At 47.0% G+C, this 255,990-nt stretch overlaps 7 protein-coding genes across 16 annotated transcripts in view; 3 read left to right on the top strand and 4 right to left on the bottom strand.

Annotated features, from left to right (window-relative positions):
- Positions 1 to 3,777, bottom strand: part of capslb (calcyphosine-like b) — a 7,577-nt gene extending 3,800 nt beyond the window's left edge. Inside the window, exons 1-2 of the mRNA XM_072371923.1 lie at positions 3,655 to 3,777; positions 33 to 171 (exon numbers count right to left, since the gene is read on the bottom strand). Coding sequence (XP_072228024.1) covers positions 33 to 169 — 137 coding nt within the window. The 5' untranslated portion in view covers positions 170 to 171; positions 3,655 to 3,777. The remainder of the gene's footprint in view (positions 1 to 32; positions 172 to 3,654) is intronic.
- The window catches only part of myo5b (myosin VB), a 114,263-nt gene extending 92,423 nt beyond the window's left edge, over positions 1 to 21,840 (top strand). For both annotated transcript variants that reach the window (XM_072371501.1, XM_072371502.1), the window contains exon 40: positions 21,826 to 21,840. The gene's annotated coding sequence lies outside the window, so the exon portion shown is untranslated. The remainder of the gene's footprint in view (positions 1 to 21,825) is intronic.
- Positions 21,841 to 25,525: 3,685 nt separating this feature from the next.
- scarb1 (scavenger receptor class B, member 1) lies at positions 25,526 to 48,000 on the top strand. 4 transcript variants are annotated; one of them, XM_072372147.1, is made up of 14 exons: positions 29,329 to 29,613; positions 30,372 to 30,532; positions 31,780 to 31,921; positions 32,003 to 32,206; positions 33,079 to 33,174; positions 33,252 to 33,367; positions 33,445 to 33,611; positions 34,005 to 34,123; positions 39,102 to 39,175; positions 39,297 to 39,348; positions 40,414 to 40,560; positions 41,485 to 41,529; positions 44,346 to 44,418; positions 47,390 to 47,482. In XM_072372147.1, the coding sequence occupies exons 1-14, from the start codon at positions 29,494 to 29,496 to the stop codon at positions 47,395 to 47,397; spliced, it is 1,524 nt and encodes a 507-aa protein (XP_072228248.1). In that variant the 5' UTR covers positions 29,329 to 29,493; the 3' UTR covers positions 47,398 to 47,482. The 4 variants fall into 4 exon arrangements, with proteins under 4 accessions (XP_072228247.1, XP_072228248.1, XP_072228249.1 ...); XM_072372148.1 differs by lacking the exon at positions 41,485 to 41,529; XM_072372146.1 differs by lacking the exons at positions 29,329 to 29,613; positions 41,485 to 41,529; positions 44,346 to 44,418 and adding an exon at positions 25,526 to 25,663 and having other exon boundaries at positions 47,390 to 48,000.
- A 3,349-nt stretch (positions 48,001 to 51,349) lies between these two features.
- Positions 51,350 to 74,036, bottom strand: tacr1b (tachykinin receptor 1b). Its single transcript, XM_072371768.1, has 7 exons — positions 73,821 to 74,036; positions 67,466 to 67,641; positions 66,357 to 66,551; positions 63,040 to 63,190; positions 55,287 to 55,483; positions 55,082 to 55,181; positions 51,350 to 52,570 (listed from the first exon to the last, which is right to left on the bottom strand). The coding sequence occupies exons 1-7, from the start codon at positions 74,034 to 74,036 to the stop codon at positions 52,433 to 52,435; spliced, it is 1,173 nt and encodes a 390-aa protein (XP_072227869.1). The 3' UTR covers positions 51,350 to 52,432.
- A 25,419-nt stretch (positions 74,037 to 99,455) lies between these two features.
- Positions 99,456 to 143,660, top strand: slc4a5b (solute carrier family 4 member 5b). 5 transcript variants are annotated; one of them, XR_011909072.1, is made up of 26 exons: positions 99,456 to 99,778; positions 102,947 to 103,076; positions 103,273 to 103,433; positions 104,350 to 104,505; positions 104,661 to 104,768; positions 111,647 to 111,702; positions 120,077 to 120,234; positions 120,309 to 120,396; positions 120,478 to 120,636; positions 121,170 to 121,291; positions 124,153 to 124,327; positions 125,641 to 125,774; positions 125,849 to 126,029; positions 126,098 to 126,188; positions 128,651 to 128,709; positions 129,453 to 129,644; positions 129,914 to 130,027; positions 133,629 to 133,790; positions 133,952 to 134,130; positions 134,246 to 134,318; positions 134,401 to 134,469; positions 135,191 to 135,364; positions 135,669 to 135,833; positions 137,016 to 137,103; positions 137,486 to 137,538; positions 143,205 to 143,660. XR_011909072.1 is itself a non-coding variant. In XM_072372067.1 (26 exons), exons 1-25 carry the CDS (start codon positions 99,715 to 99,717, stop codon positions 137,490 to 137,492), a joined length of 3,069 nt encoding a protein of 1,022 aa, XP_072228168.1. In that variant the 5' UTR covers positions 99,456 to 99,714; the 3' UTR covers positions 137,493 to 137,538; positions 143,205 to 143,660. The 5 variants fall into 5 exon arrangements, 4 of the variants coding, with proteins under 4 accessions (XP_072228168.1, XP_072228167.1, XP_072228169.1 ...); XM_072372067.1 differs by having other exon boundaries at positions 137,016 to 137,107; XM_072372066.1 differs by lacking the exon at positions 143,205 to 143,660 and having other exon boundaries at positions 137,016 to 137,107; positions 137,486 to 138,271.
- Positions 143,661 to 143,947: 287 nt separating this feature from the next.
- Positions 143,948 to 145,712, bottom strand: LOC140276774 (polyubiquitin-B-like). The gene is made up of 2 exons (XM_072371575.1): positions 145,606 to 145,712; positions 143,948 to 144,862 (listed from the first exon to the last, which is right to left on the bottom strand). The coding sequence occupies exon 2, from the start codon at positions 144,853 to 144,855 to the stop codon at positions 144,166 to 144,168; it is 690 nt and encodes a 229-aa protein (XP_072227676.1). The 5' UTR covers positions 144,856 to 144,862; positions 145,606 to 145,712; the 3' UTR covers positions 143,948 to 144,165.
- A 10,595-nt stretch (positions 145,713 to 156,307) lies between these two features.
- Positions 156,308 to 243,028, bottom strand: sez6l (seizure related 6 homolog (mouse)-like). Of its 2 annotated transcripts, none has more exons than XM_072371504.1 (17): positions 242,754 to 243,028; positions 192,819 to 193,346; positions 188,005 to 188,144; positions 184,386 to 184,581; positions 182,445 to 182,630; positions 182,209 to 182,380; positions 181,405 to 181,571; positions 180,798 to 180,992; positions 180,530 to 180,668; positions 177,582 to 177,778; positions 170,995 to 171,189; positions 168,950 to 169,141; positions 163,913 to 164,107; positions 160,760 to 160,795; positions 160,348 to 160,462; positions 158,822 to 158,924; positions 156,308 to 157,334 (listed from the first exon to the last, which is right to left on the bottom strand). In XM_072371504.1, exons 1-17 carry the CDS (start codon positions 242,842 to 242,844, stop codon positions 157,305 to 157,307), a joined length of 2,877 nt encoding a protein of 958 aa, XP_072227605.1. In that variant the 5' UTR covers positions 242,845 to 243,028; the 3' UTR covers positions 156,308 to 157,304. The 2 variants fall into 2 exon arrangements, with proteins under 2 accessions (XP_072227605.1, XP_072227604.1); XM_072371503.1 differs by having other exon boundaries at positions 156,308 to 157,337.
- Positions 243,029 to 255,990: the final 12,962 nt, after the last annotated feature.

A 255,990-nucleotide genomic window follows, 5' to 3' on the forward strand; every position in this document is an offset into this window, starting at 1 on the left:
GTGGTCAGGTGAGTGATGTGGGCGGAGCTCACCTGCCCAAGCCTTTGATCCCAGACGAGCCGCGGGTCAGACACTGCAGCCGGAGTCTCTCCACTGGGTCCGAACAGTCCGACAGCCGCTGCTTGGCCCTCGTGGCCATCTCCCGGTCGTGCCTCGACGTCCCCGCCATCACTGACATCACAGGTGTGAAACGGGTTAGTTACTGACTAAACCAGCTGAGGACCTGCTTATGGAGCACATCTACATGATATGGCGTGTTGCTGCCACTTGGGGGCAGCCTCATGAAAATGTGAAACAATCTGAGCTGCTCTTGGTTGTGTTGCTGCTGTTGTTGGTCCTTTACCTTTGGGCTGCTGTGGAAAACTCAGAAGTCTGTGGTGGAGTGAAAATAGGTGTTAAATAAAAAAGACTGCCTGAGCTTTTCCACTGTGATTCATTACTGTTTACGGTCAGCAGCGAATCCCCTGAGGCCTCCTGGCTCAAGCTAACCGCTAACCTGTCTGCTAACTCACAGCTCCGCCTTCATCTGGTTCTGAGACTTCTTCTTCTTCAGCTGAAAAACATCTGCAGTAACAGCAGAAAAACATCTGCAGTAAAAGCAGAAAAACATCTAAAGTAAAAGCAGAAAAACATCTGCAGTAACAGTAGAAAAACATCTGCAGTAACAGCAGAAAAACATCTAAAGTAAAAGCAGAAAAACATCTGCAGTAACAGCAGAAAAACATCTGCAATAACAGCAGAAAAACATCTGCAGCAACGGCAGAAAAACATCTGCAGTAACGGCAGAAAAACATCTGCAGTAACGGCAGAAAAACATCTGCAGTAAAAGCAGAAAAACATCTGCAGTAACAGCTGAAAAACATCTGCAGCAACAGCAGAAAAAACATCTGCAGCAACGGCAGAAAAACATCTGCAGTAACGGCAGAAAAACATCTGCAGTAAAAGCAGAAAAACATCTGCAGTAACAGCAGAAAAACATCTGCAGTAACAGCTGAAAAACATCTGCAGTAACGGCAGAAAAACATCTGCAGTAACGGCAGAAAAACATCTGCAGTAACGGCAGAAAAACATCTGCAGTAACGGCAGAAAAACATCTGCAGTAAAAGCAGAAAAACATCTGCAGTAACAGCTGAAAAACATCTGCAGTAACAGCAGAAAAACATCTGCAGTAAAAGCAGAAAAACATCTGCAGTAACAGCAGAAAACATCTGCAGTAACAGCTGAAAAACATCTGCAGTAACAGCTGAAAAACATCTGCAGTAAAAGCAGAAAAACATCTAAAGTAAAAGCAGAAAAACATCTGCAGTAACAGTAGAAAAACATCTGCAGTAACAGCAGAAAAACATCTAAAGTAAAAGCAGAAAAACATCTGCAGTAACAGCAGAAAAACATCTGCAGTAACAGCAGAAAAACATCTGCAGCAACAGCTGAAAAACATCTGCAGTAACGGCAGAAAAACATCTGCAGTAACGGCAGAAAAACATCTGCAGTAAAAGCAGAAAAACATCTGCAGTAACAGCTGAAAAACATCTGCAGCAACAGCAGAAAAAACATCTGCAGCAACGGCAGAAAAACATCTGCAGTAACGGCAGAAAAACATCTGCAGTAAAAGCAGAAAAACATCTGCAGTAACAGCTGAAAAACATCTGCAGTAACGGCAGAAAAACATCTGCAGTAACGGCAGAAAAACATCTGCAGTAACGGCAGAAAAACATCTGCAGTAACGGCAGAAAAACATCTGCAGTAAAAGCAGAAAAACATCTGCAGTAACAGCTGAAAAACATCTGCAGTAACAGCAGAAAAACATCTGCAGTAAAAGCAGAAAAACATCTGCAGTAACAGCAGAAAACATCTGCAGTAACAGCTGAAAAACATCTGCAGTAACAGCTGAAAAACATCTGCAGTAACAGCAGAAAAACATCTGCAGTAACGGCAGAAAAACATCTGCAGTAACGGCAGAAAAACATCTGCAGTAACGGCAGAAAAACATCTGCAGTAAAAGCAGAAAAACATCTGCAGCAACAGCAGAAAAACATCTGCAGCAACAGCAGAAAAACATCTGCAGCAACAGCAGAAAAACATCTGCAGTAACAGCTGAAAAACATCTGCAGTAACAGCAGAAAAACATCTGCAGTAAAAGCAGAAAAACATCTGCAGTAACAGCTGAAAAACATCTGCAGTAAAAGCAGAAAAACATCTGCAGTAACAGCAGAAAAACATCTGCAGTAACAGCAGAAAAACATCTGCAGCAACAGCTGAAAAACATCTGCAGCAACAGCAGAAAAACATCTGCAATAACAGCAGAAAAACATCTGCAGTAACAGCAGAAAAACATCTGCAGTAAAAGCAGAAAAACATCTGCAGTAACAGCAGAAAAACATCTGCAGTAAAAGCAGAAAAACATCTGCAGTAACAGCTGAAAAACATCTGCAGTAACAGCAGAAAAACATCTGCAGTAACAGCAGAAAAACATCTGCAGTAACAGCAGAAAAACATCTGCAGTAACAGCAGAAAAACATCTGCAGTAACAGCAGAAAAACATCTGCAGTAAAAGCAGAAAAACATCTGCAGTAACAGCTGAAAAACATCTGCAGTAAAAGCAGAAAAACATCTGCAGTAACAGCAGAAAAACATCTGCAGTAACAGCAGAAAAACATCTGCAGTAACAGCAGAAAAACATCTGCAGCAACAGCTGAAAAACATCTGCAGCAACAGCAGAAAAACATCTGCAGCAACAGCAGAAAAACATCTGCAGTAACAGCAGAAAAACATCTGCAGCAACAGCTGAAAAACATCTGCAGCAACAGCAGAAAAACATCTGCAGCAACAGCAGAAAAACATCTGCAGTAACAGCAGAAAAACATCTGCAGTAACAGCAGAAAAACATCTGCAGCAACAGCAGAAAAACATCTGCAGTAAAAGCAGAAAAACATCTGCAGTAAAAGCAGAAAAACATCTGCAGTAACAGCAGAAAAACATCTGCAGTAAAAGCAGAAAAACATCTGCAGTAACAGCAGAAAAACATCTGCAGTAACAGCAGAAAAACATCTGCAGTAACAGCAGAAAAACATCTGCAGTAACAGCAGAAAAACATCTGCAGTAACAGCAGAAAAACATCTGCAGTAACAGCAGAAAAACATCTGCAGTAACAGCAGAAAAACATCTGCAGTAACAGCTGATCTGCTGCTCTCTGACTCCTTTGAGAACATTTGAAGTTGTGTGTTAGTTATAAGTTAATAAGTTATTTTAACCATTCTTTCTTCACCGTTTCTTGCTCTGCTAAATCTCTCCAGAATTACAGCAACAAGCAGAAATGCAGCACGGAGTCAAACAGCGCCGCCTGCTGGTCAGAGAGGGAAGCATCGCGTTAAGGGTCATTCAGTTTATCATTTATGAGTTTTTACTTTCAGCTTTCTGCTTGTCTTCGGCTCATGTTGGACCTAAATGTGGAGCATTCTTATTGAAAAACTGTCTGGAAACCCGGAAGCTGCTCAGTGTGGATGTTCTGGTTTCCCTCAGAGACACCGCTGTGAGCTGCAGACTGGAGCGGGAGGCAAAACAAACAAACAACAAACAAACAAACAACAAACAAACAAACAACAAACAAACAAACAACAACAAACAGCAAACAGGAAGAGACTAACTCAAACTCACCGTGTGAAGCTCAGTGTTTCCTCCCAGCTGAAAGCTTCACACCGACGCTGCCCATCCCCAAACTATCCGTCGTCACCATGGAGACGCGCTTTTCTCTGCTGTGATTGGCCGCTCGTGTCCCTGTAGTGACGTCATGTTTGTCATTAAAAAGGGCAGGACCTAAAACCTGTAGAAGCTGAATGGATGTGATGGATAAGGCTTTTTGTTCGCTGTTCTGTCAGAACTTTAAGAACAAAGGCCAAAGTGCTCCATAGAATAAGAGCAGAGCAACGCTTCCATTCGGTTCTGACCGCTGACAGCAGAGTTTCTGACAGGCCGGAAGCTCGAGCAGAACCACAGAGCTACAGAAGTTCGGTACCGTCAGGTTGTCAGCAGGTTCCTGCTCGGACTTCTCAGCCCGCAGCCCCGGTCTGACCCTCTTCATGCCGGGGAGCGTCAGTCCGACCGCCGGTTTATCCCTTTTAGTCCTGTACCAGCGCTAAATCCGACCATCCAGAATCCCGACTTTGGACCTAACAGTAAACAGGTTGAAGCTGTGCCCCCCTGAGAAATGTACCCCTCCCCCCACTTTCATATTCGTATATTTGTGCGCATTATGGAGCCGTTTGGGTCCGTGTTTGAGAGGCGCTTTTCCGGGATTAAATTTTCTAAAGTTGCATTATTTGGGCCGGTTTGTGTGACTGAAAATCACCGCCGTGACTTTGTGTTTATTAATTAAAGTTCATTAAACTTTCACTGACTGTATCACATCCAGCCTTGGAGTATAACAGCGTTACTTTTTCAGTAACAGTATCTAATTAATTACTTTTCCCATCGTTGCACTGAGGCTGTGACGCGGTGCCTTAGGGGGGGGGGCTGCAGTCTGTTGAGTTAAATACACCCAACACTGATCACATCTGTGCACGTGTGTTAAAACCTGGAAGGAGCGGGAGCCGGACCCAGTGCTTTGGACTGGACTGTGGCGCCGTCACAGCGCAGGAGATTAAGCAGATATCTCAGTGGATGACCTGCCGCGCGCCCCTTCATGTCTCCTCATGAGTAGATTGTGTTTCAGCTTTTCAAACAGCAGTAAAACAACCACTGAGGGACTAAAGGAGGTCCCATCATCACTGAAAACCAAACACAGGTGAGTCTTATTTGTGTAAGGAGCTAATCTCACAGTTTACTCTGATCATCATATTGATTTATTTAGTCTGACAGAAACCTGGCTGCAGCAGGAGGATCATGTTAGCATTAAGGAATCAACTCCCTCTGACTATTTAAATGTTCATGTTCCTCCAACCTCAGGCAGAGGAGGAGGAGTGGCAGCTGTCTTCAGATCAGGGTTATTGATCAGTCCCAGACCCCAGATTAGTTTTAGCTCCTTTGAATCAGTAAAAGTAGAACTTGACTCTCTTGTTGACAGCACTTTAGCTTCAATGCGTCCCACACTGGAAGATGTTGCCCCTCTGAGAAGGAAGGCAATCAGTCTCTGAAAAGCCCAATTATTTAACACACCTATGGTCATTTTAAGTTGTTTTAATCGTAAGCTTCCATTGTAGTTCTTCCATTTGTCCAGAGGATGGAGGTGTTTCTCCCCGAAGTCAAACTCCACCTGACCCAGCAGCATCTGCCCCACTCTGCTTTCTGCAGCCAGGTTATTGCCCCTGAGACCAGTTTGGCTGATGAAACCTTACCGGAGCTAAAGCTAACGCTAACAGCTCTAAGGCTCATGAGTCTCACAGCAAATAGTGTTGTAGCTACGTAGGTCCACAGGGGAAAACGTACAATTTGGGCCCCAGAATGGTTCCAGTGAGACAGCTGGAGTCCAGCTCAGAAGCTTGGATCTGTTATTAGCATTTTGTTTCCATCTTTGCTGAAAGTCATCACTCGATACAACATGGGCACATAGTGGGTTTTACACTATAATCTCACCCATGCTCACAGTTTTTATTTATTAGGTTTAAAGCCCTGTGGGACGGAGCTTTAGCCTCCACTGCCCCCCCGACTCTGGAACTGCCAACATTAGATCTGCAAACATGTTTTAAGCCTCAGTTAAAGACTCATTTGTTTAAAACCACTTATGGTTAAGCCAGCTAATGTGATCTTATCCTTTTACAGATGTTTTACTTCTTTTATCTTCCTTTTTATGCTGTTTTGTGGGGTTGTTTATCTGTTCTTAATTATTGTAAAGCACAGATTTTATCTGTGATAAGCGCTATTTAAATAAATTACTTCCTGTCTGTACAGAGAATTTGAAGATGTGTCCCACCTTCTACGCTGGGATGTTGGCGCCATCTTGTGGGGAAACTCTCCTTCTACCTCTGTATCAGACTCTTGTTGCCTGGTACTAAAAAGTCTAGAAGAGAAGGGAGAGAATGAGGAAGAAAAATGGAGAAACAAGATGGACTTTACTGGGTTAGGGTGAGAAATGGACTGATTTTAGAGGTTCTGGAGCACCGTCTCCTCCAGGTTCTGGAGCACCGTCTCCTCCAGGTTCTGGAGCACCATCTCCTCCAGGTTCTGGAGCACCGTCTCCTCACAGCTGAGGGTTCCAGGTTCTGGAGCACCGTCTCCTCCGGGTTCTGGAGCACCGTCTCCTCCAGGTTCTGGAGCACCGTCTCCTCCATGTTCTGGAGCACCGTCTCCTCCAGGTTCTGGAGCACCGTCTCCTCACAACAGAGGGTTCCGGGTTCTGTAGCACCGTCTCCTCCAGGTTCTGGAGCACCGTCTCTTCCAGGTTCTGGAGCACCGTCTCCTCACAGCTGAGGGTTCCAGGTTCTGGAGCACCGTCTCCTCCAGGTTCTGGAGCACCGTCTCCTCCAGGTTCTGTGGAGCACCGTCTCCTCCAGGTTCTGTAGCACCGTCTCCTCCAGGTTCTGTGGAGCACCGTCTCCTCCAGGTTCTGTAGCACCGTCTCCTCCAGGTTCTGGAGCACCGTCTCCTCACAGCTGAGGGTTCCAGGTTCTGGAGCACCGTCTCCTCCAGGTTCTGGAGCACCGTCTCCTCCAGGTTCTGTGGAGCACCGTCTCCTCCAGGTTCTGTAGCACCGTCTCCTCCAGGTTCTGTGGAGCACCGTCTCCTCCAGGTTCTGTAGCACCGTCTCCTCCAGGTTCTGTGGAGCACCGTCTCCTCCAGGTTCTGTAGCACCGTCTCCTCACAGCTGAGGGTTCCAGGTTCTGTAGCACCGTCTCCTCCAGGTTCTGGAGCACCGTCTCCTCCAGGTTCTGTAGCACCGTCTCCTCCAGGTTCTGGAGCACCGTCTCCTCCAGGTTCTGGAGCACCGTCTCCTCCAGGTTCTGGAGCACCGTCTCCTCACAGCTGAGGGTTCCAGGTTCTGGAGCACCGTCTCCTCCAGGTTCTGTAGCACCGTCTCCTCACAGCTGAGGGTTCCAGGTTCTGTAGCACCGTCTCCTCCAGGTTCTGGAGCACCGTCTCCTCCAGGTTCTGGAGCACCGTCTCCTCCAGGTTCTGGAGCACCGTCTCCTCACAGCTGAGGGTTCCAGGTTCTGGAGCACCGTCTCCTCCAGGTTCTGTAGCACCGTCTCCTCACAGCTGAGGGTTCCAGGTTCTGGAGCACCGTCTCCTCCAGGTTCTGGAGCACCGTCTCCTCACAGCTGAGGGTTCCAGGTTCTGGAGCACCGTCTCCTCCAGGTTCTGGAGCACCGTCTCCTCCAGGTTCTGGAGCACCGTCTCCTCACAGCTGAGGGTTCCAGGTTCTGGAGCACCGTCTCCTCCAGGTTCTGGAGCACCGTCTCTTCCAGGTTCTGGAGCACCGTCTCCTCCAGGTTCTGGAGCACCGTCTCCTCCAGGTTCTGTAGCACCGTCTCCTCCAGGTTCTGGAGCACCGTCTCCTCACAGCAGAGGGTTCCAGGTTCTGGAGCACCGTCTCCTCCGGGTTCTGGAGCACCGTCTCCTCACAGCAGAGGGTTCCAGGTTCTGGAGCACCGTCTCCTCCAGGTTCTGGAGCACCGTCTCCTCCAGGTTCTGGAGCACCGTCTCCTCACAGCAGAGGGTTCCTATCGTCGCCCTTTCATGTGAAAAGAATGAAACTCCAGCAGAGCAGCTGCTTCTCTCTGCCTTTGATAAACACCAGGAATAAAATCTGCTGTCTTGCTTTAGTTCTGGGCCCCGTGTCAGACCGATGATGGGCTCCTGTAGCGTCTCTGGTTTCCTCCCGGCGCCTGGAAGCAACAACTGTCGATGCTCCCTGAAGAGCCTTCTTCAGCTCTTCATTCAACTGATCCATGTTTCTTTTCCATGGATTTTTCCTTGATTGTGTAGCTTGGAAACCTGACCTTTGTCTTTAATGTGTGTTTTCTGTCTTTAATGTGTGTTTTCTGTCTTTAATGTGTGTTTTCTGTCTTTAATGTGTGTTTTCTCTGTCTTTAATGTGTGTTTTCTCTGTCTTTAAAGTGTCCGACACACACTCCATCAGCCTCAGCTTCTTTTCCTGCGACACAATGTGAGAGATTTAGCTGACTTGTGTTTTTTGGGGATAAGGACGGTTCTGACAGCAGAGAAAATGCATCAAACCCAGAAAAGCCAAAGCTCTCTTTGTTTAAACTTCCTTTTTATCGGTGACAGAGCAGCAAACAGGAAGGAAGGCTAAGCGTAGCTCCATGTCTGAACATGAAGACAAAACTTGGCTTTGAAACCTGAAAAGTTCTGAGGACAGAGATTCCCAGAGCAGTCAGACGTGTGATAAAGAGAAGCTTTTCATCGCTCCACTTCACCAAAACCATGAATAAAGACACGTTAAGCATTAAATGTCAAAAAGTCGGGATTTTTAGAATCTGAATTTCCTGGAGCCAAGTTGGTTTGTGTCATATGCTTCATATTATCTGAGTGTTTCCCAGTTTGAATGTTGCACAGCGACATAATCGCTGCCTGCAGCATCTCAGCATGACTGTCCGTCAGACTTATGGGGAATCAGTCTTTGGCTCTTTGGCGTCTCCCAGAACATTTTCACCCAAGTTTCATCTGAATTTTTAACACAAACTAGAGTAAAAGGCAATTATTCTTATTATTTTCAGTAAACTTGATTGTTTTTAGAAAATATAAATAAATCTAGAATTTGATGCTTAAAACGGTGAAAGTGAGACAGAAAGTTTCTGGAACAGCGGCCCGGTGACATGTGACGGAGCAGCTCAGTCATCAGCAGACAGCTCTACATCAGGACCGCTCTGCAGCCCTGGCATCCTCACCTCCTGTCTCCAGGAGACTTGGATGAACAGCAGGAATCTGCAGGAACCTGCAGGAGTTTGGAGGAGTCTGGAGGAACCTGGAGGAACTTGGAAGAACCTGGAGGAGTCTGGAGGAATCTGTAGGATTCTGGAAGAACCTGGAAGAACCTGGAGGAATCTGGAGGAACCTGCAGGAGTCTGGAGGAACTTGGAAGAACTTGGAAGAACCTGGAGGAGTCTGGAAGAATCTGGAGGAACCTGGAAGAACCTGCAGGAGTCTGGAGGAACCTGGAAGAACCTGGAGTAATCTGCAGGAATCTGGAGGAACCTGGAAGAACCTGGAGTAATCTGCAGGAATCTGGAGGAACCTGGAAGAACCTGGAGTAATCTGCAGGAGTCTGGAGGAACCTGGAAGAACCTGGAGTAATCTGCAGGAGTCTGGAGGAATCTGGAGTAATTTGGAAGAACTTGGAAGAACCTGGAGGAGTCTGGAGGAATCTGGAGGAGTCTGGAGGAACCTGGAGGAGTCTGGAGGAGTCTGGAGGAACCTAGAGGAACCTGGAGGAGTCTGGAGGAACCTGGAGGAGTCTGGAGGAACCTGGAGGAACCTGGAGGAATCATGGAACCCAATAAACTGGTGTGCATTGATGTGATGGTCACACTTCATTTAGCAGCTCGTTTTAGGTGGGAGAACAGCTGTTCTAGGGAAAGGTGTCATGGTACTGTCCCTTTGTTCCTCCTTAAGAGCACTCTTAAGGTGGAATTACATTTAGCTTATATTAGTTGTATTTAAGGAAGTAACACGTGTTCTGTAAAGGCTCAGTGTGATACCTCCGGTGTGACATAATGAAACATATGAAGGAGACGTACCCGACAGCCTCTCTGCTGGAGGTTGGGAAGCCGCAGTGACGCCTCTTCCTTCCATGTGATGCTTGTAACCACCAAGAGATCCGATGGTTCCTGCCTTATTTATATCTAGTTTCACACTCTGAATCTGAATCCATTTCTCAGTCATCCCATGATGCCTGAACAGTGGTGACATCTGTTGCTGCCTGATGCTTCCTGTCGGCCCCGGGTCGCCTCGCCGCTGCATTTCAGCTGAGACACATAACAGATCCTCTACAGAGACATTTATACACATACAGTCTGGCTTTCTCTGCTGTTTCCTGTCGTTGTCCCTAGATGTCCTCGGTTACAGTTTCTTCTCTTTTCCTTGTAACTCATTACTCAGCTGCATCTATTCATCTAATCACCAGATATAAGTTAATATTTAATTTTATCCCTGGCTTTTAGTTTAATTCGATTAAATGTTTTACGTGTAAAAATAAGTTTGTGTTTGGGATTTCCTGTCCTGGCAGAGCTTTGGGTTTAGTTTGTCATTTAATGAAAGTTTTAGCTCTATTGGCCTCACCTCCGGCCTCAGCTCCGGCCTCAGCTCCGGCCTCACCTCCGGCCTCACCTCCGGCCTCACCTCTGGCCTCACCTCCGGCCTCAGCTCCGGCCTCAGCTCCGGCCTCACCTCCGGCCTCACCTCTGGCCTCACCTCCGGCCTCACCTCTGGCCTCACCTCCGGCCTCACCTCTGGCCTCACCTCCGGCTTCACCTCTGGCCTCACCTCTGGCTTCACCTCTGGCCTCACCTCTGGCTTCACCTCTGGCCTCACCTCCGGCCTCACCTCTGGCCTCACCTCTGGCCTCACCTCTGGCCTCACCTCCGGCCTCACCTCAGGCCTCACCTCCGGCCTCACCTCTGGCCTCACCTCCGGCCTCACCTCTGGCCTCACCTCCGGCCTCACCTCCGGCCTCACCTCTGGCCTCACCTCCGGCCTCACCTCCGGCTTCACCTCAGGCCTCACCTCAGGTCTCACCTCAGGCCTCACCTCCAGCCTCACCTCAGGTCTCACCTCAGGCCTCACCTCCAGCCTCACCTCTGGCCTCACCTCCGGCCTCACCTCAGGCCTCACCTCCGGCCTCACCTCTGGCCTCACCTCCGGCCTCAGCTCTGGCCTCACCTCCGGCCTCACCTCTGGCCTCACCTCCGGCCTCACCTCCGGCCTCACCTCCGGCTTCACCTCTGGCCTCACCTCTGGCCTCACCTCTGGCCTCACCTCTGGCCTCACCTCCGGCCTCACCTCCGGCCTCACCTCCGGCTTCACCTCTGGCCTCACCTCAGGCCTCACCTCAGGCCTCACCTCTGGCCTCACCTCCGGCCTCACCTCCGGCTTCACCTCCGGCTTCACCTCTGGCCTCACCTCAGGCCTCACCTCCGGCCTCACCTCTGGCCTCACCTCTGGCCTCACCTCTGGCCTCACCTCCGGCCTCACCTCTGGCCCCACCTCTGGCCTCACCTCTGGCCTCACCTCTGGCCTCACCTCTGGCCTCACCTCCGGCCTCACCTCCGGCTTCACCTCCGGCCTCACCTCTGGCCTCACCTCCGGCTTCACCTCTGGCCTCACCTCAGGCCTCACCTCAGGCCTCACCTCCGGCCTCACCTCCGGCCTCACCTCCGGCCTCACCTCTGGCCTCACCTCCGGCCTCACCTCCGGCCTCACCTCTGGCCTCACCTCTGGCCTCACCTCTGGCCTCACCTCCGGCCTCAGCTCCGGCCTCACCTCTGGCCTCACCTCCGGCCTCACCTCTGGCCTCACCTCTGGCCTCACCTCTGGCCTCACCTCTGGCCTCACCTCCGGCCTCAGCTCCGGCCTCACCTCCGGCCTCACCTCCGGCCTCACCTCCGGCCTCACCTCTGGCCTCACCTCCGGCCTCACCTCCGGCCTCACCTCTGGCCTCACCTCTGGCCTCACCTCCGGCTTCACCTCCGGCTTCACCTCTGGCCTCACCTCTGGCCTCACCTCTGGCCTCACCTCTGGCCTCACCTCCGGCCTCACCTCCGGCCTCACCTCTGGCCTCACCTCCGGCCTCACCTCTGGCCTCACCTCTGGCCTCACCTCCGGCCTCAGCTCCGGCCTCACCTCTGGCCTCACCTCCGGCCTCACCTCCGGCCTCACCTCCGGCCTCACCTCCGGCCTCACCTCTGGCCTCACCTCCGGCCTCACCTCCGGCCTCACCTCCGGCCTCACCTCTGGCCTCACCTCAGGCCTCACCTCCGGCCTCACCTCCTGCCTCACCTCAGGCCTCACCTCTGGCCTCACCTCCGGCCTCAGCTCTGGCCTCACCTCTGGCCTCACCTCCGGCCTCAGCTCCGGCCTCAGCTCCGGCCTCACCTCCGGCCTCACCTCCGGCCTCAGCTCTGGCCTCACCTCTGGCCTCACCTCCGGCCTCAGCTCCGGCCTCAGCTCCGGCCTCACCTCCGGCCTCACCTCCGGCCTCACCTCTGGCCTCACCTCTGGCCTCACCTCTGGCCTCACCTCCGGCCTCACCTCTGGCCTCACCTCTGGCCTCACCTCTGGCCTCACCTCCGGCCTCACCTCCGGCCTCACCTCCGGCCTCAGCTCCGGCCTCACCTCCGGCCTCACCTCCGGCCTCACCTCTGGCCCCACCTCTGGCCTCACCTCTGGCCTCACCTCTGGCCTCACCTCCGGCCCCACCTCTGGCCTCACCTCTGGCCTCACCTCTGGCCTCACCTCCGGCCTCACCTCTGGCCTCACCTCCGGCCTCACCTCCGGCCTCACCTCCGGCCTCACCTCCGGCCCCACCTCTGGCCTCACCTCTGGCCTCACCTCTGGCCTCACCTCCGGCCTCACCTCCGGCCTCACCTCCGGCCTCACCTCCGGCCTCACCTCCGGCCTCACCTCCGGCCTCACCTCCGGCCTCACCTCTGGCCTCAGCTCCGGCCTCAGCTCCGGCCTCAGCTCCGGCCTCAGCTCCGGCCTCACCTCTGGCCTCACCTCTGGCTTCACCTCTGGCCTCACCTCTGGCTTCACCTCTGGCCTCACCTCTGGCCTCACCTCTGGCCTCACCTCCGGCCTCACCTCTGGCCTCAGCTCCGGCCTCACCTCTGGCCTCACCTCTGGCTTCACCTCTGGCCTCACCTCCGGCCTCACCTCTGGCCTCACCTCCGGCCCCACCTCCGGCCTCACCTCCAGCCTCACCTCCGGCCTCACCTCCGGCCTCACCTCTGGCCTCACCTCTGGCCTCACCTCTGGCCTCACCTCCGGCCTCACCTCCGGCCTCACCTCCGGCCTCACCTCCGGCCTCACCTCTGGCCTCACCTCAGGCCTCACCTCCGGCCTCACCTCCGGCCTCACCTCCGGCCTCACCTCCGGCCTCACCTCCGGCTTCACCTCTGGCCTCACCTCAGGCCTCACCTCAGGCCTCACCTCTGGCCTCACCTCCGGCCTCACCTCTGGCCTCACCTCCGGCTTCACCTCTGGCCTCACCTCTGGCTTCACCTCTGGCCTCACCTCTGGCTTCACCTCTGGCCTCACCTCCGGCCTCACCTCTGGCCTCACCTCTGGCCTCACCTCCGGCCTCACCTCAGGCCTCACCTCCGGCCTCACCTCCGGCCTCACCTCCGGCCTCACCTCTGGCCTCACCTCCGGCCTCACCTCCGGCCTCACCTCTGGCCTCACCTCCGGCCTCACCTCCGGCTTCACCTCAGGCCTCACCTCCAGCCTCACCTCAGGTCTCACCTCAGGCCTCACCTCCAGCCTCACCTCTGGCCTCACCTCCGGCCTCACCTCAGGCCTCACCTCCGGCCTCACCTCCGGCCTCACCTCCGGCCTCAGCTCTGGCCTCACCTCCGGCCTCACCTCTGGCCTCACCTCCGGCCTCACCTCCGGCCTCACCTCCGGCTTCACCTCTGGCCTCACCTCTGGCCTCACCTCTGGCCTCACCTCTGGCCTCACCTCCGGCCTCACCTCCGGCCTCACCTCCGGCTTCACCTCTGGCCTCACCTCAGGCCTCACCTCAGGCCTCACCTCTGGCCTCACCTCCGGCCTCACCTCCGGCTTCACCTCCGGCTTCACCTCTGGCCTCACCTCCGGCCTCACCTCTGGCCTCACCTCTGGCCTCACCTCTGGCCTCACCTCCGGCCTCACCTCCGGCCCCACCTCTGGCCTCACCTCTGGCCTCACCTCTGGCCTCACCTCCGGCCTCACCTCCGGCCTCACCTCCGGCCTCACCTCCGGCCTCACCTCTGGCCTCACCTCAGGCCTCACCTCCGGCCTCACCTCCGGCCTCACCTCCGGCCTCACCTCCGGCCTCACCTCCGGCTTCACCTCTGGCCTCACCTCAGGCCTCACCTCAGGCCTCACCTCTGGCCTCACCTCCGGCCTCACCTCTGGCCTCACCTCCGGCTTCACCTCTGGCCTCACCTCTGGCTTCACCTCTGGCCTCACCTCTGGCTTCACCTCTGGCCTCACCTCCGGCCTCACCTCTGGCCTCACCTCTGGCCTCACCTCTGGCCTCACCTCCGGCCTCACCTCAGGCCTCACCTCCGGCCTCACCTCTGGCCTCACCTCCGGCCTCACCTCTGGCCTCACCTCCGGCCTCACCTCCGGCCTCACCTCTGGCCTCACCTCCGGCCTCACCTCCGGCTTCACCTCAGGCCTCACCTCAGGTCTCACCTCAGGCCTCACCTCCAGCCTCACCTCAGGTCTCACCTCAGGCCTCACCTCCGGCCTCACCTCTGGCCTCACCTCCGGCCTCACCTCAGGCCTCACCTCCGGCCTCACCTCTGGCCTCACCTCCGGCCTCAGCTCTGGCCTCACCTCCGGCCTCACCTCTGGCCTCACCTCCGGCCTCACCTCCGGCCTCACCTCCGGCTTCACCTCTGGCCTCACCTCTGGCCTCACCTCTGGCCTCACCTCTGGCCTCACCTCCGGCCTCACCTCAGGCCTCACCTCTGGCCTCACCTCCGGCCTCACCTCCGGCTTCACCTCCGGCTTCACCTCTGGCCTCACCTCAGGCCTCACCTCCGGCCTCACCTCTGGCCTCACCTCTGGCCTCACCTCTGGCCTCACCTCCGGCCTCACCTCTGGCCCCACCTCTGGCCTCACCTCTGGCCTCACCTCTGGCCTCACCTCTGGCCTCACCTCCGGCCTCACCTCCGGCTTCACCTCCGGCCTCACCTCTGGCCTCACCTCCGGCTTCACCTCTGGCCTCACCTCAGGCCTCACCTCAGGCCTCACCTCTGGCCTCACCTCCGGCCTCACCTCTGGCCTCACCTCTGGCCCCACCTCTGGCCTCACCTCCGGCCTCACCTCTGGCCTCACCTCCGGCCTCACCTCCGGCTTCACCTCCGGCCTCACCTCCGGCCTCACCTCCGGCTTCACCTCAGGCCTCACCTCAGGTCTCACCTCAGGCCTCACCTCCGGCCTCACCTCCGGCCTCACCTCCGGCTTCACCTCAGGCCTCACCTCTGGCCTCACCTCCGGCCTCACCTCTGGCCTCACCTCCGGCCTCACCTCCGGCCTCACCTCCGGCCTCACCTCCGGCCTCACCTCCGGCCTCACCTCCGGCTTCACCTCAGGCCTCACCTCAGGTCTCACCTCTGGCCTCACCTCCGGCCTCACCTCCGGCCTCACCTCCGGCCTCACCTCCGGCCTCACCTCAGGCCTCACCTCCGGCCTCACCTCCAGCCTCACCTCCGGCTTCACCTCTGGCCTCACCTCCGGCCTCACCTCCGGCTTCACCTCCGGCCTCACCTCCGGCTTCACCTCTGGCCTCACCTCCGGCCTCACCTCCGGCTTCACCTCAGGCCTCACCTCAGGTCTCACCTCTGGCCTCACCTCCGGCCTCACCTCCGGCCTCACCTCAGGCCTCACCTCCGGCCTCACCTCCAGCCTCACCTCCGGCTTCACCTCTGGCCTCACCTCCGGCCTCACCTCTGGCCTCACCTCCAGCCTCACCTCTGGCCTCACCTCTGGCCTCACCTCTGGCTAAAAGCTAAAGGTTTTTAGGCTTTTTTCTGCATTATCATTCTGAATAAGATCTTGATCATGACCACACCTGCTTTTGATTGATAGATTGTGAAAATGATCATAACTTCTGCCTGTTTTTATCAGAGAACCTTTTTTCCTCTCTTAGGTTATAAAATCCTTTGGTTTCTTTGTCTACGTGTCAGAATGTAAGAGACACAGTTAACTCACATGTTCAGGGCAGATTTAGCTGACTGGTGTTATATGTGAAATGATATAAGCTTAATAATTAAAGTTAGCAGCACTTCAGAGACAAATGGCCTCGTGGGGAAGCTCAGTGGTTTTCTGTTGAAACTTGATGTTTTGTTTTTTTCAGTCAAATGACAGTTCAGCAGTTAGGAAGGAAGACTGAGTTCTGCATTTGACCACCCAAGAATAGTCTTGTCTTATGAAATCGGAGAGAGCAGTCAGACTGTGGGGGGGGGGGGGGGTTATGTTGTCTTTAAACCAACCAGATCCACCAAAACCATGAACAGATATATAATGCAAAGGTTTATGGCTCTAAATGTTTTATTTCCTGGTGCCTGGTGAGTTAAGTCTTGTGCTTAATCTTATGTGAAAGTTTCCCAGTTCATACTGCAAAAAATCCAAAGAAAGACAGAAAGTTTATAGAATCTACAGCAACAGCTTCTGGAGCTTCTCCAAGCAGCAGGTTACCTGCTGACAGGTGAGGGTGTCAGGATTGGGTATAAAAGCAGCTTCCACCAAAGGTTCAGCCTCTCCAACAAGGATGGGTCGTGGCTCACCGCTTTGGGCCAAACTCCATCAGAGAATCATCAATAAGTTCAGGAAATATTCCTCAGAGTCAGACTGGAAAGAACTTTGGTCTTTCAGCATCTACAGAGCAGGATATTGGGAACAGATTCAGGGAGTCTGGGGAAGTCTCAGTGTGGAAAGGCCAAGGACAGAAAGCCCTGCTGGATGAGCTCGGAGCCCTCAGGCAGCACTGCAGGAGAAACCGTCAGGCCACCATGATCCATACAGCCACATGGGCTCAGGAGGAGCTGGGAGAAGCATTTCCACTCAACACAGTCCACGGCTGCATCCAGAAATGTGAGCTGAAGCTGCATCACACCAGGAGGAAGCCATATATCAGCTCTGAGCAGAACCACGGCCCAGTTCTCTGGACTCCAGCTCATCTCAGAGGGACAGAAAGACAGTGGACACGTGTTCTGTGGGCAGATGAGTCCACGTTTCAGCTGCTTCTGGGAAAAACTGCTGAGAAAGAGCATCCAGCTGTTCTCAGAGGAAGGTTTAAAGCAGCGTCTGTGATGGTCTGGGGCTGCAGCAGAGTCCAGGGCATGGAGGGCTTCATCTGGGTGCTTTCATCAATCCTTGGTCTTGTTCATTGAGGTTGAAAGAGCTCAGCTGAGATCACATGCTGCATCTCTGAGTTGTGACTCAATCATCTTCCCCTCAGACTCGGCTTTGGATCTCTGAGACTTTGTTAATCAACTGAAACCCACAAAGTACAACTAAGACGTCTTTCTTTGTGCTCTCTGAAGAGGTTTTTGGTGTAACTGTAACATAGAATTTAACAATTATAAACGGTTGTCTGGTGACTATCTCAGTCCCAGGGCGTCTTTAAAATGCAGCAGTGTCTCCATAGATATGGCAAATCTTTTTACTAACCTTTAAGGTGTCTCTATTCCACCGAAGGTCGTGTAGAAAGTGGACCTTCAGAAACTGCTGTTTCTGTCTGAGGTGTGGGTTTAAGTGAAATGGCAGCACTCAATCTGCCCTTTTAGGAGTTTAACTCACAGTTCGACATGAGTTCATCGTGAACCATCTGACTGACTAATGATGCTCTTCTCAGTCAGCCCCTTTGATCTGTGATGTACCTCCAGGGCAAAAGTTCAGATCTCAGACATATCTCTTTTAAAATCAGACGCTTCTGTCACTAAACCTTCGATCTGTAATTAAATCACTGTCCTTCTCACGGTTCTGCAGGGCTACTCGATGCGATTTAATTTAGTCTTTATTCTATGATAAATAAAACTTTTCTTTTGTTTGTTCTTTTAAATTTACCCCACAAACAAAAATGCGTAGCATGACCCATCAGAGGTGTGTCGTGGTGTAAATCTTCCATATTAACAACAGAGCAGGATGTGTGGACCTGATAAAAACTAACCAGGTGACCAGGTGACCAGGTGACAGGCACCTCTAACTACGCTTTCTAACTGCTCATCTGCTTCTATATATTCCTGTTTTAGCACATTTTGTTTTAGAAAAGCTAGAAGAAAATGGAAAGACTTTAATATTTCACAGATTACTGCATTTACTGGTCACATAACCAAACAGCTGTTTCTGCTTTTAGAAACACTTGGTCAACACTTGCTGACCAAGTTATGTATGTATATATATATATATATATAAGTGTTGGACAGCTGTTCTCTGCCTCTGACTCCAGTGAAAGGTGTGAACTGAACCACTTCAACATTAGTGCCACCAAAACAAAGAAGATGGTAACAGACGTCTGAAAACCACTGATTACACCGGTGAACATCCAGGATTTGGATAATGACATCATACAGGAGATCAGATACTCGGATGTTCATCTGAATAAGAGACCGAACTGGACAGAAAAAGCTAAATATGTTAGATATGTATGTTATAGAGCTGCTGTGGCGGGTTCTGAGAGGTTTCTGTTGGGACTCTGACAGCTTTGAGTGGGACAGGAAAAGACTGAATGAACAGGTCCGGAGGGCCGGCTCGGTCCCCAACTGTCCTCTGAACTTTATACAGATATTTGGTGACAGCAGGATGTTAGTGAAACTAATATCTGTCATGGCACCACCTCTCATTCCTTACAGGACACCGTGGGTTCTTCCAGGGTTCTGCCAGGGTTCTTCCAGGGTTCTTCCTGGGTTCTGCCAGGATTCTGCCTGCATTCTTCCTGGGTTCCGCCTGGGTTCTTCCAGGATTCAGCCTGGATTCCACCAGGGTTCTACCTGGGTTCTGCCAGGGTTCTTCCTGGGTTCTGCCAGGATTCTGCCTGCATTCTTCCAGGGTTCTACCTGGGTTCTGCCTGGGTTCTGCTGGTTCCACCAGGGTTCTTCCTGCATTCTTCCTGGGTTCTTCCTGGGTTCCGCCTGGATTCCACCAGGGTTCTTCCTGGGTTCTGCCTGGGTTCTGCTGGTTCCACCAGGGTTCTTCCAGGATTCTTCCAGGGTTCTGCCGGCATTCTTCCTGGGTTCTGCTGGTTCCACCAGGGTTCTTCCAGGATTCTTCCAGGGTTCTGCCGGCATTCTTCCTGGGTTCTGCCTGGATTCCACCAGGGTTCTTCCTGGGTTCTGCCAGGGTTCTTCCTGGGTTCTGCCTGCATTCTTCCTGGGTTCTGCCGGCATTCTTCCTGGGTTCTACCTGGGTTCTGCCTGGATTCCACCAGGGTTCTTCCTGGGTTCTTCCAGGGTTCTTCCTGGGTTCTGCCTGCATTCTTCCTGGGTTCCGCCTGGGTTCTTCCAGGATTCAGCCTGGATTCCACCAGGGTTCTTCCTGGGTTCTGCCAGGATTCTTCCTGGGTTCTTCCAGGGTTCTTCCTGGGTTCCGCCTGGATTCCACCAGGGTTCTACCTGGGTTCTGCCAGGGTTCTTCCTGGGTTCTGCCTGCATTCTTCCTGGGTTCTGCCGGCATTCTTCCTGGGTTCTACCTGGGTTCTGCCTGGATTCCACCAGGGTTCTTCCTGGGTTCTTCCAGGGTTCTTCCTGGGTTCTGCCTGCATTCTTCCTGGGTTCCGCCTGGGTTCTTCCAGGATTCAGCCTGGATTCCACCAGGGTTCTTCCTGGGTTCTGCCAGGATTCTTCCTGGGTTCCACCAGGGTTCTTCCTGGGTTCCGCCTGGGTTCTTCCAGGGTTCAGCCTGGATTCCACCAGGGTTCTGCCTGGATTCCACCAGGGTTCTACCTGGGTTCTGCCAGGGTTCTTCCAGGGTTCTTCCTGGGTTCTTCCTGAGTTCTGCCTGGATTCCACCAGGGTTCTTCCTGGGTTCTTCCTGGGTTCTGCCAGGGTTCTACCTGGGTTCCGCCTGGGTTCCGCCTGGGTTCTGCTGGTTCCATGTCTGCAGCAAAGCTTTGGGACCAAGATGACTCTGGCCTCTTGCATGAATCTGACAGCAGCTGGTTGCCTTGACCACCCGATACGAACTGAACGGACTTTCTCCTGCGAGACGGTCATGTGACAGACGCCATGTTGGAAAGGCTGCTGCATGTTCTTACTTATGAGGGAGACTGCAGTCTGTCATCTGTATTCATGACGTTGTTCTCATCTCTGATCGTTCCTTTTACCACAGATCAATCATATTAATAACTCTTTAAAACGGCACTTTTGAACCACTCCAAACCTGCTCGTCAAAGCGGGTCCTGCAGATCACAAAGATCCAATCATGCAAACCTGCCCGCCTCCTAGGGCTGTATTACAGTTATATTATATTATATTATATTATATTATATCATATTATATTATATTATATTATATTATATTATATTATATCATATTATATTATATTATATTATATTATATTATATTATATTATATCACACTGACGTAAGGCTGCTTTAAAACAACAAACCAGAGAAACAGCTGCTCAAACTAATGTGACACAGCTGTGCACAACTCAAACCTGCCCGCCTCCTAGGGCTGTATTTACAGTTATATCAGCCCAATATATATATATATCAGCCCAATATATATATATATCAGCCCAATATATATATATATCAGCCCAATTCAGCCCAATATATATATATATCAGCCCAATATATATATATATCAGCCCAATTCAGCCCAATTCAGCACGACACGCTCACTGGAACATTGTTTAATGCTGCTAACCAGTTCAAAACTGACAGAAACTATGAAAACTTTAACATGTTCATGCACAACGATGTAGAAGTAGGGCAAAGAAAACCTCAGGTGCGCCACTATGTCCCCCACCTTCATGCTGCTCTGGGGGATTTGCCCCCAGGCGGAACCTTCTTTCAGTCCATATCCGTCCAAATGACCTTCATTCGTTCACCTGCAGGTGTGCAGAGGACTGAAGGTCACCAGAGCCCAAACTTGGCCCAACAGTGAGGTTGTTGCATCATAAAACTACTGCATATTTTACATTTACATAGAATAAATATCTGGAGAGGCATTCAATGACTCATCTGATAAATGAGAAAATTTGGCTTGGAGTGAAAGAGTGAGATGATATCCTCGAGCCACAGAGAAGAGGACCCTATATCTGTCAGATGAAGAAGGAAGACAAAGTTTAGGGTGGAGTAAACTAACCTCACAAGCCAGAAAGGAGACTTTGTGTCAGCAGTGGTGGGACCTTAAAGTCCTCTGACGGCCACAGTTTTCTCTCATTACTGGTTTAAAACAAACACCAACATCAGTTTCTGTAAGAATTTACTTCAAGGTCCAATAAACTAACCATGTGTCCTTCTTTTCTGCTGAGGCTCAAACAAAGATACTTCCTCTTCCTCCATCCTGATAGAAACAGGATCCGAAGCCAGGATTCTGCGTTTATTACTCAAACCTTTCCCTTCCCCAACATCCCAGAAACGCTGGAATCCAGCCATATTCACAACGCCGGAGCTCAAGGGAGGCTGCTGGCGAGTCCGAATGGATAAAGAAAACTGTGAAAATGCACCTTCCAGAAGCTAACTGAGTAGGTTTGATCCGTTGCTGTTTCTGCTCAGCTCTCCATGTAGAAGTGGAGCCGAAGAAGCCTCGTGCCGCTCTATGAAGAGCTGGGTAGAGCTGTTCCTCGTGTTGATTAACCTTTTCTCTTCTTATGATCAGGTCCAGGGCTTCAGGGCAGACAGATGCAGGCAGGTCCTGAAAAGGGTTCATTTGCTTACTGAGGAGAGCTAATGCAGTTGTGTCATTATGCTGCATGTTAGAGCAGCTGGTCTGAGGGTAGACAGCTGAGAGTTTTTGTAGGAACAGGGCAGGACGTCCTCCTTACTCTGCCTAAGGTTCAGGAGGTGCTGCAGCTGCTCCCTACAGGCCTTCAGGACCCTGGGGATGACCCCATCTGGACCCGCATCCTGGTTCTCTGACAAAGCGTCTGTGCTGTTGTTCTGCTGGAGCTTCCTCACAGTTTTCTCTTGTTGGACCTCCACTGGTTCATACTCTGCTCTCTGGCAGAGCTCCTGTGTGAATGTGCTGTGCTGCATCATCTCCCGGCCTCCAACCCTCTTTCACTCTTTGGAAATAAACACTTTAATCTGGCCAACTGTCGCCTGAGTCGGCTCCTTGGGTCTGAATTATTTCCAAATTACGACAGCTTGTCATTTCTTTTTCCAGCTACAGGAAAGTCCGCTTCAGTTCAGAGGGAAGGCTCGGTTTAAACTTCACTGTTTATGATAATCATTTATAAACAGCTTTTCCGTTGGCATGACAACACATCCTAACAGATGCTGACAAGTGTCAGAAGTAGGAGGAGAATCCATTCAAGCAGCACAGAAAATCCTAAAAGACACTAAATAAACACAGTATGATGGGAGCTTCTGCAGGTTGGAGGTGTTTCTGTAATAAAAGCCGGCACCGAGGTGCTGATGCATGCTTTTATCTCTTCTTGGTCAGATTACTGAACTGCCTGCTCTTCCAAAAAAGAGTATTTTTAATCTCCAGCTTCTGCAGAATTCAGCTGCACGAGTGCTGACGAGGACCAGAGGCGCTTCAGGATCGATTTTAAGGTTCTTTTACTCCTTTTTAGATGTCCAAACGGTCCTTTATCAGACTTACTTTTATCATATGGACCCTCACGGACCCTGAGGTCTTCGGCCTTTTAACCACGTCTTCCACCTAAAACACACGGTTTTAGTTATCATGGCCCCCGACTGTGGAACAGCCTGCCGGAGAACCTCAGGGCCGCAGAGACTGTTGATGTCTTTAGAAAGAGAATCAAGACTGTGCTGCTTTCACCAAAGGAAAATGAGAGGAGGAAGGCTGAGTTCTCTGTCTTCCAACTGCAATTGTTCCCGGAGATGGAACACAATAGTCTCTGTCCAGTAACCGATGCGGAAGGGAAAATATGGACAGATATCTCACTCCCAAACAAACACTCAAGGTCACGCAGGACCAAGCAGGTCAGGGATGTGAATAAACCCTGAAAAGAAAAGATTACATTTTCATGTTTTTTAGTTAAACAAGATGATTCCCAGCTGAGAGACTTCTGTGGCTGCAGAGCCAACATCCTGTTAGGTGTGGATTCAACAGGAGATGCATGTCAGTCACACTATCAGACTGTGGTCAGTCCATCAGAGAAACCGAAGAATGAATGAATAAGAACAGCTTTGTTTGGAATAAACATAAAAGGTACAGAGCAGAACACAAAGGATGCCTGAAGACAGATACCCAGAACAAACAGGCTCCTCATCATTTCCCACCTACACAACATGATGTCCAGAGCCAGAAAAACCAGAAATTCAACACAATGTTGTGTCAACTCAGGACTCTTTATATGCTCAGCTGATGTGAAGCTGGGGGGAAAGTAGAGATAAAACCGCACCTGTCTGTCTGAAACAAAAGCGTAAAACAGGTCTGTGGATCAGAGGCTCATCATGTTGGGGAGTGTTTATATTCAGGAGGCAGCTTCATCCAATCAGAACACACAACTTCTCAACACCTTGAGCACAGGCGGAGTTTAAGATTCTCACCAGGGAGGGCAAAACAACAACAACAAAAACAACAACAACAACAACAAAAACAACAAAAAACAACAACAACAAAAAGAACAACAAGGAGAAGAAGAAGAACAACAAAAACAACAAACAACAACAACAAGGAGAAGAACAACAACAACAACAACAACAAGGAGAAGAACAACAACAACAAAACAACAACAAAACAAAACAAAAACAACAACAAAAAGAACAACAAGGGGAAGAAGAAGAACAACAAAAACAACAACAACAAGGAGAAGAAGAAGAACAACAACAAAAACAACAACAACAAAAACAAAAACAACAACAACAAGGAGAAGAAGAAGAACAACAAAAACAACAACAACAACAACAACAAAAACACCAACTGGAGATCTGAGCCACGCTGTGAGCAGCAGCGCATTAAAACTCAAATATAGCGTGACATCATGGCGCCCCTTTTTGTGCCCCCCACCCGCCCTAAACACCAGGGCACGCTCATGCGCGCTGCATGCGCACACGCTTGGACACACGCACACGCTTGGACACGCACAGCTCGAGAGAACTGCTACTGTCACCATGACGCATGGCCTGACATCACAACTTTGAAGTCCACTAAAGTCACGTCCTTATAATGTTCTCCACGTGCAGAAAAATCCATGAAACCCAAAAACTGTTGTTTCACGTTGCTGCTGTGAGCTGCTGCCCAGGTTCGGAGCCCCGGCTTCACCGGCTTCACCGGCTTCACCGGCTTCACCTGCGATAACAGAGAAAAATCCCGTTTCTTGTACTTTTCACACTATTTTGCACAAATGTTAATTATTTCGTTCTGGACATCGGGGCTTTTGGCATTGAAGTAATTTGACTGCATGGTTTGAAAATCAAAGACAAAAAACTGCAGAATTCAATAAAATGGCCACGGGATTCCGACCCTTTTCCCTCACGGTGTCCAGGAAATGTCAGCAGGTTGGTTATGAATGGCTGCAGGACAGGACATCTTTAATGGTCATATTAATTCGGATATATTTACTGTCGCTGTGTGTGTTTTATAAATATCTATACATTCTTTCATTATATTATATTTTTTCAAATGAATTTGGGATCACAGTAATTAACTCTTTTGACCACCAGGGGGGGCAATGCCCTCCCGCAAACTCCGCCGATGACCTTAAGGCTGACTTTAAGTTAATCTGAAGCCCAACTCCTTATCAGCTGAGTGGGAAAACCTTCTGAATGCAAATGCTAAGCATGCATAATGAGCTGAACACCATGTGTCCCGGTGCTGGCCCTGCAGTGGACAGCATCCAGGGCTGCTCTGCCTTTAGCACAGAGCAGCCCGGGTAGCTAGAGAACGCAAACATCTAACGAAGACACTGGAAAGATCACCTCTGGCCTCATGTGAAACCTGCTGAGGCGGGACTTTCAGTCCAGGTGAGGAGGTCCCTGTGCAGACCAGCAAAAGAACGAGATAAAGCTGCTGAGCTTATCCTGAATGATTGGGCAGTGCCTCCTGAGCAGACTGTGGGGGACAGATGAAGGACGTTAAGGTGGTGCAGCCCCCCCAGCTGTATAATAGCATAAGCTGAGTGAATGGATGTGTGCATGAACAGGGGCCGGCTGCAGCAGGCTCCTGATTCTCCTGATTATCTGGAACTTTGCATTGTATTGATTTACGGAGCTGAAGTCCTGGAAGTTGATTCCTGGAGGCCAGTAACTGATGTAATTGTCTCTGTCCTGGCAGCCAAAAGGTATCTGTGGTAGTTTCTCCAAGCAGCTGATGTGTTATTCCGTTTTATCTGTCCTGTGTTTGTCTTCATTTCAACACTGATTTAGTTTAAATCTGTTCCTTTGATCCCGCTCTCTTGTCTCTAAAGGCAGGTCACAATGCTTATGTCACAACAGAAACCTTTATCAGTGTGAGTAAACTTCACAAACACAGTTACATCCATCAGTGCAGAAGTCATCTGACTGAAATGTGACTTGCTTGAATTTGCATGGATCTGGGATAAAAGTGTTGGGATGGGGGGGGTGTGGTCTGCTGGGTATAAATGCAGTGCGCTCGCTCAGTTGTTGTTTCCTCCCATCACTGCTCATGGCTGGGCTTTGAAACACAGCTCTTATTCCCACTTTCTGCCTGTTTCAGTGGCCTCAGAAGCGAGGGGAAACAGCATTTCTGCAGGACTCACGCAGCACTGGTAGCTGGTAGCAGCCATGGCCATCAATAAATCCAAAGTAACCGCTGGATTCGTGGTGTCAGGCGTTCTGACTCTGATCTTTGGGATAATTTCTGCTATTATGGGACCAGCAATAATGAAGGACCAAGTATCAAAGGTAAGCTCCACCATAACCGTGGTAACTATGGTTACTGCACCATTTGAAAAGTAAATGAACCATCATCCACCATCGTATTGTACTCCAGATAATCAGCTTCTGAACGAGTTCTTTATTTATACCAGATAATTACAATCCTCATGCACTATCTTCGGTGTAATATTTAAAAAAGGAAGCATTTTAAAGAAATAAATGAAAGACAGCAAGACTGAATGTTGCTTTCTCAGATGTTTTATCTTTACATCAGAATGTAATAAAAGTACTAAAATGAAAGGCGTTATTTCAGAATGATGGAAACGTTTCATACCTGGTTGATCTGATTCAGAGGGAGTGTGCATGTCGTCTCTTTGTGGCGCTGTGGTGGACTTACAGCCTGTCCGGGGGGGTCCCTGCCTCCTGCCCAGCTGGGACAGGCTCCAGTACTTTGAGTATTTTCCATTGGTGTTTATCAGAGTTTTCAGGCTCTGGCTGGTTTGTGTAAGATCTCAGTGTGAAAAGCATCGACCTCTTCTTGAAGCCTCTGGGTCTGGATCTGTCTGCCTTACCCCTAACCCTCCTTAACCCTGACCCTAACCCTATCCCTAACCCTGACCCCTAACCCTATCCCTAACCCCTAACCCTCCTTAACCCTAACCCTAACCCTAAAGACTCTTTCTAGTTGTCTTTTTTAAGGCTGACTCTTATATTCTGCCCTTTTCAGAACTGGACTGGCTGATTTGCAACCCTAATGGCTCTTTTGCTCTCTTTTCCTCTCACATACACCGATTGGCTATGGGACACACCCCGGGACCTGATCAATCTCGGCGGGGCCTTCCTTGGGTGAGGGTGTCTAGTGATAATGGCCGAAACGCCCTGTGATCCCAAGGTCCACTACTGACGATGTGTACCCCCAAAATCACAGTTCTCACTTCACTCACCTCTGTTACAGGTCCACATAATATCACTTCTACATTTCACACGTTCACTCTATCTCCTCTCCTCCTTTTCACTTCCCTCCTGTCTTGGAGGGAGTGGAGGTGGCAGAGTGTACAGCCTGGTAAGGCGGGGGAGTGGGATACAGTCCGGTCCGACACCCTCTCCCTGACTCTGTCTCCTCCGGTTCCTGTTTCACATGTGGATTGATGTGCATGTATGACTGTGTACATGGGCATTAATGCATATGTTCTTTCACCTAATTGGAGATGTCATGGTACTGGTCATTATAAGGCGACGAGGGCTGCGGATGACGTGCGACGGCCAGTGCCTTACCTTTGGCTCCCCATTTCAACTGGCTTGTCGTTGGATGAGTCAGGGGGGGTCATCGTGATAGAGTCTCTCACCTAACCCTGACCCCTAACCCTACCCCTAACCCTATCCCTAACCCTAACCCTAACCCTGACCCCTAACCCTGACCCTGACCCTACCCCTAACCCTGACCCCTAACCCTGACCCTGACCCGTTGCAGAATTAGCAGCATGAAAACTGATGAAACTCTGTGAAGCACCTCAGAAACGCCTGCATCACTCACTCGTTTCCTCCCTGTTTCACAGTTCTGATAAGGCAGCAAAAACCTTTTTCTGATAGAATCTGTGAAATCGTACCATAGCCTGCTGATAAGGATAAGAGACGATGTGTTTCAGAGCTCTGCCAGCTGTCTCTTATCAGCAGAGTTCAAGGCGTTGCAGTTTGTGTCGCTGCTGTGGAGCTGGTCTGCTGTTATATAGCTGGTTCTACTGCTGTCACTTAGGGTTTCAGCCCATTTAAGTCAATGAGCAGGAATTCTTTTGTGTTCTAATAACTATTGTGTAGTGATGTTCTGAGACTCCCCTGAATAAATGTTTCATAATACATCCGTCTTCTATACCCGCTCAATCCGTCCGTCGGGTCATGGGGGGGGGTCTATCCCAGCGGTCATGGTGTTCGTGGGGGGGCTGGAGCCCAGCGGTCATGGGGCGAGAGGCGGGGTTACCTGGACAGGTCGCCATCACAGGCCACACGGAGACAAACAACCAGACTCACTCCTGGGGATAATTTAGAGTCTCCAGTTAACCTGACAGCATGTTTTTGGACGGTGGGAGGAGGCCGGAGAACCAGGAGAGAACCTGGAGAGAACCCAGAGAGAACCCGGAGAGAACCTGGAGAGAACCCAGAGAGAACCTGGAGAGAACCCAGAGAGAACCCGGAGAGAACCTGGAGAGAACCTGGAGAGAACCCAGAGAGAACCCGGAGAGAACCCAGAGAGAACCCAGAGAGAACCCGGAGAGAACCCAGAGAGAACCCGGAGAGAACCCGGAGAGAACCCGGAGAGAACCCGGAGAGAACCTGGAGAGAACCTGGAGAGAACCCAGAGAGAACCCGGAGAGAACCTGGAGATAACCTGGAGAGAACCCAGAGAGAACCCGGAGAGAACCCAGAGAGAACCCGGAGAGAACCTGGAGAGAACCTGGAGAGAACCCAGAGAGAACCCGGAGAGAACCTGGAGAGAACCCGGAGAGAACCTGGAGAGAACCTGAAGAGAACCCGGTTAGAACCCGGAGAGAACCCGGTTAGAACCCAGAGAGAACCCGGTTAGAACCCGGAGAGAACCCAGAGAGAACCCAGAGAGAACCCAGAGAGAACCCGGAGAGAACCCAGAGAGAACCCAGAGAGAACCCGGAGAGAACCCGGAGAGAACCCGGTTAGAACCCGGAGAGAACCTGGAGAGAACCCAGAGAGAACCCGGTTAGAACCCGGAGAGAACCCGGAGAGAACCCAGAGAGAACCCAGAGAGAACCCGGAGAGAACCCGGAGAGAACCAAGAGAGAACCCAGAGAGAAGCCAGAGAGAAACCAGAGAGAACCCGGAGAGAACCCGGAGAGAACCCGGAGAGAACCCGGTTAGAACCCGGAGAGAACCCGGAGAGAACCCAGAGAGAACCTGGAGAGAACCCGGAGAGAACCCGGAGAGAACCCGGTTAGAACCCGGAGAGAACCTGGAGAGAACCCAGAGAGAACCCGGTTAGAACCCGGAGAGAACCCGGAGAGAACCCAGAGAGAACCCAGAGAGAACCCGGAGAGAACCCGGAGAGAACCAAGAGAGAACCCAGAGAGAAGCCAGAGAGAAACCAGAGAGAACCCGGAGAGAACCCGGAGAGAACCCGGAGAGAACCCGGTTAGAACCCGGAGAGAACCCGGAGAGAACCCAGAGAGAACCTGGAGAGAACCCGGTTAGAACCTACATACACGGGGAGAACATGCAGCTCCACACAGACAGAACCAGCTGGGAGTTGAACCTGGACCCTCTGCTGGGAGGCTAGATGTTACATAATGTGAAAGAGTAATAAATTGCAGTTTCTGAGACATAGAATCACTTTACCTGGAAGCAGCAGTCAAGTTTATTCATGTAGCACATTTACATAAACCCGAGTGCTGTAAAATCTCCAATAAAATCAGAATCATAAAAACCCAATAAAACAGAACAAAGACCACAGTTAGTAATGCACCTTTTAAACTCTCTTCTCTGCATGTTTCCTTCAGGAACAGAACGAGTTTCAGAACAATAGTCATGGTTTAAACGTCGAACAGCTGTTATGTCACCGGAGCGTGAGGCGCACTACACTTCCCAGAATCCTCCGCGCGCCGGAGGCGTAACAGCAGACTATAAAAAGGGCGACAGCAGAAGCAGGTTAATGACATTAACCCCCTTAAAGGTGAGCAGCGAGCCGGCGGGACAGCTGGGTTTAAATGACACCGGGACTTTATTCAGAGACAGTTTAAAGCGCTTCACGGGTCGCTCCGTGCGTGGAGCCAGGAAGCTAAAGACTGTGGACACAAAGAAAGAGCTGCTGCGCGACAAGCTGTCAAACTGTCACAATGGCAATAAATAAAGCCCGAATGGCTGTTGGATTCATAGCTGCAGGGGTGCTGACGGTGTTTTTTGGCACCGTTCTGGTTTTTGTGGGGCCGATAATCATCGATGACCAAGTAGAAAAGGTAAGCGGCGTCCTCCGTGTCCTCACACGCACATCTGGCACCTTTTCAAGCCGTTTTCTGTGGACTGACTCAAGTCCCAGCTGAAGTGTCAAAGGGCTTCAAGCAGCCGCGTTGGCAAACATGTCAGCGATAACAGGCGCGTGCGGAACCAAAGCCTTCCACACAAGTTCCAAGTCATAGGCTTTGATTTAGCTGAGTTATTCTGAACTGCTTTCACTGGCCATGGATGGGTTAGCACGAGGATGTGCGCGAGGACACGCTGCTGGTCTGGATGAGAGTTTATACACGCGCCAGAGATCCAGATTGGCTTTGAGTGGGAGATAAAGTCCGCATGAATACAGTTTCAGTCATGGAAAGATTCTGTTCTGGGAACATAGAGTCCAAAGATGTCAGTCAGCGGCGTTAGGGTTGGTTAGGGTTAGGGTTAGTTAATGTTAGTTAGGGTTGGTGTTAGTTAGGGTTAGTTAGGGTTGGTGTTAGTTAGTGTTAGGGGTTAGTTAGTACTATGGGTTAGTTAGGGTTAGTTAGCAGCTACATTAGTGTTAGTTAGTGTTAGTTAGCAGCTACATTAGTCGCACTGAAATGTTCAGTCTGAGGCTCCTCCTGACATCTTACCACAGGACAGTGGGACTTAACAGCTTCTTGGTTAATTTCTGTTCCAGTGGTGCTAATAAGCTCTCTTTGGTTCTTCTTTGGTTTGTTTTAGTGGTTTGATTTAACTGAAAAACTCAACAGATTTCTTCCTTTTCTTCTCTCAGAACACGATGATCGACCCAAAGAACGACCTCTCCTACACCATGTGGAAGGACCTCCCGGTGCCGTTTTTCATGTCGGTCTACTTCTTCAACGTCCTGAACCCGCAGGAGATCCTGAGGGGGGAGAAGCCCATGGTGGAGCAGAGAGGCCCTTATGTGTACAGGTACAGGCCCGGCCCGGCCCGGCCCGGCCCGGCCTCTCAGTACATCGTGTTCTGCAGCTCGTAAACGGGTTTAAAGATGCTCTCACTTCGGTTTTGTTCATGTCAAACAGGATTCTGAAGATGTTCGTCCGTTTGTTTTTCTTGTTCTGTACAATAAGTCCAGGGCTCCGTGCACTGAGCCGTGCACTGAGCCGTGCACTGCTCCGTGCACGCTCTGGGATACTGTGACTCAGAATGTAGGTCAACCCGAACCTTATGATGTAAGAGAGGAGGAGCTGCTGTGCGTTATTCAGCATGTATATCAGCCACATGGCTGCTTATGTAACCCTGAAGCCATCAGTCTGCTGGTTTTTAGGAGCCGTGCTTTTTTACTGCTCATTACACACAACTTTGAGCCAGCAGAACTTTTTACTCTGATTTGCTAAACGTTGGTCAGGGCTTGATGTTCATAATGAAGCGTTAGAAACGGCTGGAGTCTGACCTGCTGACCCAGATTCCTGCTGAGCAGGCAGCTGACATCTCCCGGCTCTTATGGATAAGATGACATTTAAAAGTGAGTCACTCTTTTGGTTGGATGATAAAGACCAAATTCATACGCTTTGATAAACTGGAAGATTTGAAATCACTGATCAAACCGTGATGTTCCGGTTCTAATCTCCATCTGGGACGGGCTCAGTGTCAGAACTTCTGGAGCATCTTATCCAGCTCTGCCTGCCGGCTCCTGACTGCTCGACCCGAACAGGCAGCAGTAACGGGTTTGGTTTAGACTTCTGCTCACAAATAAGAAAGATGTTTAATTCTACTTTAAATCGGATGCTTTGAAATGCAGCACATGCTCAGACGGCCTGCTTCTTAAAGAATCTTCCTGTTGGTTCTGATCCGTTTCCAGACTGAAAGTTTTTCTCCTGGTCGGGATAAAAACCAAAGGAACCCTGTTCTGTAAAGTCGACGTTTCTTTAACTGAACCTTGGATTACACCTGACTGAGCTCCAAAGGCCTAAAAATCGGGCTCTAATTCCTCTGAAGTCCCCAGTAGAAGCTGCACAGACGCTTCTTTGTGTTGATTAAAAGCAGAATAACCTTCGACTGTCTGTGGCGACTCTCATCTAATCTCTTTAGGCAGGTTTCTTCGGTCTGGTTGGAAAAAGCTGCTCTAAAGTGGACTGAACCGGCCGGGCTCTTTCATCTTAAAGGGCAGACCTTTTCCTTTAGCTCTACCTGTGTAACGGTGCGTTTGCTGTCCTCAGGAAGCAGTGTCGGAAAGAGAACATCACGTTTCACCCAAACTACACGGTGTCCTACAGAGAGTACAGACGGTACTTCTTCGAGCCGTCCATGTCTGTGGGGAACGAGTCGGACGTCGTCACCATTCCCAACATGCTGGTTCTGGTGAGTCCTCCTTTAGGGTCTTCTTCTTGTTGCACGTCATCGGTCGCTCCAGCGCTCAGATGCTTGCTTCTCTGGCCTCAGGGTGCTTCGGTTATGCTGGAGAACCTGCCCTTCGCTGTGCGTTTGCTGATCAGCGCCACCTTCAAGACCTTCAAAGAGGGTCCCTTCCTGACCAAGACGGTGGGGGAGCTGATGTGGGGCTACGACAGCGACCTGGTTGAGTTCCTCAACAAATACCTGCCTGGCATGCTGCCTTCAACGGGGAAGTTTGGCCTCTTTGCAGAAGTGAGTACTCTTCATGGCTGAGGATGCTGGTTCTGGCTTCTGTGGCAGTCAGGAGAACATGTAGAGACCCGATTAACGCGAGGAGGACCGGGAAAGACAGTATCTATGAATAAAGATGGGACTTAGTGGGGCTTCAGCTGTACTGACGTATGGGAGTCTAAGCTAATTTAAGTCCGGTTCGACCCCCAGCCGGGTCATAAATTCTGTCTCAGTTGGACAGAACGTGTGAGGGGTGTTTAAAGTTCTCCTGGGTTCCTTTTACCCCTGTCCAACCACAGCGGTTCCGGCGCTGCTTCAGGGCTGGTCTGGGTTCCTGCTGCTGACACCAGCTGCCTCTCGGTATGCTGCACTGAGCGGATGCTGCTCCATCACCACTTCCATGTTGCATTTTTAGAGAATTCTCCCTTAAACACAGCGGTCCAAAGTCCGCACTGGAACCGTTTTCTCTTCCAACATGGATGCCAACACTTTGTTGGTGTCTGGAACCTTCTTCTCAGCGCCTCACGTCACCACTGGTTGGCTCTTTGCCTTTTAAAAGTGATGAAATCTCTGAGTTTTGGGCTTTTCTGCTGTTTTCCTGGAGTTAAATGTGTTTATTACGGAAATGTGCTTTGGGTTTCTTTCTTTCTACTTTTTTAGTGGTAAAAACAGATATTTTGAAAATATTTGGATGGATCAAAGTCTGTTCGAGCCACAGATGGGCTCCACTGGTGAGGAAGCAACAGATTTTAATTCAAAGCTCCAGATGCTTCCCGGCTCTGCCGCTGAAGTCGGTCCACAGAAACCGAACCGGCTCATTATCAAACAGGCGTGCTGTAATGGGCTGGAAGCTTATTGTGCAGATAGCTGAAGGCGGTGTTATCTTTCCCCAGTTTAACAACTCCAACACCGGCCTGTTCACCATCCACACGGGAAAAGACGACATCATGAAAGCCCACAAAGTGGACTCCTGGAACGGCCTGACAGAGGTGAGCCGCCAGCATCACGGCTTCCTTCTTCTTCTCAGGTCGTGGTTAACGCCTGGCTGTGCTTCCTCTGCTTATAGCTGAGCTACTGGCGGACGCCTCAGACCAACATGATCAATGGCACAGCTGGGCAGCTGTGGCCTCCGTTCATGACCAAAGAGAGCACCTTACCCTTCTACAGCCCTGACGCTTGCAGGTAAAGCTGCGTTTCCACCCCTCGGCACCTTTAAAGGCCTATAAATAAAGTCCCTGCTCTTGGTTTTCTGTGTTCAGGTCACTGGAGCTGGTTTTCCAGCGCCCTGGTGAGATGCGAGGTATTCCTTCATATCGATTTGTGGCGCCCAAGACGATGTTTGCTAACGGGAGCGATTACGCTCCGAATGAAGGCTTCTGCCCCTGCAGGCAGTCTGGCCTGCTGAACGTCAGCAGCTGCCGCCAAAGTGAGTTCAAGTGGTCTGACAGAGCTCTTTACCTTCAGGCAGCTGGTGTTTCAGGGCTGTTCTCACAGAGGAGCTTCAGGGCAGCTCGGTGCCTGGAGGAGGAGGCTGGAGGAGGAGGCTGGAGGAGGAGGCTGGAGGAGGAGGCTGGAGGAGGAGGCTGGAGGAGGAGGAGGCTGGAGGCTCAGACTGCGGCCTCCTGACCGGACCCACGGCTTGGGTTCGGATGCAGAATTATCGTCTCTGTTGCCCGGGAAGCTGCTTGATCACCATTCTTGATGCCCTAAACAGCTTTGGCTCAGATACTTGACTATTTGGTTTAAAAATGAGTTTGAGCGGCTGGTTTGGAAGGTTTTCAGTGTGTTTCGCTGCTGAATCTCTGCATCTCCGTTTCAGACTCTCCGGTCTTCATCTCTCATCCTCACTTCTTTAACGCCGACCCTGTGCTGCTGGACTATGTGCTGGGTCTGCATCCCAATGAGGAGGAGCATGGCCTCTTCATAGACATCCACCCGGTGAGTGCACGTGCACGTGCACACGCTGGATGAGCAGATGTGTGACAGAGGACTCACACAAGCTGCTTCTTCTGGGATAGATAATCCAGTAAATGCTGATTTATCTGTGACTGCTTGGGTTTTCTTTTTTTAAGAAACACAATCTGTCTTCTGAAGTAAATATTTTCTTTATAGCAATCTGAAGTTTGTGTTTAAAGGGTTTAACCCTTGAAAGAAAAGGGACCAGGACCAGCTGTTTATCTCACTGCTGACGGTAATGTCTGTGCTCGGCTGTCCTTGAGGTCTTCTGTGATCCTGAGGTGGACTGATTACATATCAGGAACTCGGTCTTATTCACTGGAAGGTTTTATGGTGGTGAGCAGAAACATTTAGGGAGCATGCTGTTGGCTAATCTGTGGAGGTTACGGTTTACATCACACTTGCTGTTTCTTGACACTTCAAGTAGTACCAAGAAATGAAATCTTTGAAGTGTCGCTGAGCCGAAGCGCTGCAGATAATGAAGTAGGAAAAAAGGGCTTAGAGTCCTTTTCTTCTTGGTCATAGGAAAAATCCATGATGATATCTGCTTTTACTGCCATGCAGTAACACAGTAACCCGTGTGTTGATGACTCTCTTACTGAACTGCAGATGCTGGCCGATAAAAGCAAACACTGCAGTGACTCAGGCTGTTTCTGAGGCCCTATCTTCTCAGAGATACACTCGGTGTGATAAGGTAATTGGAAAATCGGCTGTTTCTGTGTAATTGCAGTTGTTTGTCAGTTTAAGGTTGTAAAGAACTTTCTGTGGATCCCATAAAAACTGATGAGTTTTGATAAGGAAGCTGCTCTCGCTGTGCAGATGGTTCCAGTGTTCAGGCGAGTACAGTAATGCAGTTAATGATTAAGGCTCCAGCTGGCTCAGGAATTCATTCAAACAATGCAAAGATTCATCAAGGCTGAGATGTGTTTAAGTGACTTTATCCGTTACAAAAAAGTCTGAAGGAGCAGTTTAAATAAAGGCTAAATGGATTTATTTAGTGGTTCAGTGTCCTGATCCAGATTAAAGCAGAAAGGAGTCCAGCTGATGCTGGAAAAAGGATTTATAGAGGAGGCCTCTGATTGGACAACAGCCCTTAGAAACAACCTAAACCATGAAATAAATTCGCTGCTTGGGTTGAGTTTGTTAGATTGTCAGTTCTACAAAGAATATATCACAAAGAACTCTGGGAATAACTTCAGGAGTTCCTGTTTGCACCTTTTTTCATGTGGTCTGCACCCGACTGTGTGTGCACCTGGGGTCATGTGCCCGGGGGTCATGTGCCCGGGGGTCATGTGCACCTGGGGTCATGTGCACCTGGGGTCATGTGCCCGGGGGTCATGTGCACCTGGGGTCATGTGCACCTGGGGTCATGTGCCCGGGGGTCATGTGCACCTGGGGTCATGTGCCCGGGGGTCATGTGCACCTGGGGTCATGTGCACCTGGGGTCATGTGCACCTGGGGTCATGTGCACCGGGGGTCATGTGCACCAGGGGTCATGTGCACCTGAGGTCATGTGCCCGGGGGTCATGTGCACCTGGGGTCATGTGCACCTGGGGTCATGTGCACCTGGGGTCATGTGCACCGGGGGTCATGTGCACCGGGGGTCATGTGCCCGGGGGTCATGTTCCCGGGGGTCATGTGCACCTGGGGTCATGTGCCCGGGGGTCATGTTCCCGGGGGTCATGTTCCCAGGGGTCATGTGCACCTGGGGTCATGTGCACCTGGGGTCATGTGCACCTGGGGTCATGTGCGGGTGAGGCTCTGAGCTGCGGGTGAGGCTCTGAGCTGCGGGTGAGGCTCTGAGCTGCGGGTGAGGCTCTGAGCTGCGGGTGAGGCTCTGAGCTGCCTACCTGTTTGATTTGTATGCAGGAGACGCCTCTCGGTACTCGTCGGTCCTTTAAGCGGTCGCAGGGAGCTGCGGGTCTGAGCCCTGCTGTGGGGATGTTTGCATGGAGTATGAATTGGCCCAGAAGTGATGTGTCACTGCAGATTGTTCTGAGTGGTTGTGTTTATGGTATGATGGAATGTTTCTGTCCCGCTGGGAGCCGTGTCTGCCAGGATGCCTCAAACTAAAGCCTGGTCACTGAATGACTTGCGTATGGAAATGATTTGAATAATATGCCACTGATTTTGCAATCCTCCCAGTTGCACACCTATGGGCATTCTGTGCTCTTGGACGGCTCTCTCCTTCGCCACCATCTTCACTCAGGATGAGGAAACCTTCTGGAAAGATGCTTCTTCCAGAGCAGAATCGGAGCCAAAGTACACTAAAGCTGCTCTGGCAGTCATCTCCCAACACTTCAGCTCTGCTGTGTGTCGCTGCCTCCAGCTGTATTCCCGTCGTTCTTTTCCCCCTCGACTTTGAGCTTTTTATCAGAGCCACATGTTGAGCCACAGCGGAGCTTTGAGTCAAACTTCCTTAAAGAAAAATCTAAATCCTATTTATTCGATTGTGAACTTTCAGTTTATCACAGTCTCTCAAACTCTCCTGTAATGAACGCCCTGAATTCTTTGCCAGTTTCGAAGAGCTGGGGCGAACCCTAAGATGTCCCTTAAGATGCCAGAATTTGAAGGTCCGTTTGGAATAGGAACATAAAGAATTTAGTATTTGCATCTGGCTTAAATAAAACAAATTGCTCAAACTGTAATTACTTGCATGAGCAGGAGTGTGATGGCAACGATGTTTGTTTGGCAGAGGGGAGACGGGCTTAGAGGCAAGAACAAGAATGTTCTCCAGTTGCACATATGGTCAGTGCCTGAAAACATTCAGAAACACAAAATAAATCTGACGTTTTAACAGCTGAAGGGTTTGAAATGGTTTTCCACTGAGATGAACCTGCAGCTGGAGGGAGCGAAATGGCAGCAACCTCTAGACTGTAAATGGAGACATTTTTAAGTAAGTAATGAAACGGTCCTTCACCGCTTCACTCTGTGCAGTGAAACGGTCCTTCACCGCTTCACTCTGTGCAGTGAAACGGTCCTTCACCGCTTCACTCTGTGCAGTGAAACGGTCCTTCACCGCTTCACTCTGTGCAGTGAAACGGTCCTTCACCGCTTCACTGTGTGCAGTGAAACGGTCGTTCACCGCTTCACTGTGTGCAGTGAAACGGTCCTTCACCGCTTCACTGTGTGCAGTGAAACGGTCCTTCACCGCTTCACTCTGTGCAGTGAAACGGTCGTTCACCGCTTCACTGTGTGCAGTGAAACGGTCCTTCACCGCTTCACTGTGTGCAGTGAAGCGGTCGTTCACCGCTTCACTCTGTGCAGTGAAACGGTCGTTCACCGCTTCACTGTGTGCAGTGAAACGGTCCTTCACCGCTTCACTCTGTGCAGTGAAACGGTCGTTCACCGCTTCACTCTGTGCAGTGAAACGGTCCTTCACCGCTTCACTCTGTGCAGTGAAACGGTCCTTCACCGCTTCACTCTGTGCAGTGAAACGGTCCTTCACCGCTTCACTCTGTGCAGTGAAGCGGTCCTTCACCGCTTCACTCTGTGCAGTGAAACGGTCCTTCACCGCTTCACTCTGTGCAGTGAAACGGTCGTTCACCGCTTCACTCTGTGCAGTGAAACGGTCGTTCACCGCTTCACTCTGTGCAGTGAAACGGTCCTTCACCGCTTCACTCTGTGCAGGAATGATGCACAAAGCTGGCCTTTGCCCTGATATAAGGAATATATATGAAACAGTCATATAGATACATATAGAAGTCATATAGATACATATAGAAGTCATATAGATACATATAGAAGTCATATAGATACATATAGAAGTCATATAGATACATATAGAAGTCATATAGATACATATAGAAGTCATATAGATACATATAGATGTGCATGAAGTCCATATGAAATTCCAGCCCTGCTCTTCAACATTCTGTGTAGTAAATGTAGAAATAAAAATGGTAGATGGGGATTTCTGCTCCTCCCACGAGGGCTGTTAGGAAATGTGGATCAGCCCGCCTGGAGAGGACCGGAGGGAAGGCGAGACATAAAACATGAATCTGCAGTTAATGGCTTCAGTCCACCGGGTCTAAACTTAAAGTCTTGGCACAATGTGTTCTGCCAGAAATATGTCCTGAAACAGAACAAAACACGTCTATTTCAGTGTCAGTTTCTATTATGCTGCTGTTAGCCGTGGCTCTGGAAGAGTTTCTCGCTGCTTTCCTCCCCAGCTCATCTACAGACTGCACTTGGTGCGAAGAAGAAGCTGAAAGACCAAATGGACATTTTGACACTTGCATTTGGTCAGAAATCCCAGATTTTCGAGCTTGTATGAAGGTAAAAAACGTACTGAAGGTGATAAACAGTTCATCTGTTTTCTTTACCTCCTGAACATGCATCCAGTTTCTATCCCTGCTTAATCAGCTCAGGGTGGGGGGGGCTGCAGTCCATCCCAGAGACGAAGGAGGGCTGGGGTTACCTAGCAACCGTCAGCCGAGACTGGACCAACAAGAGAAACCTTTATAAACGAACTTCAGAGTTATTAAAGTTGTAACTGAGAGTGAAACCTGAAGATTACCTTCTTTTAGAGGCTTGAACTGCTAAATGTTTTAGTGGAATGAGTTTTAAAGCCAGAATTGGGTTTGGGTGCTGTTGATACTCTGAGTCTGTTCCTCCCATCCTCACGCGGTCAGTGAGTGATGGAGTAACCACATCCTGAGTCCCCCGAGCGAGAGAAAAACTGCTCGGTTCAAGCAAACCTCTCAGCAGAAGAGAAGAAGCATGAAATATTCTTTAGATATCTGAGAGAAGAAGGAAGTGCTGCCACAGGGAATGTGTCTGTCTGAACCTCGAGTTTTATCCAGGCTGCATCTGTTGACCTTTGCAGAGGCTCAACATGTTCTCCGATGTCAGTTATAATGGAAGCAGAGGATTTCCTGCTTATTTCAGGGTCCAGTTCTCCATTTGAAAATGATCCTCTTTATGGACTTGTTAACATGTTGTTTGTGTCTCCCTGCAGCTCACAGGCGTCCCACTGAATGTATCCATCCGCCTGCAGCTCAACCTCTACATGAAGAGGGTTTCAGGAATTACGTAAGGAACTTATTCCCTGAACTCTCCGTTAACTGTCTGTTATTCAGTCAACATAAAAGAATGATGGGCATTTCCTGCCTTTCCTCTTCAATTTTCTGTGTGACCTTCTGTGTTCTTGTAGAGAAACTGGAAAGATTTCTGAGGTGGTGATGCCGATGCTGTGGTTTGAAGAGGTAAGCTGACTGTGATGGCTGTTATTAGTGGGAATAAATCTCACTGTTGGATAGTTGTGCCGCTCTGATGAAAACCATTTTTTTTTTTATATATGTTGCTCTAAAGCCGCCTGACTTCCTGTTATATTTAAAGAGGTCCTGATCACTACTTCTCCAGGTGCTTTTTCATTAATTTGTTCCCATTTCTTTAGCTGCATCTATGAAAAACAGCAAAGAAAACACAGTTTGACAGACAGAAAATAGGATTTCTGCAGCAACAAGGTGATTCCCAAAGAGCTATTAGCTGAAAACTTGGCATATCTCAGCATGGTGTGCAGTGTGTCCTTAAAACATTTGAGGAAACTGGACAAGTGGAGGACAAAAGAAGAAGTGTCAGGCCTAAAAAACTATCTCCAGCAGATGAACAGGATCTGAAAGTGATGTCCTTAAGAAAGAGGAAAAAATCCAGCTGTGACCTGACAGGACCTGAGAGATGCATCTGGACCTTCAGCTGATCCATCTACTGTTGGCCCAAGCCTCATCAGAAATGGTCTCCATGGAAGGGTGGCTGTCAAGAAGCCGTTCTTAAGGAAGGGAAACAGGGAGAAAAGGCTGAGCTGTGCCAAATGACACAAGAAGTGGACTGAAAATCAGTGGCAACAGGTCTTATGGAGGGATGAATCCTCCCCAGAGCCCGGACCTCAACATTATTGAAGCAGTGTGGGATCATCTGACAGAGAACGGAACAAAAGGCAGCCCACATCCAAAGAAGAGCTTTGGGATGTCCTTCAAGAAGCCTGGAGAACTATTCCTGAAGACTCCTTAAAGAAATGACAGAAAGCTTGTCTCAGAGGGTTCAGGCTGTGTTGGAGAATAAAGGAGCTCAGACCAGAGATTCACTTTAAAGCTGCTGAGAACTGAGAAAAAACTCTGTTTCTGCCTCAGATTCTGGGTTTATGTTCAGGTTTCAACATGTTTCAGTGAATCTCTGCAGCTGCTTCCTGTTTTCCAGTATAAATATGAATAGAGACTTTTCCTCATGTGTATTCAGATGAAACTAAGTGTGTTTCCTCCCTCCTCTCTCAGAACGGGTATATCGACGGGCCCGTCCTCACTACCTTCCACACTAACCTGGTGGTGCTTCCAGCGGTGATGGAGTACATGCAGTACACCTTCATAGGGCTTGGACTGTTAACGATATTAGTTGCCATGTTGGTGCATTACAAAGTGAAGGTAAGGCTGCCTCACAGCATGCTTACAGCATGCAGCATGTTCTCCCACAGACGGGTGGGAAAAGGAGCAGCCGAGGCTGAATGTTCTGCTCAAAGAGCTGAAATCCTGAAGCAAAACCAGCACAAAAGTGCGTTGGTGTGCTGGAAAACGTTAAAGCTCAGAGAGAATAATAATAATGATGATGATGAATAATAGCTGAATGTTGTAATATTCCAGAAACAACTTGAAGCCCATTGGCTCCTGTTTTATGGGGACCCATTAAAGATCAGCTTCTTTTTAAGATTTAAAGGCGTCTTTGAGCATCTCCACACAGCCGCTGCTGCTCCTCCTCCACCTCCTTTAACTGGACCTGCAGAGTTAAAGCCTGAAGTCTTGGATGCTGCCGCCTGTTCACCTCCTGATTGTTGTGTATCTGCCTGTTTATCTTCCCTCTGTTAACGAAAATAAAACCTTATCAGTTATGGCTTAATTATCTGTGGCACATTAAGTGTCGACCCGCAGGGACAAAGTGCTTCAGACCGCCGTCCTCTGGCTCTAACAGGTTAGGCGACGGATTATCGTAATGTTACTCATTACTCTAACCAAAGCCTCTGGTATTGATGGTCAGATGAAGCCACTTCTAACTCAGCTTTAAGATTGAAAGCTAGATTCTGAGCTGTAGCTTTTCTGTTTTATTAAGACTAAATAACCCCATTTCACAGGATGAGCTGCTGTGAGACGCCCCCCCCGAACACGTCCTGTCTCAGTTTATGATGCGTTATGAAAGCGTGAAGCTCCGGGTCGTGTGATGTCATAAAGCGGGCCGTGGGGTTAATGTTTCTCGCAGTGCGGCGTTCACACGTCGCTCTGCTCTGCATCAGCAGCAGAACATCAGGTGATCTGGTTAGATTGGGATATGACTTCAGCTGGTTTTCTTCTTCGCAGAGGCCTGTTCAGACTGAGCTCCCCGCAGTGCTGCAGAACCCTCGGGTTTGTAGAGCTGCCTCTTTATCATTCTGATTATTGGATGTTTCTCTTTTTCCTCCAATCATAGCAGAAATCATTAGAGAAACGGCTTTTATTTGGATCAGCTATGAAAATACCCTCGTCCCAAATTTTAAAGAGGGGGAAAATGTGTTGTTAAAGAGATCTTGATGAGCTCAGGATCAGGTCTTTCAATCGGGTGGAGGATCGGTTTTAATCGGGTGGAGGATCGGTTTTAATCGGGTGGAGGGTCGCTTTTAATCGGGTGGAGGATCGGTTAAACCGAGTCCCGAAGGATCGGTTTTAATCGGGTGGAGGATCGGTTTTAATCGGGTGGAGGATCGTTTTTAATCGGGTGGAGGATCGGTTAAACCGAGTCCCGAAGGATCGCTTTTAATCGGGTGGAGGATCGCTTTTAATCGGGTGGAGGATCAGTTTCAATCGGGTGGAGGATCGCTTTTAATCGGGTGGAGGATCGCTTTTAATCGGGTGGAGGATCGTTTTTAATCGGGTGGAGGATCGGTTAAACCGAGTCCCGAAGGATCGCTTTTAATCGGGTGGAGGATCGGTTTCAATCGGGTGGAGGATCGGTTTCAATCGGGTGGAGGATCGGTTTCAATCGGGTGGAGGATCGGTTTCAATCGGGTGGAGGATCGGTTTCAATCGGGTGGAGGATCGGTTTCAATCGGGTGGAGGATCGGTTTCAATCGGGTGGAGGATCGTTTTTAATCGGGTGGAGTATCGGTTTCAATCGGGTGGAGGATCGCTTTTAATCGGGTGGAGGATCGGTTTTAATCGGGTGGAGGGTCGCTTTTAATCGGGTGGAGGATCGGTTAAACCGAGTCCCGAAGGATCGGTTTTAATCGGGTGGAGGATCGGTTTTAATCGGGTGGAGGATCGTTTTTAATCGGGTGGAGGATCGGTTAAACCGAGTCCCGAAGGATCGCTTTTAATCGGGTGGAGGATCGGTTTTAATCGGGTGGAGGATCGTTTTTAATCGGGTGGAGGATCGGTTAAACCGAGTCCCGAAGGATCGCTTTTAATCGGGTGGAGGATCGTTTTTAATCGGGTGGAGGATCGGTTAAACCGAGTCCCGAAGGATCGCTTTTAATCGGGTGGAGGATCGCTTTCAATCGGGTGGAGGATCGCTTTTAATCGGGTGGAGGATCGCTTTTAATCGGGTGGAGGATCGTTTTTAATCGGGTGGAGGATCGGTTAAACCGAGTCCCGAAGGATCGCTTTTAATCGGGTGGAGGATCGCTTTTAATCGGGTGGAGGATCGGTTTCAATCGGGTGGAGGATCGGTTTCAATCGGGTGGAGGATCGGTTTCAATCGGGTGGAGGATCGGTTTCAATCGGGTGGAGGATCGGTTTCAATCGGGTGGAGGATCGGTTTCAATCGGGTGGAGGATCGGTTTCAATCGGGTGGAGGATCGTTTTTAATCGGGTGGAGTATCGGTTTCAATCGGGTGGAGGATCGCTTTTAATCGGGTGGAGGATCGGTTTTAATCGGGTGGAGTATCGGTTTCAATCGGGCGGAGGATCGCTTTCAATCGGGCGGAGGATCGCTTTCAATCGGGCGGAGGATCGCTTTCAATCGGGCGGAGGATCGCTTTTAATCGGGCGGAGTATCGCTTTTAATCGGGCGGAGTATCGGTTTCAATCGGGCGGAGGATCGCTTTTAATCGGGCGGAGGATCGCTTTTAATCGGGCGGAGGATCGCTTTTAATCGGGCGGAGGATCGGTTTCAATCGGGCGGAGGATCGCTTTTAATCGGGCGGAGGATCGCTTTTAATCGGGTGGAGTATCGGTTTCAATCGGGTGGAGTATCGGTTTCAATCGGGTGGAGTATCGGTTTCAATCGGGCGGAGGATCGCTTTTAGCTGGAACTGAAGCAGGTTCCAGATTTTAATTTCCTGTAGAATTATTTCCGAACATTTTAAATAATGTAAAAGAAATAAATCTCAGATCAGCCTAAGATCTGCTCTCAGTCAGAGCTTTTAAACTCTTTCTCACCAGCTTCTGAGGAAAAGACGGAAAACAAACTATCAGCAGTAGCTTTCCTGCATCGTTCCCTCGGTGACCTGTCAGCAGCAGGCCTGATGGGCGCTGGCGGTGGTTTCCAGGACCGAAGGTCCGCCTCTGATTAAATCCGTCTCGCTGCATTTCAGCGGCACGTTTCGGAGCATGCTGGGAACGGATCAGAATAACCGCTCGCTGCACTCGAGTCTCATGATGAAGCGTCTCAGGTTCTCTGGGCTTCAGGCTCGTACCGACTGAGCATCACAGGCACAATCTGAGGGACGGTTCCCCTGATTTTACAGGGAAAACAGGACTTTCTGGTGCTAACCCTGAGGTGTTGCCGTCCGACTAACATTTCAGGGAGAGGAAATCCTCCAGCTGCTTCTCTGGAATGAGCTTTGTTTCAGGGAAAAGACGGTTTCCTTTGGTAGATTTCAGAAGGAAAGCCTCTGCAGGTGTGTGCCAGAGCTGTGAAAGGGAGGCCAAGGAGCCATGGAAGGAGACTCCAACTCTGCTGGGAATGCGTGTCACTAAGCCCCCGAGCTCATGCATTAATCCGTGCACGTTTGGTAGACCTGCAGCGCTCTGGGAGGAGCCTCAGTCTAATAAAACCATTTTAGCCGATGCTTTTTTCGCGTTGAGCTGACCGATCGCATGTCTTTAATGAACTGCATGACTGACATGATTTCCATCACAAATGGCTGCCTGCATGAACTCATTCCAACGATCTGAATCAGGAAATCCTTGTCTGCTGTATGTTCTGACTGGCTCACCTGTAAGGCAATGTGATCATCTTTTAGGCCTCCGATAGTCTGCAGATAAAAGGCTCACATGGCCACGAAACACAGGAGAAAAGTATCCTGGGTAACTCAGGTGGGTACAAACTCTCAGGTCACACTGAACCCCACATTTCCGCTGAAACACTGCACATTTTGGATAGTTTGTGTGCTTCTGATGTCATGCCAAAGATGTCCAGCTGTTCATTGAATGGAGGGACAGCCGAACATCTGTACAGCTGCTCTGCTGGAAAAGGCCACCGCAGGGACTGCAGATTTAACCGTTTTACAGCTAAAATTCTGTGCATTTGAAGCTTTGGGATAAAAGTGTGAAGAAAGCAACATGATCGGGTATAAAAAGAGCATCAGAGAGCAGCGCTTTAGGACTTTAACACCAGGAAAACGGTTTAAAACGGGAATAATGTAGATCTTTAGGTCTTCAGGCGGCACCACACTGAAATCCCTGCATGGGGTCAGTTTTTACTGATGCTGGATGTGGTTCAGCAGCGTTTCCTCAGCTGTCAGGAACACTATTATATAATATTAATATTTCCTCAGTGGCTACAGTCTGAAATAAAGAAGGTTTTAGACTTAAATTAGAGTGTAAATGATGTGCAGGAGCCTGGTTTCCTTCTTCAGCTGCTGAATCAGCTGAACTTTCCAGCATGGCTAAGGATTATTATGCTAAACACTAGTTTAATTTCAGTTTATTAAGCTTCTTTGATCATAGCATTTTTTTGTTTTCTTTCATTTTAAGGGTCAGAACCACATGTAGAAATGTGTTCTCCTCTAAAGTTTCTGAGTCTGGGCATTTAAAATTGGATTCAAAGTCTTTTGTTTCTTGTAAGATATTAATTCCAGACCCAGCTGAACTCCTGCTGAGAACCACAAACAAAATAAAGAAAGACGCTGCTGTGGAGCCAGAAGTGAGGCGCTGAGCTGAAGAGCTGCAGGTGCAGCAGCGCACGTGACAGGGCAGCGTGCACACCTGTGAGCGTGCACACCTGTGAGCGTGCACGAGCCTCGTGCGCTGCCATGCAGACGTGTCAGAGCACGTTTTATTAAAAGCTGCTTTTTAGGAAAATACAGTTTTCCTTTCAGAAGTTGAACCGAATAAAATGCATTAAACATGTTTTGGACTCTAATCCAGTTCAGATATTAAAACTTTAACTGCATTAAACATGTTTTGGACTCTAATCCAGTTCAGATATTAAAACTTTAACTGCATTAAACATGTTTTGGACTCTAATCCAGTTCAGATATTAAAACTTTAACTGCATTAAACATGTTTTAGACTCTAATCCAGTTCAGATATTAAAACTTTAACTGCATTAAACATGTTTTGGACTCTAATCCAGTTCAGATATTAAAACTTTAACTGCATTAAACATGTTTTGGACTCTAATCCAGTTCAGATATTAAAACTTTAACTGCATTAAACATGTTTTGGACTCTAATCCAGTTCAGATATTAAAACTTTAACTGCATTAAACATGTTTTGGACTCTAATCCAGTTCAGATATTAAAACTTTAACTGCATTAAACATGTTTTGGACTCTAATCCAGTTCAGATATTAAAACTTTAACTGCATTAAACATGTTTTGGACTCTAATCCAGTTCAGATATTAAAACTTTAACTGCATTAAACATGTTTTGGACTCTAATCCAGTTCAGATATTAAAACTTTAACTGCATTAAACATGTTTTGGACTCTAATCCAGTTCAGATATTAAAACTTAAACTGCATTAAACATGTTTTGTACTCTAATCCAGTTCAGATATTAAAACTTTAACTGCATTAAACATGTTTTGGACTCTAATCCAGTTCAGATATTAAAACTTTAACTGCATTAAACATGTTTTGGACTCTAATCCAGTTCAGATATTAAAACTTTAACTGCATTAAACATGTTTTGGACTCTAATGCAGTTCAGATATTAAAACTTTAACTGCATTAAACATGTTTTGGACTCTAATCCAGTTCAGATAATAAAACTTTAACTGCATTAAACATGTTTTGGACTCTAATCCAGTTCAGATATTAAAACTTTAACTGCATTAAACATGTTTTGGACTCTAATCCAGTTCAGATATTAAAACTTAAACTGCATTAAACATGTTTTGGACTCTAATCCAGTTCAGATATTAAAACTTTAACTGCATTAAACATGTTTTGGACTCTAATGCAGAGTGAAGATATTAAAACTTTAACTGCATTAAACATGTTTTGGACTCTAATCCAGTTCAGATATTAAAACTTTAACTGCATTAAACATGTTTTAGACTCTAATCCAGTTCAGATATTTAAACTTTAACTGCATTAAACATGTTTTGGACTCTAATGCAGTTCAGATATTAAAACTTTAACTGCATTAAACATGTTTTGGACTCTAATCCAGTTCAGATATTAAAACTTTAACTGCATTAAACATGTTTTGGACTCTAATCCAGTTCAGATATTAAAACTTTAACTGCATTAAACATGTTTTGGACTCTAATCCAGTTCAGATATTAAAACTTTAACTGCATTAAACATGTTTTGGACTCTAATCCAGTTCAGATATTAAAACTTTAACTGCATTAAACATGTTTTGGACTCTAATCCAGTTCAGATATTAAAACTTTAACTGCATTAAACATGTTTTGGACTCTAATCCAGTTCAGATATTAAAACTTTAACTGCATTAAACATGTTTTGGACTCTAATACAGAGTGAAGATATTAAAACTTTAACTGCATTAAACATGTTTTGGACTCTAATCCAGTTCAGATATTAAAACTTTAACTGCATTAAACATGTTTTGGACTCTAATCCAGTTCAGATATTAAAACTTTAACTGCATTAAACATGTTTTGGACTCTAATACAGAGTGAAGATATTAAAACTTTAACTGCATTAAACATGTTTTGGACTCTAATGCAGAGTGAAGATATTAAAACTTGACTCCTTCAACACAATAAAACTACAGCTGTGTCTGCTTCCTTCACTCCTGTGTCCCAAAGCTTCAGGAACCAAAGGTTTGGGGGGAATGCTTGAATAACACTTGTTGTTGTGGTCCTGTCACAGAGAAATGAACGGCAGGAATGCATCGCAGCACAAGGAAACACAAGCACTTGGACTGAGGAGCGAAGCCCTCTGCTGCAGGAAGACACGAAACACACCAGCCGGCGACACGCTGACGGACATCATTCTTAGATTTTAAACTGAAACACTGGTGCCTCCTGGGAGGAGTGAGCCGAGCCGCTCAGTGTTTAAATGGGAACTTTTTATAGTTTTATCATTCTTCAGGAGCAGCAGCAGGTATCTGCTGTGATGTTTTAACGAGGGAACCTGTTTCCTCCCGCTGTGCCTTCATCAGCCCACCTGCAGGGGGCTGTTTCTCACGTGCACTATCGTGGGCATCTGTTGCACCATCAATGAGCGGAAACACTCCTTCCTTTGTGCCACTGTCTTCTCTTAAGCCTTGAATGCCTGAAAGTATATGTGAATGAGGCGGTTTGGTGTGGAGCCCCTCCGGATTGTAAAAATGAATGAATCGAGAGGATAGTGGAGGTAATAAATGTGCCGATTTTACTTTTTAACACTAATTCCTGTGTGACGTCATGGAGAACGGTTCATCCTCTGTGCTCCACTGTCTTACCTTTAACTGATGTTGAATGATGTTTTGTCTTTTTTGAAGAAATTAGATGTAAATAAAAAGTATTGACAAAAAAACGAGGTTGGAGGGATGTTTTATTTCCACTTTCTGCAGGTTTCATATTTCTAACCTGCAGGAAGTCATTAAACCCGATTCTTTACAGCTGGAGTCGCAGCTGGAAACACTGATGCTTCCATATTTAGGTGCTAAATATGTTTTATGATGTCATGTTTTCACATTAATCCCAAAAACACGACACAGGGAATCCAGTCAGACTGATCAATAACTGTCAGAACTGTGAGTGATTAGATACAGTCGTACAAAGGAAAGGAACTTAAACTTAAACTGAGGTAAAAACAACCGCAGATGGGCGATGGAGCGGATTCACCATGATGAAATTATACTGTCAGAGGTCAGAGGTCAGAGGAACACCTTACTGTCAGAGGAACACCTTACTGTCAGAGGAACACCTTACTGTCAGAGGTCAGAGGAACACCTTACTGTCAGAGGTCAGAGGTCAGAGGAACACCTTACTGTCAGAGGTCAGAGGAACACCTTACTGTCAGAGGTCAGAGGTCAGAGGAACACCTTACTGTCAGAGGTCAGAGGAACACCTTACTGTCAGAGGTCAGAGGAACACCTTACTGTCAGAGGTCAGAGGAACACCTTCCTGTCAGAGGTCAGAGGTCAGAGGAACACTTACTGTCAGAGGTCAGAGGAACACCTTACTGTCAGAGGTCAGAGGAACACCTTACTGTCAGAGGTCAGAGGAACACCTTACTGTCAGAGGTCAGAGGAACACCTTCCTGTCAGAGGTCAGAGGAACACCTTACTGTCAGAGGTCAGAGGAACACCTTACTGTCAGAGGTCAGAGGAACACCTTACTGTCAGAGGTCAGAGGAACACCTTACTGTCAGAGGTCAGAGGAACACCTTCCTGTCAGAGGTCAGAGGAACACCTTACTGTCAGAGGTCAGAGGTCAGAGGAACACCATACTGTCAGAGGTCAGAGGAACACCTTACTGTCAGAGGTCAGAGGAACACCTTACTGTCAGAGGTCAGAGGAACACCTTACTGTCAGAGGTCAGAGGAACACCTTCCTGTCAGAGGTCAGAGGAACACCTTACTGTCAGAGGTCAGAGGAACACCTTACTGTCAAAGGTCAGAGGAACAACTTCCTGTCAGAGGTCAGAGGTCAGAGGAACACCTTACTGTCAGAGGTCAGAGGAACACCTTACTGTCAGAGGAACACCTTACTGTCAGAGGTCAGAGGTCAGAGGAACACCTTACTGTCAGAGGTCAGAGGAACACCTTACTGTCAGAGGTCAGAGGTCAGAGGAACACCTTACTGTCAGAGGTCAGAGGTCAGAGGAACACCTTACTGTCAGAGGTCAGAGGAACACCTTACTGTCAGAGGTCAGAGGAACACCTTACTGTCAGAGGTCAGAGGTCAGAGGAACACCTTACTGTCAGAGGTCAGAGGAACACCTTACTGTCAGAGGTCAGAGGAACACCTTACTGTCAGAGGTCAGAGGTCAGAGGAACACCTTACTGTCAGAGGTCAGAGGAACACCTTACTGTCAGAGGTCAGAGGTCAGAGGAACACCATACTGTCAGAGGTCAGAGGTCAGAGGAACACCTTACTGTCAGAGGTCAGAGGTCAGAGGAACACCTTACTGTCAGAGGTCAGAGGAACACCTTACTGTCAGAGGTCAGAGGTCAGAGGAACACCATACTGTCAGAGGTCAGAGGAACACCTTACTGTCAGAGGAACACCTTACTGTCAGAGGTCAGAGGTCAGAGGAACACCTTACTGTCAGAGGTCAGAGGAACACCTTACTGTCAGAGGTCAGAGGTCAGAGGAACACCTTACTGTCAGAGGTCAGAGGTCAGAGGAACACCTTACTGTCAGAGGTCAGAGGAACACCTTACTGTCAGAGGTCAGAGGAACACCTTACTGTCAGAGGTCAGAGGTCAGAGGAACACCTTACTGTCAGAGGTCAGAGGAACACCTTACTGTCAGAGGTCAGAGGAACACCTTACTGTCAGAGGTCAGAGGTCAGAGGAACACCTTACTGTCAGAGGTCAGAGGAACACCTTACTGTCAGAGGTCAGAGGTCAGAGGAACACCATACTGTCAGAGGTCAGAGGTCAGAGGAACACCTTACTGTCAGAGGTCAGAGGTCAGAGGAACACCTTACTGTCAGAGGTCAGAGGAACACCTTACTGTCAGAGGTCAGAGGTCAGAGGAACACCATACTGTCAGAGGTCAGAGGAACACCTTACTGTCAGAGGTCAGAGGAACACCTTCCTGTCAGAGGTCAGAGGAACACCTTCCTGTCAGAGGTCAGAGGAACACCTTACTGTCAGAGGTCAGAGGTCAGAGGAACACCATACTGTCAGAGGTCAGAGGAACACCTTACTGTCAGAGGTCAGAGGAACACCTTACTGTCAGAGGTCAGAGGAACACCTTACTGTCAGAGGTCAGAGGAACACCTTACTGTCAGAGGTCAGAGGAACACCTTACTGTCAGAGGTCAGAGGAACACCTTACTGTCAGAGGTCAGAGGTCAGAGGAACACCTTCCTGTCCTAAAGCTCTTTTTTGACGCGTGGCTCAGCAGCTCAGTGGCCTTTATGGTCCTTTGTGGCTGTGGGGGGGGATCTTACCTGGGCTGTGAGTAAATATGAAGACGGGTCCCAGTAACAAACTGATGATGAGCACATTGGTTCCTGGCGGAATTTGACCTGTTTATCTGTACAGCTTCTATCTTTAGTGATAATGACTCACAGCTGGGAGAAGTGCAGCAGAGGGAGTCCGATTCTGGGAAAACCTTCCTCCCGACTTATTCTTTCATATATATATATATATACTGTGAATATTATGTATCTGTAGATAATCTGGTTTTTAACTTGATCAACTCTAAAAACTTAGCAACGCTTCAGGTTATTTCTGAATATAAGTGTTTGATTAGTTTATTTCTACATGTGATCAGCTCTGTTCTCATTCTAATCACTTTTAGGTGTTTGGGTTAAAGGTGAAAGGTCGGGGCTGTCTTCATCACTGTAACGCACTCTGACCCCCTGAATCAGCAGGAGTTCAGAGGTCACTGCAGTGCGACTGCACCCCCAGCAGCTGCTAATCTGGGCGCCAGCTTGGACTCTTTGTTTTGGTGTTAAACTTTGAGAAGAGACTGGCTTTAAGATCAGGGTTTAGAGATGTGTGTTGACTGCAGTTTGGGGCTGAACCAGCAGGGGGAGCCACAGCTGTGGCTGAGAGTTAATGTAAACGTTAACTTCGTTAACTCACGTTTCCATGTTTAATCAGCAGAGAGGACAAGAAAGAAAGGTGTTCAAAAAGAAACTGAAAGACAAATTACAGCTTTTTTCCTGTTTATTTAAGAATCAGAAAACCGTAAAATCCGGACGATAAGCCGCTACTTTTTTCCAGGCTGTGAGCACCGCGGTTATAATCCGGTGCAGCTAATGTACGTTTTTTACATTTTGCCTCGTAGCATCAGACCAATAAAATGAACGAATAGTTCACAGCGGTCCAATGAAACTGTTCGATAAATGCAGAGGATGCAGTTCTGAGGCTGTTCAGTTCAGAAACTGCAGAAGAAGACTTTGATGGTTTTATTCTTTTCTTTCCTTCACCACAGCCTCACTGCAGTTTTATTCTTTTCTTCACTTCCTTCCAGCCTCACTGCAGTTTTATTCTTTTCTTCACTTCCTTCCAGCCTCACTGCAGTTTTACTCTTTTCTTTACTTCACCACAGCCTCACTGCAGTTTTATTCTTTTCTTTCCTTCCTTCCAGCCTCACTGCAGTTTTATTCTTTTCTTTCCTTCACCACAGCCTCACTGCAGTTTTATTCTTTTCTTTCCTTCCTTCCAGCCTCACTGCAGTTTTATTCTTTTCTTTCCTTCCTTCCAGCCTCACTGCAGTTTTATTCTTTTCTTTCCTTCCTTCCAGCCTCACTGCAGTTTTATTCTTTTCTTTCCTTCACCACAGCCTCACTGCAGTTTTATTTGTCCCTTTTCCCGTGTCCCTTCCTCTATATTTAGCTGGCCTGTGACCTGGCTGCTTCAAACTGAACCCAGCGCCACACACTGTAAAAACAAAGGTCTAATCCTGTCCAACAGGTGGAAGCTCTGCCCCCCCCTCGTCTCCACGCAACACAAACACAGCTTCTCAAAATCAACTTGGCGTAACACTGTTGCTAAGGGGAGACAAAGCTGAACCCGCCGGCTGAGAATGCAGAAGGTCGAGGCTCAGCGCCGTGATGAAGGAGGAGGTGAAGCAGAGAGGCCTCTGTTGGGCCTCGTGTCTCAGACTGGATGCAGCCGCACCAAAATATCCCAGCTACCTAACATCCTAAATCTGTACAAAGGAAGGGTCTCCAGAGCTCTCTGAGCAGTTAGAGCCACACATCAGCTGTTTATTTCCACACTGCATCAGTCCTAACGCTGTGTTCTACTGCGAGGAAACGTGAGCGCTCCTGGGAAATGAGTCCGAGCCGTTGGATGTGAGCCCCGGCTGAGGAGGCAGCTCAGCAGCATCTACGGCGCTGGAAACAGCCGTCTCCATCCGGCTGGCTCGAAATGTGCTCACCTGGAGAAAGAAGAATAGGTTTCTGAGCTGTGAGGTTCCCGCAGACTGAATTCCAGTTTACCCCCGATACAGCCCAATGAAAAACAGAAAAATAACTCAAACCCTTTATTTATTCAGGAGAGAACACAGACAGCATCTGCTCTTCTGAATGTTTTTTAAAAGATGGAAGAACGTCCGACGCTGAGAAGATACGTCTGATTAAACGGTTCAAAGTTACATGACTCAGAGGAGGACTTTAAGAAGTTCCTCCTCTGTGATGAAGGATGGAGGAACTTCTTAAACTCCTCCTGAACAACTGCTTCAATATTCAAAGGTTTCTCAAAGAGTTTGAGCTACGGCCGTCCACAGATTCAGCAGCTTTACCTTCATCCTCCGGGCTGAGGAGCAGGCTTGGTCCTAACCCTGGACCACGCTGCCCAGAGACATCTGGACCATGCTGTAGTCCAGATGTTTTTGAGCAGCACATCAGGGTTTGCAGCATAAGCTGCCAGACAGATGTTTTAGTGAAAGTTTTTCTCATTTCAGCAACACAAACCACTTTCAGCACAGCTCCTCAGGAAGAGACAGCAGCTGCTCAACATCTGGTTAGTTAGCCCTAAACACGCTTCGGTCCGACTGTGAGCTCATATCTTATAAAGGTCTCAGTTCCACACAGCTGGAAACATCTGTGCTGCACGAACAGCTGCAAACAGACGAGGCAGAAAAGCAAAGACAGAAATGCATTTAAATGTCTTCCTGAGAGCTTGGAAAAGGACTTCTTCTTGGATCTGGAAGACGTTTCACGTCTTATCCGAGAAGCTTCTTCAGCTCTGAAGAACATTTTCATCTGAACTGAACTAAGAGGCTTATTTAAGCTTCAAAGAGGTCCCGAAACACGCAGAAAATCACTTGCTTGACACTTTAAAGTCATTAAAGCTGATATTTAATCAGTGGATGTGGAAACTGACATGAATTACTGCAGATCTGAGTTATTCCAGCATTAGTCCTTCTTTTTTCCCAGCCGACATGCAGCTGTTTACGGGATCAGTTTGTGGTTTTAGGGGCGAACATCAGAACGAGCAGAACCTTTAAAGACTGATGATAACTGAGACGTCTGCGGTTCTGTTCACTCAGAACATTACAGCTGGCATCTACAGAGTCCCACTGAGCGGTTCTGACTGTTTGGGTCTCAGCGCTAAAACGAAACCAAGCAAATACCTCACATGGTTCTGGAAATACCTCACATGGTTCTGGAAATACCTCACATGGTTCTGGAAATACCTCACATGGTTCTGGAAATAACTCACATGGTTCTGGAAATACCTCACATGGTTCTGGATATAACCTGGTTACCTCACATGGTTCTGGAAATACTTCACATGGTTCTGGAAATACGTCACATGGTTCTGGAAATATCTCACATGGTTCTGGAAATAACTCACATGGTTCTGGAAATACGTCACATGGTTCTGGAAATATCTCACATGGTTCTGGAAATAACTCACATGGTTCTGGAAATACCTCACATGGTTCTGGATATAACCTGGTTACCTCACATGGTTCTGGATATAACCTATATATATAACCTGGTTACCTCACATGGTTCTGGAAATACTTCACATGGTTCTGGAAATACGTCACATGGTTCTGGAAATATCTCACATGGTTCTGGAAATAACTCACATGGTTCTGGAAATACGTCACATGGTTCTGGAAATACTTCACATGGTTCTGGAAATACCTCACATGGTTCTGGAAATACGTCACATGGTTCTGGAAATACCTCACATGGTTCTGGAAATACGTCACATGGTTCTGGAAATAACCTGGTTACCTCACATGGTTCTGGATATAACCTATATATATAACCTGGTTACCTCACATGGTTCTGGAAATACTTCACATGGTTCTGGAAATAACTCACATGGTTCTGGATATAACCTGGTTACCTCACATGGTTCTGGATATAACCTATATATATAACCTGGTTACCTCACATGGTTCTGGATATAACCTGGTTACCTCACATGGTTCTGGATATAACCTGGTTACCTCACATGGTTCTGGATGTAACCTATATATATAACCTGGTTACCTCACATGGTTCTGGATATAACCTGGTTACCTCACATGGTTCTGGATATAACCTGGTTACCTCACATGGTTCTGGATATAACCTATATATATAACCTGGTTACCTCACATGGTTCTGGATATAACCTGGTTACCTCACATGGTTCTGGATATAACCTGGTTACCTCACATGGTTCTGGATATAACCTATATATATAACCTGGTTACCTCACATGGTTCTGGATATAACCTGGTTACCTCACATGGTTCTGGATATAACCTGGTTACCTCACATGGTTCTGGATGTAACCTGGTTACCTCACATGGTTCTGGATATAACCTGGTTACCTCACATGGTTCTGGATGTAACCTATATATATAACCTGGTTACCTCACATCTGACTGCCATGGACTGAGGGTCAGGTGGTTTTACGGTGAGTTTGACCTGTTCTGACACACCTGGGTCTGCAGGTATCGGGGGGATTTCAGCTCCAGCTCCTCCTTGGCGGCGGTGGGGGGGGCGCAGCAGCAGAACACCTGCTGGAAACCTGCCCTGAACCTGCCGACAGGGACACAGATGTTCCAGGGTGGGTTAAACGTTCAGCAGGGATCAGCAGCGATAAACTGGCATTTTGACGGGTGGAGCGGGTGGAGCTGGACCGACCTGCTGTTCAGGCAGTAGTAGATGATGGGGTTGTACATGGTGGAGCTCATGGCCAGCCACATGACAGCCAGGTACACCTGCTGCATGTAGCGCTGCTCGAACAGCTCGGGCAGGAACTGGTGCAGCAGGAAGTAGGTGTGATAAGGAAGCCAGCAGCCGGCGAAGGTGGAGACCACCACCACCATCATCTTCACCACCTGTCACAGATAAAAACACCACCACCACCACCATCATCTTCACCACCTGTTACAGATAAAAACACCACCACCACCACCATCATCTTCACCACCTGTTACAGATAAAAACACCACCACCACCATCATCTTCACCACCTGCCACAGATAAAAACACCACCATCATCATCTACACCACCTGTTACAGATAAAAACACCACCACCATCATCTACACCACCTGTTACAGATAAAAACACCACCATCATCTACACCACCTGTTACAGATAAAAACACCACCACCACCATCATCTTCACCACCTGCCACAGATAAAAACACCACCACCATCATCTTCACCACCTGTCACAGATAAAAACACCACCACCATCATCTACACCACCTGTTACAGATAAAAACACCACCACCATCATCTTCACCACCTGCCACAGATAAAAACACCACCACCATCATCTTCACCACCTGTTACAGATAAAAACACCACCACCATCATCTACACCACCTGTTACAGATAAAAACACCACCACCATCATCTACACCACCTGTTACAGATAAAAACACCACCACCATCATCTTCACCACCTGCCACAGATAAAAACACCACCACCATCATCTTCACCACCTGTTACAGATAAAAACACCACCACCATCATCTACACCACCTGTTACAGATAAAAACACCACCACCATCATCTACACCACCTGCCACAGATAAAAACACCACCACCATCATCTTCACCACCTGCCACAGATAAAAACACCACCACCATCATCTACACCACCTGTTACAGATAAAAACACCACCACCATCATCTACACCACCTGTTACAGATAAAAACACCACCATCATCTTCACCACCTGCCACAGATAAAAACACCACCACCATCATCTACACCACCTGTTACAGATAAAAACACCACCACCATCATCTACACCACCTGTTACAGATAAAAACACCACCATCATCTTCACCACCTGCCACAGATAAAAACACCACCACCATCATCTACACCACCTGTTACAGATAAAAACACCACCACCATCATCTTCACCACCTGTTACAGATAAAAACACCACCATCATCTTCACCACCTGCCACAGATAAAAACACCACCACCATCATCTACACCACCTGTTACAGATAAAAACACCACCACCATCATCTTCACCACCTGCCACAGATAAAAACACCACCACCATCATCTTCACCACCTGTTACAGATAAAAACACCACCATCATCTACACCACCTGTTACAGATAAAAACACCACCACCATCATCTTCACCACCTGCCACAGATAAAAACACCACCATCATCATCTACACCACCTGCCACAGATAAAAACACCACCACCATCATCTTCACCACCTGTTACAGATAAAAACACCACCATCATCTACACCACCTGTTACAGATAAAAACACCACCACCATCATCTTCACCACCTGCCACAGATAAAAACACCACCACCACCACCATCATCTTCACCACCTGTTACAGATAAAAACACCACCACCATCATCTTCACCACCTGTTACAGATAAAAACACCACCATCATCTACACCACCTGTTACAGATAAAAACACCACCACCATCATCTTCACCACCTGCCACAGATAAAAACACCACCACCATCATCTACACCACCTGTTACAGATAAAAACACCACCATCATCTACACCACCTGCCACAGATAAAAACACCACCACCACCATCATCTTCACCACCTGCCACAGATAAAAACACCACCACCATCATCTACACCACCTGTTACAGATAAAAACACCACCACCATCATCTTCACCACCTGCCACAGATAAAAACACCACCACCATCATCTTCACCACCTGTTACAGATAAAAACACCACCATCATCTACACCACCTGTTACAGATAAAAACACCACCACCATCATCTTCACCACCTGCCACAGATAAAAACACCACCATCATCATCTACACCACCTGCCACAGATAAAAACACCACCACCATCATCTTCACCACCTGTTACAGATAAAAACACCACCATCATCTACACCACCTGTTACAGATAAAAACACCACCACCATCATCTTCACCACCTGTTACAGATAAAAACACCACCATCATCTACACCACCTGTTACAGATAAAAACACCACCACCATCATCTTCACCACCTGTTACAGATAAAAACACCACCACCACCATCATCTTCACCACCTGCCACAGATAAAAACACCACCACCACCATCATCTTCACCACCTGCCACAGATAAAAACACCACCACCATCATCATCTACACCACCTGCCACAGATAAAAACACCACCACCATCATCTTCACCACCTGCCACAGATAAAAACACCACCACCACCATCATCTTCACCACCTGCCACAGATAAAAACACCACCACCATCATCTACACCACCTGCCACAGATAAAAACACCACCACCACCATCATCTTCACCACCTGCCACAGATAAAAACACCACCACCATCATCATCTACACCACCTGCCACAGATAAAAACACCACCATCATCTACACCACCTGTTACAGATAAAAACACCACCACCACCATCATCTTCACCACCTGTTACAGATAAAAACACCACCATCATCTACACCACCTGCCACAGATAAAAAAACCACCACCATCATTTACACCACCTGCCAGAGATAAAAACACCACCACCATCATCATCTACACCACCTGCCACAGATAAAAACACCACCACCATCATCTACACCACCTGCCACAGATAAAAACACCACCATCATCTACACCACCTGCCACAGATAAAAACACCACCACCATCATCATCTACACCACCTGCCACAGATAAAAACACCACCACCATCATCTTCACCACCTGTTACAGATAAAAACACCACCATCATCTACACCACCTGTTACAGATAAAAACACCACCACCATCATCTTCACCACCTGCCACAGATAAAAACACCACCACCACCATCATCTACACCACCTGCCAGAGATAAAAACACCACCACCATCATCATCTACACCACCTGCAACAGATAAAAACACCACCACCACCATCATCTACACCACCTGCCAGAGATAAAAACACCACCACCACCATCATCTTCACCACCTGCCACAGATAAAAACACCACCACCACCATCATCTTCACCACCTGCCACAGATAAAAACACCACCACCACCATCATCTACACCACCTGCCAGAGATAAAAACACCACCACCATCATCATCTACACCACCTGCCACAGATAAAAACACCACCACCATCATCTTCACCACCTGCCACAGATAAAAACACCACCACCATCATCTTCACCACCTGCCACAGATAAAAACACCACCACCATCATCTTCACCACCTGCCACAGATAAAAACACCACCACCATCATCTACACCACCTGCCACAGATAAAAACACCACCACCACCATCATCTTCACCACCTGCCACAGATAAAAACACCACCACCATCATCATCTACACCACCTGCCACAGATAAAAACACCACCATCATCTACACCACCTGCCACAGATAAAAACACCACCACCACCATAATCTTCACCACCTGTTACAGATAAAAACACCACCACCACCATCATCTACACCACCTGTTACAGATAAAAACACCACCATCATCTACACCACCTGCCACAGATAAAAAAACCACCACCATCATTTACACCACCTGCCAGAGATAAAAACACCACCACCATCATCATCTACACCACCTGCCACAGATAAAAACACCACCACCATCATCTACACCACCTGCCACAGATAAAAACACCACCATCATCTACACCACCTGCCACAGATAAAAACACCACCACCATCATCATCTACACCACCTGCCACAGATAAAAACACCACCACCATCATCTACACCACCTGCCACAGATAAAAACACCACCATCATCTACACCACCTGCCACAGATAAAAACACCACCATCATCTACACCACCTGTTACAGATATAAACACCACCACCACCATCATCTACACCACCTGCCACAGATAAAAACACCACCACCACCATCATCTTCACCACCTGCCACAGATAAAAACACCACCATCATCTACACCACCTGTTACAGATATAAACACCACCACCACCATCTTCACCACCTGCCACAGATAAAAACACCACCACCACCATCATCTTCACCACCTGCCACAGATAAAAACACCACCATCATCTACACCACCTGTTACAGATATAAACACCACCACCACCATCTTCACCACCTGCCACAGATAAAAACACCACCACCATCATCTACACCACCTGCCACAGATAAAAACACCACCATCATCTACACCACCTGCCACAGATAAAAACACCACCATCATCTACACCACCTGCCACAGATAAAAACACCACCACCACCATCTTCACCACCTGTTACAGATAAAAACACCACCACCATCATCTACACCACCTGCCACAGATAAAAACACCACCACCACCATCTTCACCACCTGCCACAGATAAAAACACCACCACCATCATCTACACCACCTGCCACAGATAAAAACACCACCACCATCATCTACACCACCTGTTACAGATAAAAACACCACCACCATCATCTACACCACCTGCCACAGATAAAAACACCACCACCACCATCTTCACCACCTGTTACAGATAAAAACACCACCACCACCATCATCTACACCACCTGTTACAGATAAAAACACCACCACCATCATCTACACCACCTGCCACAGATAAAAACACCACCACCATCATCATCTTCACCACCTGTTACAGATAAAAACACCACCACCATCATCATCTTCACCACCTGCCACAGATAAAAACACCACCACCATCATCATCTACACCACCTGCCACAGATAAAAACACCATCATCATCTACACCACCTGCCACAGATAAAAACACCACCACCATCATCTACACCACCTGCCACAGATAAAAACACCACCACCATCATCTACACCACCTGCCACAGATAAAAACACCACCATCATCTTCACCACCTGCCACAGATAAAAACACCACCACCACCATCATCTACACCACCTGTTACAGATATAAACACCACCACCACCATCATCTACACCACCTGCCACAGATAAAAACACCACCACCATCATCTACACCACCTGTTACAGATAAAAACACCACCACCACCATCATCATCTACACCACCTGCCACAGATAAAAACACCACCATCATCTACACCACCTGCCACAGATAAAAACACCACCACCATCATCATCTACACCACCTGCCACAGATAAAAACACCACCATCATCTACACCACCTGCCACAGATAAAAACACCACCACCATCATCATCTACACCACCTGCCACAGATAAAAACACCACCATCATCTACACCACCTGCCACAGATAAAAACACCACCACCATCATCTTCACCACCTGCCACAGATAAAAACACCACCACCATCATCATCTACACCACCTGCCACAGATAAAAACACCACCATCATCATCTTCACCACCTGCCACAGATAAAAACACCACCACCATCATCATCTACACCACCTGCCACAGATAAAAACACCACCACCATCATCTTCACCACCTGCCACAGATAAAAACACCACCACCATCATCTTCACCACCTGCCACAGATAAAAACACCACCATCATCTACACCACCTGCCACAGATAAAAACACCACCACCACCATAATCTTCACCACCTGTTACAGATAAAAACACCACCACCACCATCATCATCTACACCACCTGCCACAGATAAAAACACCACCATCATCTACACCACCTGTTACAGATAAAAACACCACCACCACCATCATCTACACCACCTGCCACAGATAAAAAAACCACCACCATCATTTACACCACCTGCCACAGATAAAAACACCACCACCATCATCATCTACACCACCTGCCACAGATAAAAACACCACCACCATCATCATCTACACCACCTGCCACAGATAAAAACACCACCACCATCATCTACACCACCTGCCACAGATAAAAACACCACCACCATCATCATCTACACCACCTGCCACAGATAAAAACACCACCATCATCTACACCACCTGCCACAGATAAAAACACCACCACCACCATAATCTTCACCACCTGCCACAGATAAAAACACCACCATCATCTTCACCACCTGCCACAGATAAAAACACCACCACCACCATCATCTACACCACCTGTTACAGATATAAACACCACCACCATCATCATCTACACCACCTGCCACAGATAAAAACACCACCATCATCTACACCACCTGCCACAGATAAAAACACCACCACCATCATCATCTACACCACCTGCCACAGATAAAAACACCACCACCATCATCATCTACACCACCTGCCACAGATAAAAACACCACCATCAACTTCACCACCTGCCACAGATAAAAACACCACCACCATCATCTTCACCACCTGTTACAGATAAAAACACCACCATCATCTACACCACCTGCCACAGATAAAAACACCACCACCATCATCTACACCACCTGTTACAGATAAAAACACCACCACCACCATCATCTTCACCACCTGTTACAGATAAAAACACCACCACCACCATCATCTACACCACCTGTTACAGATAAAAACACCACCACCATCATCTACACCACCTGTTACAGATAAAAACACCACCATCATCTACACCACCTGCCACAGATAAAAACACCACCACCATCTTCACCACCTGCCACAGATAAAAACACCACCACCATCATCTTCACCACCTGTTACAGATAAAAACACCACCACCATCATCTACACCACCTGTTACAGATAAAAACACCACCACCATCATCATCTACACCACCTGCCACAGATAAAAACACCACCATCATCTTCACCACCTGCCACAGATAAAAACACCATCACCACCATCATCTACACCACCTGTTACAGATAAAAACACCACCACCATCATCTACACCACCTGTTACAGATAAAAACACCACCATCATCTACACCACCTGCCACAGATAAAAACACCACCACCATCTTCACCACCTGCCACAGATAAAAACACCACCACCATCATCTTCACCACCTGTTACAGATAAAAACACCACCACCATCATCTACACCACCTGTTACAGATAAAAACACCACCACCACCATCATCTTCACCACCTGTTACAGATAAAAACACCACCACCACCATCATCTACACCACCTGTTACAGATAAAAACACCACCACCATCATCATCTACACCACCTGCCACAGATAAAAACACCACCATCATCTTCACCACCTGCCACAGATAAAAACACCATCACCACCATCATCTACACCACCTGCCACAGATAAAAACACCACCACCACCATCATCTACACCACCTGCCACAGATAAAAACACCACCACCACCATCATCTTCACCACCTGTTACAGATAAAAACACCACCACCATCATCTACACCACCTGTTACAGATAAAAACACCACCACCACCATCATTTACACCACCTGCCACAGACAGTTTGAACACTAATCTGCTGTTTTCACATATTAAACAGCTGAAATGGTTCGTGATGCTCTCACCTTGCGTTTGGCGATGAGCTGCTCTTTGTAGCGTTCAGACGAGTCTCCGGGAATCTCACCCGCCCAGAGGCTCACTCCCACAGCGGTGTAGGCCCATCCCATAATGCACAGGGGCAGCAGGTAGATCAGCAGCGCCACAGACACATAGTAGCTGAAGACAAAGCGTCAACTTTAAGGCTCAGAAGGGAAATAACAACAAAAACACGAGAAAATCTTCATTAAACAAGATTCACTTCATATTTAAGGCTTCGGCAGCAGAAATAAAGTCAATAATAACGTAAAAATGGAGAAATAAAGGAATAAATTATTCAGATAAATCTGAGGTGAGAGAAAGTAACAAAGAAAGAAATTAAATATATAATTTTGATAATTATATAAATGGAATTTATTTATATGGAAAACCGAGTGAATTATTACTGATAAATGAACACAAGCAGCCTCCACCCTCCTTATTCTCCACCCTCCTTATCCTCCACCCTCCTTATCCTCCACCCTCAGTATCATCCACCCTCAGTATCCTCCACCCTCATTATCCTCCACCCTCCTTATTCTCCACCCTCCTTATCCTCTACCCTCCTTATCCTCCACCCTCAGTATCCTCCACCCTCCTTATTATCCACCCTCCTTATCCTCCACCCTCAGTATCCTCCACCCTCAGTATCCTCCACCCTCCTTATCCTCCACCCTCCTTATTCTCCACCCTCCTTATTCTCCACCCTCCTTATCCTCCACCCTCCTTATTCTCCACCCTCCTTATCCTCTACCCTCCTTATCCTCCACCCTCAGTATCCTCCACCCTCCTTATTATCCACCCTCCTTATCTTCCACCCTCCTTATCCTCCACCCTCAGTATCCTCCACCCTCCTTATTCTCCACCCTCCTTATCCTCCACCCTCAGTATCCTCCACCCTCCTTATCCTCCACCCTCAGTATCCTCCACCCTCCTTATTCTCCACCCTCCTTATCCTCCACCCCCTTATCCTCCACCCTCCTTATCCTCCACCCTCCTTATCCTCCACCCTCCTTATTCTCCACCCTCAGTATCCTCCACCCTCCTTATCCTCCACCCTCCTTATCCTCCACCCTCCTTATCCTCCACCCTCAGTATCCTCCACCCTCCTTATCCTCCACCCTCCTTATCCTCCACCCAACTTTAACTTCAGGTGAAGCTGGAGGTCAGAGCTCCTTTGCTCCTGCTTTTTGCTGAGATCATAATTAAATCTAATCTCTCATAATTTAACGTTTTCCAGGGTTCCTAAACTAAACTGGATCTAAAAAACCCGGCGGGGGAACCAGGCGCCCGTTAGACGATCCGTTAATGGCAGAAACACTGCATCTGAGTTATTTTGACCATCACAGACGTTTCATTTCAGCCAGATGTTAAACCTCTTTCATCAAAGTGATGCCACAGGATGCGTCTAATGAAATTATAACAATGTTAGACAAGTTGTGACGCATTAAACATGGAAAACCTGAAATAACAACTCCTCAAATAACTTCTCTTTGAAACGTTTCATCTGGAAATAAAAGGATTATCCAGAGAAAAGCCGAACATCTGAAGTTTCTGTGCCTGCTGTGGTTGACGTTAATCTGCTGATGTGACGGAAAACTCAGTGATGATGAATATTTTTAGGAAGAAATGAAGGAATCTCATCATCATGCTGAGCTAAACTTAAACATAGTAATTAAAGATGTGTATTATTTGGGTTATTTCTCATGAATTACAGCATTCAGTTCTGTATCTTACTGTGAAAATTACTTGAAACACAATTTCTTCTTTTAATTTGATGCCAGGAACACAAACTGCAGAGATTCACTGAAACATGTTCAAACATGAGCATAAACCCAGAATCTGAGGCAGAAACAGAGTTTTTCTCAGTTCTCAGCAGCTTTAAAGTGAATCTCTGGTCTGAGCTCCTTTATTCTCCAACACAGCCTGAACCCTCTGAGACCAGCTTTCTGTCATTTCTTTAAGGAGTCTTCAGGAATAGTTCTCCAGGCTTCTTGAAGGACATCCCAAAGCTCTTCTTTGGATGTGGGCTGCCTTTTGTTCCGTTCTCTGTCAGATGATCCCACACTGCTTCAATAATGTTGAGGTCCGGGCTCTGGGGAGGATTCATCCCTCCATAAGACCTGTTGCCACTGATTTTCAGTCCACTTCTTGTGTCATTTGGCACAGCTCAGCCTTTTCTCCCTGTTTCCCTTCCTTAAGAACGGCTTCTTGACAGCCACCCTTCCATGGAGACCATTTCTGATGAGGCTTGGGCCAACAGTAGATGGATCAGCTGAAGGTCCAGATGCATCTCTCAGGTCCTGTCAGGTCACAGCTGGATTTTTCCTCTTTCTTAAGGACATCACTTTCAGATCCTGTTCATCTGCTGGAGATAGTTTTTTAGGCCTGACACTTCTTCTTTTGTCCTCCACTTGTCCAGTTTCCTCAAATGTTTTAAGGACTCACTGCACACCATGCTGAGATATGCCAAGTTTTCAGCTAATAGCTCTTTGGGAATCACCTTGTTGCTGCAGAAATCCTATTTTCTGTCTGTCAAACTGTGTTTTCTTTGCTGTTTTTCATAGATGCAGCTAAAGAAATGGGAACAAATGATGTGTCTTTGTGACAGGCTGCTGGTAACAAAGTGCCTAAAGATCCAGTTTAAAATGGCTTCTTTGCTAAGTTGTCTGTTCTGTGTCGACACAACACTGGTTCATCCCTTGAGTTAGGAGCCTTTTTCCTGCCTGAATGGTTAAAAGGTCAGAGTTCAGTGGCTGAACAAAGAAAAAACACTGAAAATGTTCGGTAAAACATCAGTAACATTTCATTTATCTAAATTTATTTAGCTGGGACCCTGAATAGGATGAGGTGTTGCCTCAGGTTCATGTCACAGTGTAACTCGTGATCCAAACGTCCTTAAATCAGGTCTTTCCAGGACTAACGGACGTGGCTGGAGGCAGGCCTCTGATCCCGAATGAAGAGGAGGAACCTGCAGTGTTTCTATGTCACCAAACGATGAAAAGGTCACACTGGAGGTCACCGACACATTGATAACTAAAGGTCATTTTAAAAAGGTCATTTTAGCCATCGCTGATGTAGATTTTCAACATCTGAAAGGAAGACTTTTTATGACCAGCAGCAGCAGCGAGTTAAACACTGAGCAGGGATTAGCTGGCGTCGGGTTTATCAGGATCAAAGCACAAATTAACAGTCCCAGAACGGTAAAACATCACGATTCCTGCACATTTAATCTGACCCACAGCTGAGCGCAGAGCTGAAACAGCCAGCCTCAGTTCACAGCTCATTCGGCAGCACTGATACTCACATCTTCCTGAAATCCACGGGGCTGTAGTCCGGCCAGTCTATGAAGCAGACGGTGCGTCCAGGCAGGGACTCTGTGGCTGAGTAAAGGTACTGAGGGAAGGCCAGAAGCAGGGCGAGGACCCAGATCCCAGCGATCATCACCCGAGTCTCTGTGGAGGACAGCCTTTGCTGCAGGGGGTGGATGATGGCCATATACCTGCCACACAGGCACAGAAAAGTTCGGTTTTTCAAGCTCGGCACTTTTCTGTGATGCCTCTTTCTGTTCATCTCACAGAATGAAAACCAGGAAGCTGCTTTCAGTACGTGTCGAACAATTAGCACCAGGCAAGAGAAATGAATCAGCTGCCTAAAGTGGAACTTCTGCATTAAGATCATCCTTCCAAAAAAAAAAGAAAATGAGTTATTTGCACCGATTAAGAGACGTTTACAGCGTGTTTATGAGCTAAAAGAGATGTCCTCGGGCCATTTAACTGCTCCCATCGGCCTCAGGTTCACACTGTTTGCTGCTTATGAAACAAACCGCAGACGTCCCACTGGCTGCTGGTTCAGGGCCAGCAGGACCGGGGGGGGGGGGGGCAGCTTCGTGCAGCAGAGCCATGTTGGGACTGCTTATGTGTCACAGTTTCTTATAAATAACTTCTAAACTAAAAGGAAAACTGCATGAAGACATTTCAGCTGCCCAAACAATGTTTGTGCTGAAAAAAGCCAGAGTTCAGTGAAAGAAATAAAGAAATGAGGTAATAATCATCATGTTTTACAGTAAAAACTGTTTCTACCAGAAGGGGGAGACAGAGGTTCTGCAGAGAGGATTTACTCGATGCTGCGTTCACTTCAGCACATTCAGAGAGATCCTGTATGAGAGAGTTCTGGTTACTGAGAAAAACAAGAGGAAGAAGCTTTTCAATTCTCCATTTCAATAATAAAGTTAAAATGTTGAGAATGAATTCCTCCGGTTTATCGTGTTTGATCCAAACAAAAAGGCAGCAAAGCCCATGAATGCAACAGTTAGCAGCGATTCCTCTGGAAGCGAAATGTCTAATAATGGGCCTTAAACCATGGGCTCTTACACACACACGGCACTTTGAGCATCAAACCTTGCAGAACACACACCTGTCCAGAGCCACGGCTGTCATTGAGTAAATGCTGGCGAAGATGGCTGCAATGGGGAAGAAGTTGTGGAAGCGGCAGTAAACCGGACCGAAGTACCACTCGTTGTGGACGGCATAGGCGAAGTTGATCACCGTGTTGAACACTGACATGGCCGCCTCGGCGAAGGCCAGGTTCACCTGCGGAGGAAGCACAGGATTAAATACACTGCAAGGCACGCTGGCTGATACAATATCACAGTTCAAACCTTTAAGCGGGTTTATTTGAGGTCAGCAGCCCAGAAAACCTCAGTGACGGCTTCCTTTCGGCATTTTGTGCTCTTCAAACGCAACAGAATTCCCACAATAACAAGAACACCTGTAATCTGTAGCCCTAAAGTTTAGTTTCTGTTGGACAGGCTCAAATATTCATGATGAATTTAATAAAAAGCGAAACAGACCATGTAGCCTGGAACACATTTTCCAAACAGCGTATAACGATGATAATGTTAAAATACGTGATTAAAATGAAAAGTGGAAGCATCTCTGGATGCCTTCTGTCCTGAATACAATTTACTGTCACAACAGTCATCCAGAGCTGTCCAAAAGACACTTTAAACCTGTCAGTAAGGCAAGGATGTCTGACTCTGTCTGACTCTGTGGGACTCTGTGTGACTCTGTGGGACTCTGTGTGACTCTGTCTGACTCTGTCTGACTCTGTGGGACTCTGTCTGACTCTGTGGGACTCTGTCTGACTCTGTGGGACTCTGTGTGACTCTGTCTGACTCTGTCTGACTCTGAGGGACTCTGTGGGACTCTGTGGGACTCTGTGTGACTCTGTGGGACTCTGTGGGACTCTGTCTGACTCTGTGGGACTCTGTGGGACTCTGTGGGACTCTGTCTGACTCTGTCTGACTCTGTGGGACTCTGTCTGACTCTGTGGGACTCTGTCTGACTCTGTGGGACTCTGTCTGACTCTGTGGGACTCTGTGTGACTCTGTGGGACTCTGTGGGACTCTGTCTGACTCTGTCTGACTCTGTCTGACTCTGTGGGACTCTGTGGGACTCTGTCTGACTCTGTCTGACTCTGTGGGACTCTGTGGGACTCTGTGGGACTCTGTGGGACTCTGTCTGACTCTGTGGGACTCTGTGGGACTCTGTGGGACTCTGTCTGACTCTGTGGGACTCTGTCTGACTCTGTGGGACTCTGTCTGACTCTGTGGGACTCTGTGTGACTCTGTGGGACTCTGTCTGACTCTGTGGGACTCTGTGGGACTCTGTCTGACTCTGTGGGACTCTGTGGGACTCTGTCTGACTCTGTCTGACTCTGTCTGACTCTGTGGGACTCTGTGGGACTCTGTCTGACTCTGTCTGACTCTGTGGGACTCTGAGGGACTCTGTGGGACTCTGTGGGACTCTGTGGGACTCTGTGGGACTCTGTGGGACTCTGTGTGACTCTGTGGGACTCTGTGGGACTCTGTCTGACTCTGTCTGACTCTGTCTGACTCTGTCTGACTCTGTGGGACTCTGTCTGACTCTGTGGGACTCTGTGGGACTCTGTGGGACTCTGTGGGACTCTGTCTGACTCTGTGGGACTCTGTGGGACTCTGTGGGACTCTGTCTGACTCTGTCTGACTCTGTGGGACTCTGTGGGACTCTGTCTGACTCTGTGGGACTCTGTGGGACTCTGTGGGACTCTGTCTGACTCTGTCTGACTCTGTGGGACTCTGTCTGACTCTGTCTGACTCTGTGGGACTCTGTGGGACTCTGTGGGACTCTGTGGGACTCTGTCTGACTCTGTCTGACTCTGTCTGACTCTGTGGGACTCTGTGGGACTCTGTCTGACTCTGTGGGACTCTGTCTGACTCTGTGGGACTCTGTGGGACTCTGTGGGACTCTGTGGGACTCTGTCTGACTCTGTGGGACTCTGTGGGACTCTGTCTGACTCTGTGGGACTCTGTCTGACTCTGTCTGACTCTGTGGGACTCTGTCTGACTCTGTCTGACTCTGTGGGACTCTGTGGGACTCTGTGGGACTCTGTGGGACTCTGTCTGACTCTGTCTGACTCTGTGGGACTCTGTGGGACTCTGTCTGACTCTGTGGGACTCTGTCTGACTCTGTGGGACTCTGTCTGACTCTGTGGGACTCTGTCTGACTCTGTCTGACTCTGTGGGACTCTGTCTGACTCTGTCTGACTCTGTGGGACTCTGTGGGACTCTGTCTGACTCTGTGGGACTCTGTGGGACTCTGTCTGACTCTGTGGGACTCTGTGGGACTCTGTGGGACTCTGTCTGACTCTGTGGGACTCTGTGGGACTCTGTGGGACTCTGCAGGGTTACTGCATCAGGACAGATGGAATAGAGCTGCTTTAAGGCAACAAGGCAAACAGAGGATAGCCACAGGTGACTGATTTCTCACAGAACGATGGGAGTGATGATGAGGATGAGATAAGATAGGAACTGATGAGCCAGTTCAGTGGTTGCTGTAAGATGCAAGATATCAACCTGCTGGGGTTCACTCAGGTTCTACAAACTATGAGCGATGGGGTGAAGCTTATTTAGGGAGCCAATGACCAGAATGAGCCAAGGAACAGTGGACAGTCCATCAGGAAGATGGTCCTCTGGGATGAACTGATCAAAGAGTGTTCCAGAGGTTAAAGGGTGAGAGATTAGGCTCTAAACAGGAGGCATAAAGGAGGTTCTACCATAGAAACCAGGACTAACTAATCTGAAGGAACAACAGGAGCTAATCTGAAGGAACAACTGGAGCTAATCTGAAGGAACAACTGGAGCTAATCTGAAGGAACAACTGGAGCTAATCTGAAGGAACAACAGGAGCTAATCTGAAGGAAGAACTGGAGCTACTATGAAGGAACAACTGGAGCTAATCTGAAGGAACAACAGGAGCTAATCTGAAGGAACAACTGGAGCTAATCTGAAGGAACAACAGGAGCTAATCTGAAGGAAGAACTGGAGCTAATATGAAGGAACAACAGGAGCTAATCTGAAGGAACAACTGGAGCTAATCTGAAGGAACAACTGGAGCTAATCTGAAGGAACAACAGGAGCTAATCTGAAGGAAGAACAAGAGCTAATATGAAGGAACAACTGGAGCTAATCTGAAGGAACAACAGGAGCTAATCTGAAGGAACAACTGGAGCTAATCTGAAGGAACAACAGGAGCTAATCTGAAGGAACAACTGGAGCTAATCTGAAGGAAGAACAAGAGCTAATATGAAGGAACAACTGGAGCTAATCTGAAGGAACAACAGGAGCTAATCCGAAGGAACAACTGGAGCTAATCTGAAGGAACAACAGGAGCTAATCTGAAGGAACAACTGGAGCTAATCTGAAGGAACAACAGGAGCTAATCTGAAGGAAGAACTGGAGCTAATATGAAGGAAGAACAAGAGCTAATATGAAGGAACAACTGGAGCTAATCTGAAGGAACAACAGGAGCTAATCTGAAGGAACAACTGGAGCTAATCTGAAGGAAGAACAAGAGCTAATATGAAGGAACAACTGGAGCTAATCTGAAGGAACAACAGGAGCTAATCCGAAGGAACAACTGGAGCTAATCTGAAGGAACAACAGGAGCTAATCTGAAGGAACAACTGGAGCTAATCTGAAGGAACAACAGGAGCTAATCTGAAGGAAGAACTGGAGCTAATATGAAGGAACAACTGGAGCTAATCTGAAGGAACAACAGGAGCTAATCTGAAGGAACAACTGGAGCTAATCTGAAGGAACAACAGGAGCTAATCTGAAGGAACAACTGGAGCTAATCTGAAGGAACAACTGGAGCTAATCTGAAGGAACAACAGGAGCTAATCTGAAGGAACAAGAGGAGCTAATCTGAAGGAACAACTGGAGCTAATCTGAAGGAACAACAGGAGCTAATCTGAAGGAACAACTGAAGCTAATCTGAAGGAACAACTGGAGCTAATCTGAAGGAACAACAGGAGCTAATCTGAAGGAACAACAGGAGCTAATCTGAAGGAACAACTGGAGCTAATCTGAAGGAACAACTGGAGCTAATCTGAAGGAACAACTGGAGCTAATCTGAAGGAACAACAGGAGCTAATCTGAAGGAACAAGAGGAGCTAATCTGAAGGAACAACTGGAGCTAATCTGAAGGAACAACAGGAGCTAATCTGAAGGAACAACTGAAGCTAATCTGAAGGAACAACAGGAGCTAATCTGAAGGAACAACAGGAGCTAATCTGAAGGAACAACAGGAGCTAATCTGAAGGAACAACAGGAGCTAATCTGAAGGAACAACTGGAGCTAATCTGAAGGAACAACTGGAGCTAATCTGAAGGAACAACTGGAGCTAATCTGAAGGAACAACAGGAGCTAATCTGAAGGAACAAGAGGAGCTAATCTGAAGGAACAACTGGAGCTAATCTGAAGGAACAACAGGAGCTAATCTGAAGGAACAACTGAAGCTAATCTGAAGGAACAACAGGAGCTAATCTGAAGGAACAACAGGAGCTAATCTGAAGGAACAACTGGAGCTAATCTGAAGGAACAACTGGAGCTAATCTGAAGGAACAACAGGAGCTAATCTGAAGGAACAACTGGAGCTAATCTGAAGGAACAACTGGAGCTAATCTGAAGGAACAACAGGAGCTAATCTGAAGGAACAACAGGAGCTAATCTGAAGGAACAACTGGAGCTAATCTGAAGGAACAACTGGAGCTAATCTGAAGGAACAACTGTAGCTAATCTGAAGGAACAACAGGAGCTAATCTGAAGGAACAACTGGAGCTAATCTGAAGGAACAACAGGAGCTAATCTGAAGGAACAACTGGAGCTAATCTGAAGGAACAACAGGAGCTAATCTGAAGGAACAACAGGAGCTAATCTGAAGGAACAACAGGAGCTAATCTGAAGGAACAACAGGAGCTAATCTGAAGGAACAACTGGAGCTAATCTGAAGGAACAACAGGAGCTAATCTGAAGGAACAAGAGGAGCTAATCTGAAGGAACAACTGGAGCTAATCTGAAGGAACAACTGGAGCTAATCTGAAGGAACAACAGGAGCTAATCTGAAGGAACAACTGGAGCTAATCTGAAGGAACAACTGGAGCTAATCTGAAGGAACAACTGGAGCTAATCTGAAGGAACAACAGGAGCTAATCTGAAGGAACAAGAGGAGCTAATCTGAAGGAACAACTGGAGCTAATCTGAAGGAACAACAGGAGCTAATCTGAAGGAACAACTGAAGCTAATCTGAAGGAACAACAGGAGCTAATCTGAAGGAACAACTGGAGCTAATCTGAAGGAACAACAGGAGCTAATCTGAAGGAACAACTGGAGCTAATCTGAAGGAACAACAGGAGCTAATCTGAAGGAACAACTGAAGCTAATCTGAAGGAACAACAGGAGCTAATCTGAAGGAACAACAGGAGCTAATCTGAAGGAACAACAGGAGCTAATCTGAAGGAACAACAGGAGCTAATCTGAAGGAACAACAGGAGCTAATCTGAAGGAACAACTGGAGCTAATCTGAAGGAACAACTGGAGCTAATCTGAAGGAACAACTGGAGCTAATCTGAAGGAACAACTGGAGCTAATCTGAAGGAACAACAGGAGCTAATCTGAAGGAACAACAGGAGCTAAAACAAAACAAACTCGATGCTTCACATCCCATCGCTCTCACAACCGTGAAATAATCTCAATAATCTAACATGCATGAGGGCTGAGACCTGCATGAACAGAATCTGTATAAAACCCTTAAACCTTAAAAATTACACTGAATTTAAAGCTTCTGAAGACATTTTTCTCTACAAATGAACGCCCTGAGGCGTGTGATTAGTCGAGCCTCCTCCTGACGGTGTAGCACTGGAAGTGCACGTGGTATTAAAGCACGTTAAAGGCGTTAAAGGCACATTTAGTGCAGATATAAGGAAATATAACAGAATCTGACACATTATCTGACTGAATTAGTTAAATAACAGAATGTTTTCCTCTTTTCAGCTTCTCAGGTGTGAAGTTATGATGGTTTTTATTGTAAAATGAATAGTTCTGAATTATGGGCTGTTAACTGAATGAAACCACTGACATAAACAGCTTCTCTTGGTTATGTTTCATGGTTTTAAGGCATTTTATCAGCCAAATGAGTCATCTGGAAAATGCTCATCAGATTAACTGATAAGGTGCTTACTCACAGGGACTGAGACCCCCCCCCTGTGGTCATTTCATTAGTTCCTGAGTGATCACAGACAAATATTTCATTGAGCTTTGCTCTCCGCAGTCTTTACAGTGAGGCTACTGACCCGAACCCGAACCTGTTCATCTGAAACGCTGCCCAACGGGCTGCCGAACCTTTACACATCGGAACCAAGGCTCACTCCTCCGTTAGCAGCAGCTACTCACCAGAAAATAATTGGTGACTGTTCTCATGCGTTTGTGCGCCAGAATAATCCAAATGACCACCACGTTACCGACCACAGACACCGCAACGATGCTGCAGTAGGCGGCGGCCCAGAGCGCGATCTGCCACCCCGGCTGGATGAACTGGTTGAAGCCGGCGCTGCAGTTGACGGACACGTCGGTCCCGTTGCAGTCGGTGTTGTTGTGGAGCGCGTCCATGTTGTGGGCATCAGTCCGTCTGGTTACTGGGAAGTTAAAGATAGACCAGTGTCCTGTTACCGGAATGAATTCCTCTGTGAGGAGCAGAAGGAGCAGCGCGTATAAAAATGCAACAAGCGCACCTCCACCGTTTTACGCACGGTGAAAGCGCGTGCCAGAGGCTACCGTCGCACCGTAACGCACGCCGCAGCTCACCACCGAGGCGCCTCAGGCTGTTTCACCCCCACTCTATCCACGCAGGCATTGTCCATCCAACATCACCTTTATTGGAATTAATTCTGCGTGAGCCAGAGATGAAGCGCAACTTATCTCCAGTATTATCTCAGCAGGATTAATGCATTCACTCTGGGTCAGTCTGTGATACTGCTTTATATAATATGATGTGGAAATAAGGTAAAAGTAGGCAAACATTCAAATAAAACGTTACATTAATGCTGAAATAGATCAATATTTAAGTTGTGAAGCAACTGATGGCAAAAACTGACCAGCTGTGCGCATGGAAAATAAATATTACAGTTTTTAATCTAAAGGTGACAGAGTGGAGATGTTTCTGTTTCTGTATTTATCAGAAGCTTTTATCCAACTTACAGATGAAGATATAACAGCTTTATAAAAGCTAACAATAAGCTCCATAGAAGGAACCCAGGAGTCCGACTCTGTCAGAGGGGACAGAGCAGAGATAGGGTGCAGGCATAGAAGGAAGAGCAGAAAGATAAAGAGATAGAGGGGGGAGGGAAGTAGGTAATAGTAGAATAAAATGATTCAACAGCCATCTCTAGCTCAGTGGGTCTCTGATCTAAGCTCAGTGAGTTCAGGTGAGATGTCACCAGTTTGTGTCTTTGAGCCAAACTGTCAGCCGATCAAAGTGGTGGAAGTACGGAGGACGGGAGTGTTTTTGTCTCTCAGCCCCCCCACGGCTCATCTGATTAAAGCTATTAGAGTCCACAGCAGGGAAAACAGGAATTCAATCTCATGTCACCTGCTCCCCTCACAGCTGCTGAATCTTCCTCTGTGAAGCGCTCATGTTTGAACAAGTGATAAAAAATAAAGGGACATAAAGAGGCAGAATTCACCCGAGAATAACTCCTTCATTTTGCTCAACACCTGGTTTCACAGAAAACTCAAATTAAAAAGTGATAATTTGGTAACGGGACGCGTTGATGCAGCGAGGAGGCTGCGCCCTGCAGGATGGCCGGAGGGGAGGAGCCGCCGGGGGCTGCAAACAGATAAGAGCAGAGCATTTTTACATCTTTCCTGTGAAAACAGAAGCTATGGAGACCCAAACAGTGCAGCTTCTGTGGCCTGATCAGACACCGCACCTTTCCTCAGGTGCATAACTTCAAAGTGAGTTTTGTGAGATGCTAAATTTATGCAGGAGGAGCATCAACTATGAGCTCTTTTCACTCAGCACCAAAACTTGAATGATTTTAAGGTTTATGGGTTTGATTCTCTTGATGATTTAACTTCTCTAACTTCGTAGTTTACCTTCCTCTTTATTCCTTTCTGTTTACTGTTACCCCAAACTCCGCTCCGCACCTGTTTCAGCCGCTCCGCACCTGTTTCAGCCGCTCCACACCTGTTTCAGCCGCTCCGCACCTGTTTCAGCCGCTCCACACCTGTTTCAGCCGCTCCGCACCTGTTTTAACCGCTCCGCACCTGTTTCAGCCGCTCCACACCTGTTTCAGCCGCTCCGCACCTGTTTTAGCCGCTCCGCACCTGTTTCAGCCGCTCCGCACCTGTTTCAGCCGCTCCGCACCTGTTTCAGCCGCTCCACACCTGTTTCAGCCGCTCCGCACCTGTTTCAGCCGCTCCACACCTGTTTTAACCGCTCCACACCTGTTTCAGCCGCTCCACACCTGTTTCAGCCGCTCCGCACCTGTTTCAGCCGCTCCACACCTGTTTTAGCCGCTCCGCACCTGTTTCAGCCGCTCCGCACCTGTTTCAGCCGCTCCGCACCTGTTTCAGCCGCTCCGCACCTGTTTCAGCCGCTCCACACCTGTTTCAGCCGCTCCGCACCTGTTTCAGCCGCTCCGCACCTGTTTCAGCCGCTCCACACCTGTTTCAGCCGCTCCACACCTGTTTCAGCCGCTCCGCACCTGTTTCAGCCGCTCCACACCTGTTTTAGCCGCTCCGCACCTGTTTCAGCCGCTCCACACCTGTTTCAGCCGCTCCGCACCTGTTTCAGCCGCTCCGCACCTGTTTCAGCCGCTCCACACCTGTTTCAGCCGCTCCGCACCTGTTTCAGCCGCTCCGCACCTGTTTCAGCCGCTCCACACCTGTTTTAACCGCTCCGCACCTGTTTTAACCGCTCCACACCTGTTTTAACCGCTCCGCACCTGTTTTAACCGCTCCACACCTGTTTCAGCCGCTCCGCACCTGTTTTAGCCGCTCCACACCTGTTTTAGCCGCTCCACACCTGTTTTAACCGCTCCGCACCTGTTTTAACCGCTCCACACCTGTTTTAACCGCTCCGCACCTGTTTTAACCGCTCCACACCTGTTTCAGCCGCTCCACACCTGTTTTAACCGCTCCACACCTGTTTCAGCTGCTCCGCACCTGTTTTGGCCGCTCCGCACCTGTTTCAGCCGCTCCACACCTGTTTTAACCGCTCCACACCTGTTTCAGCCGCTCCGCACCTGTTTCCTCCGCACCTGTTTTAACCGCTCCGCACCTGTTTTAACCGCTCCGCACCTGTTTTAACCGCTCCACACCTGTTTTAACCGCTCCACACCTGTTTCAGCCGCTCCGCACCTGTTTTAGCCGCTCCACACCTGTTTCAGCTGCTCCGCACCTGTTTTGGCCGCTCCGCACCTGTTTTAACCGCTCCGCACCTGTTTCAGCCGCTCCGCACCTGTTTCAGCCGCTCCACACCTGTTTTAACCGCTCCACACCTGTTTTGGCCGCTCCGCACCTGTTTTAACCGCTCCGCACCTGTTTTACCCAGTGAGTCCTGCTTCTGGCTCCTCTTTTATATTCTGGTGTGACAAAAATAGACCTGTGTGTTTCTTCTTCTGCAGTTTCAAATGAAGGATTTACAACACTTACACTTCTTAGTAAATAACACATAACATCAGTGGATTAGAATTTGCCAATTTTCTGAAATTTAATTTAAAATTGATGCCACATTTGAACAGAAACCTAGTTATTGACTTTAAGTTGGAAACAGAAGCAACGATCCATCAGTCTCCCCACAGAAACACTGTGGAGTATTGATGTAACAGTCTTCAAATGGCCCCCAGCAACGATTCACTCATTTGACTGATGCTGTTTCTGAGCTTTCCGATGGGCCTGCAGACCCTCACCTGCAGGACAGATTGCCCTGAACCCACTGAGTGGTTTTACTCCCACCATCCCTTTCAGCCCTTTCTGTCTGCTGATGGCCTTGTTCTGCAGGCCTGTGACCCACATCCCAGACACACTGAGGTGATCTATGTTACACATTTAACTGGAGCACTGTTTATATCCCGGCTGGACTGTGTGAGAACCTTTCAGCCTCTGTGGGCCTTATTTTCTCCAGTGATGCTGTGGTTATAAAATCAGGATTTTATTAGAGCAGAGCGACAGTCCAGAAATGCCAGAAGTGACCAGGAGTTGACTTGTGTTAAATCTTAATTTAAATCTTATTTAAATGCATTTAAATGTCTGAGAAAAGAAACAGAAAATATGTGAATGAGAGCAGCTTCAATGGGAATTCAGCTGGATTAAAATACACTGTTCTTTCAGCCCATTTCAGCCCATTTCAGCCCATTTCAGTCCATTTCAGTCCATTTCAGCCCATTTAAGCCCATTTCAGCCCATTTCAGCCCATTTAAGCCCATTTCAGCCCATTTAAGCCCATTTCACCCCATTTAAGCCCATTTCAGCCCATTTCAGCCCATTTAAGCCCATTTCACCCCATTTCAGCCCATTTCAGCCCATTTAAGCCCATTTCAGCCCATTTCAGCCCATTTCAGCCCATTTCAGCCAATTTAAGCCCATTTAAGCCCATTTCAGCCCATTTAAGCCCATTTCAGCCCATTTCAGCCCATTTCAGCCCATTTAAGCCCATTTCAGCCCATTTCACCCCATTTCAGCCCATTTAAGCCCATTTCAGCCCATTTCAGCCCATTTCAGTCCATTTCAGTCCATTTAAGCCCATTTCAGCCCATTTCAGCCCATTTCAGCCCATTTCAGCCCATTTAAGCCCATTTCAGCCCATTTCAGCCCATTTCAGCCCATTTCAGCCCATTTAAGCCCATTTCAGCCCATTTCAGCCCATTTCAGCCCATTTAAGCCCATTTCAGCCCATTTCAGCCCATTTAAGCCCATTTCAGCCCATTTCAGCCCATTTCAGCCCATTTCAGCCCATTTCAGCCCATTTCACCCCATTTCAGCCCATTAAAGCCCATTTCTGCCCATTTCAGCCCATTTCAGTCCATTTCAGTCCATTTCAGCCCATTTAAGCCCATTTCAGCCCATTTCACCCCATTTCAGCCCATTTAAGCCCATTTCAGCCCATTTCAGCCCATTTCAGCCCATTTCACCCCATTTCAGCCCATTTAAGCCCATTTCAGCCCATTTCAGCCCATTTCAGCCCATTTAAGCCCATTTCAGCCCATTTCACCCCATTTCAGCCCATTTAAGCCCATTTCAGCCCATTTCACCCCATTTCAGCCCATTTAAGCCCATTTCAGCCCATTTAAGCCCATTTCACCCCATTTCAGCCCATTTAAGCCCATTTCAGCCCATTTCAGCCCATTTCAGCCCATTTAAGCCCATTTCAGCCCATTTCACCCCATTTCAGCCCATTTAAGCCCATTTCAGCCCATTTCAGCCCATTTCAGTCCATTTCAGCCCATTTCAGCCCATTTAAGCCCATTTCAGCCCATTTCAGCCCATTTCAGCCCATTTAAGCCCATTTCAGCCCATTTCAGCCCATTTCAGCCCATTTAAGCCCATTTAAGCCCATTTCAGCCCATTTCAGCCCATTTCAGCCCATTTAAGCCCATTTCAGCCCATTTCACCCCATTTCAGCCCATTTAAGCCCATTTCAGCCCATTTCAGCCCATTTCAGTCCATTTCAGTCCATTTCAGCCCATTTAAGCCCATTTCAGCCCATTTCAGCCCATTTCAGTCCATTTAAGCCCATTTAAGCCCATTTCAGCCCATTTCAGCCCATTTCAGCCCATTTAAGCCCATTTCAGCCCATTTCACCCCATTTCAGCCCATTTAAGCCCATTTCAGCCCATTTCAGCCCATTTCAGTCCATTTCAGCCCATTTCAGCCCATTTAAGCCCATTTCAGCCCATTTAAGCCCATTTAAGCATGTCTATGCAGGAGTGATAACACAAAGGATCCTGACTCCAGTTTAGCTGCACGACTGTTTTTTAAAGAAAACAATTAACCTTGAGCTTGAAATTAAAGGGTAAATAAAATATTTTAATGATTAAATGTTGCCTTTGAGCTCATTTTGAAGGATATCTTCCTTTGTTTTTTAGCTGCGGAGAGCTCACAGAGGGGAAAATCCTTCGGCCCGAGGCGCCTTCTGTCCACATGTGAGATCAGATCAGATGAAGCCAAAGTGACGCGTTCACAACTGATTATTCCACAGAAACACAAGATGATGCCTTTATCAGACATGCAGATGAGTGGAGTCATTAAGCTCTGCTGCAGACTTCTTTAATATGCTATTAATGCATTACATTTTACACTATAGCATTTAGATTTATAGGTCTTTAATGTATTATTTCCCCAGTATTACAGGTGACTGAAGTTTCTCTCTGGGAGCAGAACATGTGGTTAAAGTTATTTCACTGATGTTTTATTGTTGTGCAGTTATATAATATTCTGATTCATTTCCAACATCATTTCATACAGTAAATGGTCAAAAGCAGAGCTTTAAGTTTGAAATAAACGCTCAGATGATAAAGATGTTAAATGTAATAAATGTTTCATTTTAAATGTTTGTTTGTAATATGAATGAATAATAATTAATAAAATAGAGTTCATTGAAACTTAGTGAACAGTGGGACCATCTTGATGAATAAAAAAGTAAAAACACCAGCTTGGATATCAGTGATGCTTCAGGCAAACTGTACTAAAACTATATTTTAATATGCATGTAAACATGTTGATTTTTACTGATTTTATAGCCACAGAATCACCGTTAAAGTGACTTAAAGACAGCGTCTGAGCAGAACTCAGCTGAACTTATGTGGACCATCACCCCCACAGAGGAGGTCAGAGGCAGCAGGAGAGAAGAAAAAGAAGGACTTAGATTATATTTAAACAGCTTTTTAAAGACCTCCTGGAACATTTATCTGATCCTTTAACTTGTAAATTTCACCAATGGGATCAAATCAGTGTTTTTTCTTTCTTAAGATGTATAAAAAGTTAGTTCTTTAAAAAGTTAGTGATTTCCTGGTGAACTGTGACCTGACTGTCCAGGGTGTTTATGCATTTAGGAGAACTTACAGGGAGGATAAGGAGGTGTTGCCTAAGGAACCGACTGGAGGTAGAACCTGTCATGAAGGGGATTTGAACCCAGAGCTTAAAACCACACTATAACAGGATGGATGGATGATGGATGGATGATGGATGGATGATGGATGGATGGATGATGGATGGATGGATGGATGATGGATGGATGGATGATGGATGATGGATGGATGGATGATGGATGGATGGATGGATGGATGATGGATGGATGATGGATGATGGATGGATGGATGATGGATGATGGATGGATGATGGATGGATGGATGGATGGATGATGGATGGATGGATGATGGATGGATGGATGGATGATGGATGGATGATGGATGGATGATGGATGGATGGATGATGGATGGATGATGGATGGATGGATGATGGATGGATGGATGATGGATGGATGATGGATGGATGGATGATGGATGGATGATGGATGGATGGATGATGGATGGATGGATGATGGATGATGGATGGATGATGGATGGATGGATGGATGGATGATGGATGGATGGATGATGGATGGATGATGGATGGATGGATGATGGATGGATGATGGATGGATGGATGATGGATGGATGATGGATGGATGGATGGATGGATGATGGATGGATGATGGATGGATGATGGATGGATGGATGATGGATGGATGGATGGATGGATGGATGGATGGATGGATGGATGATGGATGATGGATGGATGATGGATGGATGGATGGATGGATGATGGATGGATGGATGATGGATGGATGGATGATGGATGGATGATGGATGGATGGATGATGGATGGATGATGGATGGATGGATGATGGATGGATGATGGATGGATGGATGATGGATGGATGGATGATGGATGATGGATGGATGATGGATGGATGGATGGATGGATGATGGATGGATGGATGATGGATGGATGGATGGATGGATGGATGGATGGATGGATGGATGGATGATGGATGGATGATGGATGGATGGATGATGGATGGATGGATGATGGATGATGGATGGATGATGGATGGATGGATGGATGGATGATGGATGGATGGATGATGGATGGATGGATGGATGGATGGATGGATGGATGGATGATGGATGGATGGATGATGGATGGATGATGGATGGATGGATGATGGATGGATGATGGATGGATGGATGATGGATGGATGATGGATGGATGGATGGATGGATGATGGATGGATGATGGATGGATGATGGATGGATGGATGATGGATGGATGGATGGATGGATGGATGGATGGATGGATGGATGATGGATGATGGATGATGGATGGATGATGGATGGATGGATGGATGGATGATGGATGGATGGATGATGGATGGATGGATGATGGATGGATGATGGATGGATGGATGATGGATGGATGATGGATGGATGGATGATGGATGGATGGATGATGGATGATGGATGGATGGATGATGGATGGATGGATGGATGGATGATGGATGGATGGATGATGGATGGATGGATGGATGGATGGATGGATGGATGGATGATGGATGGATGATGGATGGATGGATGATGGATGATGGATGGATGATGGATGGATGGATGGATGGATGATGGATGATGGATGGATGGATGGATGGATGGATGGATGGATGGATGATGGATGATGGATGATGGATGGATGATGGATGGATGGATGGATGGATGATGGATGGATGGATGATGGATGGATGGATGATGGATGGATGATGGATGGATGGATGATGGATGGATGATGGATGGATGGATGATGGATGGATGATGGATGGATGGATGATGGATGGATGGATGATGGATGATGGATGATGGATGGATGATGGATGGATGGATGGATGGATGATGGATGGATGGATGGATGGATGGATGATGGATGGATGGATGATGGATGGATGGATGATGGATGATGGATGGATGATGGATGGATGGATGGATGGATGATGGATGGATGGATGATGGATGGATGGATGGATGGATGGATGGATGGATGGATGGATGATGGATGGATGGATGATGGATGATGGATGGATGATGGATGGATGGATGGATGGATGATGGATGGATGGATGATGGATGGATGATGGATGGATGGATGATGGATGGATTTTTTAGTCAGGCACTGGATGAGCAGCAAATCAGCAGTAATCTGTTACTCCTCTGTCTGCTTGTGCAAAGAAGGAAAACAGAGCCACCTCCTGGTGACTAACAGTACTGCATGTTAACAGGCAGCAGAGGGGCCACATCCAGCAGCAGAGGGGCCACATCCAGCAGCAGAGGAGCTACATCCAGCAGCAGAGGGGCCACATCCAGCAGCAGAGGAGCTACATCCAGCAGCAGAGGGGCCACATCCAGCAGCAGAGGAGCTACATCCAGCAGCAGAGGAGCTACATCCAGCAGCAGAGGGGCCACATCCAGCAGCAGAGGGGCCACATCCAGCAGCAGAGGGGCCACATCCAGCAGCAGAGGAGCTACATCCAGCAGCAGAGGGGCCACATCCAGCAGCAGAGGAGCTACATCCAGCAGCAGAGGAGCTACATCCAGCAGCAGAGGGGCCACATCCAGCAGCAGAGGGGCCACATCCAGCAGCAGAGGAGCTACATCCAGCAGCAGAGGAGCTACATCCAGCAGCAGAGGGGCCACATCCAGCAGCAGAGGGGCCACATCCAGCAGCAGAGGGGCCACATCCAGCAGCAGAGGGGCCACATCCAGCAGCAGAGGAGCTACATCCAGCAGCAGAGGAGCTACATCCAGCAGCAGAGGGGCCACATCCAGCAGCAGAGGGGCCACATCCAGCAGCAGAGGGGCCACATCCAGCAGCAGAGGAGCCACATCCAGCAGCAGAGGGGCCACATCCAGCAGCAGAGGGGCCACATCCAGCAGCAGAGGGGCCACATCCAGCAGCAGAGGGGCCACATCCAGCAGCAGAGGGGCCACATCCGGGGCCTGTTGGTCCTGGTCTGGAGGACTCTGAGGCGCCTGTTTGTTAACAGAAAGACTTCTTTATGTTACTTATTGAAAAGTTCCAGAATAATTATGAACTTCTGAAAAAGAAACGCAGCATTAGTTTCAGACCTAATTATCAAAATCATTTCAGGTGTTTTTCAGTCTCATGAATGACAAAGTAAAACCTTAAACACTGCTCAGGCATCACAGTCCTTTCATTATCCTAAAGTCTAAACTCTCTGGTTCTGACTCCCTGGTTCTGACTCTGGTTCTGACTCTCTGGTTCTGACTCCCTGGTTCTGACTCTCTGGTTCTGACTCCCTGGTTCTGACTCCCTGGTTCTGACTCTCTGGTTCTGACTCTGGTTCTGACTCCCTGGTTCTGACTCTCTGGTTCTGACTCTCTGGTTCTGACTCTCTGGTTCTGACTCTCTGGTTCTGACTCCCTGGTTCTGACTCCCTGGTTCTGACTCTGGTTCTGACTCTCTGGTTCTGACTCCCTGGTTCTGACTCTCTGGTTCTGACTCCCTGGTTCTGACTCTCTGGTTCTGACTCCCTGGTTCTGACTCCCTGGTTCTGACTCTCTGGTTCTGACTCCCTGTTTCTGACTCTCTGGTTCTGCAGCGATAACCTGAAGCACACGATGCTCTGCTGACTCCCTGGTTCTGACTCTGGTTCTGACTCCCTGGTTCTGACTCTCTGGTTCTAACTCTCTGGTTCTGACTCTCTGGTTCTGACTCCCTGGTTCTGACTCCCTGGTTCTGACTCTCTGGTTCTGACTCCCTGGTTCTGACTCCCTGGTTCTGACTCTCTGGTTCTGACTCCCTGGTTCTGACTCTCTGGTTCTAACTCTCTGGTTCTGCAGCGATAACCTGAAGCACACGATGCTCTGCTGACTCCCTGGTTCTGACTCTGGTTCTGACTCCCTGGTTCTGACTCTCTGGTTCTAACTCTCTGGTTCTGACTCTCTGGTTCTGACTCCCTGGTTCTGACTCCCTGGTTCTGACTCTCTGGTTCTGACTCCCTGGTTCTGACTCTCTGGTTCTGACTCTCTGGTTCTGACTCCCTGGTTCTGACTCCCTGGTTCTGACTCTCTGGTTCTGACTCCCTGTTTCTGACTCTCTGGTTCTGACTCTCTGGTTCTGCATCGATAACCTGAAGCACACGATGCTCTGCTGACTCCCTGGTTCTGACTCTGGTTCTGACTCCCTGGTTCTGACTCTCTGGTTCTAACTCTCTGGTTCTGACTCTCTGGTTCTGACTCTGGTTCTGACTCCCTGGTTCTGACTCCCTGGTTCTGACTCTCTGGTTCTGACTCCCTGGTTCTGACTCTCTGGTTCTGACTCCCTGGTTCTGACTCCCTGTTTCTGACTCCCTGGTTCTGACTCCCTGGTTCTGACGCTGCAGCACATAGAAACATAAAGAGCCAAAGGTCAGGCGGCTGTTATTTAGCACAATAATCAGTAAATGTACATCAATAGTTTTCTCATTACAGAAAACTGAGGAAAATGTGAATGGATGCCGATAGACTGAATCGATCTCTCACATGCACACACACACACACACATGCACACACACACACACACACACACTCACACACACACACACTCACACACACACACACACACTCACACACACACACACACACACACTCACACAGTCCCATCAGCGCTCAGTAGTCAGTGAGCAGTAATATTCAGAGCAGTGGCACATTGAGCCGGTCTGAGCTCGGCTGCAGCAGTTCGCTCCAGAAGTGGATCCGTTTGGTTCTGTATTTTCTTCTTCCTGCAGTAGGACCCTCAGCTCGGCCTCTCGCAGCAGGTAGGATGAAACACCTGTATTCTGACGTCAGTCTGAGACTGAACCGGGGCTTTGAGCAGCTGTGTAACATCTGTGCAGGAGCCCTCAGCTCCAGGCTGAGGGAAGCTGGGTCAATGCGAAGCTGTTTTCTCCGGTTCTGATACTTAATTTGGACCTAAAAAGGTTCACTAAATCTACCTTAAATCACTGATGGAAACAGGATCTTTGGATGTCTTTGTTTAAAGCGCTGCTTTGTGGGAACTGACCTCACATCAGTTGAAGGTGACGCTGCTGCCACCTATTAAAGCAAAAAGGGGGAATTTACGGGTTCTTTTATCTGTTGGTTCATAAACCTTAAAGATAACATGTCAGCAGCTGAAATGATGCATTCTGTGGCTGCAGGTTTCTTTCTCAGACATTTAACCTGAAGTGTTGTTCGTGGTGAGAATAGTCCTGGAACATCTGTGCCTGCTGTGTTTGATGCACAGGACTGTAGTGACTCATAGGAGGACAGGGATCCAGATCCTAATAAAAAGGATGCAGTGACTCATAGGAGGACAGGGATCCAGATCCTAGGAAAAGGATGCAGTGACTCATAGGAGGACAGGGATCCAGATCCTAATAAAAAGGATGCAGTGACTCATAGGAGGACAGGGATCCAGATCCTAATAAAAAGGATGCAGTGACTCATAGGAGGACAGGGATCCAGATCCTAGGAAAAGGATGCAGTGACTCATAGGAGGACAGGGATCCAGATCCTAATAAAAAGGATGCAGTGACTCATAGGAGGACAGGGATCCAGATCCTGGGAAAAGGATGCAGTGACTCATAGGAGGACAGGGATCCAGATCCTAATAAAAAGGATGCAGTGACTCATAGGAGGACAGGGATCCAGATCCTAATAAAAAGGATGCAGTGACTCATAGGAGGACAGGGATCCAGATCCTAATAAAAAGGATGCAGTGACTCATAGGAGGACAGGGATCCAGATCCTAATAAAAAGGATGCAGTGACTCATAGGAGGACAGGGATCCAGATCCTAGGAAAAAGGATGCAGTGACTCATAGGAGGACAGGGATCCAGATCCTAATAAAAAGGATGCAGTGACTCATAGGAGGACAGGGATCCAGATCCTAATAAAAAGGATGCAGTGACTCATAGGAGGACAGGGATCCAGATCCTAATAAAAAGGATGCAGTGACTCATAGGAGGACAGGGATCCAGATCCTAGGAAAAGGATGCAGTGACTCATAGGAGGACAGGGATCCAGATCCTAGGAAAAAGGATGCAGTGACTCATAGGAGGACAGGGATCCAGATCCTAATAAAAAGGATGCAGTGACTCATAGGAGGACAGGGATCCAGATCCTAGGAAAAGGATGCAGTGACTCATAGGAGGACAGGGATCCAGATCCTAGGAAAAAGGATGCAGTGACTCATAGGAGGACAGGGATCCAGATCCTAATAAAAAGGATGCAGTGACTCATAGGAGGACAGGGATCCAGATCCTAATAAAAAGGATGCAGTGACTCATAGGAGGACAGGGATCCAGATCCTAGGAAAAAGGATGCAGTGACTCATAGGAGGACAGGGATCCAGATCCTAATAAAAAGGATGCAGTGACTCATAGGAGGACAGGGATCCAGATCCTAGGAAAAGGATGCAGTGACTCATAGGAGGACAGGGATCCAGATCCTAGGAAAAAGGATACAGTGACTCATAGGAGGACAGGGATCCAGATCCTAGGAAAAAGGATGCAGTGACTCATAGGAGGACAGGGATCCAGATCCTAATAAAAAGGATGCAGTGACTCATAGGAGGACAGGGATCCAGATCCTAGGAAAAGGATGCAGTGACTCATAGGAGGACAGGGATCCAGATCCTAGGAAAAGGATGCAGTGACTCATAGGAGGACAGGGATCCAGATCCTAGGAAAAAGGATGCAGTGACTCATAGGAGGACAGGGATCCAGATCCTAGGAAAAGGATGCAGTGACTCATAGGAGGACAGGGATCCAGATCCTAGGAAAAAGGATGCAGTGACTCATAGGAGGACAGGGATCCAGATCCTAATAAAAAGGATGCAGTGACTCATAGGAGGACAGGGATCCAGATCCTAGGAAAAGGATGCAGTGACTCATAGGAGGACAGGGATCCAGATCCTAATAAAAAGGATGCAGTGACTCATAGGAGGACAGGGATCCAGATCCTAGGAAAAAGGATGCAGTGACTCATAGGAGGACAGGGATCCAGATCCTAATAAAAAGGATGCAGTGACTCATAGGAGGACAGGGATCCAGATCCTAATAAAAAGGATGCAGTGACTCATAGGAGGACAGGGATCCAGATCCTAGGAAAAGGATGCAGTGACTCATAGGAGGACAGGGATCCAGATCCTAATAAAAAGGATGCAGTGACTCATAGGAGGACAGGGATCCAGATCCTAATAAAAAGGATGCAGTGACTCATAGGAGGACAGGGATCCAGATCCTAGGAAAAGGATGCAGTGACTCATAGGAGGACAGGGATCCAGATCCTAATAAAAAGGATGCAGTGACTCATAGGAGGACAGGGATCCAGATCCTAGGAAAAAGGATGCAGTGACTCATAGGAGGACAGGGATCCAGATCCTAGGAAAAGGATGCAGTGACTCATAGGAGGACAGGGATCCAGATCCTAGGAAAAGGATGCAGTGACTCATAGGAGGACAGGGATCCAGATCCTAATAAAAAGGATGCAGTGACTCATAGGAGGACAGGGATCCAGATCCTAGGAAAAAGGATGCAGTGACTCATAGGAGGACAGGGATCCAGATCCTAATAAAAAGGATGCAGTGATACTCTGTCCTTGGATTGTTCGACCTTAGTCTCAGGTTGGATTTGTCATAAAGAAACTCAACGAAGGCCATTTTCTTTTCTAAGTTTTTCAAGCACAACACACTCAGCCAGAGGAGGTTTTCTGCTTTTAGCTGAACAAAATGATTCATTTAGTTTTAGCTCCATCAGTGTTATTGACTTATCGTTCACAGTTTCAGGCAGAAATTAAATCTGGATTTCTGATGGATCCATTTCATGATCTCAACCTGCTGAAGTTTTTATGACTGAATCTGAGGACATAAAGATATCTGGGTAAAAGATAAATAAATAAACTTTTATTGGAAATCTTAAATAGTGTTGCAGTACCACATATGACCACCAGGTGCTGCCTCTGACCTCAATAGACTCTCATTCCTAACTTCTGTCCCAAAATGCCAAGTTTTACAGTTCCAGTGTGGTCTCATTAGCATGATTAGCTCGTGATCAGTGTGTTTGTGGTCCAAAACAATCCTGTTAAAAATTCCTGCTGACATCAGGCGACCAAGTGTAATGTGGAAGTGTTCTTATGGCATTCAGAACCAAGTCAAGTGACTCAGGTGCAGAGAAAGCTGCAGTTCAGCTCAGCACCGCTGCAGAAAGTCCAGAGAAAGATAATAAACACCCTGATTATCTGAAAACCTGTGTAATAAAATGATGCACCGCAGCCTGCAGGTTAACCGAGGCTTCGGGTCGACTTAGTTTACAGGTTGGATCTGAACTCAAACTTCTTAAAACAGTTAGTTTTAGTTAAATAAATGGATTTTCAGAGCATGAAAAGTGTTCTGGGCGTATTTATTCATCAGAAAAAGCCTTTAAACTCCAACTTATTGTCTTACAGCAGCTGCAAACACTGTGTTTGAGCTGCTCCTCGGCTTTATTTCAGATATATTCAGATATATTCAGTCTGATATGTTTGATAAAAGCTCTTTAAACATTCTGAAGGAGACATTTTGCCTGCACAGATTAGCAGAATAAAACTTCTCCGAGTTGACCTGGCAGTGTGTTCCCCCCCATTAACTGTGTGTGCGCCCGGGCATGTGGCTGTGCACGTGAGTGCATGTGCATGACTGCACTCACGTGACTGTCCTTCACAGTCAGTGATCAGCTTTCAGGAACTAGGAAGCGATCTGAAATGACATGTATTGATCAGCCCTGAAAACTCCCCCAAATCAGCTTTAAAAGGAGAAACCTGCGTCATAAATGGACAGGATCAGCGATCAGCTGATAGTTTCTGTGTTACCGGCCTCCAACATGTTTCAAAAACAGTTTGACAGGAACAGTAGAGGACCAAATATTAAGGTTTCCTCAAGCAGGTGACTGTAGATCTGATCTGGTCCTAAAGCAGCATCCATGAAGGTTTCTGAGGAGCTAATGTCCTCAAAGAAAGTTTTCTTCTTCATGGACAAGGCAGTGGAAACGTGTGCTGTGGTCAGACCCATCAGTATTCCACATCTTTGTTGGAAGAAATGGAGCAAAGAGCAAAAGCAGCATCCAGCCTGCTGTCAGCAGCCAGTCCCTGCAGCCAGGCTCTGTGATGGTATGGGGTTGGATCAGGGGGCAAAGCTCATTTCCACTTCTGTGACGGCAGCATTAATGCAGAAAAGTTCACTGAGATTTTACAGCAACATATGCTGCCTTCAAGGCCACATCTTTTCCTGGGACGTCCCAGCATTGTTCAAGCAGACCATGGAAAACCACATTCTGCCACAGTCCAAAGGCCTGGCTGAGGAAGAAGAGGTACGGGTGCTGGACTGGCTGCCTGCAGTCCTGACCTGTCCCCAGCAGGGAAACGACCGCCCCCCCGCACTGCTGCACACCTTAAGACCTGTTTAAGGAGGAATGGGACAAAATAACAGCTGGAACTCTGCATCACCTGGTTTCCTCAGAGTCAGAACGGCTTTAAGTGTTGGCAGAAGGAAACAAAGTGGGGAAAGGTTCACTGACTTTATGGGATGCTGCAGGTCTGAGGTGTAGAAATGATGTTTGTTCACAGATTAAATGAAGCTGAACAGGAAATATGTTGAGTTCAGACTGTCTGACAGGAAGTAAAAGTAAGAGAAAACATCAAAATAACGTTTTTTGCAGAAAACTATCCCAAGTTTTTCCAATTTGTGGCTGTAAAAGTTATTTTAAGCCTTTTAGGAATGTTATAACATGTAAAACTGATCAGTTTAGTCTGTTTATGGGGTTGACAGAATGAGTAAAGGCTGAAAATCAACACATACAACCACCCCCCCGCACTGCTGCACACCTTAAGACCTGTTTAAGGAAGAATGGGACAAAATAACAGCTGGAACTCTGCATCACCTGGTTTCCTCAGAGTCAGAACGGCTTTAAGTGTTGGCAGAAGGAAACAAAGTGGGAAAAGGTTCACTGACTTTATGGGATGTTTTGGCTTCATTCTGTCTGGAATGATTTGAAGTAAATATAAGAAATTAAAAAACGACACGTTGTCCTTCTGCTGAAGCTGGTGTTTGCAGGTTTTCTGCTGTTAGTTGGAGTCTGCAGGAGACAGCTGCTCTGTTCTGTATTCAGAGGTTGTTTCAGATCTAAAACAGAACCTCTGCTTTTCATGAAAAGACTCAGCAGCAGCTTTACTGTAAATTCAAAGCTGTCTTGTGCAGAAGTTCTGTTCTCAGCTGCTGTCCCATCCTGAGAGGGCTGTGTGGTTGTTTCCATTGGGTTTTCCTTCCGTCATCCATCGAACGGTTGAACTTTTGGTGCCACACGTGTTTCCATGAGCGCCTGCAGGTCATGTGAAACAGTGAGAGTCACTGTAGGCCAGGATTCCCTGAACCCATGCACCGCCACAGGAAGCTTTAGGTTTATGGTGATGATCACTTCCCATTCTCTGTCTCTTTCAGGATGGAGCACCATGACTGGCAGCGGGGGAGGAGCAGAGGTCACCGGCACTACGATGATGACGAGGGTGAGAAAAACAAGGTTTCTGCTGCAGAAACATCACCAGCAGAACCTCCCATGGCTTATAGATTCATGTGTTGAGGTATCCGTTCCCTTCAAACGTTCAGGTCAAAGCTCTGAACACACAGTTCACATCGATGGGAGTTATTCTCATCAGCTGCCTGAAGCAGCTTCCTTTACTTGTCATTGACATTAAACATTTACATAATGCCTGCCTAGTGGCTAATTTGGCACTCCCCTCAACAAAGGATGAGCTGCTGCCTGCATTTCCCATTTTGGATCAATCAATTGACCAGTCAGGGCCGACGGGGTCTGAGCCCTGAAGGGCCGAACTGTGTGTCCGGCTAAAAGGGCCAAAGCAGCCATCTAAAGTCAGATTTTAGGAAGTGGTGTGAAACCACGTTTCTTTCCAGGTGATTCGGATGTAAAAGCTGGAATTATGGATCATGTAGAGAGCAGCTCGGCCCGTTTGGGTCTGAGCTGAGCGAAGACACGCAGGAATGATTCAGACCTCTACGGTTGGTTAGCTTCAGTCAGATTAACATGTTTACATGCATTCTGAAGGCCAAGCTCGGTCTCACTCATTTGTGTGTGATGGGCTCGGTTCTGGATAGTTACAGAACAGCGAAGCATCGATGACTAACATGACGAGGAGTAATGTGAGGTAAATCAGTTTGAAAAGAAGGAGCTGGAGTGGCTGTAAAGCTGCTCTGAGGAGAAGCATTTAGGAGAGCAGTGACCTGCAGACTCACCTCATCCTGCAGGCAGAACCCATCCTGCAGGCAGAACCCATCCTGCAGGTAGAACCCATCCTGTAGGCAGAACCCATCCTGCAGGTAGAACCCATCCTGCAGGCAGAACCCATCCTGCAGGCAGAACCCATCCTGCAGGCAGAACCCATCCTGCAGAAAGAACTCAATGTAGATGTTCCTGCTTTAGTCTGTGTAGAACCCGATGTTCCTGCTTTAGTGTTTGTAGAACCCGATGTTCCCGCTTTAGTCTTTGTAGAACCCGATGTTCCTGCTTTAGTCTTTGTAGAATCCGATGTTCCTGCTTTAGTCTGTGTAGAACCCGATGTTCGTGCTTTAGTCTTTGTAGAACCCGATGTTCCTGCTTCAGTCTGTGTAGAACCCGATGTTCCTGCTTCAGTCTGTGTAGAACCCGATGTTCCTGCTTTAGTCTGTGTAGAACCCGATGTTCCTGCTTTGGTCTTTGTAGAACCCTATGTTCCTGCTTTAGTCTGTGTAGAACCCGATGTTCCTGCTTTAGTGTTTGTAGAACCCGATGTTCCTGCTTTAGTCTGTGTAGAACCCGATGTTCTTGCTTTAGTGTTTGTAGAACCCGATGTTCCTGCTTTAGTCTGTGTAGAACCCGATGTTCCTGCTTTAGTCTTTGTAGAACCCGACGTTCCTGCTTTAGTCTTTGTAGAACCCGATGTTCCTGCTTTAGTATGTGTAGAACCCGATGTTCCTGCTTTAGTCTGCGTACAACCCGATGTTCCTGCTTTAGTCTTTGTAGAACCCGATGTTCGTGCTTTAGTCTGTGTAGAACCCGATGTTCCTGCTTTAGTCTTTGTAGAACCCGATGTTCGTGCTTTAGTCTGTGTAGAACCCGATGTTCCTGCTTTAGTCTTTGTAGAATCCGATGTTCCTGCTTTAGTCTTTGTAGAACCCAACGTTCCTGCTTTAGTCTGTGTAGAACCCGATGTTCCTGCTTTAGTGTTTGTAGAACCCGATGTTCCCGCTTTAGTCTTTGTAGAACCCGATGTTCCTGCTTTAGTCTTTGTAGAATCCGATGTTCCTGCTTTAGTCTGTGTAGAACCCGATGTTCGTGCTTTAGTCTTTGTAGAACCCGATGTTCCTGCTTCAGTCTGTGTAGAACCCGATGTTCCTGCTTCAGTCTGTGTAGAACCCGATGTTCCTGCTTTAGTCTGTGTAGAACCCGATGTTCCTGCTTTGGTCTTTGTAGAACCCTATGTTCCTGCTTTAGTCTGTGTAGAACCCGATGTTCCTGCTTTAGTGTTTGTAGAACCCGATGTTCCTGCTTTAGTCTGTGTAGAACCCGATGTTCTTGCTTTAGTGTTTGTAGAACCCGATGTTCCTGCTTTAGTCTGTGTAGAACCCGATGTTCCTGCTTTAGTCTTTGTAGAACCCGACGTTCCTGCTTTAGTCTTTGTAGAACCCGATGTTCCTGCTTTAGTATGTGTAGAACCCGATGTTCCTGCTTTAGTCTGCGTACAACCCGATGTTCCTGCTTTAGTCTTTGTAGAACCCGATGTTCGTGCTTTAGTCTGTGTAGAACCCGATGTTCCTGCTTTAGTCTTTGTAGAACCCGATGTTCGTGCTTTAGTCTGTGTAGAACCCGATGTTCCTGCTTTAGTCTTTGTAGAATCCGATGTTCCTGCTTTAGTCTTTGTAGAACCCAACGTTCCTGCTTTAGACTGTGTAGAACCCAACGTTCCTGCTTTAGTCTGTGTAGAACCCTATGTTTCTGCTTCAGTCTTTGTAGAACCCAACGTTCCTGCTTTAGTCTGTGTAGAACCCGATGTTCCTGCTTTAGTCTGTGTAGAACCCTATGTTTCTGCTTCAGTCTTTGTAGAACCCGATGTTCCTGCTTTGGTCTTTGTAGAACCCGACGTTCCTTCTTTAGTCTTTGTAGAACCCGATGTTCCTGCTTTAGTCTTTGTGGAACTCAACGTTCTTGCTTTAGTCTTTGTAGAACCCGATGTTCCTGCTTTAGTCTTTGTAGAACCCGACGTTCCTTCTTTAGTCTTTGTAGAACCCGATGTTCCTGCTTTAGTCTTTGTGGAACTCAACGTTCTTGCTTTAGTCTTTGTAGAACCCGACGTTCTTGCTTTAGTCTTTGTAGAACCCGACGTTCCTGCTTTAGTCTGTGTAGAACCCGATGTTCCTGCTTTAGTCTGTGTAGAACCCGATGTTCCTGCTTTAGTCTGTGTAGAACCCGATGTTCCTGCTTTAGTCTTTGTAGAACCCGATGTTCCTGCTTTAGTCTTTGTAGAACCCGATGTTCCTGCTTTAGTCTTTGTAGAACCCGATGTTCCTGCTTTAGTCTGTGTAGAACCCTATGTTCCTGCTTTAGTCTGCGTACAACCCGATGTTCCTGCTTTAGTCTTTGTAGAACCCGATGTTCGTGCTTTAGTCTGTGTAGAACCCGATGTTCCTGCTTTAGTCTTTGTAGAACCCGATGTTCGTGCTTTAGTCTGTGTAGAACCCGATGTTCCTGCTTTAGTCTTTGTAGAATCCGATGTTCCTGCTTTAGTCTTTGTAGAACCCAACGTTCCTGCTTTAGTCTGTGTAGAACCCGATGTTCCTGCTTTAGTGTTTGTAGAACCCGATGTTCCCGCTTTAGTCTTTGTAGAACCCGATGTTCCTGCTTTAGTCTTTGTAGAATCCGATGTTCCTGCTTTAGTCTGTGTAGAACCCGATGTTCGTGCTTTAGTCTTTGTAGAACCCGATGTTCCTGCTTCAGTCTGTGTAGAACCCGATGTTCCTGCTTCAGTCTGTGTAGAACCCGATGTTCCTGCTTTAGTCTGTGTAGAACCCGATGTTCCTGCTTTGGTCTTTGTAGAACCCTATGTTCCTGCTTTAGTCTGTGTAGAACCCGATGTTCCTGCTTTAGTGTTTGTAGAACCCGATGTTCCTGCTTTAGTCTGTGTAGAACCCGATGTTCTTGCTTTAGTGTTTGTAGAACCCGATGTTCCTGCTTTAGTCTGTGTAGAACCCGATGTTCCTGCTTTAGTCTTTGTAGAACCCGACGTTCCTGCTTTAGTCTTTGTAGAACCCGATGTTCCTGCTTTAGTATGTGTAGAACCCGATGTTCCTGCTTTAGTCTGCGTACAACCCGATGTTCCTGCTTTAGTCTTTGTAGAACCCGATGTTCGTGCTTTAGTCTGTGTAGAACCCGATGTTCCTGCTTTAGTCTTTGTAGAACCCGATGTTCGTGCTTTAGTCTGTGTAGAACCCGATGTTCCTGCTTTAGTCTTTGTAGAATCCGATGTTCCTGCTTTAGTCTTTGTAGAACCCAACGTTCCTGCTTTAGACTGTGTAGAACCCAACGTTCCTGCTTTAGTCTGTGTAGAACCCTATGTTTCTGCTTCAGTCTTTGTAGAACCCAACGTTCCTGCTTTAGTCTGTGTAGAACCCGATGTTCCTGCTTTAGTCTGTGTAGAACCCTATGTTTCTGCTTCAGTCTTTGTAGAACCCGATGTTCCTGCTGTAGTCTTTGTAGAACCCGACGTTCCTTCTTTAGTCTTTGTAGAACCCGATGTTCCTGCTTTAGTCTTTGTGGAACCCGACGTTCCTTCTTTAGTCTTTGTAGAACCCGATGTTCCTGCTTTAGTCTTTGTGGAACTCAACGTTCTTGCTTTAGTCTTTGTAGAACCCGACGTTCTTGCTTTAGTCTTTGTAGAACCCGACGTTCCTGCTTTAGTCTGTGTAGAACCCGATGTTCCTGCTTTAGTCTGTGTAGAACCCGATGTTCCTGCTTTAGTCTGTGTAGAACCCGATGTTCCTGCTTTAGTCTTTGTAGAACCCGATGTTCCTGCTTTAGTCTGTGTAGAACCCTATGTTTCTGCTTCAGTCTTTGTAGAACCCGATGTTCCTGCTGTAGTCTTTGTAGAACCCGATGTTCCTGCTTTAGTCTTTGTAGAACCCGATGTTCCTGCTTCAGTCTGTGTAGAACCCGACGTTCCTGCTTTAGTCTGTGTAGAACCCGATGTTCCTGCTTTAGTCTTTGTAGAACCCGATGTTCCTGCTTTAGTCTTTGTAGAACCCGATGTTCCTGCTTTACTCTGTGTAGAACCCGATGTTCCTGCTTTAGTCTTTGTAGAACCCGATGTTCCTGCTTTAGTCTTTGTAGAACCCGATGTTCTTGCTTTAGTCTTTGTAGAACCCGATGTTCCTGCTTTAGTCTTTGTAGAACCCGATGTTCCTGCTTCAGTCTGTGTAGAACCCGACGTTCCTGCTTTAGTCTGTGTAGAACCCGATGTTCTTGCTTTAGTCTTTGTAGAACCCGACGTTCCTGCTTTAGTCTGTGTAGAACCCGATGTTCCTGCTTTAGTCTTTGTAGAACCCTATGTTTCTGCTTCAGTCTTTGTAGAACCCGATGTTCCTGCTTTAGTCTGTGTAGAACCCGATGTTCCTGCTTTAGTGTTTGTAGAACCCGATGTTCCTGCTTTAGTCTTTGTAGAACCCGACGTTCTTGCTTTAGTCTTTGTAGAACCCTATGTTTCTGCTTCAGTCTTTGTAGAACCCGATGTTCCTGCTTTAGTCTGTGTAGAACCCGATGTTCCTGCTTTAGTCTTTGTAGAACCCGACGTTCTTGCTTTAGTCTTTGTAGAACCCAACGTTCCTGCTTTAGTCTGTGTAGAACCCGATGTTCCTGCTTTAGTCTTTGTAGAACCCGACGTTCTTGCTTTAGTCTTTGTAGAACCCAACGTTCCTGCTTTAGTCTGTGTAGAACCCGATGTTCCTGCTTTAGTCTTTGTAGAACCCTATGTTTCTGCTTCAGTCTTTGTAGAACCCGATGTTCCTGCTTCAGTCTTTGTAGAACCCGATGTTCCTGCTTTAGTGTTTGTAGAACCCGATGTTCCTGCTTTAGTCTGTGTAGAACCCGATGTTCCTGCTTTAGTCTTTGTAGAACCCGATGTTCCTGCTTTAGTCTTTGTAGAACCCAACGTTCCTGCTTCAGTCTGTGTAGAACCCGATGTTCCTGCTTTAGTCTTTGTAGAACCCGAGTTTCCTTCTTTAGTCTTTTTAGAACCCGATGTTCCTGCTTTAGTCTTTGTAGAACTCGACGTTCCTGCTTTAGTCTTTGTAGAACCCGCCCAGCAGCTGAGTTTTATTGATCCGTATCTTCATGATAAACTCATCTTTGATCAGTTCTCTTCAGTTAAAAACTCTCTAAATGTTTTCCCTCTCAGATGCCCAGCCGTTCTACATCGGCGTTCCAGTCTCCCGCAGACGGAAAAGGCGCCGACATCAGTCTGATGCCAGCGACCCCGACCGCGACTCCAGGCACATGCACTACGATCACCACGCACAGCACGAGCACCAAGGATATTACCCGGACAGAGAGGAGCACTTCCATGATGATGAAGGCACCACAGAGCACCTCGATCCCACAGGTCAGAAACAGGTCCAAATCACAGCGGAACGTTCTCAAACTTCAGCTGCATTCATGATTCCAAACCCACATCAATTCACTACCCTAATTCAATACGCAAACCCACATCGTTTCAGTTCACACACGGCAATTCCAGCTCAAAGTAAAAGGAACCCGACTTTCTACCGTCTGCTGAGTTCTGCATCAGTTCTGCTGAATTTTGCTGAGTTCTGCATCAGTTCTGATTCAGATATGCTGAGTTCTGCTGGGTTCTGGATCAGTTCTGCATCAGTTCTGATTCAGATATGCTGAGTTCTGCTGAGGTCTGGATCAGTTCTGCATCATTTCTTTTTCAGTTCTGCATCAGTTCTCCTGAGTTCTTCTTGGTTCTGCATCAGTTCTGGATCAGTTCTGCATCAGTTCTGCTTCAGATCTGGATCAGTGGAACCAACTATCGGATATAAAACTGATAACGTGTCAAATTCACAAAATCTTCAGATAAAGATTTGAGGAGTGTTGACTGGCTGACTAACAGGAATGTTCTACCAGAACAAGTTCAGCTGGTACCGCGACCCAAGTTCAGCTGGTTCCGGGACCCAAGTTCAGCTGTTACCGCGACCCAAGTTCAGCTGGTACCGCGACCCAAGTTCACCTGTTACCGCGACCCAAGTTCAGCTGGTACCGCGACCCAAGTTCAGCTGGTACCGCGACCCAAGTTCAGCTGTTACCGCGACCCAAGTTCACCTGGTACCGCGACCCAAGTTCAGCTGGTACCGCGACCCAAATTCACCTGGTACCGCGACCCAAGTTCAGCTGGTACCGCGACCCAAGTTCAGCTGTTACCGCGACCCAAGTTCAGCTGGTACCGCGACCCAAGTTCAGCTGTTACCGCGACCCAAGTTCACCTGGTACCGCGACCCAAGTTCAGCTGGTACCGCGACCCAAATTCACCTGGTACCGCGACCCAAGTTCAGCTGGTACCGCGACCCAAGTTCAGCTGGTACCGCGACCCAAGTTCAGTTGGTACCGCGACCCAAGTTCACCTGTTACCGCGACCCAAGTTCAGCTGGTACCGCGACCCAAGTTCACCTGTTACCGCGACCCAAGTTCAGCTGGTACCGCGACCCAAGTTCACCTGTTACCGCGACCCAAGTTCAGCTGGTACCGCGACCCAAGTTCACCTGTTACCGCGACCCAAGTTCAGCTGGTACCGCGACCCAAGTTCACCTGTTACCGCGACCCAAGTTCAGCTGGTACCGCGACCCAAGTTCAGCTGTTACCACGACCCAAGTTCACCTGTTACTGCGACCCAAGTTCACCTGGTACCGCGACCCAAGTTCAGCTGGTACCGCGACCCAAGTTCACCTGGTACCGCGACCCAAGTTCACCTGGTACCGCGACCCAAGTTCAGCTGGTACCGCGACCCAAGTTCAGCTGGTACCTTACCCGGTTCTACCCTCAGTGATGCCCGAGCATTTGGTTCTGATACATCAGAACGGACCGATGCGTCCTTCTGGAGGCAGAGAGTAAAACCTGCTGCTAATCAGCAGTTTTTAAGCCTTTCCTGGAGAATTTCCTGAGACTTATTGAAGAGTTTTTCACACCGCAGCGAGGGCACAGGATGTTTGCTGCAGCAACAGTGTGTGAGGAGCGTGCACGTGCTGCAGCAGCAGTGTGTGAGGAGCGTGCACGTGCTGCAGCAGCAGTGTGTGAGGAGCGTGCACGTGCTGCAGCAACAGTGTGTGAGGAGCGTGCACGTGCTGCAGCAACAGTGTGTGAGGAGCGTGCACGTGCTGCAGCAACAGTGTGTGAAGAGCGTGCACGTGCTGCAGCAGCAGTGTGTGAGGAGCGTGCACGTGCTGCAGCAACAGTGTGTGAGGAGCGTGCACGTGCTGCAGCAGCAGTGTGTGAGGAGCGTGCACGTCTGGATGTTTTGCAGCAGGGTCGCTGTTCCAAAGGGGCCGTGAAGTCTGAAGCCTGTAAGCTGATTAGAGCTGAGCAGCACCAGCTGTGTGTGTGTGTGTGTGTGCGTGCGTGCGTGCGTACGTGCGTGCGTACGTGCGCTTTCTAAGTGACTGTGAGTGTTTTTCTTCATTCCATTCGGGGCTCACTCAGATGTGTGCAGTAAGCGCAGCCACGAGGTGGACAGCTGCTGATGCAGCTCAGAGTCAGCAGGTCGTAGCAGGTCCTGTAGATGAAGATGTCTTTGCTGTTCCAGTGCGTGAGCACGTGCACGAGAGGAGAGTGCACGAGAGGAGAGTGCACGAGAGGAGAGTGCTCGGCGGCGCTGTGGTGTGTGTCAACCCTCTTAAAGCCTCGGCGCTTTGCTGCTTTGGAGATTTTCCTGGATTTCCAGCTCAGAAGACCTTCCCTTAGCAACGGAAAGGTGCAGGAACCACATCTCACGGTTTGCTGAAATAACGCGGAATAATCCTGGAGAAGACAGTCAAGCTGTGACAGCGAGTCACTTCCATCCTCTCATGGTGGAGCAGCGGTGAGGCGAGGACCAACAGGACAGGAAGCAACGGGCCTATTTTCTCCCCAAAGCACACCTGAGGACAGAGGAACATGCAGAGCCCACAGCTCTATGTTCCCTCGGCCTCCTGCTGGACCTTACCTGGCTCCCAGATAGGTAAAGATGGTACAATGAAGAGGAAAAAGAAAGTGAATGTTAATCCGGTTTATGATTTTAATGGAGTGTCACCCAGAAGTCAGTTATTTAAGCTGCAGTTACTGCTTTTAGTCTCCAAAGCAGAAAACATCAGATCTTACAGCTGCTGCTTCACACTTTTACTGAACTCAGGAGACAGAATAAAAAGCAGGAAACCCGGTTCTGAACAATGCTGTCAGAGCATCAGGGGCCCATCGGGGGTCCTTCAGGGGTCCTTCAGGTTTTATTCAGGGGTCCTTCAGGGTCCTTTAGGGGCCCTTCAGGGGTCCTTCAGGGGTCCTTCAGGTTTTATTCAGGGGCCCTTCAGGTTTTATTCAGGGATCCTTCAGGTTTTATTCAGGGGCCCTTCAGGGGTCCTTCAGGTTTTATTCAGGGGTCCTTCAGGGTCCTTTAGGGGTCCTTCAGGGGTCCTTCAGGTTTTATTCAGGGGTCCTTCAGGTTTTATTCAGGGGTCCTTCAGGGTCCTTTAGGGGCCCTTCAGGGGTCCTTCAGGTTTTATTCAGGGGTCCTTCAGGTTTTATTCAGGGGCCCTTCAGGTTTTATTCAGGGGTCCTTCAGGTTTTATTCAGGGGCCCTTCAGGGGTCCTTCAGGTTTTATTCAGGGGTCCTTCAGGTTTTATTCAGGGGTCCTTCAGGGTCCTTTAGGGGCCCTTCAGGGGTCCTTCAGGTTTTATTCAGGGGCCCTTCAGGGGTCCTTCAGGTTTTATTCAGGGGTCCTTCACGTTTTATTCAGGGGTCCTTCAGGGTCCTTTAGGGGCCCTTCAGGGGTCCTTCAGGTTTTATTCAGGGGCCCTTCAGGGGTCCTTCAGGTTTTATTCAGGGGTCCTTCAGGTTTTATTCAGGGGTCCTTCAGGGTCCTTTAGGGGCCCTTCAGGGGTCCTTCAGGTTTTATTCAGGGGTCCTTCAGGTTTTATTCAGGGGCCCTTCAGGTTTTATTCAGGGGTCCTTCAGGTTTTATTCAGGGGTCCTTCAGGGCCCTTCAGGGGCCTGCTTTCCTGGCCCCCCTGTGTTTTGTCTTCACTTTTCTCTCTCAGAGAACTACTTGTGTTTTTCCCCACTGGCCCAAAAATGACGCATAACTTGTAGACCCTGACCTCCCTCTGTGGGGTCAGGGGTCAGAGGTCAGGCATGAGCAGCGACCTGAGCACTGACCTGATGGGATAATGGAAACATCTCTCTGTGGCTGATCGTTTTTCCTTTCCGTAGAACAGTTGATGGAGACTGAGATCGATGCAGTCACATTAAAGCTGAACGTTCAGATTCAGTTTATTTGTGAAGTTTCTAATCTTTGATCCTATTTCAGGGAACGTAGAGAAGAGCGAGAACACGTTAAAAAGCACGCCATCACGCAGTGGTGGGACGCCAAAGGAACCGCTCCTCCGGGCTCAGGATGCAGATTGATCCGCAGTCAGTTTAGGAAAAGCAGTCAGCTGATTACAGCTATCTGACAGTCATTAGACTCCTGTGTGCCTGCTATAGATGAGTAATGAGGGGGGGGGGTAAATTAGATGTGGCTGTTTCCAAAGCCTTGCTGTAGGAGGGAGAACTCAGCAGCACATTCTGTGGTTTAAAGCAAGAAACCCAAACTTCTCTCTATTCATTCTTTCTTTTGCTGTATTCGGAGGCAAAGCCCACAGCGCTGGTGTAGTTTACAGCAACATTTTCTGCTTTTTCCCTCATCTTCAGTCCTTGTTCCTGAGCATTTTCAGAGGATTTTTCTTTGTTCAGCCACTTAACTCTGACCTTTGAACCCATTCAGGCAGAAAAAAGGCTCCTAACTCAAGGGATGAACCAGTGTTGTGTCGACACAGAACAGACAACTGAGCAAAGAAGCCATTTTAAACTGGATCTTTAGGCACTTTGTTACCAGCAGCCTGTCACAAAGACACATCATTTGTTCCCATTTCTTTAGCTGCTTCTATGAAAAACAGCAAAGAAAACACAGTTTGACAGACAGAAAATAGGATTTCTGCAGCAACAAGGTGATTCCCAAAGAGCTATTAGCTGAAAACTTGGCATATCTCAGCATGGTGTGCAGTGTGTCCTTAAAACATTTGAGGAAACTGGACAAGTGGAGGACAAAAGAAGAAGTGTCAGGCCTAAAAAACTATCTCCAGCAGATGAACAGGATCTGAAAGTGATGTCCTTAAGAAAGAGGAAAAAATCCAGCTGTGACCTGACAGGACCTGAGAGATGCATCTGGACCTTCAGCTGATCCATCTACTGTTGGCCCAAGCCTCATCAGAAATGGTCTCCATGGAAGGGTGGCTGTCAAGAAGCCGTTCTTAAGGAAGGGAAACAGGGAGAAAAGGCTGAGCTGTGCCAAATGACACAAGAAGTGGACTGAAAATCAGTGGCAACAGGTCTTATGGAGGGATGAATCCTCCCCAGAGCCCGGACCTCAACATTATTGAAGCAGTGTGGGATCATCTGACAGAGAACGGAACAAAAGGCAGCCCACATCCAAAGAAGAGCTTTGGGATGTCCTTCAAGAAGCCTGGAGAACTATTCCTGAAGACTCCTTAAAGAAATGACAGAAAGCTGGTCTCAGAGGGTTCAGGCTGTGTTGGAGGATAAAGGAGCTCAGACCAGATATTTACGTTTCTGTGGCTTTAAACACAGCGTTTACATTTATGCATGTTTGATAAATCTCTGCAACTATTTCCTGGATCAGCCGGATCAGGACTTTTTAACAGTGCTTATTGAATACATTTTTACAAAAGTCATCAAGGTGTCGTTGGCTCGATTCACTTTGGTCATTTTGAAAATGAACCTTTTCAAAAAGCAGGGCCGGGACCTGATCCTAGACCTGATCCTAGACCTGATCCCAGGCCGGGACCTGATCCTGGGACCTGATCCTAGGACCTGATCCTGGGACCTGATCCTGGGACCTGATCCTGGGACCTGATCCTGGGACCTGATCCCGGGACCTGATCCTGGGACCTGATCCTGGGATCTGATCCTAGACCTGATCCTGGGACCTGATCCTGGGACCTGATCCTAGACCTGATCCTGGGACCTGATCCTGGGGCCTGATCCTGGAACCTGATCCCAGGACCTGACCCGGTCCTGTTACTGTTTGTACGGTTTCCCCAGGATTGATAAAAGCCTGAAAACGTCTCTTTGCAGTTTCCCCTGCTGCAGAGCGGCTGCGTCACATACTGGGGGAGGACGACAGCACCCCCACACCTACGATATTCACTGAGATGGACACCCTGCAGCATGAGGGGGATGAATTAGAGTGGAAAGAGTCTGCCAGGTACACGCACTCACGTGCGCACGCACACACACACTCACAGGGGTGTCAGGACTTTCATTACTTTAGGATTTGGGGTCACTTTTAATCGGATTTTGAGGTTGAAGGTTGGATTTGTGACTTCATAGCAGGACAATAAACCTGCATGTGACTGAAGCAGTTGGGATTATGTAACAGCATCCTTCTGTTTGGTCTGTAGGTGGGTGAAGTTCGAGGAGAAAGTGGAGGAGGGAGGAGAAAGATGGAGCAAGCCCCATGTGTCCACACTGACCCTCCACAGCCTGTTTGAGCTCCGGACCTGTCTGCAGACAGGAAGCATCCTGCTCGACCTGGAGGGATATTCACTGCCTCAGATCGTGGGTGAGACTAAAGTCACACACTAAAACTGAACAGAAGCGATGCTTCCTCTCTGTCCATGGACCCGTATCTGGACACGTTTCTGCATGAGAACAGGGAAACTTCCTTCAGATGTTTAAAGTCGCCTCTCACTGCTGTGGTGCTGATTGTCGCTTTCATGGCTGCAAAGATCAGCAGCCTGTTAGTTCAAATAAACCTTCTTATTGTTGGGTTTCAGCTGTTTCTGACATATATAAGGCATCACCTGCTGTAAAGCAATCCCTAAATGACATTTAATTCCTCTGATTTACGTTTATTTTCTGTTTTTGACTCTTCTCTGCTAATCCAGCACCACAGTACTGCTGAAAAACGCTTCCTTTAGTGGGCAAAAAGGCAAAGACTTTTCTGTCTCCTGGCATTTGAATTATTCACCCTTTGGTGTCACCATCCGTGCACTGACAGCACAGGCAAACATGCACAGAATTCTCATAAACCTGCTTTATAATCGGTGTGCAGTTTGGATTAAGACACCTTTCAAGCCCCTGAACACTGCTGCTTAGAGGCTGATGAAGCAAGAATTTTGGGGCCAGCATCAATGTTTAAAGTGTAAAGAAATGATGACGTATAGATCCTCACATATCTGCAAATATCAGTCAAACTGAATGTTTAAAGTGTAAAGAAATGATGACGTATAGATCCACACATATCTGCAAATATCAGTCAAACTGAATGCTTAAAGTGTAAAGAAATGATGACGTATAGATCCACACATATCTGCAAATATCAGTCAAACTAAATGCTTAAAGTGTAAAGAAATGATGACGTATAGATCCTCACATATCTGCAAACATGGTCCAAACATGGAGCATAAGCATGACTATCCGGTGCCACGCAGCCCTCGTTGCTCATGTGATAACTGGGCTGTGAATTCTTACTCCAGAGGAGATTGTGGATCGGCAGATAGCAGAGGGCCTCGTTCCTCCGGATCTTAAGGAGAAGATCATCTTCGTGCTGCTCAGAAAGCACCGTCACCAGACCAAGAAACCGATCCACCGCTCTTTGGCAGACATGGGAAAGTCGTCCAACACGTCCTCCAGTGAGTTTCCTTTTCCAATCAGCACAGTGTAACTCTGAGCCCTGATTACTGTACGTCCTAATGCTTTCTGTTGATCACCAACTGTTTCACCTTTCCTCGTGAAATCACCTCTTCTGTGCTCACTGTCTTCACATCTGCTGCTGTTGCTCTGTCAGACCGTAGTCCTCAGGTTAATCTGAGTCGTAGTACTAGTACAGCTTCTGGGATCCACCGCTCCACAGAAGACCTACGCTCTCGGCAGTCAAGCAGCCTTGGCCGCCTGAGTGAGTGTCAACACACCACACAACACGCACATGCAGGACATGCACTTTTCTAACTTTAAAAGTACATATGAACACATATAAAGTGCATTAAGTACTGTGCTTTTCCCATTTAACTCACAGTATTAACTGAACTATATTGTGTTGAGGCTTCACGTTGCGTAACTTTGGTTAAATACAAACTCCACAACCTAAAGGAGGCTCGTGGTGCTTTGAAGAGCTTCTTCACTGATTCACAGCTAAGGAAGCCAGGAGAGGCCATGGCTGAAATCAGGACTTAATTATCTCATGATCTGGACATAAAAAAGCTTGTTTGGTGTGATAACAAGTCGATTTATCATCAGAATCACTTTGTCGTGTTGAGAAAACAAAATGCTGATTTCTCAAGACGTTACCCCACAAAAACAAGCTTTGCAGTGAGACGTTACCCCACAAAAACAAGCTTTGCAGTGAGACGTTACCCCACAAAAACAAGCTTTGCAGTGAGACGTTACTCCACAAAAACAAGCTTTGCAGTGAGACGTTACCCCACAAAAACAAGCTTTGCAGTGAGACGTTACCCCACAAAAACAAGCTTTGCAGTGACACGTTACCCCACAAAAACAAGCTTTGCAGTGAGACTTTACCCCACAAAAACAGGCTTTGCAGTGAGACGTTACTCCACAAAAACAAGTTTTGCAGTGAGACGTTACCCCACAAAAACAAGCTTTGCAGTGAGACGTTACCCCACAAAAACAAGCTTTGCAGTGAGACTTTACCCCACAAAAACAGGCTTTGCAGTGAGACGTTACCCCACAAAAACAAGCTTTGCAGTGAGACGTTACCCCACAAAAACAGGCTTTGCAGTGAGACGTTACTCCACAAAAACAAGCTTTGCCGTGAGACGTTACCCCACAAAAACAAGCTTTGCAGGGAGACGTTACCCCACAAAAACAAGCTTTGCCGTGAGACGTTACTCCACAAAAACAGGCTTTGCAGTGAGACGTTACCCCACAAAAACAAGCTTTGCAGTGAGACGCTACCCCACAAAAACAAGCTTTGCAGTTAGACGTTACCCCACAAAAACAAGCTTTGCAGTGAGACGTTACCCCACAAAAACAAGCTTTGCAGTGAGACGTTACCCCACAAAAACAAGCTTTGCCGTGAGACGTTACTCCACAAAAACAGGCTTTGCAGTGAGACGTTACCCCACAAAAACAAGCTTTGCAGTGAGACGCTACCCCACAAAAACAAGCTTTGCAGTTAGACGTTACCCCACAAAAACAAGCTTTGCAGTGAGACGTTACCCCACAAAAACAAGCTTTGCAGTGAGACGTTACCCCACAAAAACAGGCTTTGCAGTTAGACGTTACCCCACAAAAACAAGCTTTGCAGTGAGACGTTACCCCACAAAAACAAGCTTTGCAGGGAGACGTTACCCCACAAAAACAAGCTTTGCAGGGAGACGTTACCCCACAAAAACAAGCTTTGCAGTGAGACGTTACCCCACAAAAACAAGCTTTGCAGTCAGACGTTACCCCACAAAAACAAGCTTTGCAGTGAGACGTTAGCCCACAAAAACAGGCTTTGCAGTGAGACGTTACCCCACAAAAACAAGCTTTGCAGTGAGACGTTACCCCACAAAAACAAGCTTTGCCGTGAGACGTTACCCCACAAAAACAAGCTTTGCAGTGAGACTTTACCCCACAAAAACAAGCTTTGCAGTGAGACTTTACCCCACAAAAACAAGCTTTGCCGTGAGACGTTACCCCACAAAAACAAGCTTTGCAGTGAGACTTTACCCCACAAAAACAAGCTTTGCAGTGAGACTTTACCCCACAAAAACAAGCTTTGCAGTGAGACGTTACCCCACAAAAACAAGCTTTGCCGTGAGACGTTACCCCACAAAAACAAGCTTTGCAGTGAGACGTTACCCCACAAAAACAGGCTTTGCAGTGAGACGTTACCCCACAAAAACAAGCTTTGCCGTGAGACGTTACCCCACAAAAACAAGCTTTGCAGTGAGACTTTACCCCACAAAAACAAGCTTTGCAGTGAGACTTTACCCCACAAAAACAAGCTTTGCAGTGAGACGTTACCCCACAAAAACAAGCTTTGCCGTGAGACGTTACCCCACAAAAACAAGCTTTGCAGTGAGACGTTACCCCACAAAAACAAGCTTTGCAGTGAGACGTTACCCCACAAAAACAAGCTTTGCAGTCAGACGTTACCCCACAAAAACAAGCTTTGCAGTCAGACGTTACCCCACGAAAACAAGCTTTGCAGTGAGACGTTACCCCACAAAAACAAGCTTTGCAGTGAGACGTTACCCCACAAAAACAAGCTTTGCAGTGAGACGTTACCCCACAAAAACAAGCTTTGCAGTCAGACGTTACTCCACAAAAACAAGCTTTGCAGTGAGACGTTACCCCACAAAAACAAGCTTTGCAGTGAGACGCTACTCCACAAAAACAGGCTTTGCAGTGAGACATTACCCCACAAAAACAAGCTTTGCAGTCAGACGTTACCCCACGAAAACAAGCTTTGCAGTGAGACGTTACCCCACAAAAACAAGCTTTGCAGTGAGACGTTACCCCACAAAAACAAGCTTTGCAGTGAGACGTTACCCCACAAAAACAAGCTTTGCAGGGAGACGTTACCCCACAAAAACAAGCTTTGCAGTGAGACGTTACCCCACAAAAACAAGCTTTGCAGTTAGACGTTACCCCACAAAAACAGGCTTTGCAGTGAGACGTTACCCCACAAAAACAAGCTTTGCAGTTAGACGTTACCCCACAAAAACAGGCTTTGCAGTGAGACGTTACCCCACAAAAACAAGCTTTGCAGTGAGACGTTACCCCACAAAAACAAGCTTTGCAGTGAGACGCTACCCCACAAAAACAGGCTTTGCAGTGAGACGTTACCCCACAAAAACAAGCTTTGCAGTGAGACGTTACCCCACAAAAACAAGCTTTGCAGTGAGACGTTACCCCATAAAAACAAGCTTTGCAGTGAGACGTTACCCCACAAAAACAAGCTTTGCAGTTAGACGTTACCCCACAAAAACAGGCTTTGCAGTGAGACGTTACCCCACAAAAACAAGCTTTGCAGTGAGACGCTACCCCACAAAAACAGGCTTTGCAGTGAGACTTTACCCCACAAAAACAAGCTTTGCAGTGAGACGTTACCCCACAAAAACAAGCTTTGCAGTGAGACGCTACCCCACAAAAACAGGCTTTGCAGTGAGACGTTACCCCACAAAAACAAGCTTTGCAGTGAGACGTTACCCCACAAAAACAAGCTTTGCAGTGAGACGTTACCCCACAAAAACAAGCTTTGCAGTGAGACGTTACCCCACAAAAACAAGCTTTGCAGTCAGACGCTACCCCACAAAAACAGGCTTTGCAGTCAGACGTTACCCCACAAAAACAGGCTTTGCAGTGAGACGTTACCCCACGAAAACAGGCTTTGCAGTGAGACGTTACCCCACAAAAACAAGCTTTGCAGTGAGACGTTACCCCACAAAAACAAGCTTTGCAGTGAGACGTTACCCCACAAAAACAAGCTTTGCAGTGAGACGTTACTCCACAAAAACAAGCTTTGCAGTGAGACGTTACCCCACAAAACAAGCTTTGCAGTCAGACGTTACCCCACAAAAACAAGCTTTGCAGTGAGACGTTACCCCACAAAAACAAGCTTTGCAGTGAGACGTTACCCCACAAAAACAAGCTTTGCAGTGAGACGTTACCCCACAAAAACAAGCTTTGCAGTTAGACGTTACCCCACAAAAACAAGCTTTGCAGTGAGACGTTACCCCACAAAAACAAGCTTTGCAGTGAGACGTTACCCCACAAAAACAAGCTTTGCAGTCAGACGTTACCCCACAAAAACAAGCTTTGCAGTCAGACGTTACTCCACAAAAACAAGCTTTGCAGTGAGACGTTACCCCACAAAAACAAGCTTTGCAGTGAGACGCTACTCCACAAAAACAGGCTTTGCAGTGAGACATTACCCCACAAAAACAAGCTTTGCAGTCAGACGTTACCCCACAAAAACAAGCTTTGCAGTGAGACGTTACCCCACAAAAACAAGCTTTGCAGTCAGACGTTACCCCACAAGAACAAGCTTTGCAGTGAGACGTTAGCCCACAAAAACAGGCTTTGCAGTGAGACTTTACCCCACAAAAACAGGCTTTGCAGTCAGACGTTACCCCACAAAAACAGGCTTTGCAGTGAGACGTTACCCCACAAAAACAAGCTTTGCCGTGAGACGTTACCCCACAAAAACAAGCTTTGCAGTGAGACTTTACCCCACAAAAACAAGCTTTGCAGTGAGACTTTACCCCACAAAAACAAGCTTTGCAGTGAGACGTTACCCCACAAAAACAAGCTTTGCCGTGAGACGTTACCCCACAAAAACAAGCTTTGCAGTGAGACGTTACCCCACAAGAACAAGCTTTGCAGTGAGACGTTACCCCACAAAAACAAGCTTTGCAGTCAGACGTTACCCCACAAAAACAAGCTTTGCAGTCAGACGTTACCCCACGAAAACAAGCTTTGCAGTGAGACGTTACCCCACAAAAACAAGCTTTGCAGTGAGACGTTACCCCACAAAAACAAGCTTTGCAGTGAGACGTTACCCCACAAAAACAAGCTTTGCAGTCAGACGTTACTCCACAAAAACAAGCTTTGCAGTGAGACGTTACCCCACAAAAACAAGCTTTGCAGTGAGACGCTACTCCACAAAAACAGGCTTTGCAGTCAGACGTTACCCCACAAGAACAAGCTTTGCAGTGAGACGTTAGCCCACAAAAACAGGCTTTGCAGTGAGACTTTACCCCACAAAAACAGGCTTTGCAGTTAGACGTTACTCCACAAAAACAAGCTTTGCAGTGAGACGTTACCCCACAAAAACAAGCTTTGCAGTGAGACGTTACCCCACAAAAACAAGCTTTGCAGTCAGACGTTACCCCACAAAAACAAGCTTTGCAGTCAGACGTTACCCCACAAAAACAAGCTTTGCAGTGAGACGTTACCCCACGAAAACAAGCTTTGCAGTGAGACGTTACCCCACAAAAACAAGCTTTGCAGTGAGACGTTACCCCACAAAAACAAGCTTTGCAGTGAGACGTTACCCCACGAAAACAAGCTTTGCAGTGAGACGTTACCCCACAAAAACAAGCTTTGCAGTCAGACGTTACCCCACAAAAACAGGCTTTGCAGTGAGACGTTACCCCACAAAAACAAGCTTTGCAGTGAGACGTTACCCCACAAAAACAAGCTTTGCAGTGAGACGTTACTCCACAAAAACAAGCTTTGCAGTGAGACGCTACCCCACAAAAACAAGCTTTGCAGTTAGACGTTACCCCACAAAAACAAGCTTTGCAGTGAGACGTTACCCCACAAAAACAGGCTTTGCAGTGAGACGTTACCCCACAAAAACAAGCTTTGCAGTGAGACGTTACTCCACAAAAACAAGCTTTGCAGTGAGACGCTACCCCACAAAAACAAGCTTTGCAGTTAGACGTTACCCCACAAAAACAAGCTTTGCAGTCAGACGTTACCCCACAAAAACAGGCTTTGCAGTGAGACGTTACCCCACAAAAACAAGCTTTGCAGTGAGACGTTACCCCACAAAAACAAGCTTTGCAGTGAGACGTTACTCCACAAAAACAAGCTTTGCAGTGAGACGTTACTCCACAAAAACAAGCTTTGCAGTGAGACGTTACCCCACAAAAACAAGCTTTGCAGTTAGACGTTACCCCACAAAAACAAGCTTTGCAGTGAGACGCTACCCCACAAAAACAAGCTTTGCAGTGAGACGTTACCCCCACAAAAACAAGCTTTGCAGTGAGACGCTACCCCACAAAAACAAGCTTTGCAGTGAGACGTTACCCCACAAAAACAAGCTTTACAGTTAGACGTTACCCCACAAAAACAAGCTTTGCAGTGAGACGCTACCCCACAAAAACAAGCTTTGCAGTGAGACGTTACCCCACAAAAACAAGCTTTGCAGTTAGACGTTACCCCACAAAAACAAGCTTTGCAGTGAGACGTTACCCCACAAAAACAAGCTTTGCAGTCAGACGTTACCCCACAAAAACAAGCTTTGCAGTCAGACGTTACCCCACAAAAACAAGCTTTGCAGTGAGACGCTACCCCACAAAAACAAGCTTTGCAGTGAGACGTTACCCCACAAAAACAAGCTTTGCAGTGAGACGTTACTCCACAAAAACAAGCTTTGCAGTGAGACGTTAGCCCACAAAAACAGGCTTTGCAGTGAGACTTTACCCCACAAAACAAGCTTTGCTGCCTAAGAAAGGACGAATCAGAGAATAGCCTGAAAATGAGACTGCAGGCCAAGCTGCTCCTGGTTTCCGTTCACACTCAGTATTCACAGCCAGATTTCTCACTTTCCTAACTTCACGGCTAACTCCCAGCTACTGCATGATTTCAACGCCTGAGATTGCTTTCTGTGTGCGTGTGCGTGTTTATACGTAAATATACTCACCGTGACTGCAACGTGTCGGGCACAATGTGTGTCCACTTAAGAGATTTCTTGCCCTATTGTGTGTACCTTTGCTGATTTGTGAACCCATCTGGTTGAAGGGGATTATTAGAGGATTTTCTTGGGTTCTGTGTGGTTTTTTCTGGTCCACTTTCTGTTTGATTGTAGCACCATTAGGATATAATCCCTCACAGAAACATCTGGTCATGGTAAAGTCTTCACCTGCCTTCTCTGATGCTCTTCAGACCGTTTAATTAGCCGAAATGAGCTTTTTGTCTCAGCTGTCACTAATTGAACTGAAACACACCTCAAGCCTTGAAATCTCTTAAGTTCAGTTGTTTCATGTAAACCAACATATCGTGTGTCGTGCTTCACTGTGTGTGCTTCACTTACAGATCCAGCTCAGAGCCGAAGCATGAACGATATTTCAGACACACCCAGCTCAGTCCAGGTAAATCTCGCTCATAGTAATTTGTGGATGTTAAGCAGTTAAGTAACAATTTTGCCCAAAAGCTCTAATTAATATAGAACCAAAGCTGTTTTTATTCCGTGTCACGACCCTTTAAAGACCCCAAAAAGTCATCAAGGTTTGAGCGAATGCTGCTTATAGAGTAGAGAGCGATGCTTCGCCTCTTCACCGGACACTGGTTGGTTTTTTTCATTGTTTTCCAACTGAATAACGTCCCAGTTGCTCCGCACTTTCTTGTCAGTGTATCCTGCCACTGTTCTACGCTCCAAAATAAGTGTAAGACAATAAAGATTAATGAAAACTATTAAGCTGTATTAATCTCCTCACTCTTAGTACAATATCACTGCCTAATCCCATATAAAGCAAATGTATTGGGCCAAGTATAGAACCTTGTGGAACGCCATGACTAACTCTGGTGTGCATCACTTAACCCGGTGATTCTTTAAATCCCAAAAACACGTTCAAGCCTCTGATAAAATGCTGTTTCAAATGCTCTCATATGATTTGGCTGAAAACCGAAATGTTCCTGCTCTCCTGAGTTTGGCTTTGAAACTGAACCCATCGTGTTAATGTCAGCAGATTCTGTTCTGGAAGGAGTTGAGGAAAAGCATCGTGGAGCTGTTTTATACTCGTGAATCTGCTGTTATGTAATAATTACAGTCTGGATACTTTCCAACCGTGTCCTGTCTGTGGTTCTGATCTAAATGTTTACAGCTCACAGGCTGTGATGTTTTCAGCCAACACAAACAGCAGAAAATAGCTCATTAGTTGGACTATTTTCATGTTGAAGCTTTTGTATTTGGGTCAGCAGGACGCTACATGGGCCAGAATAAAAACAAGCTGCAGTGTTTGTGTTCGGGTTAATGAGGAACACTGTGTTTTGGGACAAGAGTGGAGCATGAAAACAGAACAGGAGGAGCTCAGTCAGACTTTCAGGGTTTCAAACAGGGTCTGATTGATGCTGATCCAGTTTCTCTGAGTTTAAAATGTAAAATGAGGTCCAGTCACACGTGGATTCTTTTATTTCTGTGCAGATAACAGTAGGTTCCTTCTCCTTCGCTTGTTTCTGTCTGTTTTGAATAAAATAATTTGTCTTCACAAGAACTTTCCCAAAGCACTCAGAACTGTTTAATCCCACTAATCCACACGACCTGGCGGCCTAACCCACATACAACTGCAGATTGATGAATTCCTGTTTTTCAGGGTTTGATTTGATTCTTAAGCAGGATAACAAAGGAAAATCTTACAGTTGTCACATACTGAGAATGTTCTTTTTCTGCACCATGGCGCATAATTAGGATTTAAATTAGTGTTCTGAAAGTAGATTATTAGAATTATTTTGTCTTTCTTCATCCTTTCTCCCAAATCTGTTCTGAGATGTTGAGGAATTTCCTGAAACGAACCTTTTGCTTTGAAACATTTTCGGTGGAATAAGGTTGAGAACTTTTCAACACATTTATAATTCTTTTACTATTATTTCAAAGAACCAGTTGTGAGCTGCACCCACTTTCTCTTGATTCCATTTATGACATTTTCCATCCAACAGAGGATGTGAAGTTGGTACCATGCAGCACTGAATTTGGGAGTTCCTTTATGCACCATATGGTGCACAGACTTACCGTGCATCCTGAGAATCCTGTTTTTATACCCATATTATAAGACTGGTCTTCAAAAAATGATGTCTCTGTCCATTCCTGCTCAACAGTGTTTGTAGCGTTAAAAACACAAAATGCATCCACAGTAATGTGATAATAATGGAATTATGGAATCCAGTGGAGGCAGAGCATCTGGGTCAGTAATCCAGTCCCGTATGTAGATGTATGTCGTTTCTCTCAGTTTAGTTTCTCTCAGTTTAGTTTCTCTCAGTTTAGTTTCTCTCAGTTTAGTTTCTCTCAGTTTAGTTTATCTCAGTTTAGTTTATCTCAGTTTAGTTTCTCTCAGTTTAGTTTATCTCAGTTTAGTTTCTCTCAGTTTAGTTTATCTCAGTTTAGTTTATCTCAGTTTAGTTTCTCTCAGTTTAGTTTCTCTCAGTTTAGTTTCTCTCAGTTCAGTTTATCTCAGTTTAGTTTCTCTCAGTTTAGTTTCTCTCAGTTTAGTTTCTCTCAGTTTAGTTTCTCTCAGTTTAGTTTATCTCAGTTTAGTTTATCTCAGTTTAGTTTATCTCAGTTTAGTTTATCTCAGTTTAGTTTCTCTCAGTTTAGTTTCTCTCAGTTTAGTTTATCTCAGTTTAGTTTCTCTCAGTTTAGTTTCTCTCAGTTTAGTTTATCTCAGTTTAGTTTCTCTCAGTTTAGTTTATCTCAGTTTAGTTTATCTCAGTTTAGTTTCTCTCAGTTTAGTTTATCTCAGTTTAGTTTCTCTCAGTTTAGTTTCTCTCAGTTTAGTTTATCTCAGTTTAGTTTCTCTCAGTTTAGTTTCTCTCAGTTTAGTTTCTCTCAGTTTAGTTTCTCTCAGTTTAGTTTATCTCAGTTTAGTTTATCTCAGTTTAGTTTCTCTCAGTTTAGATTATCTCAGTTTAGTTTATCTCAGTTTAGTTTATCTCAGTTTAGTTTATCTCAGTTTAGTTTCTCTCAGTTTAGTTTATCTCAGTTTAGTTTCTCTCAGTTTAGTTTATCTCAGTTTAGTTTATCTCAGTTTAGTTTATCTCAGTTTAGTTTATCTCAGTTTAGTTTATCTCAGTTTAGTTTCTCTCAGTTTAGTTTCTCTCACTTTAGTTTCTCTCAGTTTAGTTTCTCTCACTTTAGTTTCTCTCAGTTTAGATTCTCTCAGTTTAGTTTATCTCAGTTTAGTTTCTCTCAGTTTAGTTTCTCTCAGTTTAGTTTCTCTCAGTTTAGTTTATCTCAGTTTAGTTTATCTCAGTTTAGTTTCTCTCAGTTTAGTTTCTCTCAGTTTAGTTTCTCTCAGTTTAGTTTCTCTCAGTTTAGTTTATCTCAGTTTAGTTTCTCTCAGTTTAGTTTATCTCAGTTTAGTTTATCTCAGTTTAGTTTCTCTCAGTTTAGTTTATCTCAGTTTAGTTTATCTCAGTTTAGTTTCTCTCAGTTTAGTTTCTCTCAGTTTAGTTTATCTCAGTTTAGTTTCTCTCAGTTTAGTTTCTCTCAGTTTAGTTTATCTCAGTTTAGCTTCTCTCAGTTTAGTTTCTCTCAGTTTAGTTTCTCTCAGTTTAGTTTATCTCAGTTTAGTTTATCTCAGTTTAGTTTCTCTCAGTTTAGTTTCTCTCAGTTTAGTTTATCTCAGTTTAGTTTCTCTCAGTTTAGTTTCTCTCAGTTTAGTTTCTCTCAGTTTAGATTCTCTCAGTTTAGTTTATCTCAGTTTAGTTTCTCTCAGTTTAGTTTCTCTCAGTTTAGTTTCTCTCAGTTTAGTTTATCTCAGTTTAGTTTATCTCAGTTTAGTTTCTCTCAGTTTAGTTTCTCTCACTTTAGTTTCTCTCAGTTTAGTTTCTCTCAGTTTAGTTTCTCTCAGTTTAGATTCTCTCAGTTTAGTTTATCTCAGTTTAGTTTCTCTCAGTTTAGTTTCTCTCAGTTTAGTTTATCTCAGTTTAGTTTATCTCAGTTTAGTTTCTCTCAGTTTAGTTTCTCTCAGTTTAGTTTCTCTCAGTTTAGTTTCTCTCAGTTTAGTTTCTCTCAGTTTAGTTTCTCTCAGTTTAGTTTATCTCAGTTTAGTTTATCTCAGTTTAGTTTCTCTCAGTTTAGTTTATCTCAGTTTAGTTTATCTCAGTTTAGTTTCTCTCAGTTTAGTTTCTCTCAGTTTAGTTTATCTCAGTTTAGTTTCTCTCAGTTTAGTTTCTCTCAGTTTAGTTTATCTCAGTTTAGCTTCTCTCAGTTTAGTTTCTCTCAGTTTAGTTTCTCTCAGTTTAGTTTATCTCAGTTTAGTTTATCTCAGTTTAGTTTCTCTCAGTTTAGTTTCTCTCAGTTTAGTTTATCTCAGTTTAGTTTCTCTCAGTTTAGTTTCTCTCAGTTTAGTTTATCTCAGTTTAGTTTCTCTCAGTTTAGTTTCTCTCAGTTTAGTTTCTCTCAGTTTAGTTTATCTCAGTTTAGTTTCTCTCAGTTTAGTTTCTCTCAGTTTAGTTTCTCTCAGTTTAGTTTATCTCAGTTTAGTTTCTCTCAGTTTAGTTTCTCTCAGTTTAGTTTCTCTCAGTTTAGTTTATCTCAGTTTAGTTTCTCTCAGTTTAGTTTCTCTCAGTTTAGTTTATCTCAGTTTAGTTTATCTCAGTTTAGTTTATCTCAGTTTAGTTTCTCTCAGTTTAGTTTCTCTCAGTTTAGTTTCTCTCAGTTTAGTTTCTCTCACTTTAGTTTCTCTCAGTTTAGATTCTCTCAGTTTAGTTTATCTCAGTTTAGTTTCTCTCAGTTTAGTTTCTCTCAGTTTAGTTTCTCTCAGTTTAGTTTATCTCAGTTTAGTTTCTCTCAGTTCAGTTTCTCTCAGTTTAGTTTCTCTCAGTTTAGTTTCTCTCAGTTTAGTTTCTCTCAGTTTAGTTTCTCTCAGTTTAGTTTCTCTCAGTTTAGTTTCTCTCACTTTAGTTTCTCTCAGTTTAGTTTCTCTCAGTTTAGTTTCTCTCAGTTTAGTTTATCTCAGTTTAGTTTATCTCAGTTTAGTTTCTCTCAGTTTAGTTTCTCTCAGTTTAGTTTCTCTCAGTTTAGTTTCTCTCAGTTTAGTTTCTCTCAGTTTAGTTTCTCTCACTTTAGTTTCTCTCACTTTAGTTTCTCTCAGTTTAGTTTATCTCAGTTTAGTTTCTCTCAGTTTAGTTTCTCTCAGTTTAGTTTCTCTCAGTTTAGTTTCTCTCAGTTTAGTTTCTCTCAGTTTAGTTTCTCTCACTTTAGTTTCTCTCACTTTAGTTTCTCTCAGTTTAGTTTATCTCAGTTTAGTTTCTCTCAGTTTAGTTTCTCTCAGTTTAGTTTCTCTCAGTTTAGTTTATCTCAGTTTAGTTTCTCTCAGTTTAGTTTCTCTCAGTTTAGTTTCTCTCACTTTAGTTTCTCTCACTTTAGTTTCTCTCACTTTAGTTTCTCTCACTTTAGTTTCTCTCAGTAAGGTCTGTTTTCTTAGTGTTTCCCCATCATCTTCACCACCTCAGCAGTGTTTCAGCCACATTAAACCAAAGCAGGCACAGATAAGAGGAGAGGAGTCCTGATAAGTCTGTCTGCAACCCTTCACATTCTCTGTTATCGTGCAAAATTTAAGTGAATTTGAACAACACTGCAGCACAGACCATGAGGTTAGTTTCCATCAGCCGGGTGGTATCAGAGGTGTGGTACACTTCAGACTACATTAAACAGCAGAAACTGAAGTTCTGATAAGAGAAAAGCCTTCATTCATTCTTTTAAACTGTGATGAGAACATTTCCAGTGGTTTTATTCCCTCAAAGCAGCTGATTACTCATGTGATCAGTCCTGTGAGGATCCTGTTTGTTCACCAGAACCATCAGAACCATCAGAACCTACATTTACATGCACATCAGTGTGTTTTTGTTCCATCAACCTTTTCTAATCCTCACACCTGTTGGCAGCTCACCATCGTCCAGATGCACCAAAATATGCCCAAACGTGACACCACCTGCTGTGTTTTCCTTTATCCAAAGTTCACACTTTTCATTTAATCTAAAAGCTGCCGAAGAGGAGCAGGATCTTCCTCTTCCTGTGATGCATCAGGCAGTGTGAGAAGTTCCTTTATGACTTAACGGTATCACACACCTCCTGTCGGAGTGAAGTCTCGGCTTTCCCCGCCCGATGAGCATCAACAACCCTGAGTTCCTCACTTTATTTGTTAAAATCCCTTTAAATGTGAAGAGATCCCTGTTCTTTATTTGTTAAAATCCCTTTAAATGTGAAGAGATCCCTGTTCTTTATTTGTTAAAATCCCTTTAAATGTGAAGAGATCCCTGTTCTTTATTTGTTAAAATCCCTTTAAATGTGAAGAGATCCCTGTTCTTTCAATAAATCAGGGCGCTTTCTCTCACCTGCTGTTCGGTGAGACTCATGTTTCCCTTCAACCTAACTGCTAATCCCAGAATCTTGTCTGCTTTTATCATGCAGAAATATAATAGCGATGGGTCCAGATAGTTCTGTAGCTCTTTACGTTGTTAAGCAGCAGCTCTCGTCCTGTTTGTGTGTCACAGGGACGCAGAAATGAACTCATGACTGAGATGAAAGTAGTTATTTGTTCACAGATGCTGGCTCGGCACCTCCAGTTCTCTTTGATCAGACCAGTTTACACATTCATAGTCTAAAGAACGTGACATCTTAACATATAATTCCTCCCCTGGAGGATAAAGAATCACATTAACAAACATGTAAGATTACAGCTACAGAGATCTTTGGGTCTGAATGAAATTAAATGTCTTGTTTATTGGTGCTTAAGACCAAGAAGTTAGGAGAGAGTGAAAGAGGACCAGCTGGTGAAATGACTCTGAAAGCAGCATTAACAGATTATGTGGAGATTTTAATTTAAGCACCCACCACTCCACTGCCACGTGCTTCCTTAGTGAGGAGGAGGAGGAGGAGGAAGACCAAAAGAGCTGCGACACGGTGTTGTGTAATTTCCTACAAACAAAGAGCTCAGCAGGTTTACAGTGTGGTGTACAGGTGAGTCTGTCATTCTTCAACATTTTAGGACCTGCTGCAGTATATAAAAGAGAGAAATGCACCTTTCCTGAAGAATGGCTTTGTAAAACGCCAGGAAAACACATATTTGATCAGATTTTAATGAGTTAATGCTCTTAAAGATTAAAAATAAGCATTCACTAAAATGAGCTTAGTTGAATAATATTCAGAGGAAACCTGTTACTGGTGTGCCTTATGGATCAATTAAAAGCTCTAAAGTAAGATTAAATAACACAATTCTAAAGTGATTCCTGCTCTGCACAATTTACCATAGAAATTGTAAATAAGAGGCTGTTTTAAGGCCATTTCCTCATTACCATCCTGTGGGTTTCCAGCAGCAAAGGCAGAACTGTTCTTGTGGGTTCATGGAAACATAAGTTCTGACCCAGACTGAACCTGATCATGAAAAAGCTGCATTGGTCCAACAGTAAAGACGTAGATGTCCCATATGTAATGTCCCAAAACTGCTTCTTACTCTGTTCCCTAACATCACAAAACATTTAGTCTCATAAAAGAAAACTTTGGATTTGTGCTGATGAAGATCAAATCAGTATATTTTTGTTACATTTAGTTTTAGTAAGAAGCAGGGAAGATTCAGGACAATAATTACCAAATTAACTCAGAATGTGGACAGTTTAATAGAGAATTTTCACCATCTGAAACAAAATCTGAAGCTTACAGCAGTTTGACCGAATGCTTTATGCACCTGGAGCACACTGTACACCACACTGTACACCACACTGCAAACCACACTGTACACCACACTGTACACCAACTGTACACCACACTGTACACCAACTGTACACCACACTGCAACCCACACTGCAAACCACACTGTACACCACACTGTACACCAACTGTACACCACACTGTACACCAACTGTACACCACACTGCAACCCACACTGCAAACCACACTGTACACCACACTGTACACCACACTGCAACCCACACTGCAAACCACACTGTACACCACACTGTACACCAACTGTACACCACACTGCAAACCACACTGTACACCAACTGTACACCAACTGTACACCAACTGTACACTAACTGTACACCAACTGTACACCACACTGCAAACCACACTGTACACCAACTGTACACCAACTGTACACCAACTGTACACTAACTGTACACCAACTGTACACCACACTGCAAACCACACTGTACACCAACTGTACACCAACTGTACACCAACTGTACACTAACTGTACACCAACTGTACACCACACTGCAAACCACACTGTACACCAACTGTACACCACACTGCAACCCACACTGCAAACCACACTGTACACCACACTGCAAACCACACTGCAAACCAACTGTACAACAACTGTATAACACACTGTACACCACACTGTACTTTGGAAAAGGAAGTTTTACATCAAATATTAGAGAAAAAAATCTGATAACTGTGGAGAAATTTAATTTCATGCAAATTTTACTTATTAAAGCCAAATTAATCCAACAGATGTTGACTGATGCACTTTAAGATTGTGCCAGATTTTTTGATAATTTTTCTTGTAGTTCTCTTAATTTGGGGAGTTTTGGACCACCTGATCAATAGATCGTGAACGACTGTGATCGTGATTCGCGCCTGTTAGGAGTGACTCAATAAGAAACTGTGGGTTTAAGTCTTTGTGGTTGGTTTACCAGTTCAGCTGAAGTAAATGACCATTTGAGGATCTGTTAGCGCCTGATATGCCAGTGAGGAAGCATCATCTGATGTCGAACATGTGGTTTCTCGCCCTCCTCTGCCAGCTGAAGAACAAGTTCATGAAGAAGATTCCTCGAGACGCTGAAGCCTCCAACGTCCTGATCGGTGAGGTGGATTTCCTGGATAAACCATTTGTCTCCTTTGTACGTTTGGCTCAAGCAACGACTCTGGGAGGCCTCACCGAGGTCCCCGTGCCGACCAGGTAGACATCCTCACTGCCTCACTCTCCAGCGGGTCTTTGGACTCGGGAGCCTTTTTAATACCCTCCTGTTACAGGTTTCTGTTCATCCTGCTGGGACCTCAAGGGAAAACCAAGTCCTACAATGAGATCGGCAGAGCTATTGCTACCCTCATGGTGGATGATGTAAGAGACTAATCTCACCCTGACAACCATTTCCTGTGCACAGATCAGATTTTACAGCTTTTATCATCTCTTCCCGATCAGCTGTTTAGTGATGTTGCCTACAAAGCAAGGGAGCGTGAAGACTTGATCGCAGGTGTTGATGAGTTTCTGGATGAAGTGATCGTCCTTCCTCCGGGTGAATGGGACCCGAAAATACGCATCGAACCTCCCAAAAAGGTTCCATCAGCAGAAATGAGGCACGTTTTCCTGTGTTTTTGTATGTATATTTCTTTAAGTCTTCATGCTGGTTTCTGTTTAGTTTTCATATAGACTCTAAAGGTGTCAGAGTGTGATGAACTGCATCGATTGGCTGGTCAGATCCACCTGTTTCTAACAGAAGAAGCTTTCATCTAAATAGAGACATTTACTGTTTTATATAACAGTTTATTGCATTTTATAGTGAACTTTTTCAAATAAAGTCACTTTGTTTAAGGCGTTACTTGAAACATTAAAACTACCTACATAATACTGAGGAGCTCCCACAACTGGACACTGGACCTCTTTGGGAGGGCTTAAGTTATCTGGAAGTGGAACTTTTACCGCGGTTCTTTTGGGTCACCGTGGATGAGACTGTTGCCTGGGTTGGGACCTGTTAGAGTGGTGGGGTGCACACCTCTACAAAATACCATCCACATCATAGTGGCTAATGCTGTGTTCTTTTTTAATATGAATTTATGAAGAGCTTGTTGAGTTTAACTGAATCCAACTGTCTCTACTTTCTTTATCCCAGGAAGTCAGTGCTGAACCTGAATGAGCTGGGTCAGATGAATGGCTCAGCTGGTGGAGCTGCCGGAGGAGAAGATGAAGAACTTCCGGCTCCACACGAGCTGGGAGAGGAGCTGAAATTCACTGGGAGGTGAGGACAAACTGGAATAGGACCGAGGAAGTGTCAAAACTTAGCTCTGTGGAGGATCCAGAAGGAAAACATTCAGTCTGAAGCAGTGAGATTTAAAATGAATGAATCTACAAAAGGCACAGCTAAGGAATCCATTACAGTCCAAAGAATCCAAAGAATCCAAAGAATAACCCAAACTTGAACCCAAACATGAACCCAAACATGAACCCAAACTTGAACCCAAACATGAACCCAAACCTGAACCCAAACCTGAACCCGAACCTGAACCCAAACTTGAACCCAAACCTGAACCCAAACCTGAACCCAAACATGAACCCAAACCTGAACCCAAACATGAACCCAAACATGAACCCAAACATGAACCCAAACCTGAATCCAAATCTAAACCCAAACCTGAACCCAAACCTGAACCCAAACCTGAACCCAAACCTGAACCCAAACATGAACCCAAACTTGAACCCAAACCTGAACCCAAACATGAACCCAAACCTGAATCCAAATCTAAACCCAAACCTGAACCCAAACCTGAACCCAAACATGAACCCAAACTTGAACCCAAACCTGAACCCAAACATGAACCCAAACCTGAACCCAAACATGAACCCAAACCTGAACCCAAACATGAACCCAAACATGAACCCAAACATGAACCCAAACCTGAACCCAAACTTGAACCCAAATCTGAACCCAAACATGAACCCAAACCTGAACCCAAACCTGAACCCAAACATGAACCCAAACATGAACCCGAACCTGAACCCAAACCTGAACCCAAACATGAACCCAAACCTGAACCCAAACCTGAACCCAAACATGAACCCAAACCTGAACCCAAACCTGAACCCAAACCTGAACCCAAACATGAACCCAAACCTGAACCCAAACATAAACCCAAACATGAACCCAAACCTGAACCCAAACCTGAACCCAAACCTGAACCCAAACATGAACCCAAACCTGAACCCAAACATAAACCCAAACATGAACCCAAACCTGAACCCAAACCTGAACCCAAACCTGAACCCAAACCTGAACCCAAACATGAACCCAAACTTGAACCCAAACCTGAACCCAAACATGAACCCAAACATGAACCCGAACCTGAACCCAAACATGAACCCAAACCTGAACCCAAACATGAACCCAAACCTGAACCCAAACCTGAACCCAAACATGAACCCAAACCTGAACCCAAACCTGAACCCAAACCTGAACCCAAACCTGAACCCAAACATGAACCCAAACCTGAACCCAAACCTGAACCCAAACATAAACCCAAACATGAACCCAAACCTGAACCCAAACATGAACCCAAACCTGAACCCAAACCTGAACCCAAACATGAACCCAAACATGAACCCAAACCTGAACCCAAACCTGAACCCAAACATGAACCCAAACCTGAACCCAAACCTGAACCCAAACATAAACCCAAACATGAACCCAAACCTGAACCCAAACCTGAACCCAAACCTGAACCCAAACCTGAACCCAAACATGAACCCAAACATGAACCCAAACCTGAACCCAAACCTGAACCCAAACATGAACCCAAACATGAACCCAAACCTGAACCCAAACCTGAACCCAAACCTGAACCCAAACATGAACCCAAACATGAACCCAAATATGAACCCAAACATGAACCCAAACCTGAACCCAAACATGAACCCAAACCTGAACCCAAATATGAACCCAAACATGAACCCAAACCTGAACCCAAACATGAACCCAAACATGAACCCAAACCTGAATCCAAATCTAAACCCAAACATGAACCCAAACATGAACCCAAACATGAACCCAAACCTGAACCCAAACCAGAACCCAAACATGAACCCAAACTTGAACCCAAACATGAACCCAAACATGAACCCAAACATGAACCCAAACATGAACCCAAACCTGAACCCAAATCTAAACCCAAACATGAACCCAAACCTGAACCCAAACCTGAACCCAAACATGAACCCAAACATGAACCCAAACATGAACCCAAACTTGAACCCAAACCTGAACCCAAACCAGAACCCAAACATGAACCCAAACTTGAACCCAAACCTGAACCCAAACATGAACCCAAACATGAACCCAAACATGAACCCAAACTTGAACCCAAACATGAACCCAAACATGAACCCAAACATGAACCCAAACCTGAATCCAAATCTAAACCCAAACATGAACCCAAACCTGAATCCAAATCTAAACCCAAACCTGAACCCAAACATGAACCCAAACATGAACCCAAACATGAACCCAAACATGAACCCAAACTTGAACCCAAACATGAACCCAAACATGAACCCAAACATGAACCCAAACATGAACCCAAACCTGAACCCAAACATGAACCCAAACATGAACCCAAACCTGAACCCAAACCTGAACCCAAACATGAACCCAAACCTGAACCCAAACCTGAACCCAAACCTGAAGGGGTTCAGTTTCTTGCCCAAGGACACTTGGACACGTGGCCCAAAGAACCCGGGAGTCGAACCACTGACCCTCTGATTAGCAGGCGACTGCTCTCCCAACAGCAATGATTAAAACATCTGAACCAAACTGAATTATGTGTTTATAACAAGGTATTAAAGCAGGGAAACCAGCCAACACAGTGGTGAACACAAAGAGGAAACAAACCGAGCAAGAATCTAGAGCTGCGATGGCGGTAAACCAAGAGTTAAATCTCACATGGATGTGCCTCAGATTACTGAAACCAACCAGCTGTAGGGCGAACTGCTGCATTCAAATACCAACCTGAGCAACAAGAGGAGCATCACAGGGGCCTCACTGTCACACAGTCCAGCTTTATTCCCATTTTGTGAGTCTAACTTTGTTCTGTATCTGCTTTTTTACAGGTTTGCTGGAGGGTTATGGCTGGACATCAAAAGGAAGATCCCGTTTTATTGTAGTGACATCTACGATGGCTTCCATATCCAGTCCATCTCTGCAGTGCTTTTCATCTACCTGGGCTGCATCACCAACGCCATCACCTTTGGAGGACTGCTGGGAGATGCTACTGACAGCTACCAGGTCCTCATGTTTCTGTTTCTGTATTTATCAGACGCTTTTATCCAAAGCGACTCACAAATGAAGATATAACAGCTTTATAAAAAGCTAACAATAAGCTCCATAGAAGGAACCCAGGAGTCCGACTCTGTCAGAGGGGACAGAGCAGAGATAGGGTGCAGGCATAGAAGGAAGTGCAGAAAGATAAAGTGCAGAGATAGAGGGGGGAGGGAAGTACAAGGTAAGTGCTGGGATAGGAGATGCTCTCTGAAGAGCTGGGTTTTCAGGAGCTTCTTGAAGATAGACAGGGACGCCCCTGTTCTGGTAGCGCTCGGTAGGTCATTCCACCATCGTGGGACGACACATGAACAGAGTTTGGATTGTCTTAGGCGTGGTGTAGGAGCTGCTAGACGACAATCCTGGGACCAACGGAGGGACCCAGTTGGGACAGAAGCCTTTGCAAGAGCATTCAAGTAGATGGAGCCGTTCCATTAAGCTCTTTGTAGCTAACATCAGGGACTTGGATCTGATGCGGGCGGCTAAGGGCAGCCAGAGGAGCTCAATGAACAGAGGGGGGGCGTGTTCTTTTAGGCTGATCCAAGACCAGACGCACCGCCGCGTTCTGGACCATCTGCAGAGGTTTCACAGGCTGGAGACCAGTTAGGAGACCAGTTAGGAAACCAGTTAGGAGACCAGTTAGGAGACCAGTTAGGAAACCAGTTAGGAGAGCAGTTAGGAAACCAGTTAGGAGACCAGTTAGGAGACCAGTTAGGAGACCAGTTAGGAGACCAGTTAGGAGACCAGTTAGGAAACCAGTTAGGAGAGCAGTTAGGAGAGCAGTTAGGAGACCAGTTAGGAAACCAGTTAGGAAACCAGTTAGGAGAGCAGTTAGGAGAGCAGTTAGGAGAGCAGTTAGGAGAGCAGTTAGGAAACCAGTTAGGAAACCAGTTAGGAAACCAGTTAGGAGACCAGTTAGGAGACCAGTTAGGAGAGCAGTTAGGAAACCAGTTAGGAGAACAGTTAGGAAACCAGTTAGGAAACCAGTTAGGAAACCAGTTAGGAGACCAGTTAGGAGACCAGTTAGGAAGCCAGTTAGGAGACCAGTTAGGAGACCAGTTAGGAGACCAGTTAGGAAACCAGTTAGGAAACCAGTTAGGAAACCAGTTAGGAAACCAGTTAGGAGAGCAGTTAGGAAACCAGTTAGGAAACCAGTTAGGAGACCAGTTAGGAGACCAGTTAGGAGCTGGGGGGCATGTTGGGTTACTGACAGCTACCAGGTCCTCATAAGTCTTGCAGCCAGCTACAGTTTGCCTGACTGTCCCATCTTTGTCTCTAAGGGGGTGATGGAGAGTTTCCTTGGCACTGCTTTGGCAGGAACCGTCTTCTGTGTGTTCAGTGGACAACCTCTCATCATCCTCAGTTCAACTGGACCAATCCTCATCTTTGAGAAACTGCTCTATGAGTTCTGCAAGTAAGACGTGCCGAAGCATTTAGAAGTTTAACCACGAGTTTTCCAGCTCACCTCTGCTCTGACTGCCCTCACAGGAACAATGAAATAGACTACATGGAGCTCCGGTTGTGGATTGGCCTCCACTCATGTCTGCAGTGTTTTCTGCTGGTTGTCACGGACGCCAGCTACATCATCAAATACATGACCCGCTTCACCGAGGAGGGCTTCTCCAGCCTCATCTCCTTCATATTCATCTCCGACGCCATCAAGAAGATGGTGGGTACCCTGCATGACATCTGAAGTATCACACATGAACTGAACCTGAAAACCTTTGCCTGCTGCAGGTGGGATGCTTTAAGTATTATCCAATCAACCGAGGCTTCAAACCTGATTACATCACGTCCTACAAGTGCGAATGCATCGCTCCAGACCAGGGTGAGTCTTCAGTACACGGTCCTTTTCCTGATGAAGGTTTTCTCTATTTCACAGTAAAGATACTTTAAAAATTAAGGCTGGACTTGAACTCGGGGATTCAGCTTCACTGATGTGTGGCTCTGCCTCCGAACCGCCGTCCTACAGCTGTGCTGCTGAATGTGATCAAGTTTAGGAGACCAGTTAGGAGACCAGTTAGGAAACCAGATAGGAGACCAGTTAGGAGACCAGTTAGGAGACCAGTTAGGAAACCAGTTAGGAAACCAGTTAGGAAACCAGTTAGGAGACCAGTTAGGAAACCAGTTAGGAGACCAGTTAGGAAACCAGTTAGGAGACCAGTTAGGAGACCAGTTAGGAGACCAGTTAGGAAACCAGTTAGGAGACCAGTTAGGAGACCAGTTAGGAGACCAGTTAGGAAACCAGTTAGGAGACCAGTTAGGAAACCAGTTAGGAGACCAGTTAGGAGACCAGTTAGGAGACCAGTTAGGAAACCAGTTAGGAAACCAGTTAGGAGACCAGTTAGGAGACCAGTTAGGAGACCAGTTAGGAGACCAGTTAGGAAACCAGTTAGGAGACCAGTTAGGAGACCAGTTAGGAAACCAGTTAGGAAACCAGTTAGGAGACCAGTTAGGAGACCAGTTAGGAGACCAGTTAGGAAACCAGTTAGGAGACCAGTTAGGAGACCAGTTAGGAAACCAGTTAGGAAACCAGTTAGGAGACCAGTTAGGAGACCAGTTAGGAGACCAGTAAGGAAACCAGTTAGGAGACCAGTTAGGAGACCAGTTAGGAAACCAGTTAGGAGACCAGTTAGGAGACCAGTTAGGAGACCAGTTAGGAAACCAGTTAGGAAACCAGTTAGGAGACCAGTTAGGAGACCAGTTAGGAGACCAGTTAGGAAACCAGTTAGGAGACCAGTTAGGAGACCAGTTAGGAGACCAGTTAGGAAACCAGTTAGGAAACCAGTTAGGAGACCAGTTAGGAAACCAGTTAGGAGACCAGTTAGGAAACCAGTTAGGAAACCAGTTAGGAAACCAGTTAGGAAACCAGTTAGGAGACCAGTTAAGAGACCAGTTAGGAAACCAGTTAGGAAACCAGTTAGGAAACCAGTTAGGAGACCAGTTAGGAGACCAGTTAGGAGACCAGTAAGGAAACCAGTTAGGAGACCAGTTAGGAGACCAGTTAGGAAACCAGTTAGGAGACCAGTTAGGAGACCAGTTAGGAAACCAGTTAGGAAACCAGTTAGGAGACCAGTTAGGAGACCAGTTAGGAGACCAGTTAGGAAACCAGTTAGGAGACCAGTTAGGAGACCAGTTAGGAAACCAGTTAGGAAACCAGTTAGGAGACCAGTTAGGAGACCAGTTAGGAGACCAGTAAGGAAACCAGTTAGGAGACCAGTTAGGAGACCAGTTAGGAAACCAGTTAGGAGACCAGTTAGGAGACCAGTTAGGAGACCAGTTAGGAAACCAGTTAGGAAACCAGTTAGGAGACCAGTTAGGAGACCAGTTAGGAGACCAGTTAGGAAACCAGTTAGGAGACCAGTTAGGAGACCAGTTAGGAGACCAGTTAGGAAACCAGTTAGGAAACCAGTTAGGAGACCAGTTAGGAAACCAGTTAGGAAACCAGTTAGGAAACCAGTTAGGAAACCAGTTAGGAGACCAGTTAAGAGACCAGTTAGGAAACCAGTTAGGAGACCAGTTAGGAGACCAGTTAGGAAACCAGTTAGGAGACCAGTTAGGAAACCAGTTAGGAGACCAGTTAGGAGACCAGTTAGGAGACCAGTTAGGAGACCAGTTAGGAGAACAGGTTAAAGCTTAAGAGGTTCAAGTTTAGACAAGTTCACAATATATCTTAGACTCTATTCCTCATTGCAGTTAACTTTGTGTCCATTCGCACAGTAAAACTGATCAAATTTAGACCAGAAACTCTCCCAAAGGACTGAACATTTTCCCAGCAGCCTTCCTCCAACCTTTGTTTAAACTGCAGGGACTAAACGGTGAGTCTGGGGAAATCAGGCATCCCGCTAAAATAGCCCTGATCCAGAGTCAGTTAAGAATATGCTTTACCCTGCAGAAAGGACCTGGGGCTAAAACCCAGCTGTTGGTTTGGGGTTGGTTGGGCTGTTTCTGAACACTTCTTCTCTCAGAGAGACAGAGAGGAGAGATATCCGTCTTCTTTTCACATGACTCGTCATATTTAAGGTGTTTCATTAATTGTAGCATCTCTAGATGCTTAATTTCACTAATAGATCCCAGTTTTGGCCGTAACACCCACATAGATTCTTTGGGGTGTTTTTAATCAGAGGAAAATGCGTTACTCTGTGATGATTTCTGTGTATCTTCTGTGTTTCTGCCTCATGTCGGATGCCGTCTGATAAAGTGAGTAACCGTGTAAAGTGATGGAGAACAGACAGCAGCCGGGTGTAGCCTCAGGAAATAAACTAAACCTCTTCTGTTTCCCCTCTTCAGCATCTGCTCTGGGTTTGAATGTTTCAGCTCCGCTCGCAGATGATAACATGACTCTGCTGGTAAGTGACAAACTGCAGCAAAGTTTCATGCATCCTCTGAGGATTGTTCAGGCTACATTAACAGCTCGGGTTAAAAGCTGAAGCTACAGCAACATCGGCCACTATTTAGCACGTATTTTCAGTCTGTGGGTGGTGTTCAGGTAGTTATTCAGACAGATTTGGGCTAATTGGAGGGCTGGGATTTGAAATACTGTGAAGAACACATTGCTGGAAGTCGATGTTTTGCTAAAAACAATTTAGCATAAAGCCAGGAGCCCCATTGCAGCCACTGGATCCCCTTCAGGAAAAGTCTACCGCAGCGATTGTTGTCTTCTTCCTCCCTGAGGTTGGTTTGTGGTTAGCTCAACCTAAAGCCCCCCCCCCCTCTGGTGATGTTAGTGTTTTCACTTTTAAACACATCTGAGTAACATTTCTTCTGTGCAAAACCATTGATTTAGATTAGTTTCCCGGTGAAAATAAATCCAGCGACGGCGTTATAAATGGTGCAAACATTCATTTTCTGTTCTTCAGCAGCAGCAGAATAGTTCAGAGGGAAGGTTTTGTTCTGAGAACAGCGTTATAAATGGTGCAAACATTCATTTTCTGTTCTTCAGCAGCAGCAGAATAGTTCAGAGGGAAGGTTTCCAGCTTCCACTGCTTTGTTTTTTCTGCTGTTATCGGTTGTCTCCTTTCTCTCTGCACTCCCCCTCCACCCCATGCCCTCCCGCCCCTTCTTCTTCTCTGCTTCTGCCCTGTCTTTGCAGTTTAACTTGACAGACCTGGACTGGAGTCAGCTGAGTAAGAAAGAGTGTGTGAAATATGGCGGCACGCTGCTGGGGAACTCCTGTAAGTATGTTCCTGACCTGGCTCTCATGTCCTTCATCCTCTTCTTTGGCACCTACTCCATGACTGTTTCTCTAAAGAAGTTCAAGTTCAGCCGCTACTTCCCAACAAAGGTAAGCTGGTGGTTGATGTGCACGGAAACCCTCGTGTGTGGGATGCTGGATTCCTGTAGAACATATTGGCTGTTTCCTCATGTTTGTGTTGCCACATTTAAAGGAAAAGGCTGGCAGCACCTGCAGTGATAAACTGAAATCTGCCGAACACCGCCAGCCTTTTCCTTCTAAATCAAAGGACAGCTACTCTGAGCCGGCTGCTGTTCATCCACACCATCCTTAGACCTTGTCCCATGTTCTGCTCTGCCTTGTTCGCCTGATAACTCCAGATCCGTTCCCTGATAAGTGATTTTGCCATCATCATCTCTATCCTGGTGTTTTGCGGGCTGGACTTCCTGCTGGAGCTGCACACCCCCAAACTGCACGTTCCCACAGAGATCAAGGTCCCCAAACGCCTCATCTTTCACAGAGCCCTCGCCTTAGATGCATTTCTTTCCCCTTTAACCTGCTTTTTATTCATTTCTAATCAGTTGTTTGGTTATTCATGTGGATTTATCGGTGAAAATGATTCTTTTCTCTCTTTTTCTGTGTGGACTCCTCATGTCTGCACCTTATCTCTCCTCCTTACTGCCGTATCACACACCTGTGTTTCTCCTCCATTCGTCATGTCGTGTGTGTAGATGAGGAAGCTAATCAGTGATTTTTCCATCTTCATGTCAATCATGTCCTTTGTGGGTCTGGATATGTTGATGGGGTTAGACACACCCAAACTAATCGTTCCAACAGAGTTCAAGGTACTTGATTTCTCACTAAACGATGTGTCAGCATGCAGGATATGTGAAGAATCACTTGTTGTTTAATGTATGTATGATTGCTGTGGTTAAAGCTCAGGTTCTTCCTCTTTAGTGAGCTGTTAAACATCACAGCCATCACTGCCCCATCATGGTGTTCTGGTCAGATGTAACGCTGCAGAGTTTCATCCACATTCATTTCAACACGTGTAAAATCTCATAAACCGACAGAAAACATCAGCTGATAAAAGTGACACGTTGTCCTTTGTCATGATAAATATCAGCTCATCTTGAATCTGATGCTGCAGCTCGTCTCATAAAAGCTGGAACAGCTCCATGTGTCCCATGGTGTAGCATCCCCTCTTCTTTTAACAACATCTGTAAACATCTGGAGCTGAGGAGAGCAGCTGCTGGAGCTCTGGCAGAGGAACGCTGTCCTGTTCCTGTCTGATGGAGGAGTCCTGGCTCTTCTTTGTTGTTTTTAGATGTTTTCAGCTGGTGAAACATCTGGACTGCAGCAGCTGGACTCCTCTGCTGCTGGAGTAGAGGCAGGATGTGGTTTAACTCTGTCCTGCTGAGATATTTCAGGCCTTCCCTGAAGAAGGGAGCAGGTTCACATCTGTTCACGGCTTTCAGCAGTGATGGAGCCTTCCAGATGTGCAGGTTCCCAGTTCCAGAGGCACTAATGCCAGCTGGATGGTGCCTCTCCCCTTTAGTCTGGAGGCTGCAGCATCAGGTTCTGATCCATCTGACCCCAGAACAGTTTCCCACTCTGCCTCAGTCCATTTTAATGAGCTTTGGTCCAGAGAAGATGTTCCTGGATCATGTTCACATGTGTGCATCTGATGGAGCTTTAACCTGCATCTGATGGAGCTTTAAGCTGCATCTGATGGAGCTTTAACCTGCATCTGATGGAGCTTTAACCTGCATCTGGTGGAGCTTTAAGCTGCATCTGATGGAGCTTTAACCTGCATCTGACGGAGCTTTAACCTGCATCTGATGGAGCTTTAACCTGCATCTGATGGAGCTTTAACCTGCATCTGATGGAGCTTTAACCTGCATCTGATGGAGCTTTAGCCTGCATCTGATGGAGCTTTAACCTGCATCTGATGGAGCTTTAACCTGCATCTGATGGAGCTTTAACCTGCATCTGATGGAGCTTTAAGCTGCATCTGATGGAGCTTTAACCTGCATCTGATGGAGCTTTAACCTGCATCTGATGGAGCTTTAACCTGCATCTGATGGAGCTTTAAGCTGCATCTGATGGAGCTTTAACCTGCATCTGATGGAGCTTTAACCTGCATCTGATGGAGCTTTAAGCTGCATCTGATGGAGCTTTAAGCTGCATCTGATGGAGCTTTAACCTGCATCTGATGGAGCTTTAACCTTCATCTGATGGAGCTTTAACCTTCATCTGATGGAGCTTTAACCTGCATCTGATGGAGCTTTAACCTGCATCTGAAGGAGCTTTAACCTGCATCTGATGGAGCTTTAAGCTGCATCTGATGGAGCTTTAACCTGCATCTGATGGAGCTTTAACCTGCATCTGATGGAGCTTTAACCTGCATCTGACGGAGCTTTAACCTGCATCTGATGGAGCTTTAACCTGCATCTGATGGAGCTTTAACCTGCATCTGACGGAGCTTTAACCTGCATCTGATGGAGCTTTAAGCTGCATCTGATGGAGCTTTAACCTGCATCTGATGGAGCTTTAACCTTCATCTGATGGAGCTTTAACCTGCATCTGATGGAGCTTTAAGCTGCATCTGATGGAGCTTTAACCTGCATCTGATGGAGCTTTAACCTTCATCTGATGGAGCTTTAAGCTGCATCTGATGGAGCTTTAAGCTGCATCTGATGGAGCTTTAACCTGCATCTGATGGAGCTTTAAGCTGCATCTGATGGAGCTTTAACCTGCATCTGATGGAGCTTTAACCTGCATCTGATGGAGCTTTAAGCTGCATCTGATGGAGCTTTAAGCTGCATCTGATGGAGCTTTAACCTGCATCTGATGGAGCTTTAACCTGCATCTGACGGAGCTTTAACCTTCATCTGATGGAGCTTTAACCTGCATCTGATGGAGCTTTAACCTGCATCTGATGGAGCTTTAACCTGCATCTGATGGAGCTTTAACCTGCATCTGATGGAGCTTTAACCTGCATCTGATGGAGCTTTAACCTGCATCTGACGGAGCTTTAACCTGCATCTGACGGAGCTTTAACCTGCATCTGATGGAGCTTTAAGCTGCATCTGATGGAGCTTTAACCTGCATCTGATGGAGCTTTAACCTTCATCTGATGGAGCTTTAACCTGCATCTGATGGAGCTTTAAGCTGCATCTGATGGAGCTTTAAGCTGCATCTGATGGAGCTTTAACCTGCATCTGATGGAGCTTTAGCCTGCATCTGATGGAGCTTTAACCTGCATCTGATGGAGCTTTAACCTGCATCTGATGGAGCTTTAAGCTGCATCTGATGGAGCTTTAACCTGCATCTGATGGAGCTTTAACCTGCATCTGATGGAGCTTTAAGCTGCATCTGATGGAGCTTTAACCTGCATCTGATGGAGCTTTAACCTGCATCTGATGGAGCTTTAACCTGCATCTGATGGAGCTTTAAGCTGCATCTGATGGAGCTTTAACCTGCATCTGATGGAGCTTTAACCTGCATCTGATGGAGCTTTAAGCTGCATCTGATGGAGCTTTAAGCTGCATCTGACGGAGCTTTAACCTGCATCTGATGGAGCTTTAACCTGCATCTGACGGAGCTTTAACCTTCATCTGATGGAGCTTTAACCTGCATCTGATGGAGCTTTAACCTGCATCTGATGGAGCTTTAACCAAACTTTGTGTGGTTTAAACCCCTCCCTGCTGATGGAGCTTTAAGCTGCATCTGATGGAGCTTTAACCTGCATCTGATGGAGCTTTAAGCTGCATCTGATGGAGCTTTAACCTGCATCTGATGGAGCTTTAAGCTGCATCTGATGGAGCTTTAACCTGCATCTGATGGAGCTTTAACCTGCATCTGATGGAGCTTTAACCTGCATCTGATGGAGCTTTAACCAAACTCTGTGTGGTTTAACCCGTTCCCTGCTGATGGAGCTTTAACCTGCATCTGATGGAGCTTTAAGCTGCATCTGATGGAGCTTTAACCAAACTCTGTGTGGTTTAACCCGTTCCCTGCTGCCTGCTGACAGGCTGGCTGTGCAGCTCAGGCAGTCTGTGTTCCTCACTCATTCATGTTTGTGTGGTGCAGCCGACGCGCTCTGACCGGGGCTGGTTGGTGCTGCCCTTTGGGAAGAACCCCTGGTGGTGGTATGTGGCCAGCTTCGTCCCGGCTCTGCTCGTCACCATCCTCATCTTCATGGACCAGCAGATCAGCGCTGTCATCGTCAACCGGAAAGAGAACAAGCTGAAGGTCTGCAAACAGAAAAGGAGTTTCAGTGTAGCTGAGTGGAGCTCCATGCTACGTTCTTTATGACTGATCAGGAGGGTGCAGAACATATCTCTGGGGTGTATTATCTGTAAAATGGGAACAAACTCCATTTGCTGACCTGTGAGCTTCCTGTCCTCCTGCAGAAAGGCTGTGGCTACCACCTGGATCTGTTCTGGGTGGGCGTGCTGATGGCGTTGTGCTCCTTCATGGGCCTGCCGTGGTACGTAGCCGCCACCGTCATCTCCATCGCCCACATCGACTCCCTGAAGATGGAGAGCGAGAGCAGCGCCCCCGGAGAGCAGCCGCAGTTCCTCGGAGTCCGGTGAGCGACATCTTCCAGAGAAAGAAGAGATTCCTGCAGATAAATGCAGTGAAACTGTCCAGTTTGTGGTTCTGCTGCTGATAACTGAAAGATGTTGTGTTCATGATGCCCTCAGAGAGCAGCGGCTGACGGGCATTCTGGTGTTCGTTCTGACCGGACTCTCAGTCTTCCTCGCTCCTGTGCTTCAGGTCAGTGTCATCATGCTTTCTCCTTCACATCAGCTCCTCTGTGAGCCCCGCCTTTAATGCTCTGCTGCTCTGACCCATTCAGTACATCCCGATGCCGGTCCTCTACGGAGTCTTCCTCTACATGGGGGTGGCCTCTCTGAGTGGCATCCAGGTAAACTCAGTTCAACCCGTTGGGATAAACACTTTGAATACATTCAGAGAAACTAACTCTAAAATGCATCTGATTTTTACATTTGAAGCATTTCAAACTGCATTTGACCCTCCAGATGAAGGCATTTGTGTTAAATTAAAGGCCAACCTAAGAAATAACGCTTAAAACAAACCAAAAAGCAAGTCAGATAGTGAGTGAAGCATCAAGTAGGAGCATGAACACCCTGCTGCCCCATGAAGGGACTCACTTTTACATCATTTAACGCTTCAGAGCGACTTTTCTTCAGCTTTGGACACCAAAGGAAACGCTGCTTCTGTCTCAGAGACACCAGAGCTTTGAACCTCAGAGTGAGCCTGGTTCTCTCCAGCAGCTGAACAGACCTTTCAGATAGCAGCTGGAACATCTTCAGAGAAGCAGCCCAGTTTCCTCCTGTAGGCCCTGCAGAACCTGCAGAACCTGCAGAAGCTGCAGAACCTGCAGAACCTGCAGAAGCTGCAGAACCTGCAGAACCTGCAGAACCTGCAGAAGCTGCAGAACCTGCAGAACCTGCAGAACCTGCAGAAGCTGCAGAACCTGCAGAAGCTGCAGAAGCTGCAGAACCTGCAGAACCTGCAGAAGCTGCAGAACCTGCAGAAGCTGCAGAACCTGCAGAACCTGCAGACCGGGACGTGTCCCACGTCTGAAAGCCTGATTCTGACGACCTGCTGTCTGCCTGTTGCAGTTCTGGGAGCGTATGAAGCTGTATCTGATGCCGCCCAAACACCAGCCCGACTTCTCCTTCCTGCGACACGTCCCCCTGAGGCGGGTCCACCTTTTCACCCTGGTCCAGATCGTCTGTCTGGCCGTGCTGTGGATCCTGAAGTCCACCTTCCTGGCCATCATCTTCCCAGTGATGGTGAGTTCCTCTGTTTGATCGTCTCAGTTCCATCTGCAGCCTCTGACAGACTAACAGAAAAGGATGTTAGTTCAGTAAATAGATGGATTCGTTGTGAAGCCTCCGTATTTCAGCAGCCTTCCAGAGATAATGAGCAGACAGCCGAGGTCATGGAGCAGCTCCCGTTTCTTCTTCTTGCTTCCACACTGAACCGGTGCAGACGCTTCTCCCGGACCGGCTCAGACAGACAGATTTAAACGCTCTTGGTCAGAATCTGGAAACACGTCCCTGTTCTCAGCTGTCGGTTGCTTTTCCCTGAGTGCAGATTCTGGGTCTGATGGTTGTGCGGAAGCTGCTGGATCTGATCTTCTCACAGCATGACCTGGCCTGGCTGGACGACATCCTGCCAGACAAAGACAAGAAGAAGAAGGAAGACGAGAAGAAGAAGAAGAAGGAGAAGAAGGCAGCTGAGCCGGAGAGCGACGAGGAGGTGAGGAAATGGGATAACCGCCCTGTGGCCATGTCTGCTGCATCGCTCCAGAGCTTCATATCTGTTTAAATGTGTGTCACTGCTTCTGCTGAGGATCTGTCGCTGCTGGCTAATACTGTGCGTTTCTCCTCTTTGTTTCAGTGTTGCTGAAAAGGCACTGTATCACTCTTACTTTGTCTCCCCGTCCTCCCTCAGCCTCCCCCCACCTTCCTGCTCTGTAGAAACCTCTGCTTGCTTATTTGTGCCCATCGAAGGCTGCTTGTAATCTCTGTTTCTGCTGCTGCTGAAGCTCTTGAACCTGGTCTTTAAGTTAATTTAAATCTCTGCTTTCTGTTCTCTGATGGAGAGCAGAACCTTAAAAGGTTCTGTGGCAGTAACAGACCCAGAGGAAGTGCTTTTAAAGGTTCTGTGGCAGTAACAGACCCAGAGGAAGTGCTTTTAAAGGTTCTGTGGCAGTAACAGACCCAGAGGAAGTGTTTTTAAAGGTTCTGTGGCAGTAACAGACCCAGAGGAAGTGTTTTTAAAGGTTCTGTGGCAGTAACAGACCCAGAGGAAGTGCTTTTAAAGGTTCTGTGGCAGTAACAGACCCAGAGGAAGTGCTTTTAAAGGTTCTGTGGCAGTAACAGACCCAGAGGAAGTGCTTTTAAAAGGTTCTGTGGCAGTAACAGACCCAGAGGAAGTGTTTTTAAAGGTTCTGTGGCAGTAACAGACCCAGAGGAAGTGCTTTTAAAGGTTCTGTGGCAGTAACAGACCCAGAGGAAGTGCTTTTAAAGGTTCTGTGGCAGTAACAGACCCAGAGGAAGTGTTTTTAAAGGTTCTGTGGCAGTAACAGACCCAGAGGAAGTGCTTTTAAAGGTTCTGTGGCAGTAACAGACCCAGAGGAAGTGCTTTTAAAGGTTCTGTGGCAGTAACAGACCCAGAGGAAGTGCTTTTAAAGGTTCTGTGGCAGTAACAGACCCAGAGGAAGTGTTTTTAAAGGTTCTGTGGCAGTAACAGACCCAGAGGAAGTGTTTTTAAAGGTTCTGTGGCAGTAACAGACCCAGAGGAAGTGCTTTTAAAGGTTCTGTGGCAGTAACAGACCCAGAGGCTGCATCAGCCTTCCCTGCAGGAGCATTAATGCACTTTAACAGGTTCAGATCCCTTGAGATTCAGTTCTCCCTGCATGCTTCCTCTGCCCCTCAGCCCAGCTGCTCTGCCCCCCCCCCAGTGAAGGTCCCTATGGAGGCCATAAAGCCCCAGCCAGACCCCCCCCACCTTAACCCCTCCACCTGTGAGTGAGTACACCGACCATCTCCTCCACCTGTTGTTGTGTCAGCAGCACTCGAGTTTCCTGCTGTGAATAAATCTGTAAAAGTATCGATATTTATTGATATTTATTGATATTTATGGATAAAGATGATATTTAATGATAAAGATGATATTTATTGATATTTATTGATATTTAATAAAGCTGATATTTATTGATAGTTATTGATAAATCTCTGGTTATATGAGAGGGAGCATTACTGACTGTTTATTTTCAGACAGATTAGACTGAATGTCAGTGTTTTGGTGGATCTAATGCTGTTTTTGTGTGTTTGTGTGTGTATTCACGTGCATGCTTGCTGTGTTGTGCCGTGCACGTGCTTTCTCTGCGTCTGTGTTCCCTACAGGAGATGAACCCTTACGCCACAGTCACGTCCGATCAAAATGAGCTTGACCGCAGGTACTGTGTGCTGAAACTGCACGTCCCCTTCAGTGATCTGATATGTCCGCCTGCCTGGGACCACACTTCCAGACCAGCAGACACATAGTTACTCTCTCAGCTGCTGCATCTCTGCTATTATATGTACAGGATGGAGGCTGCAGACTGGGTTTTTTCATTGTTTTTACTCGTGCACAGTAGAGTTAAAGTAGAGCCAGTTCCCTCTGTGCAGGATATGCTGATTGAATTTTATCGGTCAGCACTTTTCAAAGTGTGGCCCTGTGAAACTTTTAGATCCACCTCATTTTATCCCTGCGTGAGTAAAGTCAACCTGTTGTGTGAAAGCTTTCATTTTAAATCTAACTCTTTTATTCTCCCTCATGTCTTAAAGTGGCTTAGATCCAATCACACCTTGCATGAATACACTGATAAGCTTCTCCACTCTGGAGAAAAGCTCTTTCAGACATGAGATAAATAACTTCAGACATTAAAGTGTTGTATTATGAAACATGTGATCCCACATAATAATTCAGATTACTGTGACAGTAAAGCAGATCGAAGCAGCTGAAAATATCATGTTTGACCTTTTCCTTATAAATAACTTTACTGTCAACTTTCTAAAGTGCAACTTACTGTTTATTTTACTCCACAAAGCAGCTAATCAGCATAAGAACAAGAGTAATCCATGAAAAAAGACCAACAAACAGGCCGATTTTAGGAGGAAATGAGGAAAAAAGGTATTAACTGAAGTGAAATAAAAACGTGGCTGAGCACATCTCCATCGTCTCAGAAAGCTAAACCCTGCATGTAAAACTGCTTCAGGTTCCTCACCTGTCAGGTTAACCCACCGCCGCTGCATCAGGTGACTGCTGCAGATCTGTGCTGCGTTCAAGGTGTAGGAGTCACGACAGCCGACAGATTACAGCCTCCAAATGTTACTGAAACGCACCACAGGGGGGGGTCAGGTGAAATCAGCATGTTCAGTGATTAAAACAGAGGCTTGAACCAAAGAAGAGACGCCGCCAGCTGATCCAGATTCTGACCGGAGAGCTGCAACCAACAGACCAGACAGAGAGCAGCAAAGCAGTAGTAGAGACTCACACCTGCTGTCAAACAAGATGATATGAGCCTTCTGTTTGTCTGTGTTTGCACTCAGCTAACAGCGCTCTGTCAAGCCAAACCCTGAGAGGCGTCTGAGCTCTGATCTGACTGTACTTGATGTTTTTAATGTAGATCCTGGTATGTGTGGACACTTAGAATCACTTATTTCAGCCTCAGCATGTGCATATCCTGCATTAGCTGCTGATAGAAACAGCATCTGTTACTTTGATTATGTTCCTGCTGGCTCGATGCAAACAGTGTAGTCATCTCTGGAATTAGGACACAAAACAAAGTTGAATAAAGCTTTTAATTATTGTTTGTGAGGCCGTCAGATCAGTTTAGTTCTCCTTTTAGCAGCCGAGGGACCAGAGAAGTGTAGCGGGACAGATGTTGGTCGTGCCTCCAGGATAACGCCGCTGTTTCATCACCTTCCAGTTCACACCCAGACTCACTGATTCCATGGTTTATGCTGCGAAAACACCACTTTCCTGCTTTCAAACTGAAGACAACAGGGCGATCAGTGTCAAACTAAGCACGATCGAAGCTGTAGAGTTGTTTCTCGTCATGTTTCAGCTGTTTGGTCGAATGCTGCACACATGTGTATTTGCTCCATAATATATGAAGTATTGGCTCGGTTTCAGTGGAAGGGAGTATGATTATTTTCTTTTTTCAGATGGATAAACCCCTTCACAGTAGATCACATTAGAGTCGCAGTAGATCACAGTCGAGTCGCAGTAGATCACAGTCGAGTCGCAGTAGATCACAATCGAGTTGCAGTAGATCACATTAGAGTCGCAGTAGAACAGAGTCGAGTCGCAGTAGATCACAGTCGAGTCGCAGTAGATCACAGTCGAGTCGCAGTAGATCACATTAGAGTCGCAGTAGAACAGAGTCGAGTCGCAGTAGATCACAGTCGAGTCGCAGTAGATCACAGTCGAGTCGCAGTGGATCACAGTCGAGTCGCAGTAGATCACATTAGAGTCGCAGTAGATCACATTAGTCGAAGTAGATCACATTAGTCGCAGTAGATCACAATCGAGTTGCAGTAGATCACATTAGAGTCGCAGTAGAACAGAGTCGAGTCGCAGTAGATCACAGTCGAGTCGCAGTAGATCACAGTCGAGTCGCAGTAGATCACAATCGAGTTGCAGTAGATCACATTAGAGTCGCAGTAGAACAGAGTCGAGTCGCAGTAGATCACAGTCAAGTCGCAGTAGATCACAGTCGAGTCGCAGTAGATAACAATCGAGTTGCAGTAGATCACATTAGAGTTGCAGTAGAACAGAGTCGAGTCGCAGTAGATCACCGTCGAGTCGCAGTGGATCACAGTCGAGTCGCAGTAGATCACAGTCGAGTCGCAGTGGATCACAATCGAGTTGCAGTAGATCACATTAGAGTCGCAGTAGATCAGTCGAGTCGCAGTAGATCACAGTCAAGTCGCAGTAGATCACAGTCGAGTCGCAGTAGATCACAGTAGATCACAATCGAGTTGCAGTAGTTCACATTAGAGTCGCAGTAGATCACATTTGAGTCGCAGTAGATCACATTTGAGTCACAGTAGATAACAGTCAAGTCGCAGTAGATCACAGTCGAGTCACAGTAGATCACAGTCAAGTCGCAGTAGATCAGTCAAGTCGCAGTAGATCACAGTCGAGTCGCAGTAGATCACAGTAGATCACAGTCAAGTCGCAGTAGATCACAGTCGAGTCGCAGTAGATCACAGTCGAGTCGCAGTAGATCACAGTAGATCAGTCGAATCGCAGTAGATCACAGTCGAGTCGCAGTAGATCACAGTCGAGTCGCAGTAGATCACATTAGAGTCGCAGTAGATCACAGTCGAGTCGCAGTAGATCACATTAGAGTCGCAGTAGATCACATTAGTGTCGCAGTAGATCACAGTCGAGTCGCAGTAGATCACAGTAGATCACAATCGAGTTGCAGTAGATCACATTAGAGTCGCAGTAGAACAGAGTCGAGTCGCAGTCAGAGTCGAGTCGCAGTAGATCACAGTAGAGTCGCAGTAGATCAGTCGAGTCGCAGTAGATCACAGTCAAGTCGCAGTAGATCACAGTCGAGTCACAGTAGATCACAGTCAAGTCGCAGTAGATCAGTCGAGTCGCAGTAGATCACAGTAGATCACAGTCAAGTCGCAGTAGATCACAGTCGAGTCGCAGTAGATCACAGTCGAGTCGCAGTAGATCAGTCAAGTCGCAGTAGATCACAGTAGATCACAGTCGAGTCGCAGTAGATCACAGTCGAGTCGCAGTAGATCACAATCGAGTTGCAGTAGATCACATTAGAGTCGCAGTAGATCAGTCGAGTCGCAGTAGATCACAATCGAGTTGCAGTAGATCACATTAGAGTCGCAGTAGATCACATTTGAGTCACAGTAGATCACAGTCAAGTCGCAGTAGATCACAGTCAAGTCGCAGTAGATCACACTAGATCACAGTCGAGTCGCAGTAGATCACAGTAGATCAGTCAAATCTCAGTAGATCACAGTCGAGTCGCAGTAGATCACAGTCGAGTCGCAGTAGATCACAGTAGATCACAGTCAAGTCGCAGTAGATCACATCAGTCGCAGTAGATCACAGTCAAGTCGGAGTAGATCACATCAGTCGCAGTAGATCACAGTAGATCACAGTCGAATCACAGTAGATCACATTAGAGTCGCAGTAGATCACAATAGATCAGTAGAGTCGCAGTAGATCACAGTCGAGTCGCAGTAGATCACAGTCGACTCGCAGTAGATCACAATAGATCAGTCGAGTCGCAGTAGATCACAGTCGAGTCGCAGTAGATCAGTCGAATCGCAGTAGATCACAGTAGATAACAGTCGACTCGCAGTAGATCCCAATAGATCGCAGTCGAGTCGCAGTAGATCACAATAGATCAGTAGAGTCGCAGTAGATCACATTAGAGTCGCAGTAGATCACAGTAGATCACATTAGAGTCGCAGTAGATCACAGTAGATCACTAACCTAACCCAGGTGCTGTCCTCGCAGCGTTAGTTCCATCCCATCGACCCGCTTTAACTGGTTTACGACACACTCTGAAGCAAAGGCTTTGAAATGAGCACATCGGTCCGAACGGGAAGTTTGTTTTATACCATAACGTCTAAAATACACCTGAGGGCTGCTCCTCCAGTTCCCTTCACCTGGGAGCAGACCTTCTCTGAGGGTCTCATTTAACCTCTTTCCATCCTCGGAGGCCCAGAGCTGACCACAGCCAGCCTGCCTGGGCCTCCAGGAGTCCAGCTGCCAGTCTGAGATGCTGTCAGACAGCAGGATTTCAGGTTGTTAGGTTTTTGGCTCCTGTTTCACAGCAGCAGCTTTCCCACAAAGGTGCCCTCTGTGGTGCAGTTATTGATCCCTCTGAAGTTAGTGATTATTGGAACATATGAATGAAACAGTGGCATTGGAGAAACCTTCTGAGCCTCTTAAAACCTAAAGAAAAGCATTAAAGCTCAGCTCCTCCTTCCCTTTGCAGTCCTGCAGCAGGTGTTTTTACACAGCTCCGAACAGCAGCTCATCTCTCAGGATCGAGCAGTTTGCAACATGTTGGGCTTTGCTTTTGGCTTCTTTACTTTCTCCCACTTCATGGTGTCAACAGAAGGAACATTATTAGAGATGTTTTACACTTTGGACTCAGAGCTCACATCTTCTACTTCATGATATTTAGCTCTTGGGTGGCTGATTTCTCAGCAGAACAAAGGCTTTTAGTACATCTTGGTGGTACTTTGTTCTGGTGTCAGTCTTTTACCTTTACAGCTACACTGTGAGTAATACCTGGAGAGCAGCGCCCTCTGCAGGCCAAACACATTAAACTGAGAAAAGCTTCAGTAGAAATGAAAATGTTTTGGTTTTACTGCAACGCTGCACCTTCACTACTGTAAATTACTACAATCAAGCATAATTGTACTGGACTCTGAGGCTCAGCCGGCTTCTTTTTAGAGTCTAACATCCATTAAATCTTCCCTTTTAGTTCATCTCCTTCTGGACGCCCTCAGACTGACATATAATGTGATGAATTACTCAGATATACGATGAAATACTGTGAGAAATGTGTGTATTTAACCTTTCAGCAGTTCCCCAGCCTGGATACAACAGATCTGCAGCTGTATTTTAGGAGTCAGTAGATTCATCAGCATGAAACTGGAGTTCTTATCTGCTCTTATAATCCAGCTGGGATGCGATGTTCAGCCTGAACACAGCTGCAGTGTCAGGGGCAGCTGTCAGACTTCCTCTTTCTGCTTTATTCAGATATTTGGTTGATCTACGATCAGTTATTCATTCACTGGTTATATTTAAAACTATCAGTGACTTTTATGTGGAGCTCAGTCAGTTAATGAGAAAATCACTGGTTCCTGCTTTTATGAGCCAGTAAATCTTCTTTAGACACATATTGATTTAGAACTGGTTGTTAATTGGTTGCATCGCACTTTAATGCTCCCTTGTGGGCAGATTTCTCTTTAAACTTAGGCTGCAGCTTCTTGCAGGACGTCTGCTCTGCTTTAAGCTCCTAATGAAGTGGAAACTGATGTGTGTGAGATGGAGTAAAACTGTCCCACCAACACTGTTCCCCAGCATCACTCTGCACCTGAAGATCTCCTGCCCCCCCTCACCTGCACACTCCCTGATGAGCCTGGCCCCTGTGGACCCTCTGTCACAGCGGCCGCTACGCCACCCCCTGCCTCCGGTCAGCATCCGGGTGGAGTCAGACAGCGAGGAGTCTGGCTTCTTCTCCAAACAGCAGCACCACCTGTACGCCCCTCAGGAGCCGCCTGAAACACACAGGGACTGCAGCGGAAAGCCCAACTTCAGCGACTCCTGTGCAGAAACCACTCTGTAAACACCTGCCTCACGTCTCAGCTCCACCCTGAACTGTCACAGCTGGAATGAAGTATTCTCTCAGCTCTTTAAACCTGTAGAAACAACCAAACTGTTAATGAATGCATGAACCCCCCCTCCTGTTGCTCATCAGCTTTGTTTTCCCTCTTTAAACGGTAGAGATGACTTACTTGCCCATGTACTCTGGATGTAAAGCCCTGAAAATATGGAATAAAACATTTAAAATCTGATGGTTTTAACTAAACTTCTGATCACTCATTGTGGAAAGATCAGAAAATGTTTAAAAGTGAATTCAGAACCAGTTCAACCCCAGAGGGATTTAAATCCTTTACTTTCAGGTGTAAACATGACCGACAGTAAAGCTCCTGCTGTTCGGTCACTTTAAAGCTGAAGAGTTAAACACTTAAATGAGGTGAAAACAGTCTGTTAACAAGCTGCTGAAACATGAAATGAGACCCAGAGGACTTTGAGCAGCCTTTTTATTTGCTTCAACACATCTTTCCACACCATGACACCCAGGTCTCACTTTGATAACCGAAACTCACCAACTTTGAATACTTTAAACATTTTAAATGCAAATTTGTTTTTACTGAACTGAAAAATTAGCAAAAACTCCAAAAAGCTAAATTCAGGAATGCTCGAACTTTATTAACAAGAGGAATGAGTGACAGCGAATCGAAGGTGAGCTTTCAGCAGCTTAGTTCCCCCCCCTCAGCCGGAGCACCAGGTGGAGGGTGGACTCCTTCTGGATGTTATAGTCAGAGAGGGTGCGGCCATCTTCCAGCTGTTTCCCAGCAAAGATCAGCCTCTGCTGGTCTGGGGGGATGCCTTCTTTGTCCTGGATTTTGGCCTTGACGTTCTCAATGGTGTCACTTGGCTCGACCTCTAGGGTGATGGTCTTACCGGTCAGGGTTTTCACAAAGATCTGCATGCCCCCCCTCAGCCGGAGCACCAGGTGCAGGGTGGACTCCTTCTGGATGTTGTAGTCTGAAAGGGTGCGGCCATCTTCCAGCTGTTTGCCAGCAAAGATCAGCCTCTGCTGGTCAGGAGGGATGCCTTCTTTATCCTGGATTTTGGCCTTGACGTTCTCAATGGTGTCACTGGGTTCCACTTCTAGGGTGATGGTCTTACCGGTCAGGGTCTTGACAAAGATCTGCATGCCCCCCCTCAGCCGGAGCACCAGGTGGAGGGTGGACTCCTTCTGGATGTTGTAGTCTGAAAGGGTGCGGCCATCTTCCAGCTGTTTGCCAGCAAAGATCAGCCTCTGCTGGTCTGGGGGGATGCCTTCTTTGTCCTGGATTTTGGCCTTGACGTTCTCAATGGTGTCACTGGGCTCGACCTCTAGGGTGATGGTCTTACCGGTCAGGGTCTTGACAAAGATCTGCATCTTGACACTAGAGAATATAGAAAATAAAGTCTGGTTATAATAATTATCAGTTCACACACCTGAGAGGCCATGAGTGTTTGTTTTTCCTAAAAATGATAATTAATCGCAGTTGTTTGCTGGTGACATTAGCATAATATCTGAATACTGCTTCGTCAGCACGCAGCTGGAACCCAGCTGGCACTGAACGTCACTCAGCTACGTCACTGAACTACGTCAGTACGCTGACGTTGCAGTTCGAGTCATCACCGCCAGTTCGAGCAAAAAGCCTCAAGGTAGCAGCCATATTTAACTGCTTGATAAAAAATAAAACTAGAAGTTTGAGGGGAGCTGAAGTTGTTCCGAATTGTTGCTCGTTTGTCAGGCCAAACAGAGCAGCTAGCAAGTCGTGAAGCTAATCAGCTAATGTTGCTAACGTAACCGGAAACTGCATCAAACGGCCGGCGTTTTCTCGCCGTTACTTGACCATAAACACCCCATCCATCCTGGTTTAAACATTCTTATCAAATTGAAACTTAAATAAATATTGATTGTCGTGAATAAATATAACTAAAGAGGGGAGGGGCTCCAGTGTTAGCCGAGACCCTTAATTAGCTTACCGAGAGGCCCCGTTAGCTGACGTAGCTAATAATTCGATTAAAAAATAATAAAATAAATAATAATAATGTAGCTTCTTCGCAAAAATATCAACAACGACAAAATAGGTTAGTTTATAGTTGATACGACGTCTTTAAAACGTCTCAAATTACTTACAAGCAAATTGTTTCCACCGGTGTTTAACGAACGTCGCACAGGATCCGGTCGGCTTTTAACGTACAGAGCGCTGCGCAGCAGCTTTTATACTCAGCACCTGGTATCCTTCCGCTGCTCCAACTGGTGGAACTATAGAATATAGTTATCTCCAAAAACACAGCGGAACGCTTCTGATACCGATTATAAAACAAGTTAAATAAAAACCAAATAAATAAAAACATACTTGCAAACAAAAACTTTGAGAAGTAACGCTGGGATTTGATAAAAGTGGTAAAAATCACGTGACTGTAGACGTTGCCGTAAAATAGACGTAAAATATTTTATAATTAATAACTTAAATCTTATAATTAAATATTACTTCATTCCAACATTATTCCAACATTTTCAGAGCAGGGGAACATACTAATATAATCATTATTTATACTTGTAGTATGACTATTTGGAATTATGAGCTAAAACACCAACAAATGAATAAGACATTGAAATTAAATTGGGATTATATGTTCAGGTTTTACTGTATTCTTAGTTGTGAAGCCCAGCCTGAATCATTTAATTATAACCTTTCATTGTGGAATATTTAAATCAAATTCTGACTTCTTAAACATCACAGACTGCTGGTCTATAATTACCAAGTGATGAGGAAATGTAATGACCTCTGTATCTGCCACATTTCTTTGTCTTAGACAAACAAAAGCTTAACTAGTCAATACATGACACAATGCTTATGAACCTTCTCAGTGGGATAAAACCTATTGATTATAAGGCTGATAACAGATGTTTGGCCTTGGTTTGATTAACTCAGCCTTTTATCTGAAGGGAATATTCTTCTATCTGAGAGCTTTTGTTTGATTTAAGGCTTCTTGGTGCCACAAAGAATGCTTTGGAATGAGCTCATGATAGATTGTGAAGATTACAGGCACACAAAGCACAGCCACAAAGGTCAAAGGGCGTAAAGTCCAGGGCCTCAGTTTGAAGTGATGACATTCGTTGTTGGAATGTCAATCAAACAATCAGAAACAGAAGCAAAGCAATGTGACAAAAACACAAAAAAATGAGATGCAAAGCAGTCAGAAAGAGCGACGACAGCAAAAAGCCCAGAAAGAGACACACAAACAAGCACAATGAACACAAATACAATACAAAGAGACAACAAAGAACCAGAAAATGATGCAAACATCACAAATGAGGAGAACTTACTGAGATACAAGAGGTAAAAAGTCATGAAAACACTGGAGAAATAACCACAAAGACAGCAAAAAGACAAGCTCGAGTCATAAATGAGCTAAAAAGTCATGAAAACACTGGAGAAATAACCACAAAGACAGCAAAAAGACAAGCTCGAGTCATAAATGAGCTAAAAAGTCATGAAAACACTGGAGAAATAACCACAAAGACAGCAAAAAGACAAGCTCGAGTCATAAATGAGCTAAAAAGTCATGAAAACACTGGAGAAATAACCACAAAGACAGCAAAAAGACAAGCTCGAGTCATAAATGAGCTAAAAAGTCATGAAAACACTGGAGAAATAACCACAAAGACAGCAAAAAGACAAGCTCGAGTCATAAATGAGCTAAAAAGTCATGAAAACACTGGAGAAATAACCACAAAGACAGCAAAAAGACAAGCTCGAGTCATAAATGACCTCAGAAAGATTCAAACAACAATGATTCAGAAAGAACTGAAAACCAGATTTAAAAAGATGCAACAGAATCAGAAAGTTTGACTCAGACGGTCTTTGTTGTCTTTGTTCAATCCTCCGAACGACGCCCAGCTTCCTGCTGCGGTTACACTTTAGATTCTGTTCATTCTGCAAAGAATATCATTCAGATGGAGTTTGAGATCAGCTATGGTCAGCTATGAAAGTGGAGAATTTAGTAAAAACTAAACTCACAATAAGCTGGAAATGACCTCCTGAAGATTTTAATTCACTGAGTTTCTTTCTGGAACTCTGCTCTATGTTGGAAAAGTGTCCAAAGAAATGAAATTCAAGCTTCCATCTGTATCTGATCCAGTAACTTTGACAGATGGGACGAGTTTGACCCGTGCAGTTAGCTGTTGTAATATCGATTGTCTCTTTTTGTTGCAGCACTAATTATGTTTCTCTCTGGAAAACACCACGAACACAGCATTAAATCAGCCTCTGTGAACACTTTTTGCTTCATTAAACTTGTGTGTGGGCACAGAGTTTCATCAGAGGGATGAATATCATCAAGCATCTGGTTAAAAGCTTCTCAAGAGCTGTGTTAAACACGGCCAGAAAGTCTCAGGAAATTGCTATCGTGGCAGGAAGCCTGATACTGCTGTTTGCTGACAGAAGGAGTCAGTGGGACATTAAAGCTGGTTGGAGGTGCTGAAATGCTGCTGGGCAGGACTGTATTTGGAGGGTTAGTCCAAAGAAAAGTTATTATTATGCAGATTCAGAACTTTACGTTGTGTTATTTAGGTTTTATGATCAGTTTGGTCTTATATCTGCAGGGCTCTATGCTATGCTATATGTTAGCGTCTCCTTTTACATTAATAATGTTGAACATTCGATTTTTACATATTTGTTAAATATTCATCAGGTTTCTGAATACATTTACAAGCGTACACAGACTATTATTCAGAGATAGAAGCTACTTTGCCAGAAGCCTCAGCTCCAGGTTATAAATGTGTAACAGGTTTCATTCTGTTAGCAGACATCAGTCACTTTTATATTCCTCACAGGGACAGAAAAAGCCAAAGTGCAAACAAGAGACAGTATCAAGAGAGGAATGACACCAAGGGAGACTTTTCTTACATAAGTAACTCATATTAGCACACAGTGAAAGGGCCAAAGACTCCTGAGCACTCTGCAGGTATCAGGGAGCGAGTCGGCTGACTCAAGCCACTGATTTAACCAACAATAAACCAGAACCGAGCGCCCAGTGGTGGCGAATGAAAGTGCTTCATCATTCTATGCAACTGATGTATCCAAGGCAGCTGCTTACTGGATCATCTGCGGTCTGTCATCAAGTCAAAGAATCAATACATATGGTGATTTTATCAGGAATTCCCATAAAGATCAAATACATCTGTAAAAGCAAGAGATTTTTAGTTTCTGGGAGCAGCCACAGGCGGCAGTAAAGTCAGGAGTGAACTAAACATAAGAGAATATGAGCTAATACAACCCAATCCTATTAGCTTTGGCAAACTAGTAACCAAAGCAGTTCAGTTTGGTTGTTTTTCTTGTTGTTAGCCTCTCTAATGCTAGTCATTAGCCTCTCTAAAGCTAGTCATTAGCCTCTCTAATGCTAGTCATTAGCCTCTCTAATGCTAGTCATTAGCCTCTCTAATGCTAGTCATTAGCCTCTCTAATGCTAGTCATTAGCTTCCAGTCGCTGATAAAGGTCTGTTGCTGCGTTGGGTGGCAAAACTTTACTAAAGTTAAATGTTGTTGCACCAAATTAAGTTACTGTTGGACCGCATCTTGTGTGAACTTTAAGTGAATAAACTGTGCTGCAGCGTCCCAGAGTTGGGCTAAAAGTGGCTGTAATTCGGTAGAAAAAGTAGTTCCCCGAAGTGGAAACAACCTGTGAGGAGGAAAATCAACAAAACTGTGGTGGACATCCCAAAGAGGAGAGAGATCTTCATCAGAAAGGACTTTAATTATCCTGTATATGGTATCTGGGAAGATGCTGGTCAGTCAGGTGAAATCGTTCCATGGCAGCGAAGCTCATCATTTCAATAAAGTCATTTTCCATCCTCTGTAAAACACCTCATGCAACGTCAACCTTTTGCACATCAGTCACAGCTTTGTTCTGTTTTACTTAACTGTTTAAAACATGGAAATCCTTCTATTTCCACCAAAGCTTCACAGATTCAACAGATTACTGTTGATGTCTAATGAAATATGTGTGATTCTGATAAAAGTGCAGTTTATTCTCCAAAAAAAAAGGAAAACATACATTTATTAAGCTCTGAAGAGACATGGAAGAAGAAATAAATACTCATCAAAACCTCTGTGTTTACAAATCATTTTTTGTACTTTTTATTCAAGTTTTACTGTTTATTTTGGGAAACTGTTAACATTCGTTTTCTCATAATGAAAATGTACATTTATCGATCTGCATAAAACATCACATGTACAGTACATCAAAATAAATACATCATCTGGTGGGTTGATCGAATTCGCACCTGAACATCGATCGGTTTACTACAGCTACGCTATTCACATCTGCAACAAGTTTTATTTTGCTCTTTAATCGTCAGCCGGTCCAGACCTGGGGACTCCAGGGCCAGTCTATGATAGTCCATCAATCTAACTACATGGGAAATAAGACAACAGCACTGCCCTGGCCCTGAAGCCATGGAGGAAACACCACTCAACTACAGCTACAGCCAGAAAAGGACCGAGTAAAAACCCTGGAAGGTGACAGCAGGCAGGAGAGAGTTTGGGGACGTCCAAAGGAAGCGATTATCTCCTCTCAGGTATCGGTTTGAGAGGGTGACTCATGAATGTGGATGGAAAGAAACAAAGAAACCTCCCACTTTGCTGCTTTAGCACTGAACTGCAGTCCTTCCATCCTCCGAGAATTAGCCAGACCTTGATAACCATGGAAACGGCAGGAGACTTTGTGTTAGAGTCACCATAAGAAGCACACTTTATGCTTTGCTGCACCAGTACACGATCTGTGGCCCAACAGGGACAAAAAGGGGATTTAAAGTGTGGAAATGAGCGCTTTGGGGGGGTCAGCTTCTCTAAAGATCTCCTGTGAGTGGAAACAGGTAAATATCTGTGAGCATTAAACATTTCCAGGTATTTCAGGGCAGCTTTAAGAGAAAAAAATCACAGATATGAACCAAACTATTCTTTGAAGATTCGTAAAACTTCATAACCTGAAATAAATGATTTCTGTCAGATCAAGTTGAGGAAAAAACACGGAGCCACCTTGTAATTAGCTTTTCTGAAGCGAAACGCTCTGAACTTAAAGGAAGTCTCATGATAAAACTGTTCTTAGACCCGGTTTCACCTGCTGATTGGCAGGAAACGTGGCCCCAAAGAGGAAGGTGTCCATGGAAACAGTGGAAAGGATTATAAAACTCATTCCTGGAGGTGAGGTGGAGGGTTGGATGTTCCCCGTCAGCTGCTCTGACATTTAGAGCAAGAAAAGAAAATGAGAAGGTGGTAAAAGGTCAAAGAGTCGGGACCGAATCTGTTAGCCCGGTTCTGTCAGTGGAAGCAGAAGAACAACGAGTCCATGAGTCCAGGACTCTGTTCTCCTTCCATCTCTGATGATATGGGCTGATGTAAAGGACCAGAGGAGGTGTTCAGGTGGACTCTGTTCTCCTTCCATCTCTGATGATATGGGCTGATGTAAAGGACCAGAGGAGGTGTTCAGGTGGACTCTGTTCTCCTTCCATCTCTGATGATATGGGCTGATGTAAAGGACCAGGGGAGATGTTCAGGTGGACTCTGTTCTCCTCCCATCTCTGATGATATGGGCTGATGTAAAGGACCAGAGGAGGTGTTCAGGTGGACTCTGTTCTCCTTCCATCACTGATGATATGGGCTGATGTAAAGGACCAGAGGAGGTGTTCAGGTGGACTCTGTTCTCCTTCCATCTCTGATGATATGGGCTGATGTAAAGGACCAGAGGAGATGTTCAGGTGGACTCTGTTCTCCTTCCATCTCTGATGATATGGGCTGATGTAAAGGACCAGAGGAGGTGTTCAGGTGGACTCTGTTCTCCTTCCATCTCTGATGATATGGGCTGATGTAAAGGACCAGGGGAGATGTTCAGGTGGACTCTGTTCTCCTCCCATCTCTGATGATATGGGCTGATGTAAAGGACCAGGGGAGGTGTTCAGGTGGACTCTGTTCTCCTTCCATCTCTGATGATATGGACTGATGTAAAGGACCAGGGGAGGTGTTCAGGTGGACTCTGTTCTCCTTCCATCTCTGATGATATGGGCTGATGTAAAGGACCAGAGGAGGTGTTCAGGTGGACTCTGTTCTCCTTCCATCAGGGATGATATGGGCTGATGTAAAGGACCAGGGGAGGTGTTCAGGTGGACTCTGTTCTCCTTCCATCTCTGATGATATGGACTGATGTAAAGGACCAGAGGAGGTGTTCAGGAGGACTCTGTTCTCCTTCCATCTCTGATGATATGGGCTGATGTAAAGGACCAGGGGAGATGTTCAGGTGGACTCTGTTCTCCTCCCATCTCTGATGATATGGGCTGATGTAAAGGACCAGGGGAGGTGTTCAGGTGGACTCTGTTCTCCTTCCATCTCTGATGATATGGACTGATGTAAAGGACCAGAGGAGGTGTTCAGGAGGACTCTGTTCTCCTTCCATCACTGATGATATGGGCTGATGTAAAGGACCAGAGGAGGTGTTCAGGTGGACTCTGTTCTCCTTCCATCTCTGATGATATGGGCTGATGGAAAGGACCAGAGGAGGTGTTCAGGTGGACTCTGTTCTCCTTCCATCTCTGATGATATGGGCTGATGTAAAGGACCAGAGGAGATGTTCAGGTGGACTCTGTTCTCCTTCCATCTCTGATGATATGGGCTGATGTAAAGGACCAGAGGAGGTGTTCAGGTGGACTCTGTTCTCCTTCCATCAGGGATGATATGGGCTGATGTAAAGGACCAGAGGAGGTGTTCAGGTGGACTCTGTTCTCCTTCCATCAGGGATGATATGGGCTGATGTAAAGGACCAGAGGAGGTGTTCAGGTGGACTCTGTTCTCCTTCCATCTCTGATGATATGGACTGATGTAAAGGACCAGAGGAGGTGTTCAGGAGGACTCTGTTCTCCTTCCATCACTGATGATATGGGCTGATGGAAAGGACCAGAGGAGATGTTCAGGTGGACTCTGTTCTCCTTCCATCTCTGATGATATGGGCTGATGTAAAGGACCAGAGGAGGTGTTCAGGTGGACTCTGTTCTCCTTCCATCAGGGATGATATGGGCTGATGTAAAGGACCAGAGGAGGTGTTCAGGTGGACTCTGTTCTCCTTCCATCTCTGATGATATGGGCTGATGTAAAGGACCAGAGGAGGTGTTCAGGTGGACTCTGTTCTCCTTCCATCTCTGATGATATGGGCTGATGTAAAGGACCAGAGGAGGTGTTCAGGTGGACTCTGTTCTCCTTCCATCTCTGATGATATGGGCTGATGTAAAGGACCAGAGGAGGTGTTCAGGTGGACTCTGTTCTCCTTCCATCTCTGATGATATGGGCTGATGTAAAGGACCAGAGGAGGTGTTCAGGTGGACTCTGTTCTCCTTCCATCTCTGATGATATGGGCTGATGTAAAGGACCAGAGGAGGTGTTCAGGTGGACTCTGTTCTCCTTCCATCTCTGATGATATGGGCTGATGTAAAGGACCAGAGGAGGTGTTCAGGTGGACTCTGTTCTCCTTCCATCTCTGATGATATGGGCTGATGTAAAGGACCAGAGGAGATGTTCAGGAGGACTCTGTTCTCCTTCCATCTCTGATGATATGGGCTGATGTAAAGGACCAGAGGAGGTGTTCAGGTGGACTCTGTTCTCCTTCCATCTCTGATGATATGGGCTGATGTAAAGGACCAGAGGAGGTGTTCAGGTGGACTCTGTTCTCCTTCCATCTCTGATGATATGGGCTGATGTAAAGGACCAGAGGAGGTGTTCAGGTGGACTCTGTTCTCCTTCCATCTCTGATGATATGGGCTGATGTAAAGGACCAGAGGAGGTGTTCAGGTGGACTCTGTTCTCCTTCCATCTCTGATGATATGGGCTGATGTAAAGGACCAGAGGAGGTGTTCAGGTGGACTCTGTTCTCCTTCCATCTCTGATGATATGGGCTGATGTAAAGGACCAGAGGAGGTGTTCAGGTGGACTCTGTTCTCCTTCCATCTCTGATGATATGGGCTGATGTAAAGGACCAGAGGAGGAGTTCAGGTGGACTCTGTTCTCCTTCCATCTCTGATGATATGGGCTGATGTAAAGGACCAGAGGAGGAGTTCAGGTGGACTCTGTTCTCCTTCCATCTCTGATGATATGGGCTGATGTAAAGGACCAGAGGAGGTGTTCAGGTGGACTCTGTTCTCCTTCCATCAGGGATGATATGGGCTGATGTAAAGGACCAGAGGAGGTGTTCAGGTGGACTCTGTTCTCCTTCCATCTCTGATGATATGGGCTGATGTAAAGGACCAGAGGAGGTGTTCAGGTGGACTCTGTTCTCCTTCCATCTCTGATGATATGGGCTGATGTAAAGGACCAGAGGAGGTGTTCAGGTGGACTCTGTTCTCCTTCCATCTCTGATGATATGGGCTGATGTAAAGGACCAGAGGAGGAGTTCAGGTGGACTCTGTTCTCCTTCCATCTCTGATGATATGGGCTGATGTAAAGGACCAGAGGAGGTGTTCAGGTGGACTCTGTTCTCCTTCCATCTCTGATGATATGGGCTGATGTAAAGGACCAGAGGAGGTGTTCAGGTGGACTCTGTTCTCCTTCCATCAGGGATGATATGGGCTGATGTAAAGGACCAGAGGAGGTGTTCAGGTGGACTCTGTTCTCCTTCCATCAGGGATGATATGGGCTGATGTAAAGGACCAGAGGAGGTGATCTGTGACCTGCTGCACAGGGAAGCTGGAGCCCGACAGATGAAGGATGTTTTTAATCAGTGAATTCAAGCTGTCAGAAAAGACAAAGGAGCTGAAACAAACTACTAAAAGTAACATTTTGCTTTGTGATTCCATCATTTCTTCTTCTACTTGATCTGACAAAAAAAAAATCCTTCAATGAAACAATCATATTTAACCTTTTTTTATAGTTTCTGTCAGATAAAATAATGCAGCTGAATGAAGAGTGATGAGTTTACTGAGGCTTTCCTTGCTGATGCAGACAGATGCACCACCTGAAGTGGACCTGTCTGCTTAGAGGTTCGTCCACAGAGTTTGGCGTCGTAAGCTGGATCTTTACAGGTTTTCCACAGAGTTTAGCGTCGTAAACTGGATCTTTACAGGTTTTCCACAGAGTTTAGCGTCGTAAGCTGGATCTTTACAGGTTTTCCACAGAGTTTGGCGTCGTAAGCTGGATCTTTACAGGTTTTCCACAGAGTTTAGCGTCGTAAGCTGGATCTTTACAGGTTTTCCACAGAGTTTGGTGTCGTAAGCTGGATCTTTACAGGTTTTCCACAGAGTTTAGCATCGTAAGCTGGATCTTTACAGGTTTTCCACAGAGTTTGGTGTCGTAAGCTGGATCTTTACAGGTTTTCCACAGAGTTTGGTGTCGTAAGCTGGATCTTTACAGGTTTTCCACAGAGTTTGGTGTCGTAAGCTGGATCTTTACAGGTTTTCCACAGAGTTTGGTGTCGTAAGCTGGATCTTTACAGGTTTTCCACAGAGTTTGGTGTCGTAAGCTGGATCTTTACAGGTTTTCCACAGAGTTTAGCGTCGTAAGCTGGATCTTTACAGGTTTTCCACAGAGTTTAGCGTCGTAAGCTGGATCTTTACAGATTTTCCACAGAGTTTAGCGTCGTAAGCTGGATCTTTACAGATTTTCCACAGAGTTTAGCGTCGTAAGCTGGATCTTTACAGGTTTTCCACAGAGTTTGGTGTCGTAAGCTGGATCTTTACAGGTTTTCCACAGAGTTTAGCGTCGTAAGCTGGATCTTTACAGGTTTTCCACAGAGTTTGGTGTCGTAAGCTGGATCTTTACAGGTTTTCCACAGAGTTTAGCGTCGTAAGCTGGATCTTTACAGGTTTTCCACAGAGTTTAGCGTCGTAAGCTGGATCTTTACAGGTTTTCCACAGAGTTTAGCGTCGTAAGCTGGATCTTTACAGGTTTTCCACAGAGTTTGGTGTCGTAAGCTGGATCTTTACAGGTTTTCCACAGAGTTTAGCGTCGTAAGCTGGATCTTTACCGGTTTTCCACAGAGTTTGGTGTCGTAAGCTGGATCTTTACAGGTTTTCCACAGAGTTTAGCGTCGTAAGCTGGATCTTTACAGGTTTTCCACAGAGTTTGGTGTCGTAAGCTGGATCTTTACAGGTTTTCCACAGAGTTTTATGTCGTAAGCTGGATCTTTACAGGTTTTCCACAGAGTTTGGTGTCGTAAGCTGGATCTTTACAGGTTTTCCACAGAGTTTAGCGTCGTAAGCTGGATCTTTACAGGTTTTCCACAGAGTTTGGTGTCGTAAGCTGGATCTTTACAGGTTTTCCACAGAGTTTTATGTCGTAAGCTGGATCTTTACAGGTTTTCCACAGAGTTTAGCGTCGTAAGCTGGATCTTTACAGGTTTTCCACAGAGTTTAGCGTCGTAAGCTGGATCTTTACAGGTTTTCCACAGAGTTTGGCGTCGTAAGCTGGATCTTTACAGGTTTTCCACAGAGTTTAGCGTCGTAAGCTGGATCTTTACAGGTTTTCCACAGAGTTTGGTGTCGTAAGCTGGATCTTTACAGGTTTTCCACAGAGTTTAGCGTCGTAAGCTGGATCTTTACAGGTTTTCCACAGAGTTTAGCGTCGTAAGCTGGATCTTTACAGGTTTTCCACAGAGTTTGGCGTCGTAAGCTGGATCTTTACAGGTTTTCCACAGAGTTTGGCGTCATAAGCTGGATCTTTACAGGTTTTCCACAGAGTTTGGCGTCGTAAGCTGGATCTTTACAGGTTTTCCACAGAGTTTAGCGTCGTAAGCTGGATCTTTACAGGTTTTCCACAGAGTTTAGCGTCGTAAGCTGGATCTTTACAGGTTTTCCACAGAGTTTGGTGTCGTAAGCTGGATCTTTACAGGTTTTCCACAGAGTTTGGTGTCGTAAGCTGGATCTTTACAGGTTTTCCACAGAGTTTGGTGTCGTAAGCTGGATCTTTACAGGTTTTCCACAGAGTTTAGCGTCGTAAGCTGGATCTTTACAGGTTTTCCACAGAGTTTGGTGTCGTAAGCTGGATCTTTACAGGTTTTCCACAGAGTTTGGTGTCGTAAACTGGATCTTTACAGGTTTTCCACAGAGTTTAGCGTCGTAAGCTGGATCTTTACAGGTTTTCCACAGAGTTTAGCGTCGTAAGCTGGATCTTTACAGGTTTTCCACAGAGTTTGGTGTCGTAAACTGGATCTTTACAGGTTTTCCACAGAGTTTTGTGTCGTAAGCTGGATCTTTACAGGTTTTCCACAGATCGTGCCGCTTGTTTCCAGGTAAACTCTCAGGTAATTCATGTGTGTGAATGCAGGAAAAACAAAAAACAACCTTAGAATACATTTATGGGCGTATGTGGGGAAAATAATCTGACCATTAATCATATAAAACGGGTTCTGATTGAATCAGGTTCCAGGATTCTTCTAAACTGTGAACAATGAGGAGAACAGGAAGCAGTAAATGTTTTATGGCCTGGTTCTACATCCCTCCTGCTGCGTCCCGGACTCCTTCCCCCCTCCTTTACCTCCTGTTGGCCCAATTTAAAGCCAGCATCCTAATTCTCATCATGTGACACTCTCAGGTGATATGTGGCTCTTTCCCTCCCATCATGCCCCACTCGTCCATGTGCAACATCTACTTCCTCTTTGCTCTCCTCCTTCTCATCACGTCATCAGAAGCGTCACATCAGGGAGGAGAGAACAGGACTGGCGGCTGCATCTCATGGCAGAAGGGGCTGGACATCGTTAGTTGTATTTACATTGCCTCCTCCTGGGGGGGGCGGGTGGGGAAGATGAAGAGTTAGCACTCGGAGGCCGGTTCAGAAATGTCTTTTCAGAGGCTTCTCATATCGATACTTCGTATTCACGAGTGTCCTGCTGACAGGAGAGAGAAGGTGGGAGAGGGGTCAGAACCTCAGAGAGGCTGAATGAGCTCATGAACCTCAGGCTGAATGAGCTCATGAACCTCAGAGAGGCTGAATGAGCTCATGAACCTCAGAGAGGCTGAATGAGCTCATGAACCTCAGAGAGGCCGAATGAGCTCATGAACCTCAGAGAGGCCGAATGAGCTCATGAACCTCAGAGAGGCTGAATGAGCTCATGAACCTCAGAGAGGCCGAATGAGCTCATGAACCTCAGAGAGGCCGAATGAGCTCATGAACCTCAGGCCGAATGAGCTCATGAACCTCAGAGAGGCTGAATGAGCTCATGAACCTCAGAGAGGCCGAATGAGCTCATGAACCTCAGAGAGGCTGAATGAGCTCATGAACCTCAGAGAGGCTGAATGAGCTCATGAACCTCAGAGAGGCTGAAAGAGCTCCTGAACCTCAGAGAGGCTGAATGAGCTCATGAACCTCAGAGAGGCTGAATGAGCTCATGAACCTCAGAGAGGCTGAATGAGCTCATGAACCTCAGAGAGGCCGAATGAGCTCATGAACCTCAGGCCGAATGAGCTCATGAACCTCAGAGAGGCTGAATGAGCTCATGAACCTCAGAGAGGCTGAATGAGCTCATGAACCTCAGAGAGGCTGAATGAGCTCATGAACCTCAGAGGCTGAATGAGCATCATGAACCTCAGAGAGGCCGAATGAGCTCATGAACCTCAGAGAGGCTGAAAGAGCTCATGAACCTCAGAGAGGCTGAATGAGCTCATGAACCTCAGGCTGAATGAGCTCATGAACCTCAGAGAGGCCGAATGAGCTCATGAACCTCAGAGAGGCTGAATGAGCTCATGAACCTCAGAGAGGCCGAATGAGCTCATGAACCTCAGAGAGGCTGAATGAGCTCATGAACCTCAGAGAGGCTGAATGAGCTCATGAACCTCAGGCTGAATGAGCTCATGAACCTCAGAGAGGCTGAATGAGCTCATGAACCTCAGAGAGGCTGAATGAGTTCATGAACCTCAGAGAGGCTGAATGAGCTCATGAACCTCAGAGAGGCCGAATGAGCTCCTGAACCTCAGAGAGGCTGAATGAGCTCATGAACCTCAGAGAGGCTGAATGAGCTCATGAACCTCAGAGAGGCTGAATGAGCTCATGAACCTCAGAGAGGCTGAATGAGCTCATGAACCTCAGAGAGGCTGAATGAGCTCATGAACCTCAGAGAGGCTGAATGAGCTCATGAACCTCAGAGAGGCTGAATGAGCTCATGAACCTCAGAGAGGCTGAAAGAGCTCATGAACCTCAGAGAGGCTGAATGAGCTCATGAACCTCAGGCTGAATGAGCTCATGAACCTCAGAGAGGCTGAATGAGCTCATGAACCTCAGAGAGGCTGAATGAGCTCATGAACCTCAGAGAGGCTGAATGAGCTCATGAACCTCAGAGAGGCCGAATGAGCTCATGAGAAGTCACTGGATGCTTACTCCGGTCTCATAGAGCGGGTTGTCGAACTCCGTCTCCACAGTGATCTGTCGGTACGGGTGGGGATAGATCAGGGGCAGCCTCAGGTTGGAGTGATATCGGCACCTGTTGGGGGCAACCAAGGCAATTAAAACAGTTCATTTTAGCTCTGAAAGCAGCACCAACAGCGTTTTATCTCTAAATCATTTGAGGTTTAGCATCCAGACAGAATCAGCCACAAGTTAAAGGATTCATTTATTTATTGTTTCAGTTCAGCAGCAAAATATCTGACGGAGCTTCCAGTTTCCATCTGTTTTATTCAGGTTGTTGCCCAGAATCATTGGTCTGCATCGAGCCACTGAAACAACTGTTAAAGCTGCGTTTAACCTTTTAACCTCTGCAGGAAAATGTTTCCGATTTATTTTTGAGAAATAATAATCACTCAGTGAAATGTGTGTGAACTGAAATAACGTTTTAGTTTATGAAGGTTTAATTTATCTTTGATAAAACAGTGAAATGTTTGAACTGAAATAAATTAAACCAGTTTTAGAGACGGTTTATGAAGGTTTAATTTATCTTTGATAGAACTGAACGGTAGAGCAGGACGTTTAAGGGTTAAGAACGGTCCAGCGCAGCATTAAACCTGGAAGGATGCTGAACCATAACCTTTAAGGATGAAATGTGGTCAGAAAACGATTGTAAACCATTTAAAAGTTTGTGTTTGATAAAGTAAGATCACTTCTTTATTCAGGGAATAAAGGGAATTCCAGTGATTAAACAGCTGTGAAGTCTACAGAAAACTACCTTTCAAAGCAGCTAATGGATAAAAAAGCATAAAGTTTGGACTGTAGATGGTAAAATAATGAATCATTTGTCTGCTGAGTCCATCCTGCTCCTGAATCAGGGGGGGGGGGGGTCTGCATCCATTATGCCTGCTGTACAATAATAACTGTCTAAAAAAGGGCAGTTCTTCCTGTTCAAAGTGAGTTTGAAGTGTTCCTTATTCTGGCTCCAAAAACACGCTGTTGCCTGTCTAAAGGAGCATAAAGTGGCAGTTTCTGGTCCTAACTCTGCTCCTCCTGCTCCTCCTGAACCCTCCGAGGTTTCTTTAGCTCCTCTGCAAACAAAGAAGCTACAAAGGAACTCAGCGGCAGAAATGTGGACGAAAGTCAGCAAAGAGTGGCTTAAAAGACTGGATTTATCTGCAGATGGACAGTTTCAGCTCCAATAAAAAGGAGAATAAGAGCTGCAGTTTTTGACCTGAAAGCAACTGTCAGGACTTTCTTTTCCATGAAGATACGCAGCACAGTAATTAAGAGGCTTTGCTGGCACCTAATCATAAAGATATCTATCTCCATATCAGTCTGAAATGGGCTATTCAACTGGTCCTGTTGGATTTGGTTTCAGGCGACTTGTTTTGGGCTCGTTTTCATGGATCTGGAAACAAACTTTTCGTGCTGAAAAGAGAGATTTAACTGTGACCAAATGTCCTCTGGTGGAAGTTCTCCTCTGCTGCAGCCCAACCTGATCATGCAGTCCCAGATCTTACCGTGTGACGTAGACATACGCCCCCCCGAGCAGCACCGACAGCAGCAGAACGAGGATGAAGATGGCCAGCGCGATGTTGCCTCCGCCCAGCGGGGAGCCCGCCGTCGCCTCTGCAACTAACACAGGATTCATGAAAGCTGCGGGTTAGTCAGAGGAAGAGAGTCCTCCAGAGAGCAGAGGAAGTGTGCTTTAATGTGGCTGAGCAAACACAGGTGGAGGAAGCAGGGAATCAGATGCACAAACACAGCTGGAAGGACAAACACACACCGGGATGCAGGCAGAGCAGGCAGAGAGGTGAAGGGTTTTATCTCGTCCACTTTGTGATGGTTTATTTGAACGTTTTTGTCAGTTTAGGAGACAGACAGTGTGGTCTTCTCAGCCCACAGCATCAGAGCACAAACAGTCAGACTCACCTTCCAAAGCATGGTTGCCAAAGCAGTCATGGTTGGCTGCAAGACATCATTCTGACATCAGTGCATGAACAGTGACATCACACTTCCTGTGGAGTCTAACAGGGCTCAGCTGAGCCGACAGTTTGCTGATCCCCACTCTGAGCCTTCAGGGTTTAACTCTAAGTAACGTTTATGGACTGAATTAAATGAGTTAAATAAGCTATTTATCATTTGTCAAGTTTGGCTGCAGGTTTATTAGAATTCAGCCAACTGAAGATATCACAACAAAAGGTGTAAAAGCTCTTTATTAAACCTGCTAAATGGATCAAATCTAAATGCAACTAACAGCAAATGTAGCCAAACAGGGCTTTTATCTGAACTTATTTATTTGGTGCTCCGTCCAGTTTCTGCGCCTGGAGTCACCAGTTAACCTAACATGCATGTTCCTCCAGTGGGAGGAGGCCGGAGAACCCGGGGAGAACCCAGAGAGAACCCGGAGGGAACCCTGGGAGAACATGCAGGCTCCACAACGACAGAACCAGCCGGGATCAGAACCGACTGCTGGATGTTTAACCCACCAGCTTTAGATCATTTAAGTTGAATTTGTGAGTTTTTCACATCTCTGGAGTCACATGTTTGAGCAGAACCCAGCGCAGGTTAACTGGCGCTGACCTCCTGAATGAGCGGGTTCCAGCAGGGTTCCTGCAGGGTTCCAGCTGGGTTCCAGCAGGGTTCCAGCAGGGTTCCTGCAGGGTTCCAGCAGGGTTCCAGCTGGGTTCCAGCTGGGTTCCAGCAGGGTTCCAGCTGGGTTCCAGCAGGGTTCCAGCAGGGTTCCAGCTGGGTTCCAGCTGGGTTCCTGCAGGGTTCCAGCAGGGTTCCAGCAGGGTTCCAGCTGGGTTCCAGCTGGGTTCCTGCAGGGTTCCAGCAGGGTTCATGCAGGGTTCCAGCTGGGTTCCTGCAGGGTTCCTGCAGGGTTCCAGCAGGGTTCCAGCTGGGTTCCAGCAGGGTTCCTGCAGGGTTCCAGCTGGGTTCCAGCAGGGTTCCTGCAGGGTTCCAGCAGGGTTCCTGCAGGGTTCCAGCAGGGTTCCTGCAGGGTTCCAGCTGGGTTCCAGCAGGGTTCCTGCAGGGTTCCAGCAGGGTTCCTGCAGGGTTCCTGCAGGGTTCCAGCAGGGTTCCTGCAGGGTTCCTGCAGGGTTCCTGCAGGGTTCCAGCTGGGTTCCTGCAGGGTTCCAGCTGGGTTCCAGCAGGGTTCCAGCAGGGTTCCAGCAGGGTTCCAGCAGGGTTCCAGCTGGGTTCCAGCAGGGTTCCTGCAGGGTTCCAGCAGGGTTCCAGCAGGGTTCCTGCAGGGTTCCAGCAGGGTTCCAGCAGGGTTCCAGCTGGGTTCCTGCAGGGTTCCAGCAGGGTTCCTGCAGGGTTCCAGCAGGGTTCCAGCAGGGTTCCAGCTGGGTTCCTGCAGGGTTCCAGCAGGGTTCCAGCTGGGTTCCAGCTGGGTTCCAGCAGGGTTCCAGCAGGGTTCCAGCAGGGTTCCTGCAGGGTTCCAGCAGGGTTCCAGCAGGGTTCCAGCAGGGTTCCAGCAGGGTTCCAGCAGGGTTCCAGCAGGGTTCCTGCAGGGTTCCAGCTGGGTTCCAGCAGGGTTCCTGCAGGGTTCCTGCAGGGTTCCAGCAGGGTTCCTGCAGGGTTCCAGCTGGGTTCCAGCAGGGTTCCTGCAGGGTTCCTGCAGGGTTCCTGCAGGGTTCCAGCTGGGTTCCAGCAGGGTTCCAGCTGGGTTCCAGCAGGGTTCCTGCAGGGTTCCAGCTGGGTTCCAGCAGGGTTCCTGCAGGGTTCCAGCAGGGTTCCTGCAGGGTTCCAGCAGGGTTCCTGCAGGGTTCCAGCTGGGTTCCAGCAGGGTTCCTGCAGGGTTCCTGCAGGGTTCCTGCAGGGTTCCAGCTGGGTTCCAGCAGGGTTCCAGCTGGGTTCCAGCAGGGTTCCTGCAGGGTTCCAGCTGGGTTCCTGCAGGGTTCCAGCTGGGTTCCAGCAGGGTTCCAGCAGGGTTCCAGCAGGGTTCCAGCAGGGTTCCAGCTGGGTTCCTGCAGGGTTCCAGCTGGGTTCCTGCAGGGTTCCTGCTGGGTTCCAGCTGGGTTCCTGCAGGGTTCCAGCTGGGTTCCTGCTGGGTTCCAGCTGTTTCTACCTGACGGTCCTAAAGGCAGCACGGGTGCAGCGAGCTGGAGGTAAAGACTTCTACCACACTGCAGTTTAACCCCAGAGCAGAGCTGAGCTGTGACTGGGGCTCAGCAAACTGTCTGCTGCATGCGCTGCGAAACCATCGATATAAAAAGAGGCACGAAGCAGGAAGTCTTCAAAGACTGCAAGCAGCCGCAGTCTGAGAGAACAAGGCAGCATCTATCCTGTCCTGCAGCATCATGCAAAGGTTTCAACCAGATAAAAGTCCCTCAGAAATACTGGATGAAAGCGATGAGGTCAGTATTCAGCGTGTTAACTGGGTTTAGTCTGGAATCTGGACTCTGTCCTTACTGTGGCTGAAGGGTGTTTCTGTTTGGGCTCGTTTCACCTGATACTGTAATAACAAACTCAGATTTCTGGGTTTGGAATAAAACCTAAACGTTATAAAACACAGGATATATATTTAATATGAGCACATGTTAACCTTTTAAGCCCAGATTTTCAGAATAAAACGCCTGAAAAGACCAAAAATAATGAGTTAATCCACAATAATAGGATTAATTTGCATGTTCCTGGTGTTCAGCCTTAATTTAACACCATTGTCTTGTGTTATTATTTCTTATAGTAGGTGATAATGTCTGTACTTTTAAACGGGCTGATGGAGCTTAACGGGTTAAAAGTTCTCTGCCAGTTAATAACAAATTATTTTCATATTCTACATAAAGCCTTAAGCTTTCATTTCCAAACAGGAAATCAGTGTCGCTTCAAACCGGCTGAAATGACTTTATTCAGTTAGTTTTCACTGAAAAAAACGGATCATTTGATGCATTATTTGTCAAGTTAATACTGTTTAGATGAAATCATTCTTATTCCTCTCTAAAGGAGGTCAGGATAAGGAACTTCTGGTTTTATATTAGGCTAAAAGCCTAACTGTCCTGCAGCAGAATGAACTTGGATCGATGCTTTTGTATCACGGTTATCACATTAAAGTCAAATAAACCTTCAGATTCTCACCCCTGCACAGTGGAAGTGGGCCGCTCCAAAACGAAGGGCTCCCAAGAATGCATTTAATGGCGACCTCTCCTATGAGCTCGTAACCTTGGTAACAGATAAAGGTGAGTGACTCGCTGGGCAGGTACAGCCTCTTGGACAGGATCTGGTAGCCGTTTTCAGGGAGACCAGGATTCTCACAGGAAACAGAGTCCTCAGCTAGATAAAAGGAGAAGGACAGAAGATGAGAGCTGGACCAAAGGAGAAGGACAGAAGATCAGAGCTGGACCAAAGGAGGAGGACAGAAGATGAGAGCTGGACCAAAGGAGGAGGACAGAAGATGAGAGCTGGACCAAAGGAGGAGGACAGAAGATGAGAGCTGGACCAAAGGAGGACAGAAGGTGAGAGCTGGACCAAAGGAGGAGGACAGAAGATGAGAGCTGGACCAAAGGAGGACAGAAGATGAGAGCTGGACCAAAGGAGAAGGACAGAAGATGAGAGCTGGACCAAAGGAGGACAGAAGATGAGAGCTGGACCAAAGGAGGAGGACAGAAGATGAGAGCTGGACCAAAGGAGAAGGACAGAAGATGAGAGCTGGACCAAAGGAGAAGGACAGAAGATGAGAGCTGGACCAAAGGAGGAGGACAGATGATGAGAGCTGGACCAAAGGAGGACAGAAGATGAGAGCTGGACCAAAGGAGGAGGACAGAAGATGAGAGCTGGACCAAAGGAGGACAGAAGGTGAGAGCTGGACCAAAGGAGAAGGACAGAAGATGAGAGCTGGACCAAAGGAGAAGGACAGAAGATGAGAGCTGGACCAAAGGAGAAGGACAGAAGATGAGAGCTGGACCAAAGGAGGAGGACAGATGATGAGAGCTGGACCAAAGGAGGACAGAAGATGAGAGCTGGACCAAAGGAGGAGGACAGAAGATGAGAGCTGGACCAAAGGAGGAGGAGAGAAGATGAGAGCTGGACCAAAGGAGGACAGAAGATGAGAGCTGGACCAAAGGAGGACAGAAGGTGAGAGCTGGACCAAAGGAGGACAGAAGATGAGAGCTGGACCAAAGGAGGAGGACAGAAGATGAGAGCTGGACCAAAGGAGGACAGAAGGTGAGAGCTGGACCAAAGGAGGACAGAAGATGAGAGCTGGACCAAAGGAGAAGGACAGAAGATGAGAGCTGGACCAAAGGAGAAGGACAGAAGATGAGAGCTGGACCAAAGGAGAAGGACAGAAGATGAGAGCTGGACCAAAGGAGGAGGACAGAAGATGAGAGCTGGACCAAAGGAGGAGGACAGAAGATGAGAGCTGGACCAAAGGAGGACAGAAGGTGAGAGCTGGACCAAAGGAGAAGGACAGAAGATGAGAGCTGGACCAAAGGAGAAGGACAGAAGATGAGAGCTGGACCAAAGGAGGAGGACAGATGATGAGAGCTGGACCAAAGGAGGAGGACAGAAGATGAGAGCTGGACCAAAGGAGAAGGACAGAAGATGAGAGTTGGACCAAAGGAGGACAGAAGATGAGAGCTGGACCAAAGGAGGAGGACAGAAGATGAGAGCTGGACCAAAGGAGAAGGACAGAAGATGAGAGCTGGACCAAAGGAGGAGGACAGAAGATGAGAGCTGGACCAAAGGAGGAGGAAAGAAGATGAGAGCTGGACCAAAGGAGGACAGAAGATGAGAGGTGGACCAAAGGAGGAGGAAAGAAGATGAGAGCTGGACCAAAGGAGGACAGAAGATGAGAGGTGGACCAAAGGAGGAGGACAGAAGATGAGAGCTGGACCAAAGGAGGAGGACAGAAGATGAGAGCTGGACCAAAGGAGGACAGAAGATGAGAGCTGGACCAAAGGAGAAGGACAGAAGATGAGAGCTGGACCAAAGGAGGACAGAAGGTGAGAGCTGGACCAAAGGAGGAGGAAAGAAGATGAGAGCTGGACCAAAGGAGGACAGAAGATGAGAGGTGGACCAAAGGAGGAGGACAGAAGATGAGAGCTGGACCAAAGGAGGAGGACAGAAGATCAGAGCTGGACCAAAGGAGGAGGACAGAAGATGAGAGCTGGACCAAAGGAGAAGGACAGAAGATCAGAGCTGGACCAAAGGAGGAGGACAGAAGATGAGAGCTGGACCAAAGGAGAAGGACAGAAGATGAGAGCTGGACCAAAGGAGAAGGACAGAAGATCAGAGCTGGACCAAAGGAGGAGGACAGAAGATGAGAGCTGGACCAAAGGAGAAGGACAGAAGATCAGAGCTGGACCAAAGGAGGAGGACAGAAGATGAGAGCTGGACCAAAGGAGAAGGACAGAAGATGAGAGCTGGACCAAAGGAGGAGGACAGAAGATGAGAGCTGGACCAAAGGAGGAGGACAGAAGATGAGAGCTGGACCAAAGGAGGACAGAAGGTGAGAGCTGGACCAAAGGAGGACAGAAGGTGAGAGCTGGACCAAAGGAGAAGGACAGAAGATGAGAGCTGGACCAAAGGAGAAGGACAGAAGATGAGAGCTGGACCAAAGGAGAAGGACAGAAGATGAGAGCTGGACCAAAGGAGGAGGACAGATGATGAGAGCTGGACCAAAGGAGGAGGACAGAAGATGAGAGCTGGACCAAAGGAGAAGGACAGAAGATGAGAGTTGGACCAAAGGAGGACAGAAGATGAGAGCTGGACCAAAGGAGGAGGACAGAAGATGAGAGCTGGACCAAAGGAGAAGGACAGAAGATGAGAGCTGGACCAAAGGAGGAGGACAGAAGATGAGAGCTGGACCAAAGGAGGACAGAAGATGAGAGCTGGACCAAAGGAGAAGGACAGAAGATGAGAGCTGGACCAAAGGAGGACAGAATGTGAGAGCTGGACCAAAGGAGGAGGAAAGAAGATGAGAGCTGGACCAAAGGAGGACAGAAGATGAGAGGTGGACCAAAGGAGGAGGAAAGAAGATGAGAGCTGGACCAAAGGAGGACAGAAGATGAGAGGTGGACCAAAGGAGGAGGACAGAAGATGAGAGCTGGACCAAAGGAGGAGGACAGAAGATGAGAGCTGGACCAAAGGAGGACAGAAGATGAGAGCTGGACCAAAGGAGAAGGACAGAAGATGAGAGCTGGACCAAAGGAGGACAGAAGGTGAGAGCTGGACCAAAGGAGGAGGAAAGAAGATGAGAGCTGGACCAAAGGAGGACAGAAGATGAGAGGTGGACCAAAGGAGGAGGACAGAAGATGAGAGCTGGACCAAAGGAGGAGGACAGAAGATGAGAGCTGGACCAAAGGAGAAGGACAGAAGATGAGAGCTGGACCAAAGGAGGAGGACAGAAGATGAGAGCTGGACCAAAGGAGGAGGACAGAAGATGAGAGCTGGACCAAAGGAGAAGGACAGAAGATGAGAGCTGGACCAAAGGAGAAGGACAGAAGATGAGAGCTGGACCAAAGGAGGACAGAAGATGAGAGCTGGACCAAAGGAGGAGGACAGAAGATGAGAGCTGGACCAAAGGAGGAGGACAGAAGATGAGAGCTGGACCAAAGGAGGACAGAAGATGAGAGCTGGACCAAAGGAGGAGGACAGAAGATGAGAGCTGGACCAAAGGAGGAGGACAGAAGATGAGAGCTGGACCAAAGGAGGACAGAAGATGAGAGCTGGACCAAAGGAGGAGGACAGAAGATGAGAGCTGGACCAAAGGAGGACAGAAGATGAGAGCTGGACCAAAGGAGAAGGACAGAAGATGAGAGGAGAAGGACAGAAGATGAGAGCTGGACCAAAGGAGGAGGACAGAAGATGAGAGCTGGACCAAAGGAGAAGGACAGAAGATGAGAGCTGGACCAAAGGAGAAGGACAGAAGATGAGAGCTGGACCAAAGGAGGACAGAAGATGAGAGCTGGACCAAAGGAGGAGGACAGAAGATGAGAGCTGGACCAAAGGAGGAGGACAGAAGATGAGAGCTGGACCAAAGGAGGACAGAAGATGAGAGCTGGACCAAAGGAGGACAGAAGATGAGAGCTGGACCAAAGGAGAAGGACAGAAGATGAGAGCTGGACCAAAGGAGGAGGACAGAAGGTGAGAGCTGGACCAAAGGAGAAGGACAGAAGATGAGAGTTGGACCAAAGGAGAAGGACAGAAGATGAGAGCTGGACCAAAGGAGGAGGACAGAAGATGAGAGCTGGACCAAAGGAGGACAGAAGGTGAGAGCTGGACCAAAGGAGGAGGACAGAAGGTGAGAGCTGGACCAAAGGAGGAGGACAGAAGATGAGAGCTGGACCAAAGGAGAAGGACAGAAGATGAGAGCTGGACCAAAGAAGGACAGAAGATGAGAGCTGGACCAAAGGAGGACAGAAGATGAGAGCTGGACCAAAGGAGAAGGACAGAAGGTGAGAGCTGGACCAAAGGAGAAGGACAGAAGATGAGAGCTGGACCAAAGGAGGAGGACAGAAGATGAGAGCTGGACCAAAGGAGGAGGACAGAAGATGAGAGCTGGACCAAAGGAGGAGGACAGAAGATGAGAGCTGGACCAAAGGAGGAGGACAGAAGATGAGAGCTGGACCAAAGAAGGACAGAAGATGAGAGCTGGACCAAAGGAGGAGGACAGAAGATGAGAGCTGGACCAAAGGAGGAGGACAGAAGATGAGAGCTGGACCAAAGGAGGAGGACAGAAGATGAGAGCTGGACCAAAGGAGGAGGACAGAAGATGAGAGCTGGACCAAAGGAGGACAGAAGATGAGAGCTGGATGGATCACACCACGTTTCTCAACACAAACACGAGGCTTCGTTGCATCACTGACAGATGTGACGAGCTCAGGCTGAGGTGACATGACTCATGGATAATCTCCTCCTCCTCCTCCAGGTGGCTGAGGGCTGATTGTAACGGTACATTAGCATTTAATTTACATTTCAAACGCTTCCCACATACATTAATACGCCTGAAAGCACACACACAACATTTCAGGCCTTGGATGAAATGCAGGAGAAGAAGAATTTTCTCTGGAATGCAGAAACGCTGTGATCTTTGTCAGCAAAAAACATTAAGAGAGAGCCAAGAAATCACAAAACATGTCATATTCCACCAGAAACCGTCTGTCAGATACTCACAGACACAGTGAGGGAGTCGAGACGTCCACACAGGCGTCCCCGGCTCACGGCCGTAGCAGGTGATGGTGGCGCCGCCCTGCAGGATGAAGCCGGGGTTGCAGCTGTACTGAATGGTCGTGCCCACCAGGAGTTTGGGGTCAGACAGAGACCTGGTGGAGTGCTCCACATGGCCTGGATCTGAGCAGTACATGACTGATGGAGAAAGATGGCATCAAACAAGTGTCACATCTGCATTTTTAACAAATGAGAAGCATCTGTAATTCAAGCTAGCTCCTGCTACCGTTAGCCACTGGCTGGTAATCAGTAAGGAGAGAGAAAATATTTAGCAAGGGAAACATCAGTCCTCAGATATCTGGATTCCACAGTGGAAGAATGAGCTGGATGTGACTCCTGCAGAGGAGCTGACATCCATCCAATGAACCCCAAGGAGAGCAGATATAAAGCATGTGGCTGTACGGACCTGAACTCTCACATCTGATCCAGCACACTTCTTCTGTTCTAACAGTGTAAACAGTTTGGAAAAGCCTCACCGAGGAGAGATGAAACAGGATGATAAACAGGATCATAAGCAGGATCAGAAACAGGATCAGAAACAGGATCATAAGCTGGATCAGAAACAGGATCAGAAACAGGATCATAAACAGGATGATAAACAGGATCATAAACAGGATGATAAACAGGATCAGAAACAGGATCAGAAACGGGATCAGAAACGGGATCATAAACAGGATCATAAACAGGATCTTAAACAGGATCATAAACAGGATCATAAACAGGATCATAAACAGGATCATAAGCTGGATCATAAACAGGATCATAAACAGGATCATAAACAGGATCATAAACAGGATCATAAGCTGGATCATAAATAGGATCATAAACAGGATCATAAACAGGATCATAAGCTGGATCATAAACAGGATCAGAAACAGGATCAGAAACAGGATCAGAAACAGGATCATAAGCAGGATCATAAACAGGATCTTAAACAGGATCATAAACAGGATCAGAAACAGGATCTTAAACAGGATCAGAAACAGGATCATAAACAGGATCATAAACAGGATCATAAACAGGATCATAAACAGGATCTTAAACAGGATCATAAACAGGATCAGAAACAGGATCTTAAACAGGATCAGAAACAGGATCATAAACAGGATCATAAACAGGATCATAAACAGGATCATAAACAGGATCATAAACAGGATCTTAAACAGGATCTTAAACAGGATCTTAAACAGGATCAGAAACAGGATCTTAAACAGGATCATAAACAGGATCATAAACAGGATCATAAACAGGATCATAAACAGGATCATAAACAGGATCTTAAACAGGATCATAAACAGGATCTTAAACAGGATCTTAAACAGGATCTTAAACAGGATCTTAAACAGGATCAGAAACAGGATCTTAAACAGGATCAGAAACAGGATCTTAAACAGGATCTTAAACAGGATCAGAAACAGGATCATAAACAGGATCATAAACAGGATCATAAACAGGATCATAAACAGGATCTTAAACAGGATCATAAACAGGATCTTAAACAGGATCTTAAACAGGATCTTAAACAGGATCAGAAACAGGATCTTAAACAGGATCAGAAACAGGATCATAAACAGGATCATAAACAGGATCATAAACAGGATCTTAAACAGGATCTTAAACAGGATCAGAAACAGGATCTTAAACAGGATCAGAAACAGGATCAGAAACAGGATCAGAAACAGGATCATAAACAGGATGATAAACAGGATCTTAAACAGGATCATAAACAGGATCATAAACAGGATCATAAACAGGATCATAAACAGGATCTTAAACAGGATCAGAAACAGGATCATAAGCAGGATCAGAAACAGGATCAGAAACAGGATCATAAGCAGGATCAGAAACAGGATCAGAAACAGGATCAGAAACAGGATCAGAAACAGGATCAGAAACAGGATCAGAAATAGGATCAGAAACAGGATCATAAGCAGGATCATAAACAGGATCATAAACAGGACGTGGGTGGATGCACAATAACTGGAACTGACTCTTTTCACAGAAGGGCGGCTGGGAGCTCCAGGACAGGTCCAGCTGGCAGGTGAGGGTCTCCCGTCCCACCAGGTCGTAGCCAGGGTCACACTGGTAGGTGATCCGCGCTCCTCGCACCAGAGCAACATGGGACGTGGTCTTCCAGCCGTTCTGGATCTCCGGCAGGTCTGGACAGGAGTCGTTTCGGGACACCTCTGTGAAAGGTAATTAAAGAGAAAAGGCTGATTAATGGCTCCATTGAGATGGTGCCAGGTGCTGCGCTCCGGGTGTGGCTGCAGTTAAATGTTTCCTGTCTCACAGCAGTTAACGGGGTCAAGAGCCAAAGATGATAAGCAGCCCTTCGGCTGACTGTGACAAGCTGTCCCTGGAAGACGGATGGATTCATCCGGCAGCCCATGTGACAGAATGACGGATTTCCCCTGCGCCGTGCGGCCCTTAAAGCTCTCTGGTGTAGGACGAAGGGCTCATTTTCATTCAGAATCTGAGTGGAATTATTACAGGTTGGGTTGATCTTTGTCTCATGTGCTGTCAGAAACAAGTTTGGTGTGAAATAAACCACCTTCTCTCAGCTGAAACGTCTGAATCTCCTGTAGCTCACCGCTACTTAGAGCCTTCAAACACCTTTGCAACACGGTGACGTGAAAATAAAGATCAGATTTACAGAGGATTCACCAGTCATTTGGTACATGTTGCTGCCTTTTTAACTACCTCTGACCTTTGTGTGGAAAGGCGAATATTAGGCAGCACTGTTGGTGTTTGGATTCTTTACCTGATACCCGCTACAGGTCACAGATACCCGCTACAGATACCCGCTACAGGTCACAGATGCTTGCTACAGGTCACAGATGCTTGCTACAGGTCACAGACACCCGCTACAGGTCACAGATACCCGCTACAGGTCACAGATACCCGCTACAGGTCACAGATACCCGCTACAGGTCACAGATACCCGCTACAGGTCACAGACGCCCGCTACAGGTCACAGATACCCGCTACAGGTTACAGATACCCGCTACAGATACCCGCTACAGGTCACAGACGCCCGCTACAGATACCCGCTACAGGTCACAGACGCCCGCTACAGGTCACAGATACCCGCTACAGGTCACAGACGCCCGCTACAGATACCCGCTACAGGTCACAGATACCCGCTACAGGTCACAGATACCCGCTACAGGTCACAGACACCCGCTACAGGTACCCGCTACAGGTCACAGATACCCGCTACAGGTCACAGACGCCCGCTACAGGTCACAGATACCCGCTACAGGTCACAGACGCCCGCTACAGGTCACAGACGCCCGCTACAGGTCACAGACGCCCGCTACAGGTCACAGACACCCGCTACAGGTCACAGACGCCCGCTACAGGTCACAGACGCCCGCTACAGGTCACAGACGCCCGCTACAGGTCACAGACGCCCGCTACAGGTCACAGACACCCGCTACAGGTCACAGATACCCGCTACAGGTCACAGATGCTTGCTACAGGTCACAGACGCCCGCTACAGGTCACAGACACCCGCTACAGGTCACAGATGCTTGCTACAGGTCACAGATACCCGCTACAGGTCACAGATACCCGCTACAGGTCACAGATGCTTGCTACAGGTCACAGATGCTTGCTACAGGTCACAGATACCCGCTACAGGTCACAGATGCTTGCTACAGGTCACAGACGCCCGCTACAGGTCACAGACGCCCGCTACAGGTCACAGACACCCGCTACAGGTCACAGATACCCGCTACAGGTCACAGATACCCGCTACAGGTCACAGACACCCGCTACAGGTCACAGATACCCGCTACAGGTCACAGATACCCGCTACAGGTCACAGATACCCGCTACAGGTCACAGATGCTTGCTACAGGTCACAGATGCTTGCTACAGGTCACAGATGCTTGCTACAGGTCACAGATACCCGCTACAGACGCCCGCTACAGGTCACAGATACCCGCTACAGGTCACAGATGCTTGCTACAGGTCACAGATGCTTGCTACAGGTCACAGATACCCGCTACAGGTCACAGACGCCCGCTACAGGTCACAGATGCTTGCTACAGGTCACAGATACCCGCTACAGGTCACAGATACCCGCTACAGGTCACAGATACCCGCTACAGGTCACAGACACCCGCTACAGGTCACAGATGCTTGCTACAGGTCACAGATACCCGCTACAGGTCACAGATACCCGCTACAGGTCACAGATACCCGCTACAGGTCACAGATACCCGCTACAGGTACCCGCTACAGGTCACAGATACCCGCTACAGGTCACAGACGCCCGCTACAGGTCACAGATACCCGCTACAGGTCACAGACGCCCGCTACAGGTCACAGACGCCCGCTACAGGTCACAGACGCCCGCTACAGGTCACAGACACCCGCTACAGGTCACAGACGCCCGCTACAGGTCACAGACGCCCGCTACAGGTCACAGACGCCCGCTACAGGTCACAGACGCCCGCTACAGGTCACAGACACCCGCTACAGGTCACAGATACCCGCTACAGGTCACAGATGCTTGCTACAGGTCACAGACGCCCGCTACAGGTCACAGACACCCGCTACAGGTCACAGATGCTTGCTACAGGTCACAGATACCCGCTACAGGTCACAGATACCCGCTACAGGTCACAGATGCTTGCTACAGGTCACAGATGCTTGCTACAGGTCACAGATACCCGCTACAGGTCACAGATGCTTGCTACAGGTCACAGACGCCCGCTACAGGTCACAGACGCCCGCTACAGGTCACAGACACCCGCTACAGGTCACAGATACCCGCTACAGGTCACAGATACCCGCTACAGGTCACAGACACCCGCTACAGGTCACAGATACCCGCTACAGGTCACAGATACCCGCTACAGGTCACAGATACCCGCTACAGGTCACAGATGCTTGCTACAGGTCACAGATGCTTGCTACAGGTCACAGATGCTTGCTACAGGTCACAGATACCCGCTACAGACGCCCGCTACAGGTCACAGATACCCGCTACAGGTCACAGATGCTTGCTACAGGTCACAGATGCTTGCTACAGGTCACAGATACCCGCTACAGGTCACAGACGCCCGCTACAGGTCACAGATGCTTGCTACAGGTCACAGATACCCGCTACAGGTCACAGATACCCGCTACAGGTCACAGATACCCGCTACAGATACCCGCTACAGGTCACAGATACCCGCTACAGGTCACAGATACCCGCTACAGGTCACAGACACCCGCTACAGGTCACAGATGCTTGCTACAGGTCACAGATACCCGCTACAGGTCACAGATACCCGCTACAGGTCACAGATACCCGCTACAGGTCACAGATACCCGCTACAGGTCACAGATACCCGCTACAGGTCACAGACGCCCGCTACAGGTCACAGATGCTTGCTACAGGTCACAAATGCTTGCTACAGGTCACAGATACCCGCTACAGGTCACAGATACCCGCTACAGGTCACAGATACCCGCTACAGGTCACAGATACCCGCTACAGGTCACAGATACCCGCTACAGGTCACAGACGCCCGCTACAGGTCACAGATGCTTGCTACAGGTCACAGACGCCCGCTACAGGTCACAGATACCCGCTACAGGTCACAGATACCCGCTACAGGTCACAGATGCTTGCTACAGGTCACAGATACCCGCTACAGGTCACAGACGCCCGCTACAGGTCACAGATACCCGCTACAGGTCACAGACGCCCGCTACAGGTCACAGATGCTTGCTACAGGTCACAGACGCCCGCTACAGGTCACAGATACCCGCTACAGGTCACAGATACCCGCTACAGGTCACAGATGCTTGCTACAGGTAACAGATACCCGCTACAGGTCACAGATACCCGCTTATATCTATCCCAGCTTTCATATTGTTTAGAATAAAATTCAGAAACTACAAAACATGTAGAGCATTCATCCTCAGTTCCAGTCCAAGGTTAAAACCCGTGGGCAGCTCATGCAAACATCCATTTTGTTTGTTTCCACAGATTATGCTGCATTTATAAAACTCAGAGCCTTTATGGTCTGTGCGATGAAAGAAAACTAATGTGTGTATCTCAGCAGATGTGGAAAGCCGGGAGAAGCAAACAGCCGTGAAGGGAAAGTAAAGAGAAAGATGAGATATAAGAATATTCATAGAATTTTCAATATTTTATATGTTTCTGATCTTCTTCTGTGAATTAAATATTGATTATGAGATCTGTAAACCGCAGCCTTCTGTTTTTATTCATACTCACACAGAGACTCTCTGGGTTGTATTTAAAGAATAATTCTGATATTATTCTATTAAAAGAACATTTAAAGTATTCTTTTCCCTACAAAGAAGCAGATTCAAGCACAACTTCATCATTAATCTATGAAGGAAGTGTCTTCTTTAATCTGAAAGAAGGCGGTTTGATCACTTCCTTTGATCAAAGAGCTTTTCTTCATATAATCAGGATCTGTTTAAGTTTCAGGACTTTTGGACTCGTCAGTTCCAACCTCTCACTGAAAGTAAAGCACTTTTATATCATCACGTGTGGTATATATTATTTATAATGTGCTTCTTCACTGCAGCAGCATCTGATCACAGTGCAGTTATTCCCTTTGTGGGTTTCCTTCTCAGCTTCATGTTTACAGTCGTTTCTAAGTGGATTGTCATGTCTCAAGTGCAGGAGGAGGGAAAACACACAAACCTCCTCCAGAAAGTGCAGACGGTACAGAAAGCTGCTTAAAACAAAGGGAATAATCCTCACTCCCACCGGACTGGAGCGTCTGCCTCCGTGTATCTGGCATTGATCTGTCGGCGTACAGTACAGCTCAACACTGTACGCCGTAATGGGCCTACGGGGATTTCTAAGTTCAACTTCTAAGATCAATTATTCATTCTCTATTGAGCTGGTCCTCCTCCGCTGTGCAGCCTGGATACTTTATTCTCACTGCACATAAATATCAGCAACATTAAAGGCCTCATGCTGTGTCAACTTGATGCACGGCTCGGGGAAATGTTCGTGGTGTCGGAGGGTGACGAGTAAATTGGACAGAGTGTCTGTTAAAGTGGTGTCAGGTGTTGGAGGAGCTGCAGATTAAGGCGGACTGAGCTTATTCGGAGGCTTGTGAAACTCTGAGATTGTGTGTGGATGAGCTCGGTTGTGTGATGGTGAAACAAATAGGATGTGATTGAATAAGGGCGGAGGGAGGTGGAGGGAAAGAAAATGAAGGAATAAAAGCAGGGGAGCAGCGTGAGGAGGGCTGCTAAAATTAAGATGAATGGAAAACGGTGAACGTCTCCAGAAATATGATAAAGATCATCCTGGTGTTATTCTCACTGTAGGCAAATCATTAAAACATCAAAACCGAGTTGTTTGTCTTTCTTTACTGTCGGACTTCATTCCTCCTGAGCATCAAAGTTAAAGATTAAAATCTTTCAGGCACGGGTCAGAACCACAGTTTTATGTGTAGAGGCTCAGTAAAGAGTGAGCAGCTGTTTCCAGACAATAAACCCAGTCCCAGATATTCCCAGAGATTAAAGTAACTCCAGAACAGGAGCCAGCTCCATGTTGCTTCTTTTGAATTACAGCCAGGAAGCACGAGCCGCCTCTACAGCCTCATTTATTCACTTCAAAACATGAAAATGTGCCTGATTTCTTTTTCCAGCTCTTAAAAGGTTCACCTCAGATCTGCTTCACCGGTGAATGGAGACTCAGGTGTTTTGAATGGATGCTGATTCAGAAGCCTTACACACCAGATGAATAAATGGATATTAAAGGCTTTCTCCAACTCACCGCGGTCAGAAGTAATTACAGCCTCAGTTAGCTCCTGTGTGCCTGTCTGATGAGGCAGAGAAAGATTCTCCCTGTAACTGACTGAAAGAGTTCAACCATGTGGTGCTCTGACTGAATTAAAATGTAAATACTGTACATGCTTGTGCTTAAGAAGACATATTCAGATAGATATTAAAGGGGAGTGTCTTTGTTCACAGGGAACAGACATGCAGGGATGCTGAAAATGGACTGAATTTAGACCACTGAGAAGCTGGAGCTGCTGTCATTGCTGATATTCTTTCTTTTTGTATCACTGCTATGCAGATGATACCCAGCTGTACCTGTAATTCTCTCCTGGTGAAACGGGGTATTAGCTCAAGTTTCAGCTACTTCCTCTGCTTATCATTCACAGACCATCATCCGACTGGATGGGACTGGAGTCGGCTGATTTTCACATCCCAAACATCCAGGAGTCCATCCACCTATTTGCTGTATCCATATCATCCAATTTGGTGTTATGTGGGGCTGGAGCCCATCCCAGGTGATGCATGTTTCAGGAAGGTGGGAGGAAGCCCACACATCCACCCTCTAACCGCAGTGCTAACCACCACCATGATGGATTATCCTCAGCTATCTGGAGAACGAGCATATGGAGCCATGATCTCAACATCAGAGTCATTACATGAAGAGAAAAAAGACACTCAAAAGACACTTAGACCATGGACCAAGTAGCATGAAAACACTAACAATGACAAGGCGAACTGAGGCTGTTTTAGACGGTTAGATTATTTCACACGCTGTATGTTTCAGAAACCCCTGGACTGTGACTCTCACCCATATAGTTGATGATGAAGCCTTCGCCCTTCCCGAATACGAGGCCCGCCGGGTCGGAGTGGAAGGTGACAGTCAGGTCCGGGGTGGTGGAGGAGAGCTTGAAGGGGCTGCTGCCGCCAACGTAGCGCCCCAGGATTCGAGTTGTGACCTCATCGCCATCAGTGATGGTCAACATGTCGCTGTCGCTGATGTTCAGTCTGAGGACAGGAAGAGAGGTAACGAGAGTCAGAGCGAGGTGGAAGCCGGTCACAATGAGTCAGAGCGAGGTGGAAGCCGGTCACAATGAGTCAGAGCGAGGTGGAAGCCGGTCACGATGAGTCATAGCGAGGTGGAAGCCGGTCACCGTGAGTCAGAGCGAGGTAGAAGCTGGTCACGATGAGTCAGAGCGAGGTAGAAGCTGGTCACGATGAGTCAGAGCGAGGTAGAAGCCGGTCACGATGAGTCAGAGCGAGGTAGAAGCCGGTCACAATGAGTCAGAGCGAGGTGGAAGCCGGTCACAGTGAGTCAGAGCGAGGTGGAAGCCGGTCACAGTGAGTCAGAGCGAGGTGGAAGCCGGTCACAGTGAGTCAGAGCGAGGTGGAAGCCGGTCACGGTGAGTCAGAGCGAGGTAGAAGCTGGTCACGATGAGTCAGAGCGAGGTAGAAGCCGGTCACGATGAGTCAGAGCGAGGTAGAAGCCGGTCACAGTGAGTCAGAGCGAGGTGGAAGCCGGTCACAGTGAGTCAGAGCGAGGTGGAAGCCGGTCACAGTGAGTCAGAGCGAGGTAGAAGCCGGTCACTATGAGTCAGAGCGAGGTGGAAGCCGGTCACAATGAGTCAGAGCGAGGTGGAAGCCGGTCACAATGAGTCAGAGCGAGGTAGAAGCCGGTCACAATGAGTCAGAGCGAGGTGGAAGCCGGTCACAATGAGTCAGAGCCGGTCACAATGAGTCAGAGCGAGGTGGAAGCCGGTCACGATGAATCAGAGCGAGGTAGAAGCCGGTCACGATGAGTCAGAGCGAGGTGGAAGCCGGTCACCGTGAGTCAGAGCGAGGTAGAAGCCGGTCACAATGAGTCAGAGCGAGGTGGAAGCCGGTCACTATGAGTCAGAGCGAGGTGGAAGCCGGTCACAATGAGTCAGAGCGAGGTGGAAGCCGGTCACAATGAGTCAGAGCGAGGTGGAAGCCGGTCACTATGAGTCAGAGCGAGGTGGAAGCCGGTCACAATGAGTCAGAGCGAGGTGGAAGCCGGTCACTATGAGTCAGAGCGAGGTGGAAGCCGGTCACAATGAGTCAGAGCGAGGTGGAAGCCGGTCACCGTGAGTCAGAGCGAGGTAGAAGCCGGTCACAATGAGTCAGAGCGAGGTGGAAGCCGGTCACAATGAGTCAGAGCGAGGTGGAAGCCGGTCACCGTGAGTCAGAGCGAGGTAGAAGCCGGTCACAATGAGTCAGAGCGAGGTGGAAGCCGGTCACAATGAGTCAGAGCGAGGTGGAAGCCGGTCACAATGAGTCAGAGCGAGGTGGAAGCCGGTCACCGTGAGTCAGAGCGAGGTAGAAGCCGGTCACAATGAGTCAGAGCGAGGTGGAAGCCGGTCACAATGAGTCAGAGCGAGGTGGAAGCCGGTCACAATGAGTCAGAGCGAGGTGGAAGCCGGTCACAATGAGTCAGAGCGAGGTGGAAGCCGGTCACAATGAGTCAGAGCGAGGTGGAAGCCGGTCACAATGAGTCAGAGCGAGGTGGAAGCCGGTCACAATGAGTCAGAGCGAGGTGGAAGCCGGTCACAATGAGTCAGAGCGAGGTGGAAGCCGGTCACAACGAGTCAGAGCGAGGTGGAAGCCGGTCACCGTGAGTCAGAGCGAGGTGGAAACCGGTCACCGTGAGTCAGAGCGAGGTAGAAGCCGGTCACAGTGAGTCAGAGCGAGGTGGAAGCCGGTCACAATGAGTCAGAGCGAGGTGGAAACCGGTCACAATGAGTCAGAGCGAGGTGGAAACCGGTCACCGTGAGTCAGAGCGAGGTAGAAGCCGGTCACAGTGAGTCAGAGCGAGGTGGAAGCCGGTCACCGTGAGTCAGAGCGAGGTAGAAGCCGGTCACAGTGAGTCAGAGCGAGGTGGAAGCCGGTCACTATGAGTCAGAGCGAGGTAGAAGCCGGTCACAGTGAGTCAGAGCGAGGTGGAAGCCGGTCACAATGAGTCAGAGCGAGGTGGAAGCCGGTCACAATGAGTCAGAGCGAGGTGGAAGCCGGTCACTATGAGTCAGAGCGAGGTAGAAGCCGGTCACAGTGAGTCAGAGCGAGGTAGAAGCCGGTCACAGTGAGTCAGAGCGAGGTGGAAGCCGGTCACAATGAGTCAGAGCGAGGTGGAAACCGGTCACAATGAGTCAGAGCGAGGTGGAAGCCGGTCACAGTGAGTCAGAGCGAGGTGGAAGCCGGTCACAATGAGTCAGAGCGAGGTGGAAGCCGGTCACAATGAGTCAGAGCGAGGTGGAAGCCGGTCACAATGAGTCAGAGCGAGGTGGAAGCCGGTCACGATGAGTCAGAGCGAGGTGGAAGCCGGTCACAGTGAGTCAGAGCGAGGTAGAAGTCGGTCACAGTGAGTCAGAGCGAGGTGGAAGCCGGTCACAGTGAGTCAGAGCGAGGTAGAAGCCGGTCACAGTGAGTCAGAGCGAGGTAGAAGCCGGTCACAATGAGTCAGAGCGAGGTGGAAGCCGGTCACAGTGAGTCAGAGCGAGGTGGAAGCCGGTCACAGTGAGTCAGAGCCGGTCACAGTGAGTCAGAGCGAGGTGGAAGCCGGTCACAGTGAGTCAGAGCGAGGTGGAAGCCGGTCACGATGAGTCAGAGCGAGGTGGAAGCCGGTCACAGTGAGTCAGAGCGAGGTAGAAGTCGGTCACAGTGAGTCAGAGCGAGGTGGAAGCCGGTCACAGTGAGTCAGAGCGAGGTGTTCATGCATCTGTGAGTGTTGGTGCTTTTCCTCACAGCTGAACATCCAGCAGCACTCGTTTGTCTTCGCCGACATGTATCCTCCAGCTGCAGTCCTCCCCCTCTCCGTACCACTCGGGCCAGTTGGGAGACAGAATCACTCCCCCCGGGCCGGTCAGGTCGCCGCCACACTGGGCTGCAAAGGACCAGCAGGTAACAAGGTTGAGGCAGTTTGGATGGGACAGATCTGGAGCTGGCCAATCAAGAATGGCTGCTTTTTGGGCAGTTTCTGTAAAATATCACCGCCTCCTTCCCTGAGTTTTACCTTTGCAGATTGGCTCCGTGTCGTTCCAGTATGGATCTCTGGCACTGATGCACTCAATCACAGGCGGGCCTTGCTCCAGAGCGTGACCCGGGTCACAAGTGAACTGGACCACAGCGCCGACCCCGTACAACAGGTCCGAGGTGGTGAAGTTTCCATTCTGCAGGTACGGCTCATAGCAGTGGCCTCGCTCAAAAGCTGCAGATGAAACACAAGGAGCAGTTTAAAGGAAGTCGCCTCGACCTGTAGGAGCATCTGTGGTTTCTCTGATCCCAACATTAAATGTTTATGCATTTAGCAGAAGCTTTCATCCAAAGAGACTTACAGGTAGGCAGATAGGGTAAGGGCCTAAGGACCCCTACTGGAGGTAATACCTTTCATGCAGGGGATTTGAACCCAGATCTCCCACATGAAAGGTGGCAATCATACCCCTACACTATCCAGCCCTAAACAAATGATGGAGCAGATCATCTGTAAATATCATCTGTAAGATCATTGTAACTCTTGGGAGGATCATTCTTCACCGACAGCATTAAATCACATTAATACGGCAGCATTTCAGACAAAAATCTCCTTTTTATTGGTGCTTCATCAGATTTAAAGCCTGCACCTTCATAGCGGATGTTGAATCCTGTGTTGTGGTTGGGCTGATCAGTGATGAACTGGATCCTCACAGCCGGACCTTCGCTGATTACGCCCTCGAAGGGTATCTGTCCCCCCCGACCCGAGTCGAACAGCACCACGGAGCCGGCGTCCAGGCCGCTCCACAACACGAGCCTGCAGAAGGCGAGAGTAAAAACAGCTTCAGCCGAGTGCGTGAAACACGTTTAAAGATCTGACGACCGGGCACATGAACAGATGTGGAAAAGCTACAGCTTCTGGATCCTGTTTGGAAAATGGCTTTTACAATCTGGGGAACCAGGACAAACCCATTAACCATATGTGAGGGGATGATTTTCAGCTCCTTCTTCTGTCCTCCGACACTGAAATAATGAGCAGAATCTACCTGAACACCATGACTGATCCCTCTCTCATCAGCCAGGCAGAATTGGACCTTTCACACGAAACCAGACAGTTAACAAGCAGCTGAACAGCTAACTCTAACCAAGTAATGCAGTTAGTTGCACCCAACCAGGAAGTGATGTGTGTTTCAGGTCCTGACAAACAGCTCGAAGAGCAGCTTCTTGCAGAATAATTCAGTCTTTTACCGGCAGCTGTAATCAGCTTTCTTTGTAAACAGGGTTTAAGTCTTCAGCCTCGTATAAAACCAGGGTTGGAAGCATCATTTGATGCCTCTTCTGCACATAATACCCCGATCACCTGCCACTTCACTCATAAACAGAGCAGATTGTTTGAATAGTGAGGTGTGCAGAATAGAGACTGATCTAAAACAGGTGAATATGGGCGCTCCTACCGGTCAGTCGGCCCCAGAGCCAGCCTCTCCAGGTGCAGGTGCAACCTCTGGTCTTTGGGAGCCTCCAGAGACCAGGAGCAGGACCGGTCCAGGGTGGCGTTGGGCCCATGGTGAGGAGAGGGGGACAGCACCCTCCCGACTGTTGCATTCTTCACTGTGCCGCCACAAAGAGCTGCAGACAAGACATGTTGCAGTGAGCAGTTTCTAATTCAGCGGCCGCAGATTCACTCACTCACCTCTGCAGGTCGGCTCCTTGCCGCTCCACACCGGCAGGGAAGCATTGAGACAGGTGAGCAGCGGCTCCCCCTGCAGGTGGTAACCCATGTGGCAGTGAAAGCGGGCGACGCCTCCAGGGAGCAGGTCCAGCACGGACACTTCCCCGAAATGAGGCCTCTTCGGCAGGGAGCAGCTCAGCCTGAAGACTACAAGCAAAGAGAAGAATTTGGACAAGTTCTGTGTTGTTCAGTAAGTCTGTAATCCATCATTTCAGGTCAATACCTATTTCTATTTCTGCAGCATTGGTTTCTGCACAGCTCTCTTAAGGTCCCACCACAGCATCTCAGTCAGGCTGAGGTCTGGACTCTGACTGGACCATTGCAACACCTTGATTCTTCTCTTTTTCCCACATTCTGCTGTAGATCTGCTGCTGTGTTTGGGATCTTTGTCCTGTTGATGAGCCAGTTTCAGCCCAGCTTTAGCTGTGGGACAGATGGCCTCACATCTGACTCTAGAATACTTTGGTATCCAGAGGAGTTCATGGTGGACTCAATGACTGCAAGGTGCCCAGGTCCTGTGGCTGCAGAACCAGCCCAGATCATCAGCCCTCCACCACCGTGCTTTACAGCTGGTATGAGGTGTTTGTGCTGATCTGCTGTGTTTGGTTTCCTCCAAACGTGCTGCTGTGCATTAGGACCAAACATCTCCACTTTGCTCTGGTCTGTCCAAAGGACATTGTTCCAGAAGTCTTGAGCTTTGTTCAGATGCAGCTTTGCAAACCTAAGCTGTGCTGCCATGTTCTTTTTAGAGAGAAGAGGCTTTCTCCTGCAGCCCTTCCAAACAAGCCATCCTTGTTCAGCCGTTTTCTAACTGTGCTGTCATGACCTTTAACCTTTAACATGCTAACTGAGGCCTGTAGAGTCTGAGATGTAGCTCTGGGCTTTTTCACCTTGGGGTGACCTTTAACCTTTAGCATGCTAACTGAGGCCTGGAGAGTCTGAGATGTAGCTCTGGGCTTTTTCACCTTGGGGTGACCTTTAACCTTTAGCATGCTAACTGAGGCCTGTAGAGTCTGAGATGTAGCTCTGGGCTTTTTCACCTTGGGGTGACCTTTAACCTTTAGCATGCTAACTGAGGCCTGTAGAGTCTGTGTTCCAGGCGTGAAAAGAGCAGCTGTTCCACTGAAGGAGGATTCATCAAAGAACTGATGCATCCAACCATCTGTGAGCAGCACAGGAAAAGCTCTCACTCACATTTATATTTAAGCTCAAAGTTTTGCCTTAAATGTGTGCCGTCGGATGTGAAATTTAAGGGTTTCTAAGTGTTCCTGACTGATTATTCTGGGACAGAGGTGCCAACTGAGCTTTTAACTTAAACGCTCCCTGGTGTAAAACAGCCCTAATTGATTCAGCTTTGAGGGATTTTGCACATTCGCACTTAAGCTTAATGTTTTTGTCTGGAAGATATTTTGATGAAGCAGCTGTGGGTCCGTTTGAACTGAAAAGCTTCGTGGGATAATATTTCTTTGCTCTTTGTGTTGCTTTTTTTAATCACATCCTTCTCTAATTTCAATCAGCTGTTCCTCTGCTTGGACGTGAAAGGATTAGATCCCGTGATTAACGGCACAGGTGGATCGTAGCGCTCCTCGTCGTGTTCATTGTGTGTCGGCATGGAAACACGCACAAAACACACAAGCTTCCGCGCTCTCAGCCTCCTAATGAGCTCCGATTAATCAGAGCTGTAATCGGCTAATTCACACGACAGATTCAATCACCGTGCAAAGCGATTCGATGAGAAGATTTCTGCTGATGCTATTAGCAGGAATGCAGAGTGCAAACAGCCCCTAACGACAGGATCACTCTCACTGTTCATGTATGCATCAGACATCAGCCACGGCACGAAGCGAGCGGCGTGCACGCCTCTGAGAGCGTGCACGCCGCTGAGAGCGTGTGCAGACTCACTCTGGTAGTGCAGCTGGAAGATGCCCATGCTGGCCTCAGGGGCGGAGCGGTAGTAGACGGACAGAGTGTTGGTGGGACTGCGGATCACCTGGCCTTCCACCAGCAGCGTGTGGTTGGCCAGAACCAGCAGGGCGCCGCGGTCATCAACGCTTCTGATGGACAGCTGCTCGCCGTCCGACAGGTTCACGCTCTTCACCTGAAGGCAGAGAAGGTTTGAGTCTGCAGACATGCTGTTCTGAAAGAAGGTTTGAGCCTCTGCAGAGGGTTCGATTCTCATCCATCAGGCGGCTTCTTATCGCCACGGATTCATGGAGCTGCTGCACCATAAGCATCCAGTCAAAGCCATGAACTAGATTCAGCTGCCGTGTTTCAAACATGACTCTTATCTACTCACCAAAGAAAACAGATAACACATCAGAGAACAAAACGTTACAAACCTGGACCTAAATGTTGAATAAAGTACCTCAGAAAGCATTTGGTGTGACTCTAAGCAGCAGAACCAGAGGTTAAACCAAACCTGAACCCTAAATGCTGAATAAAGTACCTCAGAAAGCATTTGGTGTGACTCTAAGCAGCAGAACCAGAGGTTAAACCAAACCTGAACCCTAAATGTTGAATAAAGTACCTCAGAAAAGCATTTAGTGTGACTCTAAGCAGCAGAACCGGAGGTTAAACCAAACCTGGACCCTAAAGTACCTCAGAAAGCATTTGGTGTGACTCTAAGCAGCAGAACCCGAGGTTAAACCAAACCTGAACCCTAAATGTTGAATAAAGTACCTCAGAAAAGCATTTAGTGTGACTCTAAGCAGCAGAACCGGAGGTTAAACCAAACCTGGAGCCTAAAGTACCTCAGAAAGCATTTGGTGTGACTCTAAGCAGCAGAACCGGAGGTTAAACCAAACCTGGACCCTAAATGTTGAATAAAGTACCTCAGAAAGCATTTGGTGCGACTCTAAGCAGCAGAACCAGAGGTTAAACCAAACCTGAACCCTAAATGTTGAATAAAGTACCTCAGAAAGCATTTGGTGTGACTCTAAGCAGCAGAACCAGAGGTTAAACCAAACCTGAACCCTAAATGTTGAATAAAGTACCTCAGAAAGCATTTGGTGTGACTCTAAGCAGCAGAACCAGAGGTTAAACCAAACCTGAACCCTAAAGTACCTCAGAAAAGCATTTGGTGTGACTCTAAGCAGCAGAACCAGAGGTTAAACCAAACCTGGACCCTAAATGTTGAATAAAGTACCTCAGAAAGCATTTGGTGTGACTCTAAGCAGCAGAACCAGAGGTTAAACCAAACCTGAACCCTAAATGTTGAATAAAGTACCTCAGAAAGCATTTGGTGTGACTCTAAGCAGCAGAACCAGAGGTTAAACCAAACCTGAACCCTAAATGTTGAATAAAGTACCTCAGAAAGCATTTGGTGTGACTCTAAGCAGCAGAACCAGAGGTTAAACCAAACCTGAACCCTAAATGCTGAATAAAGTACCTCAGAAAAGCATTTGGTGTGACTCTAAGCAGCAGAACCGGAGGTTAAACCAAACCTGAACCCTAAATGTTGAATAAAGTACCTCAGAAAGCATTTAGTGTGACTCTAAGCAGCAGAACCGGAGGTTAAACCAAACCTGAACCCTAAATGTTGAATAAAGTACCTCAGAAAAGCATTTGGTGTGACTCTAAGCAGCAGAACCAGAGGTTAAACCAAACCTGAACCCTAAAGTACCTCAGAAAAACATTTGGTGTGACTCTAAGCAGCAGAACCGGAGGTGAAACCAAACCTGGAGCCTAAATGTTGAATAAAGTACCTCAGAAAGCATTTGGTGTGACTCTAAGCAGCAGAACCGGAGGTTAAACCAAACCTGAACCCTAAAGTACCTCAGAAAAGCATTTGGTGTGACTCTAAGCAGCAGAACCGGAGGTTAAACCAAACCTGAACCCTAAATGTTGAATAAAGTACCTCAGAAAAGCATTTGGTGTGACTCTAAGCAGCAGAACCAGAGGTTAAACCAAACCTGAACCCTAAAGTACCTCAGAAAAACATTTGGTGTGACTCTAAGCAGCAGAACCGGAGGTTAAACCAAACCTGAACCCTAAATGTTGAATAAAGTACCTCAGAAAGCATTTGGTGTGACTCTAAGCAGCAGAACCGGAGGTTAAACCAAACCTGGAGCCTTCATCACACTTTCTAAAGCACAAATGGTGCAGAAAACACACCACAGCACACTTCCAGTGGCTGTGTTTGGGTGTAAATTCTGGATTTACTGGTTGGTCCTGCATCTTGGTTTGTCTGCAGGCCTCGACCTGTACATTATCATCATTAGCAGTGGCCTCGGCTCCTTATCTGTGACTCTTGGAGCCAGTTTGACAGCAGCTTCAGTTTAGATGAAACATTGAACTGGTGCTTTGCTCTAATTCTGATGTTTGTGATGAGCTGGCTTGTGGTCTGCAGCATAATTGTGTTTTTATTTGAATTAAAAAGCAACAAAGGCTGAAAGGTGAATGCGAGGTGAGCTCCAGCAGCAGAGGAACCCCTGCAGGCCTCCACAGACATGCCCTTTATCTGCGCTTTCACAGGTGAAGACAATTAAGCTCGTGCTCCCCTCAAAGGTCTAATCCTGAGCCGCCTCCCACTCTGTGATGGAGTCACAGCTGCAGAGGCTTCTGAATGAAGCTTCGGGCAGCCCTGCAAACACACTGCTTTCTAAGGACTCCCAGGCATGTTCCACATTCTCATTTACTTCCTGTTTCCTCATCATTATGCAACAACCATCGGCAGCTTCCAGAGGCACGAAGCTTCCTTAACTTCCTTCTACAAGCATCTTTAATGTTTGCTGGCATCTCCTCCTGTAAAAATCCTGCGTTTGGCTTTAAATTCTGCAAAGTTTTATACAAACTGTGTTTAATATTTGCACATATTCTGCCATCAAATACAGTCTATCAACTGGTTCATGAAAGTCTTTTATTTGGCATAAACTGCGTTTAACGAGCAGCATCGAGTGCTTAATAACAGCACTTCCATTAAAGTTAGCTGGATGGCAGCAGTGCCCCCCCCCCACCCTAAAATGAAGGAATTGGGTCTTAATTTCAACAAAGCTCTTCCACACCAGGAGGAAAGAGAGATCATAGAATTCTGCTGCTTACTTTTACAACCTGGAGAAGCTTCTTATAGTTCTGGCCTTTGCTCAGATGCAGTAATACAGATAAATATATATAATATACTGAAATGTTTCTCTCCTCCCAGTTTTAACCTCTAAACTTCACATTAAATGCTCCGAGGCTCGGGAACAATAACAGGACGAAGTTGCATCTCTTAAACCTTTAAAACTGACACATCTTTAAGCTTTGGACTAAATATACAAACAGCAGGTGAGATAATATTAAGATAAACAGCTTGAGACGTTTGAAAGTCATTCTAAATTAAAAATCAATGCTTTTAAAAGTTTTTTTGGAAGTCCTGTCATTTGTGTGAGAGATCAGTACCAGCAGCTGCCACCAGGGGGCAGAGTTCAGCCCACAGGCAGAATAAACACTGCAGCATCCTCCAATAAAACGATGCCCAGCCTGACAACCTGCTCAGAGACTCCGTGACACCGGTCACGTGCGTGATTGCGCCGCTGCGTACCTGCAGCTCCACTCCGTAGCCGGTGTACACCGTGACCGTGTAGGTGCAGTGCAGCAGGGCGCCGTCGGGCAGAGGGGGGTCGTCGGAGGAGTCGATGTATCCCTCTGGGTCGGAGAAATTCAGCATGCAGCTGGAGGCGGCTGAAAAGACAGCAGAAGAGTTGCTTTTATCTGCTCTCTGACCGGAAACTCGCTGCTGCGCGTGATTAATGATGAAATTACAGGATCTACGCGCGCGTCCGGACTCAGGGGAGTCCAAATCATCACATTTATTTTACTGGGCCTTTCATACTCGGTGTACTTTTTAAAGCTTTATAATATTTATTTAAATTGTAGCGGAACATTTTTCATTAAAACACACCAACAGCCTCATGAATATGTTGATTTTTCACAGTTAAAATAACTGGTTTTTATTTGAAGGGCTGCAGCTGCTGGACTTTGAGTTAAATTAAACCCTGAAAACAGGCCTTTTCCTCCTGATAAGAAGGTGAAAATCACTTTTTAAGGCTCCCAAACAGGCCTGTTTGGTTGTTTCATCCTGAAATCTGAGTATTTCTTCTCTGCAGAACCGTGTTAAAGCGCTTTATTGTGCAGACTTCACCTCTGAGTCTATCTTCCATATAGCAGACAGCTGATTTATGGGATGTAAAGTAACGTTAGCACAGTTTCACAGACAGATGTTTGCACCCCGGTGTAAATACTTTGATATATACTCTGGTTTCCCTTCACTTTACTTCCTGCTCCTTTCTCACTTTGCTTGGTGTTTTATTTTGAAGAGTTTTCTTTACTTCCTGTGTTACACCTGCTTTCTGTCAGTCCCCTCCTCCCTCTGTTTATCGGGTATCTGGGCTGACATTTTCTCCACTCTTTGGACTTCTATTCGGACTTTTTTGGCTTCTCTGCTGAGCATTTCCTGCTCTGGGTTCCTTCCTTCTGCAGCCTGTGACTGGCTCCACTTGTTTCAGGAAACCCAACACCATGTTCTCAGTGAGCAACTGAACTAAATGCAACTATAAGAATTAAAAACCATCTGGAGGAGGTGAAATTCCTAAACTGGAGACAGAATTTGGTGCTACAGCAGTCAGGGAAATTACATCCATCTGGAATCTCTTCAAATCAGTTCATCTCCCAGTTTATCACCTGCTGCCTCCTCTGGTTTTATTTGACTTTGGTGAAGTGGGAAACTGTTCTGGGGTCAGATAGATCAGAACCTGATGCTGCAGCCTCCAGACTAAAGGGGAGAGGCACCATCCAGCTGGCATTAGTGCCTCTGGAACTGGGAACCTGCACATCTGGAAGGCTCCATCACTGCTGAAAGCCGTGAACAGATGTGAACCTGCTCCCTTCTTCAGGGAAGGCCTGAAATATCTCAGCAGGACAGAGTTAAACCACATCCTGCATCTACTCCAGCAGCAGAGGAGTCCAGCTGCTGCAGTCCAGATGTTTCACCAGCTGAAAACATCTCAAAACAACAAAGAAGAGCCAGGAATCCTCTATCTAACCCTCCTCTGCCAGAGCTCCAGCAGCTGCTCCCAGTTTGTAGGTTAAAGTTTGAAACTATCGGCTGTAAATTAACTGAATTTAATAATAACGTTACGCTGGAATAAAGTTAGCATGTTAGCATGTTAGCCTAAAGCAGCGCTAACGGAGACGAGCTCAGACAGCTACAGGGATCCATTATGAATCTATCAGACAGCTACAGGGATCCATTATGAATCTGTCAGACAGCTACAGGGATCCATTATGAATCTGTCAGACAGCTACAGAGATCCATTATGAATCTGTCAGACAGCTACAGGGATCCATTATGAATCTGTCAGACAGCTACAGGGATCCATTATGAATCTGTCAGACAGCTACAGGGATCCATTATGAATCTATCAGACAGCTACAGGGATCCATTATGAATCTGTCAGACAGCTACAGGGATCCATTATGAATCTGTCAGACAGCTACAGGGATCCATTATGAATCTGTCAGACAGCTACAGGGATCCATTATGAATCTGTCAGACAGCTACAGGGATCCATTATGAATCTGTCAGACAGCTACAGGGATCCATTATGAATCTGTCAGACAGCTACAGGGATCCATTATGAATCTTCAGACAGCTACAGGGATCCATTATGAATCTATCAGACAGCTACAGGGATCCATTATGAATCTGTCAGACAGCTACAGGGATCCATTATGAATCTGTCAGACAGCTACAGGGATCCATTATGAATCTGTCAGACAGCTACAGGGATCCATTATGAATCTGTCAGACAGCTACAGGGATCCATTATGAATCTGTCAGACAGCTACAGGGATCCATTATGAATCTGTCAGACAGCTACAGGGATCCATTATGAATCTGTCAGACAGCTACAGGGATCCATTATGAATCTGTCAGACAGCTACAGAGATCCATTATGAATCTGTCAGACAGCTACAGGGATCCATTATGAATCTGTCAGACAGCTACAGGGATCCATTATGAATCTGTCAGACAGCTACAGGGATCCATTATGAATCTGTCAGACAGCTACAGGGATCCTTTATGAATCTGTCAGACAGCTACAGGGATCCATTATGAATCTATCAGACAGCTACAGGGATCCATTATGAATCTGTCAGACAGCTACAGGGATCCTTTATGAATCTGTCAGACAGCTACAGGGATCCATTATGAATCTGTCAGACAGCTACAGGGATCCATTATGAATCTGTCAGACAGCTACAGGGATCCATTATGAATCTGTCAGACAGCTACAGAGATCCATTATGAATCTGTCAGACAGCTACAGAGATCCATTATGAATCTGTCAGACAGCTACAGAGATCCATTATGAATCTGTCAGACAGCTACAGGGATCCATTATGAATCTGTCAGACAGCTACAGGGATCCATTATGAATCTGTCAGACAGCTACAGGGATCCATTATGAATCTATCAGACAGCCACAGGGATCCACTATGAATCTGTCAGACAGCTACAGGGATCCATTATGAATCTGTCAGACAGCTACAGGGATCCATTATGAATCTATCAGACAGCTACAGGGATCCATTATGAATCTATCAGACAGCTACAGGGATCCATTATGAATCTATCAGACAGCCACAGGGATCCACTATGAATCTGTCAGACAGCTACAGGGATCCATTATGAATCTATCAGACAGCTACAGGGATCCATTATGAATCTATCAGACAGCTACAGGGATCCATTATGAATCTGTCAGACAGCTACAGGGATCCATTATGAATCTGTCAGACAGCTACAGGGATCCTTTATGAATCTGTCAGACAGCTACAGGGATCCATTATGAATCTGTCAGACAGCTACAGAGATCCATTATGAATCTATCAGACAGCTACAGGGATCCATTATGAATCTATCAGACAGCTACAGGGATCCATTATGAATCTGTCAGACAGCCACAGGGATCCATTATGAATCTGTCAGACAGCTACAGAGATCCATTATGAATCTGTCAGACAGCTACAGGGATCCATTATGAATCTGTCAGACAGCTACAGGGATCCATTATGAATCTGTCAGACAGCTACAGGGATCCATTATGAATCTGTCAGACAGCTACAGGGATCCATTATGAATCTATCAGACAGCTACAGGGATCCATTATGAATCTGTCAGACAGCTACAGGGATCCATTATGCATCTGTCAGACAGCTACAGGGATCCTTTATGAATCTGTCAGACAGCTACAGGGATCCATTATGAATCTATCAGACAGCTACAGAGATCCATTATGAATCTGTCAGACAGCTACAGGGATCCATTATGAATCTGTCAGACAGCTACAGGGATCCATTATGAATCTGTCAGACAGCTACAGGGATCCATTATGAATCTATCAGACAGCTACAGAGATCCATTATGAATCTATCAGACAGCTACAGGGATCCATTATGAATCTGTCAGACAGGGATCCATTATGAATCTGTCAGACAGCTACAGGGATCCATTATGAATCTGTCAGACAGCTACAGGGATCCATTATGAATCTGTCAGACAGCTACAGGGATCCATTATGAATCTGTCAGACAGCTACAGGGATCCATTATGAATCTGTCAGACAGCTACAGGGATCCATTATGAATCTGTCAGACAGCTACAGGGATCCATTATGAATCTGTCAGACAGCTACAGGGATCCATTATGAATCTGTCAGACAGCTACAGAGATCCATTATGAATCTGTCAGACAGCTACAGGGATCCATTATGAATCTATCAGACAGCTACAGAGATCCATTATGAATCTGTCAGACAGCTACAGGGATCCATTATGAATCTGTCAGACAGCTACAGGGATCCATTATGAATCTGTCAGACAGCTACAGGGATCCATTATGAATCTATCAGACAGCTACAGGGATCCATTATGAATCTGTCAGACAGCTACAGGGATCCATTATGAATCTGTCAGACAGCTACAGGGATCCATTATGAATCTGTCAGACAGCTACAGGGATCCATTATGAATCTGTCAGACAGCTACAGGGATCCATTATGAATCTGTCAGACAGCCACAGGGATCCATTATGAATCTGTCAGACAGCTACAGGGATCCATTATGAATCTGTCAGACAGCTACAGGGATCCATTATGAATCTGTCAGACAGCTACAGGGATCCATTATGAATCTGTCATTTTGTCAGAGCCCAAAGAGCAGATTTCATCACTGCAGTAAAGTTGTAAAGCACATTAATTTTCACTGAGATGTGCGATAAACTTTCCTTTAAAGCACGGAAATGATTCTATTTCACATTAACACAGCTTGAAATCCTGATTTAACGCCAAATACCTGACGGGGGGATATCAGTGGCGAGCATCGGGCCCTCAGTGGCGAGCATCGGGCCCTCAGTGGCGAGCATCGGGCCCTCAGTGTCGAGCATCGGGCCCTCAGTGGCGAGCATCGGGCCCTCAGTGGCGAGCTCAGCCTCCGGCTCGCCACTGTGCGTCTGTGTGTGAGGCGGCTCAGAGTCTGTGGGAGGAGGCCGGCTTGGATGGCTGCCTTGGCCTGACTCTGCAGCTGACGGTGGGGGTTTTACCCACTTCAGTAATCCCCCGCTTTGATGCTCCAGGGAGTGACTTCCAGGGAAGGAGCTGACACTGAGTCCTCTGCCCAGAAGAGGGAGCAGATTCTGGGGCAGAGCAGAGGGGAGGATGCCTCCTTTCTGGGACACAAGTCGTCCTTTCTGAGCCAGCACCGAGTGAAGCAGACCTCCCGCTGCGAGGCTGGAACTTTTGCCTTTCGTGCCGCCTTCCCTCGTTCGACCTGCAAGCACCTCTGGAGACTGGGTTGGGGGTGAAGCTGTGGGGGCTTCTTTATCTGAGAAGAGGGAAAACAAAGGAGGAATTGTTAGGAGTGTCAGAACAGGAAAGGAAATGTCTGAAAACAGCCGCCGTCAGTTCAGGGCGGTTCTGTTCGGCGTTATCTCCACAGCTCAGCTACCACCAGCACAAAATACTGATCACGCACGCACGCACGCACGCACGCACGCACGCACGCACGGCGTGGAGTGGAGGAGAGACGGGGCAGTTAAGCCTGACAGGAGTCGAGTCAGGAGGGAGAAAAAAGACAGAAATGCACAGAAAGGCTCGACTGTGCATCAGAAAATGATGCAAGAAAATGCAGCTTCCAAAACAGCACAAAGACACAGAGATCCACGTGCACACGCACACATGCACACAGAGAACAACACACACACACTCCTGCAGAAAAAAGCTCCAGATGTTGCACTTTCGTCTGCATTCGAGTGTCCTGGAACATCCTGGAACATCCTGGAACATCCTGGAACATCCTGGAACAACTTTACAGATTTATTCCTTTTCTGTTGTTTTTCATCTACAGACAGAAAATAAATCTAAATAAATATATATTTTATTCATCCTTAGGCAGCAGCAGTTAACGCACACGTGCACACACACGTGCACACACACACGTGCACACACACGTGCACACACACACTTGTGAAGACGCTGAAAAACGTCTGATCTCTCTGCTCTATAATAGCTTCTGATATCACCTCTTCTGGATGAAAACATTTGGCTGAATTTCCCATGAAATGAGCGACTTGTTCCGGCTCCGCTCGGCGCACACTGAGCTCCTCGTGTGGCGGCAGGCGAGCGCTGACCACGGCGCCGAGGCCAGAGGAAACATCAGCCGACGCTGTGCCTCAGCTCCTTCTGCAGCAGCTTGGAGGCTTTAAAAGAACCACTTCTGATCACCTCTGTGGTGATCTGGCTGCAGGCAGAATCATCAGATGTCAGAGAGCTTCAGATCCTTTTATACGACAGTTTCACTGCTAATTTGGATACTTTGGGTGACGTCCTCGGGGCTCTCGGAGAAGAATCAACGATGTGCATCGTCCCTCCTGGAGTTATCCTCCTGGAGTTGTCCTCCTGGAGTTATCCTCCTGGAGTTATCCTCCTGGAATTATCCTCCTGGAGTTATCGTTCCTCCTGGAGTTGTCCTCCTGGAGTTATCGTTCCTCCTGGAGTTGTCCTCCTGGAGTTGTCCTCCTGGAGTTGTCCTCCTGGAGTTGTCCTCCTGGAGTTGTCCTCCTGGAGTTACCCTCCTGGAGTTACCCTCCTGGAGTTGTCCTCCTGGAGTTATCCTCCTGGAGTTATCCTCCTGGAGTTGTCCTCCTGGAGTTATCCTCCTGGAGTTGTCCTCCTGGAGTTATCCTCCTGGAGTTATCCTCCTGGAGTTGTCCTCCTGGAGTTATCCTCCTGGAGTTATCCTCCTGGAGTTATCCTCCTGGAGTTGTCCTCCTGGAGTTGTCCTCCTGGAGTTATCGTTCCTCCTGGAGTTATCCTCCTGGAGTTATCGTTCCTCCTGGAGTTATCGTCCTGGAGTTGTCCTCCTGGAGTTATCGTTCCTCCTGGAGTTATCGTCCTGGAGTTGTCCTCCTGGAGTTGTCCTCCTGGAGTTGTCCTCCTGGAGTTGTCCTCCTGGAGTTGTCCTCCTGGAGTTGTCCTCCTGGAGTTGTCCTCCTGGAGTTACCCTCCTGGAGTTACCCTCCTGGAGTTATCGTTCCTCCTGGAGTTATCGTTCCTCCTGGAGTTGTCCTCCTGGAGTTACCCTCCTGGAGTTACCCTCCTGGAGTTATCGTTCCTCCTGGAGTTGTCCTCCTGGAGTTATCGTTCCTCCTGGAGTTATCGTTCCTCCTGGAGTTATCCTCCTGGAGTTATCCTCCTGGAGTTATCGTCCTGGAGTTATCCTCCTGGAGTTATCCTCCTGGAGTTATCGTTCCTCCTGGAGTTATCGTTCCTCCTGGAGTTGTCCTCCTGGGGTTATCGTCCCTCCTGGAGTTATCCTCCTGGAGTTATCGTCCTGGAGTTATCCTCCTGGAGTTGTCCTCCTGGAGTTGTCCTCCTGGAGTTGTCCTCCTGGAGTTGTCCTCCTGGAGTTGTCCTCCTGGAGTTGTCCTCCTGGAGTTATCGTCCTGGAGTTGTCCTCCTGGAGTTGTCCTCCTGGAGTTGTCCTCCTGGAGTTGTCCTCCTGGAGTTGTCCTCCTGGAGTTGTCCTCCTGGAGTTGTTGTCCTCCTGGAGTTATCCTCCTGGAGTTATCGTCCCTCCTGGAGTTATCGTCCCTCCTGGAGTTATCCTCCTGGAGTTATCCTCCTGGAGTTGTCCTCCTGGAGTTATCCTCCTGGAGTTATCGTTCCTCCTGGAGTTGTCCTCCTGGAGTTATCGTCCCTCCTGGAGTTGTCCTCCTGGAGTTGTCCTCCTGGAGTTATCGTTCCTCCTGGAGTTACCCTCCTGGAGTTACCCTCCTGGAGTTATCGTCCCTCCTGGAGTTATCGTCCCTCCTGGAGTTATCGTCCCTCCTGGAGTTATCGTCCCTCCTGGAGTTATCCTCCTGGAGTTATCCTCCTGGAGTTATCGTCCCTCCTGGAGTTATCGTCCCTCCTGGAGTTATCGTTCCTCCTGGAGTTATCCTCCTGGAGTTATCGTCCCTCCTGGAGTTGTCCTCCTGGAGTTATCGTCCCTCCTGGAGTTGTCCTCCTGGAGTTATCGTCCCTCCTGGAGTTATCGTCCCTCCTGGAGTTGTCCTCCTGGAGTTATCGTCCCTCCTGGAGTTGTCCTCCTGGAGTTGTCCTCCTGGAGTTGTCCTCCTGGAGTTATCCTCCTGGCAGGCACTTAACAAAATGAGACATCCTCGCTTTGAAGCTGTCGTTTTAAACCATCATCAATCAAAGACGAGTGACGCAGCGACATCATCCAACCTTTTCCTTATTTCTGTCAGAGCATTAAATCACTTCAGTTCAGAATATGGGATTACCGTGTCTTACAAGCCTGCTTCTCAGGTTATTTTGCTTCTACTTGGTTTTTCTGGCTCATAAACTGATTCCAGTCCTGAGGGGGTTGATCTGAGACGACAGACAGACAAACCTAATTCTGCAGAGCTGCTGGTGATGAACCACAGAGCAGAAGCTTGTGTTGCATCAGGGCAAAAAGATGAATTAGATACACTTTCCAGCTCCTTCCCTGCTGGTCCAGCCTGTCAGACTGCAGGCCTGAAGAGCACATCTGTGGTTCTGTTGGCTTCAAACTGCTGACAGAATGTTCTGGAAACCCACTGGAAGCTGATGCTCTTTGTCCCTAATTGGTCTCCAGTGTGAGTGGATTTGCATTCATTGTGCTTTTATTTTGCTGTTGCACTCGTCCCAGTTTTCCTCTGCACAGCGGAGCCTAACGAGATGAAAATAAGACGGATGGAGAGCATTAAAGCGAGATTCAGTCGGTTCAGATGGACGCTACAAACGTGCTTTTGGGATTTAATCTAAACTTTAACCTCTAAAGGTCCAGTGGACGTTAAGGATAAGGTGTCTAAAGTTAAAGAGCATAAAAGATGAACAGAAATCCATGTTTGGAGGCATGTTGGTGCTGATCAGCTTTAACTGAACTCTGGATGAGGAAAAGGTTCTAAACTCTAAAAAGGTGAACTCAGGTGTGGAGAAAAGGTTTCTTCAGACTTTCTGTCTGCCAGGATCGTAAAGATCCTTCCTGTAATTGTTACCTGTTGCATAAACTTTCAGTCCTTATTAAGGAGGAATAAACAGAAGCTGGCAGAGCCAATAATGCCGATCAATAGAAACCAAACCACCGTGTTCAAAGTGAAACTAACTGATAAAGCTGCGGTGACCTTCCATGAACTCAAAGTGGTTCTGACATGACTGCAGAAAAGCAAAAGACTGCGTTTCTGCCTCGGACCGATGCCGTCCCAGGACCTGAACCTCGGCTGAACCTCGGCTGAACCTCGGCCGAATCTCGGCTGAACCTCGGCTGAACCTCGGCCGAACCTCGGCTCAACCTCGGCTGAACCTCGGCTGAACCTCGGCCGAACCTCGGCCGAACCTCGGCCGAATCTCGGCTGAACCTCGGCCGAACCTCGGCTCAACCTCGGCTCAACCTCGGCTGAATCTCGGCTGAATCTCGGCTGAACCTCGGCTGAACCTCGGCTGAACCTCGGCTGAACCTCGGCTGAACCTCGGCCGAACCTCGGCTCAACCTCGGCTGAACCTCGGCTCAACCTCGGCTGAACCTCGGGCTGAACCTCGGGCTGAACCTCGGCTGAATCTCGGCTGAATCTCGGCTGAACCTCGGCTGAACCTCGGCTTTGTTCTTCTTTGTTCTTCTTTGTTTCACCTTAACTGGTCCAGAGCATCTCCAGCAGGGTTCCTGTGGTGCTGCTGAGCATCTCAGAACTTTGGGTTAAATCTTCTTCAGCTGGAACGTTCCACAAAGTCAGATTTCCAGCCTCCAACACGGCCGCCGTGCACAGGCGGTTCAGTCAGTCGTGCACGTGTTGAAGCAAACCAAACAAGCTGATTTTTAACAGGAAGTCGGAGGAAAAAAGCCTGTCCTGACTGAAGTGGTCTTCAGCACCAGCGATGCTTTAAAATGTGAGTCCGGCGCCGAGCTGCTGCCGAGGAACTGGGTTCAGTCATGCACCGTAGGACCGTGCACCTTAGGACCGTGCACCTTAGGACCGTGCACCTTAGGACCGTGCACCTTAGGACCGTGCACCTTAGGACCGTGCACCTTAGGACCGGGGGACCGTGCACCTTAGGACCGTAGGACCGTGCACCGTGGGACCGTGCACCTTAGGGCCGTGGGACCGTGCACCGTGGGACCGTGGGACCGTGCACCTTAGGACCGTGCACCGTGGGACCGTGCACCGTGGGACCGTGCACCTTAGGACCGTGCACCGTGGGACCGTGCACCTTAGGACCGTAGGACCGTGCACCGTGGGACCGTGCACCTTAGGACCGTGCACCGTGGGACCGTGCACCTTAGGACCGTGGGACCGTGCACCGTGGGACCGTGCACCTTAGGACCGTGCACCGTGGGACCGTGCACCTTAGGACCGTGCACCTTAGGGCCGTGGGACCGTGCACCTTAGGACCGTAGGACCGTGCACCTTAGGACCGTGCACCTTAGGACCGTGCACCTTAGGACCGTGCACCTTAGGACCGTAGGACCGTGCACCGTGGGACCGTGCACCTTAGGACCGTGCACCTTAGGACCGTGGGACCGTGCACCTTAGGACCGTAGGACCGTGCACCTTAGGACCGTGCACTGTAGGACCGTGCACCTTAGGACCGTAGGACCGTGCACCTTAGGACCGTGCACCTTAGGACCGTGCACCTTTAGCTGAGGAGGGCCGGCGCACCGCAGGGTTTCTTTCAGGCTGACTTTCTCTGACAGCTGCAGTTTGATGCAGTTCCAGCTCTTTATCAGCCAAGGCTTGTTATCTCTGGGATTTATGAAGAATGTGTATTTATCTAATTTATCTAAGAAGACACCTTCCTCAGTCAGGTTCTGTTTCAAACCTTTAGATCTCATTCAAATGGCTTCCAGGAGCTCAGAGCTCGCAGCTTCGACTCAAAGGAGGCGGAACAGAGAGTTCAGGGATCGGCTCCTTCAATCAGAAAGAAGGAAACAATCAGTAAAATCAGCTGATGCTTGTTTTTCCCCAAACTGCTCAGTCTGCAGGATTTAGAGCCTGAAGCAGCAGCAGCGAAGGCTGAAGGCTGAGCAGCAGAGGTTAAAGATCCTCTGAGCACAGCAAAGCTGTTGGAAACCTCCTGAACGCTAAATAAGTCTGACATTACCCTACAGTCCGGTCATTATATCTGAACCGAGTCAGAAAACAGCAGGAATCAGTTCCATCATTAACCCCCAAAAATCATTCCATAAATGATTAAAACAAATTAAAACGCTGATGCTTCACTGCAGGAAGCTGCAGAATCAAAGCTGAAGTTTAATATGAAGTTTAAGGCCTTAAAGACCTTCAAAAGAAGTCTTTCATGGTCTCATTCAGTCTGAAACCGAGCAGCACAAAGACAAATCTGGACTGACGCTTCATTTCTGGAGCTTTTCCATTTAATTTCTGGAGCTTTTTCCATTTAATTTCTGGACCTTTTTCGTTTCATTTCAGCAGCTTTTTCATTTAATTTCTGGACCTTTTTCATTTAATTTCTGGACCTTTTTCATTTCATTTCTGGACCTTTTTCCATTTAATTTCTGGAGCTTTTTCATTTAATTTCTGGACCTTTTTCGTTTAATTTCTGGAGCTTTTTCGTTTAATTTCTGGAGCTTTTTCATTTCATTTCCGGAGCTTTTTCGTTTAATTTCTGGAGATTTTTCGTTTAATTTCTGGACCTTTTTCATTTCATTTCCGGAGCTTTTTCATTTCATTTCTGGACCTTTTTCCATTTAATTTCTGGACCTTTTTCGTTTAATTTCTGGACCTTTTTCGTTTAATTTCTGGACCTTTTTCATTTAATTTCTGGACCTTTTTCATTTAATTTCTGGACCTTTTTCATTTAATTTCTGGACCTTTTTCATTTAATTTCTGAAGCTTTTTCATTTCATTTCTGGACCTTTTTCATTTAATTTCTGGACCTTTTTGCAGGTGTGTCGGCTGTTTCCAGGGGAAACGCAGCCGGACCTCAGCAGAAAGGTGCAGAATCCTCTGAAATCAGGGAGGTGTAAAATGTTCCAACGTTCAGGCCACAGAGCTTCTACCGTACTACAGGAGCTTTAATTTGTGCTTCATAGACGATTAAAATGACATTCACATTCACACAGAATCTGCATCTGAGCCCAAAATATTCCTTTAAACTCATAAATTTGTCCATTTTCGTCTTTTCAGGCATGCAAAGCGTAGAAATGTTTGCTTGGATTGAAAGTAGAACACTGCTGTGGTTTGGAGTAGAGTAAAATTCATCTTTTGTTCAGTGTGGCGTCAGCAGGCGGCCGGTGCACCAGCACCTTGCTGTCTGGGACAGCCTTGATGTGTGCGCTTTCAAAGGCATGTACAGTAAGATGTGTGGGGACCCCCGGGGGTGCAGCGATGCCTGGGTGACCTCTCCATCACCGCAGGGAGATGAAAGCTGCCTCCTGATAAAAGTTTAGCAGAAAACAGGAGCATGTGCTGCAGATCACAGTAATTAGGGCAGCTGGCCTATTTCAGGACATCAGTGTGGAATCTACTCGCTTTTATCGATTCTCCAAACGGCCTCGGTTTCTGTGTCAGATCTGCAGAAATATAAGATATGACTCCCTGCAGTCTGTCACATGCTGTAATGATGCCGTTACTCTGAACACTCAGACAACCTTTCCTTTATCCTTTCTGTCTTCATTCAGAAGAGAAACAGCTGATGCTAAACATGTAGCTTAGCTTCACAGACAAGCTAATAAACAGCACAGCTGCCCAACACTTCTCAGAGGGCGACGGGTCGGTTTTACTGCGGAGACACACTGTTGGAACCGGTTTTCACCGGTCTGAGCTGCTGAAATAAGCCCCGACCGAAGCTGAGAAGAGTTTTAGCCACAGAAGCACGTGTTGCTCACAAAGCAAGTTTAACAGATGCTGTGCGCTGATATAAAGCCGCTGTTCCCTCTCCAGGCAGAGCGCCGTCCTTCAGTTTCCTCATCCTAAACAATGAAGTGTCCTCAGTAAACCTTAACGTGTTCCTAAGCGTGTTCCTAAGCGTGTTACACGGCTGTAATCTAACTGTAACCATTGGCCAGAACTCCTGCTGAGCTGTTTTTGTAGCTTCATTAAAGTTAAATCGTCTTGTGTTCTGAGAAGTTGCACCAGCTCCACAGCTCTCCCTGTGTCTTTGAACACGCCTGCAGAACACGCCTGCAGAACACGCCACTCCTGCAGAACACGCCTGCAGAACACGCCACTCCTGCAGAACACGCCACTCCCGCAGAACACGCCTGCAGAACACGCCACTTTCGCAGAACACGCCACTCCTGCAGAACACGCCTGTAGAACACGCCACTCCTGCAGAACACTCCTGCAGAACACGCCACTTTCGCAGAACACGCCACTCCTGCAGAACACGCCTGCAGAACACGCCACTTTCGCAGAACACGCCACTCCTGCAGAACACGCCTGCAGAACACGCCTGCAGAACACGCCACTTTCGCAGAACACGTCACTCCTGCAGAACACGCCTGCAGAACACGCCACTCCTGCAGAACACGCCTGCAGAACACGCCACTCCTGCAGAACACGCCTGCAGAACACGCCTGCAGAACATGGCGCCAAAGCCTCAGAGCTCGGCGGCTGGATTGGACCTGACTGGAGTTTGTGAGGAATTGTGACGGAGCAGGAATCAGAAGCTGTGATGGAGCAGATCCTCCTTTCAGCGAGGAGCTGGAACCATTTTCAGAGGCTTCCTCAGAGCTGTGTCTATTTTTAATGCAGAAGCTGGTTTTCAGAATGTTTCTTGTGTTCATAGATTTTTCTGATTCTGGAAGTTCTTTCATAATATTATGAATCCAGATTCTTTGATGACAGAGGCTGTCATCGCCCAGAGTGCACTGACCGAAAAACTATGAGCGGAAGCAGGTTCAAGCTTTAAATACCCGGAGTGTCTCTGAGTTAACTTCTATAAAACCCTGTCAGTCTGTTTAAAGGACGCTTTAAAGTCTCAGCAGCCTGTCTTATACCGGTGGCATTAAACTGGGAATTTAATAAAACATAAAGCTCAGACTGAGCGGCTCATCAACATGTTGGATATGAACAGGCAGCTTTAAAAAGGTGACAAAGAGAAAGGCTGTAAATCTGCCCTGAAATAAAGCGTCACCATGAGAAAAGGGAAAAATATGTGGCATGAGATGATGTGGGCGGTGAGATCTGTCTGATGGTTTATTTCCATCACAGCACGCTCAGGAACAACAGCCCCAACATTCATCAGATAAGATCACCACAGCTCACCCTGTGACAGAAATTTAACATTTCAGTCATTTCAACTTCAAGCTGGAGGCAAAACGCACAACTGGGACCAGTTTGGGAACAGTTTGGGACCGGTTTGGGACCACTTTGGGACCAGGTTTGGGACCAGTTTGGGACCAGGTTTGGGACCACTTTGGGACCACTTTGGGACCAGTTTGGGACCAGTTTGGGACCAGTTTGGGACCAGGTTTGGGACCAGTTTGGGACCAGGTTTGGGACCACTTTGGGACCACTTTGGGACCACTTTGGGACCAGGTTTGGGACCAGTTTGGGACCAGGTTTGGGACCACTTTGGGACCACTTTGGGACCAGTTTGGGACCAGTTTGGGACCAGTTTGGGACCAGGTTTGGGACCAGTTTGGGACCAGGTTTGGGACCACTTTGGGACCAGTTTGGGACCAGTTTGGGACCAGTTTGGGACCAGTTTGGGACCAGTTTGGGACCAGTTTGGGACCAGTTTGGGACCAGGTTTGGGACCAGTTTGGGACCAGGTTTGGGACCACTTTGGGACCAGTTTGGGACCAGTTTGGGACCAGTTTGGGACCAGTTTGGGACGAGTTTGGGACGAGTTTGGGACCGGTTTGGGACCGGTTTGGGACCACTTTGGGACCAGGTTTGGGACCAGTTTGGGACCAGGTTTGGGACCACTTTGGGACCACTTTGGGACCAGTTTGGGACCAGTTTGGGACCAGTTTGGGACCAGGTTTGGGACCAGTTTGGGACCAGGTTTGGGACCAGTTTGGGACCAGTTTGGGACCAGTTTGGGACCAGTTTGGGACCAGTTTGGGACCAGGTTTGGGACCAGTTTGGGACCAGGTTTGGGACCACTTTGGGACCACTTTGGGACCAGTTTGGGACCAGTTTGGGACCAGTTTGGGACGAGTTTGGGACCACTTTGGGACCACTTTGGGACCAGGTTTGGGACCAGGTTTGGGACCAGGTTTGGGACCAGGTTTGGGACCACTTTGGGACCAGTTTGGGACCAGTTTGGGACCACTTTGGGACCACTTTGGGACCAGTTATTTCTGCTGGGATGCAGAAGGACTTCAGTGATCAAAGTGATCTTAAAACTTCTCTAGAAATAAGTGAAATAAACAAAAGGTCTTTAAATGGTTTCACAGCTGGGGCTGTAACTGGGATAAAGTATAAAGAAGGTCAAATGGTGGCTTTGTGGGAGAGATCTGAAACTAATCTGGTATCATAAGGTCTGTGGAACAGTATAACTCAGTGTGAGGACTTTAGTCCTTTTAAGACAACCCAAAAAGCCCAGAGCTACATCTCAGACTCTACAGGCCTCAGTTAGCATGTTAAAGGTTAAAGGTCACCCCAAGGTGAAAAAGCCCAGAGCTACATCTCAGACTCTACAGGCCTCAGTTAGCATGCTAAAGGTTAAAGGTCACCCCAAGGTGAAAAAGCCCAGAGCTACATCTCAGACTCTACAGGCCTCAGTTAGCATGCTAAAGGTTAAAGGTCACCCCAAGGTGAAGAAGCCCAGAGCTACATCTCAGACTCTACAGGCCTCAGTTAGCATGTTAAAGGTTAAAGGTCACCCCAAGGTGAAAAAGCCCAGAGCTACATCTCAGACTCTACAGGCCTCAGTTAGCATGTTAAAGGTTAAAGGTCATACATCTCAGACTCTACAGGCCTCAGTTAGCATGTTAAAGGTTAAAGGTCACCCCAAGGTGAAAAAGCCCAGAGCTACATCTCAGACTCTACAGGCCTCAGTTAGCATGTTAAAGGTCAAAGTTCACCCCAAGGTGAAAAAGCCCAGAGCTACATCTCAGACTCTACAGGCCTCGGTTAGCATGCTAAAGGTTAAAGGTCATGACAGCACAGTTAGAAAAAGCCTGAACAAGGATGGCTTGTTTGGAAGGGCTGCAGGAGAAAGCCTCTTCTCTCTAAAAAGAACATGGCAGCACAGCTTAGGTTTGCAAAGCTGCATCTGAACAAAGCTCAAGACTTCTGGAACAATGTCCTTTGGACAGACCAGAGCAAAGTGGAGATGTTTGGTCCTAATGCACAGCAGCACGTTTGGAGGAAACCAAACACAGCATATCAGCACAAACACCTCATACCAGCTGTCAAGCACGGTGGTGGAGGGCTGATGATCTGGGCTGGTTCTGCAGCCACAGGACCTGGGCACCTTGCAGTCATTGAGTCCACCACGAACTCCTCTGGATACCAAAGTATTCTAGAGTCAGATGTGAGGCCATCTGTCCCAGAATCTATGGCCAGCATCAAGTAATGCCACCAAACACTCACTGCTGCTGAAGCTGCTGGATCAGGGGTTCACTTAGTTTTACACTCACTGCTGCTGGATCAGGGGTTCACTTAGTTTTACACTCACTGCTGCTGAAGCTGCTGGATCAGGGGTTCACTTAGTTTCTGACTCGCTGCTGCTGGGTCTTGTTCCATTAATAATGGGACAGTGTGATACATCACGTGTTGTGACTCTGAGGTTAGACTGAAGAGCTGCTGAGGACTCATCACAGAAAGAGGGTGTTCTTTCTTTTCCTCTCGTGGTCTGAAGCGCCGTCTGTGGGCTCGAGAGCATCGGGAATAAACTGGATGAGGTGCAGCATCGCTGCTGACACTCATCAGATGTTAAACTCATCCTTATTTTCACCACAGCGCCGCCTGTCTGTGCTCGCCATGACTTATGAGCAACATTTAGCAGCTGGAGAGCACAAAAGAAGGTGTGTGTTTGTTCGGCAAAGGGGGGAAGAGTGACTGAAGAAGAATCCAACAGAATCAGGTCTGAGGCAGTGAAGCTGAGAGAAAAGGTTTCAGCGGTGAAGGGAAAGCAGGCTGAAGAGGGACTCCCTCCATCGCCTGAACCCTGAATACAGAGAAAAATCATCTTTTCTCTTCTTTGTTGCGGTTTAATTTGTATTCTGGGAGCTGCTGGCTGTTTAAAGCTCTTCATCAGGCCCAAGACTGGCAGCAGCAGCAGCTGAAACCCATTCCCTGCCTGCTGTGTCCGTTCCCACGGAGACGCAGTGATGAGCAGAGACTCGGCTGCACACCTTTCTGCAGTAAAAGCACGATGCCGGGAAACACAACTCTGGTCATTCAATTCTCGGTTTTTACAGCTTATTCTTGTTTTTTTGCCGTTTTTTTATTAGATTTGATCGTAATTGCTGAGACGTTTGAGGCAAAGGGTCCTCCTGGAAACAGATAAAGTGCTTTATTTTCAGGGATAAGTGGAAGTAATCATCTTTAAGCAGAGAGAGATGCTGCTTCCAGGAAAGATTCAAAGTACATGAGGTGAGAGCCACAGCTGCAGAAACCTGCCCCCCTCAGGAGTCTGAGGGTCTGGCACTAAAGTCACCGACAGAATTAAAACAGTTTCTGACTGAAGCCGTTACCTGGTGGTAGTTTGTTTCCACTGAGAACCAGCACAGGATGTGCTGAAAGCCATCTGATCCCTGAGTAAAGTTAAAGTAGAAAATAAGAACCAGAGACGGCGTTTCTTACGTTTCCTGCTTCAGATTCAAAGAAGAAGAGAAGGTTTGCTGCCATTAAAGAGTCCGATTCCTTGCTGCTTCCAGTAAAGGCAGCAGCTGCTCCACTTAAAGAATCATTCAAGGGAAACACCAGCTGACAGACATCACTAACGCGTTAGTTAATGCTGCGCTAGTTCGTTAGCCTCGTTAGCCTCGTTAGCCTCGTTAGCACGCGGTTTGAAGCGGGTCATCCCGCCGTGACGCGTCAGCAATACTTAATGTGTGAACCTGCGTTTTAAGGTGGGAATAAAACCTAAAGCTTCCTGCTATTAACGATATTTACTCGCTTCTTTGGTGTTTTCTGTGGTTCAAACAGTATTTCAGTATTTACTCAATTTGTGCCGAGTCAGCTCATTCAGGCGTAAATAATTTGAATAAAACATTACTTGGATTAACTCGTTTTTACAGATTTGAGGGGAAAATATCGTCCTGTCAGTTAATAATCTGATCCTTTTCTGTCCGATCTGATCATCAAACTGCTCCACCTGACTTTTTAATCCAGATTTATCACACTTAATCTGGTGTGTGGGGTCATAAAAACCCTCTGAGAGCTTTTAAATGAACAAAATGACCACGGAGTGCAGAAATGCAGCATCTGTGACCTCAGATGTGTCAACCTTTCAAATTCAGGCGCTGGGTAAGCACACTGCACCGATGTAATGATTTCCTGTGTGAGAACTGATGAGTGCCAACGCACACATGCACGCGCACGTGCACACGCACGTGCGTGTGCACACACACACACTGCAGTCTGGGTCGGCTGCTGGAACAAACTGAAAGCAGAGCAGCTATCGAACCGCCAGTCGATGTAGCATGAAGCCTGGAAATCTCCCCTCATCACACACACACAATGTAAACAAGCTTATCAGCAGCTGGCACGTGCACGAATGTTAAATACAAGCAGCCTCATTAAAAATGATGAAGCTCTCAGGTTTGTGTTTGGTTTCCAACATCAAAAAGAACAGAAATAATGAGTCTTAATGTTTCAGCTCAACTTTAAGGATCAGATAAACTGCATCCTTCAACTAATGATGCAAACATGGAAAAGCTGGATTTAACTGCCACTAAAAACTACCAATCATGTTATTATTATTATTATTATTATTAACCAATCATGTTATGGGTTACGGGCAGGTTGTGGGCAGGTTATGGGCAGGTTATGGGTAGGTTATGGGCAGGTTATGGGCAGGTTGTGGGCAGGTTATGGGCAGGTTATGAGCAGGTTATGGGCAGGTTATGGGCAGGTTATGAGCAGGTTATGAGCAGGTTATGGGCAGGTTATGGGTAGGTTGTGGGCAGGTTATGGGTAGGTTATGGGCAGGTTATGGGCAGGTTATGAGCAGGTTATGGGCAGGTTACGGGCAGGTTACGGGCAGGTTATGGGCAGGTTGTGGGCAGGTTATGAACAGGTTATGAGCAGGTTACGGGCAGGTTATGGGCAGGTTATGAGCAGGTTATGGGCAGGTTGTGGGCAGGTTATGAACAGGTTATGAGCAGGTTACGGGCAGGTTATGGGCAGGTTATGGGCAGGTTATGGGCAGGTTACGAGCAGGTTATGGGCAGGTTATGGGCAGGTTACGAGCAGGTTATGGGCAGGTTGTGGGCAGGTTATGAACAGGTTATGAGCAGGTTATGGGCAGGTTGTGGGCAGGTTATGAACAGGTTATGAGCAGGTTATGGGCAGGTTATGGGTAGGTTATGGGCAGGTTATGGGCAGGTTATGAGCAGGTTATGGGCAGGTTATGGGCAGGTTATGAGCAGGTTATGAGCAGGTTATGGGCAGGTTGTGGGCAGGTTATGAGCAGGTTATGGGCAGGTTATGGGTAGGTTGTGGGCAGGTTATGGGTAGGTTATGGGTAGGTTACGGGTAGGTTATGGGTAGGTTACGGGCAGGTTATGGGTAGGTTACGGGCAGGTTATGGGTAGGTTATGAGCAGGTTATGGGCAGGTTATGAGCAGGTTATGAGCAGGTTACGGGCAGGTTATGAGCAGGTTATGAGCAGGTTATGGGCAGGTTATGGGCAGGTTATGAACAGGTTATGAGCAGGTTATGGGCAGGTTGTGGGCAGGTTATGAACAGGTTATGAGCAGGTTATGGGCAGGTTATGGGTAGGTTATGGGCAGGTTATGGGCAGGTTATGAGCAGGTTATGGGCAGGTTATGGGCAGGTTATGAGCAGGTTATGAGCAGGTTATGGGCAGGTTGTGGGCAGGTTATGAGCAGGTTATGAACAGGTTATGAGCAGGTTATGGGCAGGTTATGGGTAGGTTGTGGGCAGGTTATGGGTAGGTTATGGGTAGATTACGGGCAGGTTATGGGCAGGTTATGAGCAGGTTATGGGCAGGTTACGGGCAGGTTATGGGCAGGTTATGAGCAGGTTATGGGCAGGTTGTGGGCAGGTTATGAACAGGTTATGAGCAGGTTACGGGCAGGTTATGGGCAGGTTATGAGCAGGTTGTGGGCAGGTTGTGGGCAGGTTGTGGGCAGGTTATGGGCAGGTTATGGGCAGGTTAGGGGCAGGTTACGGGCAGGTTATGGGCAGGTTACGGGCAGGTTACGGGCAGGTTACGGGCAGGTTATGTGCAGGTTATGGGCAGGTTACGGGCAGGTTATGGGCAGGTTATGAGCAGGTTATGGGCAGGTTGTGGGCAGGTTATGGGCAGGTTACGGGCAGGTTATGGGCAGGTTATGGGCAAGTTATGGGCAGGTTACGGGCAGGTTATGGGCAGGTTACGGGCAGGTTACGGGCAGGTTATGGGCAGGTTATGGGCAGGTTATGGGCAGGTTATGAGCAGGTTATGGGCAGGTTACGAGCAGGTTATGGGCAGGTTATGAGCAGGTTATGAGCAGGTTACGGGCAGGTTATGAGCAGGTTACGGGCAGGTTACGGGCAGGTTACGGGCAGGTTATGAGCAGGTTATGAGCAGGTTATGGGCAGGTTATGGGCAGGTTATGAGCAGGTTGTGGGCAGGTTGTGGGCAGGTTATGGGCAGGTTATGGGCAGGTTACGGGCAGGTTATGAGCAGGTTACGGGCAGCGCTGTAACATCTGAACGCATGGAAACGCGCCTCTTTGTGGGAGTGTGTTCGGTGTTGGGAGCCACTGCAGGACCAGCTCAGCTGAGCAGATGGCAGCATCATCTGTGGGATGTTGTCCTTCACACCAGCCCCACCTCTTCCCTCCTCCATCATGGCCATGCTGTGGTGCAGCTGTGCTCTCCTCCACCTCCCATTCGCTTCCATGTCAACTCTTATTCGCTGTCTTTGCACTTTCTTTATTCATGTGCTGAGCCTCCATGACTCACTTTTCTGTGTTTTCTCTGAAAAGCTGCTCTTCCCCTGAGGAACATGCGTGATTAATGGGCGATAAATCCTGTTGCTCAACCATATAAATGCTTTCCCAATTGGATTGTAGCACAACAACGCCAGAGCTCAATTCTAGGACAGAGTATTTTTCTCACTTTTTTGATACTCATCAACATGGTGCTGCAGTGATGAATGTTCACTCTGCAGGGTCATCACAGACCAACACTCAAACAAAAAGGATCAAAATAGAAAGCTTTCCTCACTGTTAGGTCCCTGAATGCAGCATTTTACATTTCCTTCATGCAGATTCAAAGCATTTGTCATTGTTAGAACAGTTATACTATGAGAAAAGGCTGTGCTGTGTAATGAGGAGGCTTCCTCCAACATTAGTTAGATCACTTCCTGATGTGTTGTGCAGGCTTGTCTCCTCGCTCCAGCGTCTCTGAGCTTAATTTTGAGAGAATCGATGTGTTCCTCGCTGTTCATTCCGCCTCATATTTTAAATCCGATTTTCTGTCAAACGTGCTATTTATTTCAGATTTGTAGGATGGACTCAGACTGAATTCAAACCTACAAATGACTAAATCAAAGCTGTCTCATACTCTACAAGAATACATAGAAAATACATAGAATTTTATCAGAACAGTGCTGTTAAAGTTTCTGTGAAACTGCAAATACATTTGTGCATTTATACTTTTCCTCTTTAATGTAGGAGGAACCAGCCACACATTTCAAGAAAGCCTTTTATAGTTCATGTCCTCTGATGAGGATTAGAACATTTTCCAGGGAATGATCAATTCAGCATTCAGAAGTTATTTGTTATTTGAAGATTTCAAAATAGAAACATCTTTATAATAATCAACCATCTGGGAGGCTGGACTGTGGAGCATTTGGAGAAGGGCTTTTTAAAAACTATGGGTTATGCTTGGTTAAATAGGGAGGGAATGGGCATAAGATTCAAATTATTGACACAAAATAACTCAATATTTCAGGTGTTGCACTTGAAACTAGACTTTTTTTCAGTCTGACAGAAATTAAACAGAAATATACATCCTGTAAACTCTCATCCTGACTTTATGTGGTCTCCAAAAGGTTTAGAAATGGATGGTACCAGTAACAAAATATCCATATTAATAAGAAATACATTAGATTGAAATGCAGTTCCTAATAAGATTTGTGAACTTTTTGCTATTTGGTTGATGAAGGAAAGGATTGCTACCACCATAATGTGGCTATTTACCACATGGAGCTTAGCACAGTTAACCCCAGACTGAAATGACTCCATTAATCAACATTTATAGAAATACAATAAATCAAATTACCCTCATAACGTAGGGAAATCATTCCGAGTAATGTTAACTCAGCCATTTTATTGCACAGTATATAATTACCTGTCATTACTCCATCTAACCTTTGCTCCAGTAGCAGCAAACAGCAGGTGAGATTAGCAGCTTTTCATGTACAAATAAGTCAACTAAAAAGCTTCCTACAAGGGTCAATGAAGATGAAACCAGAACAAACAAGAGGGAACTTAACGTGGCCATAAATGATTAAGTGAAATGTTGCTCAATATGAAGGCCATCGCTTGCTAAAACATTAGCATTAGCAAACATTAGCAGCAACCCAGTGTAACACATCTTAAACATGAAATGGCTACAGTTGTCCACAATGCTAAAACATTAGCATTAAACATTAGCAGCAGCCCAGTGTCACACACCTGAAACATGAAATGGCTACAGTTGTCCACAATGCTAAAACATTAGCATTAAACATTAGCAGCAGCCCAGTGTCACACACCTGAAACATGAAATGGCTACAGTTGTCCACAATGCTAAAACATTAGCATTAAACATTAGCAGCAGTCCAGTGTCACACCTGAAACATGAAATGGCTACAGTTGTCCACAATGCTAAAACATTAGCATTAAACATTAGCAGCAGCCCAGTGTCATGCACCTGAAACATGAAATGGCTACAGTTGTCCACAGTGCTAAAACATTAGCATTAAACATTAGCAGCAGCCCAGTGTCATGCACCTGAAACATGAAATAGCTACAGTTGTCCACAGTGCTAAAACATTAGCATTAAACGTTAGCAGCAGCCCAGTGTCACGCACCTGAAACATGAAATGGCTACAGTTGTCCACAGTGCTAAAACATTAGCATTAAACAGTAGCATTAAACATTAGCAGCAGCCCAGTGTCACACCTGAAACATGATATGGCTACAGTTGTCCACAATGCTAAAACATTAGCATTAAACATTAGCAGCAGCCCAGTGTCACGCACCTGAAACATGAAATGGCTACAGTTGTCCACAATGCTAAAACATTAGCATTAAACATTAGCAGCAGCCCAGTGTCACGCACCTGAAACATGAAATGGCTACAGTTGTCCACAATGCTAAAACATTAGCATTAAACATTAGCAGCAGCCCAGTGTCACGCACCTGAAACATGAAATGGCTACAGTTGTCCACAATGCTAAAACATTAGCATTAAACATTAGCAGCAGCCCAGTGTCACGCACCTGAAACATGAAATGGCTACAGTTGTCCACAATGCTAAAACATTAGCATTAAACGTTAGCAGCAGCCCAGTGTCACGCACCTGAAACATGAAATGGCTACAGTTGTCCACAATGCTAAAACATTAGCATTAAACATTAGCAGCAGCCCAGTGTCACGCACCTGAAACATGAAATGGCTACAGTTGTCCACAATGCTAAAACATCATTTATGTTGTTGAGTTTTGGGGCCAAAGCCATGAAATCTTTAAATTGTCATGGTGTAGTAGACTGTGCCTTTTGATAAGTATGTTGCACTGTTGTATTATTCCATCTGGTAGGCTAATTGAACTGTGTTGTGTTTCTTGAGCAGAGCATTATCCCTAAGGCGGTATTTTTAAACCTTTCTTTGGATGTTTGGATTATTTCATGTTGTTTCCTTGTCTCACCTGCACAAAGGTTCCTTGACTGGCATAAAACCAGAATGAGAGGCGTCCCAATGCTTTTATAGAGCAAGAAGCATGGGATGTACCAATAGTGTGAACTACATAGGGGTGTTTTTCTGCTAATGTAAACCAATCCTCATTCAGTAGACTTAGAAATGTATTCGTTGTCATGTAAATTTTACTGGTTCATTGATATTCATGCAGTATTTTATTGTATAAAGGTGTTTGTGGGACATGGATTGATAGGGGGGGGGCTTCCAGTACAAAGCCTGGAGTTGCAGTTTGGGCCTGAAACATCCCAGTGATCCCCTTCAGCTCAGGGCCCGACGTTAATGTTAAGTTTAAGCTGGAAGATTTTTGTAGTTATTTGCCTTAGTTTTCCCCATTTGTTATTTTTCCTCCATAATGCAGCTTTGCATAACGGCAGGTGCCCCTTTACCGGTGAATAAAAGCCTCCTCCGTCCACAGCTCAGCCAAATCCTACTGTGACGACACCAAAGGCCTGTGCCGACTGACAAACTGTACATTTCAGTCATGCCTGCAGCTAAGAAAGTTAGTTTCAACACATTAATCCAACCATGATGTTTTAAAGATAACCAAAAGGTGACTGAAAGTGGAAGTAAAGAGCTAAACTTTGTAAAAAAAAGAGACAAAAATGAAGTTTAAACAGTTGTGGCGCACATATTTCCCCAGAGCATCTGTTACAGGCCTCTCAAATTCACTCATCGAGACAATAAGCTCGAACTCCTTCTACTCCATCATATATCAATCAATCAATCAATCAATCAATCAATCATATAGCCTGAATATCCCAGAACCTTTCAATCAACAGGTTTGTCAGAGCTTTGTTAGAGAAAACTCCTTTTTCTCACCTTAGATAAAGTATTATTATCTGATTCTTCAGCCTTATTATGCCCAAATGTGTAGAAGAAGAAGGATGTGGAGGAATCAGTGGTTTTGGGGGCTCTTTTCAGAGGTTTGATGGTTTGAGGATGAATTAAATTCATTTAAATTCAGTTTTATTCATATAAAACAAACGTCATCTCAGGTCACTGACGATCCAATTCAAGTCAATTATAATCCATAAATATTACATAAGAACAGGCAACAAGGCTCGAATTAACCACCTGAAAGATGAAGAACCGACGGGAATAATAAGCAATGGTTTGCCCCAGATGGAAATATTACTGATAAAGAACAAAGGTTGAACATCAGATTGATGCTGAAGTGGCTGATTTTCATTTATCACAGTCCTATAGATTCAATATGCTGCTGGATTATGGCTGGATCCAACTGGACCACTAGATGTCAGTAATTATCGTCACTGTTCCTTTATTTTCTGCTCTTTGGCTCCTCCTGCACACGGGGAATGTAACACTGTTATTAAAAAACAAATGTGAGCCCAGCTCATTCACAGCCATACACATGAATTCATGCTGAAGAGGCCACAAACGCCCACAGAAACGTTAAACCAGAGGCTGGAAACCAACGCTGTGGGATCTCAGCACCTGGGGGTTCTGGGGCGGCTTCAGGTCCAGGAATGGGCAAAGATAGGGGTCCTTCAAAATAAGCCAGAAGGTTCACAAACTTCTCTACTGTTGCTTTAAGGAAAGGTTACAGCCATGAAAGATTAATACTGTCCCATTTATGGTCAAAATCAGAGGAAACTAGCTATGATATCTGAATGGTTTAATGGCATTTAAACAAGCTGAAAACAGGCAGAAAACAGGCTGTAAACAGGCAGAAAACAGGCTGTAAAAAAGGGCTGTAAAGAAGCTGAAAACAGGCTGAAAACAAGCAGAAAACAGGCTGAAAACAAGCTGAAAACAAGCTGAAAACAAGCTATAAAAAAGGGCTGTAAAGCAGCTGAAAACAGGCAGAAAATAAGCTGAAAACAGGCAGAAAACAGGCAGAAAAAAGGCTGAAAACAGGCAGAAAACAAGCTGAAAACAAGCTGAAAACAAGCTATAAAAAAGGGCTGTGTAGGGCAGCTGAAAACAGGCTGAAAACAAGCTGAAACAGGCTGAAAACAGGCTGAAAACAGGCTATAAACAGACAGAAAACAGGCAGAAAAAAAGGCAGAAAACATGCTGAAAACAAGCTGAAAACAAGCTATAAAAAAGGGCTGTAAAGCAGCTGAAAACAGGCAGAAAACAGGCTGAAAAGAGGCTGAAAACAGGCAGAAAACAGGCTGTAAACAGGCAGAAAACAGGCTGAAAACAAGCAGAAAACAGGCTGAAAACAAGCTGAAAACAAGCTGAAAACAAGCTATAAAAAGGGCTGTAAAGCAGCTGAAAACAGGCAGAAAATAAGCTGAAAACAGGCAGAAAACAGGCAGAAAAGAGGCTGAAAACAGGCAGAAAACAAGCTGAAAACAAGCTATAAAAAAGGGCTGTAGGGCAGCTGAAAACAGGCTGAAAACAAGCTGAAACAGGCTGAAAACAGGCTGAAAACAGGCTATAAACAGACAGAAAACAGGCAGAAAAAAAGGCAGAAAACAGGCTGTAAACAAGCTGAAAACATGCTGAAAATAGGCAGAAAACAGGCTGAAAACAGGCTGAAAACAGGCTGTAAACAGACAGAAAACAGGCAGAAAAAAAGGCAGAAAACAGGCTGTAAACAAGCTGAAAACAGGCTGAAAACAAGCTGAAAACAGACTGAAAACAGGCTGAAAACAAGCTGAAAACAAGTTGAAAACAGGCTGAAAACAGGCTGTAAAAAAGGCTGAAAACAGGCTGTAAAAAAGCTGAAAACAGGCTGAAAACAGGCTGAAAACAGACAGAAAACAGGCAGAAAACGGGCTGCAAACAAGCTGAAAACAGGCTGAAAACAGGCTGCAAACAAGCTGAAAACAGGCAGAAAAAAGGCTGAAAACAGGCAAAAAACAGGCTGAAAACAAGTTGAAAACCAGCTGAAAACAGGCTGAAAACAGGCTGAAAACAGGCTGAAAACAAGCTGAAAACAAGCTGAAAACAAGCTGGAAAAAAGCTGAAAACAGGCTGAAAACAAGCTGAAAACAGGCTGTAAACGGGCAGAATTCAACTAATTCTCAGTGGTGCTCACTGGGACAGAGCTGAGAACAGCGGCGGTACTAATAGAGTAAAAAATATGGGATTTGTTGCTTGAATGCACAAACTGGAAGGCTGTAATCGATGGTTTGGGCAGGGAGAGCTTTACAGGACTGGCTGTAACCATATTTACTGGGATGCTGTGCCAGAGCTCGCAGATGGTCACCAGTGACAGAAAGATGACTGTTAACACCTTCTGGCATGCCGGTGTCTCAGAGTCATATTAGCGGTTATGTTTTATAAATATGTTTGTCATAGCAACAGGCTCATCGTGACTTTGAGAGACATCGTGTCTCGTTATGTGGTCGAGTCAGCGAGGCGTGCAGGTGGCGTGAGATCGATGAGAAAGGACGGAAAAACAAAAAGGAGAAGATTTAAAGTGGTACATTTGGAGCTGCTGTGGCTTTGGGACTCTGGGTGTCATCTTATGTGAAAACATATAATCCTCATGAGGATTAAATGTCCTGAAAAAGAAAGAGGAAACAGGAAAGTATTCCAGAGTCAGAACATTTCTACTTCTTTTCAGGACACTTCAGCGCTGGATGGGGTTTAGGGCTAAGATTAGGGTGGGATTAGGAGGAAATGTCAGAGAGGGAATGGTTTGGGAATTAATACAGTCAATGAAGTTCCTGAGAGGAACGCAGCAGGAATACAAATGTGTGCTGTTTGTTAACCAGTGAGCAGAAGCATTGCTGTGCAGACTCGAGTCATTGAAACCCTCCTCACACCCCTGCCTGCCCCCCGAGAGCAAGAGCCGAGGAGAAGGGAGACGCCAGAGGAACAGCTCTATCTGTGTTTCCACCGCAGCAGACGGCTCCAGCGACCACCTCCCATTACACCGATTGTTTGTGTGGTTTCTGCATGGTTTAGCCTGTTATTCCAGGCCTGACACTTCTTCTTCTACCCTCCACTCGCCCAGGTTCCTCAGCATTAAGGACACCTGCTGAGATGTGCCACTGGTGACGTGAACAATAGGTTTATTTGAATTACACTAAAAGCACCGACAGAGCAGCTAAGATTTAATCTACAAACCGACAGAAACTAACAAAAATGAGCTCTGAACACCAAGAATATGGCTGGGATGGCTGATGAGGCGAATAAGGACGATTAAAAGCTAAAAAGAAGGCAAAGAACACGAGTAAACCGAGAACAATCCAACAAATCCAGAACATACTAAATCCGATACTCAAAAGCCCAAGGATCAGGACAACGCTAATCCAGCAATAAACACCGTAAAGAGATGCAATATGCAGCCAAACAAACGTCTGCCTGACAGGAAGCTGGTGGCAAAAAGCAATAAAAGCCACGCTCAGGTAGAAATGCTGCCACTTAGCAACATTAAACAGCAGCTCGTATGCTGCCAAAATGATCTGATGAACCTACAAGAAGACAAACAAATATAAGGTGCTTATTACTTTCCAGCAAATGATAAAATAGCCCCAACATGAGATCCGTGGATCTGGAGTCTGACTGATCTTTGCTGATCTCAGCCAAAGTGTTTTAACTGTCTGAACTCGTCTTCCCATCACATTAAATGGAGATAAATGCCTTTTCCCATAACTTTGTGTGGCCAGCAAACATCAACAATATAAATAGCAACAGCTCCATTTAGTTAGTCAGACAACTCTGAGCAGCTTCCTGACAGGTTGTGCCGACTCGTCTCTTTCTTGCAAGAAATAAATGTTTTGTGTTCATCGTCTCCAGCGACTCTGAGCCTAATTTTAAGAGAATTTTTCTGACAACACACAGATGCAAGTATTTTCAAAGGCTGGATCCATCCTTCCTCCTCCACAGCAGCATTTACTAAAACACTGAGCAGTTTCATAGGTTTCATGTACAGGTGAAGCAGCTCAGTCCTCAGTTTCCTCAAAGTTGTCCCACCGGCTGAAGGTCCCACCGGCCGAAGGTCCCACCGGCCGAAGGTCCCACCGGCTGAAGGTCCCACCAGCTGAAGATCCCACCGGCTGAAGGTCCCACCAGCTGAAGATCCCACCGGCTGAAGGTCCCACCGGCTGAAGGTCCCACCGGCTGAAGGTCGCACCGGCTGAAGGTCCCACCGGCTGGAGGTCCCACCGGCTGGAGGTCCCACCGGCTGAAGGTCCCACCGGCTGAAGGTCCCACCGGCTGAAGGTCCCACCGGTCGAAGGTCCCACCGGCCGAAGGTCCCACCAGCTGAAGGTCCCACCGGCTGGAGGTCCCACCGGCTGAAGGTCCCACCGGCTGGAGGTCCCACCGGCCGAAGGTCCCACCAGCCGAAGGTCCCACCAGCTGAAGGTCCCACCGGCTGAAGGTCCCACCGGCTGAAGGTCCCACCGGCTGAAGGTCCCACCTGCCGAAGGTCCCACCTACTGGAGGTCCCACCGGCCGAAGGTCCCACCGGCTGAAGGTCCCACCGGCCGAAGGTCCCACCGGCTGGAGGTCCCACCGGCTGAAGGTCCCACCGGCTGAAGGTCCCACCGGCTGAAGGTCCCACCGGCTGGAGGTCCCACCGGCCGAAGGTCCCACCGGCTGAAGGTCCCACCGGCTGAAGGTCCCACCAGCTGAAGGTCCCACTGACATCTTTGGATATAAGATCTTAGGTAGCAGCACCGAAGAACCCATTCTGACGCCTTCCTGTCCTGCTAAGTTAGCGTCAATCACAGCAAAAGTGTTTCTTCTCCAAACTCCTGTCTGAAGATGGACATTTGGTGTAATCTGTGTTGTTTTAAATAAAAAACTCATTCTTGTGAGACAGTCGCCTGGCCCTTCGGAGAAATTAGACCCAAGAATGTACGTAATAAATGTCAGTGAACTTATTAAGAAATAATGATGTGAAAGTCTGGCTCCTTGGTAGCAAACTTCAGGGGTGAATCAACATGTTTCTGTAGATATTTTAGAAATCACTGCTCGTTACTGTCTGACCCTCAGCAAAGCCACGCTTTCCCATCTGCTTTCAGACACTTTTCAGTGGAGTAAACAAGTCTCTCTGTGTTTTTATTACATTTATGTTGCACAAAGTGCCGAAATGCTCCTTTAAAAGAAAGATCCAGTTGTAAACTTGGGCCCTAATCCATGAATAAAAGAAAAGGTGGATGGTATCTGCTCCCCAGCAGCTTCTACTGTGAGTCGGCCCAGAGAAGAAAGGAGGGATGCTTTTAGCATGAACCTCAGGGTGGCTGCGGCCTACATGTCAACAACAGAGTAATAAATAATAAAGCAGCAGAGAAATACTTCAGATGTCCTGATTTTAGAAGCCCAACGTGTGGTTTTAACAGCAAACTCAAGCTTTTTTACTCACTTTTGTAAACAGACAGAAAACAGGCAGAAAAAAGGCAGAAAACAGGCTGAAAACAGGCTGAAAAGAGGCTGAAAACAGGCTGAAAAAAGGCAGAAAACAGGCTGTAAACAGACAGAAAACAGGCTGTAAAAAAGCTGAAAACAGGCAGAAAACAGGCTGAAAACAAGCTGTAAACAGGCAGAAAAAAGGCTGAAAACAGACAGAAAACAGGCAGAAAAAAAGGCTGAAAACAGGCTGTAAACAGACAGAAAACAGGCAGAAAAAAAGGCTGAAAACAGGCTGTAAACAAGCAGGAAACAGGCTGTAAAAAAGGGCTGTAAAGAAGCCCAACGTGTGGTTTTAACAGCAAACTCAAGCTTTTTTACTCACTTTTGTAAACAGACAGAAAACAGGCAGAAAAAAGGCAGAAAACAGGCTGAAAACAGGCTGAAAAGAGGCTGAAAACAGGCTGAAAAAAGGCAGAAAACAGGCTGTAAACAGACAGAAAACAGGCTGTAAAAAAGGGCTGTAAAGAAGCCCAACGTGTGGTTTTAACAGCAAACTCAAGCTTTTTTACTCACTTTTGTACTAAAATGAATTTCCTACAATGTGATTCAGCTGGAAAAACATCAAAGTGAAAGCTTTTCAAACACAGAGAAGCTGTTTTACAGCATTCACACATAGGGAGGAGTGCGTAGGCTGCTTCTATTTGCTATCTATAATAGAGTTTGTATAGGATGCTCTGGAGATGTGTTCAAAACCTGGTTCCAATCGATGAGATCTGACCTTACTGCGGATCAATGACCTGCTCCAGCTTTCAGAAACACCCTGCAGCCGCTATTTATGGGTAAATGATCAAAAGGCAGCATCGGCTGGATAAAAATTGATAACAGTTTGGGGGATATCCACCAGGTAATGACAGATTCCAGCTTTCATAACCGAGTCAGACAGACAAAAGATCAAATGAGCTTTTCAAGCTGCAGCAACCCGATGGATTCATCCAACCACTTCTAACCCGATGGATTCATCCAACCACGTCTAACCCGATGGATTCATCCAACCACTTCTAACCCGATGGATTCATCCAACCACTTCTAACCCGATGGATTCATCCAACCACTTCTAACCCGATGGATTCATCCAACCACGTCTAACCCGATGGATTCATCCAACCACTTCTAACCCGATGGATTCATCCAACCTCGTCTAACCCGATGGATTCATCCAACCACTTCTAACCCGATGGATTCATCCAACCACTTCTAACCCGATGGATTCATCCAACCACTTCTAACCCGATGGATTCATCCAACCACTTCTAACCCGATGGATTCATCCAACCACTTCTAACCCGATGGATTCATCCAACCACTTCTAACCCGATGGATTCATCCAACCACTTCTAACCCGATGGATTCATCCAACCACTTCTAACCCGATGGATTCATCCAACCACTTCTAACCCGATGGATTCATCCAACCACTTCTAACCCGATGGATTCATCCAACCACTTCTAACCCGATGGATTCATCCAACCACTTCTAACCCGATGGATTCATCCAACCTCGTCTAACCCGATGGATTCATCCAACCACTTCTAACCCGATGGATTCATCCAACCACTTGTAACCCGATGGATTCATCCAACCACTTCTAACCCGATGGATTCATCCAACCACTTCTAACTCGATGGATTCATCCAACCACTTCTAACCCGATGGATTCATCCAACCACTTCTAACCCGATGGATTCATCCAACCACTTCTAACTCGATGGATTCATCCAACCACTTCTAACCCGATGGATTCATCCAACCACTTCTAACCCGATGGATTCATCCAACCACTTCTAACCCGATGGATTCATCCAACCACTTCTAACCCGATGGATTCATCCAACCACGTCTAACCCGATGGATTCATCCAACCACTTCTAACCCGATGGATTCATCCAACCACTTCTAACCCGATGGATTCATCCAACCACTTCTAACCCGATGGATTCATCCAACGACTTCTAACTCGATGGATTCATCCAACCACTTCTAACCCGATGGATTCATCCAACCACTTCTAACCCGATGGATTCATCCAACCACGTCTAACCCGATGGATTCATCCAACCACTTCTAACCCGATGGATTCATCCAACCACTTCTAACTCGATGGATTCATCCAACCACTTCTAACCCGATGGATTCATCCAACCACGTCTAACCCGATGGATTCATCCAACCACTTCTAACCCGATGGATTCATCCAACCACTTCTAACCCGATGGATTCATCCAACCACTTCTAACCCGATGGATTCATCCAACCACGTCTAACCCGATGGATTCATCCAACCACTTCTAACCCGATGGATTCATCCAACCACTTCTAACTCGATGGATTCATCCAACCACGTCTAACCCGATGGATTCATCCAACCACTTCTAACTCGATGGATTCATCCAACCACTTCTAACCCGATGGATTCATCCAACCACTTCTAACTCGATGGATTCATCCAACCACTTCTAACCCGATGGATTCATCCAACCACTTCTAACCCGATGGATTCATCCAACCACTTCTAACCCGATGGATTCATCCAACCACTTCTAACTCGATGGATTCATCCAACCACTTCTAACTCGATGGATTCATCCAACCACGTCTAACCCGATGGATTCATCCAACCACTTCTAACCCGATGGATTCATCCAACCACTTCTAACCCGATGGATTCATCCAACCACTTCTAACCCGATGGATTCATCCAACCACTTCTAACCCGATGGATTCATCCAACCACTTCTAACCCGATGGATTCATCCAACCACGTCTAACCCGATGGATTCATCCAACCACTTCTAACCCGATGGATTCATCCAACCACTTCTAACCCGATGGATTCATCCAACCACTTCTAACCCGATGGATTCATCCAACCACTTCTAACCCGATGGATTCATCCAACCTCGTCTAACCCGATGGATTCATCCAACCACTTCTAACTCGATGGATTCATCCAACCACTTCTAACTCGATGGATTCATCCAACCACTTCTAACCCGATGGATTCATCCAACCACTTCTAACCCGATGGATTCATCCAACCACTTCTAACTCGATGGATTCATCCAACCACTTCTAACCCGATGGATTCATCCAACCACTTCTAACCCGATGGATTCATCCAACCTCGTCTAACCCGATGGATTCATCCAACCACTTCTAACCCGATGGATTCATCCAACCACTTCTAACTCGATGGATTCATCCAACCACTTCTAACTCGATGGATTCATCCAACCACTTCTAACCCGATGGATTCATCCAACCACTTCTAACTCGATGGATTCATCCAACCACTTCTAACTCGATGGATTCATCCAACCACGTCTAACCCGATGGATTCATCCAACCACTTCTAACTCGATGGATTCATCCAACCACTTCTAACTCGATGGATTCATCCAACCACTTCTAACTCGATGGATTCATCCAACCACTTCTAACCCGATGGATTCATCCAACCACTTCTAACCCGATGGATTCATCCAACCTCGTCTAACCCGATGGATTCATCCAACCACTTCTAACCCGATGGATTCATCCAACCACTTCTAACTCGATGGATTCATCCAACCACTTCTAACTCGATGGATTCATCCAACCACTTCTAACCCGATGGATTCATCCAACCACTTCTAACTCGATGGATTCATCCAACCACTTCTAACTCGATGGATTCATCCAACCACGTCTAACCCGATGGATTCATCCAACCACTTCTAACTCGATGGATTCATCCAACCACTTCTAACCCGATGGATTCATCCAACCACTTCTAACCCGATGGATTCATCCAACCACTTCTAACCCGATGGATTCATCCAACCACTTCTAACTCGATGGATTCATCCAACCACTTCTAACCCGATGGATTCATCCAACCACTTCTAACCCGATGGATTCATCCAACCACTTCTAACCCGATGGATTCATCCAACCACTTCTAACCCGATGGATTCATCCAACCACTTCTAACCCGATGGATTCATCCAACCACTTCTAACCCGATGGATTCATCCAACCACTTCTAACCCGATGGATTCATCCAACCACGTCTAACCCGATGGATTCATCCAACCACTTCTAACCCGATGGATTCATCCAACCACTTCTAACCCGATGGATTCATCCAACCACTTCTAACCCGATGGATTCATCCAACCACTTCTAACCCGATGGATTCATCCAACCTCGTCTAACCCGATGGATTCATCCAACCACTTCTAACTCGATGGATTCATCCAACCACTTCTAACTCGATGGATTCATCCAACCACTTCTAACCCGATGGATTCATCCAACCACTTCTAACCCGATGGATTCATCCAACCACTTCTAACCCGATGGATTCATCCAACCACTTCTAACCCGATGGATTCATCCAACCACTTCTAACTCGATGGATTCATCCAACCACTTCTAACCCGATGGATTCATCCAACCACTTCTAACCCGATGGATTCATCCAACCACTTCTAACTCGATGGATTCATCCAACCACTTCTAACTCGATGGATTCATCCAACCACGTCTAACCCGATGGATTCATCCAACCACTTCTAACCCGATGGATTCATCCAACCACTTCTAACCCGATGGATTCATCCAACCTCGTCTAACCCGATGGATTCATCCAACCACTTCTAACCCGATGGATTCATCCAACCACTTCTAACCCGATGGATTCATCCAACCACTTCTAACTCGATGGATTCATCCAACCACTTCTAACTCGATGGATTCATCCAACCACTTCTAACCCGATGGATTCATCCAACCACTTCTAACTCGATGGATTCATCCAACCACTTCTAACTCGATGGATTCATCCAACCACGTCTAACCCGATGGATTCATCCAACCACTTCTAACTCGATGGATTCATCCAACCACTTCTAACCCGATGGATTCATCCAACCACTTCTAACCCGATGGATTCATCCAACCACTTCTAACCCGATGGATTCATCCAACCACTTCTAACCCGATGGATTCATCCAACCACTTCTAACCCGATGGATTCATCCAACCACTTCTAACCCGATGGATTCATCCAACCACTTCTAACCCGATGGATTCATCCAACCACTTCTAACCCGATGGATTCATCCAACCACTTCTAACCCGATGGATTCATCCAACCACTTCTAACCCGGAGCAGTTTTTAAAAGACGATTCTCTGGAGCTGTCAGTCCAGCACTGTGGATGAGACTCAGATATCTCATTAAATGCAGCTTCAAGCCGTGGCGTGGGGGCCAAGCGGTCTCCATGACAACTGGATCTGATTTTAAAGGCCCACGTTGCTTCTGCAGAATGATGTCACTTCCTGTTTAGGTCACACCAACATTGTGTTAAATGTTCAGTTTGCAACAGTAAAAGATCTAAAAGTGGGTTTTAAATTAGTTTCTAACTTTTTATAAACACAATATAAAAAGCTTTCAGTCATTCAAATCAGCATTAAAGTTATTTAGCCCTAAAATAAGACTTTTTACAAAGTAAAACAGTTTTAAAAGTCCTGGAGCTTTGGATCTGACCTCATCAGAGGAATTCATGCAGAAGAGCTTCAGAAACCCACTTTGAGCGGCTTCTCAGTGCAGATTCTGTGCAGGAGAGACTTTCTTCTTCTATAATCAGACTCTGGACAGTCTGACACTGTGTTGGTCTTGTTATTAACCTTTTTCTGTCTGTTTCTGTCTGTTTCTGTCTGTTTCTGTCTGTTTCTGTCTGTTTCTGTGTTCCTGCGAGACAAAAACTCCATTTCAGAGCCTGCCTGGCAGCCTTCGTGCTGCAGGAAGCTAAAGCCTGAACCATCTCTCCTCAGATTTCACATTCATACAAAACCGTTGGACCATAGATGGCACAAATACTCTGCTGCGAGAACCCTGCTGACAGGAATCAATCAATCAATCAATCCCCAGAGCAGACAGCAGCGCGCAGCGGGCTGATGTATTGAACGCTGCGGCCCAGGCGGGGGCCAACCGAGGTGGAAAGGAAACTTCCTCTCGGCTCGTCTCTCTCAGGCTGGAGCTACAAACGTTCAGCGGTGTGACAGGCGGCGTGGCCCTAAGCGGCGTGGCCCTAAGCGGCGTGGCTCTAAGCGGCGTGGCCCTAAGAGGCGTGGCTCTAAGCGGCGTGGCTCTAAGCGGCGTGGCTCTAAGCGGCGTGGCCCTAAGCGGCGTGGCCCTAAGCGGCGTGGCCCTAAGAGGCGTGGCCCTAAGCGGCGTGGCTCTAAGCGGCGTGGCTCTAAGCGGCGTGGCTCTAAGCGGCGTGGCCCTAAGAGGCGTGGCTCTAAGCGGCGTGGCTCTAAGAGGCGTGGCTCTAAGAGGCGTGGCTCTAAGCGGCGTGGCCCTAAGAGGCGTGGCCCTAAGCGGCGTGGCTCTAAGCGGCGTGGCTCTAAGCGGCGTGGCTCTAAGCGGCGTGGCCCTAAGAGGCGTGGCTCTAAGAGGCGTGGCTCTAAGCGGCGTGGCTCTAAGCGGCGTGGCCCTAAGCGGCGTGGCTCTAAGCGGCGTGGCTCTAAGCGGCGTGGCTCTAAGAGGCGTGGCTCTAAGCGGCGTGGCTCTAAGCGGCGTGTCCCTAAGCGGCGTGGCCCTAAGAGGCGTGGCTCTAAGCGGCGTGGCTCTAAGCGGCGTGGCCCTAAGAGGCGTGGCTCTAAGCGGCGTGGCCCTAAGAGGCGTGGCTCTAAGCGGCGTGGCTCTAAGCGGCGTGGCTCTAAGCGGCGTGGCCCTAAGAGGCGTGGCTCTAAGCGGCGTGGCCCTAAGAGGCGTGGCTCTAAGCGGCGTGGCTCTAAGCGGCGTGGCTCTAAGCGGCGTGGCTCTAAGCGGCGTGGCTCTAAGCGGCGTGGCTCTAAGCGGCGTGGCTCTAAGCGGCGTGGCTCTAAGAGGCGTGGCTCTAAGCGGCGTGGCTCTAAGCGGCGTGGCTCTAAGCGGCGTGGCTCTAAGAGGCGTGGCTCTAAGCGGCGTGGCTCTAAGAGGCGTGGCCCTAAGCGGCGTGGCTCTAAGCGGCGTGGCCCTAAGCGGCGTGGCCCTAAGCGGCGTGGATTAGACCTACTTCAGACCTACTTCAGTGGGATTCTGCTATAAAGGCAGACAGACGAGGGAGCAGCTTAGTGTGAGCTTTGAGGCTAATGGGAACTGAAATATTAACCTTTTAAAAGGTTGGGCTGAAGACTCTTGATTGTCTGCATTGAGTGACTCTGACAAGGCAAAGTGTCAGAGTCAGTTTGTGTGAAACTCAGACAACTGCATCAAATCTGTCTTTGGATGGCAATTTAGCATCAGAGCAAAAGGAGCAGCATCTTCAGTGTGTTTCCAACTGCGGTATCAGGCATTAAATATAGATTTCTCTCAGAGAGAGGAAGTGTTTTCTGTTCATTTGGCTCATCCTCATTCATCCATGGCTCATCACAGAGCCTCAAAGGCTTTGAGCAAATCAGCGCTAACACATGAACAGGGCGCCTGACAGTCTAAAGCTGAAAGGAAAGCCGGTCGTTTGGGGAAATAAGCATATTTCTGGCTGAGTAAAATTAAAAGAATGATACCACTATCCCAAATGTTCATTAAATATGAAGCAGCGGAGGGATTATTAGCTTCGCTAACTCGCTGCTGCCTTCACGCTTTCATTTTTCTATTTGAAGTGACAGAGAAAGGGAACATAAAGCCTGTGAAGCGTGGCTCCAGTTAAGCAACATTACAGCCGGCCTGGGGTGGCTCTTTAGGTCTAATGAGGCGTGGAAACGGGACATTTTGTAGAACCAACACCAGCAACAATAACTGGCCTTCTCCCAAGATCTGGAACTTTCAGCCACATGTTATTTTACCATAAAGGCTGAAATCTACTGCTTTCCACAGATCATCTTGAGTTATTCTCATGGGATGGCCAGAGTTCAGAGAAACTGCAGCTTATTAGCTGAGCTGCACCCTTCGGTCCATACAGAACATCTGATTAGAAAGCTAACAAGCTTCCCTAATGTGGACTTTACATTATGAGACCGTTTCTGTCAGTTTTTAACTTACGTTTTGAAGAAAGTGTTGATGAAAATGAGTTTAAGTGCAGAACAGAGGCTGAAGATGCTGGAAGTGAATCAGTTCGTGATGAACAATCAGCTGTTTCTGCTTCTGGAGAACACAGGACAAACAAACAAATCTAATCTGTTTATAAGGTGTCCTGCTGACCACGAAGACTAGTTTACTGACTCTGAACCAGGTGATGGAGCCTGACTCACGTTTCTGGTTCAGCTACATTTGGAAAGTTTACTTATTTATTCCCTGGAAATAGAAGCTAAAAAACTATTGGCTCTTAAACTGGAGTCATTCTGGTCCTGCATTATGACATGAAATCATCATAAAATGTTTCACAACATCCATCCATTTTCTTTACAACTTAATCCGTCAGTCGGGACGCGGGGGGTGGAGCCTATCCCAGCGGTGAGGGGCGGGGTCACCTGGACAGGTCGCCATCACAGGGCCACACAGACACGCTCACACTCACTCCTACGGACAGTTTAACCCGACAGCATGTCTTTGGACGGTGGAGGAAGCCGGAGAACCCAGAGAGAACCCGGAGAGAACCCTGAGAGAACCCAGAGAGAACCCGGAGAGAACCCAGAGAGAACCCTGAGAGAACCCTGAGAGAACCCTGAGAGAACCCGGAGAGAACCCGGAGAGAACCCTGAGAGAACCCGGAGAGAACCCGGAGAGAACCCGGAGAGAACCCAGAGAGAACCCAGAGAGAACCCGGAGAGAACCCTGAGAGAACCCGGAGAGAACCCTGAGAGAACCCTGAGAGAACCCGGAGAGAACCCGGAGAGAACCCAGAGAGAACCCTGAGAGAACCCGGAGAGAACCCTGAGAGAACCCTGAGAGAACCCGGAGAGAACCCGGAGAGAACCCTGAGAGAACCCGGAGAGAACCCGGAGAGAACCCAGAGAGAACCCGGAGAGAACCCGGAGAGAACCCAGAGAGAACCCGGAGAGAACCCGGAGAGAACCCTGAGAGAACCCGGAGAGAACCCGGAGAGAACCCTGAGAGAACCCGGAGAGAACCCGGAGAGAACCCAGAGAGAACCCGGAGAGAACCCTGAGAGAACCCGGAGAGAACCCAGAGAGAACCCAGAGAGAACCCTGAGAGTACCCTGAGAGTACCCACACATACAGGGAGAACATGCAGCCTCCGTTTAACGCAACATTAAGCAGATATTTTACAGAATCTTTGACCCTGAATCTTTGAGGTCTCTCGGCTAATTTTACTTTATTTTCAGCCACTGTTTATGGAATCTGTTACCGGCGAATCAGATGCTGTTCCTCTCTGTTCCTGTTTCTTTCTTCTTTGTTAAACTTTGCCGTGTATCTGTTATGGATGCAGGTAGAATCCAGTGATGCTGTTGGGGGGGCATTTGGCAGTAAGAGATGAGAGGGGCCTGAAGAACAAAAGCAGCTGAGACAGAAAGTTGGAGGTGACCCCTTTTTAATCAGCGGCGTGGCCCTGCAGCAGCAGGACAGCACAGGTGGACTTAGAGAGGTTTAACCTTTCATTTCACAGAGAGCTCACCAGAATATCAGCTGCTGATTAAGGTGGCTTTTCAGATCTCTGCTTTTAATGAAGACTTTTCTGATGAGGGATAAAGCTGCAGAGTTAAAAGAAGCCTGATGATGACACATCAGCTGAAAGATGTGGAAGAACTTCACACGAGGGTTTTAGAGATCCACAAGTGCTTTTCCACGTTTCTTTAAGAAAAAGGACTCCGTCGCTCCTTAAATTCAGGCTCACTCAGGTATGGTCAACACTGGTTTTTATTCCTTCATGAGCTCAGAAACAAACACCAAACAGCTCATCTCACTGGCCCCGATATTCTGTGGTACCAAATGAAATGATTTAGAATAGTCACACACCAACAGGCATTTCTTTTAGACTGATAGAGTCAGAAATAAATGCAGCAGCCACAGATAAAAACAGTAAAAATTAGTCACTGATTAGAGGTCAGCAGGGGATTTGTCATAGTTCTGAGTCAGAGTTGAAGCAAAGAACGATAAATATACTAAAAACAAAGAGAATTTCAGTGAGGTTCAGTCTTTTAGAAGTAAATATGTGGAGGTCACTGCTCCATGAAACAATTTAAGAATATTTATCAACTGAGAATATCAAAGAATTTGTGGATTTCATCAACTTCGGCTCCTTAAAGAGAAATAAACCAGCTCTGAATGCTGTTCAGGCTCTGCATTAACGTTCGATGTTACAGATGTTAAAAACACATCTGCAAAGCACAGCGAAGACGTTCCTGATAGGAAGAAAAGATAGAAACAAGCTGCAGAAACTTCCTTTGGAAAAGAACCGTAAGCCTCATTCAAGATGTACGGAGCTGAGGAGAAAAGCAACCAATCAGAATCTCCCGGCTGCGGTGCAGCTTTGGTGCAGCAGCCAGCAGCAGGGATGGCATGGGGGGGGCATTACTGAACAGCTAACCTTAAATCCTACATCTTTAAGAGTCGTGCATTTCTCAGACAGACGAATGCATTCCCACACTTTGGCATGGATATGATCTCACATTGCACTCAATCTACAAGAAGCACCTTTCCCCTCACATGAAGAAGACCTAAATGTCTAAATTTCAGAGTTTCCCTTTAAAAGGAAGAAGATAAAAACAGTCCCTGCCCCCCCTGATGGGTAGAAATAACAAGTTTCATGTCTCTGCAGGTTTATTTCTGCAGCTGGATGAAACCAACAGCTCTCCGGAGGACACAAACCGCTGTGGAAAGTCACACTTTATGCTACCATCGTGTGAAGCTGCGATGGCCACGTGAACATCTGGCAGCACTGTCCAACAGTAGGGAAGCAGACCTGGTTTGGGTGTTTGTCTTCTTTCTGATTTGTCCTCAGGAGTGTGTGCATGTGTGTTTGCTGCAGTCGGAGGAGCACAAGCTGCCTCCTCAATTAGTCCCTGCACTCATTAGGATCAGATGCGAGAGCTGCAGCTTCGTCTCTCACAGTCTGACATATGGTCCAGACTCCCACAACAAATTTACCAGGGAATTATTCAGATTCCAGGGGATGCTTGGGTGGAGGATGGGTGGCGACTTATCTGTCTGCTGCTCTGGTCTCTTGTTGCTAACCTTCCTGCACCTCAGCACGTCTGCTTGGACCTTTCTGACATTCTCATCCTGCTTTTTAAAAGGGTTTGGAAGTGTGTGTCTGTGGCTCAGTGTGAGTTGTTGGTGCCTGCCTCAGTATCCGGGATTATCCTCCCTAGGATGACTGCAGGATTGCACAGATGCTGCTGACACTTCTCTACAATAGAAGCAATTAACTGAAGCTTAACTTTGTGCATGTCTGTTTTGAGCCACGGATGTGTGCAGGAACCTCATTTATCAGAGCACGTCTGCAGCATTTTCTAAATGCATTTGGGAAAAATGTCCACACAAATGTGAGAATGGATGCTGTGCACATACATATCAAAGGATGCAACAGTATCGAGTTGCAGTAAGGACAATTAGGGCTGAAACGATTGTCTGAGTAACTAGATTACTGTCACACAGCGTGCGTGTGCACGGGCTGCGTTTGTAGCAGCTTGAAACTGGAGAAAACAACGAGAAGCAAAGACAGAAAAAAAGAGGAAGAAGCTTTTTGAAAGAAAAGAAAAGACTGAACAGTGTGTCCATTGTAGAAGGACAGTTAGCTTAGCATGATAGCACAACGTCAATGCTACAGCATCTCAGCAGAAAGCAGCCAGTTCACATATCGAGTCCACAGAGCGAAACAAACACAAAGGAACATTTCACGTTAGCATTTTAATGGAAATCAGGCAGCTTGTTAGAGCTAACAGAGAACAGAAGGAAGCTAGCAGAGAACAGAAGGAAGCTAGCAGAGAACAGAGGAAAGCTAGCAGAGAATAGAAGGAAGCTAACAGAGAACAGAAGGAAGCTAGCAGAGAACAGAAGGAAGCTAGCAGAGAATAGAAGGAAGCTAGCAGAGAACAGAAGGAAGCTAGCAGAGAATAGAAGGAAGCTAGCAGAGAACAGAGGGAAGCTAACAGAGAACAGAAGGAAGCTAGGAGAGAACAGAAGGAAGCTAATAGAGAACAGAAGGAAGCTAGGAGAGAACAGAAGGAAGCTAGCAGAGAACAGAAGGAAGCTAGCAGAGAACAGAAGGAAGCTAGCAGAGAACAGAGGGAAGCTAACAGAGAACAGAGGGAAGCTAGCAGAGAACAGAGGGAAGCTAACAGAGAACAGAAGGAAGCTAACAGAGAACAGAGGGAAGCTAACAGAGAACAGAGGGAAGCTAACAGAGAACAGAGGGAAGCTAACAGAGAACAGAGGGAAGCTAACAGAGAACAGAGGGAAGCTAGCAGAGAACAGAGGGAAGCTAACAGAGAACAGAAGGAAGCTAACAGAGAACAGAAGGAAGCTAACAGAGAACAGAAGGAAGCTAACAGAGAACAGAGGGAAGCTGAGGCTTGGGCCGGGCGCTACAGACACTTTTTCACTTCTTTTGCAGCCCTAATCTCAGTGTGTTGCTTCCCCAAATTCTCGTATTACCACACAGCTCAGATCAGTCAGATCAATCTGAATTCCTTCTTTTATTTAGTGCCTTCAACACTCGGACAACTATCTCTGATGAAAGAAAACAAAGCTACTGTCACTGTATCCTAAATCCAACTCAGTACTACGCAGATAAAGAGTTCTTTACCTGTTTTCAGTGTTAGGAGCAGCTGCTTCTATAAAGTTTGTGATGCAGAGCAGCTGGAGAAACCTGGGTTCTCTAAAGCCCTTTTCACATAAAACCCAGTAACACCTAACATCTGGCTTTGGAGTGAGACGGCAAAGTGTTAAATCTGCATTCAGTCCAAATGACTCTGCAGAAGTTGGAGTATTCATCAGCTCCGGCACTGATGGGCTCAGTTTCATTTTCTCAGCGGGAACATCAGTTTTTCCTCACAGAAACACGTTTACAGATCGTCTCAGACGAAATAAATCGACTCGTCTGATGCGCCCCAGCCTTTAGGATCCACTGCATGCCTTCTCTGCTTGTCCCCTGGGGGGGAACCAGTTCTGAATGTGTTGCACACTGAGGGTAAACCCACTGCTACCGGCAGTATGATAAAGATTTAATCAGCTTGTTTGGTGAGTGTAGCTGCGTTTAAAGCAGTTTAAAACGTAAAAATGGCATGTGTCTGATTTACTCCACTGATCCTCACCTCTGACAGCTGCCACGGATCCGGTGATTATCTTCCCTCGCTCAGATTTGGAGGTCAAAGTTGGCAACGGCTCGTTAATTCACTGTTGATTAGTTGGCCCGGCCGTGTTCTTTGAGGCCGCAGACACAAGGTCGGAGTGAAACAGCTGAAGTTAGTTGTATTACAAGAATATTAAAATTGACATGATTGAGTTCTGGTAAGCTGCTGATCCACATTGGAGCTACAAGCAGTTTGTTCCTCTGCTTCTGCTGGAAAATCACCCGTTAATGGTTCTATGTTATCATTATTTTGGCTGCAAACTGAAGCAGAATCATCCATCAATCAATATTCCTGTAATGAGACCAGAGAAGTCTTAGTTTTTCATCCTGCTTAAACAGCTCCTGGGCCGTGAAATAATATTCTTATATATTTTCAGGCAGGAGTAGAGCAGACTGGGCTCGGAGGGAAACAACCATTTCATGGGTGCTGTGGAAACATTGAGGTCTAATAAATCCACAGCCACTTCAGACACATTTATTCACATTTAATCAAAGCCAGCACCTTTCCTGGACCTTAAACTCGTGCTTTTGTCACCTAAAGCACAGACTGGAGCCAGCGTGCAGCTCGTTCAGTGCCCTGAATTTCGCTGTGATGTAGCTGAACATCAGCAGAGAGACGCAGTAGTTTGTCCTCCTGCTTGATTTATGCGCCCGGCTCTAATCGACTACCTGTAACACAAACCTTTATGCCCACTTCTTCCTGGTGTACCAGTTCATTTCCATGCAGAACACCCCAGATTTAAATCTATTTTCAGCCATCTTGGTGTCAGGATTCCCACAGACACTTCAGTGCCCACATGGAACTGTAGCATCAATCACTTAAAGATTTAAGATCATTTAAACTTTACTGTGGTGTAGTGAAGAAATACTTTGTTAAACACACGGCTCTGGAAGTTTGGCTGCTCGGGTAATACTCTTGTAGCTGCCAGCCTGACGGATGCACAGGAGGGTAGGATGGAAGAGGAAAGAGATGCATACAACTGAGTGTAGTTTTATCACCTAAACTGTCAGAAACGTGCATCCAAACTGTTTTCTGTTCTACAGTAACTCATGTGGCTTCTGTTTCCACGTCAGAGTTAGATTATTATAAAAACTTACACACATGGTGTCACCCTGTCTCTGTTCATGCATCTGTCCCCTGCTTTTACAGAAATATGTGTAACGAGCCCCTTAATAACCCCTTAATAACTCCTTTAATCATTCCTTTAATAACTCCTTAATAACCCCTTAATAAACCCCTTAATAACTCCTTAATAACCCCTTAATAAACCCCTTAATAACCTCATTTATAACTCCTTAATAAACCCCTTAATAACCTCATTTATAACTCCTTAATAAACCCCTTAATAACCTCATTTATAACTCCTTAATAAACCCCTTAATAACCTCATTTATAACTCCTTAATAAACCCCTTAATAACCTCATTTATAACTCCTTAATAAACCCCTTAATAACCTCATTTATAACTCCTTAATAAACCCCTTAATAACCCCCCTTTTCCTTCATTTCTGTTTCTGTTTCTGTATTTATCAGATGCTTTTATCCAGAGCGACTTATAAATGAAGATATAACAGCTTTATAAAAAGCTAACAATAATCTAACAATAAGCTAACAATAAGCTAACAATAAGCTCCATAGAAGGAACCCAGGAGTCCGACTCTGTCAGAGGGGACAGAGTAGAGATAGGGTGCAGGCATAGAAGGAAGTGCAGAAAGATAAAGTGCAGAGATAGAGGGGGGAGGGAAGTACAAGGTAAGTGCTGGGATAGGAGATGCTCTCTGAAGAGCTGGGTTTTCAGGAGCTTCTTGAAGATAGACAGGGACGCCCCTGTTCTGGTAGCGCTCGGTAGGTCATTCCACCATCGTGGGACGACACATGAACAGAGTTTGGATTGTCTTAGGCGTGGTGTAGGAGCTGCTAGACGACAATCCTGGGACCAACGGAGGGACCCAGTTGGGACAGAAGCCTTTGCAAGAGCATTCAAGTAGATGGGAGCCATTCCATTAAGCTCTTTGTAGCTAACATCAGGGACTTGGATCTGATGCGGGCGGCTAAGGGCAGCCAGAGGAGCTCAACAACAGGCTTCTGTTAGTTTTCTGGGTGGGTTGGACCCAGTAGTTCTGTTGTCTAAACCGTTAACTTCCATTCAGAGTCACATCTAACACAAAGAGAGACAAACCTTGCACTGATCCGATCACCGGAGCTCACTCTTTACAGCCATGATTCTGTTCCATGAACAGCTCCTGATCAGATTTAAGCACAGCTCAACACTAAAAACGCAGCCTTGAATGATTCCAGTCCAGTTATTGTGAGTCTTTCTGAGAGTAAAACCCTGCAGGACTTTCCTGAAGCTAAACTTTCTCTCGTCTCAGCAGAAACTTTCGTCACACAGATGAAAAAGAAAGGGCCGAACTGAAAATGTTCAGTCAGTAAGACGTGTTTATGAGGCACAGAAAACAACTGAATGAATATTTCTCCTCTGTTTCACATTCTCTGCTGCTCTTCGTCCTCAAACTTCTCCTGTTTCTCAGCCTCACTTCCCCCCATTCTCCGGCTCTCTCTGATGCTTACTTGCCACAACATTCTCAAAAGTTTGAAGCCTGAGGATCTGGTTGTGTAATAAGGCTGGGGTTATTCAAGCAGAAGAAACAATCTCCTCTGTCTCCCCCTCAGTTCCATTTTTCTCTCCACTCACTCAAAGTAATCGGAGAGAGAATAAAAGCCGGAGAGGGGGATGAAGAGTACCGCAGTAAGGAAGCTGAGAGGAAAGAGGAGAGTTGATGCGATGAGAGAGAAGCGGATTCCAAGATGGATGAGTTCACAGGAGAGAGGAGAAGATCTATATTTTTTAGATTAAAGGGACATGCTGTATTGATATTTGCACAACAAAAACAGCGGTGGCGTGGATCGATGTGAGGGCCTCATGGATCCCAACTGCAGCTCTCCATTCTCTGCTCACTTGTCAAGCTGTCTTTCTACCAGATTATCGTTCTCACCCTGAGAAAGCAGAGCATGCAGCCTGTCACCGTCCAAAGCTGCAGCAAAGAGAGATCAGGAGCTCGCTCTCTGCTGGAGGAGCTCATTAGACATGAAACCGCTGATGCAGCGCAGGCGGCGCTGCGTGCGAGCGTGTCACAGATCAAAAAGTTGTGCATGAACACGGGAGTGACAGGGATTAACAAGGAGACTGGGGCCTGCTGAGTAACTCACACGAACGTGCGTGTTCAGGTGTGTGTGCAGGACGTTTCTGCTTCTAACGAGCACAAAGCCAATGTTTGAGGGCTGTGGCGGTTAGGAGCTCAGCTGTGCACCGGCGCGCACGTGATCACGCAGGAGAAAAGTCCTCAGTGATCAAAGGGAAAGTGATGAAATCTCCTGAAACAAAGAGTTCAGTAAAAGTCGTGGTGATAACGGTTTATTCTGATTAGCAGCCAACAGAAACACTGACGGACCGAAGGTTTCACATCAGGCTGCACATTTTCCTCCTGTTAGTCAGCTTTAAATGTCACTCTTATGCTGTACAGCTGGTGCTGGAAACATGCTGATGCTGCCATCCAGACGCTTATAAGGAGGAGAGATGGGGGGGCAGAAGCTTTAATCCCAACTTCAGCCCCCATCCCACTTAAAGTTAAGATTCATGGTTAAAGAAGCAGAAACAGGAAGGCTTTACTTCCCCCAGTACTGATGGGTTCTGGGTCCACTCATGTGATGTGAAAGCAAACCAACATGTGGTCAAATGCTGCTCACTTGTTTTCCGATGAGACTTTGCTCTAAATAATTAGTGTTTCCTGAAAACTACGTAGCCTCAAATTTAATAACTCTGTTTCTGTATGTTTATGGTAAATTAATTCAGAAATAATTTGTGTCTGCTTTGAGGTAAAGTTGGTTTTGCTCAGCTGCGAGGCCTGTGTCACATAAAGTTTATCAATTTTACCAATTCAATTCATATACCTGCATATTCCTGCATAAACATGTTATATACCTGCATAAACATGTTATATACCTGCATAAACATGTTATATACATGCATAAACATGTTATATACATGCATAAACATGTTATATACATGCATATTCCTGCATAAACATGTTATATACCTGCATAAACATGTTATATTCCTGCAAAAACATGTTATATACATGCATAAACATGTTATATACATGCATAAACATGTTATATACATGCATAAACATGTTATATACCTGCATAAACATGTTATATACCTGCATAAACATGTTATATACATGCATAAACATGTTATATACATGCATAAACATGTTATATACATGCATATTCCTGCATAAACATGTTATATACCTGCATAAACATGTTATATTCCTGCAAAAACATGTTATATACATGCATAAACATGTTATATACATGCATAAACATGTTATATACATGCATAAACATGTTATATACCTGCATAAACATGTTATATACCTGCATAAACATGTTATATACATGCATAAACATGTTATATACATGCATATTCCTGCATAAACATGTTATATACCTGCATAAACATGTTATATTCCTGCATAAACATGTTATATACATGCATAAACATGTTATATACATGCATAAACATGTTATATACATGCATAAACATGTTATATACATGGATATACCTGCATAAACATGTTATATACATGCATACACATGTTATATACATGCATATACCTGCATAAACATGTTATATACATGCATATACATGCATAAACATGTTATATACATGCATAAACATGTTATATACATGCATATACCTGCATAAACATGTTATATACATGCATAAACATGTTATATACATGCATATGCCTGCATAAACATGTTATATACATGCATAAACATGTTATATACATGCATATTCCTGCATAAACATGTTAAATACCTGCATATACCTGCTTTATACATGCATATATATGCATATTCCTGCATAAACATGTTATATACATGGATATACCTGCATAAACATGTTATATACATGCATAAACATGTTATATACATGGATATACCTGCATAAACATGTTATATACATGCATAAACATGTTATATACATGGATATACCTGCATAAACATGTTATATACATGCATATGCCTGCATAAACATGTTATATACATGGATATACCTGCATATTCCTGCATAAACATGTTATATACATGCATAAACATGTTATATACATGGATATACCTGCATAAACATGTTATATACATGGATATACCTGCATATTCCTGCATAAACATGTTATATACATGGATATACCTGCATAAACATGTTATATACATGGATATTCCTGCATAAACATGTTATATACATTGATAAACCATAGGGACCAACAGAGCTGGTTAAATGTCTATTCTGCCTAATACAGGAGAAATAAAAAGCCTTCAGCATCGACATCATCGTTGTTCTTCTCATTTTCAGAAGGATTCATGTTTAACTGCTGCAAGTCAGTATTTGTAGCAGATTTTCTGGAAATTCTGTTACAATTATAGCTTCGAACAGAAGCTGGGAGAAATCGATCCATATGCAGTGAGACGGGATAACAAGCCTAACGTTTACCTGTCAGAACATCGAACAGGAAGTCTATCACTGTGTTTTCACCAAAGGTTTCTATGTTTATTCACCAAAAACCACTTTGGGTGTGACCTCAAACAGATGATAGATGAGGTTAAATCAGATAAATGCAACCAGCTGATCCAGCCACCTGAACATCTTCGCTGAGTTCTAAGCTCCAGCAGCTCTGCACCTTCAGGTTCTTTTACCTGCCATGAATATAAGGTCTGTGGAGCTGCTTTTTCCATTTTGATTTGATTAAAATCTGAAAACTTTTTATTCGAAAGCTGGAGGGATCAAAAACAGTTAAGAAATATAAATTTGTCATGCTGAGCCATTGTAGATCAAACCTCTTGTGTTGTAGTGGAGGGATGAGAGCTGAACCAACTACATCTGTTCATTCCCAGCTCTGGAACCTGCCTGAAACTTTACGTTGAATCATTGCTCGCCATGACAACACGAGTTCTGCGTCTGCTCAGGTTTCCTCAGTGTTCATCAGACAGCATCGACACACCGCCCATCCATCACCACCACAGAGAAGCTGTGTGTGCGGCTGCCCTTTGCAGTTGAATGCTTAACTAAATAAATCACCGAGGAGCTGATTCTGCTGGTGGCACTTCAGCCTACTTAGCAAAGAAGAGACAATTAAGAGTGACACTTTAAAACGCACCATTAGAGCTTTGTTGAGTCATATGTGCTACTTGTTAAATGTGTGTGACAGGAAACTGCAGTTCATCAATTACACAGCTTTGCTAAATGAGTTTGCAACATTCAAACCGCTTGAAGCTTATTAAATATCTCATTATCAAAAAAAGACTCATTAAGAGGCTGCTTCAGCTGTGCAGATTCAACAACCACAAGTTGGTACCACAACAACCACGGGTTGGTGCCACAACAACCACAGGTTGGTGCCACAACAACCACGGGTCGGTACCACAACAACCACCGGTTGGTACCACAAAAACCACAGGTTGGTACCACAAAAACCACAGGTTGGTACCACAAAAACCACCGATTGGTACCACAACAACTACCGGTTGGTACCACAACAACCACGGGTCGGTGCCGCAACAACCACGGGTTGGTACCACAAAAACCACCGATTGGTACCACAACAACTACCGGTTGGTACCACAACAACCACCGGTTGGTACCACAACAACTACGGGTTGGTACCACAAAAACCACGGGTCGGTGCCACAACAACCACCGATTGGTACCACAACAACTACCGGTTGGTACCACAACAACCACGGGTCGGTGCCACAACAACCACCGGTTGGTACCACAAAAACCACAGGTTGGTACCACAACAACCACCGATTGGTACCACAACAACCACGGGTTGGTGCCACAACAACCACGGGTTGGTACCACAAAAACCACCGATTGGTACCACAACAACTACCGGTTGGTACCACAACAGCAGAGAAAAAGAAGCATAAACATGTGCTGAAACACAAGTGTCCCCCTAAAAGGATCTAATTGGTGCTTTGGTCATGCAAGCAATAATAAATGATGACAATTAGGTTTGAGGAATAAAACATGGCAGCCATTAAGTTGCTGCTGGCGTCGTACAAAGAAAGCTTTTTAGTCTTAACAGGGATCTTTGTCTAACTCCAACCAAGCAGCTTTAAACAGTGTCAGGAAGTCACAGAAGTACTCTCCTGTTACCAAGGCTGCCAACAAAATGGCGTCCATAACCCGGAGGTGTGGATTCTTAATCCAAACCCAGTAATGCCAAAGGCTGCACTCAAGCAGGAAGCGTCTTAATAGAGTGCTGCTGAGGTATTAACTGAAGGAGAGAAAAAGCACGATATGTTGCGCTTGGAAAGCCTTGGCTGAGAGCGTGATGTCCCTATCTGCACCCCCTCCTTCCTCTTCATCAGGACTCTGAGGCTTTTTAAAGTAAACAGTTAAGAATGATGCTGTTTCCAAGGCAGAAATGGTCATCTAGTTCTGATATGTGCTACTCTGCCTGATGAGGTATGAACTGTATGATGTGATCTCCGATTAAAGGCAGTTACGTCTTTATTTAAACTGTTAAACAAAACCAAGTGAAATGACACTAGCTGCTTAGATAGATCATGGAGTAAAGATTCTTAGTCATCCAGGCCATCCTACGTGCCTGAACAGAACAGCTGGACCTAAAGAAGCCTTCTATTCGAGCACTTGGGATGTAAAGAGATGCCTTTTGGGGGTTTCTGTGATCTTCAGTGTAGAGTTAAAGTCCAAAGGGTGTTATTCTCTGCTCAGCTTTAGTTGAACATGAGACCAAACACACATCTCCAGAGGAGGCCGGGCTGTCCGAGGCCAACAGGAACCTGGCGACAGATAGCTTTCAGAAAGTGACTGTGGCCCCATGACCCGACCGCTTTCAGCACCTTTTATTCATCAGCTGGGTTTCTGATTCTCATTCAGAAGATGTCCACAAGGAAAGGTGAAAGGAAACAGCACAAAGAAGACTTCAGACACACTTTATGCAAATGACTCATCAGATGTTTCAGCTCCCCAGATATTCCCTCAGATTAAATTTCCTTTTGTGGATGTCCACCACAGTGATTCATTTGCCACCACTGTATCTGATACCCTCTGGTTCCTCTCCTGGTGACACCACTGTATCTGATACCCTCTGGTTCCTCTCCTGGTGACACCACTGTATCTGATACCCTCTGGTTCCTCTCCTGGTGACACCACTGTATCTGATACCCTCTGGTTCCTCTCCTGGTGACACCACTGTATCTGATACCCTCTGGTTCCTCTCCTGGTGACACCACTGTATCTGATACCCTCTGGTTCCTCCCCTGGTGGCACCACTGTATCTGATACCCTCTGGTTCCTCTCCTGGTGGCACCACTGTATCTGATACCCTCTGGTTCCTCTCCTGGTGGCACCACTGTATCTGATACCCTCTGGTTCCTCTCCTGGTGGCACCACTGTATCTGATACCCTCTGGTTCCTCTCCTGGTGGCACCACTGTATCTGATACCCTCTGGTTCCTCTCCTGGTGGCACCACTGTATCTGATACCCTCTGGTTCCTCTCCTGGTGACAGCCACCACTGTATCTGATACCCTCTGGTTCCTCTCCTGGTGGCAGCCACCACTGTATCTGATACCCTCTGGTTCCTCTCCTGGTGGCACCACTGTATCTGATACCCTCTGGTTCCTCTCCTGGTGGCACCACTGTATCTGATACCCTCTAGTTCCTCTCCTGGTGGCACCACTGTATCTGATACCCTCTGGTTCCTCTCCTGGTGACAGCCACCACTGTATCTGATACCCTCTGGTTCCTCTCCTGGTGGCAGCCACCACTGTATCTGATACCCTCTGGTTCCTCTCCTGGTGGCACCACTGTATCTGATACCCTCTGGTTCCTCTCCTGGTGACACCACTGTATCTGATACCCTCTGGTTCCTCTCCTGGTGGCACCACCACTGTATCTGATACCCTCTGGTTCCTCTCCTGGTGGCAGCCACCACTGTATCTGATACCCTCTGGTTCCTCTCCTGGTGGCACCACTGTATCTGATACCCTCTGGTTCCTCTCCTGGTGACACCACTGTATCTGATACCCTCTGGTTCCTCTCCTGGTGGCACCACCACTGTATCTGATACCCTCTGGTTCCTCTCCTGGTGGCAGCCACCACTGTATCTGATACCCTCTGGTTCCTCTCCTGGTGGCACCACTGTATCTGATACCCTCTGGTTCCTCTCCTGGTGACACCACTGTATCTGATACCCTCTGGTTCCTCTCCTGGTGACACCACTGTATCTGATACCCTCTGGTTCCTCTCCTGGTGACACCACTGTATCTGATACCCTCTGGTTCCTCTCCTGGTGGCAGCCACCACTGTATCTGATACCCTCTGGTTCCTCTCCTGGTGACACCACTGTATCTGATACCCTCTGGTTCCTCTCCTGGTGACACCACTGTATCTGATACCCTCTGGTTCCTCTCCTGGTGGCACCACTGTATCTGATACCCTCTGGTTCCTCTCCTGGTGGCACCACTGTATCTGATACCCTCTGGTTCCTCTCCTGGTGACACCACCACTGTATCTGATACCCTCTGGTTCCTCTCCTGGTGGCACCACTGTATCTGATACCCTCTGGTTCCTCTCCTGGTGACACCACTGTATCTGATACCCTCTGGTTCCTCTCCTGGTGGCACCACTGTATCTGATACCCTCTGGTTCCTCTCCTGGTGGCAGCCACCACTGTATCTGATACCCTCTGGTTCCTCTCCTGGTGCCACCACTGTATCTGATACCCTCTGGTTCCTCTCCTGGTGGCACCACTGTATCTGATACCCTCTGGTTCCTCTCCTGGTGACACCACCACTGTATCTGATACCCTCTGGTTCCTCTCCTGGTGGCACCACTGTATCTGATACCCTCTGGTTCCTCTCCTGGTGACACCACTGTATCTGATACCCTCTGGTTCCTCTCCTGGTGGCACCACTGTATCTGATACCCTCTGGTTCCTCTCCTGGTGGCACCACTGTATCTGATACCCTCTGGTTCCTCTCCTGGTGGCAGCCACTGTATCTGATACCCTCTGGTTCCTCTCCTGGTGACACCACTGTATCTGATACCCTCTGGTAACACCACACAGCCAAGTTTATCCATTTGAAACCAGGCACTATGATTCACATTTGCTTTTTACAGCTTCAGAGGAAACCCAACTGCTGATCATGACCTACCAGCATCTTTGCACCCTGCATCCTTTCCTCTCAGCCACACTGTGGAATGCAGTAACTCCAGAAGAAAATCACCCCAAAATAATCACGAGTTGTTACAAAAATCCATTCAGTCACCAAAGACTGGGAGTAGTGGCGATGCTCCGTGTTTCACATCAATAGATGAAACAAATCCTAATTTCATCTAAAGGAGAAATCTTAAACATGACCATTTTATGTCATTTTTCAGCACTCATCCCATCGAATAACCCTGATGACATCACCAAGGTCGTCTCCTGATGAGCCTTGGAAGATATTTCATTACTGGGTGTATGTTCAGTATGTTGGTGTCAAACAAATAAAGGCTTCACCGGAATGAATTAAAATGCGATCAACTTCCCTCTCCCCACTTTCTGCCAGCTTGTTTTCTCATTTCTCTGCTGATGCTGGTGCTGATGCTGGCGGAATCCCCCCCGCCACCCACTCCGCGCGTGTTTAACCGCCTAACTGCAGCGCCTGTTGACAGGTAATCTCTTCCTCTGCATCCAGGCTCCCACGCACACGAGTGGGCTCGGTTCCACATGCACTCACAGTAAGCGTGCGTGCATCCCGGACTGCTGTGCCAAACCTATTGGAGCTCCTCGCGCGATAAATAGCTTGCAAAGGCGTTTATTTCAAGACTCCAACTGCTGCTCCAGCCTCCCCCTCAGCCTCAGCCTCCTCCAGCAAAACGTCTCAAACAAGTCGGGGATGCCCAGAAAGGCGAGTTAACTGAACTCAAGCTGCTGGCGTTCCGCCGGAACACCAGCCAACACAGAGATGAGTTTCAGAAAGACACGAAGCGAGCACAAAAGCAGCCCTTACCTCCCGCTGAGACGCTGCTCCACAGCAGCCCGATCCACACCACCGCTGGCAAGGTGCTGCGGAGTCGGACCGAGCAGGCGGCCGGCGGCATGGCGACAACAAAACGGTCCGGAGGCGAGCGAAGGCGCTGAAACCAGAGCAAAAGGACGAGCTCCCGGTGTGTGGAGGGGCTGGTGCGCGGTCAGGCGGTCAGGAAGAGCCGGAGAAAGTCCGCATGTCAGAGCAGCATCCTGACGGCGAGCAGCGCTCCTGCTTTCTGCCTCCAGTCTGTCCTCCTTTTCTCCTCCGCGTGCTCTGCTGTCCTCCCGCTCACTCACACGCACTGTCTCTCTCTCCCTCTCTCTGTCACCCGCCCACCCCTCCACGCGCGCGCTCGCGGGCGAGCTCACACAGTGACCTTAATGATAATGAAACTTTTGTTCGGAGTGTGTGCGTGTGTGGATGTATCAGGGTGACAGTTGGGGGCTGCAGTGTGACAACAACGCATTTACATAAGTTAAGAAGAAACTCAGATTTACAGACTGAGGAGGGGTGGATGCGGGGGTAGGAGGGGTGGATGCTGGGGTAGGAGGGGTGGATGCGGAGGTAGGAGGGGTGGATGCTGGGGTAGGATAGGAGGGGTGGATGCTGGGGTAGGAGGGGTGGATGCGGGGGTAGGAGGGGTGGATGCAGGGGTAGGAGGGGTGGATGCGGGGGTAGGAGGGGTGGATGCGGGGGTAGGAGGGGTGGATGCTGGGGTAGGAGGGGTGGATGCGGGGGTAGGAGGGGTGGATGCGGGGGTAGGAGGGGTGGATGCGGGGGTAGGAGGGGTGGATGCAGGGGTAGGAGGGGTGGATGCGGGGGTAGGAGGGGTGGATGCGGGGGTAGGAGGGGTGGATGCAGGGGTAGGAGGGGTGGATGCGGGGGTAGGAGGGGTGGATGCGGGGGTAGGAGGGGTGGATGCTGGGGTAGGAGGGGTGGATGCGGGGGTAGGAGGGGTGGATGCTGGGGTAGGATAGGAGGGGTGGATGCTGGGGTAGGAGGGGTGGATGCGGGGGTAGGAGGGGTGGATGCTGGGGTAGGAGGGGTGGATACAGGGGTAGGAGGGGTGGATGCAGGGGTAGGAGGGGTGGATGCGGGGGTAGGAGGGGTGGATGCGGGGGTAGGAGGGGTGGATGCTGGGGTAGGAGGGGTGGATGCGGGGGTAGGAGGGGTGGATGCTGGGGTAGGAGGGGTGGATACGGGGGTAGGAGGGGTGGATGCTGGGGTAGGAGGGGTGGATGCTGGGGTAGGAGGGGTGGATGCTGGGGTAGGAGGGGTGGATGCAGGGGTAGGAGGGGTGGATGAAGGGGTAGGAGGGGTGGATGCGGGGGTAGGAGGGGTGGATGCTGGGGTAGGAGGGGTGGATGCGGGGGTAGGAGGGGTGGATGCTGGGGTAGGAGGGGTGGATGCGGGGGTAGGAGGGGTGGATGCGGGGGTAGGAGGGGTGGATGCGGGGGTAGGAGGGGTGGATGCTGGGGTAGGAGGGGTGGATACAGGGGTAGGAGGGGTGGATGCTGGGGTAGGAGGGGTGGTATTTCACTGTATTTCACTGTATTTCATTGTATTTCATTGTATTTCACTGTATTTCACTGTATTTCATTGTATTTCATTGTATTTCACCGTATTTCATCATATTTCATTGTATTTCCCTGTATTTCATTGTATTTCACTGTATTTCACTGTATTTCACTGTATTTCATTGTATTTCATTGTATTTCACTGTATTTCACTGTATTTCATTGTATTTCACTGTATTTCACTGTATTTCATTGTATTTCATTGTATTTCACTGTATTTCACTGTATTTCATTGTATTTCATTGTATTTCACTGTATTTCACTGTATTTCATTGTATTTCATTGTATTTCACTGTATTTCACTGTATTTCATTGTATTTCATTGTATTTCATTGTATTTCACTGTATTTCACTGTATTTCATTGTATTTCACTGTATTTCACTGTATTTCATTGTATTTCACTGTATTTCATTGTATTTCACTGTATTTCACTGTATTTCATTGTATTTCACTGTATTTCACTGTATTTCATTGTATTTCATTGTATTTCACTGTATTTCACTGTATTTCATTGTATTTCATTGTATTTCACCGTATTTCATCATATTTCACTGTATTTCACTGTATTTCATTGTATTTCATTTTATTTCCCTGTATTTCACTGTATTTCACTGTATTTCATTGTATTTCACTGTATTTCACTGTATTCCATTGTATTTCATTGTATTTCACTGTATTTCATTGTATTTCATTGTATTTCACTGTATTTCACTGTATTTCATTGTATTTCACTGTATTTCATTGTATTTCATTGTATTTCACCATATTTCATCATATTTCATTGTATTTCACTGTATTTCATTGTATTTCACTGTATTTCACTGTATTTCACTGTATTTCATTGTATTTCACTGTATTTCACTGTATTTTACTGTATTCCATTGTATTTCATTGTATTTCACTGTATTTCATTGTATTTCATTGTATTTCACTGTATTTCACTGTATTTCATTGTATTTCATTGTATTTCACCGTATTTCATCATATTTCATTGTATTTCACTGTATTTCATTGTATTTCACTGTATTTCACTGTATTTCACTGTATTTCATTGTATTTCACTGTATTTCACTGTATTTCACTGTATTTCATTGTATTTAACTGTATTTAACTGTATTTCACTGTATTTCATCGTATTTCATTGTATTTAACTGTATTTCACTGTATTTAACTGTACTTCACTGTGGGAAAGCACTGCAATGCTTTCGAGTCTGAACACACTTCAGGCTGATTAACGCTGACCTCAGACCCTTTATGGAAGGAAAAGTCCTACAAATTTTACCCAAAGTGGCTCTATTATCAGCTATTATGTCACTGAAGTATGACACAACTGCATGTAAGAGTCATATTAATGCACTGCAGCAGGGCCCTGGGGGGGTTTCCCAGCACAATGAAATGTTGTCACAGATAATCAAAGTCTCACACTGTAACACAATAACGAGCCTTTTGTTCACAAACCCAGTTCCAAGAAAAGCTCCAAACTTAAATTTTACACATAAAAAATAACATGTCTGTTAATAAAAGGTTCAAACAAATTAAGAAACAAGAGATTCGACTTTGTGCCTGCTGCTGTGCATTAGGACAGCTGGTATGAGGTGTTTGTGCTGATCTGCTGTGTTTGGTTTCCTCCAAACGTGCTGCTGTGCATTAGGACCAAACATCTCCACTTTGCTCTGGTCTGTCCAAAGGACATTGTTCCAGAAGTCTTGAGCTTTGTTCAGATGCAGCTTTGCAAACCTAAGCTGTGCTGCCATGTTCTTTTTAGAGAGAAGAGGCTTTCTCCTGCAGCCCTTCCAAACAAGCCATCCTTGTTCAGCCTTTTTCTAACTGTGCTGTCATGACCTTTGACCTTTAACATGCTAACTGAGGCCTGTAGAGTCTGAGATGTATGACCTTTAACCTTTAGCATGCTAACTCAAGCCATCCTAATTTCCTCATTTTTAGACCTGGTAGAAATCAGATGATGTTGTATTTGTCTGCTCAGGTAAAAGCTTGCCATGACTGCACCTTTCATCAGTAACTTGATTTAAAATGTGCTCCTCTGGAGCTGTGACAACAAAGCTTCTCTGTTCTTTAGATATTGAGCTGATCCAGAGAAACATTAGGAACATTATTTTGAGTCTCTGTGAAGTATTTCTCTGTTTCAGCTGTTAATGGTGCTTAGCATCTCCGGGGGGGGATATCTGGCTCTTTAGCTGCTTAATGCTCCGCTACGTTCTCCTGCGGTTGTTTCTGTCTGCTCGGCTCTGAGCAGGTGGAGCACATCGCTGTTGGACAGAAACACAAAGTGAAGGCAATACGAGGGCATCTGCAGGCTGTAAGATTAAAAACAAAAGAGCTGAGATGTTCTGAACATGTAAAGGAAACTGCAGAGTTTGGAATGATTCTCTGAGGGTTTGAAACTCCGGGTGATCCATCGTTGGAATAAAATAACTCGTTTATGGCTTTGAGAAGGATCCTCTTAGCTGTGCCACATGTTGTCTGTAGCAGCATTTATTAAAGCTTTAATTTGTGAGAAGCAAACTCTCATTAACTCTGTTATTACTCTTCTGGAAGACATCAATGATTCAGTAACATAATTCAACAAACCTTTAGCAGACAGACATGCAGGGAATCTGGGCTGTCTGTCCATCTGTGAGTCGGTCTGGATTTCAGCCGACACACACACCTCATTAAATACTGCGTCAACAGCTGCCGCGCTCCTGCCGGAGGATTCTTCCTCCTATCTGTGAGCCGCTGATACATCTGGGCAGGCCAACAGGGAGTTAAGATGTGGAGAGCAGAGACATCCGGGAGTCTCAGACAAAAACAAAGCCTGTTTCTGTGCAGAAACAGGCCAAGGATGGACTGGGGCTGCTCACCCTCTTCACTTCAAGACTCAAGATTCAAGATTCAAGACTCAAGACTCAAGACTCAAGACTCAAGATCCAAGACTCAAGATTCAAGACTCAAGATTCAAGACTCAAGATTCAAGACTCAAGATTCCAGATTCAAGACTCAAGATTCAAGAATCAAGATTCCAGACTCAAGATCCAAGACTCAAGATCCAAGACTCAAGATTCAAGACTCAATATTCAAGACTCAAGATCCAAGACTCAAGATCCAAGACTCAAGATCCAAGACTCAAGATTCAAGACTCAAGATTCAAGACTCAAGATCCAAGACTCAAGATTCAAGACTCAAGATTCAAGACTCAATATTCAAGACTCAAGATCCAAGACTCAAGATTCAAGACTCAATATTCAAGACTCAAGACTCAAGATTCAAGATCCAAGACTCAAGATTCAAGACTCAAGATTCCAGATTCAAGACTCAAGATTCAAGAATCAAGATTCCAGACTCAAGATCCAAGACTCAAGATCCAAGACTCAAGATTCAAGACTCAATATTCAAGACTCAAGATCCAAGACTCAAGATTCAAGACTCAATATTCAAGACTCAAGATCCAAGACTCAAGATCCAAGACTCAAGATCCAAGACTCAATATTCAAGACTCAAGATTCAAGACTCAAGATTCAAGATTCAAGAATCAAGATTCAAGACTCAAGATTCCAGATTCAAGATTCAAGACTCAAGATTCAAGACTCAAGATTCAAGAATCAATATTCAAGACTCAATATTCAAGACTCAAGATTCAAGACTCAATATTCAAGACTCAAGATTCAAGACTCAAGATCCAAGACTCAAGATTCAAGACTCAATATTCAAGACTCAAGATTCAAGATTCAAGATTCAAGAATCAAGATTCAAGACTCAAGATTCCAGATTCAAGACTCAAGATTCAAGACTCAAGATTCAAGAATCAAGATTCAAGACTCAATATTCAAGACTCAAGATTCAAGACTCAAGATCCAAGACTCAAGATTCAAGACTCAATATTCAAGACTCAAGATCCAAGACTCAAGATTCAAGACTCAAGATTCAAGACTCAAGATTCAAGACTCAAGACTCAAGACTCAAGATTCCAGATTCAAGACTCAAGATTCAAGACTCAAGATTCAAGACTCAAGATCCAAGACTCAAGATTCAAGACTCAATATTCAAGACTCAAGACTGTTGGCGCCCTTCAAGGTCAAGCTAAGCTTCTCCCAGCATGTGACTTATGTGTAGCTTCATCCTGGAAGGCTGCTGACTTGTATGTTTCTGGAGGTCTGAGTCACAGGGAACCGCTGCACAGATGTGCTCCAGCTGCAGCATCAGTGAAGTCCAACAAGGAAACAATCAGATTCAGGTGAACTTTACTGGGAGCTTCAGACTCCAGCATCACAGAAGCTAAATGAGTTCAGTAAAACTAAGAAACAAAGTCCTGTAGCTCCTTTCTGTACCTGCTGATCAACCCTGCTCATGTCTCCCTTCAGAACCTCCAGACTGGATCACAGGAATCATCGGGATGTCAGAGGAGTGGCTGCCTGCCAGCTCCTTCATCTCAGATAAGCAGAGAATAAAATGATTAGACAACGGCCTCTGAAGGAGAAGAGATATCATTATTTTTCTGAAAGCTCAGCCCCCCCCTGCATCGTGTCATCCCTCCTCATCCATCTCGGTGTCTCTCTGCCTATAATCCTCCATCTTCCCCACAGTCTCGTCTCCCTCCTGGTTCTGTTTTCTTTAAAGACTTCTGTGGAGTGAGAAGACGAGGCGGCCGTCAGCCTCTGAGGTCACAGAGCAGCTGCTTAAAGAGTGAGAGAAAGGTCAGTCTGTACGGCGCTGAGAGTCTGACGGGAAGTAAGTGAACCCTGATCCAGCAGCTTCAGCAGCAGCTATTTTGAGTGCAGAGACATCAGGACTCATTTATATAATTAACAGTTACGTACGTTTTACGTAAAAAACATATTTTAGAGGGATCTTCTGGTCCTAAAACACATGACAATCAACCATCGTGCCATTACTCCTTTAACAAAAGCCAAAATATAGAATCGTAAAAGCACATCCTACGATTCCCACATTCTGCTGTAGATCTGCTGCTGTGTTTGGGATCTTTGTCCTGTTGATGAGCCAGTTTCAGCCCAGCTTTAGCTGTGGGACAGATGGCCTCACATTTGACTCTAGAATACTTTGGTATCCAGAGGAGTTCATGGTGGACTCAATGACTGCAAGGTGCCCAGGTCCTGTGGCTGCAGAACCAGCCCAGATCATCAGCCCTCCACCACCGTGCTTGACAGCTGGTATGAGGTGTTTGTGCTGATATGCTGTGTTTGGTTTCCTCCAAACGTGCTGCTGTGCATTAGGACCAAACATCTCCACTTTGCTCTGGTCTGTCCAAAGGACATTGTTCCAGAAGTCTTGAGCTTTGTTCAGATGCAGCTTTGCAAACCTAAGCTGTGCTGCCATGTTCTTTTTAGAGAGAAGAGGCTTTCTCCTGCAGCCCTTTAATGCCATCAAATGTCATCGTTTCTTTGGAAGCAGTTGTTCTTTCTGTGGTTCTAACTCTATCAGCTCTGAGCAGGACTGAGGTGCAAAATAATCAAGAAAAAGGCAGAAATGTTGGTTATGAATTTGCATTAAACTTAATCTCAGAGTAAATGTTCACGTCAGAAGAATGAAAAACATTTAAATATTTCACAGGGTTAAAGGAGGTTCGCAGGAGACACTTTTCAGAACAAATAAACAGAGGCTGAGAACTGAAGCAGCAGCACAGAGCTCAGCTTAACAGACACAAGCGCTGACAAGCAGGAAAACAGACAGCAGGAAGAGAAGCAAAGCGCTGCCGTTCCTTCTCCTGCACACATGCACCACTCAGACCACATCATGTTGTGCACAATGTGCACAAAAAGCTGCTGGAGACAACAGTTTAGGTCACTGAGCAGGACGGTTCTGCTTCTTCTGCAGACTGTCTGGGACAGAAAGAATTGGACCAAAGCACAAAGCAGCCATTATTCCTGCACAGATGAGCTGTTCCACACATAGTGTGTCTCAGTGTGAGACGCCCTGAGGCAGCGGTCGTTTGCTAAAGTGGAGAACCTGGATCGCTCCTCTGTGATTCCCGAACAAGCCACATTGGACCGGGCCGGCCTGCAGCAGGCAGATAACACACAAGCCAGCCGGCCTCACACAGCCATGATCTACTGCTGGAGCCGGCGGTCAGCTCATAACTGCTGGGTTTTAATTCTATTTGTCTTCCCTCATCAGTTTCATTAACTGAGCTCAGAGAATAAACAGGATTTAAGTGAAGTCGTTAGCTGCCGACAGCAGGTTCGATCGCATCAGAAGGAGAGAGCAACACCGGCCCTGAGAGGCAGGCCGATTACCGTAAATCCTGCAGCAATTACCAGCGAGGACAATCGGGCTCAATGTCCAAGAGTTCTGCTCAGTGTGGATAAAGCTGCTGGACTCAGAGTTCTGCTCAGTGTGGATAAAGCTGCAGGACTCAGAGTTCTGCTCAGTCTGGATAAAGCTGCAGGACTCAGAGTTCTGCTCAGTGTGGATAAAGCTGCAGGACTCAGAGTTCTGCTCAGTCTGGATAAAGCTGCAGGACTCAGAGTTCTGCTCAGTCTGGATAAAGCTGCAGGACTCAGAGTTCTGCTCAGTCTGGGTAAAGCTGCAGGACTCAGAGTTCTGCTCAGTCTGGATAAAGCTGCAGGACTCAGAGTTCTGCTCAGTCTGGATGAAGCTGCAGGACTCAGAGTTCTGCTCAGTCTGGGTAAAGCTGCTGGACTCAGAGTTCTGCTCAGTCTGGATGAAGCTGCAGGACTCAGAGTTCTGCTCAGTGTAGATGAAGCTGCTGGACTCAGAGTTCTGCTCAGTCTGGATGAAGCTGCAGGACTCAGAGTTCTGCTCAGTCTGGGTAAAGCTGCTGGACTCAGAGTTCTGCTCAGTGTGGATAAAGCTGCAGGACTCAGAGTTCTGCTCAGTGTGGATAAAGCTGCTGGACTCAGAGTTCTGCTCAGTCTGGATAAAGCTGCTGGACTCAGAGTTCTGCTCAGTCTGGATGAAGCTGCTGGACTCAGAGTTTCAGACACTTTCCTTTCTGCAGCGGTACCGGGACAGGAGTCCAGGAGTCCAGGAGAGCAGTGATGGAGCTCAAGCTGTCTGAGATTTACTCTTTTTTAGCTCCGCTTCGGCCCAGAATCCAACAGCCCATCGGTTCTGACTCCAAACCCCTCCCACAGGGACACTTTTTAAACCCAAAGCTGATTCAGGGCTAATCAAACTAACTGAGCTCTTATTTTACCTGACTCCTGGAAACAGAACGCAGCTTCAGAACATTTTCTCAATGTGACAGTTCAGCGCCGCAGGTTGTTCTTTAACAGTGAAGAATAAAAACCCACAACATGAGTCAGCGTGTTGCTCCACTGGCCTGCAGCTCCTGTTCTCTGTAAGACTTTACAGAGTCCACCCCAGACTTTAAAGATGATTTAAATCCGTCCTTCTGGCTGAGAACCGGGAGATGAATGAGGCTGAAAGCAGGACGCTCTAATCTATAAGTGATCAGGCTGAGTCACAGGAATTAGAATTTAAAAAGGTGTGAAAAAGCTTCAGAGCTGCTTCAGCTGAGCAGGATGATGCAGAACTGGCTGAAAGGAACTGCAGGGAAGAGCTTTGAGTCTAAAGACAAAACCTGAATCCTCTGAGCAGCAAAGCTCTGAACCTAAAGCACGATGAGACGTTCCTGTAACCTGAACATTGTTCAAATTAGAATATCAAGAGGTCTGTGATCCAGAAAAGATAATTAGGTCAGGACTGGAGCACCGAGCCAATCAGCAAGTGGGCCTCAAGTTTGTTTAAACTCCTGGAAAACACCTCAAAGTGGGGATAATCCAAGTTTCCTCCAAGGCATTTAAAGTAAAAGCATTCACTGCAGGAGCTGTTTAAAAGGGGATTAATGTGCCATAAACTCCTCTGCAGGTCTGCTAAAAGCACAGAAGTGTGCACACTAACAGCTTTCTGTCCTCTGGCCTGTATTTCACCTGTTTGGGTCCAACGTTTCTGCAGCTCAGAAGCTGTCAGGTGTCAGAAGGAATTGGATCTCTGATGGCAGATTTGACCTGGAAGCATGGATTTAACTGTTAGTGCTTACAGGAAACGTGTGATGATGCCTTTTCCAGCTCTTCTTCGCTGATATATTTGAGTTCGGGGTGCGTTCAGACATTAAGGTGCCGGGGAGCTGCTGAACTGCTGCAACAGGAGGTTGTTCTGCTTTAAAGTGACAGATACTGACATCTACTGGTGAAGCTGGTGGTAGCAATAGATTGTTTTCCATCCTTCTTTTTTGGGTGGTGGGAGGAAGCCGGAGAACCCGGAGGGAACATGGAGGGAACCCGGAGGGAACATGGAGGGAACCCGGAGGGAACATGGAGGGAACCCGGAGGGAACATGGAGGGAACCCGGAGGGAACATGGAGGGAACACGGAGGGAACACGGAGGGAACCTAGAGGGAACATGGAGAGAACATGGAGGGAACATGGAGGGAACATGGAGGGAACCCAGAGGGAACACGGAGGGAACCTAGAGGGAACATGGAGAGAACATGGAGGGAACATGGAGGGAACATGGAGGGAACCCAGAGGGAACACGGAGGGAACCTAGAGGGAACGTGGAGGGAACGTGGAGGGAACGTGGAGGGAACATGGAGAGAACATGGAGGGAACATGGAGGGAACATGGAGGGAACCCGGAGGGAACATGCAGGGAACATGGAGGGAACATGGAGGGAACATGGAGGGAACATGGAGGGAACCCGGAGGGAACATGCAGGGAACATGGAGGGAACATGGAGGGAACATGGAGGGAACCCGGAGGGAACATGGAGAGAACATGGAGGGAACATGGAGAGAACATGGAGGGAACATGGAGGGAACATGGAGGGAACATGGAGGGAACACAGAGGGAACACGGAGGGAACATGGAGGGAACATGGAGGGAACCCGGAGGGAACATGGAGGGAACATGGAGGGAACCCGGAGGGAACATGGAGGGAACATGGAGGGAACATGGAGGGAACATGGAGGGAACATGGAGGGAACATGGAGGGAACCCGGAGGGAACATGGAGGGAACATGGAGGGAACATGGAGGGAACATGGAGGGAACATGGAGGGAACACAGAGGGAACATGGAGGGAACATGGAGGGAACATGGAGGGAACATGGAGGGAACATGGAGGGAACCCGGAGGGAACATGGAGGGAACATGGAGGGAACCCGGAGGGAACATGCAGGGAACATGGAGGGAACATGGAGGGAACCCGGAGGGAACATGGAGGGAACATGGAGGGAACATGGAGGGAACCCGGAGGGAACATGGAGGGAACATGGAGGGAACATGGAGGGAACACAGAGGGAACATGGAGGGAACATGGAGGGAACCCGGAGGGAACATGGAGGGAACATGGAGGGAACCCGGAGGGAACATGGAGGGAACATGGAGGGAACACGGAGGGAACATGGAGGGAACCCGGAGGGAACATGGAGGGAACCCGGAGGGAACATGGAGGGAACCCGGAGGGAACATGGAGGGAACCCGGAGGGAACATGGAGGGAACATGGAGGGAACCCGGAGGGAACATGGAGGGAACATGGAGGGAACCCAGGCTCCACACAGACAGAACCAGCCGGGAATCGAACCTGGAACCTCTGCTGTGAGGAACCACCCTGCAGCCAGAGTTTGTTTTTCCCAACTTTACCAAATCTCTTCCTCTTCTAGTTTTTCTTCTTTGATGAAGTTGATTCACATCCTGTGGACTCCATCCTCCTTTTTTCAAATGTTTACCTTCAAAGCAGACACAAAACAGCTGATTTCTCCACTTCCTTCTTCTTCTTCCTCCTCTTCCTCTGCACCTCTTTCATGGCGGTACTATGGGCCCAAAGGATATAAACGGTTCATTTTAAGAACAGAACGCTTCATTTAGCAAAGCACTCAGCTGCCCCCCCCCCCCCCCCCCCCCCCCCCAACTATACAAAGAGCATATAACTATACAAACTCCGGTCCTGCAGGTTTTAGTCGTTTCCCTGCTTCAACGCACCTGATTCAGATGAAATGGATCCCTTCTAAAGATTGTTGAGTTCTGCAGCAGCCTGCTAATGATGCATTGATCTGAATCAGCTGCGTTGGAGCAGGAAACATCTAAAACCTGCAGGACAGCGGCCCTCCAGGACCGGAGTTTGAGCTCCCTGGCATGGATGAATGGACTTTATGCTGAACTCTTTCCCTCCAACTCCTCAGCCTGAACATCTTGCTGCTGCCTGACTGCGACACCTGCTGGTTTCCTAATGTTCTGAATCAGAGAACATTAAACTGAATGGTGACTGAACACAGAGCATTCAGTGCACAAAGTAATGGAGCTGGAAGGGAAGCACCGCCCCCCCAGTCCTCTCCTGCAGCTTATTTTCCATCCTTTCACTGAAACCATCACTTTTCCTTCCTGATCCTCTCAGAACATGCAGAGACCAACAGAACACATTCAGACGTTATGCAGAACCTGTGAGTGGCAGCTCTGGGATCAGTGGCTGTGCAGCCGTTTCATTCAGCTCCCTTCCCACTGTGACTTTTGATTAGTTGATTATGGGATAATGAATATTTCTGCCAGATAATCAGCTGAACCTGTTTGGTATTTAAGCAGAAAAGTGCTGCGGCTCATCAGAGAGGAGAGAAAAACAACCGCTGCAGGGGATGGATGGATGATGGATGGATGGATGGATGGATGATGGATGGATGGATGGATGGATGATGGATGGATGGATGGATGATGGATGGATGATGGATGGATGATGGATGGATGGATGGATGATGGATGGATGGATGGATGATGGATGGATGGATGATGGATGATGGATGGATGATGGATGGATGGATGGATGGATGGATGATGGATGGATGGATGGATGATGGATGATGGATGGATGGATGGATGGATGGATGGATGGATGATGGATGGATGGATGGATGGATGATGGATGGATGATGGATGGATGATGGATGGATGGATGGATGGATGGATGATGGATGATGGATGGATGGATGGATGGATGGATGATGGATGATGGATGGATGGATGATGGATGATGGATGGATGATGGATGGATGGATGGATGGATGGATGGATGGATGATGGATGGATGATGGATGGATGGATGGATGATGGATGGATGGATGGATGGATGATGGATGGATGGATGGATGGATGATGGATGGATGATGGATGATGGATGGATGGATGGATGATGGATGATGGATGGATGATGGATGGATGATGGATGGATGATGGATGGATGATGGATGGATGGATGGATGGATGGATGGATGGATGATGGATGGATGGATGGATGATGGATGATGGATGGATGGATGGATGGATGGATGGATGGATGATGGATGGATGGATGGATGATGGATGGATGGATGGATGGATGGATGGATGATGGATGGATGGATGGATGATGGATGATGGATGATGGATGATGGATGGATGATGGATGGATGATGGATGGATGATGGATGGATGGATGGATGGATGGATGATGGATGGATGGATGGATGATGGATGATGGATGGATGGATGATGGATGGATGATGGATGGATGGATGATGGATGGATGATGGATGGATGATGGATGGATGATGGATGATGGATGATGGATGGATGATGGATGATGGATGGATGGATGGATGGATGGATGGATGGATGGATGATGGATGGATGAT

This window comes from Leuresthes tenuis, unplaced genomic scaffold, assembly GCF_036924035.1.
Source record: "Leuresthes tenuis unplaced genomic scaffold, fLeuTen1.0.hap1 SCAF_19, whole genome shotgun sequence".
NCBI lineage: Eukaryota > Metazoa > Chordata > Actinopteri > Atheriniformes > Atherinopsidae > Leuresthes > Leuresthes tenuis.

Coding starts and splice junctions, on each gene's coding strand:
- slc4a5b (XM_072372067.1), top strand. CDS start 99,715: ATGCAGAGCCCACAGCTCTATGTTCCCTCGGCCTCCTGCTGGACCTTA. Junction 134,319..134,400: donor TCCTCGCTCCTGTGCTTCAG/GTCAGTGTCATC, acceptor TGACCCATTCAG/TACATCCCGATGCCGGTCCT. Junction 135,834..137,015: donor AGCCGGAGAGCGACGAGGAG/GTGAGGAAATGG, acceptor TCTGCCCCTCAG/CCCAGCTGCTCTGCCCCCCC.
- tacr1b (XM_072371768.1), bottom strand. CDS start 74,036: ATGGACGCGCTCCACAACAACACCGACTGCAACGGGACCGACGTGTCC. Junction 55,484..63,039: donor AGCTCATCGCCAAACGCAAG/GTGAGAGCATCA, acceptor TATCTGTGACAG/GTGGTGAAGATGATGGTGGT. Junction 52,571..55,081: donor CCCGATACCTGCAGACCCAG/GTGTGTCAGAAC, acceptor TTCTTTCTCCAG/GTGAGCACATTTCGAGCCAG.
- LOC140276774 (XM_072371575.1), bottom strand. CDS start 144,855: ATGCAGATCTTTGTCAAGACCCTGACCGGTAAGACCATCACCCTAGAG.
- sez6l (XM_072371503.1), bottom strand. CDS start 242,844: ATGCCGCCGGCCGCCTGCTCGGTCCGACTCCGCAGCACCTTGCCAGCG. Junction 180,993..181,404: donor ATTCAACATCCGCTATGAAG/GTGCAGGCTTTA, acceptor TTTCATCTGCAG/CTTTTGAGCGAGGCCACTGC. Junction 160,463..160,759: donor TGGCAACCATGCTTTGGAAG/GTGAGTCTGACT, acceptor ATCCTGTGTTAG/TTGCAGAGGCGACGGCGGGC.
- scarb1 (XM_072372146.1), top strand. CDS start 25,544: ATGGCCATCAATAAATCCAAAGTAACCGCTGGATTCGTGGTGTCAGGC. Junction 31,922..32,002: donor TTCCCAACATGCTGGTTCTG/GTGAGTCCTCCT, acceptor CTCTGGCCTCAG/GGTGCTTCGGTTATGCTGGA. Junction 33,612..34,004: donor CGTCAGCAGCTGCCGCCAAA/GTGAGTTCAAGT, acceptor TCTCCGTTTCAG/ACTCTCCGGTCTTCATCTCT.